General features: G+C 36.4%; 3 protein-coding genes across 8 annotated transcripts in view; 2 read left to right on the top strand and 1 right to left on the bottom strand.

The window, feature by feature from the left end:
- HCRTR2 (hypocretin receptor 2) overlaps positions 1-6,316 on the top strand; it is a gene marked incomplete at both ends in the record, with an annotated part of 132,668 nt that extends 126,352 nt beyond the window's left edge. The window contains 3 exons of the mRNA XM_081247033.1: positions 538-659; positions 3,740-3,965; positions 6,274-6,316. Coding sequence (XP_081103159.1) covers positions 538-659; positions 3,740-3,965; positions 6,274-6,316 — 391 coding nt within the window. The remainder of the gene's footprint in view (positions 1-537; positions 660-3,739; positions 3,966-6,273) is intronic.
- Positions 6,317-34,596: 28,280 nt separating this feature from the next.
- Positions 34,597-92,061, top strand: GFRAL (GDNF family receptor alpha like; the record flags this gene model as incomplete). The annotated part of the gene is given in 11 exon segments (XM_081247368.1): positions 34,597-34,618; positions 38,718-38,852; positions 40,981-41,133; positions 53,475-53,531; positions 54,435-54,765; positions 60,037-60,287; positions 89,328-89,425; position 89,427; positions 89,510-89,579; positions 91,988-92,006; positions 92,008-92,061. Coding segments are annotated over 11 exon segments (1,191 nt in total).
- An 18,589-nt stretch (positions 92,062-110,650) lies between these two features.
- Positions 110,651-246,117, bottom strand: HMGCLL1 (3-hydroxy-3-methylglutaryl-CoA lyase like 1; the record flags this gene model as incomplete). 6 transcript variants are annotated; one of them, XM_081246481.1, is made up of 9 exons in its annotated part: positions 110,651-110,752; positions 114,896-115,021; positions 167,135-167,323; positions 171,620-171,683; positions 182,324-182,472; positions 184,811-184,906; positions 204,195-204,302; positions 204,530-204,610; positions 246,010-246,117. In XM_081246481.1, the coding sequence occupies 9 exons, from the start codon at positions 246,115-246,117 to the stop codon at positions 110,651-110,653; spliced, it is 1,023 nt and encodes a 340-aa protein (XP_081102607.1). The 6 variants fall into 6 exon arrangements, with proteins under 6 accessions (XP_081102607.1, XP_081102609.1, XP_081102608.1 ...); XM_081246483.1 differs by lacking the exon at positions 114,896-115,021; XM_081246482.1 differs by lacking the exon at positions 184,811-184,906.
- Between the last annotated feature and the right edge of the window lie 31,809 nt (positions 246,118-277,926).

Raw genomic sequence — 277,926 nt, 5'->3', positions numbered from 1 at the left:
AGGACCTACTGTATAGCACAGGGAACATTGCTCAATATTCTGTAATAATCTAAATGGGGAAAAAACGTGAAAAAAAAACATAGTATTCAGTATATGTATAACTGAATTACTTTGTTGTACACCTGAAGCTAACACAATATTGTTAATCAACTATACTCCAGTGTTAAATAAATAAATAAAATGCACACAAAATGAAATAGTAACAAAAGCTGCTCCATTGTGTTTAGAAACAAAATAAAAAAAGGGAGATAGATATATATTCAACCTTTGTATTCTTATTGCTGTTGTTTACAGGAGAGACCTTCTCTGACCTGATTTGGCTTTTGATTTACTAATTGTGCCTTGGAGGTGTCCTTCAGGTACTGAAGTTATTCTAGCCCCACTGTGTGCCCTAAACCTACAAGTGGTCTGTCCTGCAGGGCAGCACTGGAGTCAGGGAACTGCCACCAAGGGTTGTGTTCACCCTTGAATTTAATTATTTAAAAGGTACTTTCCAGAATCACACTGCATTTCATGTTACTGTTTCTTTTCCTGCAGAGTATTTGGGATGTTTACCCACACAGAAGACAGAGAGACTGTATATGCCTGGTTTACCTTTTCACACTGGCTTGTATATGCCAATAGTGCTGCGAACCCAATTATTTATAATTTTCTCAGTGGTGAGTTTTCAACTGTTTCTTCTGTACAAACCACAGGATAGGGTGAGGGATTGATGACCAGAAGGTCTGAACACTTTTGAACGGTATGAAGATATTAGTTGCAATACAATGAGAATATTTTTCCCTTATCTGACTGGTCTTGAGTTTTTTCCCTTATGAGAGGGAACATGTGTTACCTAACGCATCAGAAAAAATTATCTAAGTAATTTTTTCCATAAAATTTAGAAGAAAATTTGAAATAGGAGGAAGGTGAGAACTGTGAGAACTGAATAAGAGAATCTTGCTTGTCATACATTAAACTTATGATTTATAAAGATGTAAAATCATTTTATTTGAAAATAAAACAGCCTTGCTGTTTCATTTCCTTTGCCAACATTTGTAGCCTAATTGAAATGGAATTGGAACCTTTCCATTTTTAGGTATTTCTATGTATTTACAATTCTCTTGTGGGTAACAGCTCTTGGGTTTATCTCAGGATTTCTCACTGACCATAAAAAAAATTATATTCCTCCTAAATAACACATAAGCTAAACGAACCACACATACACACCTCTGCAATTGATTTCACCCATCTGTTTATGGAATCAATATAATTATAAAAATCATTTAACTAAATATTTTTTTATCTACCAACATTTTGTCTAATTAAGTTTTAGAATTGTGTTTTAATTAGCTATATCTTTACATTTTCTTCTTTCCAACTGGTTAGCTATTTCTTTTATTTTTTTATTTATTTATTTTTTGCTGTGTTGGGGCTTCGTTGCTGCGTGCAGGCTTTCTTTTTAGTTGAGGCAAGTGGTGGCTACTCTTCGTTGCTGTACGCAGGCCTCTCATTAAGGTGACTTCTCTTGTTGCAGAGCACGGGCTCTAGGTGTGTGGGCTTCAGTAGTTGTGGCTTGTGGGCTGTAGAGCACAGGCTCAGTAGTTGTGGTGCACGGGCTTAGTTGCTTCGTGGCATGTGTGATCTTCCCAGACCAGGGCTCGAACACATGTCCCCGCCATTGGCAGGCGGATTCTTAACCACTATGCCACCAGGGAAGCCCGGCTATTTCTTTTTTATTTCCATCTCCAAATATATGATGATTTTATATGAAAGAATAAGCAATTCATTTTATTGCATGCTGAATAAAGTGTGTGCATTTTCTAACTTCATCTTTGGCCTTCCAGGTTATATAGGTTATTAAAAAAGACAATCAATTAGGCTTTTTGTTTTAAATAACTTTCTGTTTTTCAGTCATGGCATGTACCCTCTATATACCTGCTTTATTTCACCTTTTGGTGAATCAGGTGGTGTATATGTGAGGGGTGGTTTGTATTCAGTTGCCACTTTCCATGCCTTCCTCTGACACATTCAACCCCAGTCTCCAAAATAAAGACTACTTTCAGACTGGGATAAGCAGAGACCACCGCCCCAGTGTTATTTGAAGGGAGAAGTGCCTGAGGAGCTGTGGCTTAAAAAGCAGTGGGGTGGGGCTTCCCTGGTGATGCAGTGGTTGAGAGTCCACTTGCCGATGCAGGAGACACGGGTTCGTGGCCCGGTCTGGGAAGATCCCACATGCCACAGAGTGGCTGGGCCCGTGAGCCTTGGCCGCTGAGCCTGTGCGTCTGGAGCCTGTACTCCGCAACGGGAGAGGACACAGTAGTGAGAGGCCCACGTACTGCAAAAAAAAAAAAAAAAAAAGTGCAGTGGGGTAACACTTGCCTTGGGCTTAGAGATGATTAAGGCCCTGAGCTTGCACTAACCAGGGAAAATCTATTAGAGGGTTATAGGGAGAATTATATGAAGTAGAAGCCACAGAACCAAGTCAAAGTGCCATGATGGGGGTTAAGATGAGGCAAGAAGGCAACTGATAATCAGTGGGCACCAATTTTAATCACTCAACAACTCAGGTAGGTAATCAAAGCTTAGAGAAAAGAATTGGTGATTTCCAACACTGCCATTTACCCTTAGAGGCTTAAAAGGTCAGTGTCTCATCCTTATCCTTCTCCAATGTCACATCAATAATTTAAAGATAAAGAAAAAATTCTAAAGTTGTTTATTTTTCTTTCAGTTTGTTCTGCCTTATGCAGATTATGAAACATTAGAAAATTTCTAGATATTTTGTTGAACTGATTGTGTCAATAGAACAGTTTCTTCAGAGTACAATGCAGGAATAATTTCTGTGTACTTTTGGCCATGTATAACTTAGGTTTCATCATTTTTTAAATCGTTAAATATCTCTGAGTACCTTTCTGCTGATACTCAGCTTTACTATAGTTATCTAGTTAACAATAACCCACATTCACAAGTATAGGAGGTTTGCCTCTAAAGGCATGAAACAAAATCCAAACATTGGGCATGAAAAGCAGCCTCACTATTTTATGGAAATGTGTCAGTGTTTCAAGAGTGTACCAAGCATTATTTCATTCTTTTTTATGGCTGAGTAATATTCCATTGTATATATTTGCAGCAAGATGGATGGACCTAAAGATTATCATATTAAGTAAAGTGAGTCAGACAAAGAAAGACAAATATCATTTGATATCACTTATATGTGGAATCTAAAAAAAATGATACAAATGAGCCTATATACAAAACAGAAATAGACCCACAGACATACAAAAAAAAATTATGGTTACCAATGGGGAAAGGGGCGGAGGGAAGATAAATTAGGAGTTTGGGATTAATCTAAACACTACTGCTACTATATATAAGATAGGTAAAGAACAAAGTCCTACTGTATATCACAGGGAACTATACTCAGTATTTTGTAATAACCTATAAGGGAAAAGAATATAAAAAAGAATATACATATACATATGTATACATATATGTATATATATGTGTGTGTGAGTGTGTGTATATATATATATATATATATAGAGAGAGAGCATTCACTGTGCTGTACACCTGAAACTAACATGATACTGTAAATCAACTATACTTCAGTTAAATAATTAATTAACTATTAAAAAAGGGTGTACCAAGCTTCCAACAACTAATTTCTTTTTGTAAAATAGGAGCCACTCAGTTGTATTTTATTCATGATTGGTTAAAACATGTTGAATTATTTTTCCTTTCATTCTCCCTGGTTTGCCAGGAAAATTTCGAGAGGAATTTAAAGCTGCATTTTCTTGCTGTTGCCTTGGAGCTCATCACCGCCAGGAGGATCCGCTGGCCCGGGGACGGACGAGCACTGAGAGCCGAAAGTCCCTGACCACCCAGATCAGCAACATTGATAACATACCAAAACTGTCCGAGCAGGTCGTGCTCACGAGCATTAGCACACTCCCAGCGGCCAACGGTGCGGGGCCACTCCAAAACTGGTAGAAGATTGATGCCTAGGACAGGGATGCCTGAGTACCACTCTTCTTTTTTTAAATCTCTGTACACAGAAATTTATTACTTTGTGGACCCATTTTTTTTAAAAAAGAAAATGATCTCTTACTCTTTGGAAATAAAGTCAGTTTAAAATCATTTCTCAACTTTTGATTGAGATATGTTAGAAGTTGAAACTTCCACTGAACTTATTTTCCAGCTGTTTCACTTTTAGCTTCATGTATTAGAATTTGTGTCAATTAAATGTATGAGCATTTCCAATTCTAATTGTTATTTTAATCTTACCTTCAAATTGGTGGCTAAAAGTTACCCAAACTTATCCTTTGGTTTTCTTTTGGCTACTAAAAGAAGTAGCAATTACTAACTCTGGATTAACAAGAGATATGTTAGTTGACTTTATAGTTTTAAAAAAATCACTAAAGAGAGTCATTATGGTGTGACATTTGAGAGTATATTTATATACAAAATAACATTATATTAGATAACTCAAAAGCTATCTTTCAGAACTATATAAACATGTATACTATTCAACTTTATTTTCCATTAATTTTATAACTCATTTACACAGTTTTCCTGGGTTTGTAACCTTACCATTGCTAACATTTATCATTTCAACATATGGCCAATAAGACTGTGTATTCATGTAAAAACTGCGGAGTAACTATAAACACACAATTTCCATCTCTAAGGAAAGATTTCAACATTTAAGACTAAGATATCCCATTATTGTATTCTTCTAACCAATAAAAATGAGGTAACTGGCTTTGCTAGATGAAATTAAGAATTCAATTTACAAAGAAAAAGGGTAGTAGAATACCAAATCACCTCTGGGTCCCATATTGGACATGGTAATGTCATGGAGATTTGATGGTAAATATTTGCATTTATTTACATTTTGTAAACATTTATCAAACACCTCCCAGAAAGCACCCACTGTGCTAGGTGCTAGGCTGTGAATGTGCCTTCAAGAGAGCTCCAGTCCACGGAGGGGGACCTGTTGGTAGAGGCTGCAGAGCAGCAAGGCATTCTGGGAGATGTTTCAGACTCAGAGCAGGAAGCAACCAATGATGGTGGTCCTCACCATGACATGGACAGGGAGGTTGCACTTTTTTGTTTCTATTTAATTACAGTGACTCTATTGATGTTAGTGAATTCTACCTGGGCCTGTGGCTGAGAGCCAGGTGACTAGGAGAAGGGAGGGGTTTGCTCTTACTCACACACAAATGAACAGGAGTGCAGTACGTTCCATAAAAATGTAAGATCTGGGGTTCAAAGCACTGAATATTTTCAATTTGCTTCTCTGCAAAATTATTCTGATTCAAATAGTCACTTTAAAAGTAAAAGAGATGTTCATGGAAAGTTGCTCTTCTTCTTATAGTATAGTAGCAGGCATTCTTATTTTATTGAAACAAAAGGTATGGAGAATATTTAAGAATGATTTTCATAGAACATAAAAATTATCTTGCTCTTTTCTTACTTCTTTTTTTTCCAACTCATCACTTTCAGAAAGAATATAACCAAATTATCCACAAATGTTTTTTGTGCTTTAGAACTGGGGATTACCTTGTGCTTTTTACTACTCAAAGCAAAAACTACCCTCAAATATGAGGTTTATTGAAATTATATTGCTAATTATCAGAACAATATCAATGAAAGCAAAGTATTGTAACTCTCTGCTTTCTCACCTTTGTACATCTGAGAACTTTTTTTTTCTTATTTATGCTGCATGAAAGACGAGTTGTGATTTTCCATTGCTATGGATGTTAGCACTTTCGTTTGAGGATAATGTCAAATAATATTGATCATATGCCTTAATAGCTAAGTAGATTTGTCAAATCAGAAGTTCTGGGATCAGAATAAGAGCTAAATGTTTTAGATCCTAATATATCTAGTTATTTGTCATTTAAGAAGAGAGATTGAGGGAGAGAGAGAACAAGAAAGTGAGAGCCAGAGCTGGAGAAACAGAGAGAGAGGCTCAGAGAGGCAGTACTTGTGTGATTTTGTGAAGAACAGACTGAGAAGTCAGAATTCCTTTGCTCTAAATCAGTGATTTTCAAAGTGTGCTTCCTGAGCCATCAGATTCAGCATCACCTGAGAACTTATTAGACATGCAGATCTTCACCTTATCCCAGATTTACCAAATCAGAAACTTTGAGGGTGGTACCCAAAGTTTGTGTGTTCACAAGACCTACAGGTGATTCTGAAGGGCCTTAAAATTTTAGAACCACTGCTCCAGAGACTACCACCTGGCACTGATATACTAGCCCATGTGAAATAAAGTATTTTACTGCCCAGGTATCTACAACAGGGACCACCGACATCACTACTGTCAACCTGATTGGAGGTCAGAAAGAAGAGGCTGAGTACCAATGTTGAAAGTCACTCAGCATTATCTCACTCAAAGAGGTAATGCTTTATGAAATAGTGTCCCTGTGTTACAAGTGCAGTTTGGAAGAAGACAGGTTTTAAAGCCCTGGCGTGCTTTATGGCTACTTGGATGATTTGAGTTTCTTTCTTTTTTTTTATTTTTAAGATTTTTTTGATGTGGACCATTTTTTTAAAGCCTTTATTGAGTTTATTACAATATTGCTTCTGTTTTTTGGTTTTTTGACCCCAAGGCATGTGGGATCTTAGCTCCCCGACCCGGGGTCAAACCCACAGCCCCTGCATTGAAAGGCAAAGTCTTAACCATTGGACCACCAGGGAAGTCCTTGAGTTTCTAACTAAAACCTTCAAATCTCCAGTTTTATTCACCCTTACAAAAACCTAAGTTTGTAGAAGCAGACAGTTGCCAAGAATGAGCATTGCCCGGAAGGAGAAAGCAAACACACATCAGTCCTTACAAGAAACTGTGGGAATGAAATAGCAGCTCAGGCACACTGCTGTCAACTTGTTGATGCAGGAATCCTCCTAAGAGGTCTGGATTTAGTACTGACCATCATAGGGCAAATGGGAAAGAAACAGGTGTTCCCCAAACCTGCCAGTCTTATGGAACAAAAGGTCAACGACTTACCTCCTTACGTGCTAATAACACAAATTAGAAGACTTCTTCTGAAAGCAGTGTGTTGTGACTGTTTGATGCTACACATAGAATATATATCTCTCTTGTTTTGCTATATTTCACAGATTGAATGTAAAATGCCATTAATTTTACTGAAATTTTGTTATCAATAAGAATGTGATAATAATTTTACCTAATATAGAATCCATTTGAACTTCATTATTTCTGAATTTCTACAAACCTGTGATAATGTTGATATTTGAATTCATTCATTCTTGGCAAAAAGGTGATTCTCAGTTTCTGAGGAAAATGGCTTCTAAATTCTCCAAGGCTTGGAATATTTCTTAGGTATTAAATAACTGTTACAAATCACTGATAAGTTAATTGCAAAACTGTCGGGTACAATGATAATGAGCTTCACTCCCAGTGTACATTGTTTTAATGAAGATAAAGGAAAATATGCTTATAAAATGTAATCTGAATATACATAAACCTGAATGACAATATCAGAATGACAAAACTCATAGGTACTTTTGTACACAAATTGTGGAGAGGGCTATTACTATTTTAATGCTAGTGTAATAATAGATGTTTTACATTTGATATAAATAATAATAATCAAATGCATTTCAAAAACAATCTGGGCAGTCATTATAATTTAGAAAACTTTTCAATTCCAATTAATTTTACAACAGAAGATTTTTCTACTTCCTACAAGTTACAAGTGAAAAAAGAGTAAATTCTATTAGGTTGTGTGCAATTAGCTTTCAAATGGCATGAAGCAAAATTATAGACATTTTTTAGAGACAATATATATAAACAGAAAATATTGTTAATTTAAGTCTATTCTCTTATCTTATGCACATAGAAAGTGAAATGCAAAGGCACGAAAAACACTGTTATCTCCCCAAATTCAAAGGGGATTGTTTTCTAGAGAACTATTGCAATTAAAGAGGGAGAAAATTACTCCTGCCCTCTTGCCACGTATTTCTATGATCTCAAAATTTCTTTGTAAGTTTTCGAGTCAGAACGCCTTTTAAGTTTTTCATGAAATGTATTTCTATAATTGTTGTATGCCACATGTGTAACATCATGTCACTTGTTTAAGTTATTTTATACATTTAAAGTTCTTTATGCCTGATTTACTGTGTCTTCAAGATGAAATTTCTTATCCAATCCAACGCGATTGCACACCAACTACCCTGAAAGATGCTGCTTACATAGTTTTAAAGTAAAAACTATATCGAGAATTCTATAATCACATTCACACTGCCCTCTCTATTGTATGAAAAATCTTGCTGTTGTTCATTAGATAAGTTGGATATTCACTCATAACTAGTGTCAAATATTTGCAGTTAAGAATTGAATTAAGCCCTCTGGTGCAGTATTTAATGACCAAAATATTTTTCCCAATAAGTTTATATAACCAGGGAAAATCATGATATAAAAGGTTTTTAATGTTGTTTTTAAGAGCAGGTACTATAATAAAGATGGTTAGAATTAATAAATATTTCATAAAAATTATGTAAAACTGCCTACATAGAACTTTAAATTTAGGAGTTTTATCTGAGTTAAGAGATTTACTTAGTCTTGTTTTGACTTAGAGGAAATGATGACCTTGTGGTTTTCAATTTGTTATTAGAATAGTAAGTATGGCATTTACATAAATAAGCAATTTTTTTCTTGGTCATTTAATCTAAACTTTTAGGACTATTTTAAGTTCATTGATAAATTTTAAAATGTATATTTTCTGCTTTCCATTCACCTAAATGATTCTGATAAATTGTGAAATCAAGGACTAAGGATTTTAATTTAAAAATCCTTTTTTATTCAGCACTGTTGTTTCTAACTTTGATCAAAATGGAGCCATAGAAACTGGGGAAGGTCAATGCTTGGCTCCTTCCAGGAAAATAAGATTTGAATGTGGGGCGGTTTCAAAACATATAGTGAAACTTTCAGGGTGAAATCCCAGGAAAGACCAGCTGTTTTAGCAGTGAGGATTTTTGCTTTGAGTTATCCATTTCACAGACCAGGTGCTTAGCCAAACCTCCTCCCAGAGTCATGAAGAGAGGTCACTCAGCTTCACTTTCATCAGGGACAGTGGCCAGGAATGGGAAGGAAGTAACAGAGGAAAGTTCTCGAAGCGCCTCTTGGGCCTTGCCCTTCTGACGTTGCTGTCCCATTATCCAGCTGCTGTCCTTCCGCCAGGCCCACCCTAGACAAACAGGACCAACCTCCCCCCACCGCTTGCCAGCCCTACAGACCTCCCTGGCCTTCTCCAGCCCAGCCCTAGGCAACAGGTAAATAGGTTTGACTCTTGTCTTGGGTCATCTCCTGAAGTGAATCAGTGGCAAGTGATTCATTTGAGAACAAAGGAAGCAAAGCTCAAGAAAAAAGAAAAAAAAAAAAAAAACCTTTACATTTCTATATATACAAATCTTTACAATTTTACATCTCCCAAAACCCCATTTTTGGTCGCCAATATCTGTGTATCTGTGGTCTTCTGGATATGTGTTAGCTCCCTTTTCAAGCCCCAGCTAAGCTCGCTGCCTCAATTTAGAAAGGATCCCAACGTTGAGACTCTCAGGCCAAGGCCATAGCAGGTCACTAAGGATGTACACCTGAGCAGGGGCTGCTGCTGCTGCCACCTTTGGAAACAAAACATCTCTTCCATTACTTTTCCTTGGTTTGGCCCCTGTGCAATGGCAGAAACATAAAACTCAATTTAAAGCAAACAAAAAACATGGTTGTTTATTAAGTAATCAATTTCTAATTAATTTCCTAATGTTTGAGTTAATATGTTAACTCAAAGGGAGAATAGTACAAACAAAATATTTGTGAGATTGGGAAATCCTCAGCAGACCATGGCAACATGAAGATTAATTTATTGCAGATGTGATAACAAGAGCATCTCCAGAAAGAAGTGTTGTTCCCTTTCACATGGGCACAGATTTGGAAGCTCCCCTTATACAGTTCAAGTGGACAGAGTGGAACTTGTTTATAAAGCTGTGTCTAGATCATGTACAATATCCATTAAGGAATAAGAAAAATGGTCATTTTAGAGTATTATCAACACATATACATGCATATATGCATGTATATGTATAACTGAGTGATATATACAGTACATCTTGCTTTGACTTAGAGGAAATGATGACATTGTGATTTTTAATGTAGTATTAGACTAGTAAACATGGCATTTACATCATTAGGCAATGTTTTTCTTGGTCATTATATTTAAAATTTTTAGGACTATTTTAAGTTCAATAATAAATTTAAGAATGTATATTTTACATATATACATATAAGTATATATATGTGTGTGTGTGTGTATATATATATATATATATATATATATATATATATATATATATATATATATATATATATATATATATATATATATATATATAACTGACCTTGAAAGACACAGATTCAAGCTATACAGGTCCATTTATGCTAGGAGTTTTTAATAGTAAATTCTACAGTTTTAGATACAGAAGACCGACTATAAAGTTATATGCAGATTTCCTACTGAGAGAGGGTGGGCACCCCTAACCCCAGCATTGTTCAAGGGTCAACTGTATATATATAGATAGATAGATAGGCAGAGAGATAATCTCACTGAGTTATTTATTCTGAGAATATTTCACGAAGTATATTAGTTTCATATTCCAACCTTTTAAAGAGTTCCCTTCTTCATCTAGCTTACCCCTCTCTTAAATTATACCTTTTAGTTTGGTGGCTAATTTTCCTCACTCTTACAAATATACAGGTTTCATTTCCCTGCTATTCTAGGCAGCCTTTTACCTAAGATTATTATTTTTTCTTTGTTTCTTCCTTTGTAATTCCTTCCTTCCTTCCTTCGTTCCTTCCTTCCTTCCTTTCTTTCTTTCTTTCTTCTTTCTTTCATTCTTTCTTTCTTCCTTCGTTCCTTTGTTTGTTTGTTTCTTTCTTTCTTTCTTTTATTATTTGTTTGTTCATTGATTTATTTTACTAGCACTCATATAGTTATACCAGTTTGGGACAAGTGAAAAGAAGTCTGTAAACTATGTGTAAATTGCCTTTAAAATAATCAATAAGAATCTAAAGTCCTTGAAGCCACAGACCTTCTCTGTGTTTCTTACGGCTATATCACTTGTTCCTGGAACAGTGCCTGCCACAGAGAAGTCCCCTGATAAATAAATATCTCTTGAATCAATGAATTAATAATAATTGTGTGGAAAATCTTTCCTCAGCTCATTCTTGTATTCCATGTTGTCCCAGTTCTTTCCATAGAAACTCCCTTTCCACTGTGAATAATCAATGACCTATATTTTCAGTGTCTACACCATTCATGCCTTTTTTTTTTTACCAAAACTAAACCACATATTAAGGTTGACAGCATTGATTCCCATTCTCCTACCACCACTGAAGGGGGAGGTGACAACAGAACTGTCTTTTGTACCAATCCTAGGCCCATATGACTCCCCTTCCATCTGTAAGTGAAATCTAGCCCTTTGGAGAGCCTCATCCCTGTGGACCTCCCTCTGTTGCTGCCTTGTCCGCCTCTTGATCTCTCTTCCCTTCACTCATACACATTAACACTTGGATCTGTGTGGGTGATGCATCCAGGAATCCAGCTTCACATTTCCTGTTCTCGTTAATGTGAAAGGCTTGGTTTCCACACTTCTTCAAATCGCTCCCACAGTCCCGCATAGTGCAGATCACAGGCTCCACCTTGTAACTTACTGTCTCCTAAGACAATAGATCCTCTACTGAAATGCAAAACCCTCATCATATTCTGAGACCAAAATTGTTTATCCATCTTTCCATCTCACACGACAGTCTCCCTCCTCAACCTTAAAGGGATGACTGGACTCTTTACCCTTATATTTTATCCCAGTTCATCTGTCTCATCCTGGACTTACCGTCTTCCCCACCCAAAGAAAAATAAGACCACCAGGTGGTACTGCACTCATTAGGAGACTTTTTTTTTGGTAGTAAATCCAAATTATTATTTTTTTGAAGTATAGTTGACTTATAGTTGTGTTAATTTCTGCCATACAGCAAAGTGACTCACTTATACACATATATACATTCTTTTTCATTTTTTTTTCCATTATGGTTTATCCCAGGATATTGAATATAGTTCTCTGTGGTATACAGTAGGATCTTGTTGTTTATCCATTCTATATCTGTAGTTTGCATCTACTAACACAAAACTCCCAGTCCATCCCACCTTCCCTCCTTCCCCTTTACAACCGTGAGTCTGTTCTCTATGACTGTGAGTATGTTTCTGTTTCATAAGTAAATTCATTTGTGCCATATTTTAGATTACACATATAAGTGATATCTTATGGTCTTTGTCTTTCTCTTTCTGACCTTACTTCACTTAGTATGATAATCTCTAGGCCTATCCATGTTGTTGTAAATGGCATTATTTCATTATTTTTTTATGGCTAATATTCCATTATATAGATATAACACATCTTCTTTATCCATTCATCTGTTGATGGACATTTAAGTTGTTTCCATGTCTTGGCTATTGTAAACAGTGTTGCTATGAACATAGGGTGCATGTATCTTTTTGAATCATAGATTTGTCCGGATATATGTCCAGCAGAGGGATTGCTGGATTGTATGGCAACTCTATTTTTAGTTTTCGGAGGAACCTCCATACTGTTTTCCATAGTGACTGCACCAATTTACCCTCCCACCAACATTGTAGGAGTGTTCTCTTTAGGAGACATTATTTACTTAAAAAAAAATTCTTACTTTTTGCCCTGATGAAGATCATGACTGTTTTTATAAAAGAGAGTCTGTGGTCCTACAGCTTTGAGAATAAATGAGTTAAACAAGGCATAAAAGCCTATTGAGTTTGGTTGCTAGGCAGCCACTCCTCTCTCACTGGGGATTGCACTCCAAAGGTTTACATCTCCAGGTGTAAAGTGGGCCATGGCATTAATTACATCACCTTCTTTACCCTGTCTCTGCTATCATGAACCCTTACTGTTTTTCCTCCTGCGTCAGAAGCTGTTCTGAAAATAATTTCATTATTTAGAAATACCTATTAAGACTGTATAAATTTGCTTCATTTGATCTTGCAAATCATCTCCACTCTTCCTTCTCCTTGTCCAATCTTCCTTTATCACCATGTGTTTGGGTCATCGCATTTTCTCCTGAGCTAGCTATGAATAATTTCCTAATTTATTCATCTTTTAAAAATAGTAGATTATCCTTTTCAAATGCATCTGTGGCTGGGATGCTTTTACTTTCTAAAACCTGCCTTCGTTCTTCCCACTGAGCTGTTGTCATAGTGGAACTTACCTTACCATACTCTGTGTCATGACAAGGCAACAGTGTACCCTTCATCTGATTATAAAGCTAATCATGTTGCATTGTTTCCTACTCTAAGGGAAGTATTCTCCATGTGCTCTGTCCAATGTTTTGGCTTTTAAGAACTCAATTAATTAAAATGTTTTTATTCAAAAACTGTACTTTTTTCTTTACAAATTATACATCCTCCCTTGCATCTGCCAATTCTCAAATCTTACTTTCCTCATGTGAAAATATAGTCTAGGTCTTTAGCTTGTATTATTATAAGGAAGTATCTGTAAACCCTGATTCATTTTGTTTTGTTCTACTGATAGAATCTGATTATTTCATTGCAACTATTACTCCCTGGTTGTTATTCTCCTCTTTTTGAAAGGGGACATCTTTTCCTTACCTTCTTGACCCTAAATGGTGCTCTTATAATGACTTATTTCACACATTACTGGAATGGAGTGAGAAGGTGGAATTCAGAAGATTGAGAAAGACAAAATTGTTTACTCATTCTATTAGCAGAAATCTGTGGTTCAAAACTTAATAACATTCTAAACATATTAAAAGCAGCAAGGGAAAAACAACAAACAACACACAAGGTAATCCTCATAAGGTTAACAGCTGATCTTTCAGCAGAAACTCTGCAAGCCAGAAGGCAGTGGCAGGACATATTTAAAGTGACAAAGGAGAAAAAAACTACATCAAAGATTACTCTACCCAGCAAGGATCTCATTCAGATTTGCTGGAGAAATTAAAACCTTTACAGACAAGGAAAAGCTGAGATTTCAGCACCACAAAATCAGCTTTATAACAAATGCTAAAGGAACTTCTCTAGGTAAGAAACACAAGAGAAGGAAAAGACCTACAATAACAAACCCAAAACAATTAAGAAAATAGGAAGAAGAAAATACATATCGATAATTACCTTAAAAGTAAATGAATTAAATGCTCCCACCCAAAAACACAGACTGGCTGAATGGATACAAAAATAAGATCCAAATATATGCTGTCTACAAGAGACCCACTTCAGACCTAGGGACAAATACAGACTGAAAGTGAGGGGATGGAAAATGACATTCCATGCAAATGCAAACCAAAAGAAAGCTGGAGTAGCAATTCTCATATCAGAAAAAATAGACTTTAAAATAAAGACTATTAGATGAGACAAAGAAGGACACTACATAATGACCAAGGGATCAATCCTAGAAGAAGATATAACAATTGTAAATATTTATGCACCCAACATAGGAGCACCTCAATACATAAGGCAAATACCAAGAGCCATAAAAGGGGAAAGCGGCAGTAACACATTAAGAGTAGGGGACATAAACACACCACTTTCACCAATGGACAGATCATCCAAAATGAAAATAAATAAGGAAACACAAGCTTTAAATGATACTTTAAACAAGATGGACTTAATTGATATGTATAGGACATTCCATCCAAAAACAACAGAATACATATTATTCTCAAGTGCTCATGGAACATTCTCCAGGATAGGTCATATCTTGGGTCACAAATCAAGCCTTGGTAAATTTAAGAAAATTGAAATTGTATCAAGTATCTTTTCTGACCACAACTATGTGAGACTAGATATCAATTACAGGAAAAGATCTGTAAAAAATGCAAACACATGGAGGCTAAACAATACACTACTTAATAATGAAGTGATAACTGAAGAAATCAAAGAGGAAATAAAAAATCTAGAAACAAATGGCAATGGAGATGCAATGACACAAAACCAATGGGATGCAGCAAAAGCAGTTGTAAGAGGGAAGATTATAGCAATAAAATCATACCTTAAGAAACAGGAAACATCTCGAATAAACAACCTAACGTTACACCTAAAGCAATTAGAGAAAGAAGAACAAAAGAACCCCAAAGTTAGCAGAAGGAAAGAAATCATAAAGATCAGATCAGAAATAAATGAAAAAGAAATGATGGAAATAATAGCAAAGATCAATAAAAGTAAAAGCTGGTTCTTTGAGAAGATAAACAAAGATGATAAACCACTAGCCAGACTGACCAAGAAAAAAAGGGGGAGGACTCAAATCATTAGAATTAGAAATGAAAAAGGAGAAGTAACGACTGACACTGCAAAAATACAAAAGATCATGAGAGATTACTACGAGCAACTCTATACCAGTAAAATGGACAACCTGCAAGAAATGGACAAATTCTTAGAAATGCACAACCTGCCAAGACTGAATCAGGAAGAAATAGAAAACATGAACAGACCAATCACAAGCACTGAAATTGAAACTGTCATTAAAAATTTTCCAACAAATAAAAGCCCAGGACCAAATGGCTTCACAGGCGAGTTCTATCAAACACTTAGAGAAGAGCTAACACCTATCCTTCTCAAACTCTTCCAAAATATAGCAGAGGGAGGAACTCTCCCAAACTCATTTTGCGAAGCCACCATCACACTGATACCCAAACCAGAGAAAGATGTCACACAAAAAAAGAAAACTACAGGCCAATATCACTGATGAACATAGATGCAAAAATCCTCAACAAAATACTAGCAAACAGAATCCAACAACACATTAAAAGGATCATACACCATGATCAAGTGGGGTTTATTCCAGGAATGCAAGGATTCTTCAATATATGCAAATCAATCAATGTGATACACCATATTAACAAATTGAAGGAAAAAAAACATATGATCATCTCAATAGATGCAGAGAAAGCTCACGACAAAATTCAACACCCATTTATGATAAAAACCCTGCAGAAAGTAGGAATAGAGGGAACTTTCCTCAACATAATAAAGGCCATATATGACAAACCCACAGCCAGCATCATCCTCCATGGTGAAAAACTGAAACCATTCCCACTAAGATCAGGAACAAGACAAGGTTGCCCACTCTCACCACTCTTATTCAACATAGTTTTGGAAGTTTTAGCCACAGCAATCAGAGAAGAAAAGGAAATAAAAGGAATCCAAATTGGAAAAGAAGAAGTAAAGCTGTCACTGTTTGCAGATGACATGATACTATACATAGAGAATCCTAAAGATGCTACCAGAAAATTACTAGAGCTAATCAATGAATTTGGTAAATTAGCAGGACACAAAATTAATGCACAGACTTCTCTGTCATTCCTATACACTAATGATGAAAAACCTGAAAGTGAAATTAAGAAAACACTCCCATTTACCATTGCAACAAAAAGAATAAAATATCTAGGAATAAACCTACCTAAGGAGACAAAAGACCTGTATGCAGAAAATTATAAGACACTGATGAAAGAAATTAAAGATGATACAAAGAGATGGAGAGATATACCATGTTCTTTGATTGGAAGAATCAATATCGTGAAAAAGACTACTACCCAAAGCAATCTACAGATTCAATGCAATCCCTATCAAACTAAGACTGGCATTTTTCACAGAAGTACAACAAAAAATTTCACAATTTGTATGGAAACACAAAAGACCCCGAATAGCCAAAGCAATCTTGAGAATGAAACATGGAGCTGGAGGAATCACTCTCCCTGACTTCAGACTATACTACAAAGCTACAGTAATCAAGACAGTATTGTACTGGCACAAAAACAGAAATATAGATCTATGGAACAGGATAGAAAGCCCAGAGACAAACCCACACACACATGGTCACCTTACCTTTGATAAAGGAGGCAGGAATGTACAGTGGAGAAAGGACAGTCTCTTCAATAAGTGGTGCTGGGAAAACTGGACAGGTACATGTAAAAGTATGAAATTAGAACAGTTCCTAACACCATACACAAAAATAAGCTCAAAATGGATGAAAGACCTAAATATGAGGCCAGAAACTATCAAACTCTTAGAGGAAAACATAGGCAGAACAATCTATGACATAAATCACAGCAAGATCCCTTTTGACCCACCTCCTAGAGAAATGGAAATAAAAACAAAAATAAACAAATAGCACCTAATGAATCTTAAAAGCTTTTGCACAGCAAAGGAAACCATAAAGAAGGCCAAAAGACAACCCTCAGAATGGGAGAAAATATTTGCAAATGAAGCAACTGACAAAGGATTAATCTCCAAAATTTACAAGCAGCTCATGCAGCTCAATAAGAAAAAAATAAACAACCCAATCCAAAAATGGGCAGAAGACCTAAATAGACATTTCTCCAAAGAAGATGTACAGATTGCCAACAAACACATGAAAGAATGCTCAGTATCACTAATCATTTGAGAAATGCAAATCAAAACTACAATGAGATATCATCTCACACTAGTCCTAATGGCCATCATCAAAAAATCTAGAAACAATAAATGCTGGAGAGGGAGTGGAGAAAAGGGAACACTCTTGCACTGCTGGTGGGAATGTGAATTTGTACAGCCACTATGGAGAACAGAATGGAGGTTCCTTAAAAAACTACAAATAGAACTACCATATGATCCAGCAATCCCACTACTGGGCATATACCCTGAGAAAAATCATAATTCAAAGAGTCATGTACCAAAATGTTCATTGCAGCTCTATTTACAATAGCCAGTAGATGGAAGCAACTTAAGTGTCCATCATCAGATAAATGGATAAAGAATATGTGGCACATATATACAATGGAATATTACTCAGCCATAAAACAAAATGGAAATGGAGTTATTTGTAGTGAGGATGATGGACCTAGAGTTTGTCATACAGAGTGAAGTATGTCAGAAAGAGAAAGACAAATACCATATGCTAACACATATATATGGAATCTAAGAAAAAAAAAAAACATGTCATGAACAACCTAGGGGTAAGACGGGAATAAAGACACAGACCTACTAGAGAATGGACTTGAAGATATGGGGAGGAGGAAGGGTAAGCTGTGACAAAGTGAGAGAGTGGCATGGACATCTATACACTACCAAACATAAAATAGATAGCTAGTGGGAAGCAGCCGCATAGCACAGGGAGATCAACTTGGTGCTTTGTGACCACCTAGAGGGGTGGGATAGGGAGGGTGGAAGGGAGGAAGATGCAAGAGGGAAGAGATATGGGAACATATGGATATGTATAACTGATTCACTTTGTTATATAGCAGAAACTAACACACCATTGTAAAGAAATTATAGCCCAATAAAGATGTTAAAAAAAACAACAACTTAATAGCATTTTAGTATTCTTGTAGGAGATTTTCTCACACTTGTTACTCATCAGCAACTTACATGCATGTTAAATCAACCCTGAATGCAGTTTGTTCAAAAAACAAAACCATCTCCCTTTCTATCAAAACTACAGATAAGGCTGCTACTGATGCTTTACTGGCTCTGAAGATGAATATTTTCTTGAGTCAGGATATGGTAGATGGTCCCCTCACACGATTTTCCAATGCAATAGCATGTTAGTGAGTTCTTCCTCCTCCTTTAAGTATTTGAAAAATTTAGTTTAATACAACATTTACATCTAATAGAATATAGAATCCCTTTCCCTGTTACAGAGCACAGAGTAAAAGCCAATATTGTACATTCATGTGCCAAAATCATGTTTCCACTAGGAGTATCCAGAATAGATCACTGAATCCACTTTCAAACTACCATCTAAAGAGGCTTTAAATACAGAATTTTAAATAAATATCATTATTTTGTATAGCTATGCCCAAACAAGTCCACCAACCAATAGTTGCACAATTCAGTGCTCCTGCCCTAAGATTTTAGCTGGTGTGAAGCATGGTCATTCATACAGCAAGACACCTTATCCAATCATGTTGGTGTTTATTTTCCAACCAGGTGGTTTTGGAGCGTATATCAAGGTAGTGATGCTTAAAGAAGCTGGGCTTTCTGTGAATGATTTACTAGGGTGTTTTTAAATGGCTGCAACATTTGATTATCTTTTGTTACCAAGCTAAAATCATTGTGGCTAGGCTTTCTGCTTCAGAATCCCCTGAGATTCTTGTTAAAAATGCAGCTCCCTGACACCACCCTGATACACCATTTTAGTTGGGTGACACTCAGTTTTTCTGATTCAGCTGGGCTTGACTGGCATTTGACCACTGAAGTATTACCTGGGACCCTCAGGGGTCAACTGCTCATGTCTGTTTTAACATTGACTCCATTATGTCTTGAGATTATTTGTTATCTGTGAGCCTGTCGGCCTGGAATGGGCAGCATTCATTCAAACCATTGTCTTTTTTGGGCTTCTTATTTGCAGAAATGTCAACACAATCCCAGTTTCATGAGAGCTGAAGTATACGGCTCTGTTCTTTCCTGATTAACAAAGCTGCATTCCAGGTTCTTATCAAGATTTATGGGTACTTTCCTAGTTACAAATTTTCAGCTAGGGCCTCCCTGGTGGCGCAGTGGTTGAGAGTCCGCCTGCCGATGCAGGGGACACGGGTTCGTGCCCCGGTCTGGGAGGATCCCATATGCCGCGGAGCGGCTGGGCCCGTGAGCCATGGCCGCTGAGCCTGCGCATCCAGAGCCTGTGCTCTGCAACGGGAGAGGCCACAACAGTGAGAGGCCCGCGTACCGCAAAAAAAAAAAAAAAAAAAAAAAAAAAAAAAAAAATTTCAGCTAACAATATTTGATAATGAAAAAGTTATAAGCCAAAGCAAAACTTATTCTGCCACCACCAGATAGTGTTAATTTGGGCTTACCTATAAATATACTTCCGAATGGCCTTTTAGAAACTAACTGGAGATAAGTAGAAGATAATTAGAAGAACTTACAAAACTCACTACTGTCCTTTGCATATCAAATCCTATGACAGGAAGCAATACCTTTAGAGAGTTTTCTGTTGGATATGCAGTCTTTTTTTTTCTCCAGTTAAAATAAAATCTATCCTCATTTTATTCCCGGTGGAACTGTGTTCTCTTATTCCATTGTGTGTGTGTGTGTGTGTGTGTGTGTGTGTGTGTGATAGATAGATAGATAAAATAAATGGTAAGTTTGGGTCTTTGATTTAGGCATTTTCTTCCCTATTATCACATAAGATATCTGAAGGCAGGAACTGGGCAATATCGTAAGATTTGTGTGACAGCCCCTGGGCTGATCAGTCCCTCATAAGATGTAGGCACTCAATAAACCTTCATCGACTAAACCAGTAGATGAAGAACCCCTATTCAACATTGTACTTTATTTTGCTCAATTCTGAAAAGTGTTAGTAGCAATATAACATTTTGTTCAGGAAGGAAAAAAGATTCAGTTACTACTTACCTAAATACTGTTCTAAGAAGGGATATACAAATGAAAAGAATTCAACCCCTGCTCCCTGAAGTTAACCCTTCTGGGAGAAAGAATGTAAACAAAGTTTAAACATCACTTTTCAGGGAATTCTCTGGCGGTTCAATGGTTAGGACTCAGTACTTTCACTGCTGTGGTCCAGGTTCAATCCCTCATCCAGGAACTAAGATCACACAAGCCAGGAAGCATGGTCAAAAAAAAAAAATCACTTTTCAGCTTCTAGATATTGGGATGAAATATTGGCTCTCTCTAGAGAAAGGAGGCTTTGGAAGGAAAAGGCTTTGCTGGCATTTGAAGGCACAGCTGAGGAAGGTGTTCTGGGCAAAAGGGACAAATCCACAGTGAAGTAGATGTGGTTGAACAGCATGAAACCTTCAGGGAACTGCACATAATTTAAAAGGAAAGAGGAGCCCATGGCAGGAAATGGTGGTAAATATGTGAGAAGGGGTGGATAATAAAAGCTTTTTATAATATTCAAGGAAACTGGAAACTTGTGTTATGTAATGGAGAACAATTTAGGAATTCTAGCCCAAGGAGTGATATGATTAGATTTGGATTCTGAATAGTATAAGAATAGCCCTGTAGCTGAAGAATTTGAGAGCCAGACATTGTAAGTTTATTTCTCTGATAGGTTTTTATGGAACTACTCGTCTTGAAGAATAATGATTGGATCTAAACCAAGGCAGTAGCAATAGGGCTGGAAAATACACATTAGATTTAATATCTAGATGAAGATTTGGAGGGGAAAAAAGGTCACATTCATGTTTAATTCTATTTACAATGGATCTGAGCCACCATCAACTTTAACAGAAGTGGTGCTGTTCCAGTAACAGTGGCGCTTTAAATGCATTTGTGAAATTGTCCTCCCCTTCTTACCATGCTTCTTCTGACTGTGTTCATGCAGGAAGCAAACTTAGGTGGACTTTCACGCAGTGAGCTGTCCTCTTTTATCCTCAGTCAATGACCCCCACTCCCTCCTTCTGGCATATGTTGCCTTGTGCATCCCAACACTGTTGCCAATATGCTAGTCTGACAGTCACGACTCTGCCCCCACCTGGACCACCACAGCCTGCTCTGCCAGAGGCTCCCCTGCTTGTGGTGGCCTTACTCTACAAGCACGATTAATGAGGATTCTCTTCTCTCCCACTCAATTTTCCAGTGTGTGTTTGTGAAGGTGAGGCTGTGAGTGTGGTTGTGTTTACTGTAAATAGGAAAGAACAGGCCACATTTTCTTCTCTTATGATAGGATCATCCAGGGGTGTTTCACATCAAAACTTGCCCCAGGCCCAAGTCTTATAGGCTCTTTTGTGGTACAGCCTACATTTGGGCTGCTAATTATCAAGAGGCTACCCTGCTGTCAATTGAAATTCAACATCCGATTTCAGTGCTCCAAGCCTGTAGTCCCTCAGACCTTCTTGAATTTCCTGCCTAGGCAGGAGCAGAAGTCAGGAGTCTGTGGGTCCCAAATCCAGAATGGATCAAACCAAAGCAAATCATTATGGGACATTTTAAAGAGTCTAGGAGAATATTATTCAGGAAGATAATTTTTTTAAATTACTTAAAGTAAAATTACAATTAAACTAAGATCTGAAAACAGAGGAAAATAAAGATGAGAAGAAATGAGCTGAGCAATAAAATAGAAAAAGCATTTGTAAAATATTACATCATTTCATGATAAAAATCCTCAATGTAATAAGTGCCGTATATGAGAAACCCATAAGTGATAGTCAATGGTGAAAAGTTGAAACCATTTCCTCTAAGGTTAGGAGCAAGACAAGGATGCCCACTCTCACCATTCTTGTTCAACATAGTACTTGAAGTCCTAGCCAGAGCAATCAGTAAAAATAAAGAAATAAAAAGCATCCACAAATGAAGCAACAAGGGATTAATCTCCAAAATATACAAACAGCTCATGCAGCTCAATATCAAAAAAACAAACAACCCAATCAAAAAATAGGTGGAAAATCTAAATAGACATTTCTCTAAAGAAGACATAGAGGTGGCAAAAGAGCACATGAAAAGACGCTCAACATCACTAATTATTAGAGAAATGCAAATCAAAACTGCAATGAGGTATCACCTCACACTGGTCAAAATGGCCATCATCAAAAACTCTACAAACATTCTTTTATTTCTGACTTCACTTAGTATGATAATCTCTTAAATCAACTATGTTTCAATAAAAATAAAAATAAATCTACAAACAGTTAAGTGCTGGAGAGGGTGTGGAAAAAGGGAACCCTCCTACACTATTGGTGGGAATGTAAATTGGTACAGCCATTATGGAGAACATTATGGAGGTTCTTTAAAAAAACTAAAAATAGAGCTACCATATGATCATGCAATCCCACTCCTGGGCATATATCCAGACAGAGAAAACCATAATTTGAAATGATACATGCACCCTTATATTCATTGCAACACTATTTGCAATAGCTAGGACATATGGGAAAGCAACCTAAATGTCCATTGACAGAGGAATGGATAAAGAAGATGTGGTACATACTATACAATGGAATACTACTCAGCCATATAAAAGAGTGAAATGCCATTTGCAGCAATATGGATGGATTCAGAGAGCGTCATAGTGAGTAAAGTAAGTCAGACAGAGAAAGACAAATATCATATGATATCACTTGTATGTGGAATCTAAAATAATGGTACAAATGAACTTATTTACTAAACAGAAGTAGAATCACAGATGTAGAAAACAAACTTATGGTTACCAGGGGACAAAGCAAGCAGGGAGAGGGAGGGATAAATTGGGAAATTGGGGTTGACATATACACATTACTATATAGAAAATAGATAACTAATAAAGAACTACTGTATAGCACAGGGAACTCTTCTCAATACTCTGTAATGACCTATATGGGGAAAGAATCTAAAAAAGAGTGGATATATATATATATATATATATATATATATATATATATATATATATATAACTGATTCACTTTGCTGTACCGCAGAAACTAGCACAACATTGTAAATCAACTCCAATAAAATTTAAAAGAATGAAATAAAAGGCATCCAAATTGAAAAGGAAGACATCAAATTGTCATTATTTGAAGATGATAGGAGTTTAAAAAATCCTAAATATTCAAAGAAAAAGCTGTTGGAACCAATCAACAAATTCAGTAAAGTTGCAGGATACAAAATCAACATATAGAAATCAGTTGTGTTTCTATGCACTAACAGCAGAGCATCTGAAAAAGAAATAAAGAAAATTATCCCATTCACAACAGCATTGAAAACAATAAAATATTAGGACTAAACTTACCAAGAAGGTGAAAGATATGTACCATAAAATCTTCAAGACTTTGATAAAAGACATTGAAGGAAGCACAAACAAATGGAAAGATGTATGTGATCATGAATTAAGAATTAATATTGTTAAAATGTTCATACTACCCCCAAACCATCTATAGAGTCAATGCAATCCCTATCAAAGTTCCATTAATTTTTTCAGAGAAATAGAAAAAAAAATCTTAAAATTTGTATGGAAACACAAAAGACCCTGGATAGTGAAAGCAATTCTGAAGAGCAAAACTGTAGACATCACATTTCCTGATTTCAAACTATATTACAAAGCTGTAGTAATCAAAACAATACAGTACTGACATAATAACAGACACACAGATCATTGGAACAGAATAGAGAGTTCAGAAATAAACCCACACATGTACAGTCAACTGATTTTTTTTTTTTAGAATTTCAAAGTAATTTATTTTACAAAGGAGAATAGATATTAAGAGCCAAGAAAGGTTTGACAAGAGTAAAATCCTACTTTTAGTACTAGTGACTTTTTAAAGTGGGCAATGCTGATACATCTGCATGAGTGAATTTCAGTTATTACACAGTAAAGTAGTAAAAGATGTCTCAACTGATATTTTCCAAGAATACTCAATGGGGAAACGATAGTTTCTTCAACAAGTAGTGTTGAGAAACTGGATAACCACAGGCAGAAAAATGAAATTGAACTCCTATCTTACACCACTCACAAAGATTAACTCAAAATGAATTAAAGATGTAAATATAAGATATGAAACCATAAAAATCCCAGAAGAGAATTAGGAAGGAAGCTCCTTGACATTGGTCTTGGCAATAGTTTTTTTGATATGATCCCAAAAACACAAGCAACAAAAGCAAGAATCAACAAGTGGGGCTACATCAATCTAAATTTGTTTCATACATCTGAACATAGCAATATTCTTCCTTATGAAATAAACATTACTAGTGACTGGTACTACAAAGAGAATTCTTTGGCTTGCTTCTTCCACATAAACCTCTTCATGAAACCTCTATGGATGATGTGCTGGATGAAACACAAGCCATTTCTACTCTGGGCTTACCATATTTATTCAGAATGAATGGGGAATATTTTTAACTAGTTGACAAAGAGTACTGCTTGGCAGTGTCAAAAACTTTGGTTGAGAGTGAAAATTAATAATAATGATGATGATGATGCCAGAAAACACATTAATGTAGTTTTCTCCAGAAAGATTCAGTAGTGCAGAAGCAGAGATCATTTGATTTGGAGATTGACATGTTTAATGTGTTTTGGGATCACAAGTAGAAGGCATCTGAGGGTACTAAAAAGTGTGAAAAAAATTCCTTAGCATTAGCTTCGGGGTGGGAGGCATGGAAGTGAAGCCAGGCAAATAAAGAAAATAAGAAAATCATTCACGAATGGAGAGTATGTTGAAGCATAAGGCAATAATTAGAAGGAGGAACAAGATTTGAAAAGAAAGGAGATCGGCTTTCAGATAACATTTCAGAGATGGCTGCATCAATATATTTCCAAATCCACATGCTGTTTTTACACTGCTGTCTTGATATTCCTCCATCAGGAGGTGGGCGTCTGTGTTTTCTCCCCTGGAAACTAAGCAGAACTTTGTAACTTCCTGGACCAATAGGATGCAGGGGGAGTAAGGCTGCATGATTTCAGAGGCAGACTCATGAAAGGCCATCACGGCTTCCATCTGACTCTCTCAGGACACATGCAGCGGGAACCCGGAACTGGCATGTAAGAAGCCTGGCTATCCTGAAGTTACTCTTCTCAAGAGACCACGTGGAGAAACTACATAGGGACAAAATCTATGTTCAAGAAATCCCAGCTGTTCAAGTCTTCCCAATTCAGGCTCCAGACAAGTGACAAAGGCTTCGAGAGCATCCCTTTGAAATGATGGTCTGACTGCAACCTCAAAGGAGTCCTGAGCCAGAATCACCCAGCCAAGCTATTACCAACTCTTGAGCCACAGGAACAGTGAGAGACAGTACATAATTATTGCTGTTTTAAGACACTAAGTTTTGGAGTGGTTTTTACATACCAATAGAAGAAATAATGAATTGGAAACATGAAGAAAAATGCCAGGTTATGAGAAAATGGGGGGAAATAAAAGGTGAGGAAACTAATACTCTGCAGAAAAAGAAAGTGCAGTGGCCTCAAGAGGAAAGTTTGCTCTGAGCATCTCAATGAACAAAGGGCCACATGACATGGAAGCTTCGGGTTCAAATACCATTAATCCCAGGCTCTATTTGTAGTAATTCAACTATAGGGAAATATGAACTGGAAATGAACTTTATATCAATGGAGACGTTGTATTTATTTAGAAATCTATAATAGGAGGGGAGAAAAAGCTGTTGGAAAAGTTTTTTATGATGACTTCATTAATTAGACAAAGTCCTTTTCAGGAAGGAATTAAAGGAAAGTGAAGAGAAGATGATCTGGTTAAAATGATACTTTAACAGTTCCAGTAACAGCAACAGACAGATGTAGAATATGGTTGAGAAAGAAAAACTAGGAGTAACACCACAACATGGGAAGAGAAAGCTAGCTTCAGTGGGGTGCTTCTAATTTAGAGACAGTAGGGCTGTAAGAAACAGCCAGTTATATTATAGATGTGACCCAAAAAGTTATTTGATTTTTATTTGCAGTTAGGAAAAGTGCTTTAGGGTAGAACAAAGATAATCTAATATCTCCAATATCTCCCCTTTGAATTCACATTCTTCTCCAGATACTGTCCCAATTATCTGCTTCATTTTATAGTAAATTTCCTTGAAAGAGGAAATACCTATTACAAAAAATTATTCTGCTTTCATTTTACCATGAATCTATTCCATCTAGATTTTTGCCCCCAAAATACTCCTCTTATTATCATCACTTATGACCTTCACATTGCTAAATCAGTACCCTGTCTTCGTTTTACTTGAGCTATTGGTAGATGATTAAATACATATCTCAGAGGTACTCTAGACTAGTGGTACCCAACCTTTTAGGCACCAGGGACAAGTTTCATGGAAGACAACTTTTCCACGGACCAGGGTTGGGGGAGGGATGGTTCAGGCAGTAATGGGAGTGATGGGGAGCGGCAGATGAAGCGTCTCTTGCTCATCTGTCACTCACCTCCTGCTGTGCAGCCTGGTTCCTAATAGGCTGCGCACCGGTACCGCTCCACAGCCCAGGGGTTGGGGACCCCTGCCCTGGACCACAGCAACAAAGCAAATATCACAATAAAGCAAGTCACAAAATTTTTCTGGTTTTCCAGTGCATATAAAAGTTATGTTTGCACTATATTGTAGTCTATGTGTGCAATAGCATTATGTTTAAATTGTACTCCAATAAAGATGTTAAAAAAAAAAACCTAATGTGCATGCCTTAATTAAAAAAGTACTTTACTGCTCAGAAAAATGGTGTCCTAGGGAATAAGGAGATCCAGAGAGAGGCATGGTATATAAGGTATATAGGTATGTATGTAAAAAAACCTAAGAAATATAACCAAATATTTATGTGTTACCCATATGTAGTAGGATCATTGTGACTTTTTTTCTTGACATTTACAGTCAGAAAAAATGACAGATACTATTAACATTTAAATTACAAGAGTGTATACAAATATGATAGCAATGATGTTTTAAAGGTAGTAAATAAAGTAAAACATTTAAAGAAAATATACCAAGAGATAAAATAGTGGCTATCTCTGTGTGATTTAAATAAAGATATTTTTATTTGTTGTTTTCAAATGCTGTACATAAGTACCAAATCTTATAAAATGAAAAAAATTGTACCTTGCAAAGGAAAAGAAGGACATTTAAACAGTATAAACATGTCTCCACTGGCCTCAACAACATATTAAAAATAGTAGACCCTTGTATGTTATTGCCAGCCTTCTCTTTCATGGGGTGTCCAGAGCCTTTCTTCCATACTTCCCTGGGGGATTTGACCTTACAAAATCCTCCAGTCTAATTCAGCAGAAAACATCTTCTATTCTTAAGCATTCATCTCTGTAGAGGGCGATCTCTGCACAGCAGATGACCACATTTCAAAAACTACTAAGTCCTATCATAAAGGAAGAAAATATTAAATTTAAACATAAACGTATGTTGAAGTCATCTGATAACAAGTGGTCCCTTCTTCATTTAATAATAAATTTGCTGAACCAGCAGGCACGTGACCTTTTTCCCAGAATGATTAGAATGTGCAATAGGCTCTATTATTAATATGAAATGTGAAGCAGAGAGCAGATATGAAGTTAGGAAAAGGAAATTTGAAGGAATTAAGGATATTTGTCAACAGTTGGTGTTTATAGTCTTTAGAGGTGCCACAAATTCCTGAAAAATCAGACTCAACTAATAGAAGTTCCAGAACAGTTCAGAGTCGGATATAGAACTGCTGTCTTCAGATAGGAATATTAGCTGCTTTATAGATAAAACCTTGCATGGAATACATTTTTGTAGGAAAGGACATGATTTGACCCTTATATTAGCTCAATTCTAAAAGATGTTCTACTATAATAATGTATAAATTATCTGTGTCAAAGAAGAGGATATTATTAGAACATTATATAACTATAATGTTGTTTCCCAAGAGCTTGGAAGAAAGATTATTCTCCCAAAACTTAAAATAAAAGGTCAACAAGATACAATGCTGGAGAGATGTTTAGTTTTATTTTGAAGAGGTAACACTGTGAGCCAGCTAAGATGCTTATGACTGAGGAGATTAATTTACCCCAAAGTAGCAAGAATGTGACATACACCTCATTATCATTAACAGTGATACATGGGGGCTTTTCTAACCTGATGCCATTAAATATTAAGTCTATATAAGTTTAATTATAGATCTAATACTCTTTAATCAAAATCTCTTTTCATCTGTTGGCTTTCCCCTGTTGACATGCTACACAAAGAAAATAAAATGGCCAGCAGTTAGATTTCTTTTTATAAATAAAACAATTGGCAATATGATTAATATTTCCAATTCTCAGATCTTTTTTATTGTTAGTGAAGTCCTAAAGGATGGATCTAGTCTTGATCCCTTTAGACAAAGAGCCGGAACTTGTTCAACAATATCTCCCAAGGTGATGCTATCTGGTGGAGTTGTTTTGATCCTGTTGGGGACAGCCAGCCTGTCTTCCCTAATGACATGTGCACATAGCTCATAGGAGCTGTTGTTTCATTTTTTTAATTTAATTTTTATTTTATATTGTAGTATAATTGATTTACAATGTTGTGTTAGTTTCAGGTGTACAGCAAAGTGATTCAGTTATTCATATACATATATCAATTCTTTTTCAGATTCTTTTCCCGTATAGGTTATTACAGAACATTGAGTAGAGTTCCCTGTGCTATACAGTAGGTCCCTGTTGACTATCTATTTTATATATAGTACTGTTGTTTCATGCTAATGTTTCACCTCTTCAATGGACAAAATTCTACCAATGGACACAATTATATTGTATTTAGAGCATTGAATTGTGAGTCAAGTGCCTGGGTACATGTTGACAACCAACCAACACCAAGCCACACAAACCAGAAGCATGGACATCTCCTTGGTTCCTCCTTCCCATCCCTTCTGTATCTCAAATGGTCCCCACATCCTATAAGTTCCAAATCCTTAAATATTTTGAATCTACCGTATCCTCTCCATTGCCGTTACTTTTCAGTTCAGGCCTTACCCACATCTCTCCTAATCTATTGAAATAACCTCATAACTGGTAATTATCCTGTTTCCAAACCATCTTCCATAGTATTGCTGAGGCAATGTTTCAAAATACTAACCTGGTTGCTTCCTTTTTAAAACTCACCAGTGGCTTCCCTTTTCTCTGTGAATAAATTCTGGTTTCCTTGGCAAGGCATAAAGGCTGCCTATCATTTGCTCATTTGTCTATTTCCCCACCCACCATGAGTTTCAATGAAATTAGTTCACCTGAGTTCCCCCCGAGTATACCTCACAGTCCCATTTTTATGCTGTATCTCAGCTTCTCCCCATCCTGTCCCCCCACTCATGGCCACTTCCCACGAGTTTGTAAGTGAGGAGACCAGTCCACTGGGAGGAGATTAAGTACATCAGCAAGTTGACCTTTTTCTTTTTTTCTCCTGAGACCCTCCAGGAACAGGCTAAGAGACTCTCTGATTTTTTCCCCCCCAAATACTGGATAATGTCTTCCTTTATTACCAAATGTCTTAGAGCACTGTTTCCAGGCTTTATAGCTAAGTAACTCATCACTCTGTGTATGTGTATGTTATATTACATATATTATATATTCTATATTCTACATATAGCCTCTTTCTAGAGCTCTCAATTTCAGGTTGACTCTAAATCTGAGACTGTTCAGATTTTTTCTTTCCTCCAGATATAAGCACCTTACAAAATTTTAAGTAGACAAATTTAAATGCTAGGTTTTTTTTTTTTTCCAGGGCAAGGCAGGGGGAGTCAAATGTCATTAAACACAAAGTAGTTGTCTTATGCTCCAAAAAGAAATGTCTTCTAAAATATTGATTTTTCACTCATTTACTATGTTTTTATTTTGTTAACAAATTTTTCTTTCTTTCTTTTTATGTAGTTTCTTCTGCACCCTGGTTTATCTGATCCATGAAACTAGGGACCATGCCTCAGTTTTATTTTTTTCATAGAGCTCTATGTAGGCTTTTAGTAAGTGTTGGTTGGATAGAAATCATAGTGTTTTCTGCCCAGTGATGAGGCTCGAGGTCTAATGTATTTCATTTAACTGTTATGAGAATGGATTCTTTATGTGACAAAAAATTTGCAAACAGGTAAATGAGATAGGTAATTTTTGAACAGGCCTTCTGGAGTCTTTGGATGCCTCAATGGCAGCTGTGGATGGCGATGCAAAGCTCCCTGACCAGAGCTTGGGGCATGCCACCCAAATTTCAACCAGAGCAATTCTATTTTTTTTCTGATTCATTTATTTGAGAGCATTTTATTCAAAACAGAATACATGATAAAATCACACACCCATTATCACTGGAAACTACTGAAACCAATCTTTTTATCATTTTCTCTCACCTCTAAAATATTCTGATTCAATTGCCAGTTTCCACGTTAGTAAATAATTGAGTTGAAGGTACTGTTTATTAATCTAGTGTGTCTATACATTTGCTTGGGGCAAAATTGTATTCTATTTTTACTAAACTCTAATTTAAAATTCAGTACTTCTTGTGCTGTATTGTCACAAAGAGAAATTACAGATATTTTTACATAATAGTGCATTAATGGAAAATATCTCAAATTAGTATCTATGGTCATCACTACACTGACATTACAGTCTTATTAGACCTGACTGGATCTTGATATTTGCTCTCTTAATAAAGAAGCATATGTATCACTTTGTCCCAAATGTGTTTAAAAATATTTTGATGAATATATTTCATATGAGTAATTTTCTTTGTAATACATTTTTTTTTTACAATCTTCATGCTTTTTTAAATTGTTTTTATTTTATTTTATTTTATTTATTTATTTATTTATTTTTTGCGGTACGTGGGCCTCTCACTGTTGTGGCCTCTCCCATTGCGGCGCACAGGCTCCGGACGCGCAGGCTCAGCGGCCATGGCTCACGGGCCCAGCCGCTCCGCAGCATGTGGGATCTTCCCGGACGGGGCACGAACCCGTGTCCCCTGCATTGGCAGGCGGACTCTCAACCACTGCATCACCAGGGAAGCCCTGTTTTTATTTTATATTGGAGTATAGTTGATTTACAATGTTGTGTTAGTTTCAGGTGTACAGCAAAGTTATACATATACATATATCTATACTTTTTCAGATTATTTTCCCATATAGGTTATTACAGAGTATTGAGTAGAATTCCATGTGCTATACAGCAGGTCCTCTTTGAAGTAATACCTTTTTAAAAAAAAAAAAACTGCCTTTAAAAATATTCTAAGGAGGGGGCAGTCTATGGAGAAAGGAGATTGATGGCACAATAAAATGCTAAAAATCCCTGCTTTAGATGGTGACACAGCTGACAATTATTATTTTGAATTAAACAGGTATATGACCACAGATGCTTTCTATACCTGTAAGCAATAGACCTCAGCAGCTGTACCTGTTTGGAAAAGATTAGCGCCATTCACCCTATGCCCTGCATTCAGTTCTGCATAGCACCACTCTCCAGAAAGTTATAACTAACTTTCCTTGAACAGGAAATAGTATTTTGGTATTCTTTTCTTTTGTTTCATCAGTTTATTTTTCTTGTGGTAGCCCCACATAAATTCAACATTTATATGCTTTCCTGAGTATGTTTTTTTTTTTTTTTCCTACCCAGGATTCCTTCACATGTGGCTCCTAACACCACAATTTTCCTTGGTAATGCACCCCTCTCCAACCATCAGTTCTAGTGGGTTCAGTGGGGCTGCTTCCAACTGACTCTATGATGCTGGGCACCAAGTGGGACCAGTTCCGCTTGGCAAGATTGATCAGCATGGGGCCCATCTAGAACTGATGTGACTCAATTCTGGAATACTAATGGGAAGAGCCCCACTTCCCACTCTGGCTTCTAAGAGAGAAGGATGCAGGCTGAGAGCTTGACAGCATCTTCCATCAAGAGGAAAGAAGCTGCCTGTGAATAGAGCTGACAGAAGAAAGCAACTCAGAGGCAGGAGGGCAAGCCCTTCAGACCTTGAAGGTTTAAGACATGCAGGAAATCAGCTCTACCACAGGACTCTTCAACTAACAGAACCTCTTGGAGGAGGCCATCCAGAGGGTATTACTGCAGTTTGATCTATGAGCTGGACCCAGGCAACTGGAAGATCCTCCCTGCCTCCTCTGTCCTCCGAATGTACGTTCTGTCCACTGTTCCCACAGTGTGGCTGTTCTGAAGGACTCAGCCTTGAGAGCGCTCTGTGTGGTTGAGACCATCTGGATGGAGCACATGACTGAACCCAGTTAAGGACTTTCTATAAAATTTTAAGATTCTGGTGGGTGGGTGAGAATATCTAATTGTCTGTTGTTCACCCCAAACAAGTTCTTTGTATGTAAATTCCTTTGCTTATTAAATCTGATACCTACCTATCTGGAGCAATCTGCCCCTTTTTGCAGATTCTCCTTGCCCTTTGTGTAAGGGACCAGTTTGTAAGCCAACAGAGCCACCGAATCTTTCTTGAGCTTAAGCCATTTTTAGTCATCTTATATCAAAAAGAATAACTATCTCAACAAAATTTATAATGTAAGCTTAGTGACTCAGTGCCTTTTAAAAGGAAATAATTGATTAATGTTATGACATTATAATTATTGGTTAAATAATAACTAAGCCAGTGGGTGCAATATAACTGTCATTTGTTTATCTCTTGTAATATGAACCTCATATACATATTTAACATTTATAGCAACCGTGGATACAGTCAGCCCATTTTACAGAGTAAATATAAATAACTTCTGATGGAAAGTCATTTACATACACCTACAGAGAAAAATAGGGTTATAATTTCAGTTTTTTGGACTCCAGAATCTGTACTTTTCCATCATGCATTCTGAAAACAAAATACGCTATAACTTATTTTCTAGTGTAAATTAAATATGGACAAATGCAATCAACAACTCTCTCATTGTGTAACTTCGAACACACAAATGCTCCTCCCCCATCTCAAGATAGTTATCCATGCCTGTCTTTTCCTAATTTCCTGTTATGCAGCATTTTTTTTTTACTTCCCAAGCATTCATTACAAAAATGTCTCAGGCTATTTTAAAAGTCGAAGCCTCAGGCTGTCCCCAGGTAGATGATGTGCTCTAGATTCTGGTGAGGAAGAGCACAATCTAAGTAAGAGAAGATAAATACTGCCTGTCTAGTCCACTAAGGCTGTTATAACAATATACTGCAGACTGGGTAGCTTACAAATAACAGAAATTTATTTCTCACAGTTCCAGAGACTGGAAGTCCAAGATCAAGCTGCAAGCACAGTAACGGTCTCACGAGGACCCTCTTCCTAATTCATAGCTGACAACTTCTCACTGTGTTCTCACAAGGTGGAAGGAGCAAGGGACTTTCTGGAGTTTCTTTTATTAAAACATTAATCCCACTCATGAGGGTTGCACCTCATGATTTAAGTAACCCCCAAATGCTCTACCTAATACCATCTCCTCTGGGGTTTAGGATTTCAACATATGAATTTGAGGGGACACAGATCTTCAGATCATAGCAATGCCTCTCATTGAAGCTCAGAAAAATAGTGTCGAGTGGCAAATGTCGAGGAGTCATTTCGTACACATTGCCCCGTTTGAAGTGTCAGAGGAACTGTGGCTAGAGCAGCACAAGTTTTAGGCACACTGGGGTTTGGGGCACCTGTAAAGAACATTTCTTGTTTGGAAAGATGAAGTACACTGGTTTGATCCTAGTGGAACTTGAATTCCCCATACGTTTTCCTGGGCTTTGCTTATGCCTTTTCTCCTTTTTCCTATCCTCAAAGATATAAAATTGCCTAACTGATGCTAATTAATGAAGTAGAAACTGAGCATTCTCAAGTGTCTAGGAAAATTTTGAGTTATAGCTGGGAGGCTTGTACACAGTTTAGCATTCTAGTTGAATGGAAAAAAAACCCCACCTTTTTCCTGATTGCACAGAGTATGTATCATTTCTTAGTATCTGGCTCTTGGGCTTTCTTGGAAGCATAATATCTGAGATCAGTACACTCAGAAGACAGTAATTGAATTTGGACCTATTTAGGAAATTTCACAGCTCAGGAAAGATTGGTGAGGAAGTGGTGACAGGAAGCCGACTTGAATCAGTGATGTTTTTAGGAAGCAGGAGTAGAAGCTGAAACCTTGTTGTGGATAGTTACTGTTAAGAAGGTGGTTGGAAAAAGATATCTGCTTTTCTTCCAGGTGGACAGCCCCAAGCTGGCTACCATGATAGTTTTCATTTTCTTCGGTAAGTGAATTATGCTTCCGGTTTATCTGAATTCATAACACCAATTCTCAGTGAACCAAATGTTGTCTCCTGCCACTTAACTGTCAAACTAACAAATGTTTATAATATAAAGTATTAATTACAAATTTATACTTTAACATAGCTTCTTAATTTTGCAAAAATGTGCACCTACTTTTACTCATTTATAGATCTATAGAAAATGCACAATGTGAGAATTGCATTAACAGCTCAGGATGTTTCTTTTTTATATATAGAATAGTCCAATAACTTTAAGTAATTGATCAGGATTTATAGAATTGACATCTGTACTAGAGCCTTTTAGAAATGAGACCTTCCAGTACCTATTTACAAGTTAGAAGATGACAAATTTTGAATTATTATCTATTTTTCTTTGGTATTAAATTGAAATGAGATTAATTTAAACCATTAATTAAACCATTAATTTAAACCATTCAATTTCCCTGATTTTAGGTGTTAATATTTAATAAGAAGGAGGCAGTTAGTAGAGTAACACAACACGACATCAAATGCTTCTTCACATTTCAGTCAATTTTTGTAACCTAGAGATAAAGTGTGAACTTCTCTCTCTTGTCTTGGGTAGTGTGGATGCATTGTAAGATGTTAGTAAAAAATAATGTATACTTAAAAGTAGACTCTATGAATATCTACTTGCTATATGTGTTATCGGAGAAGCTATTTATATTTTCATCAGCACACAGTAGAATCTACAAATTGCATTCAGAAAAAGGGGTAGTTATAATTGTAGCTGAATATTAATAATTTACTCATTAAAACAAAGCCAGTGTATTTTCTGCTTACTCTCTGCTAATAGATATTGATGAATAAAGGCACACTTGTGGGCAAGAAAACAAAGAAATTTATTTCAAATTATGTTGGAAGTCAAAATAAATCCAATCAAAGAAAATAAAAGCAAGAAAGAAGAAATCACTTATATATTTTCAGGTTTGAGGGGGTTTAAGTAATCGTTATTCAAAATTTTGTTCCTTGCATTTATTGCTAATAATGTTTCCTTATTTCTATCACTTATATATAATAAGGAGAAATCTAGGAAACTTTAATTTTTGTAGATCAGGCAGCAATATAATGAAACACACAAAATAAATTATAACCTCATTATGTCCCCCATTGAAAAGGTAGTGATGGCCTCTTGTTTTCAACTTTCACTTCTAAATTAACCTAGACACTAGGTTGCATGAATAAGAGAAATCATACCTAACACTGTTAGGGTCAAAATTGTGCTATTTGATAAGTTTAATCAATATTTCCCATAGTGCGTACTTCAGAATATTTGTTCAACATCATTTAAATAGGCTTTGTGATGCGGGAAAGTTCTGCAGCCAAAGAAATGTGAGACATTTTTAAAACAAAGCATTTAATAGCCTAATGAGTGTTATGGATCTTTAAAGGGTGATAAAATGTGCAATATTCTCCATCTTATTTATTTTAAAATAGAACCTGTTTCTCACTTAGCATTTCAAGATGATCCTTGAATACTCCTGGCTTAAATACATGGCCAGAAATCATAGTCAGGAATGGATAAGATTCTGGAAAGCTGAAGTTATTTTGAATTTTCTGGGCCAAACCACTGAAGTGGTTTTCCTACTTGATTCAGTATTTCTTCTGAGTGGAAGGTGTGGGAAATCACGTAAAACAATCAAGATGATTATTCAACTTAAAATTTTAAATATGCAAGAAAATAAAACACAATTGGGAAAGATAATATGTAGAATTCATTCATGATCATTGCACTGAGGTACAAGTGAGGTTTGATGATATACCCAGGAGACCATCACCTATAAGCTTCCTGAGAGAAATATTCACAAGATAATAGTGATCAATGAAAAATGAAACTCTAGTTGCTTATAAATTTACTTTCTGACATGAAATCCCTACTTCAGGATCTTTGGCAAGCTGGATTGAAATAAGTAACCTTGGGCCAGAATGGAAGTGGCTCTTTCTCTTTCTCTAGGCTTGCTAACTTAGAACAGGAGCTTGGCTAGATGAGGTTATCCGTGAACACATGAAAACACAGAAAGCTGATATGTCAATTTCCACTTTAGCCCTCAACAAGAAAAATGTGACCAAGTCACATGCATGGGCTTAATCTCCAAATGCAGTGACTCAACCAGTAATACATATGATCCAATCAGTTTTCATGTATTCTCCTTAAGAGAAGAGGTTTGGAAAGAGGTAAGATTTAAAAAAAAAAAAAAAAAAAAAAAGATGTTGTGGCTTTACTTGAAGCCTATAACTCTACGTTGTGACAAGTCGTTCATAATAACATCATCTTTTTAAAAATTCTAATAATTTGGCTCTGATTAAGACATAGCTTGAGGTCTCTTGATTATAGTTAATATACTGTCTCTAGAACTCAATTGTAATTTCCATATTTTTCTATGGATTGATTAAGCAAGTGTCAGTTTGTATGCTTGCAGAATTAGTTTGAGTAATTGGTACAATATACTAAATTAACATTGCTACTTTCTTGATATTTTAAAAAACTTGCTGGAACCTTTTCTCTTTTATCCAAAATAACTTGTAAATATCTGGAAGGTGTTATATTTATTTAATATTAAGTGTTATTTATATATAACTCATCCATAAAGAACGATTCAAGTTGGTTAAGTCAACATGCATTAATTGAATATGTATGATCCATCACTGAGTTGTTGATAGGGATATGATCATGAATTAATGCCTGCTGAGTAAAACCCCAGAACCCAGTGGTAAAGACAAAAATATATATACACTTTCATTATGGAGCAATAAATGCTATAGTTGGGAAATTCCCAAGATTGTAGTGAAACAGATGAGGGGTGTTGAATTCAATTTGAATGTAGGAAAACAGGTATTGAATTCAGGGAATGTTTCCCTTAAAATAGGTTGTTATTGTGTCGAGTCTTAAGTGACAGAAAAAGGGTTATTCCAGAGTAAAAAGTAAAGGAGTGACATACAGTAAATGCTCAGAGGTACAAGGCAGCATGGAGCATCTGAGAAACTATAAATGCTCGAGGACCTCCAGATTGCACATGATGAAGAATAGGAGAGTCATGCTAAGAGGAACCATCCAAAGGATGAAGCAGAGAAACAGCAGGACTAGAATGGTACATGAGGCAGATTAGGGGGTGTAAAGAACCTACCTGAATAAGATAGAACTGGAGGCAGACTGACTAACTGGTGAGTTGGTCAAATATTCAAAATGGGAATCAATGAACTATACAAGAGTGGATATGGGAGAGTAAAGCTGAGGATAGAGAAGGAGCCTATCATGAACCCAAGGTTCCCAGTGTGGGTGCCATTGTGAATGATGAAACTGCTGATGAAGTAGGGTGGTCCAGCAGGGAGTGGTGATGAGCAGGACACTACTGATGATAATATTGTCTGGAAGTGTGTCTGGAACATTTAGGTGGAGATATCATCTGTAACTAGAATACTGGAAAATAACAGGATTGAATTAGATATTTGAGAATCATCAGTCTAGATATTTTAGATAAAACCATAAGTACTTGGAATTGTCCACAGAATGTGTGTAAAATGAGAATAAGAAAAGTCTAAGGACAGAACCTAAGCTTCAAATATACTTTAATAGAAAAGTAAGAGGATCCTGGGAAGAATTCTAACTGTGGTCAGAAAATATCAAACGAATAAGTATCAAGAGAATTAGAATAGAGGGTTGCCAAAAGAAAAGAGTTTCAAGAACAAAATGACAATGAAATGTCCACTGATAAAAATAAGCAAGATGAAGTCTTAAAACTATTAAATTTGATGCTATGGAGGTGATTAGATCATTTTTAAAAGTAGTTTCAACGGATCAATAGAAATAACAATAAATTATAAGTTGAGAAATGAATAGGCAGTAAGAAAGAAAGAGGGCAAATACAGACTTTTTATTTAAGAATCTTATATAAGAGAAACAGAGATCTGTAGCTAGAGGGGAGGTTAAGATCCATTCCAGATTTGTAATGATTTTATCACATTTCAGTTTTCATAATTCTGGTCTTGATCATTAATAACTTAGTTTTGAGGTAACTGCCATATTGCTGTTGTTTTTGTTGTTCTGTTATTGTTGTTATTCAAGCTGTGGGGCTATGCTTGGACAATGAGTCCACTTCCCAAACCATTGATTGCACATATTTAAGAGAACTCTGCCTAAGTGATGCAGATGGATGTAAACATGCCTGGAGAATAATGGAAGATGCCTGCAATGTGTCAGGTAAAACACGCTCTATACTAACATAAAAAGTTTAAAACACACTGAAATAATTTCTTTTTACAGAGATTAAAAATAGAATTTGTTCTTTTCTTTCACTATCCTAGGAACTAAGTTTTTTCTCTAAATACCTTACTTAAACTTGGTATTCAAGTGACTCACCTACAATTACTTATTAGTGAATTTAGATACAAAAGACTGTTCTTAAATTACTCAAGGGCCCTAATGCATTGACACTGCAGGCAACTTTATGCAGGATTTCAGATTATTCTTTTACTTATCTCACCAATGATACAATTATACACATGCCTCTCAGAAGCATGGCAACAATTTTTCAAATAAAATGTTCTTTTGCTTACATGTTAGTATGTCAGGATAACATAGGAAGATAACATTTGTCATAATCAAACATATTATTTATTTGCATGTACATAATATGAGTTTTATATTTTTGCAACCTATACACTATTTTCCATTCCAACTGTGTCAAGAACAAGTTAAAACATATTTTTTATTTTTAACTAGTCCTACATTCCAAACATTTGAGAGGAGGCCCAATGGGTAGAGAGTATGAAGATTGGAAAGTCACTGTCATTTGTTTAACAGAAAAAAAAAAAGTACTGAATATATCAAATAACTGAATATATATTGAATGAGAGCATTATAGTAAGACTCCATTCACTAAAAACAGATAAACTTATTATGTAAGGGGACATTGCCCTAATATTATTATGACATAACTTTTCATAAAATCTTATACTAACATAAAAAGTTTTATCAACTTGTATAATGAATATGATAAAACTGTAAAAACCCAATAAACTTTCTGGCATATTCAGTAAGAGAAATCCAAAGTGAAAAATAAAAGTATGTTCTTTCATGACTCACTTTGCTACTCCAACCATTTCATGAAGAATAAATTCTCTACTGCTCATGACCCTTTCCTATCTGCCTGTGCTTCCTCCACCTCCCAAAAATGTAAGGTGGAGTGTGTTGGGTTAAGAGGCAACCACCCATAGTTCTAACAATGTCAACATTCACAATCTCCAACATTAGAGCTCCTGTCCAGCCACAAGATTTCAAGGAATTACATAGGATATAGACAAGGAGCAAGATTTCCTTTTCTTCCCTGCCCTTGAAAGGAGTGCATGCAATGTGCATATGCCAAAGAAAGTTATAGGTCTCTAATCTAACATCCTCATTACAGTTCAGGAAAAGAATTTCAATTGCAGGTTTTCTCAAATAACATAATGATATTAAGATGAGAATAAAGGACAATGACAAAAAAAAGTCTGTTATTTGTTTTGATGATGAAGGTCCTTGATACATTTTATAAGGCAATTTAAAATATCACATTCAGCGTGTCATGAATTCTAACATATTTATTGATTTCAGTATGCAAATAGCAAGCCATTTGCAGTGAACGGTAAATTTGCATAATTATACCATGCATGAAGTTGAAATAGAAATATTTTCAAATACACAAATGAAATGTACTCAAGTAGTTTTATTCAGAAAATTGAATAAAAGAAAATTGTTGGGTAGATGAATATGGTCTTTTAAATTAAAGCAGAAAATGAAATATTGATAATTATGAAAGACGAACTATTCAATAATATTAAGTGCTTTCTAAGTGTCAGGACCACATTTTTTTCCATGACAAATTTAGAGCCACTTGCTTGTCTCTTATTACTATCTTAGAATGACATGTAAATAAAATAAGATTAAGACCAAACAGCTAATACAATTGCTAAACTGACAAAATAGCTAAGATTACAGAGCATTCTGGTCACCTCGTGTAAGGGCAGCCTAGATTATTATTAAAGAGAAAAAGTTGGCATTCTAAGTGGGGACAAATCTTCTTTAAAATACAGAAAGTTTTATTCTATTTTAGAAAGTAAATATTGGGGTAGAAAACAGTAGGAATAGTTTTTGCTTGAAGTCAATTATATGGACATGCTGTAGCAACCCCAGATAATTTCACTCTAATAATTAATTACTAAAATTAATACACTAAAAGCTTTGGGTAGGGGGAGGCTCCTTAAAGCTTTAATGTACCTTGGATAGGAGGCCTCAAAAGTTATATTCAGATTAATATCTAGAGTGTTATATGTTTGACTGTGAAATCCAGGCAACCCCTGCCAGATGAAGGATTCATCCATCTGTAATTTAAGTATTCGGTCTTTAGTAGAAAGCAATTTCCAATTTAAAAATTGTCTCTGCTCTGATGACCTCTACTGTACCGTTAAGAAATTGCTTGGAAAAAAATGCATCAACAAATCAGGTAATACATTGTTATATGAAACATTTACTGTCATTGAAAAGTACAATGTCAAAATGAACCACATCTATGTAATTTGATGAACTCTTGTTTTTTTCTGGTGACTTGATTAATTCTTCATGTAATTTAAGGTTCTGTGAGCTGTAGATCTCAGTAAGTGCATAACATATTTCTGTAATTGCTAACCACAATTTCAAGTTTCATTCTACTATAATTCATTAGTATTATAGATTCACTCGTTCAATACATATATTTGTGAGGCTCACTATGGCTTTGCACAAGACTTAAATGATAGAAGATAAATAAGGTACCAGTTCTGTTGGTAAAGAATACAGGGTCGGGCTTCCCTGGTGGCGCAGTGGTTGAGAGTCCGCCTGCTGATGCAGGAGACACGGGTTTGTGCCCCAGTCAGGAAGATCCCACATGCTGCGGAGCGGCTAGGCCCGTGAACCATGGCCGCTGAGCCTGCACGTCTGGAGCCTGTGCTCCGCAACAGGAGAGGCCACAACAGTGAGAGGCCCACGTACCACACACACAAAAAACAAAAACAAGAATACATGGTCTCCTGAGGGAGACCAAAGTATAACCACTTACCCAGAATTATGCTTGCCTTTGGATAGGAGAACTTGATTATTTAATATGCATTTATTTATTGTCTTCTCAAAGTGCCAGCCTGATGGTGAAATAGTGGTGATCAAGATTGTCGACATGTGTCCTGAGCTTACAGAAAGTTTTTCCAAAAGACACGTGGGATCCAATCATCCTAATGTAATCAATTTTCATATCCTCAGTGTCCCTATGTACATTCTCCGAAAAGTGGTCAGCTTGGGAATGCACCTGTTTTCACAGAGTTCTCACCTCTTCTTTCAGAATCCTCCTTCCCCCACTTTATAAGAGAAAGGTTTACCTCTATCTATTGTGGATGGTTTCATTGCCCAACCCCTCCAATCATTACTGGACAGTTTTCTGTTCCATAATTTTGCCTTTACCAGAATTTTATATAAGTGGAATTATATAACATGTAGCCTTTTGAGTCAGTGTTCTTTTATTTAAAATAATATATTTGCGATTCACCAAAAAATTGTTCTCCTTTTTGAAGAGTAGTATTCCATTGTATGGTTATTCCATAAATTGGTTATCCATTCACCACTGAAAGTCATTTGCATTGTTTCCAGATTTTTAGAGATTATAAAGCTGCTATAAATAGTTACATATAAGATTTGTATGAATATAAGTTATTTCTCTTTGGTAAAAAAGTATTGAGTCATATAGTAAAGTGTATGTTTAACTTTATAAGGAGCTTTAATACTGTATTTCAGATTTGAAGTCAACATAAATGTATGAAAGTTCCAGTTGCTCCACATTCTCAGAAGCACTCATTTTTTTTTGCCATTCCAAAACATATTTAATGGTATCACACTGTAGTTTTAATTTGCACTTAAATAATAATAATGTTGATCATATTTTCATGTGCTTATATAACACCTCTATATATTATTTGGTAAAGTCTCTCTCCAAAATTATGTAGTTTACATTCTATATTTAGGTCTATGATGCATTTTGAGTTAATTTTTTATATGGTGCAAGCTATGGGTCAGATATGTTCTTTTGCCATATGGATATCTAATTGTCCCACCACATTTGCTGAAGATATTTTCAATTTCACTTTTCTCAAAAGATCACTAGGCTGTATATTGTTGGCTTTACTTCCAGATTTTCTTTTCCATACCAATTACGTATATTTCTATACTTTTGCTAATATTCCACAGTCTTATTTATGGTAATTTCACGGGATATCTTGAAATAAAGTAGTGTAATTCCTTTAATTTTTTTCCTTTTAAATAATTGATTCAGCTAGGCTTCTTCTTTGCTATCCTATATAAATTTTACAATCAGCTTGTCAATGTCTACAGAAAAATCCTGCTGGCATTTTGATTTGGCTTACCTCAAAACTATAGATCAATTTGGGTAGCACTAACATATTTACTATGTGAGTTTTCAAATCCATGAACGTGGTATATCTCTCCATGTATTTAGGACTTCTTTGATTTATTTTATCAATATTTTGTACTTCTGAATATAACAGTTCTTACATTTTGTTAAGATTTACAGATATGCTTCACTTTTTTGATACTGTTGTAAAGGGCACTTTATTTTACATTTTAATTTTCAATTGATCATAGCTAGTATATAGAAATACAATTGATATTTTATATGGACATTTTATAGTTCTAGGGTTTTTGTTTGTTTTGTTTTTTGTACAATCTGTAGGATTTTCTACATAGATAGCCTTGTTATCTACAAATAGAGAATAAAGAAAGTTTTATTCTTTGTTTTCCAATCAGTAAGCCTTTATTTCTTATTCTTGCTCTATTGTTCTGAGTAGAACTTCCAGTATAATATTAAATAGGATTGTCTGGTGTGGCCATTTTTTGCCTTTTCCCCTATTTTAGGAGGGATGCGTTAGGCTTTGCACAATAAAGAATGGCTTTTGCAGTAGTTTCTTTGCAGGTTCCCTTTACCAGGCTGAGGACATTCCTTTCTATTTCTAGTTTGCTTAGAGAATTTTTATCATGAATGGATAAGTGGATGTTAAATTTTGCAAATGCTTTTTCTGCCTCTATTGAAATGATCATATGTTTACTTCTTTACTGGTATTTGGTAAATTTTATTATTGATTTTTGAATGTTGGATATAGCCCTTCATTCTGAGGCTGATACATCCTGCTCAGTCATGACGTATTATTGTATTATTCTTTTTATATATTGTTGGATTCAATTTGCTAATATTTTGTTGAGGGTCTTAAATCTATGTTCGTGATGCATATTGGCATGTTATTCTCTTTTCTTAGAAAGTATTTGTCTGATTTTTTTGTCTGGGTAATGCTGTCTTCAAAATGAGTTAGGAAGTATTTTCTTCTCTAAATTCTAGAATAATATACAAAGAATTGACATTATTTTTTCCTTAAGTGTTTAATTCAATTTACCAATGAAGATATCTGTGCTGTTCTTCACTGGAAGGTTTTTAAATGTTCAGTGTGTTTGTTTCAAGACTGTTCTATTTCTTCTTTTGTAGTTTGTCTTTCAATGAATTTGAAAGACATTTGTTGGATTTATGTTGAATTTTTACTTTTAGAGTTTCCATTTTACCCTTTCTTTTAGTTTCTATCACTCTGTTAAGTTGTTCCTAATATTCCCAAGTTGTCCTTTAAAAGTCTGAAGAAGTTCAGGTGATGTCCTCAGTTTTGTTCAAGTACTGAATATTTGTGCCTTTCTTTCTCTCTCTTTCTGTGTCTGTTTCTCTGTATTTATCTCTCTGTCTCTGTCTTTTTTCTCTCAGTCTTTCTCTCTCAATTTTGCTCGACATTATTTCTTTTGCATTTGATTTGACTTGAAATTGATCATCACTTTTTATGTTCTTAAGATGAAATCTTATCAACGATGTAAGCATCTCATTACATGAATTTCCTTCCAAGTGTTATTTTAGTCACATCTACTAATTTTAATATCTTGTGTTTTCATTTTTATTTATTTCAAAATATTTTCTTATTTCCCTTCTGACTTTGTGTGTGTGTGTGTGGTATGCGGGCCTCTCACTGTTGTGGCATCTCCCGTTGTGGAGCACAGGCTCTGGATGCACAGGCTCAGTGGCCATGGCTCACAGGCCTAGGCGCTCCACAGCATGTGGGATCTTCCCGGACAAACCCGTGTCCCCTGCATTGGCAGGTGGACTCTCAATGACAGCAGGGAAGCCCCTGACTTTCTTTTTGATTCAAGGTTTATTCATAATACTATTGTTTAACTTCCAAATATTTGAGGATTTCTTAGATATCTTTGTTAATCATCTAATTCCAATAGCATTAGAGAACATATTTTGTATGGTCTCAATTCTTAATGAAAATGATAACTGCTAAGTATCACCTATACAATGTGATACACGTGAGGTGATACACGTGAGATTATACACACACAATTACACACTTGAAGTTATACAAGAAGAAATAATGGAGACTTAGAAGCCTTCATAGAAGAAATAACAGACTTGGGCTTTTTAGGGTGAACTGGGCTCAATAGGGAGATGAAATAAAATGGATGTTCTAGACAGAGGAAGTAGAATGAAGCCGAAGATATTGGAGACCAACACGTTCTTGGTAAAGCTGGATTATAGAACACAGGAGTCTTAGGAGATACTGGAAAGAAACCAGATGTTAATAAGAAGGAAGAACTTATTAAACTTACATATCTTTCTAAGGAGATTAGACTTCAAACTGTTGTTTTGAGGAACTACTAATGCATTTTAGACAGAAGACTACAGAATCAGTATTTTGAAGGATATCGTTTGTTGGCAGTGGTGTAAAGGATGGAATGGAGGCAGGGAAGGATGCAGGCCAGGGATATTAGTTTAAAAGCTATCAAAAGAGTTTGGGAGAGAGGTGACTCATGCTTAAACTACCACACTGGTGCTGAGGACTGTAAGGATAAGAGATATTTAAGAAATATTTGTAAATTACAAGCAATAGTAATTGGTTTCCATTGGATATGAGGAGTATGGAATGTTGTTAAATGTGTGGTAGAAGCTGCTGGCTTGGGACAAGGGTATTGCTGTACATGGAGACAGGACTGGGGACAGAAGTGGTGAGTTATATTTGGAGAGTTTGCATTGAGAGGGCACACTATGGCACATTCATGTTAGAAATGTTAGTATTTTTTTTACATTTCACATGATGAATATATAGTTTAAAAAAAGCAGTGATGGAGTGGACCTCATCTGGCTGGCGTTTGGAAACATGGGTCTTGCACTTAGGAGAGTATCCTAAATGGACATATAGATTTGGGAGTCAATGATTTGTAAGAAACAGATACAAGCATGCAGGAGGATAAGATTGGCCAGGAAAACATATGACATTAGAATATAAGTATTTTGATAACAATATTTGCAATCTAGTTGATGAAACCAAAAGGAAGTTTTTAAAGACAGGAAAAACAAAAACTACACGAAGAATTTTGAAGCCAGTGAAAGAGAGAAAGACACAGAGGAAATAACTGACAATTATAAATGCAGAGAAGTCAAATAGGATAGAGACTAAAATGACATTAGTTAGCTAATGAGTAGGTCTTTACTAGTTTTAGGTTGAAGTAGGCTGAAACGAAAGTGTATAGAAATACTAAAAATATTTATTGACTTTTGTTTCAAGATAGTAGGGCTAGTTCACTTATATCTCCATTACCATTTCTATCAGACCAAGATGCTGGCAAAATGTAGTTACCAGCCACAGGTACATACAAATTTAGAGCAGTTAAACTGAAATCAGTTCACATTTAAACCATTTTTTTCCATAACAAATACTTGTTAAATGCTATTCTGTGGTAATGTTGATAAGCCAGGAATATAGAAACCCTGTACAGAGGACCTGAATGATCTCACAAATGCACTTCATGATGGACCTGGCCTGATCATGGTGTTTACCCAGAGCATCAGCTGCTTGCTTATAATTTAGCTCAGAGTGGAAAAGGAAATGATAATTGAAATCTTATTATTTCATCCTATTTCAACTGCAGCATCCTCCACCAGCTCTTTGGTCATCACTCCAACAAGATAAGATGTCTCTCTCTCTCTCTCTCTCTTTCTCTCTCTCTCTCCCCCTTGCATTTCCAAAACATTTCTCAACATATAACAGATGTGCACTTTTCTATTCTTTATTATAGATTGTAAACTTCTTGAGTAAATCAGCTTTGACAATTCTTCCTTTTTTTTTCTTAATATGATAAATTTTCAACATAGTGCCTGACACCTAGTAACTGATCAATAAATATATCATTTATTTTTAACTTTAAACACATTTTGAGCATCTAAATTATATATTCATTCATAAGATATTTATTATTCAGTTAATATGTGTAGATATCATATAAATTTTGGAGGATGGAAATAAAGATGGGCTAAGAGAGTCACTGTTCTTGGTTAGCTAAAAGCATAGCAGAGTAAAATTGGCATTTAGCCAGATTATTTCATTTAGCCTTGATTAGTAAATATAAATATATATATAAATACTCATACATATATATGTACTGTAAAAGAGATTGACATTTAAACAGATTTACAGATTATTTCAAAATATATAATTACCAATATAATAGAACTAATTATATATATATATATATATATATATATATATATATATATATATATAATTAATTATACTAATTAATTCACATACATCCCATACACACAAGCCTGCATATGCTGGCCAAAAGGGGTAGGAGAGATGTTCTCTGTTCCAGTAGAGAAGCCTGATTAACTAATTATAGCAATCCATGTGAGCTGTTGTTTGATAAATGTGCAAAAATTTATCACAGTGCGTGTCTCCAAACCCATGCAGTACAGAAGCTGTACCCTGAACAGTGCTTCTAAGAATGCCCTGGCAGTTTTTAAGTAAATATTTTCATATCATGAAATAGATTATATTATCTTTATGTTGCATGAGGCATTTGTAAAAACTAAGGTATAAGAAAGCTCATTTAACAAACAAAAGAGAACAACATTTTTTTTTTAAGAGAAGAATACCCCAGGGTAAAAAGTTACTTTGGGAAGAATGGTAGGGTCAAGGAAGTTTTCATTGTGGAGATCCACATGAAGGACCTCAGAGGAAGATGAGACATTTTAGAATTAGTTGGTATACTTCTGAAAGCTTAGGTTAAGCAAGTAAGGATTCTTATATTGAGGTTGTTTTCTTATCTTTTTTTATAAATTTTATATAATTATGTGCTTATTGGAACTCTCTAGTAGAACATGCATTCTCTATGAGGATATAACCCCCAAGGGGTGAAAATTGGTTCTTAGGGGTGAGCAGAAAACCTCTCACTTATATATAAAGCGTAGATATACATACAGTTCCTAAACAGATGCACGATATATCTGTGGAATTAAAATTTCACGATGGGGTAAGGGAATTAGGAAAAAAACTGTCTAAAAATGCTTCTTAAAAGGGAAATAATGAAAAACTGTGGAGAAACACTTTAGTATATGTACATATCTAGGATAAAATGGAAATTCACAAAAATTTATACAAGAGAAATAATGGATTATAAGTATTTTAAGTTACACATGATTTCTACCAATCATCATCAAAATGTAATGAAAAGACGAAATAAATGAGGATAAAATATTAAATGAAATTGAGCATTACCATTATGTTTAGTTACATAAACTATAAATAATCAATATTTTTATTTCAATTTTTTAAAAGAAATCCAGATCATTTGTAATAGCTCTCTTGCAATATTGTTTTCAATGGCTTTTGAAAGACAATAGATATTGGTATATTTATAAAAGATATGTCTATACACTTTTTAGAAAACATTAAGAGGTCATAATATTTAATTTTTAGTCATTTTTTATTTATAGAAGAATCAGCACTGTCCCCATATTTGGCTGCACATTCCAACATCACCCAATGGCTCCATCAGAAAGATACATCATTAACGATTGAAAAAAAGATCTACTGCGTCATTGCAGAACATATCTGCCAGGAATCTGAACATTGTGCTCTTTTGTATGAAAATTTTAAGAAAGCCTGTGGGAGGGAATCAGAGCAATGCAAAACCCTTGATGGAAGCTACCTGTGTGCAGCGTTAAGAGAAAGTCTGAAAGAAACAATCTTGTGGAATTGTCAATGCAATGACCCTTCAGAAGCAAAATGCATTGAAATTTGGAAAAGCTTGTTTGAGGACATTTGTATACAGGATGCTCAGATGAATCCAGTTCCAGCCTTCAGTGAAGACAATGAAGATGAATTCAACCTAGACATTGTTTCAGGTCAGTATTCAAGGGAGGAATTTGGGAACCTTAAGTATAATCACAAATATGAGTTGACTAAAGACTTTGCCATTTCTGCCTGTGTTTCTCTTAGACAATGAAAATAAAAAAATGTAATACTATGACTATGTCTAAAAGGGATTATGAAGAAAGACATAAATGCTAAAAGGTTTTAGAATAATGTGAATTTTATTCATTCATTGAACAAATACTTATGAAACATTGACAATGTCCTAAGTCTTAAGTCTGGTGCAGCAGGATCAAAACAACACAAAACTGTCCTTCATTTAAGAAGCTTCTTATTTTTTAGGGGATTTTAAAAAATTAAAGAAATAGATAATGTAGTAAGGGATGATGATTTATTTACTTAATAGATATTTCTTTGAGTGCCTACCATGTCCTAGGCCATGTTCTAAGACCTGGGGAAAAAGCAGTAAAAAAAGCAAACAAAAATCACAAAAACCATTGCTCTCTAGGGCTCTCAGCTGAGGAGTGTCTTGGTGAGTTTCCCTGGAAACAGACTCTGAGACAGAGGTTTGCATACAGAGTAGTACTGGGCTGAGGGCTCAGGAACAAAATCTAGAAGTGAGAAAAACAGGATTAGGTGGAGGGAGAAATTGAAAGGCAAGACAATGACCACAACAAACAGTTGATTCCACAAGACGTTTGGCTCTGTAATGACCTTTTAGAGATGTTGCCCATTGAGACACGGGAGCTGCTCCTTTGAGCCCCTCTCATGGACTAGCCCTTTGATAGGAGCTGTCCCCTAAAAAAGTCTGCCCCCTTGGATGTGGCAACTTCCTTTGGATGAGGCAATGCTGGAAAAGGACAAGCAGATAGGGAAATGAATACTGGGATCACCAAAAGGGGGGTCTTAGTAGTAGGCTGTAACATCCAGTAAGAGGGAATTAATAGGATAAAAATTTGAAGATGTATATCTTAAACAGTATGAGTGCTACCAAAGGGGAAACATGGGGGGTGGGGAGCAATAAATTAAGACCTTGGGATTAACATACACACAGTACTATATATAAAATAGATAACCAGCAAAGACCTATTGTATAGCACCTGGAATTCTACTCAATATTCTGTAATGGCCTATATGGGAAAAGAACCTGGAAAAGAATGAGTATATGTATATGCATAACTGAATCACTTTGCTGTATAGCAGAAACTAACACAACATTTTAAATCAACTATACTCCAATAAAATTAAAAAAAATAAAATTAAAAAAATAAACAGTATGAGTGCTAAGGAGAAAAATAATACAGGTGGGGAAAAAAGAAGTCTGAGTTGTTGGTTTGTAATTTTAATAGGATGGCCAGAAAGTTGATCTGAAGAAATTAATGTTTGAGTAAAGATGGAAAGAGGCAAGAGAATGAGTCATGTGGGTATTTAGGGAAAGAACACTTCAGGCAGCAGAAACACAAGCTCAAGGTGAGCTGGGGATAGTCTGGAAGGTTGAGGAGAGCAAAGAAGACACTAGAGGTAGAGTCGAGAGAGCAGGAGGAGAGATGCAGGAGATGAGGCCAGAAATAAAACAGGGGCAGGATCATGAATGGCTTTGTAGGTCATTTCAAAACTTTTGGCTCTTATTCTGAGTGTTACAGGAAACCACTGAAGGATTTGAGCCAAGGAAGTGTCATGGTCTGATCTACATCTTTAACAGGATAATTCTGTGTTTTGTGTTGACAACTGACTGAAGAGAAATAAGGCCCAAGTAGGAAGACCAGTTAGGAAGCTTTTGTAATGATGGGTGATGGACCAGTGTGGACAGCTGTCAGATTCTCGGTATGTTTTGATGTGAATGGATCATATGGGGTTGCAAGGGGAAAAAAGGAATCAACACTGACTCCAAGGTTTTTGTCCTGAGTAGTTATAAGGATGTGGTTGCCATTATTTTCATTGACTAACATGGGAACAACTACAGAAGAAGAGGCTTTGGTGTGGACAGAGGAGAGGTCAGGATTCAGTTTGGGACATGGCAAGTGATAAATGTTAGATATCCAAGTGAAGAGATCAAGTAGACAGTTCTAGGTATAGAATTGACATCTAAATTCATTGCATGACACATAGAAGTGAGATCTGTACTGTAGGTATAAACTGGGGGCCATTCACTGATGGATTGCAAATGAGACCATGTCACTAAATGAGGTCAACAGAGAAATGCATGGTGTCTTGGACGAGAGTGGTAGCAGGGTGAAAAGATATCAGAGTCTGCATATATTTTGATATTAATGGATCAAGAAGCAGGAACAGTGTGCATTTTTTAATGTGTATGATCTTACAATGCAGATGGAGGTCTGGTAGGTGCATGTTTTTCTGTGTTCCCATGACATACTGCCCTTTAGCTCCTTTTCAGCAATTAAGCTACTGTTTAAAATATTCTCCAGAAAATGTGTATATACCTATGTATGCACCATACATTAGGATTTAATGTGGATTAGGATTAAGATTTAATGTGAATTAGGATTTAATGTGCAGATAATTTATTATAATGCATTACTCATATTATATAAATAGCATGGGTCCATGATAGAATTTGTTTCCCCATGGTAAAAGAATTGTTTTGTTGTTTTTGTAATAATTACTCATATTGTGAGTGTATTAGTCTGCTTAGGCTGCCCTAGTTAAATACCAGATGTTGGGTGACTTCAACAACAAAAATTAATTTTCTCATCATTCTGGAGGCTGGAAGTTCCAGATCAAAGTCCAGCAGGGTGATTTTCTGGTGAGAGCTGTCTTCCTGGCTTGTAGATTTCCTGGCTCCTTGCCATGTACTCACAGGACATTTCCATGGGTGGGGGGTGGTGTGTGAAGAGGGAAGAGTGAGGAAACACACTAATGTCTCTTCTTACAATGACACAAATCATACCAGATCAGGATCCCACTCTTAGGACCTCATTTAATCTTAATTACTTCCCTAGAGACACCATCTCCCAGTACAGCCACACCAGGATTTAGGGCTTCAGCATATAAATTTTGGAAGGAGGCAAAATTTAGTTCATAACAATAAGTGAACTCAGTTTCTTGAATATGTTTTAGTCAGTGGCACAGCCATACCAAACAGTTCCAAAGCAGAGCTATTAACCTAACATAGAAGGTCTAGCCTAGACTTTTGTATGTTACAAAGGCTGTAGAACTCTCTGAAATTTGCTTATTGGGATTTCATTCAATATGGAATAGTAGCACAGAAGAAGGAACATCCCAGAAATACAGGAGAGTGTGTTCCAGAAGAGACAGTGATTCTTGAGCTGAGAATTAACCAGTAGAAAAATGAAAAAACATGTATAATGAGAACAGATGGAACAAGGAGTCCAGAAAGGCTGTGACACACCGGGAGGTAAAAAGAATTTTCCTATGATTGTACCATCATATATGTGCAGTAGATGGGCAGGCAGGGAGTTTGGACAGACAGCTCAAGTCAGGACAGATTGAAACATGAAGAGACACTTATGCCATAACAGAAATCAGTATCTTAATAGCCAATGGCAAAAATTGAATTTTTATTTTAAAATGAAAATCTGATAATTCTATTCTATCAATTTATGCATATGTCTATTAGTGCTCCATCTATTTTATTTTGATTTTGTTTGTGTGTCTCTATTTCCTAATAGGTTTGACAATAGGGACTGCCGATTTGTCTTCAATATGGCACCTGGTATATAGTAGGGACTCAACCAGTGCTTCTTTTCCTTTCTTTTTTTTTTTATAAAGTTGAACTTTGAAAGAAAGAACAATTAAATGAGATTTTTAAACGTCATTATTTTAATTGAAGTATAGTCAATCTCTGCTGTACAACAAAGTGATTCAGTTATACACATATATACATTCTTTTTAAAAAATATTCTTTCCCAATATGGTTTATCAGAGGATACTGAATATTGTTCCCTGTGCTATACAGTAGGACCTTGTTGCTTATCTATTCTAAATGTAACAGTTTACATCTACCAACCACAAACTCCCGCTCCATCCCTCTCCCTCCCCTTTGGTGATCTAGTGGTTAGGATTCAGCTCTCTCAACCAATGTTTCTGGAATGAAATGTTTTAGCAGAAGATGGTCACCAAGTTCACTTCCATCAATGAGAGTCTTCAATTCTGTACTTACAATTCCTAAAAACCCTGGGAGGCTAAGATAGAGGTGGAAATAGTCTTTAAATTGCTTTTCAATCTAATTAAGACCTTACTGGGAAGAGTTTTTTGGTTCAGACAATATTCCTTCTGTTCTTTCTCTCCAGACAGACTCTTTGTTTACTTCTGAGCACATGGCCTAGTCATTAACATTTGTTTAAATCTTCCAGTAACTGGATACTCAGAGCAGGGCTGTTTAACTGACTTGAATGATATTTCAGGGGTTTATTTTTCTTCATCTGTACCTCACTAATTTTGTGTATCAAGGGTTAAATAAGGGGTACATGAGCTTATATGTACTTTTGCTTGATTATTCACTCATAAAGGTAGTCCACATGCTCCTATTAAATTTAGAACATTGTTCACTAATAAAATAGTCTCTTTGTTTTCCTTCTAGATAACATGAAAGAGGATAATAAATTCAAGAGGAATCTAACTACTCTTTCTTATCATGGTAATGTTTATAAATTGTTATTTTGATCTGAATTGTAAATACTGGACAATATAATTTAAAATGTAGTTACTAGGCTTCTTAAAGATATGCCATTACAAAATAAATTGTGTGGATATTTTTATCATTCTAATACTACGAAATGCAACAAAATCAAATCAACTATACTCCAGTAAAATTTTAAATAAATAAATAAATATAATTTTTAAAAAACAAAAAAAAAGGCAACAAAATCATTGCATTTCTTCCACTCATGTGACAAGACATCTGTTTTGCCCATCCATCATTTATTCATAGTTATGCTGAAGAATATTTTACAATTAAGACCAAAGACTAGGTCTTCATTAAATGTCATAGATATTTTGATCACGTAAATTAAATTGAGGTCTTTTTGTGTATATGGATGTGTTGGGGGCGGGGCATTCACACATACCTGTGTTTTCCAGAATGTGAACATTTTTATATGTTGGAATAACTACAGCCTTTAGTCAAGATTTTCCCCCCCAAATAAAAAGTGCAACAGAACAAGAACATTTTGATTCGAGCCACTGAACGCACCATTAGCTATATAGCTGAAATGCAATTTCTGAAGATTTACTGTTTACATTTGAGAAACTTGGACTCAAGAATTTTTTTCTGCAGCTCAGTTTTGGCCCTACACACTTCCCATCACTTCTGGATCACAATACGTAGCCAGTGTAGATGAAAGATGATGCAAATAGTCCACTATTCAGGTCCCAGTAAGTTCATACTAACTCTAAGGGGAAAAAAAAGGAAAGTTTGCCAAAAATAACATATGGGTACATCATTGTATTTTGCTCATGGACTTCTCACAGTGTTTTGCAGATTCTGTATGTACAGCTTTTTGTTTACTTTTCCACGACCTGGGCATATCATTGCTTTTAGGAATCAGAGGGATCAGGTCCTGTTTGGAAGTGGTGGAGGAGTGTGTGGCGGATGTGCTCTGTAACACACAGTTGGCCCTTTACCTGAAAGCTTGCTCAGCAAATGGAAACTTGTGTGATGTGAATCACTGCCAAGCAGCCATCCAGTTATTCTATCAAAATATGCCTTTTAACACTGCCCAGATGTTGGCTTTTTGTGACTGTGCTCCTTCTGACGTACCTTGTCAGCAGTCCAGAGAAGCTCTTCACAGCAAGCCATGTGCAGTGAACAGAGTTCCAGCCCCAACTTGCCTTGATATAATTCACAGCTGCCAAAATGATGAATTATGCAGGTGAGTAAAAACATGCATACCTTACTTTCTGATTTTGGCACCTTATTTGTTACAGTCTATTCCCAACACTTGATCTCATTACATTAGCTAGAGTTCCCACCATCATCCAACATGATGTAAATAAAGCCAGACAATTCATAGTTTTGAATCCATGGTACATGTGTAGTATCCTTTTCAAAATTCAAATGCAGAATATGTTTTTGGAATAAAAGCAATTCAGTTTGTCAGGATTGGGTAGTCATGAAATAGCATTATTAAAATTTCATATTCAAGTGAGACTCATGAATTGCTTAACAGACCTGTCTTGTATGTCAGTTTTATTATTGTTTTTTGGGCGTGTGATTATATAAGGCTGTTAAATGTCATAGAAGTTTGACGAGGTGACTCTTTAAACTTCAAAATAAATATTTTGTGTCTTAGGCTGGAAATGAGGAAGGAGCTAGAGTTTGGGTTTCCCCAACACACGTGTGCCGTGGTGTCAGGAATGCACCCTTTTTCTCTTCCCAACCTCTCACCCTTAATTCTCGAGGCGATGATGTTAGTCATGTATATGTTCATTCAAAAAATAATTACCAGGGGCTTCCCTGGTGGTGCAGTGATTAAGAGTCTGCCTGCTGATGCAGGGGACACGGGTTCGTGCTCCAGTCCAGGAAGATCCCACATGCCCTGGAGCGGCTAGGCCCATGAGCCATGGCTGCTGGGTCTGCACGTCCAGAGCCTGTGCTCCGCAATGGGAAGGGTCACAACGGTGAGAGGCCCGTGTATCACAAAATAATAATAATAATAATAATAATAATAATAATAATAATAATAATAATAATAATAATAATAATTATCAGGCACTTACTATTATTTTAGGCATCAGGGTACAAGATACAAAAATGCCTGCCCTGTGGAGCACACACACACACACACACACACACACACACACACACAATAAGGGGAAATGTGAATGGGCAAAAAGAGTGAAAGAATTGCAATACAATGGGGTGGCCCCAGTAGAGACATTTTACCAGAGTCGAATACGTGAGAAAATGAGCTTGTCTCAGTAAATATTGGAAAGAAGAGATACCAAACAAAAGGACGAGCCAGGGCTGAGTAAGAAATGTGTGTGGCATGATCTCAGGCAAGGAGGGTAGAGTGCACAAGGGGAAGAGAAATAGGAGAATGGATTTACTCAGAGAAAGAAGAGTGGTACTGGGAGATTTTGAACAGAGGTGTAAATGATGTGCTCAATTATTAAAATTTCCACTCTGGCTGCTAGTTGAGACTAGACTTTACCTTTGCAGGTAACTCCTCTTGGAAACCATAAATTGAAACCAACAACTTCGCTTTCTCTTCTCCTCACTGTGGTCTTCGTTAACACATTTCCTTATATATTCAAGGTGAATTGATCTTTTGTGTGGTAAGAAAGCCACAGTTAAGTGAGCCTCTTTGGACATGAGTCAGAAGATGGAGGAAAGAAAGATACTGAGTAAACTTGATGAATCAAAACTACCTGTAACATTGATAATATCACATTAAAGGAGATTTATTTAACAACCAGCATTAATTGGGACGAAGCTTCTGCTTCTTCTTGGGATAATTATCCCAAGAAATTCATATTAATTTGTTTGCCCAGTACCTTCTATTAGGGACTATTTTATTTAATTGTATTTAAATGAATAAAACTCCATATATAGCAAATTTCTTTAAAGGTCAAAATAAACGTTTAGTGTGGAGAAGTGGCTAGGTGTGATAGCTCAGGGCAAGATTTGTCACATTTGTCACCTTGCTTGAACCACTGGCAAATGAGATTTAATGACATCACTTCCTGAATGGGCTGATTCTTGGTGAACTGTTTTCCTTCCTCCTTTTAACTATCCTCACACCTTTACTGTCAGTCATTCCAACTTGCAAAGTAGCTGCAGATCTTGTAAACATTTGTCAAAAAAAGAGAACTGCTTCCCTATAACACACATTCTGTAAGATAAAGGGTAAAGGTCTCAGCAGAATGCTAAAGCATTGACTTTTTTTTTTTTTTTGCTTCAACTTATATAGAATGTCAAAGTTCTTAAGAAAGTTTTATTTGCGGATCTTTTCCTGCAAATGTTTATCAGTTATTTTAAGTTTTACTAATTATTTCTCTTGAATGAATAATAAAATTAATAATAAAAATATTTTTACAATGAAATTAAAATTTTTCAAACTCATTTATATCTCAAAAATCCTTATTCAGTGTACTATTATATTTCATTGATTCAAAGATGCAAAATTTTTGTACATTTTAATATCCCTAACATGTTTGGAATGCATCTTAAGCTCAGTGACCAAAAAAAAAAAAAAAAAAAAGTATTAAATTAAAACAATAACAACTGCCAACAAGTGATTTTAGTGATTTTAGTTGTAATAAAATAATGGTATCTCCTATAATCAATTAAATGTGTTAAAAACATTTGATTGCACTATTTTTCTCATATCACAAATAAAATATTACTGTCTATCATCTATCTTCACTAACAGTGAAACCAAATAACATTTTACCCAGCCAGAGGACACTTTTTTTTTTAAAGTAATCCCTGTAAAAATGCCAGATGTCTCCATGGACGGTACCAAGCTTTACCTGATTCCAGTGCCAGAGCCCCGGATAGTCTACGTCATTATCTTTGAATTATTAGTACTCAATTTTCTCAGGATGATATATCTAAGTTTCCCTATCAAATACCATATTTTAATGTCAAGTGATGGGATCTGCTGCTACAATTCTTGAGAAGCCCTGTGATGGATTCTGAAACACACACTCTTGCAGGAACTTTATTTGGCATCAACACCTCCTCAGACTGACTGACACAGAGTTGGTGATTTTCCTCCACAAGAACTCCTGGGTTTCACAACCTCTCCAAAGTGCTTGGTCCAGGGTCTGGAACATGATATGCTCTCAAAAGACTTCATCTCATTTCCCTCCACTTTTGAATATCTGTACTTTCTTAATTTTTATAGTGTTTTAATATACAGATACATGTCTCTTCTTATGTAATTCCTGTTTTTTTAATATATTAATTCAGGGAGTAAGGATTGTGTTTCTTTTTCTTTTCACCATGTGCAAATAGTCTCTGAATGAACACTTTATAGAGGTGATGGAAATATTATACAATATTAGTTGTCAAGATGAAAAGACAAATTCTGTCATTTTCTCAAGCAGATTTTGCCTTAGGGAGATTTCCAGTATTTACATTAAATAATCCTTAATGTAATTCAGATAGAAAAAAAATCTCCAAATGAAAAACAACTTCTTCAGTGAGAATGTTAAGACTTTATCATGGATCTTTCCTGCAGAAGCACTTATACATGGGGCAAAGCAGAGCAATTGGATTTTAAAATACAACTTCTGTCCCTGTACCTGCTTACTCTTTTCATGATTGGTCTTGAAACTCCTCTGTTTATTTGAAAAGGCCAAAGAAAGTGATATAAAGAACTATTTTTTCAATTAATTTGCCCAATACAGATACACGCTGGGAGGTAAGATTATATTTTGCCAATTATAAATGTTTAGGAATTTACAGGAAATTACAATACACTGTTTTTCCATATGTATGAACTCCAGAAAGTACTGAAAAAAAGTAATTGCTTACAGGAAATTTTACCTATTTTTTAAAAGCAAAACTCCACAATAGACATATTTAAGTGCCAAGGAATATTCACAAAGTATGACTATATATTAGGTCACAGAGGCAAATGTAATACATTTTGTGTGTAGAAATTACACAGACCATATTCTCTTACATTTTACAATATAACCATAAACTTATAGCAAAACTAAAAACAAAATAATCAACTCTATTTAAAAAATTACTCTTTTAAATACTTAATGGTTCAAGTAATAAACCAGAAAAAGAAATTTCAGTATAGCGATAAAATAAGGATAATGAAACAGGTACACAGCAAAACATTTCAAACATAAAACAAAATTTCTATAATATAAAATATTTTGCCATATTTAATTTTTTCAAATAATTTAGATAGTAAGTATTCCAAAGTATTTTAATAATATTTTAATTTTTAATTAAATATCCTTCAGTTCATCATTTTTACAAAATTTCACAACTACTTTTTTGAATGAAATAACTTTTATGAGGAGATAAATCATGCAACTTAAACTTTGTAAAACATATATTTAAGAAAGACTAAATGGCACCTGTCAACCTCATAGATGACAACCAATACTGCCAATGCTTACATCTAGATGACATCTTATATATAAAACCCTTAATTGCATTAAAGGAACATATTTGTTCTTCTGGATTCAGAATTATATGCTCAAAAACTTTGTAGTATTTTATTAAATATAAATTTTAATATATTAATTAAATTTTACCACTATTTAAAAGCTGATTCCTTTAAGATGACTTAAAATACAAGATTATTGAAAATAATGTGATTTATGGATTTAAGCAGAGTAACATCATGAAAGCAAATAAGCGCAGGACAAATGACATGTACTCAGAGGGTTTTCATGCATGTTTGATGATGACATATTCAAGACAGGAAAAAAATAATTATACATAATAAATAGGAAGATTAATATTCTTGGTTCCACTAAGTAGATATTTTCTTACTGTGAAAGTTCCAAATATGAAATTATTGTACACTATCCAGATTTTATTCAAAGCTAATACAGCAAGAATGATATATGTAGTCAGAAAAGTTATGAATGGACATGGTTCTAATGTATTATCTCGACCATTAAATAAACTCATGTTTTGCTTTAAATTAGCTCATGCTGCCAGAGAACCTCAGAGCATTTTGTTTACTCTAACTAGTCTGCCTAGAAATATTGAGAAAGAATACAGTACCTCCCATCCTGTGGGAAAACTCTCTTGAAAAGTCAAGGGACTTTTCTGAAATCACTTGGTAGGAGTCAATGGCCAAATGCTAGTCTCAAAACCACATTCTGCTTCAGAAATTATTGCTAAAAAATCTCCCAAGGAGTTCTTACTGCAAATCATCTCCCAGTGAAATAAAATTATTAGTGAAGGAAGAGTCATCCAGGGAATCCTAAACTTAACCTCTGTCTTTCAACACAAAAGGAAAATAATTCACAAGTTTTCTCTATGTTTTCTTCCACACTCTCTGTTGGGATGTTTGAATGTACAAACTTAGTTTTCAACTATGTTTAGAAGCATCTAGAAGGCATTTTGCTTTATGTCAATCTTTTGTTAGGTGAGGCAACACTACATGTTAGTGTGAAATAATATTATTCAGAGACTAATTCCATCTCTTGACTCTTTCTAGGAGGCGCTATAGAACACTCCAGGCAAAGTGCTGGCAGCATGTAATAAGAAAGTGCCATGAGGATGAGACCTGTATCAGTACCTTAAGCAAGCAAGACCTCACTTGCTCCAGAAGTAATGACTGCAAAGCTGCTTACATTGGTACCCTTGGGACAGTCCTTCAAGTGCAGTGCACCTGTAAGACCACTACCCAAAGTGAAGAATCCTTGTGCAAGATTTTCCAGCATATGCTTCATAGAAAATCATGTTTCAGTAAGTTACCCAACTATATATATATACATATATATATATACATATATATATATACACACACACACATATAATATATTTCTTGTTTTTGCCTAAACAGCACAAAGTAGTAATCCAGCACAGAAAATTTGGTCACAAAGTCAACTCTATATTTTTAATCTTAAAATTTATTTTCTGATTATGCTTTGCATATTTGCTAATTTACTCTTTTATCTGCAAGTGATACATGTTGTTAATTTATGTGAATGATCACTCCTAGATGTCACATTGACTTCAATATCAACAGCATAAAAGGTTTATCATACCAGATAACTGAGTGTAACAGGTATCTATTGCAAGTAACAAACCAATCCAAATCTTGGTGGCTTGAAATAATTGTTTATTTATTCACGATTCTCACTGGGCTTGGCTCAGTTGGGTGGTTCTTCTGATGGTCTTGTTTGGGGTCTCTCATGAAGGTACAATCATCTGCTGGTGAGACTGAGGCCAGTCTGTTCAGGTGTTGTTTAGCAAGGACTGTTGGCTGGGATGGTGTGGTTCTCTTCCACATGACCTCTGCAGCAGTAGACCCTGGATCTTTCATGGTGATGGCAGCATCCCTAGCAGCTAATCCCCAGTGAACAAGTACTTTTCAAGCTTCTGCTATGTTTGCAAGTGTCCCACTGGACAAAACAAGTCACATGGCCAATCTCATAGTCACAGTGAGAAAGATGTGTATATCCAAAGCTGGATTCAACAGGGGGCAGTTAATAATCTACTATATGGCTGTCCCAACCTAAGTAAAATGTATTTACCCCTGGATTTAGTTATCTCCCCTTGGTCTTTAATATGTCTGCTGATCTACCGGTATGAGGGAATGGAAAACACATTTTCTAAAGTTATATGTACAGTATTTCAGGGATAAGAAAACAGATTTAGGAATTTAAATAATTTGTCTACAGTCTCAAAGGGAACAAATGGTTGAGAGGGATTTGGCTATAAGTCTTCTAGGAAAAAGCCTGACGATGTGATCACACACTAATTCAAGACCTCTCCATCATCTACCTTCAAGGTTAATCCATACAACTATGTGAGTCCAAAAACATCCCAGGCTCCTAAGCCCCTATGTGTAACCACCAAACCACAAGCACCATTTCCAGGAAGGAATAATAGACATTTACCATTTCACTGCAAAAAAATCTTTATATTTATATAAATTTTGACAGATATAGATCTGTATATATCTTATATATATCTATCTAACTATAAACAGATATGCACATTTTTTAAATTTTGTTCTATTTTTCTTTAAAGATACTAAAGCGATACACATTAGCCAATATGATCAAATTGTGATTTGTTATGTATTAGGTAATAAACATATGACTCAGACTGTATGGTTTGATTCCAACAGAGCTCTCTCTGGAATTTCTATAATTAGCACTACAGACATATTTCAATTGAAATCATGATAAAAAGAGGAAAATCGCATGATATATGTTGAGCCATATTTTCTAAATAATCTTCCTCTCTGATTAATACTTAGTGGCTAATTCTGTTGGAACTAAAGGTATTTATAATGAGTGGCTCATAATATTACAAAAGGAAATACCAAATAAAGTAACTTAAACCAACAACAATATATACAATTACACTATCATGATTATTTATAAGTGGTTTTTCCATATTAAATGGTGTCCGGAAAAAAAAAATGTAGTTTCTACAAGTTAGTGGTAACCAATTCCTTGAGCATAAATTCCCTAAGAAAGCCAGTGCGAGCAACCTAATTCTACTTCCAAACTGGGTTTTCTCCCATGTGTTTTTAATAATTCTTATGTTTTGCTTTCATTGTATTTGACTACCTGTATAGAGCAAAAATACATATATATATTCATGAAGAAACAGTAGAAATGGACACAAAAATCCATAAACATTGACATACTCTATAATGTTTTAGAAAAATAAAAATTCAAAATGATTTTACTTTTCTTCACTCACTTCGGAAGACTAAACATGATGAGGTTTTCTCCTCAAACATTACTTACTAAAAGTAGGAATTTTAAGTGATGCATTTATAGAATTAAAGGAACCTTAAAGGCCTTCTGTCAGGGTTCTGAGTACTTGAATTAATAGGAAAAGTTTCAGACAAAAACACAAATTAAATCCTTAGCCTCGTTAGTTCTAACAAACCCTCATCCCCTGCCCCATATACTTGGGAAGTAGTAGCACATGGAGAGTTTTGAATGAACTCTAACCACTGCCTCTGACTTTTCACATCAGCCCAGCATGCTCACAGTTTATCAAAATACACCTGTATCTAGCACATCATTGTTAATCAACTATACTCCAATATAAAATAAAAATTAAAAAAAATATTAGAACATTTTATCAACCTCTCAAAAAAAAAAATAGCTCTCATTACAGCTGGTTTCCAAAGCCCTTCACCTTCTGCTCATTTTACCTGAAAGGGGCAGAACTGAATAGAACAGAGAGGACAGTTGGAGAAAATTTTCCATTTGTCACTTTTGTCTGGCTTCAAGTCATTGTTTTTCAAACTCACTTGACCTCAGACCACAGTAAGCAATGCATTCGACATTAGATTTTTACGTGCTGTGTCTTCGGTTTTTTAAAAATTATTATTTGATTGCATTATATTTTTTCAATGCTGACTACCTACTAAATTGACTTCATGACTCAGTAATGTGCTGCTCTCGGAAGTTTGAAGAACACTTGCTTGAAACAAATCTGGAGGTCATCTACCTTGATGTATCCAAGTCAGAGTCTTATAATAATTATAAAAAATGAGAGAGTTGCTAGAATGAGTGCTTATCTGGGGTCACGTTCCTCATCTAACCTTAATCATTCCATGAGCTGGACAATACTATTTCTGCAGTTTCACACGGGAGATAAAGGCAGCTAAGAGGTGAGCTGGGTCACTTGGCTTCCATGTCCAGGATGCAGTGGATGCAGGATCCCAGCCCTGGCTGGTTGACTGCAGCCCACACTGTTCTCCTGCCTGTAACACCATGAGGACAACAAGCTCGTGTTGGTTCAGGATGCTCCACAGCCTTCTCAGGCAGAACCTCTTCATTCTTGTCTCAGATCTGAGCTTTGAAAACATGTTGAAGAGTGTGCCTTGGTTCCAGTCTGAAGGACCACATTTGGGCACTGAGCATCCTGAAGGCGCTGGGTATTTGGCCACCAACTTGCACTCACCTGTACACCTCTGCATCCACAGACTCACTTCTCTCTGGCATCCTGCAGCCCAGAGTAAATTGTTGACAGTTAGAGCCGAGAGAGGCATGAGAGAAACGGAAGAGAAAAAACTTGGTTAAGACAGAGAGGACCACAGAAATGGAAAGAATTAAGAGATTGCTGTTGCCTTTCCCTGCTACACTGAAAAATTCAATCTATAGATGTGTGTGTACCACATGCTGACAGGAATATTCTCTTTTCTTCTAGTGCAAAATTGTCTTTTTATGCCAACTGTAGACAAATCTCTTAAAGAGGTTTGGAAATAAACCCATTCTGCCCCTGAAGGCTCAGCTTCTTTTTGAAGAATTTTTTTTAAAAAAGAATAAATACATAAAAGGAGACTACCTATTTCAATTAAATCTTATAGGGAACAGAAAACATTATAATTGGGATACAAGCTTAAACAAAATTAAAAAAATATAGGAACAAAAATAAGTTAAATTCTTCCCCCAATCTCATTCTCTAGAGAGAGCCAACATTTACAAGATTGGTGTACATTCTTTCTAACACTTTTTTTTTTTTTTTTGGCTTGTAAGATATACGTACCTTATACATTTTGTACACACTCAAGCAGTGCCTCCCTCTCCCTTACACACACGCACAGATATTTTTTAATGGAATCAAACTATACATCCTGATCTACAGCTCCCTTTTTAATATAAAAATATATGATGGACCCATTTGCAAGTTTGTACACATATGATGGCTTTATTCTTTTTAAAGGCTGCATAGTAGCCTATATTTAGAGGACCAGCCTCTTCCCAATGTGTGTCTCTTTCTCATGACGGACTTCAAAGCCCTCTCCACTCAGCTGGAAAGAGGGTAAGACAGAATGCAGAAAGCAACATAGTCACAGAGGAGTATTTTATGGTTTGGTAGTGGAAGCCGTGCACATCACCTACACCCACGTCCTGCTGACCATGACTCAACCACATGGCCACAGCTGTCTGCAAGAAAGGTGGGAAACTGTAGTACAATTTTGAACCAGAAGAAAAGGCAACTGTGGTTATTAATTGACAAGTAAGGCTCTGCCACAATTCACCCAATGTCTACTTCACTCTTCTGTCTACAAAGAGAATGTACTTACCCTTTCTCCAAGGGAGATGACCCAGTGTTTCCCAAATGTTCATCCAGGGACAGTCACTAGCTCAAAGACCTGGATCTTGGGTGATGTGCAATCCAGATGATGTAGCACCATGGAGTGGACAGGCAGCCCATGAACTAGAAAGAGCAGTTATTCCCTACCATCCCTCCAACACAAATAACACACACACACACACACACACACACACGCATACACGCATGTTATAGGTGTATTAACAGGGACAGCATAACATCAATAAAGACGCCCATTCAAAATAAGGCAAAAAGGGAGAGTTATAGCACCCAGTAATGAAATCCTGCCTGGTAGTCATTTGAAGCCTCTCTGACAGATACCTGGGAAGAACAACCCTTAAGGCTCCCATCTTGCCCTCTGGAAGCTTTTTCCTTATCCACCATCCTCCACAGCTGTATCTGCAGTAGGCTGGAGGAGAGGATGCCCTCCTTCGGGAACAGGAGCTCTCTTAGGGTCCATATCCTGCTCACGAGGTTTGAGAGACCGTGAGTTGCTTTAACATTTAGCAGTCACAGACTCTTTGCAAGCCAACCGGTGGCTTCCTTGGCAACATAATCTCTTTAAAATGTGTTAGGTTTCTAATATATTTGCTTTCAGTCAGTTCCATGTGCCAGTATCCACAATAAAAAAAGTGTTTTCTTGACTAGTTCCAAAGTCTGCCTTGTTGCCTGGCTTCTTCACCCCCATTCCTCTCTCTGTTATGCAATGATTTAAGCTAATCTAAACAATGGACTTGAGTGAAAATGTATTCCCCTTAATCTGATTTTTGCTGCATAGCTGAGTCAATTTGTTTAACTCAGAAATACTGGGACTTTTATGACTGGACAATCTTGTTCAGTCGTATCTCTTACTATTTGGGACCTAAGACAGTCAGCTTTTATGTCACAGGGTCCTCATTTTAATCTCTCTGATCTCTGCTTGAAAACCAGCCAGTTTCTACGTGAGCTCATATCTTTATTGTAAAACTCCGTACAATGCAGTCAAGAGGAATCACCTCACACTATCACTCCAGCTCTTTCAAGTGTTCCTGTTCCTTTTGGGACCTTCCAAGGTGCTTTGAGATATGCATCTCAGAACTGTCTTCATGGCAGGACAGGAAAGACATCCTTTGGATTCTGTGTCCCATTTCTCAGGGGTGGCCCCATGAACCTTGATTCCCTGGAAATTGTGTATTGTACATACATAAATGCTGAGTGGAGCCTAATGTCCATCTCATGCTTCAGGGACAGAAAAGCACTGAGGAGGGAAGAAGGAGGTGTCCAGGGCCAGATCCAAGGGGAAGCACTGTCAGGTTGCATCTACACAAAGATGGACTAGGCATTGGAGGAAGTATTTGATGGTAAGGAGCAAAGGCAAATCCATACCCAGAATAGGTATAAATTCCAGCAGGAATGCATCGCTGCCTTCTTCAGGGTGGAAGGGTTATGGTATCATCAGGCTGCCACCCACCTGCCAAACTGTGGGCTCCATACAGGTCTCTGCTGTTGCTGGGCTGTTTGGCATTCAGCACTGGCAGAACTTTGATAGGCCAGCCTGAGGGAGAGGGAGTCCAGTCTGTGGGGCCATGCGTGACTGCCATCCTTGCCACCACATGCTCAGTGCACAGGCATTGCGTGGCTGAAGAGGGCGTGGTTGGCCTCCTCTGGGCAGGTCACCAGTTGACCTGGTTATTGAGGGCCTACTCCATGGTGCATACTATCTGATCTGCCCACTTTGTGCTACTACCACAGCACCTTCCATATGCCTCTTCCCCTCATTCCCTTGTCTACAGTCTTTCAAGGATACTCCTTCCATCTCTCTGATCAAGCAATCTACCACTGCCCACCAGTCTTAACTTCTATCCATGTCTGTCTCTGCAAAGTGGGCAATCAAGAGCACTGCTCATGCTCTCCCTTGGAGAGGACGTCCCCTCACCACTGGTCTCTCAGGCCACATCTAGGTGGGTCTGTGGTGTGACAGCTGTCCATTTAGTTAACAATGATATCCTGTACTCACCTTTCTGGGGACCAATGACTTAATGAATTTCTTAATACCCAGCAGCATGTTAGGAGCTATATTTTAAATGGCAAATGGGCTTCTCCTACAGAGGGTGGAGCTTTGCTCTAGAATTCAAGGGGTCTGTGCTGTACTTCTATTAGGGCTTGCCAGAGATGCCATATGCATCCAGACAGCTTGAATGAGATTAAGTGTATAAACTGACTGTTACATAGCAGATATTCTATACATTTTAATCACCCTGACTTTAGATACCATTGTTTTTTGGCCCTGGATTCAGGACTGGACTATTGGGTTTCTTTTTCTGATGTTTAACAAAGGCTATACCCATGTTTAGGAGTTTCTATATTAATGTTTCACTAAAGACAGCTGGTTCCCCAACTCTGTTAGGAACAATCTTTTCATTATTCATGAAGAGCCTGATGATCACAAAGACAACCACAAAGTACTGAGAAGATGGATATGGAATTCTTGTCCCTCAAACCTGTTCATCCTTCAGAAATATCTAAAGGTTTTGTTTAAAATATAGATATTTGATCCTACCCTCAATTATTCTAATTCAGTAGGCCTGAGGTAGATCTCAGAAATCTGTATTAAAAAAAAAAATCACCCAGGTGTTTCTGATTTTCAACCAAGTTTGGGAACAACTGCTCTACTCCACATGTGGGAAAAACCCAGGCACTGGCCAGAGAGCCCAGAACCTCTTTTAGCTCACACCTCTCATGGAATGAGAAACTCCTGTGCACAGAAAGGCAAAACTAATACCATACAGCTCTTAAGTTGCCCTGCTTCACCCCAGTGCCTAGAAACCCAGTTGGCACACATTAGTTACTCAGTAAACAGTGAGTGGATGGATGGATGGATGGATGGATGGATGGATGGATGGATGGATGAATGAATCAATGAATCAACTCTATCTCTATGGCAGCACTGCCTTCTGAATACCATTGTTCTTTCCCTCCTTATTAGACCTCTCTTCATAATATAGCTTTCCTATTAAGAGCCTCACTCATTTCTGTTTCCACTTAAGCTGGAATTTTCAATTCAAATATTTGAGCAAAAGAATCAGGAATTAATAAGACTGGGCTGCTACTGCCCACTTTAATAAAAACATTTCAGGCTCCTTGTATTTTCCAATACTTTTCCTCTTCACAGTTCTACTTTCAAAAAGTCTGAATAGTGGGAAACTCTTTTACAGTTGATTCTTGTGTGGTGTCAACACTGAAATAGGCAATTGGTTCTAACACATTTTTGCTCTTAAATGTGTGTTATCCCCTTAATGAACTCTAGGATACAGGTAGCCCTGTCCGTTAGCAACAAGGATGAGAAAAGACAGTCTCCAATAGATTTACAAAACTACCTGGCTTTTGTGAAATATTCATATAAAAACTCCTAAACATGGGTATAGCCTTTTGAGAAACTTGGAAAAAGAGCCCTCAGATTAGTAAGTATTTCTACAACTTTATTTCTTCCTGTAGCCACACTTCTCACCCATCTGTCTATTGAGGTTGTGTCTTAGATATCAACATTGCCAGTAAGACTGTCTTACATATTTGTCTCTGTTCAATGGATAGATTATTTATTTCACTGTTTTATCTTGCCTTACAATATTTCATCTGTCTATTTCCAGTGAAGGTCTTGATCTAAAAGTAACATTCCATTAATGAGCATTCTTATAGAAGGTCCTTTAAACACACCCACTTAGGTATAGAAGTGCTTAACACATAGTTTTGTATATTTTTCCTAAACTGCATAACATTTTACACTTATTTTCAGGAAAATAATTTAAAGACTGTGCAAAGTGGATTAATAGAGGCTCAAACTCACTTTTTTTCAATTCTTGTTTTAATTTTTATTATCATCTGGTCACTGGCTGTTTGAGAAAGTAAGGTTATAGACTATAAATAAAACAGTGAGGGAAGTGAAATGTGAAAGACATTTCCATTGCAAAAATCTCTCCCTCTCTCTCTCTCTCTCTCTCTTTCCCCCTCATATGCTCACACATATGCACACAGACACACAACACACACACACACACACACACACTCACACCACCTTCTCTTATAGCCAATTCGTATAGGTTGGTATTCCAGGAGCTTTATGTTAAGTTTTGGCTTTAAATAAATCACTTCATCTAGCCAAAACCACTGACTTTTTCTTGGTTCCTACACAAAACTCTAATTCAAGTCCAGTTTCCTTCAAATTCAGTCCAGGTGCTAAAATATCTCTTGGTTTTCCAAGGAACATTCAACATAATTTCTCTACTCTGTATTCATATTTATAACATAGCCTCTAAATTGTCCAGTATTTTGTATTTTCAGGATTAAAGTGGCTCCATGGTGAATTTGTAGTACATCCAATTCGTAGACACTCACTTATAAATGTATGTTTTTCCCCTTAAAAATTATTCCTTTAGGAACCTGTTTTTCATTATTTGCAAACTCTTTAGAACTCTTTAGAGAACAGCATGTGTGTTATAAGTTAGCAACATAAAGAATAATAAAAACAAATAAACCATTTCTTTAGAATGACTTAAGTTACCACCCAATGTAAAAAAATCAGACCCATGGTAAACTCTGTAACTCTAGGCTTTTATGCTACTTAGAATTCTGGATATTTCTTTGGCTCTGGGCCTCAGAGGTAAATCAGTGCATTAAACCTTTATTAACTTTCAAACCTAAAATACACACAGAGCTTTTTTCACCTCCCTTCTTCCTTGGCCCCAGCCTTGATTTTTTGGTTAAAAACCATGATCAACAACAATGCCTCTAATAGTCAGATGTCATGTTTGGAAGTGTTAATAGACCTTATTCTAGAGCCTAGTCTTAGAGAGGCAATATGGCACCAGCATGCTGGTTTGGATAATTTCTCCATCATTTACAGGATAAGTAACTGTGAACGAGTTACTCACTTTTGGCCTCAATTTCTTGTCTGTGAAATGGAAAATCAATACTAATCCAGAATGTTAGTGCAAAGATTATATCAGTTAATTCATGTAAAGAAATATCCGTAACAATAGTAAAATTCAGCAAATATAAACTCTTACTATAGACTTTGAGGGATTTGGAAAATCACACAAATCAATAATTTTTGCATAACCATTATGATGTCACACAGATGATGTGGGAAACAGACTAATTTCCAGAAGTTCTAAGGTGTCATATTTTCTCAGAATAAGTGACTTCTTAAATATATGTTTGAATGATTTTAGGTCAGATGATGAAATTGGACATTTGATCTTAAACTTTAATGTGTATAAGAATCACATAGTTTCTAGTTAAGATGCAGATTCTGATTCAGTTGTTCTGGGTGAAGGCCTGAGATTGGCATTTCTAACAAACTCCCAGGTGATGTTAATGCTGCTGGTCCAGGGGTCATACTCTGAGTAGCATGGACCTAGACAATCTCTCAAAGACCTTTAAGGAAAAAAAAAAAGTATAATTTAATAAATATCAAATAACTTACATATCTCGTAACCTGTCTGCTACTAAGAAACAGATCCACCTAATCAGCGTGGTATATTGTGTCAATCTAGTAATCAGTAGGCATCATAGTGTCATGAAAGATTCCAAGCAGATGTTCTTATCATTCCTAAAACTTTTATTGAGATAGTGGCTTAGAGAAGTGGTTCTCAAACTTTAACTGCAAGAGAATCACCTACAGTGCTTGTTAAACACATTGCTGGGTTCCAAACCCAGAGTTTCTGATTAAGTAGTTCTGAGATGAAATTAGGGCATCAGGTGTTGCAGATACAGCCTGTCCGGGTACCATGTGTCAAGAATGTCAACCAAGAAATGCTGAACACTGCAAGTAACAAAAATAGTTTGTTTGCGGTCTTAAGCATTGCAGTTTTGGAGGCACTGATTCGTGTAGCAACTCAAATGTGCTCTGAGGGAAATATAAAATGATCAGGTTCATAAAGGCAACAGACGAAGGTATCCCAGAGAAGTTACATAGGTTATTTTTACGGAACTACGGGTCGATGTCGGCAGGCATTCAGCCACTTGCTGGTAGTAGATTGGCTGCTAAACTGTTGTCTCTAGGGAGTAAAGAAGACAGGTTCCAAGTGGTCTTAGGATGCCTGGGTCAAAAGTATGTTGCGTTCAGGGCTGGATGTGTGTTTCACTTCCTTAATGGCCTTCCACCTCCACTTTAGGTTTCTTTGACATAAGTGACTACATTTTGCTCTTCATGGTCCACAAGAACACTGGCTTGGGGTACTTATTGCATTGATTCTTTTCTGAAGTCAGCCAAAGTCTACCAATGTTTTCTTACATGAGTCATCTATATAAGCATACACTATCTGCATTGGAGGAGCTTCAACATTGGTTGTTTTGAGATACTGTGACCTTGTGAATTAGAATAAACAATACATATAGCTGTCCTTCAGTATCTACAGGGGATTGGTTCCATCTAAAATCCATGGATGTTTGAGTCCCCTGCCTAAAATGGTGTATCAATAGTATTTGCATATAACCTACACACATCCTCCCATATACTTTAAATCAACTCTAGATTATACTGTTCTGAAACAAATAGACTCAGATATTTCTTCCACAAACATGGGCTTATTAGGGATCAGCAGAAAATTGAAATTTGGGGTCTACAATCACGGCAAGCCACATGCAAGTTCCCAAATGGCAAGGGAAGGAGAAGGCTTTTACAGAAGGGGAAAAGGAAGTCAGGAGGGCTGGAGTAAATAGATTCCATGGCTTTTCATTGGCTGAGTCCTTGCCAGGAAAGAAGGGGAGTCTTTCTTCTTCTTGTGGCCTCTGCTGTTGCAATAGCGTGTGAGAGCTCCCCATCCTACTCTCCCAACTCTATTTAATTGAGGTTTTTGGTTTTTATTTATTTTCTTTTTACAATTACTTATAATACCTAACAATGTAAATGCTTTGTAAGTAATTGTAAATACAATGGAAATGCTATGTAAAAAAATGGTACCAGCGTGCATCAAATTCAAGTTTTGTTTCTTGGAATTTTCTGTAATTTTTTTTCCAAATATTTTCAATCCTCAGATGTAAGACCCAAGATACAAGGGTTTGGTCTCTACTGTATTTGGTCTTCAACCTGGACTCTGCTCCTGGCACAGAGCTCCTAAAACCCTGTGATAAGAGCAATAAAGGTGTCCTTTGTTATGTTAATGAGAAGACTTTGGGAATGCCCTTAGGTAATCTGAATAAGGGGATGGTGGCCAGGGGAGCCAACCAAGGGATTAGAGGGTTGGAACTTCCAGCACCACCCCCACAATCTCCAGGGAGGGGAGAGGGACTGGAGGTTAAAATCACACCCATGGTCAATGATTTAATTTGGTCATGTTTATGTAATGAGGCCTCCATAAAAACCCAAAAGGACAGAGTTTCTATAGCTTCCAGGTTGGTGAGCACATGGAGGTGATGGAGAGTGATGCCTGGAGAGGGCATGGAAGCGCCGAGCCCTTTCCCTACACCTTCCCCTATGCATCTCTTCCATCTGGCTGTTCCTGAATTATATCATTTCATAATAACCCAGCAATCTAGTAACTAAAATGTGTCTCTGAGTTCTGTGAGGCACTCTTAGCAAATTAATTGAGCCTGAGGAAGAAGTCCTGGGAACCTCTCATTTATGGCTAGTGGGACAGAAGTACAAGTAACAATGTGGACATGTGTGGGGTGGAGTCTTGTAGGACTTTTGGAATCTGACGCCATCTCTGGGTAGATGGTATCCGAATTGAGTTGAATACTAAGACACCTCTCTGGTGACCCAAGAATTGCTTGTAGGTGTGCAGATCACCTGCCCATTGGAATTGGTTTCAGAACAAAAAAAGAAAAAAAAAAAGAAAAGGAAAAAAAATGCCATCCCTAGAATCATGATTCCTAAGTGTGTTTTAGTTTGCTTACCAAGCCAATGGAACAAAAGATCTCATCACCTCCCATTTATCCCCATGCGATAAGATATCCCAAGTCAACAGCAAGAGAGGTGCTGGTTTTGATTAAAGAATGGTGAGGTGATGCCTGTTTCTTATTGTGAATAGATTATTAATATACCCCAGATGTATTAGGACAAAGATTGTCATGTTATAAACATGAAAAAGCAAACATGGATCCCTGGAGGAAGTCTCATTGGTCCCACAATTTCACTGTCCACAGTGATAACCACTGATGTGAAGGATAAAAGTCACAAGTCAGAAAACCTCAGAACAGTGTCATCACTTGAGTTACTGCACACAACACCCAATATTCAGAAAATAGTGCAGAACTGAGTGAAATTGTGTTTGGAGGTGAAGAGTAACCACGGGGAAGGGGGCGGGGATCAGCTAGATAAGGTTACTTGTTTGAAACTCCAAAATGAAACCTGAATATATATGAATAAGTCATATTTCCCACACTAACCTCCACACAGAAACATCTCAGGTTCCCTAAGTTCATTATCGCAAATTAGTCCTTGCCCCCCGATGCCAAATGAGAGTAACAAGAACTAGGTTTTGAGGACAAAGGAAAGAGAAATTTATTGATTTGCCAGCAAATGAGGAGGGTAACAGACTAGTGTCTTGAAAACTACCTTCCTGCCTTCTGGGGAGAAAGCAGCAGTCTTAAAGGAAATTCTTGGGTTTCTATGGTTAAGATGAGAGAAACAAGCAAAACCAGCAAGAATGCCCACCCATGTTAATCAGTAACAAAGAATGTAAGTTTTTGTTCCCAGCAACGGAGGGAGGGATGGGCAAAACAGTTTCATATAAAAATCATCCATCAGTTTCATCCTTGTGACCTGTTACAAGTTCGCCCTAGATTTGCCCACCCTCCCAAGGAGAGTGGTGAGTAAGCAAGACTCAGTTTCCAGGTTTGACTACGTGGGATGCTCGAACCTCTCTGATGGTGTCCTTGGGGCTGCCCTGGAAGGCACCATCTTTAGAATAGGGATGTGGAGCCTATAGATGAGGTTTTCCTGTGCATTTGGCTCTATTGACATCACTTGTTACAGAAAGCAATGGCTATCAGGTGTTGGTGCTCTCCAAGCTCATTATCACATGCCTCAAAGAAACTGCAGAAAGAATGACTGATAGCCAGAAGCAGATTCCTACAACAGGGTGTTAAGATTGTCAGGATCTGGACCAATGCTTTAAAATAATCCTCCCATTTGACAAACTACAAAGAACATTTTAATGGATATGTTTGACAATTCACTTCAACAATGTGAAATAATAACATGGAGAAAACTGAAGTAATATAAGATACAATATCTTTAAGATGAAGGTTTAGGGAGAGGAATAGATTGAGAGTTTGGGATTGACATGTACTCACTGCTATATTTAAATAGATAACCAACAAGAACCTACTGTATAGCACAGGGAACTCTTTTCAAGATACTGTAATAACCTAAATGGGAAAAGAATTTGAAAAAGATTAGATACATGTATATGTATAACTGAATCACTTAGACTGTACATCTGAAACTAACAACATTATTAATCAACTATACTCCAATATAAAATAAAAATTTAAAAATAATTTAAAAGAACGATGAAGGTTTAATAAACATCTAAAAATACTGCTTGCCAGTTTAAACCTGTCCCCTGGCTATGGACACTAGCTTACTTATCTTTTATTTCCTTGGAGCCTTATGACCTAATTGAGGGCTTACTGTGTATTCAACACTAGTCTGGTCATTTGATGTCTTGTTTAATTAATTTGTATAAGCAACAGATGAAGGAGATGCTTGCTCTTTCACCAAAGAAAAAGTTGGGGCAGCCAGAAGTTAGTAACTTGCTCAAGGTTCCACAGAAGGCAACAGAGGCAGAATTTAAACAAGGCCTTTTGGGGCACCAGAAATTGTGATTTTTACACAACCATAATGTACTTCTCCCATGTAATGATGTGAAATTTATAATTGTCATTGATTATAAATGTTACATTTCCCAGGGAACATGTGTATAGAACAAAAGCATCCTTGAAAGTGTGTTTGATGGAAAGGGAGTATGTTGTAATGTAAAGAACAAGAGCTTAGGAAACAAGTTTGATCCCTAATACCCCAGGTGGTATGGAGGAAATCAGTTACACTCACCCTAGACCTCAGGTTTCTCACAAATTAAATTTTGGTAACAGTTTAACAGAAATAGATGATCTTTGATATTAGATGTGCCCTGATATTCTTGGATTAGGTGACATGATATTTGAGGCCAGTACCTTTTTGGCAAACCTCCCTGCTGCCTATGTATAGGACCAGCTCTGGAGAGATTTTTTTATTTTTAATATCAAAAAAACCAGTAGTCTGCCAAGAACTTTCCTTCCTATGATTATACTAAAATCTTATGAAAACATATATCCTTTCTTTCTTTGCCCTTGGAAAAAATGCTCATTCTTTCAGAGATCTAAGTTGAGATTTGGAGTAAAAGAGATTTCCTCTAGTGTTGAATTACCTTTTATTGCTTTGTTTTCCAAATTCTAAATAGCTTTATAAATAATGTATCCCAGACTTAGTAAAAAATCATCATCCTATGGGTTTCTTTGCTTCTATTCCTTATATGTTTAAATCTATAAAATTGCATGTTTTTAATGAGGAATACGGTAATTTTCACTTAAGACACAGTCAAAGTAGGATGTGAAACTTTTGCTATATACAAATCCAATAAGTTAGTCATTATTTGCCACTCTGACCAGGCACGTGTGTGTGTGTGAGTTTAAGTGAATGTGTGTGTGTTGGCTTTTGTGTTTGGAAGTACTTGTCTGGAGGGAATCATTAGCTGGTTTAATTGGAGTAATTTAAAATCAGGTTTCAGAGAGACACACAACTTCTCATCTCTGAAGATTTGGCTAAGAGAGACATCAGACCTGGTTGTACCTTCCATCTTCATTGGCTAAGGTTCCAATCAGATACTCTATGGAGTAACCAGGCAGATTTCTTTTAGGAACTTTCAAAATTCAAAACTCCCTTAAGGAAAGCGACATGGGGTAGGGGGGTTTTCCCTAAAGATGTAGCCCATTCCAGTGGAGACAAATGCTGGCTTGAGTTTCACCACTAGGTTTACTTGCATGCAAAAGTTCCCAATAAAATCCAGCTGGTTTAAATTTTGTCTGCAGACCTGAAAACTAGCAAATTTGGCTTGGCTTTTTATTTTGCAAAAAATGCTTCACATAGCTATAATCTGGAAATGCTGAAGTGTCCAAACCCTCCACAGAAACAACAGAACAGCTGTCCCCTACCTTCATTTTTTCCCAGCTCTATCCTTAAAGGCTTAGGTGTTAAGGGAGGGGAAAGACTGCCTCTGAGCATGATTCTATGAATCATCCATGACTACCTTTGTCATTTGTTCTAAACCAAAAAGGAAAGATTAAAGAGTTGCCATTGATGAGTGAGACAACTCACATTTTGGCATCACTAGAGAAGGAAGGAGCATTTTAGATCATGGAGGGAAATGAAACAACAAAACAATACTGTTACAATTTGAAAAATCACAGACTCCAGTATGTGAAAGCACAGTGTTATCTTTTCCATTTTCCACCCTTATGCTTTCATTGGCTTCATACAATCCCCTTGTTGCCCATAATTGGGGATGGAGTTAGTGCCAGAGCTACATAAAACAAGCAGTCTTTCCTTTATACTTTCTGTGTATCATGATTGTGTATGTGAAGTCATAAAAATCATTTATTATGAGCATGTGTATTCCTGGCTTAAAGAGCCAAGTATTCTTGTGACAACAATATAATAGCATCAAATGTATTCCCATAAAACACCACATGTGGACACTTAATAGTTATTGCCCTGGCACCTACATGCTGGGATATCATCTTAAAGGAGGACTTCTTCAAAAAACAAACGTTTGGTACTTACACAGATAAAATCACCTAAGTGAGACAGGTTAGTAAGGGGTAAAGATTTAAGAATCCATTGATAATGACAATCATTCATCTTCTGTTAGTATCAGATTGTCTCAAATCTTCTTCTTGAGTTCTTTTCATGGGTTCTAGAAGACCCTTTACAGCATTGCAAACATCAGTAAATATTCTTCCAATCTCAAAGTTGCAAGAATGCCCTAACACAACATTGGTATCTAGTAAACATAATTCTTATTCTTCTCAACCATTACTCTTTGGAAAGCATTTACTGGGGGCTTGTGGTACAAATCATAGTAAACAAATTGGTTTTCAAACTAGGTAAAAGAATGTGGAATGGATAAAAGCTGATTTGTTGGGCAGTGTGAGTGTTTGGTGATGTTTTTAAAGTGTGTGTCTGTGACAGAGATTATTTCCACTATCTCTTGCATTTCTGCTGGCTTCCAGCTTAGGGTGGAATGGCTTCCTTTGGTTTCCACTGACACTGAACACTGGGCTTTCCCAATTTGCAATACACTCAGAGTTTGCCAGAACTCTGGGACTGATGTTTTACTCTTGCATTAGTACCTGGGTCAGCTGGTCAGACACTGTAGGCATATGGTAGGGACTTTCAAAGCAACTCAACTTCAGAAAGAGGCCAGAGCCCACTAGTCCCTGATGGTACATCTACTTCAGGTGGGAATCAAGGCAATCTGAAAGGAGGGAAGCCATATAAATCAGACTGCAGAGCTTTTTTCAAAGGGCACCTTATCTTAGGGATACACTGCTGTGTGTCCCTGAGGTCTATGTAGGAAGATGCTGTGGGTGATGTTTTAAGTTTCCAGACCAGCCATCATTCCATACCTGCATCTCAAGTCTCTCACTCTTCCTAGTGTAGCAGACAGCCAGAAATGTACAATGGTATTTTGTTTGAAGTCCATATGGTAGTTATTATATTAAGAATGTACACTAAGCATATGTCTACAATCCTAATAGCTCCTTCCAACACTTCTACATGGCTGCATCAACCCAGTTAATTTTTCTCACTGTTCTTTGGCCCAAACTTCCATTCCAACACCCCTCCTCTACAATGAAAATATTGTTGGTTTTAATTGTTTTTGTTCTTTTAATGCTGCCAGGTAGCTGAAAGGGAACTTGTGAGGTGGTAAGGTCTCTTACTGATCCAAATATAGTTATTTTCCATTGGTAAAACTGGCTCGTCAGTGACTATCCCTATATCTGGTCATGCCCACCCATTCCTGATTGTTTTCAAAGCCGTGATCTATTAAAAAACATAATTCTCCAACTCTTCCTCTCTTCCTCTCTAACAACTTCTATTCCACTAGCTCACAATACTGTGATTTACAATATGATCTGTTTCTTTCACCTCCAAAACCATGTGTTTTCTACTCTCTACCAATGGTTCTCTATCCTGACCAAAACACTGAAAGCATCTAGAGAGATTTTGAAATTAAGAATGTCTAGTACTTTAATTCTCTCTTCTCTCTTGACCTATTAAATCAAAACCTATAGTGATAAGGACAAGGAATCTAATTTTAAATGATCCATAGATAATGCTTATATGCAACCACAATCAAAACATACTTTTCAAATTTAAAAAAAATTATAGGTTCTATGTGGACCTTCTGCAATATACTTTATATGTCTTGTCTCACTTAATCCTCACAACAAGTCAATAAATGTTATTATTCTCATTGAACAGAATAGGAAAGTGGGTACAGAAGAGTTTTTTTGTTTAAGTACCTCCAGTCACACATTTAGCAAATTTTAGAGCAAGGACTTGAGTCTGTGGCTTGAAGCCAAAGGCTGGCCTCTTTCCACAATGCCATACTGCTCCTCACTATATTGTCTGTATTTACTGGTAGCCTCTCTTTATTTTCAATTCTCATTATGTCTTTGTGGGATTATTTAATGTGAAGAAACAGCTGGAAAATCCATACTAACAAAGTCCTACTATCTTGTGTTGTAATGCAAGTCAAAGGAGTTTAGGAATAAAAATAATGGGGCCCTATTTGATTTGGGTATAATTTAACCCCAGTAGAGATAATGATATTGCATCTCACACTTACTTTTAAGAATATGGTGAATGTGACATTAGTATTGGTGCACGAAAGATAAGGAGAGACTGCATGACTATACATCCCATGGTCCCATATTTCCCCCAAAACAGAGAAAAGCATTCTCATCCCCAAAATGAAGACCATTCTTCAATGGTCTCACCACCTTTCTCCAAGTGCCCTCTCTTCCTTTCTCACATTTCTTTAACCTTTTTATCACTTTTTTTCTCCCTCTACCTACTATTCAATTGAGAGTTATAAGAGAGGAGAGAAGAAAAAGAGGTAATATTAATTAAGAAGCTACCATTTGTCAACAATTTTCATTTGTGGTACATTATTACTCCTGAATTAGTCAGCTTTTGCAGGGTTAGGCAGTTACATACAATCTCCAAGCTTCAGTGACTTACAAACCAAAAGACTGATTTCTAGGTTATGCCACAATTAGGCAGCTCTGGGTTGACAGCTGAGGCTCTGCTCCCCATTTCTAGACTTAGGTTAAAGGCATGGCCACTCTTTGGAACATGATATTTTTGTGGTAGAAACAAAAACTAAGTGACAGAATCACTCAGACTTCTGTTTGAACATAACATACATCATTGCTGCTCACATTTTTTTTATATAAATGTATTTATTTTTTATTTATTTATTTTTGGCTGCATTGGGTCTTTGTTGCTGTGCATGGGCTTTCTCTAGTTGCGGTGAGCGGGGGCTATTCTTCATTGCGGTGCATGGAATTCCCATTGTGGTGGCTTCTCAGGTTGCAGAGCACAGACTCTAGACACAAGGGCTTCAGTAGTTGTGGCATGCAGGCTCAGTAGTTGCGGCTCATGGGCTTTAGAGCACAAGCTCAGTAGTTGTGGCACACAGGCTTAGTTGCTCCACAGTATGTAGGATCTTCCCAGACCAGGAATCGAACCTGTGTCCCCTACATTGGCAGATGGATTCTCAAGCACTGTGCCACAAGGGAAGTCTCAACTGCTCACATTTTTGACTAACTCAAGTCAAGGTCAAGCCCAACGGCAGGGGGCAGTAAAACAGACTCTTCTCACAGAAGGTAGTTCTCTAAGCCACATGGCATTGGGTGGTAGGAGTTTAATTCATTACAAAGAAAGAGGAGTGAATCCTCCTACAAAATAATACAATCTGGGGGGAAGGGATAAATTAGGAGTTTGACATTAACAGATACACACTACTATATATAAAATGGAAAAACAACAAAGCCCTACTGTATAGCAAAGGGAACTATATTCAATATCTTGTAATAACCTATAATGGAAAAAAATCTGAAAAAGAATATATACATATATATATATATATATATATATATATATATATATATATATATATGACTGAATCACTTTGCTGTACACCTGAAACTAACACAACTTTGTAAATCAACTATACTTCAATCTTAAAAATAAATAAATAAATAATATGACCTATTTCAGCTCCCTTTCTACATGTGAACAGCATGAGGCTCAGATGTTAAACTAACTTGTCCAAGGCTACTGCAGCCAGTGGATGACTCAACTAAGATTGTGATGGAGTTCTGGTTCCAAAGCCAGGGTTCTTTGTTATGAGCAGTCAAGTTGAAAAGTAGAGAGGTAAACGTTGCAGTTCTCTCCTCTATGACTCTTTCATCTTTCACGTCAAATCTATTCCGATCATCGTGTTGTCTCAAGAATCTAAGGGTCATCTTTGATTTAACTTTGCATTTTTAATATCAAATAAAACTCTAAATTATATAATATTTAAAAATGATGTAATTTATTGAGCACTTATTTTGTGCCAAACACAGTTCCAAACTCTCTTTATATATTGTCACATTTAATTTTTAATTAAATTTTGTGGTTGGCATTATCCGACTTTAAAGCTAAGGGAATAGAGGACCAGTAAGTTGCCTAAAATGACAGCTCTGGGGGGAGACAGAATCCAGATCTGATTCTGATGCTTCTGCTACTCTGCTTTCTGATCATTCTGCTTTCCAACAGAAAGCTCTTTGTTTTAAATATGCCCTTACACTTCCTCTCTTCTCTACTCCAACTTCTCCCACCTATTTTTAGTTTTCATCTTCCCATGCCTAAACTGCTGCTGTAGCTTCCTTATTAAATCTCCCCATCATGGATAGACTAATTCTCAAACTTTAACTTGATCTTGTTATTTCTGTGTGCTCTCCACTGCCCCTGCTTTCAGCTTTCCCACATTTGAACGCCTTCATCCAATTTTCAAGGACACCCAAAATGTAAATCAGCCTTATTTCCCACCATTCATCAAATGCGTACCTTTCCCCTAGGTGTCCCTTATCAATTCCCACTGCGCTTGATTCACATTATTCACCTTACCCAAAATTCCATTGAGAACTTCATGAGAACAGGGTCACGTACCATCCCACGAATGTATCCCATGTTGATTGTCATGGCGCTAGCTTTGAAGTAGGAAATATTTACTCAACTGGAAAATCTTTACTTGGGTCCAAATATGCTGGTTTCTGTCCCATGGTCCTGTGGACATTTATAGGTGATTAGGTATAAATGATCCATGAACACTTAGCTCTGCTGGAATGGCTCTCCGAAGTAGAGGACAGACTCTCAATTCTCCATATCCCATGAGGACACATTGAGAAATTGAAGAATAGCAGATTAACTAGCAGCAAACCTGGAATTAATGTTGCATCACACCAACCACTCCAAGAGGCAATAAGAGTAGTGTTTGAGAGGCCAGACATCTCCCAAACCACAGGGTGAAAATTTTGCTTGACTCCCAGGAGTAGAGAACAGGAGAAATTATGGTGTCAGGTGCTTGTGAATATGTGTGCTTAATAGAGGGAAGGGTTATAAATTAGAGCCTACATTGATGGGCACAAAATATTATTCGTATGGTGTTCTCTGAGTTTCCATTGACTAAGTACAAATAAGAATCCTTAATAAATATTTGTGCCCACCCAAATACATAAATATTTGCCTCTAAGTCACATATGCCCCTGTTTTGCAAGATTTTTAAATGGATTCCCAGATATAACCCATGGAGAAAATAAATGTAGGTAAAGTGTGCCCCACTAGTATAGTATATACTTGCAGCAAACAAGCACATAGTTTATTTTGTCTTACCTAGAATTTTACAAAGTTTTCTACTTCTGGGCTCTTTGATTTTTCTAGCACATAAAAGTATTCTGCAGAACTAGTGTTTCATGGAACAGCTTAGAAAACTCTGCCTCTTCTAACAAACCTGGACCTTACTATGTCTACCTGGAATCAGGTTTCTGAAATAGAAAATGACAGAAAGTTTTACTTCAGTCAGTTGGCCTCGGGAGATCTTTCTAAGGAAAGGGGACAAGGGAGAAAGGAAGGAAGGGAAAAGAGAAGGAGACAAAGAACCATAAAAGGAACCCCTTCTCTTATCCCTGTTTCCCTTCTCTTCATCCCCGCCTGTGCATATTTCTTCTCATGGAAGTTCCCAAGAGCTCTGTTATTTTAATAGTATTTTTCACTCTCAAAAATCTTGCAAACATAGCTATTACTAGTCTCATTTTACAAATGAGAAAACTGAAACTCAGAGAAATTCTCAAAATTCTCCTCATCCGATGACCAAGATGCTTACTCTTCGCCCATCAATGAACAAACTTGACTGTTAGAATTAATCACCAGGTGAAATAGTTTCTTAAAAGAGTTTTTTTGATTGGGCAACAATATGCATGGCAGTTGGGACACTGAATTTACATTTTAAGAAGTGGTGATAATATGTGAAAAATATGTGATTAATGTGAAGACCCTTGGCTAATGTCAGTTAAAGATGAGAAAGAACTAAACATGATATAGCTATATATTTCAAAATGTATGTCACTGCACAAGGACAGATGTGTTATTTCAGACATGAAACTTGCTCATACACACTTTTCGGCCATCAGCTAATCACATGGGCAAGGCATTGTGTCATCCATGTTATACTGTGAATTAGATGGATATGATGTCTATTCTCAAGAAGGTTGCTGTCTAAGAAGAATTAACAGTATATCTCATACTTTGATATTCAACTTTTTGCTGAAGATTCGCAAATGTATGTGCATTGAAAAAATACTACAAGTGTATACTTTTTTTCTCATTTTAAAACTCGGTAACTTACAAACTTTTCTGAATCACCTCATCATTCCAAATGACTATGAAGTCTCTCCAAAAATGTATCTCTACCCTTTATTTTTTTCCCTAGCTCTCTTTTCCTTGGTGTTTTCCATCAGTGTATGAAAAAACTGTGTACACCTGCCAGGTAAAGTCTTGTACATTTCCAAAAGTGTGCACACTAGTGAATCATTCAGTTCCAAACAAAGACATCAGAAAGCTATCTGGACAATTAATGGTATTGTCACGTATACTTTTTCATTAAAAAAAATTCTGTACGTTAAAAACCTCCAAACATGAAAACATAAACTTTTAAAATTGATATAGTGTAGATTATTCCCATTCTTAGCTTACATTTGTCTTATTACAAAACTTCCTATATAATTCAAGGTAAAAATTCAAGATCTCCTAGAATGTAATTCACAGTAAAAATTACTGTTCAATTTTGGAAACATATTTTTGTCTATTGAACTCATTCCAGATATAGGCATATTTAAACTGTGGGATTACTTTATATTTTTCATCTGAGACTCAGATTGTATTGATGTAGACATACATTACAGCAACAACAAAAAATAGTTACACTGTTCTTTTGTGTATTATTCTTTGTATGCCTTTTGCCTGGTGAATACTGTGGAAAGCTTTACATATGGTCATAACTCTACATCTGTAAAAATGAAAAATACTCATATTGATATCATAGTCTAAGATATCACCTTGAAAATTGCAGTATTCATTTTTTAAAATATTTCTGTTAAATGTCAAAGTTAAGGTGGTTGATTTATTTGATTTGAAATTGAAAATGATGAACGTATTTCAGAGATGTGTGCAAGTTGAAAAATCCTACAGGTATATGTGAGGCATTTCAGATGCTTTAGTTTTTAGATTTTATGTGGTCTATTGTGATTTTCATCAACAGAAAATTATATATATGTATATTATATATATAATCATGGATATTTGTGATCAGATACTACTACTAAATGCTTCTTATTGTATAACACTATTAAATTCAACTGGTCCCTATTATTTTTCAAATCTATTTCTTAATCCATATGGCTGCCACATTAGAAAAAGCTGAAAATGTTTTACATGCTTTTGTGGTCTCCACGACATTTTTTAAAATATATATTTGGTAGAAAAGTTTGCTACAAATTACATCTTTACTATTTATCAACTCTGTGATCTTGGACAAGACAGCTATTCTGAGTCTGAGTTTCTTTAAGTTGAGCTAATAATTCCTATGTGGCTAGTTGTTATAAAATTTAAACAGTGTTTGTCAAAGTGCCTTATAAAGTATTAAGCACCATATACATGGAAGTAAGGCATTTTGTATGTTACATGAGTACGTACATGCATCTCTCTCTGCCATTCTGTATACAGATATATGAATATATATATTCTGCCAGCATCATCATCATCACCTAGGAAGCTTTAAGAGATTCAGAATCTTGGCATTATCCCAGACCTACTGAATCAAAATTGGCATTTTAAGATAAACAGAAGATTCATATTAATGTTTGGAAAGCATTGCTCTGTGTGGTCTAGTGACAGTGAGACCTCTATCTATCTATTTATCTATCTATCTCCCCACAAACACACATATACATGTAGCAGCCAGAGAGCTATGCAGTGATACCAACAAAGGAAAGTAGATTTATTATCTTGAGTTGATAAAAGAACAGCCTAGAACGCTACTTCTTATTTTAATTAGAACTGACCTTCAATAGTAATCGAAGGGTAAAAAGTATTAAACGGCTCATTCCTGGAATGGTGATGACAGTCCAGAATGAGGCAGAATAGATCACTGCACTGAATTTTTGACTAAAATAATCTAAGAAGTCCCATCCAATTTTGTAATTCTACCCTACATGCACACTTGCGTATTTACAGATATATACCGTAACCACAAATATTATATTCCTATTTTCGATCTATACCTTTAGATCTATTTTGTATGAGCCCAAAACTACAGATGACAGATTTTTTTTTCTTACTTTCAAGCTTTAAAACATGGGCTTCTAAAACAATAATACTATATTGATTAAATCTAGTGTTAGTTTTCAGAAAGAGTATAATTTGCATTCCAATTGCCATCTCAGTGACTATTTCATTATTTGCAGAGACTATTAAGAAAAACATAGAACATTTGAAATATTTTAGTAGTGCAATTGAAACTCACCATAATCACCAAGCAAATCCATTAGACATGTGAACACCGCTGTCATTCAACCACAGATAAAGGAGTGGTTACCAGGCTTGTCAATGCAGTCATTTACTAACACTGAGCTTTTGGCTCATGACAAAAGATCTAGGCAAATATTCTTGAAGGTATACTTATTCATTTATATGTTTTTGGTTTTGTTTTGGTTTTGTTTTTGATATACATAAAGCTGTACATATTTAATGCATACAGCTTGATGAGTTTGAAGATAAGTATACACCATGAAACCATCACCACAATCTATACCATAAGCATATCCATCACCTCCAAAGATTTCCTGCCATCCTCTATTATTATTTTGTGTGATAATGTAAATGATCAGGACCCTATGGGGCTCTCCTGGGACAGACCCCTCCCCTATACCCTCTGCTTTAGCTCCTAGCATCTGATGCATATTTCCTGAGTTTTTCAGATGTTTAAACCACCACCAAATGGAAGAAATTAACTACTTGATGATCATGAGCATGTAGTCTGAAACTTCTGATGCCTAAGGATTGATAATGTTAACTGCCCAGTTACCTCAATCTCAACCAATCAGAGAATTGTGCATGAGCTGATCACATACCCTGCAACCCCTCCCCTCACCTGGCCTTTAAAATGCTTTTCTGGAACCCTGCAGGGAGTTCAGGGTAATTTGAGTATGAGCCACCCGTTTTCCTTGCTGGTCCCTGCAATAAACCTTTCTCTGCTCCAAACTCCGATGTTTCAGTTTGTTTGGGCTCACTGTGTGTTGGGCACACGAACTTGCATTTGGTAATAATTTGAGCACTTAACCTAAGATCTACCTTCTCAGAAAAATTGTAAGCATACAATTCAGTATTGTTAATGATAGGCACTATGGTGTACAGCAGATTCCTAGACTCATTAATCTTGCATCACTGAAACTTTATACCCGTTGACTAATAACTCCTAAGTTTCTGCTTCCTCCCCGCCCCTGGCAACCACAGTGTGTTTAGCCACAGTGGAAGAAAATAAACCTAAGACATGCTTTTATCTTATTTGAAGTTTGTGAACTAAATAAAAGAATATGCCTCATTGATGCATGCTATGACTGTTTAGGGAAAGCATATTATTTAGTTCGTTTAGTTTTTACTGCATACATTTTAGTAAAAATGATGTTATATCCATGTTAGGTGTTTACACCTTGATTTATCGTATTACTAAAGTATTGGTTTTTCAAATTTGTAGATGCTGATATGTTTTCCCTTCTTCCCAGCAGCAATGCTCCTTAGATCCACTTCAGCAGGACGTTTTCATACACTGATGATCAAAAGAGTCCATGATACATGGAATCTCAATCCTGATCATTAGGTGAAACAATTCAAAACTCACTTCTAATTTACATACCTTCAGATGAGACAATATCGACAAAATTATAAATAAAACTGACCCTGGGATACCCAAGAAGATCATCCTTGAATTTTCATTCTCACTAAGATGTTGCCATGGTATTGGTGCTTTTATTTAAACTTAGAAAGAAGACAATAGAATTTTAACTATCCCATGAGATGCATTAATGAGGATAAATTAGGATTTTGGAATTAACATATACACACTACTATATATAAAATAGATAACCAACAAGGACCTACTGTATAGCACAGGGAACTATTTTTAATATCTTTTAATAACCTATAATGGAAAAGAATCTGAAAAAGAAAAAAAAAAATATATATATATATATATATATATAAAACTGAATCACTTTGCTGAAACTAACACAACATTGTAAATCAATTATACTTCCATTTAAAAAAATAGCTACAAGAATATATTTTAAAAACTGTTCTATGAAAATGTTCATTTTCATCAAATTTTTCCTCTAATGAGACTCTTCTAAATTATGATTTATTTAAATTTTAATTGAAGGTTTACAGATTTGCAGTTTGTGCTAAGTTTAATTTCTGTTTAAAGAATTCTGACACTTATTTTTAAATCATTACTTTGTGTCTGATTTACCACATTTTTTACAATGCATTTACCACTTCATATAAATTATACAAAGTAGAGGTTTGGTCTGCATCAGCTCTCAGCCACTGCTGTACAAGGCTTCTGGAAGAAAAAAGGAGAAATGATCCCATCTCTGAAGCTCATTTGGGGAGAATACTATATAAATTTGTTCTTACTGTAAGGTTGAAATTAATCTTGATTTCCTGTCAAATGTATAGGGATTTTACAATATAGTTCATAATAATGTTTAATTACTCTAGGGTAGGAGTTAAAATAAACAAGTCACGGACAGTGTTTATCTATAAATATAGCAGATGGTGTGGGACTGAGGTTGGTTATTAACTCTGCCGACTTTAATTTCATGGTTATAAAACACAGTAAATCTCACTGTTTATAAAAGTTGGGAAAGAATCTCCAATGGGCTTCAGTAGCCAAGAAACCTTCTGTAACATTAATCTCTCTAACTGATATTTGGTATCCTCCTAGGGTGCAATATTTAAGATTGTGGAGTGACTGCTAGTCACATTAAAATTTTCACTGGGATCATTAGCTCGCATTTCTGTCATTGATCTATTATAACTTTGTTAATGAGTTCCATGTGAGTGAAATTTAGTGAATGAGACAATTCTTTCTAAGCCTTGCTAGGTGAATGTTTAACAATTACTTTAGGCAGTTATATATCTAAAAGATAGCCTAATTAATCAAAATCATACCTTTTTTCTTATACAAAGATGAATTGTAATACCTAACTAGGCAAGATGTACTGAATAATCAGCCAGTGTACATTATATACATTTACATTTAGGTCATGAATCTGCCTAAAATATCACAAAATGCCATAAAATTTAAAAAGAAACAAAATAATTTATTCTTAATATTCCAACTTATTTAAATACAAGAGTTGATTATGATCACTTACTTCACTAAAAATCTGTATGCTTAATTTGATTGAAATTAATTCTTCCCCCCAAAAGGATCACTCATAAAAATGGTATTATTTGAAATAGCTCAGTTTTTCCATTCCGACTTTCTAGTGAATAACAGAATTATTTTATAACCACAAAAGTGAAAAAAAATCACAAGCTCTACCTCTATTGTTTTTACATTCAGAAGAAGTTGATTTTTCACTTCCCAAGAAGGTCAGACTTTTATAAATATAGGATAATCTGATATATGAGTTGGGGATTAAAACAATCTTGAACTAAAAATGTCTTAACTGTGTTGGAGGTCAGACACCTTGAGAATGAGTTTTCAATGACAAAATCCTCAGTTACTTTTCTAGCTCTTGTATTGGGCTGCTTCTCCTGGACCCACCCTGAGAGTTTTATAACTGATCTGAAACAGTCTGGCTCCTGTGCTTTCTACCAATTAGTCTCAGCACAGATCTCAAACCTTGGCTTCCAAGGAGCTGGCTTCTGAAAACATCAGCCCTGGGTGGAGAGAGGCTGAATGGAACTGTTGGTAATATACCTTCTCATCTCCTTTCCTGCTCAGAGCCTCTTGTCACTCTTGTCATTGGATGCAATACCTCGCTACTTGATACACTCACTTCCACAAAAAACTATCCACTCAGACTTAGACTTCCAGGTCTCAAAATGCATGAAACATCTATAAAAGACAGCAAAGGCTCTGTCAAGTGGAGGCTTTATCTGTTCTCCACCCCCTTTTTTTAAGCCTCAAAACCCACCTGAACAAATTATCATCAAATAAATTGGTTATTGTGTTATTGGTATGTTTGACAGTCATATATATGTGTTGACTTGAATCAAAACTAGGGATGATTTCACTTCAAAGTTATCAATAAAGTCACCTAAAATAGATCTATCAGTTAAGTCTACAGATTACATCTTCTTGTCTTATGAGTTGTGAAGTGAGGGTGGAAATGTGTTTAGGAAAACATGGTCGAGAAGACAAGGGCCACAGAATGGCCAAGAGGATCCCTTCGGTAAGGCAAAAATAGGTAAAAACAATAGAAAGTGAAGGGGCTAAAAAAGGGAGACAGAATAGTGGAAATAACAAAACCGGATATTGAAGTGTCTAGGTAGAGAGGCAAAGAGTGTGATTGGTTTAGGGAGTCTCCTTTATGTACTTTAAGAATTCATAAATACTGTGGGTCTTAGGGAAATGAGATATTAAAAGCACATTCATACAATCACTCTTGTAAAGAAGGACTCTTTTTTCTGTATCACAATGTGTAGCTTTAAATTACTGTGGTTTTTTTTTTTTTCCTAGTCTATGTATAAGGTACAATGAGCTGTCTTATAAAATGTAATCATTTTCCTAGTCATGGTTTGGGAAAAACAAACAAACAAACAAACAAGCACACAACTTCTATTATGAAATTATATGATTAAAGGGTGAAAAAAAGCTGTTAAAATTGAATAAAAGTACACCCCGTTTCACCCAAATCTATAATATTTTATTAAGATAATGTCATAGAAATAAAAATTGTTGCCTTATAATACAAAGCAAATTACAACCCACAGGATAAAGATAATGCATGACTTTTAAATACTTTCATCTCATTTTCATTATTTTCTTTCAGATTATGTGACACTGCATAATGTCAAAGGCATTGCACTGCATAAAGAAAAACATGCAAAGGACATAACTCTCAGCAGATTTCATTCCCCCTTCAATGGTCAGTGAAAAATCCATCCCCTAAAATATTTTTAGTATTTATTCTCTCTAAAAATCCAGTAATTAAAAAATATCTTTTGTTTCTAGAAGTCATCTATGCTGTCATGTGCATGACAGTCATCTGTGGAATTCTTCTCTTGGTGATGGTCAAACTGAGGTAACTGGATGCAATTCAGAAGGGAAGGACTAGAAAGGGACCAGCCCTGTGAAAGCACATTTCACAATGGCAGAGCTTACCAGGGCTGAGAAGGAAAGCTTCTCCATTAAGACTTAGGAAACCATTCTTAATGTGGGATGGGTACATGAAAATGTTACTCTGTCTTCATATGTAAGGTAAATGTGATCACAGGGATTCTTTCATGTTGCATTTTATAATCACATATGCATTGTTCTCCCAATAAAATGGCTCCCAATCATTTCCCTGGTTTTCCTACAAAACCCAGATTGAACTTTGCTGCATTCCTTAATCAGATCACTTGCAGGATTAATCAGCTCATATAATGGACCTGCTGTGTACTTCATACACTTTAAACTTAACTGAAAATTTACTCGTCACTCTAATTTCTTATATGCTAATGAGCTTTATTCATATTTTACCATGTAGTTATTAAATGAGACATGTAATGAGGCCTCACTGGGTATCCTTAGAAAGACGTATTACTATTGCCTGATGTTAATTCACTCTTCCCAAATCTTCTGTTTCCTTGGCTGCCTTCATTGTGAATGTGAGACCTCAGGTTAGAGACACATCAACTTCTAGATTTCTACATGTCTAGGGTTTAAAATATTTCTACTTATATAACACTTACAAATAGATATAAAGTGGTGTTCAGTTGCTTAGTTTTAATGTTAAAAAACCCTCATATTTAAATATCAATGCTGTTCATTTGCTTATTCATGATACAAATATATACATTTTTGTATACAAAATGGAATACAAATATTCCATCACAGAGGTATAATTTGAGTATCATAAATGTTAATGAAGAACTATATATATTAAGTGTGTATATACATATATATTATATACATACACATAAAATATACTTATCAGTAAGATTAGGCCTGAGGGCAGCAGAGGTGGTGGACATTTCTCTGATCTCATGATGCTCAGAGAAGAAGTCACTAAACTTGATGGTGCTTGTACACATATGGTTCCTCAGACTCCAAGGCTTTGACGACCAGACAGATCAAGTGCAAGATTTAGTGGGGAAGGTGTGTGGTGGTATCAAAGAGTTGGGCACGTGATGAGTGTGTGCTCTGTCTACAGACATTCAAACTTACTTATTTTTAAAAGTAATCCCAGCTAAACATATTCCCTTGTTGGATCCAGCTTCTCTAACTGTTTAATTTAATGCTGACCAATATCAATACCAAACACACTGCTTCTCTCCAAGGCCTTAAAAGTTGTATTTGTATGAAAAGATATTCTTTGAGTTCCAAGATATAGTTTAAAGGCCAACAAATAAGAGTCAGTTTCAAGGGGGAAAAATAGCATTTGGAATTTATTAAACTTTCTTTTATTTGGTTTAAAATATTTGCGAGCATGGTTCAGTTACTAGGCCTGCCTAGATATTCCATCACAGAGGTATTGTTTGAGAGAAGCACAAAAAACTTTCTAGCTTAGCAAAAATCTTCAAGGTTTTCAATCTTTATTTTTTAGTCACTCACTTAATGTATAAAGTTCACATCTGCCACCTTGGTTTTTTTACAGATTACTGTTGTGCCCCAGTTAGATGAGGCCTATATGGCTACTCAAAATTTCCTATATATCAGCTGTTATTTAACCTCCTTTCTTGCCTGTAAAGAAAGACACATTTCTTTACTGGATGACAATGGGAGTGTTATAGGCAAAAATCTTGAATTGACTCTAATATGTATTTAAAAGCAAATCATTCATATTATATATTATAATATTTTTATTAGTTATAATATCACATTGTAATATATTATAATTATATTATACCATTATTATTATATTACATTTAGTTATCAATTATTTTCCATGCAATTTAAATTTGATCCTTACATGTAATCTGAAAGATCCAGACCCAAGGTTAAGAAATGACAAAAGTAAAAGCCATCATGGAAAGAAGGAACAAAACAAAACAGAAGCATCAGTAACAACAAAACCTGTGTTACCTCACATTGGAGATCAATAATACCTTTTTCATAAAGCAGGCTGCTTGCCACTCACCTGGTGGGCAAGTCTAATCCATGTGAATACCTTCTGCAGTAAAGATGAAGGATTTTGCATTTGCTCCATTTTATGCTAAATTAAAACAGCCCTAAATCTTCAAAGAAATTTGCAGCAAAACCAATCATTAAAGTTTAAATATTTGAGAAAGAAGACTATTTTTCTTTTCAAAAATGGTTACTTGGAGATCATAGTTAAGTGCATGATACTTAGAAAGACCATAGAATATTCTACTTTTGAAACTTTATATTCAAAAACTTAATTATCTTCCCCTCCATGCATAGAATCCAACCAAAAAATAAGCACAGACGCATCTGTAAAATCCTTAAAATAGCTTATTGTTAACTTTTACTTTTACTTTGATACAGAACCTTCAGAATATCAAGTCAAAACAAGAGACCCTTCACCAATCCAAATACCTGGAGGACTCATGATTCATTGAGAGTCACGAATCATTAACAATCACTTTCCTTAAAGCAAGTCTTTGTAGCCAGTCAACAGAATATCCTATCCATTGTCAACAAAGAAAATGTTAGGATGGATTTAATGATACTGGATCTTTAAGTATGTTCATGTAAGGTATAATAATTGGAATGATGTTAGATTTGTTTTTTCTTAGGAAAAAATTCAAGTATAAATTTACAGTGGTATCTTTGGACACTAGTATAGAATTACAGAATTACCCTTGAAGGCAAAAAATAGTGTTATTCTAAGCTACACTCCATGTGATTTGTTTCATAGTAAATTTGAGTCCATATAAGAGTAATTGGTTGTATCATAATATAACATTTTATAGTTAGCAGAGTATTTTCTGATCAATTTTATAAATACCTATTAACTGGCCAAAAGGAAACTGCTAATAAAAACAACCAGTATATGTGTCATTTGTATATCCATTTCCGAATCATCAACTACATCATTAGCATTAACTTTAAGTTTCTAAATATATTTGATTAGATGATTAGTCTTAAAAATCGGAAGTGATATCTTTGGACTTTTGTAATTTGAATACTATTGAACTGTACTTTGTTAACTTGATGTTTTTATGTCATGTTCATAAAGATGTAAAGCAACTACACTGGCCAAAAAATCCATGTGCATTTCAATGATATATTTCATTTGTAAATTTATTTTTTATGCTAATTATGATGAATTTCTGCAATAATAACATAACATGATAATTGTGACTTTCTATATTGTTACTATAATGTTACTTTTGGCCTGATTTGACATCAGAATATAAGTATGAATAGAAAATTGTGGAAAAGATGTTTGTTAAGTTTTTGATACATATGTGTTTTTAACTCTCTGCAATCACATTATACCCATTTCTAAGAACACACATGAGTTAGTTTTATCTGTAGTGACACAGAGACTCAAATATTCAAGAACAGGAACATATATTTAGTGATATATTTACAATTAAATATATCACTATTTAAATAAAACATTTAAAATAAAACATTTTCTACCTGTTGGTATCAGATCTATTGCTCTTCACTATACTTCAGATCAAATTGTCTACATTAAATCAAATTTAAAGTTAACATTTGGCTATGTTTACTTGGAATAATGGAAAAGCCATCCTTTATCTTTCCAAACAGGGAAAAAAAATTTGGTGAGTCACAAAGCTCCCTCAAGGAGCTCTCCATATTCCAGTAGCTGCTAATTCTCTTAGTTATGTGAAGAGAATGTAGGTCTTTCCATCTCAAAGTCACTGCCATTTGTTGCAGGCTTGCTAATGCCTGGGAAAAGAACTGTGCCCTAGAAAACAGAGGAACAAAGTCAAGTTGCTTTTAGAAATATGTTTGTGTTGAGCAGAAAAGGGGGAGATGGAGTGTGAAGTAATAACTAATAAAGAGATTAAGCAATTTCTCAGTCTCACACTAGTCAATATAAAAATTAGTAATTGAACACAGGTATAGCAGATTTTAGAATCTTTTATCTTAATTCCTAAACTCTACTGCCAATCACTTATCCCAGCTGTAATTGTGTCATTTTTGTACATAAATAACCAGGAAATACCTGTTTTAAATATTCTTCTCTAAAGTACCATCTATATCAACCTAGATTACATGTCTAGTAATTAGATGCTTTTACCTGTAATAAAATGTCTTAAACGATAAGGAATACATAATATTTCCTATATCAAGAGGTCCAAAGCAGAACATCTCAAAGGTCGGTTGACTTAGCAGTTCAGTGATACCTTCCAGGACTCAAATTTCTCTTTTCCACCCTTTTCATAGTCAATGAATGACTGGCACAGGTCAGACTTTATAAGAAGATGTGGAAATATAGGAATTCAAATTGCCATAATTGATAGTCTAATCCCTGAATCACCTGAGGAAAGGGTGAATTTCCAAGTAAAATCAGAGTTCTACTTAGCAAGGATGAACAGGAGAGGGATCTTGGGTAGGTAGTCAACAGTTTCTGCTACAAAAGTCTAGACTATCTCCTTTGTAAATTAAATGATGCCTCTCATGACCTCAAACAAATAAACTGAACAGTTTGGGCTTAAGTTCTATTTTTCATTGGACTCTTTGCAACTAAAGAGCCCAAATCTAAAACAGTGTTTCTCAGGCTGTCAAGGAGCTCAAGTACTCCCAATTCAGGATTTTTTTTCTATTCATTAACGAACACAGTTCGTCTGGTAGAAAACAATATTGGTTGGTTTGTGTAGGCAAGAACATTTCATCTTCCAGTGAATCTTTTTCCAGAAACATGGAGATCATCCATTCGGTGGCAGGGGAAACACTTGAAGGCTGTACTACTGACCGTCAAGTTACAGGATCCGGTGAGTGATGACATAAACACTACTATCTGGGTTTTTTGTAGGAACTGACATCCAAGCAGAGGTGCACTTCAGAGGACTCATCTGTGTTGGGAACCTCTGACTCAGTAGCACTAGAAAGGTTAAATAAATGTTTCCCAGATTAGTATTAGTAGACAATGTATTAGTATACAATGTTTCCAGATATAATAAAATAAAACATCAGGGGTCCCTGATGCCAAATAAGTGTACCATCAGGACAGAAGGGTCATGCTTAGAAGGTAAAGGTGAGATACAAGCTATGAAGAAAAACATTGGGAAACAAAATTTCCACAAAGAGGAAATTCAGAAGTTATAGATGTTCTGCTAAGAGCAAGCTTCAGAGGCACCTATTCTTTTGGGATCATGCCATCAAAATTTTTCTCTGCAAACAATAAACAACTGGACTAAAACAGTAGAATTTAAAGGTATTTAATAGGAAACCAAAATTTGTTAACACCCCTGATACCTCAATAGTAGAGGTCTTCCGATGTTTGAAGATCAGTTTTGAGGTATTTGGAAGAGTGAAAATGTTGATGGGAACATGTTGTCTAGCATTTCATGTTTGTATTGAACCTTGTTAGAACTGGGGGCGTGCAGAAGGGGGTGTAGGAGTGAGGATCAGGAGTGAGCAGAAGGGGGAGTGCTCAGCATTGTTGGCGGAAGTATTGAAATTCACGAGGATTGTTCATTGTACAAATTATAAGGTGTATTCCACCCATGATGGTAGTTCTTATTTCAAGTGTACAGCTAGGTAATAAAGAAAACAAAACATCATTTTACACATTCATCTGGCTGTCTTACAAATACTGTAAATTTCTTTCATCACAGGTATTAATCATTTTCCATATTTTCTCCCTCCACTCCTGCCATCTTTCTTTCCTCTAATTTTTTTCAAGTTTCATAAAGGACGGGAGGGAAACAACTTCAGGAAAGGAGAAATCAGCAGCAGAATACTGTAAAATGGCTAACAAAGAGGCACCGCCCATAAGAACATTCAGATCCACGCTTTTAGTCATTTCACATCCCATTCTCTTTCACAAATACATTTCAAGTGAAATAACTTATAAAGTAACATAAGTACATTCCTTATCTCATAAACTATCAGCCTGAAGACAATTAGACATCGAAGGTGATACCACCTCACACTTCTGAGAATGGTCATCATCAAAAAGAAAAGAGGTGAATGTTGGTGAAGATGTGGAGAAAAGGGAACCCTCCTGCACTGTTGGTGGGAATGTAAATTGGTACAGCCACTATGGAGAACAGTATGGAGGTTCCTAAAAAATTAAAAATAGATCTCCCATATGATCCAGCAATCCCACTCCTGGGTATATACCCAAATGATATGAAACCAGAATCATGAAGGCATATCCACACTCCCATGTTCATTACAGCATTATTCACAGTAACCAAGATATGGAAACAGCCTAAGTGTCCATCTATAGATGAATGGATAAAGAAGATACACAGACACAGACACACACACACACACACACACACACACAGGAATATTATTAAGCCATAAGAAAAGGAGAATCCTGTCATTGGCAACAACACAGAGGGAACTTGAGGGCGTTATGCTAAGTGAAATAAGTCAGACAGAGAAAGACAAATTCCACATGATCTCACTGATATGGGGAATCTAAAAAAGCTGAACTCATAGAAACAGAGGGTAGAGTGGTGGTTCCCAGGGGCTGGAGTCTGGACAAAATGGAGGCATGGTGGGCAAAGGGTACAAACTTCCAGTTATAAGATGAATAAGTTCTAGGCATGTAATGTACAGCATGGTGACTGTAGTTAACTATTCTATATGTTATACTTGAAAGTTGTTAGGAGAGTAGATCAGAAGAAATGATAATTATGTGAGGTGATGAAGGTGTTAATTAACCCTAGTGTGGCAATCATTTCTCAATATATAATTGTGTCAAAACATCACATTGTACTTCTTAAATTTACCCAATGTTTCATGTCAATTATATCTCAATAAAGCTATGAAAAAAAAAGAATTAATCTTGATTTCCAATCATGTCTAAAAATACATGTTTGAGTCTTTGAATCATTCAGTAGAAAAAAAGAGAAAGTAGAGAGAACTATTAGCAAATAACTTATATTTTTATATAAATATTCAGAAAATTGGTAAGAATAGACAGATTTTGGTTATGGGACTACCAAACCTATGGACTAAGCATGAAGGGAACATTGTTAGTGTGGGTGTCTGACGTAATGCATGTAACCCATGTTTGGACAGGCAACACCTAGAGAAGTTGGCTTCTGCCAGTTGCATTTCAGCTTATTCATCTTCTTTGAGTGACTGGGAGGCATAAGTATACAAAATTATAATCTAAATATTTTAGGGGTTGAAGAAGACAAATAGTCCCTCTTATCTGTCAGGATACCATTTTATAAAGCCACATTCTCATCCTCTGCTGTTCAGAGTATGTCTCTTGGGGATATTCTTTGTTATTAAGACTAAATTTATGATAGTGGCAGCTCTAATATTTTAATTGGTAATTGGTCTCACATAGGAACATAGGAAACAGGTCTGAGTAACCAAAGCCACTTTAAAAACAGGAAAGGATCCAAACATTATACTATTGCCTTACAACATATTATAGCATGTATGTGATGGTAATGGATATTTACGTTTATTTATGCATGGTCTGGTCTCATTAAGCCCTAATGATGAGAAACATATCTTAAAGTTGCCAAGAAAGGTAACCAAAATGCTTATTCACCTGAACTCGGTCCTCTTGGAAAATGAATCAGCTACTTTAACTTTGAATTCCCAGTTCGAGGACATCTCACCTCTTTCTCTCCTCTCCCTCTCCAAGAGGGTATATTTATGAATGTAGAGTATGCTTTGGTATATGCGTGCTGCCTTCTGTATCTTTGCTAGTGTCTGCTGTGAGTGACCGTCCTGTCTGGTCTCTGGTCACACTGCAGCAGAGTCTGCTGAGGATGGCTGGTCCACCCTGCTACTTTGGGTACCGTGGTTCCTTTCCATGGCTTTCAGTTTTGAGGCTCCCATATATGGCAGCTTTCTTCCTCTTAGGTTGGGCCTCTTCTGGCTCCCTAGAGAGGGCCTCCGCATTCTTGCATTCCTCTGAGGAGCAAAAGGGCCATCTACTTTCTTTGCACATAGCTATATTATGCACTATGTTGTTGAAGCTAACTTCAAATCCTTCCTTCAGTCATGGCTCCTGTCCTGCTAGAGTTCCAGTGCAACTATATTTGGCAATATAATTAGTGTAGAACTTTGCTGAGATGAAAGAAGTAAGGCCTCTTATACTGGGATTTTCCCCAAACTTATATGGGTGTAAGCATTGTTCCTCATTTCCGCCCTGGTCCCTAACACCCAGTGAGATCTCTCATGGATGGGATGGGATCGTGACGGTGTAACGGGGGGAGTGGTGGTTAGGAAGGAGTTGGGGCAGGATGCCAAAGCTTAAACTCTCACCTATGCCTTTCTCTCTCCTCCATCTCTCCAAGGTCACCATCTAAAGTGGCCTTTTCTTGCCCTATGTCCTCCATATTTTTTATGCTATATCTTTTAGTGCAACTTTACGACTCAAGTTTGCCAGAGTTGGATCATGATATATACAAGGACGGTTTTATCAATAGAACTTAGAAAGCGTATTCTCTTCACAAAGCCTGGCTTTCAATGCCATTGTTCCTTTAAGTACTTGAAAAGGCTAGATTTTAAGCTCCAACTGAACAATGACTCCTTTGTTCTAAGACTGTACCCAGTCTTTTTCAGGAGTAATGGAGACTTGTTGCTTTACTGGTTTTGGAGCTGTAGAGAATCACGATTCAAGGAAAATGAAAAAAAAAAATGTGATGGCTTAAGATTTTCCATTATGTTTCTATCACAGACATACAATGTTTCAACTAAAAACTAAAGTTATAAGAGAGGAAATAAAGACAAGAGAAATGAGAGGAAAAGAAATGAGGTGATGAGAAGAAATGAGAAGAGAAAACAGAAAAAAAAGAGAACAAGGTGCCAGAGGATTTGACAAATTGGCCCTGTTTCCCTCTTTTTCCATTTTCTGAATTATCTCCACTCTGTTGCAGGCAGAAGACAAGAGGGTGCCTATTACAGGGGAGAACCCCAAATATAAAACCACCTATGAGACAATGCTTGCAGGTCTATTCAGATTAGGCCTTTGGAGGTTGTAGTTTTGTAGATCACTGGAATTATCATCACCACAGGTCAATCAGAGAAGCCCCCAAATCAAACAATTTCCCCACATTGGATTTAATTTGCTTCTCAAATGTAAAATTTTTTTGTTAAAGTCCACAGGGCATAGTTGAGATTTCTGAACTAGAAGTAGTTTGATTCCCCTTAGGAACTGATTTACATTTAAAGTACCTCTGGTTATACAGACTTTTATGATATTTTTATTTTCCAATATATATTTGAATTTGCCTTCATTATCTACCTTATTTATGATAATACTCCTAGTAATAAGTGTAGCAAAGAGGATAGGTTGGGTTATCCTACAGTAACAAGCAATCATGAAATGTCAGTGGATTACAATAACAAAGGTCATTACACGGAAGCTCTGATGCCATAATGGGGAGGTCCAGGCTGACAAAGCAGTTTTTCTCCAGACTATTACCAGAGGTAAATTAGAGATTGTAACAAAGTACATGTTGGGTCTTAAACGTTCCATCAAGGATAATACCTGTCATTTCCACTCACATTTCATTGGCCAAAACAAGTCATATAGCTGCCTGAATCAGTGAAGTATAATCTTCCTCCAGAGAGGCCCAGGGAATATTTGGGGGTAACAATACAGTCTATCAAAATAGCTAGCATTTATTTAAATAATTCTTCAGAACCTGACATTCTTCTAAAACAGGCATTCTTCTAACCCTAACCCTAACCCTAACTTTAGACACTATTTTATACCAGTTCTTGTGGTGGACCTGGACATGACAGCCAAGGGCTGAAAGTCAAGTAGGGGTGACTTAGACTAAATAATAATTAATATCAATTGAGGCAACATTAAAACATTTTGGCAACACATCCCTTTGCACTTTCATTACTTGGTATCCTGAATTTGACAGGAAAGCAACATGCAAATGTATTCATTTCAAGTTTACTATCAACAGAATGGTTGAATCTCAATGGAATGGTTGTATCTCCCCCAAACACATATACTGGAATACTAACCTCCAGTGTGATGGTATTTGGAGGTGGAGCCTTTGGGAGGTCATTTAAGTCATGAAGGTGGAGTCCTCATGAGTGGGGTTAGTGCCCTTATAAAACAGACCCTGAGAGATCCCTAGCATTCTTTCCCCCATGGGAAGACAAGGCAAGAAGCCAGCAGGTTGCAACCTGGAAGAGGGTTCTTACCATAATCCAAACATGCCAGCACTCACATTTCACAATCCCAACCTCCAGAGCTGTGAGAAATAAATTTTTATTCCTTATACATCACCCAGTCTATGGTACTTTGTTGCAACAGCCCAAACTGACTAAGACATATTATGATTAATTTATACTATATAATAGAAGGCAGGCATTTGGAGTCTTGTAGATAACTATTCATGCCCAGGCAGGGATATGGAAATATTTTTTATCAGAATTGAAAACTTACATCTTGAAGCTGACCATTTTTGAAGGCTTACAATTATTAAAAATTTCCTCATGAAATTAAAAAAAAATTCTTAGTACTTAATAGATTACACATCAACATTCAAAACTAATTTCATTTGTACTTATGAGTAAACATTAATGTAGAAAATATCTTTTGTTAAAATTTCTTCCATTTCTTCTTATGAGAACTGAAATTATGTTATAATAGACTTCTTTTAAAGTCTATGAAAATAAGAAGTACTATAAATTTAACTTTACTATAATAAAAAGCCTTACATTTTCTGGTTTCCAGAATATATAACCATACATTATGTTCATCCTTGAATATCTTGAAGCATACATACTAGGAAGTTTAGCATGAAAGAAACAGGCCCTCAAGCAGGTGGATAACATAATTTTCATTGTCCTAATGTATACCAGAGTCTAAATTGCATCTTGCCTTCATTTGAAACCCAACCATTCAGTTTATGGTAAACTGACTTGATGGGAAGTTTATCTTAAGACTTATGTAATCTTTGCCCCTTGTGTATTGTGATATTTGGGGGAATATATTTTCTGGGGATAACATATGGTGGAGCAATCTTTCAGGTTACCACTTGTGACCCAGAGTTTGCTTTATGGGGGAAAAATATGCTTCCAATTAAAATTGTCATATAGGGACACTATTCTTTATGAATTCAGAGTGAAGAATAGCTAAGGACTCTGGTCCGTGTTTGACAGCTGGTGCAAAGCACCTTGAATCAATAAAACTGTTATTAATTCCATCCTAAGTACTTGCTATTTGTTCACCTTGACATGATTCTACAAAGAACTGCAGATTTGAAAACCTCTAATACAGGTTATTGTCCAGAATAAGGCCAGTATTCCTGAAAAAGGCCAACATACAGACAAAAATATTATAACATCATATAAATAAAGAAATTCACAACAACAGTTTGTGGTCACTGTTTTAGGTACTTTGAGGGTCACAAAGAAATTTAAAGACATACTTTATTTCCCTAAATGATACTTCTAGAAAACAAGACATAAAACTTTAACTTAAAGCTATGCAGACCAGGGCTTATAGATGTTCTTATCAAATACATAAATTCACTTTGTGTCAAATGATTCAACCATTCTTTAAAGATCTCCTAGGTTGAACCCTGCATAATGCTAAGTCTACTAAACATTCTTCAGAGTCAAGTAAAATCTAATTATGGAATAATTTATCCTTTTTTTTTTCCTTACTGTTCCCAAAGCATAGTCTTTCAAGTTCTTCCATATTTAGTTTATCATCCAGTGCAAAGCAGGACAACACAAAGCCGTGTTAATTATTCATCATTTCACCTTCATGACACATCTCTAGTTTGTTATTATACCCTATTTGTTTTCTGAAACATATTTTACAATTTTACCCTCCGATTCATGACTGAGTATCCAGATCCAAAGAGAGCATAATTTTCTCTTGTGTTACTAGAGCATCTCCAGGAAAAAATCAACTTGACAGGCAATAATGGGGGAGGAGTTGACCATTCATTCCCTTCCTCCCATTACAGGAATATCAAGGTAACTTAAAAAAATTTAAAAGATATGGTTCTCACTCCAAATGCTCCTTAACAGACAGTCAATAGGAGGAAAGATACATCCGTCTCTTTTTTATATTTATTTAGACCTAAGGAACTGAGTGCGGTTTGAGAAACATTTACTGGAATAATGACATATCACATGGCAAAATTAATTCCTCTTAAGTAATTTAGCCCTTTTTAAATGTCTGCCTTATTTTACCAAACAAATACATAGATGCAAAGATTGATTGCTATGTCTTATTCATGAGCACCTGGGTGTGGAAGAAGTTTGAGCCTCTAAACATAACTCCCAAGTATCTGCCCATCTGAATTTCTGCATATTATAATTTCTGAGCTCTTTATCAACCAGCTGCGTCCACACACCCACATTCCCCCATTTTCCCCTGTGCTTCTGCCATATTATTTGAGTTTCCCAGATGCATCCTTCCTTCCAAAGGGTCTTTACACATAGTGTTCCCTTCAACATGAGATGGTCTTTTCCCCCCTCTTCTACTATTTAGCAACTTAATTCTTTTTTCAGGTCTCATCTCTTGAATCATGTCCTACAGATGGAAATATTTGACAAGGTCATACCTTCTACCATACACATTTAAAGATTAGTTTCTCCTTCATGGCACTTATTACACATGTAATTGACACTTGATGATACTTTCTATGATCCCTGCCATCAGACAGTTCCATAAGGGACCACTGGTCATTTTGCTCATTATTATATCCCAGGCTCCTCTTTGGCCTGGCTGATATAGACAGTTGCTTTCCTGGGATCCAGTCTCATGCATGTCCATACAGAGAATTATGATTTTGTTTGGGGTGGAAATATACTCAAGTAAAATGCTTGAATTCCCTGACTTTAGCAGCTAAGCACAGTGATGTGGCACAGTTCTGGCCAATGTCAATGAGTAAGTTACAATTTTACTGAGAAAAAGAGACAGATGCTCCAAGTCTTTTATTGTCTGTCCTTCTGGCCTTGAATATGAATATAAAGACTGGAGCTACAGAAGCCATATTGGGACCATGAGGAAACCAGCAAAAAAATGAAAAATAATCTGCTTTCACTGTGGTGAAGCAGGAAGATAGCATTACAGGGTGTAATGCTATCTACTCACATAGATGGGATGGGCCTCCACCAAAACGAGTTCAGATGTGGAGACTGATGATGCCAAACACACCAAGAGGGTATGAAGAGATGTATTTCTCACATAGGGATTCTTTCTGAGAAGATCATGGAAGATATTCAAGCAGGTCTGAAAATGGCTTCTGGAAGGAAGGGGTGAATGGCCCTGGGCTTTACTGTGCTGGGGAGTAGAGCCAAGGGGCGGGGTGGTTCCTGCACAGTTTGAAATTACCTGCTGGTGATGGCATGGTTTGAACTTCCCCTCCAGCACCAATGGACAGAGCACCAGGGCTTTCTTAAGAGCTTGACCAGATCCAGCACAGAAGGATAATAGGGTATGGGGGTACTTAAATGCTATCAGTGGTCATGTGTAAAAAATGGAGTCAGACATTTTATTATTTAAGGCATTAGAAAAATAACTGCAACCATGTACCTCTGTATTCTCATTAGTCACAGACATATACAATCCTAATTGTACAGTAGGTGCTCAATAAATACTTATTATTTTTTTATTGAGGTATAATTGACATTTTAGTTTCAGTTGTACAACACAATGATTTAATATTTGTGTATATTACAAAATAGTCATCACAATAAATCTAGCTAACATCCATCACTATACATAATTACATTTTTTTTCTTGTGATAAGGACTTTTAAGATCTACTCTCAACAATTTTCAAATATGCAATACAGTATTATTAACTACTGTCACCATTCTGTACATTACATCCCTATGACTTACTTATTTTATAACTGGAAGTTTGTGGCTTTTGACCCCCTTTTACCCATTCTGCCCACTCCCCATTCCCTGTCTCTGGCAACCATCAACCTGTTCTGTGTACTTATGAGCTTAATAATACTATATTATATACTTGAAAGTTGCTAAGAGAGTAGACTGTAAATGTTTTCATCACAAAATAGTAATGGTAGTTATGTGACATGGTGGAGGTATTAATTAACACCATGGTGGTGATCATTTTGTAATATATCAGTGCATCAGGTCACCTCATTGTACATCTTAAACTTACACAATGTTACATGTCAATTATATCTCAATAAAGTTGGGCAGAAAGAAAGCAAGCTACCAAAGATAGGTGACTACAAACAGAAATGCACCCAGGGCTAAACTTACAAAACCATGACTGAGGTTTTAAGTCCCATCCACCAATTTCATAGAAAAGGTTTTATTGAAATTCACTAGGTGGCTGCCATGTATATGTCAGTTATTCTTACAAAGTTACCAGAAGAAATTGGACTTTTATATTTTAAGCAAATGAATTTTACAAAGAAAACTACTGGGGTTCTTGTTGGAAGGTTTTTAGACAAAGTGAAGGAGTCATTTTCCAATGTTGTCTTATAGTGAGAAGATAGGAAGTTTTTATGGGGGAGGCATATATTGTTTTTAGCAAAAATAAATCTAAAAATGGAAACATTTCCAAATAAACTATTTTCAGAAGGAAAGAAGGAAGGAAGTAACAAAGAATAAAGAAGAGCCAGACACTGGTATTCCAATTTCATTGCTTCCCCTCTACTTTGGAACATACACACATTCAGAATATGAATTTTATCAGCTGACTCCCAGATGATCCAGTTACATCTAGATGAAGCTCTTGGGGGAAAAAAGAAAAGCAGGTGGTGCTTCTCAGAAAGCTTCCAGAATATCTGCCCAACAATCCAATATATTAGCATCCATGTACAGATAGAGAGGGGCCACCGTGAAACTATCTGATTGAGAGACAGCTCTTCAAGATTCAGACGACTCAGGATAATGGTGTGGTTAGCCGTGACATGTTGTTGGTCTACTTTACCAATGATCTTAAAGAACTAGCTGTAGAAAGGAAAGTTCAGATGAAACAGTTACCAGAAGTTGTGAGATATTACCATTTGATTCCTAGAAGGGTATAAGCCCTTCCCTAAGCCACATAAGCTTGGTACTATGGCTCAGGTCAGAGACTGGATGGCTCCCATGGAACCAAACAATAGTCTTTTTCAGCAAAGCTCACGACTTCATGATCAAAACATGTAGAATGATATTCTGTAGAATAAGGAGAAAAGAGAAGTCTGTCTAACCTGATAGCCCACCAAGGAAACACTGGCAGCTCCAAGGTGGCAATAGACACCAATCCAATCATGCAACCATCAAAAGAGTAGGAATAAATTCCTAATGTTTGTGAAATTTCTGTCTTTAGGTGATTCAGGATATGGAGACTAAGGCTGTTATGATGTTCTTTAGACAGAGTTACTCAGCAAAGGTCTCATAGTAGTTCCTACAGTAACTACAGTCCCATGAAATACAGAAAAGTCAGCTCAGAAGGCATAGTTCAATGATGCAGTGTAAGAAGTGAAGCATGGAAATTTGGTGCCAATTTAAGATTACATGGTTCTGGGGTTTAATGGTGAGCTGTCTCTTTTAGGATCGTGGCAGACCTTTTAAGACAATGCACCCTTTTCATGGAACAGAATACAGGATGATCTTTTATGAGAGCCTCCATGAGGGTTAAACCACTCATAAGGGAGGAGGAGTTCCATTCCAGGGCAGCACCCTAGAAAGGGGCAATAAAAATGATGATAGTTAACATTTATTGACCACTTATGGGCACTTTGCCAAACACTTGTAAGCATTATTTCATGAAATCTTTCCAACAGCTGTGTAAATAAGTGCCATTATTATCCAAGTTTTATATGTAAAGGAAGTGAAGTTTGAAGTGAGGTTTAAAGGGATTGGTAAATCGACTGAGGTTGCACAGCAGTTAAGTAATAGATCAGATGATGCCAAAGACAACTCAGGACAGATGGATGGGCAGTAAGTCCAGTACACATCCTCTCTTCTGGGGCTGAGCATTTGGGTCAGTGTCTCCTTCTCACAACTGATGTGTATATTTTTATTTGCTGTTATAATAAGCTTGAGGGACACCACGTATAGAAAATTGGTGAAATCTGTCTCCAATCCAAGCATCCTGGAGAAATCCTGATGATGAGCCTATTCAATTGGATCTTTCCAGGAAACAGAGTCAAGGGGAGGAAGGTGGCAGGGGATGTGACATCTGTGTCACATACTCCCCTTCTTCTCCTAACCACCATGTAATAGATAGCTATTACACCAGGCCCTAAGGAAGTAAGAATGTTAAACACAGCAAAGACCCTGCCCTCTTAGAGCATGTATTCTCTTGGGGAAAGAAAAAAAATAAACAACTAAATAAACAAGTAAAGAGTTAAATAAACAAGTAAAGAGTTAAATGAAACAAGTTGATGTGAGAGAAAGTAACTAAAGCCTTACTTTAGTTGGAGTTGTCTGGGAAGACTCACTAAGGAGGTGGTATTTATGCTGTCAGGACCTGAGTGACCAGAAATCACAGCCAGGGAAGGAGCATGACCCACGACTGGAAGAGAGAATAACCAGGTAAGGACCTGCAATGGGTCCCAGGCTGGCTTGTTCCAGGAGCAGAGAAAAGACAACAGGCTAGGACACAACACACAAGGGGAAGTGCCACAAGGTACTTGGAATACATGGAGCTTCCAATACCTGTTAAATACCGGAGAGGAGGTGTCAAACTGGCAAGTGCTTCTCAAACTTTAATAAACATGAGTCCTGCAAGGATCTTGTTAAAAATGCAGATGGTGATGCAGTCAGTCTGGAGTGGAGCCCCAGATTCTGCTTTTCCCAAAAGCTCCCAGGTGATGACAACCCTTCTGGTCACAGAATACATTTGGATGAGGGGGCAGGGTGTAGGCAATTTTGCATTTGTGAGTCTCTAGTTAAACACAATGGAGAGAGGAAGGAGACCAAACAATGAAAGAGGTGGTAGGACCTGGGACCAAGGATGTAGTATGGCCCAGGAGAGAGCAGGGTCACAGAAATCAAGAAGTGCTTCAAGTAGGGGGAAATGTGTGGAACACAGAGGTGTAAAGGTAGCATGAGGACCAGGAAGTGGACTTAGATTTAGCACATAACAGCCCCTGGAAAACTGTTATAGAGTAAGTTCACTTCCTTTTTTTTTTAAATTGAGGTATAGTTGATTTACAATATTGTTAGTTTCTGGCGTACAGCAAAGTGATTCAGTCATACATATATATGTATATATCCATATTCTTTTTGTTCTATTCTTTCCCATTATAGGTTATTGTAAGACATTGAATATAGTTCCCTGTGCTATACCATGGATCTTTGTTGCTTGTTTATTTTACATATGGTAGTGTACATCTGTTAATCCCAAATTCCTAATTTATCTCCCCTCCCCCCACCTTTCCCCTTTGGTAACCATAAGTTTGTTTTCTATGTTTGTGAGTCTGTTTCTATTTTTGTAAATAAGTTCATCTGTACTATTTTTTTAGAGTACATTAACCTCTAATACTGCTCTGGGTGGGTTTCACACGTTACCATTCTTCTCAAGCCCTCACTCCACCCCCAGTTGTAATGCTCGCAGATCTCACTTCCTACCTTCCTGAAAAATATAGAGACCAATTATCAAGATGGACTACTTTACCCTTGAAACCTACTCCTCTCACGTTTGAAACTTTTTTCTATTTCCATCCATTCCTCCAGTTTCAGAGAACTTGGATACAGCTCCTTCCTGAGAGGTGTGAGCTCTTCTGCCTTCAATTCTCCCACCCTGCCTCACCAGGAAATGTGCTCCTACAGGGTCCTCTTTCCCCACCACTGCACGGATCCACTCAAGGTCACCCATAACCTTGGCTTGTGTATCCTAATGGTCTATTCCGCACGTAAGTGGTTAAGGGAGGGGCACATGATGATGTTCTGCCCAGTGAAACAGGAGAGGAAGTTTGGGATGGGGTGGGGAAAATGCTCTTCATTGATTAAAAACAGGCATTCCAGAAGAAAAAGCCTTCAGCAGAGGCTGAGCCCTGTGGGAAGGGTGAAGCCCAGAAGTGCTACAACCATCTTGCAACTCCCAGGTGCAGGAGCCCAAAGGTGCCAACAGGGAAATGGGCAGAAACTCTTATCTTGTAACATAAATGAGTCACGAAGCTAAATGATGGTGGAAAAGCAATATTTCTGAGATATCTGAGAAAACTGTTGCTGCTTAAGCCCATGGAGTTGAGGTTTTCTATTGCCTGCAGTTTAAAGCAGCCTAACTGATGCTTCTACCAGAACAGGAGATGCCTTCAACTGGAGCTGCTCACAGGCAGGACATAAATACAGTTTCTCAGCCCTCTCTTTCTCTTCCTCCCTCTCTCCCCACCGTCTCCTCCTCCTTCCATCCTGCATCCCTCCTCCCTGCCTTCCTCCCTAGCCCACCCATTCCTCCCGAGCTCTATACCTCCAAAACTATTCTTTTTTAAGTTTTAGACCTGCCCCACATAAGCATAAAACTTCTATCTTCTCGTCCACAAAAGCACTTTGCAAATGATCATGGGTATTCACAGCAATTCTTCACGTGCCTATTTAATACAGATTTCTGGAGGGTTCCCAGGCCTTATTTTATCTCTCCTTTACTGCTATGATAGGGATATTGGTGGCTTACGTATTCAATGCTAAGTAACCTGTCACTTTCATGTCTGGAGTTCATGCACATAAATAGAAATGAATAGCCATATAAGTGTAGCTAAAAGTGTATTTATTAAATGTTATAGTGATCAGAATAGATAGCATAAAAGGGCATTCTGAATTTTCTCAGCAAGTCATAGGCAGTTTCCGTTTCTTTGCTTTATGAATTTCATGAATCCAGAATTTAGAAAATTTCTACGTTTTACAGTAGTCTTAAAGGGCAGATGCCATAAAAGTTTACTTCTATATGTATTTCATAATTTCTTTGCCATTCCTAAGCTTTCACCCAGGGCAAACCCTGGTGTGGGTTTATGTGTGGGTGGGTTGTTTGGGTAGGTCCTACAACAATTCCAAAGTTTCTGGTTAGTGGAAACATAGCTTTGAGGGGATTCTGCCTATGGACTTCAGGCAGATTTATTGATTATGTGATTTTTTCCCCCCAAACCAGAAAAGAAGCTCTCTTTAAGTTAGCAGAAGGGTTTAGATGGTTTGGGTGGAGAAAGGATAACAGATACTTAAAACACAAACGTTTCCTGTGGTGCATGTGATTAGGAATCTTCCAGGTGTTCTGGGATACGAACTGGTAGACTGATGTGTGTGCCATGTAAGTGTGTGCTAGGCTGCACCTGGGGTTCTCACAACTTGCTCTGCCTTTTGGAGAGTCCGTGGTTTTTATTTCTAAACAACAAAATTTGGTCCTTCACTGTTTCTATAAGCAGTTTGCATCAACTGATGCTTTGCCGAACATCTCAAAACTAAGAATTCCACAGTTGCATAAGAGAGAGGAAAAGTCAGTCTCCTCAGAAGATGGGTAGGTACCCTGCTGTGCACACTAGGGCACGTGTCCCACCCCTGCCCCCGGGTACAGTGTCATGTTCTTCCTGAAAAGAGATGATGTAACAGATCCACAAAGAGCTGCAATTTTGCTTGCTCTCTGCACTGACCCTGCCCCAGCACTAACCCAAATGCAAAGAGTCATTCAGTTCTGGTGACAAGCTCCTGCTCTGTCACCCGTCATGACCTGAGCATTAGCCTTCTCCATAGGAACTTAGTTTTGGTCAATTTCCAATACGCTTCGCTTGTGATCCTTTTCTTATGATTGTGTATCTTTAAAGTTAACGTAGTTATAATCAGTACTTCTCTTATTTTCTTGAATTTCTTTTCACTTCTGTGGTTTTGATGAATATTTAATAGAAAGCCCACAATGCTCACTTTCATATTTCAAATTCTATTCAAATTTATTCAAAGATAAGATCACCCACTATCGTTGGAGAAGTCTACATAAATAATAAAACTGACGATTCAGATCCACATGGAATAATACTGTCCCCATACGATCTGCATAGGTTACAGAAATGTTTCTTTCTTAACATAGCCGTCCTGTGCCTCTTCTCAACTTTGATATATTAATGTTTGCTATTTCTGGCAATGCTATTGCAAAAGATATAATTTCAGCCACTTCAACATTAAAAGTAACCATAAAAAGTCAACCCCAAACAGATGTGATTTAATCAAACTGAATCACTGGAAAAGTTGTTTTTTTTCATGAATTTTAATAACTGCCTTAATATTCTTAGGACCACAGTGACATTTCTTGGACAATTTGGGAGTGAGCTGAAAATGATAAAAGTACATGTATCACTCTATTCTCATCACTGCAACTTAGACATTGGGATGAAAGTTGTACCTCTTGTTTCTCAAAAGCCGAGTAACATGTTCCTGGTTTTCACTACAGCTCATGAGGGGGAAAGCAAGGTAAACTGGATGCATGTGACAAACACGGAAGGTAATATGTTTCCAGGGTGTGGCATCTTGTCACTGACCACAGCCTCTTGGAACAAGATAAAGCCACTGAAATAATTAACAGATGTTAGCATACTTGAAATATAAAAGTTCTATCGCTAAAAATTATGTAGGGTCAGATGGAGATTTGGCACTTTGTCCATAATTTAACTGACTTGGCAAATGGGACGTTGAGATCCAGAGGCACATAACGTATAATATGGAGGCCACACACTTTGCACACCATGCAGGAGCTCATAAACTACTGATGATATGTACGCTGTGCTAAGCCAGCTTGATTAAGTATTAACACAGTTTTTGATACTTAGGGAAATCTGAAGCCAATTTTCACGTCGACTAAATTAAAAAGTTATTTCTATAAGAGCAAAAGAGTAGACTTTTCTCCAAGTTCAAAGCATGTCCACAAATTTTATTATTTAGCTTCGGCTTGCAATTCAGCTGATGACTGGTGTATCTTCCCATCAATTTCATAATCTATCCAGCCTACTCTTTTTCAAAGTATCTCTTTTTTTCCCCCACTCTTGTCTATTATTTCACATTTCAGAACAAGTTGGCAGTAATGATTTTCAGATGAGTATCTGTAGCTGAAATGGAGCTTCTCAGCCTTAACTCACAAATACATTCAAGTCAAGCGTTGAATGAGGCTTGTGCTACTTTAGAGTTTGTAGTTTTATTCACAGCTTTGCAGATGAAGTCGCCAGCTTCCATCACTTTGTAAAGATTCACACCCTGGTGAGACAAAGATGACAGTGATACCAGGTGGGAAGGGAGGTTAAGGAGAAAGAAGACAATACGGATTCCTTTTAATTGTATTAGTAGTTACTTAACCATTTAAAATTACTAAACAAAATGCTGTTCATTATTGATGGGGGGTGGCCACATTTATCTCCGTGAATTATGTAGATTTAGATTTTTCTGCTTTATTAAAACGTATCTTGAATCTGACCCTATAAAACCATAGGCTAGTCACACCTGAATAACTCAGTGTAATTCATGCTGATACCTAAACTCTACAAAGGACAACAGTGGAACCAGAAAGATTCTACAAAATATCAGTGAAGGGCAATTAAAATGATAATCGTTTGGAGGAGTTCAAAGATAAGGACTTGGTTGGGGGGGACTCCTCTTAGTATATAAAGAAACAAACCTGATAAAGCTGTAAGAAATATGGGACAGATGAATGTATAATTTTTAATCATGTTTAGAAACACTCTTACTGGCATGAAATTGAAGGAGGTAGTCCAATAAAATGAAGTAGTATTTAGTACACATCTGGAACTTGTTTGCCTGAGAGCTTGTACTGTTTGAAAGCATAAGTAGGATCAACAAAGGCTTTGGTAAATCCATGGATGACAGATCGACAGTTGGGTATGAAGGCCAAGTTCAAGGCAGGCTCGTCATCTTGGGCTTGGTGGAGCCAAATATCACCATCGAGGTTTCCACCCTGCACCTGTGCTGTCACTGGGGGGGAGGAGGGTGGAACGGGGGCACAGTGTTAGGTGGATAAACCAGAGATTTGCCCATGTAGTATTTCATAAGCTCCTATGCCCACCGTCTACACAGACTAGAAACAACAGGGACTTAAAATCAAACAGACTCAGGCTCCCTTGCTATTAAGGAGTAGTTTTTAAAATTTATGTAAGTTTGTCGTTTTCTTAAAACAGACAAGTATAAATACTCATAGGGGCTTTTCATACAAGTGATCAAAAAGAGGTCATCATTTTAATATAGGTAGTCATTTCTCTCTAGAAACTTTTAGGGCACTGTTTTCTTTGTAGTTTACTTCTGTTTAAAAATCATCAAAAATATTTTGTAAAATGACAGGTAAGTAATTTTCACTGTTTCTTTTTATTATGAAGTTGTTTTTAGGATGTTAACATGTGCTTTGGTTTTGTCATGGTAATGGTTTTGGGTGGAGTATCTGTTAGGCAGATTTTGGTTTTACATCCGTAATCTAGTAATATGTAAATTTTGTAAATAATAAGCTACATGTGTGTCTTTCATTTCTGAATAACATCTAACAAAAGATAACAAGATTTTAGTCACCAGCATTCTTCTTTGCTTTCCAGTAATTCCATTTATAGTAATTATGCAGTGGGATTGGTTGGTATCATACTAAAGGATTCTGTTTTGGCCTTCCTCTACCGTTTTATTTAATGAACAGATACCTTTATGAAATAATGTTGCATTTATTCTTGAATCTTGTAGCACTTAAACCAGGTGCTTAAATATGTCTCATGTACTATGATCCATTTTGGGGTTTCAAGAACTTCTCACAGAATATGGTTTCTGTCTTGAGGGTACCTGTGGTCAAGCAGGCAATATGGAGCCCTAAACAGGAAATCCAGTATTTCCACTAAAGTCACTGAGAGAGAGAGATGCTCGGATGATTGTGAGGGCAGAGTTGCAGGGTAGTCAACCCACTGAGGAAAAGGGTATGGAAACAAGTGGAGAGGAGTGTGTCAGGGAAGGGTGCCAGGGAGGTAAATCCTGACCTGAGGCTTGTACGGACAGTATGAGTCCTTGAGAAGAAGTAAGAGGAATGAGGTACTGTCAGCAGAGAAGAGTACGAGACATCTGAAAAATACCATGGGATACATGGAAAGTAATGGGCAGAGGTGACTGGAAAAGTTATAAAAGGTGTAGAACACAGCCTTGCTTTTCAGAAAATGGGAATCCACTGATGAGTACCCAAGTAGGAGCAAGGCATATTCATATTTGTATTTTAGATAAAATCTTTTATGGTAGCATGGAGGATGAAGTTAAAGGCAGTCTGAAACCAGCAGACCAGTGTGGAGGATGAATATCCAGGAAAGAGATAAGAACTTGTGCTGATGTAGCTACAGCAAGGATAGTAAGGAAGGAACAAACAACCAGAATATTTTAGAAGTTGAAGCAGTAGCTCTTGGTAGTTGACTAGGAATGGGAGACATAGTGATACAGGTTGTACAGAGAATCTTGGCTTGTTGGCTGATATCCAGTGTAACAACTGTCCTTGAACTGTGAAATTCTTAGGAATGGAAACACGGCTTATTTGTGTTTGGACCCACATGGCCTGACACATATGAAGCACAGTTCATATGTTAACTCAGCTGAGTTCAACCAAGTCACTTAAATGTTCAAGAAAGGATTTCTATGAATTGGGAGTTTAGGATCAGCAGATGCAAACTATTATATAACGGACAGATAAAACAACAAGGCCCTACTGTATAGCATAGGGAAATGTATTCAATATCCTGTGATAAACCATAATGGAAAAGAATATTAAAAAGAATATATAGGGCTTCCCTGGTGGTGCAGTGGTTGAGAGAATGCCTACCAATGCAGGGGACACGGGTTTGTGCCCCGGTCCGGAAAGATCCCACATGCCTCGGAGCAGCTGGGCCTGTGAGCCATGGCCGCTGAGCCTGCACATCCGGAGCCTGTGCTCCACAACGGGAGAGGCCACAACAGTGAGAAGCCCATGTAACGCAAAAAGAAAAAATAAATAAAATAAAAAAATTTTTTTAAATAAAAAATAAAAAGAATATATATATATATAACTGAATCACTTTGCTTTACAGTAGAAATTAACACAACATTGCAGGTCAACTATATTTCAATAAAATAAATTTTAAGAAAAGAAAGGATTTCTACTTCTGTCACGGTCATACATTTCTAATGGAAATGACAAAAACAATCAGGCTACTTTGTAATAGCCATTTCTAACCAGAGAAGAGAGGCTTCTGGTGTTTAGTGCCAAGTGCTATCAGTCTTTCACTGAACATTATTGAGGGTCTCTAGGCAACAGGCACCTGTGAATCAGCTGTCATACTATATTTCTACCTGCAGGGGGACCTAGACACAGAAAGAAGATTGTTCTTCAACCTTGTGGTAGGTTCAGCGGAAGACACAGAGGTAGCCTGGAAACACGGAGGAGAGGAACCCAGCAGTGTGGGCCTGGGAAATCAGCAGGGAGATGCTAGAAGGTGCATTTTTGAGGATGGTGGTGCCTCGCTTTCCAGGTGAAATCGAGTATGGGCAGTAAGGCTATTCCAAGGGGTGGTGAAAGCAAGAGCAAGGGGCGGAGGTGAGAAACCGAATGCCACAGGGAAGGAGACTGCAGACAAGTTGGCTGCTGCAGGAGCATCGCTCAGTAGAATGAGGGAAGAGGAGAGAGAGGAGAGATGGAGAGGACAATTCCATTCTGTAATCCAGGTGATGCTTTACATCTCAGAAAACGTTTTGAACTTCTGATAATCTGTGAACAGTTTTTTGCCTTTTATATTTTATCCTTAAAAAAAAGAAAATCTGCCTTAGAGACTGGTAGGCCATTTTAACAACATGTGGCAAAACAAGGTACTAATTTTGGTGGGTTATTATAGAGCATGTGACTTTTTCAGGTAGCACTTGTAAAGAGAGTATTCTTGCTCACATGCTAAGTATTATTAAGCTCTGGTCCTCCACTGGCCATTTTAAAAATGCCCTGGGCTCTCTTCCAGAAGCCCTACTTGTCACCATGAGAAAATCAAGATCTTAGTTTTCCTCCAAGGAAAACAAAACAGCAAAAACAATAATCATAGTAGCAAAGACAGGCTCAAATTCACAAAGTGTGTGAAATCAAACTGGATACTAGATGAAAAAGGACTTTGGAGATCATGAAGCCCCATAAAAATGCAAAATGGTAGCATTATTGGTGATCTAACTGTAGCAATAAGTTACTTTATAAAACCCACCCCAAGAATTTTTTCTTGTATTTTCCCACTATGCATTTTAGCAAAGAGCAAAAGTGTAGTAAAACTTGACCTCAAAGTTGCTTCCCAAATCCAAGAAGCATTCCAATTTGAATCTGCAAGGAATGTATGAATATTAAAATATGCTAAGTTAACTTACTGTCTTGACCCCCAGGCCATTAAGCATGTAGATCAAATCCTCAGTGGCTACGTTCCCAGAAGCACCTTTTGCATAAGGGCAACCACCTAATCCGGATACTGCAGAATCCACCACATTAATCCCCATCTGGAAAACAAACCCAAACACCCAAGGTTTGTCTCTTTATGAAATGTAAGTTGTTGCATTTCTATTTAACCTGTTCCAAAGAGCAAATAGGGAAAATCTGAACCATGATTCCAATCTATTCACTTACCCACCTACTGCTAGAACAGTCCCCGAGGTGCTAATTTCTTTTCTGACTAATCTCATCTTTTAGGCTAACAGACACTCTGCTAAGGATCTCGGGAATGAGAATAATCTTAGATCAAAATTGAAATGGTGTTTTCATTGATAACAGAACAAATGTAGGGGATGAAGACTGAAGTAAGATAAATACACACATGGGGTGTATTTTCCAAGCTAATTTTGAGCTTTAGTCTAAAAACTTTATATAACCAACAGGAAAGATTTCCAACATCTTGACTGAAAATCAAGATGCCTTCGAAAACAGACGGGGGGTGGGGGTGGGGGGTGGAGAGCTGTCCTTATGTCTGAACTTGTATTTTGTGAGCTCAACGTATTCACTCAATTCACCCAATCTTTACTGAGACATTACTTTATTTTGTGCACAAAACCCTGCTGTTTTGGGAGAAGTGAAGGGACACTTACTGGGTCCTCACTAAGTGCTGGATATTATTATTAATACCTTATGATACTAACTCACAACTTCCACAAAAACCCAGGAGGTAGATACTCTTCCATCATCCCCAAATCACAGATGAAGAAACTCAAGTACAGAGGGATCACACATTTTGCCCAAGGTCACCCGTGTCTCCAGAGAATTCACATTCTGTTGTGATTTGTGGCCTCTGGAAACATGCAAGTTGGTTCATGTTATGAGTCTGGGGATATCCAAGGTGGAGATCTCTGTGGACTGGAAAAGTTGTGAAAGACATGAGCACAAAAGGGTCTGAAAGGGACCCTGGGGATCAGATTTGAATAGCATAAGAAGAGAGGCAAGCAGAGCAGCCCTCTGTGGAAAGGGACAATTGGGAAATCAGAAGCCACTAAGAGGCTAATCTGACTCTTAACTCCTGGACATTGAAGAAAAAGTAACATGACCTCATCTAAAATGAGAAGTGCTGGGAAACAGAGCCCTTGGCCAATCTGCTAGATCAGCAGTTCTCAGTCACAGAAGCAGAATCACAAATGGCTGCTACATCCCCAGAGTTTCTGATTCTGGAGGTCTGGGCTGGGCCCTGAGAATTTGAATTTTTAACAAGATCCCAGATGCTGTTCTCACTGCTGCTCTGGGGAATCACACTTTCTTTCTTTTTCCTTTACTTTTTTGATAAACTTTTTATTTTAGAATAGTTTTAAATTTTCAGAAAATTTGGGAAGAAAATACACAGCATTTCCATACATTACACACAATTTCCCCTACTGTTCACATCTTACATCATTATGATATATTTGTCACAACTAACAAACACATATAATATGTTTTTTTGTTTTTGTTTTTGTTTTTGTTTTTTGTGGTACGCGGGCCTCTCACTGCTGTGGCCTCTCCCGTTGCGGAGCACAGGTTCTAGACGTGCAGACTCAGCGGCCATGGCTCATAGGCCCAGCCACTCCATGGCATGTGGGATCTTCCCAGACCGGGGCATGAACCCGTGTCCCCTGCATCGACAGGCAGACTCTCAACCATTGTGCCACCAGGGAAGCCCTAATATGTTATTATTAACTAAAGTCCACACATGATTCAGATTTCCTTAGTTTAGAAGCTAATGTCCTTTTCCTTTCCAGGAACTCATCTGGGTACCACATTACATGTAGTTGTCTTATCTCCTGCTGTGGCTGGGACACCTTCTCCGACGTTCTTTGTCCTCATTGACCTTGACAATTTTGAATTGTTACTTGTCATGTGTTTTGCACAATGTCTTTCAATGTGGGTATGTCTGATGTTTTCTCATGGTTAGACTGGGGTCCTGAAGTTTTGTGAGGAGAACAACACAGGGGAAGTGCCAGTCTTAACACATCATATCAAGGGTGGTTACTATATGGTTTACAACTGATGATGTTCACCTTGACCCCACGCCCCCTTTTCCATATGGTACTTTTTGGAAAAAAGTCACTATGTGCAGCTCACACCTAAGGAGTGAAGAATACCTACCTAAATTATTTAGAAATTTCCCATATGAGAGATTTGTCACTTCTCCCATATTTATTTATTTCTTTAAACATTTGTTTATATCAGTAGAGACTCATGGGTATTTACTTAGTACTTTGGGTTGTAATCCAATGTTCCTTTATATGTCTTGTCACTCACGTTGTTTGAGATTTAGCTTTTGGGAGCTCTTCAGGTGGCTCCTATCTCCTTTGACATGCCAAGGGGGCTGCACATTTTTTTAATTGAAATATAGTTGAGTTACAATGTCGTGTTCATTTCTGCTGTACAGCAAAGTGACTCAGTTTCATATATATGTATATATATGTGTATATACATATATATACACACAAACATATATATATATACAGATATACATATATACATATATATATATATATATATATATATACACACACACACACACACACACACACACACACATTATTTTTTATGTTCTTTTCCATTATGGTTCAAGGGGCTGCACAATTTTACTGTTCTGAATTTTCTCTGGTGAGACCTAAAATGTTTACCAAGGCTCTCAAGGGCAGAACCATAGTCCAAAAGCCATAGATGCCTTTGGGACTAATGCAAAGTTTACAGATATAATTGGTTTGCTTCTGTACCTCCATTTCTCCTCATTATACTACTCAACATGGGAAGGTGGCAATGGCCCTTCTTCCTTTATCACGACCTCTCTCAAAGCTCAATCATATTTGGGTGTTAATAACGGACCAGCTAAACTACTGGTCCATTTAGGACAGTCTACATTTGCAGTGAATCAAAATAGTTAAGTTTAAAGAATTATGCTCTAGGAGTGAAATCTGTGGAATTGTCCGGTAGTTGGAAAAGACAAAGGTTCAGACACTGAGCTCATCTCTGGAAGTCTGCCAGAACATCAAATAGACAGAGGCATTTTTCACCTATAGGTTAATATTTATCTATTTAGTAGAATTGAATCTATCACTCCAGGAGAAAGAGGTTTCAGTAGTTCTCAATCCCTACCAATTTTAATCACCTGGGGACCTTTTAAAACTAACAGCCAAGTTTCTCCCCAGAATCTTTGTCTGGGAATGGGGTCAAGCATTGGTATTTCTTTAAAGCTCCCCCCTGGTGATTCTCTTGTGTAATTAAGTGTGAGAACCCCTGAGGTAAGGTTCTCATCCATCTCAGACTTTATCAACTGTGGGTTTGAGTGAGCTTTCATCTAGAGATGCTCTGTACCCTGGGGCAGCAAAGAGTTAATCAGGACAGATCAGCTTTTCAAGAAAACCTGTTTTTGAAAGAACATCCCAAAAAGTATGAGGTAGTGAATGTCAGCAGTACCAGCATGAGGTGAAAGATGGCTTTAGTCTACCATGAGGGCTTATGATTTGTGCAATTTTCTGTATGTGCATTAGACTTTGATTAACATCAATGACAAAAAGCAGGTGTTGTTGGAACTGAAGGTAAACAAGAAAACTTAAACTGGTAGGAAAATAACCTGGAACAATTTTTCTGTTGCGCAATTAACTAGTAATTGGTCTTAATTGTCAATATCCATTATCCTAGATATTCCTATCAAAAAGGTACTTCCTAGGAATACTTCACAAATTCTAAGTAAATAATTAGGTAAGAAATAAAAACAAATAGATATATATGGGTGAGTGTATGTGTGTCACACATGAAACACACCCCTTATATATAGATTTATTACAGTAGGTTTTATATGAATAAAAATTTGAAAACCATCCAAATGTCTGCAATAGGGACTAATTTAAATTAATTAAGGTGTAGCTGTAAAATGGAATCATAAATGCTATGTAAATGCATAGTTAAGGGAAAGAAACAGATTACAGGACATTAAAATGGTGTATGGAACCATAATCCCATTTTCTAAAAAAAAAAAGGTAGAATTTGGATGATATACCAAAATGCCAACAGCAGTGATCACTGGGTAGTGTGGCTATAGGTAATTTATTTTATTTTAATTCTGTTTGTCTTTGTTTTCTAATGGCCCCACAATGAATGTAATTACATATATAATTAGAAAAGGAAAAAGAAAGGTTTCTGCAAACTGTAGCCTGTCGTAGAATAACAGTAAATAAATGAAAATGAGAATAAATAAACCTATGACTGAGTTTATTGACCAACAATTTATTTTGAAACTAACTGATCTTTATAGGGTGTAAGTGTGCAGGGCTAATCTGTGTGCATAATTTCGTAAAGGCAGACATGATCTGGGTGAAAGCCTCCCTGGAAAATGGTCCTTCCCTCTTTTCTACCATCACATTCGCTCTGGAACAGATTATATTTCTGTGAGTGCTAGTCACAAATCAATTGAATCAATTCTAAGAGCAGTATGTGGATTTAAAATTTCAATAAGCAAATTTAAAGAGAGTTTATTAAAATATACCTTAGCTGTGAAGGAGAATATTAAGATATGTGTTCCTTTTAAAGTCTCTCTTCAAAAAATAAATCACAGTACTTTAAAAATAGAACTTTCTATGTAATATCATCTCAATTCTGTCCTCTATCAAATGTGCATTTCTGTTCCCCAGAAAAACATATCTTCTCAATGGATAGTGTTACCCATACACTAAGTTAGATGACTGTATTTTGGAACAAGATGCTTTCTAAATTGCTAGTCATAGTCATCTAAGAAAATTTGATTTCACTGTGTATGTTTTCTTTACCTCGACTTCCCTATTCCATTAGAAATGGTACATATTATGAAGTAAACAAGTTCTTAACAGAGCAGGAAGAAAAACATTATTTCTTCTCTGTTCTTTATGGTAAACAGAGAAAACATGTTTTTACTTTGCTACTGAAATCATAGTATTATAGAAAATGCATTGCTATAATATCCTCGTGTATTTGATAATAGTAGATGGGTTGCATAGCTGATTTTATCATACAAGAGACTGCATTAAAAGATTAATCTTAGATATTTCCTTACCGATGTCTCCAAATCTAAAACACTACTTTTCAGATGGTCAGATTCCTGGCGGGTGTGTGTGTGTGTGTGTGTGTGTGTGTGTGTGTGTGTAAGCACACAAGCACAAACGTTTTTCTGAACCATACAGTATGTTGCAAAACAAAGAATTTGGATTTTGTTTTGAAGGAAATATCTTCAGATCAATAACCACAAGATGGCGATGTAACACCAAAATCCATCAAGTTAAAGTCAAGCATTGAACTGCCACTGTGTTCCAACCCAGAAACAGCAAATACGTAAGTAAATAGCTTTATATTATGCAAATAAATATTTTGTTACCTTTAAAATAAGGAAACTTTTACTAATGGTGCGTAGCACATCATCTGCGGTTCAATGTAGTCAGTATATTTTTTTATTATTCTTCCTTTGACTTGAACATGTTTATTGAGCATGTTCTATGTGCCAGGGACTTAGAATACATACAAAGCTCTGTAGCTTATGGAGATTAGTTTTAGAAATTAACATTACTATACATTTTGTCTGTCACTGAGAAATAGTTCACTATTGCCAAATGAGAAACGATTCTCTCTAGAACTCAGGGAGCTAATTCTCCCTAAAATGAAACAAATACAGAACTCAAAGGGGAGGTGACTTTGGCTTCCACTTTCCTCAAAGCTCATGACCAAAGCCATTAACACAGTGACCCAGGTTATGAAAAGCCTGGTGAGTGCGGTTATGGGCTCCATCTGCTTGAGCTCCCAGATGTGTACTTGGACTTAAGGCTGAGGAAAATGGATAAAATATGAATGACCACTTCTCCTGGAAAATTGCAAATTAGCTGTAGATATAACACGAGCATTATCACTCTGTACTACAATCTCAGGTGAGCTATGAGGAGAGTTAACTTTGTTAATTTTGCATAGTGCTTAGATGCCCAGATCATGCTGATACAATAACTGAAAGTATCATCCCGACTTTTTCTCATGCTGTAAGAACTTATTCTCCAAACAAAACTGAGAAATATGATAAGAAGAGGAGTCAAAGAAATCATTTTCCAAAACGTATAATCTTCTATATATGTCTGATTTCAAAATATTTAATGAAATCTACAATTTTAGGTATTGAAGTTAGTAAAGTATTAAGGAATATACAGAAGAATTTTGGCAATGTTATTTTTTGAAGTGACGTCTATTTTTTTTGCCAAGACCAAATTTTTCTTTAGAAATCTGTAATAATGTTACATTTGAATTAAAATAACAAGTAAATCTCTGACAGGGAAATTACTCATTTTGGGATTTAAGTTACTCATGAGGAAAAAGACAAATATTCATGTAGGATAAAATATTACAAATATACTAATTTTTCTAATATTTTTCCCTTCAACTTGTTCCTCACAGCTAATATTCCCTCCAACAGAGGATTGTAATTATCCACATGTGATGCACTACTTCTCCCCCAGCAGCCAGACCAGTGTCACTAGTGAGTCACAGCACTCTTTCCAGGGAGCCCAGATCTTGCTCTGAGATGCTACTCACCCAGCACTCTAAAGAATTACCATATATTGAGTTTTGGTACCAACTACTTGCCATTCATGTGTACTGTGAACATACCATGCTTTGTAAACCACAGATAGTGAACTATTGGCATGCATGAATAAAGCCCAGTGTTTTCATACACTGAAGTTATACACCAAAATTGGTGCGTAAAGCATGATACCTTGCTGTTGGGGGTGAGTAAGCTAACGTGATGGATTACTAATGCTTTCATAGACCCTCTCTCGTCTTTGAAAAGGGTTTCCTGCACGTTTCACTCCTCCCTGCCTCACCACACATGATGAGATAGATTATATCCGTACTTTCATGTAGTCTATTTCAAACTGAGATAGAAATGGGAGTGTGTACATAGAAAGAAATAAGGAAATGGAAAATCATAAGGAAATTCCCAATTTCCGTAGACTGAGAAATAATAAATACTATTAGTGAACATTGACTGAAGGCTTATTATATCACAGATACTGTGCCACATACTTCACATATGAGAAAACTCCACAAAAGCATGGTAAGTGGGCAGTAATTCATGCTCATTTACTGATGAGGAAACTGAGGCTTAGAGAAGGGAAGTGACGGTCCGTGCTTCACACAGTTAGTATGAGACAGAGTTTAACAGGTATAACATTTGTGTGCTACTGTTCAGTATTAATAGTTAACTGACTATGTGCTAATTAAATGCCAGATGCATCACTAAACACTTTACACACTTGGTTGCATTTAATCCTTATAACAACTCCAGGGGTAAGGGTGTGAATTAGGAAGAGAGCCATTGACAAATCAAAAGACTTCATTTTTCTGAAGACGTGGTATATATATACAATGGAATACTACTCAGCCATAAAAATAATGAAATAATGCCATTTGAAGCAACATGCATGGTCCTACAGATTATCATACTAAGTGAAGTAAGTCAGAGAAAGGCAAATATCATATGATATTACTTACATGTGGAATCTAAAAAATGATACAAATGAACTTATTTACAAAACAGAAACGGGCTCACAGACTTCAATAGCAAACTTATGGTTACCAAAGAGGAAAAGTGGCAGGGGGGGATATATTAGGAGTTTGGGATTAACATTTACACACTACTATATATAAAATAGATAACCAAAAAGGACCTACTGTATAGCACAGGGAACTCTACTCAACATTCTGTAATAACGTACATGGGAAAAGAATCTCAAAAAGAATGGATATATGTATATGTATAACTGAATCACTTTGCTGTGTACCTGAAACTAACACAATATTGTAAATCAAGTATACTCTAATTTAAAATAAAAATTAAATTAAAATTTTAAAAGGAGACTGAAAACAACAACAAAAAAGCTCCATTTTTTCATCATACTTTTTCAACTCTCTGAAAAAGTTTCTACACGACTCAACATTATCAAGAAATTGAGAAAGTAAAGGATTGTTGTCCCAATGGTTGTATTTTTAGGAAGCCAGCCCAAGAAAATAGCCAGAAATGTTAATATAGACGTATGTTCAAGGATGACTATTCTTTGTATTATTATTTGTAACAGTGAGAAAAAAGCCCGTAAATGAAATGGACAAAAATAGGGAAATAATTAACAAGTTATGTAAGACAGTTATGAGACAATTAAATGGTTTTGAAGAATATATAATGGTATGGAAAAATGCTGATAAGAAAATGGAAGATAAAAGAGGAGAGTAACTATATTTGGTATAACTCATTTGTATTTCCAGATTGTTAACAATTATCTGTAATAAATATATACCACTTGTAATTAGTACAAATGAGCCATATTAATAAATGTGTACCCTTCTTTCTCAATCATTTCCTTCTTCTGCCAGGACAGCACCCCAAAGTACACTGGCCGACCTCAGTCTCTATTTTCTCATTCCCTGGGTCCAATCCAAACCCTACAGATTACTCCTCTCAGAATCATCTCCTCTTTTCTGTTTGTGAGTGGATATCACTGGCTCCCATGGGCACTCCTTCAGTTACCATCCATGCTTTCCAATCTACTGGCACAAAATAAAATACAGATTTCTGTGCCTTACCCCAAAATCTGATTTTTTTTTCTTGTAAAGCCCAAGTACATGCAATTGTTTCAAACGCCAAGGTGACTTTTATGGATAATAAAGTTTGAAGATCTGTAACCTTTCAGTTTAGCTGTTCATCTGTAGCAGACAGTACTGGCTTTTCACCCAAAAATCTGTCTCCTCTTCTTCCGGGACTCAGCTAGACAACATTACCTAACTGCCCTTCTGTGTAGGTGAGGCTGCATGACTGTGGGTTAGCCAATGGCATGAGAGCAAAGTGATGCAGGCCATTTGCAGAACAAGTCATTTCAGAAACTATGTGTCTTCTTCCTTTTTAATAGTCAAATGCCCATGACAGTGAGGCCTGAGGGAATGGTGTAGCCACAAAATGGAAAGAGCCAGGTTCCTGAGCAAACACCTGGAGGAAAGATGCCCGCTGCCAAGAACACGTGCAGTGGACCATCTAATGAGTGAGGAACAAACATCCCTGCGTTTAAGCCATTATTTATGTTGGGGGGTTCAGGGTCTGCTATATCAGCATAGCCAAGTAGAACTAATACACCAACTGATATGGTTGGATTAAAATCTGCTAGCTATTTTCTATATGCTCTATTTGTTCTATGTTTTGTTTTTCTTCTTTTTCTATCTTTTGTTAATTGAGTATTTTTTATGATCCTATTTTATCTCTTCCTTAATATTTTTACCTCTTCTTTAAGTTGTTGAGTGGTTACCCTACACTTTATAGTATAACTTAATACAATTAAATTAATATTATTTAATTAATAATAGCCTACCTTCAAATATCTATGCCACATGGAGGGAAGGATCTTACAGCATTGCATACAATATATTCTCAATTCCTTCCACCCATCCCTGGTGTTACTGTTTCCCTACCTTTTACTTTTACATGTGTAAACTCACAATACCTTGCTACTTTTTTTTCCTTTAGACAGTTGGTTATCTCTTAGAGCAATTAAAAATAAGAAAAAAGTAATTTCATCTTGATTTATTTCATTTCTGAGTTCTCTGAAGGAACTTGTCTAGAAAAGAAGAGCAGAAGTTCAAATCCTGGTATTTAGTGAATACTCACTTTTTGGAATTAGGAGAAGGGAGATGAATTAGTGCAGGGGGAAGTTCAGTGTCATAGGAAAGGGTAGAAATTTCCCTAAATATAGCACAGTGATGAATGCTGAAGGTAGTTAAAGAAAATGAGACCAGAGAAAATTTATTGGATTCATGCCATTGACAAAGTTTAAAATGGGTCGTTTCAGCAGAGATAGAACAGGGGTGAGGTGGCAATAGATTCAAAAACAGAGAACCTACAGCCTTGTGCTTTCAAGATCAGTTGCAGGAGACAGACTTCTGCTTGAACCTGCTCTGCCACCTCTTAGCTGTGTGATCTGGAGGATGCAACTTTACCTCTCTGTTCCCCCAGCTGTAAAATGAATGTAATAGTACTGATTCATAGCCTTGTTCAGGATACAATGTGATGTTCCACGGAAAGTGCATATCCCATAGCTTGGTACATAACATGTGAGAAGTCTTGGCTTTCACAAGTATACGACAAGGATATAGAGGCAGACGGAGGATGTGTGTGTGACAAATGAAGAAGAGAGTTGGGGCAGATTTCAGTGTGGAAGTATGCAAATGGAGAGACAGGTGAGTTGGCAGCCATGAAGGATGGGGTTCACTGAATGGGGGTAAAGAATGAGGCTGCACTAGAGGAGAAAATTAACCAAAAAAGCCTTAGGGAGGTGGGGATGAGTTTGAGGTTAGGGCAGAAACATAGAGCTGAGCCAGGAAATTAATAGATAAAACTGTGCCATGAGGTAGGGTAAAAGGAGAGGACAGACAGAGTGACAGAGACTCTTAAAGGAACAGTGACCCCAAAGCTTCCAATGAAAATCAACAATCAATCTTCTCAGAAACACAGTAACTGAGTTCATCGGCTGAGAGTCCTGGAAAGAGTTGACCATCTCATTCCAGCTCCTCTTAGACCCAGCCTTACCCTGCTCCCATGATGTTCTCAACGTGTGCAGAAAAAGTGATGAATGGAGACAATGGTAACAAAGTGAGGGGGAAGAAAAGGGCACACAGATGGATAACTAACACTGTGTAAACATTAAAGATTTTGCACCTATAAAGGTAGAAGTCACCATGTATTTTAGTCAAAATCCCTTATATGATTAATTGATTAGTGGATTGATTCTGGTTTAAAGGGAAGGAGCTAAGCCTCAGAGCTCTTAGGGGTTTCCCCAAAGTCGCAGCGGTCTTTGGCTGTAGAGATGGGTCTAGAATTCAGGACTTCATGATTCTGGAGTTGCACTGGTAGGAGATAAATAATTTCCAGTTCCAAAATAGATGTTATTGGGAGGCCTGCCTAATATTGTGAAAATACAACTAAATGTTCAGAAAAGAAAAAAGAGCGTTAAGAGAGAAAAAAAAAGAATTGAAAACACAGTGGTGCTGACAAAGAACTAACAGCATTATCAATACTCACAAACCAGGCAGGGCTTGTGATAATGGAAAGATTACAATTTTTTTTTCTTTTTTAAGTCAAAGCAGCAAGAATATACATTAGCATCATGAGGTCAAGAACTTCACGCTACCTCATTCCATGATACCCTCAGTATATGGCATAATACCTAGAACAGAACAAGTTACTATTCAAATGTTTTTGAAAGTGTAATTGAACAAATTCAAATATTTTGAAGAACAATTGCAGGATTAAGGCCTGAGGGCAAGTCTGACTATACATGGTGTGAACTGAACTTGATCCAATCCAACTGGAGACACAGAAGGATGCTCTGAGGATAGCAAAATCAGTGAGCCATGTCAGTGGATCACTACCTACTTTGCTCCCTAAACCTTCTTCTCTTGGAAATGCCATAAAGATAAGTTTATGGTTCCTGTTTATTTGTTTGCTCAGTGACTCTTTGTGAATCTTGGCGGCAGCTGTTGGAACCAAAATTGAGTCAATCACAGGCTCCTCCCCCAGAATGTGGCACAAAGACAAAGACAGACTCTATCTTTCTAAGAGGTGAGATGTACAGCACATGAGCTATGGACAAGAAATTTTTTCCATGGGTGACAAGCAGCAGGGTAATTTGGTCTGTAGGAGGGGGTGGAATAAGACATTTGAATTAGAGAAATGCCACCTGAATTCCAGGCAGCTTTTTGGTCCTTCCTGAGATCCAGCTTCATTTTCTCCCCACCTTTTTTTGTTTTTGTTTGTGTGTGTGTGTGTGTATATATATATATAGTCATCTTTATTAAAACATCTAGATTCTCATGGGCATCTGCTTTTCTCTCAGAAAATCCACGGTTTATTTGAGAATGGTAAAAAGGGACAATATCTTAATGTCATTATGACAAGTTTTCACCTCATAGGAAACCTGAAAGGGGCTCTGGGCCTCCCATGTCACCAGACTGCCTTAACAGACCTACCCACACTCAAGTATCTTCTGGAATTCCTTATAAATTTCAATGTGCACCCAGGCAACAGAACATTCTATTACTCTGCTGGTTTTTAAGGTGCAGGTCCAGGGTTAAATATTGTGTCCAAACTTAACATTTTAAAATTGTCCAGGTTTATTTTCCAAAAGTAGTGTATTACTCACTTTACCAAACTCCGTGCCAAATAAAGGACCCCAAAGCATTAAATGATAACCACAAAGAAGTTTGGTAAGCCTCCTCTTCTCTCCCCAAATCAAGTTATTTGGAATCCCAGCAAATGCTAGTACCACAAATGCAAGGCAGTAGTCTTTCCCAAAAAGCCCCACCTTTGTTTTTGAAATAACATTTAATGAGAGCTGTGCCAAGTAAACCTTGTAGTAATCTTAGGAAGTATATACTATTATTATCATCCTCATTTTATATGTGAGAAACTTGAGCCACAGAATGTTTACTATGACCACACATAGTGACACATATTGGCTAAGTGGTGAGAGCTGAGATTCAGAATCAAGTGGGAAGGCTTCCAAATCTCTGCTCTTTGCTTGTCTTGTTCCTTTAAGAGGTTTTTGTGACACACCCCTATATCCTCATAATACAGTCTCTTTTTTGCTTAAAGTAGCTTGAGTTGGTCACTGTTGCTTGGAAACAAAGAGTAGTAACTAACACATCATTAAGTTAATGACCCGGCAGACAAGATATTCATAAATACAAAGAACTACAATGCAAAGTAGAGTGTGGTAGCTATTAGGAAAATTATAAACGAAGCTGTCAGACACATCAGTGAGATGGTTTCTATATTTTATCATGAAGCAAGGATGGGTGGGGTACGGTGAAAAGTTTGATGACTAGTTTGGCTCTGAATTGGGGCTTGAAGGATGTTGACAAGCGGGGGATGGTGAGGGAAGGGATATTCTACGGGGAGGGAACAGCTTGAGAAAATACACAGATGATGAACAGGCCAAGGGTACACTGAGATTTTAATGAGACTTTTATTGTAGGGAGTGTTGGGGTGTGGATGGAGTACAGCTCCTAATCATGAGAGGCCTTGGATGCCTTTCTGTACGAGCTGAATTTTATTCTCTAGGAAATAAAGACCTACTTAAAGTTGATGAATAATCGTGCCATCATCAGCATTTTGTTTCAAGCAGATTTCGGTAGCAAGGGAGAAATAACTGAGAAGGATAAAAGGTTGAGAAATATCGAAGTAGAAATACTAGTCAGAAAATTAATGCAGTGCATCCAGTCAATGGTGGTGAGTATTTAAAGTGAAGCAAAAGTAAAAAAAAAAAAAAAAGGTTTTTTGTTAAAGAATAAATTTGAGATAAATTTATGAGAGAAAATGGTGTCTAAATAAATGAAGACTAATGGTAGATAACATAGTAAGTAAAGTAAGTCAGAGAAAGACAAAAATCATATGATATCACTTATATGTGGAATCTAAAAAGATGATACAAATAAACTTATTTACAAAACAGAAACAGACACACAGACATAGAAAACAAACTACAGTTACCAAAGGGGAAAGGGGGGGATAAATTAGGAGTTTGGGATTAGCAGATACACACGACTATATATAAAGTGAACAATAAGCACCTACTGTACAGCACAGGGAACTCTACTCAGTATCATGTAATACTCTATAAGGGAAAATAATCTGAAAAAATATATATATTCAGTTTTATATATATATACATATATATATATACATATATATATATATATATATACACACATATATATATATATACGTATATACATATATATGAGGTGTCATTAACAGAAGCCCTGTGATTTCTAGCTTAATAGCTAGGTGGAACGTGCTTCATGAATGGGAATCATCAACTCTAGTGGAAGGTAGAAGCTGCTTTCTTGAAAATCATCATAGATAGAGAAAACTGGATATTTAATACATAATGTTTCTTAAAGCCTTCGTGATTGTTCCAAACCAACTTTAATTCCTTTTTTAATCTTTCATTACATACCCATTTCCACTGCTTTGGGGATGATCTCATGGTTTGGTAATGCTCAAACTCATGATTCAATATTCTTATAACTCAAAGTATTGGTCTCCATGGGGCAGTAAAATAATTTTAAAAGATATAACCATGTGCTTCCCGGGACCCTGAGAAGAGTCCAAGGTTCCTCCTCTCTGCTGAGTACCAGGGATGTGGTTGTGGGTAATGTGTGACAGAAATCCCAGACACATCTAGAGGAGCCCCAGAACAGAAGGGACTGGTTCTGCTCCCAAAAGGGTGGGCTGGAGGGGGATTATAAGACTCAAGAATCTCCCATCCAGCTGTGGGATGCCACGGCAGCAGAGGCTAAGTGGGCTGCCTGGCAAGTAGGACTCAAGGCAGTTGAAAAGACAATAAGGCACTCACGCCTGGCATAGAAAGTATACAACAATTTCTCATTTTCTCCAGTGGGGCTGAGAGATCACTGGTGGGCAGGAAGGAACTAGGATCATGACCAGGAAGGTTCAGAGAATAGGCCAACATCCACAGACCATGGTCACAGTACCATCACAAGGACAAAGGATGAGCAGGCTAGAGAACTCCATCTCAGGGTAACAAGGGAGGACTAAGATGCCATCAGACCAGATGACCCTTGCCCCATGGCAGGATGATACTTCAGCTCCCATCAAACTTAGCTCTCCTGTAGGAACGAGAGGAAAAGGTGTGCAGGAGAAACTTGAGACACTATTTTAAATAAGAAATGACTGAGCTGATTAACAGTAAGCTGATGAATGTATTCAGCCATTTATTAGGAGATATTCATTTGGGTGCATTTAAATGGACAGATTCATTAAACTGGACATTGTCATATATTTACATGGATAATAGGGTTTAAAATATTTTATAATATTACATCACTGAGTATTACCACCCACCTCTTTATTGTTCATTTTCAATAGCTCAAGTTCAACTTGATTTCTAAATGAGTTACCAAGGATCTTGCTTACGGTAGAGCCACCATGATCAAAATATCTCACAACAGTTATGGTAACAATGGTATTAATTTTTCTAAGCAGTGAATACAACTTGAAAAAAGAGAAAAAGCTGAGTACACATGAAATCAAGAATGCATTTCTCCCCAGTTAAAGCCAGTTATTCAAAAAGTTGAGGAAACAAAAATAGGTATAATTACAGTTAAATATATAGGAGATGAAGAAGGTTTGGAGCCAACCAACATATCTGGAAAACATGATACAACCAGTGTTTGAGGCATTTGTGAGTATTTACCTTGGATAAAAATTCAGAGGTAGATGACGGTTATAGTTACATAGTTCAAGATCATTGCATGGGCAAAAAAAATAGACATATTCTGTATAATTCTAGAGGAAAATAGGCACAGAGGTAGATTTTGGTTGATATGAGAAATAACTCTCTAGCCTTTCAAAGCTCCCCAAACTTAAAGGAGCTCACTTTCAAAATAATTATCTCCCTGCCACTGAAGGTATTCAAAGACCATCTAAAGGTTGTAGAAGGAATCTCTTCTATGGTGACCGAAGCTTATTGACTTTGATTGTTCCTAGGGTTTTATCCAATCTTAAGGCTTTCTACAAATGCATGTTGAATGTAGCCTGTTCAATAACATCTAATTCTGTCATACAGCTATAAACATAGCCAAATAAAAATAAAATTAAGGGCTTCTGCTATTGTAGTTGAGACAACACATCACTGCTGTAGGTCCATCCCTTGGAACATATGACAGGAAAATTCTAAGCAAGACAGTGACTTCTTGGGAAGGCCGCATGCCATAAACCTCCAGATGGCATCCAACTGGGATGTCCAATGTTAATAGCCAAGAAAAAGTCATATAAAACACAGTTTTAAAAGAAAAACACTTGTTGAAGATTCTCCTTAAAGGTGCCAAACCCACACATACTTGGCATTTGTGGCCAGGCTGCCAAATACCATGGACATATAAAAGCTTCCACATGACCTGTAACATATTTTAGGATTTTTTTAACTTTAATACTTCTAAGCACCTAAAATTCAATGCCACCCTTCGTTAAGAATGAAAGTAGAAAAGCAGATGGAAATCTTGAGATCTGAGTCCAATTCAAAAACTATTTCCCTCACTGGCAAGATAACATTCAGAGAAAAAAAAATCCCTTATGAGATATGCAGGAAAATATACTAAATATAAATCATGAAAAAAAAAAAACAGATTGGCCAAATATCTTCTCTGGGCAAGAATACAAGTTAGGCTTCTCAGCTTTCCCAACAGAACAAGAAAGGTGCCATTTGCACCTCTGTTCTCCAAAGGACACAGCCTTGTGACCGTCAAGCTGTTTGTTCCCAGAGTTCTTGCTTTTCCATCCCTGTTGTGCATCTTCTCACAGGGGACTGATCCCTGCAGGTTGCATGCCCAGGCTCCCATGTCTGCTGGGCTCCTGCTGGATTCAAACAGAAGGCTCCATTGGATGGAGAAGAATAGCGCCCCCTCTCTGACTGCTTCAGGTGCTACCTCTGTGGCTCCAAAGGTCGCTGATGACCATGGTTCCAACTCCCTCCTGGTGACTCTGGATGAGGAGCTCCAGTAACACTGTCCTCTTCCTTTGTCCATCCAGCCTGGGGGCCTCAGTGCAGTGCCAGCCATTGTCCCCTTGCTGTTGCTAATCTCAGGAGCGCCTCCTTAGAAGTGAGGCACCCAGGGAGCAAGATTTTAGGAGACACTCTCAGGGCAGAACAAGGTCAGCACCTTAACATGAATGCCTCCTAAATTTGTATCCTAGGTGCCTGGCTTGCCCTGCCCTAATCCAGGCCCTGCTTACCTCTGGGGTACCTCACTGTCTGCTGTTCAATTGTAGCATTCTCTCTTTGCCCGTATAACCAATTCTCTATATTCCATTGCTTATATGTAGCCGGCTTTCTGGCTGGACCTTGACAAATTCTGGCATCCCTTTCATGGAGTTTAATCATGAATTTGCTTCTACCTAGCTTTTGTCAGAGGCATACTGAGAGAATATTAAGACACTTTAAGAAATATACGTCCATCCTTTTCTAAGTATTTCAGTTCTATCTTTATGTCAATCTAGTTCACCAGAAAGACAGATACCTGGATCTCATTAGCTCAGACTGCTGCAGAGATAGCTTCCCTGAATCCCATTTTAAGGTTATTCTCGTCTTTTATGGACAGTCAGTATTAAAAAAATAGATGTCTTTCCCCACATTTATTCTAAAAACACCAGCTGAAGATATTGTCCCCTAATTTTACTATATTGTGTCATGTATTAATCAGGGTGACTAGGTTGAAATATTTGAGGGAAAAAAAAGAGGGAACATTTTTGGGTTCATTTAAGTGGAAAGAGTTTGGTGGAGCTGATCTTGGGAAAAACTAGACCAAGGACTCCAACACTATTTAGAAGCAATTCAACATCTTCCATTTAAAGTTCAATACCATAAAACGTTTAATGAGTGTTAAGCTCTCATGCATCTCTTTTTGTCTTTGTTTTCAGGGGATTAAAAACATGATTTAATGCTTGGTAGTGACAACTGCTCACTCTATCACTGAACAGATATTTACTGAGTTCCTACATTTTTCTGGGTGCCGGGTATACAGTAATGGAAAATAACACCTACAAAATCTGGGCTCTCGTGGAGCCAGCTGTGTGATGGAGAAGGAAACTACCTGTGATGATCAAACAACAAGAAGAATGCAGGAAAGCAAGGGCAGAGATGCTTGTTTCCGTCATTCATTCCATGAACACTGTTCTGCTAAGAGGTATTTGAACTGAAACCTGCATGAAGCAGGAAAGTGAACTAAGAATTTATCAGAAATAATAGTGTTATAGTGTTTAATGAAAAATAAACAAGGTCAGAACAGATGTCTTGAACAGGGAGGTTGCTGGGTATGTTTAGAGAGTAGGAGGGGACCATTAGGACTGGAATAGAAGGACCCAGGGAGGCAACGTGAAAACATAACAGCAGACACATGGCAGGGCCAGATGTTGTGGACTGATCTTCCACAGTATAATCAGTGTGTCCGTTTGGAGCCCCATCAGCATTTTTTCAATGATAGGAATAGAATAGAAAATATCTCTGTGCATTGAACTTTCTTATCTCAAAACACTCTGCTGTTTGACAGGCCACAATGTGTTGAATTAGTAAACCACAACTGACAAGGGAGCATGTTCTGAGCCAAAGCTCATATGAAGTAATTGACAAATTCATTGGGGTCATTTTTTTTTTAAATTTAATTAATTTATTTATTTTTGGCTGTGTTGGGTCTTTGTTGCTGTGCACGGGCTTTCTGTAGTTGTGGCGAGCGGGGGCTACTCTTCCTTGTGGTGTGCGGGCTTCTCATTGCAGTGGCTTGTCTTGTTGTGGAGCACGGGCTCTAGGCACGCGGGGTTCAGTAGTTGTGGCTCCTGGGCTACAGAGAGCAGGCTCAGTAGTCGTGGCACTCAGGCTTAGCTGCTCCACGGCATGTGGGATCTTCCCGGACCAGGGATCGAACCCCTGTCACCTGCAGTGGCAGGTGGATTCTTAACCGCTGTGCCACAAGGCAAGCCCCATTGGGGTCATTTTAATGCTTTCTTGTCAAATAAAATATGTTTACTTGAACAAAAGTCTCCTGTATTGATTACAGGAGATTTGAGTTTCTCATTGGACTATATGAATTTCATAAATATCTACTAGTTGAACAAGTTCTAATTTTACAGGGAGACCTCCTCTGCTGTCAAAATTACTATGGAAGGATACAGCTCTTAGAAGCACATTCAGTTTTATGTAAGTCAAAGAATAAATCAGGCAATCAGCCACTATTGACTAATTATTTACTTTCAAAAGGCTTAGTGTGCCAATATATGTAAGATACAGTCTGACTGAAAACACTTATGATCTAGTAGAAAAGACATGATGTATAGGCGAATACTTAAAAGAAAAGGGAGACTGTGAGCAGTACTAATTTAGGTCAATTAGGAAAAAATTGTATAAGTTCAAGGAGGAAGGAAATTATCTCAGTTTGGGTTAATCAGAGCAGGTTTCATGGAGGAAATGACATCTGAACTTGGAGGAGTAGGATGATTCTACAGAGTATGGGGCTTGGGGAGCAGTCCTTAAAAAACAACTAAAAACAACACCAGTGACTAAACTCATTAATATCAGTCTCCTGTTTGCTGTTGTTTAACATTAGCCCTGACATAACGCTGGATCCCCCCTGTGTGTAGCACAGTCTGGGAGAAGTATCCCAAATCAGTCACTATTTATTAAAACATATTTATTAAGTGATTTCTATGGACAACTCATCATGGGGGACACAAATAAAAGTAAGATGTGGTATTATAAATAATTCTAGATGCTTGATAGAATGGATTTTTAAGATAGCATTATGATGTATGTATGTCTTCTCTATATAAGAATATATATATATCCATATATATTCTTTTAAAATTTCAGTCTGCTCCAGTATTGAATCGTTTAAGATAGCTATATATAAATATATGTAGAGATAGGCATATCTATATTAGCTATCTATGTGTGTGTGTGTTTCAGCTGCACCACACAACAACTGTTTAATTTAGAAATTTTCACTTTCATAATGGCTAGTGTCTACAGGACGTCTGTAAGTACTATTGCATTTCTTAATAGAAGTATGTCTGTTCTTGCTCAGTATTCCAGGCCAGTACCTAATCTTGTATCAATTACTCACATCATCTCACGTGTCTAGGAGGGATTTACATCAAAGTTTGTGAGCCATCTCACAGACACATGCGTGTTTCTCTGACACAGATGTATTAGAGGTTGTACAAGGAGGAACGCTTCCAAGCATCATATCTCACTAAGGATGAGAGAAATCCAAAACCTTACACAAAAAGAAGCACAGTACAATATAGTTATCTATGCAAAAAAGTGCTAGCTATTTACTTCAATATATATAAAAACCAAAATACTATTTTCAAGTTGGTATTTAGCTCTAAACTGAACCATGCACGTATACAAATAATTCATTTTCACTTTACCACAGACAAATGCTAGACAACTGAAATTCATAGAAAACACTTAAGTCTAATTTTATTCAAGTTTCTGTCCCTTTCACCAACCACATATTTATAAACATGATTCAAAACCAAACAAGGTTTGAGGGAACCCTATGAAATTGTAATAAGGGAACAACAAATCTGGCTCCATATTAGATCTGTTTCTTGTTCTTTAACCTTTGTGCTTTGTGGCCTGTGCTTAGTCATGCTGACTCTGCACCTTATGTAAAAGAATGTTGCCTATAGCCTGAAATATACAGGATAGCCTGTTCTCAGGGCTCTGACTTTTAAGAGTCCATTCATATAGAGATAAAAACTTGCAGAACAGAGAAAAACACTTGTCTTGGAGGTTTGCAGGAACATTGTGACCTGACCTATGTGGACAGCTGCAAGAACAAAGGATTCCGGCACCAAGAAGTTTGCAACAACCAACCACACTTCTCCCTCACCTGGCCTTTAAAAATGCTTTGCTGAAACCCTTTGAGGAGTTCTTTTGTTTTGTTTTGTTTGTTTTAGGCAAGAGCCACCCATCTCCTTGCATGGTCCTGCAATAAACCTTTCTCTGCTCCAAACTCTGACGTTTTGGTTTGTTTGGCCTCACTGTGAGTCAGGCATACAATAACTTTCTTTCGGTAACAAAGATGGCCTCTGATTTTGTTTTCAATTCTTCAGTAACTGGATATTTGACTTTAGAAAAGTCACTTTACTTCTTTAGACCTCACTTTCCGCATCTGCAAAGTGAGCTGCTGAAGGAATTCCCTTCGAAGCCTTACTTTTAGAGTCTATAAAATATTCTCAAAAAAAAAAAAATAGGATCTAGAACAGAGTTCAAGTTTACTCTCCTAATTACAAAGGAAATGAGAGATGCTTAAAAGCTCCCTATAAAGTTTTAACAAGATGGCACTCAAGGTGCTAATATTTACACTTGCCAAACATCACACATCTGCAGCACTGGTTTGCATATGGTAGGCAGGCAGTCTATAAATGTTGATTAAAGGAATATATTTTGTGCTTCTGATAGATTATTCTCTTGATAAAATATATGACAGTTAAAATGCATGTTTAACATAACAGCATGTTTATTGTGCTATAAATATTCATGCCTCTCAATAATACAAAGAAAAGCCCTTCTTCTTCTAAGTCACAATTCTAAATATTTCACAAGTCATGGATTCCTTTAGGAATCTGAAGAAAACATTGTATCCTTTTGCTAGAAAAAATTTCACAAAAAAGACACACTCGAAATTGTGTATATTGATCTGATCCAAGGGCAGAATGCTTTTCTTAAAGAAATATACTGAATTCATTATCACCCTTATTCAAAGGAGGAAAAACTTCCTGTTGTTACTTGTGAGCTCTGTAGCCCATGTATCTAAACATTTTTGTGTCAGTCTTTTTTAACTCAGCAATTTCTGAAATTTAATATGAAGATAAGTTTTAATGTTGATTCCTTATTTATTGTTACAACACGGCAACATTTAAAGATTTAGCTGACCAAGTAAAGTAGGAAATTTCTCAGACATGTAAAACATAAGATGTAATAGCTTCTCATGAGAAACAACTTAATGTGTTTTATTAAGACTTTTGTCTTTATCGTGCTGCTACAGGGTTTGGAACCAAAATCATTTAACTCCATGCCCTGAATATTAATATATATATATAGATATATAGATATATAGATATATATAACCTAATTTGTAGAATCTATTCTGTGGTGTTTTGTTGGCAAGCAGTGTAAACATCCTAAAGAATAATGACCCACTATATTTTTTACTCATCTAGACATTCTTTAAGGCAGTAAGGATTTGTTTTTTGAGAGGGTAAATTTTTTTGGAGAGTGAAAGAAGAAACATGTGGAAGGCATCCCTCTGCTTTCCAAAATCTCTAACTGTGAGTGACACATGCAATAGTATTTGAAAGTTTCAAAAATATGAAATAAGAAAGACAAATCATATTGTAAATTCTCCAGATAAACAATATTATGTCTACCAAAGACTACTGTTATCAAAAAGGTTTAGCTAGTGTTTTGATGCCTACTAATTAATCCTGGAGGGGTGCTCAAACTAACTATGAGAAGATTTGCAAATTTTGAAATACAGTGAGGGTTGGGTAGAATATTTGGAACATGAATAGAACTAATTTTTTATTTCATGTTACTTTGACTAGTAAATTCACTTACTGAAAACTGACTTGTTTGGTATTCTACAAAGTAATAGTTTATATTTTAAATATGGGTGCATTTGATTGGACTGTATGGCCTTAAATAAACTGAAGTACTCAAAATAGTTAATAAAAAGTTGGCCACTATGGTTCCTCCAAAATTCTTAGCTCTAAAACATATTAATAATTGAACGATAATATTTGTAACTTTAGATAGGGCAGTTAAATAGTGGAAAAATTAAATAAGAATATAATTTGTGGGAAGTTCAGGTCTTTTGAGCATGAGCCACCTGTTTTCCTTGCATTGCCCTCTAATAAACTCTCTGTTCCAAAATAAAATATATATATATATATATATATATATATATAAAATTTAATATATTATATATATATATATATATATATATATATATATATATATATATATATAAATTTGGGCTGGCCATTTACTAATAGAGTAGAAGTTTGGATGATTCATTGCAATCCATATGAATGACCAACCCAGCAAATCAAGACAATTTTTCGGTCCCATCAAATATGCCATACATACATGTGATTCTGGGTCCTTCGGCATATCCTCATGCAAACTTCTGTCAAAAGGAAGACTCTATGAAAATACCTTATAAATTTTTAAAAGGTTTGATAAAAAAGACCATTTTTTTCTATGTTTGCTTTTCTAAAATATAAATTACTTCCTGTCTCAAATGCTGAAATCTGTTGTCCTGGGACCTTGCCTTCCTGAAAACTCCCACATTTATTTGTTGCAACCATATACAAAATCATGGCCTTTCTTCCTGTCCTGACCACGTGTGCTCACCTCTTGAATCTGTGTGTTGCTCTCTTTTTCAATTATACCACATCATAGCTTCCTCCTTCCCACTCCTTGACCTCCAGAGCCCTCCTCTCTCTCACATATCTGCCTTCGACCCCTGTCTGAAGTAATAATTATCATTTTAATTTCATCTAGAGATTTAAGTTTCAAAATATAATCTATAATGTTGTGTCCATAGAATCTTATAAATTATTTAAATTGATGTAAACTCGAGCATGCAAATGATCAATGAAAATGCCGGCCATCTTTATCTGTGCTTGCATAAACTGCTATAAGATGGCCTCAGGATTATTTTGGTCTCCGGATTATTTTGAGATAGAGACAGAGCCTGAGATAGAGCTGACTGTGCATACTCTCCCCATAGTGGGCACACCTGGGATGTGTCCGTTTTCTACACCTCCTATTGCTGCTGTAGGTTTCAGCCCACAGGCTTCTCAGGAGGGGTAAAGTGCAGAAAGTGTAGACATAATGTTGACTCCATCACAGTTAAAAACAATGTTTATGAACAAAATTGTTCATGGAAAATACAAAGAATCTCTTCCCAACTGGAACAATACGTGTGGTCAAAATTCACCAATTATGCTAGGTTTGGGGTGTGGAGTCCATACGATCTTTGCCTGAGGAGAGAAAGGACATGTGGGAAAAGTCGTCCTTGTCATGTGAAAAATTGTGTAGCTATTTTAAAGCATATGAAAAGGGGATGCTATAAATCATAATTTAAGTTATTTACACATATGCCTTAGTTTCCTTACTTTAGAACTCTCTACTAAGGGGAAAATTCCAGAAACATGTTAGAATATACACATTTTCAAAGCACTCCTGTAAGACAATAAAATATATTCTGCTACAAGTATTTTAAAATATAACAACAGAAGCATACAAATTTCTGGACTGAAACATTTGTGCAACTGCAGACTTTCAGGTATCTCAAACAAAATATTTACTTTTTTCCCCCTAAATGCTCCTAGGCATCTCTCCAGATGGAATCATCACTGAAAGAAAGTAAGCTTTGTGTTTTGTCCTGTTTCTGATTCAGCTGTTCATTTTTCTACTCCATATACTCCTGCTTTCCTGGCAGAACATATGGGATATACTTTCAGGATAAAATATTTCCAAGCTCTTTGGAATGTTGTGAGTCTCACCTCCAGGGCGATACTCTGTATGTACAGGATCATTAAAAAAAAAAAAAAAAAAAGAGAGAGAGAGAGTTAGAGAATACAAAACAGGTGGAAATCAGGAACCCCACAAGGCTTTAGACTAAAATGTCTCATGTCATTTGATTTTAGCTTGTTTATTCCTCACTCTTTTATATACTTTAAAATTTAAATATGATATTGTAATGAGGCTCTTGTACAATTACCTAGAATTGAAATTTTTTTCAAGATACACATTTCTAGAGATGACTGAACAATATTAACATTAAATTTCAAGAGATATCAATTCTCTTAACTTGCTAATGTGTGGTATCAACTAAAATATAATTAATCTATGACATTACATTTTCATAAAGATTATTTACTGGTTATAAAAAACTCACAAGATTATTAGAGAAAAAAATTAGACTCCTAGTTGCAGGTAGAATTCAAATAAAAAAGGACAAAATGAAAGATGTAAAAGTCTTATTCTGTAGCCATAACACTGACTAATGTAACTTTTCATGACTTTTTGAGTTTTTAAGAAAACATTTCTACTGTCAGGCCTCAATGTACCCACATGGAAAACCACCTAAAGTATATTTTTAATAGATATTACCTAAAACAAAGTTCTCCAAACAGAAACAAATCATATGGCAATAGATGAGCCTGATGTTCAGTTCTGATTGTAATGAAAATGCATTCAGATTAAAAACCTGGTCGGGATTAACAATAAAGCTAAATTTCCCTTGTGTGGATCTCCATAGGTAAAACCAAATCCCTACCAGAGTGAGGGCTTTGGCACTGAGAGCCCAGGTCTTCCCCTGCCCTCTCCTACTTGCTAGCCTTCTAGAATAAAGTTACTTTAAAAAAAATTAAAGTATGGTTAATTCACAATGTTGTGTTAGTTTCAAGTGTACAGGGATGTGATTCAGTGATTCAGTTAAGTTCTTTCTCAGATTCCTTTCCATTATAAGTTATTACAAGATACTGAGTATAGTTTTCTGTGCTATACAGTAGGTCCTTGTTTATCTGTTTTACATATAGTAGTATGTATCTGTTAATCCCAGACTCCTAATTTATCCCTATACCCCTCCTGCTGTCCCCTTTGGTAACCATAAATTTGTTTTCTATGTCTATGAGTCTATTCATATTTTGTAAATAAGATCATTCATATCATTTTTTTTGGATTCCACATATAAGTGATATCATATGGTATTTGTCTTTCTCTGTCTGACTTACTTCACTTAGTATGATAATCTCTAGGTCCATCCATATTGCTGCAAAGGACATTATTTCATTTTTTTTTATGGCTGAGTAATTCCATTGTGTGTATGTGTATATATATATATATATATATATATGTGGTATATATATATACCACATCTTCTTAGAATAAAGTTTTGAACATAATTCCAGGCCTTGTGAACCTGCCTAGGACTCTGGCTAGAATCTGCTTTATCATAAAGAAGTCTTTCTGATAAAAACTTGATAAGGCAGCTTCTCCTATCTTGTTCTAAAATATTTCGTGTTTACTTTTTTGCTTTTTACTGTTCTGTTTTCTTTCTTTTTCTTTTCTAGATTTTTTGACATATAATTGACATGTAACACTGTGTATGTGTAAGGTGTACAATGTGTTGACTTGATACATTTATATATTACAAAATGAATACCACCACAGCAGTAGCTAATATCTCTATCCCATCATACAATTACCATTGTGTTGAGAACATTTAAGATCTACCCAATTAGCAACTTTCAAGTATATAATACAGTATTATTAACTATAATCACCATGCTGTGTAATGATTCCCAGAACTTGTTAATCTTGTAACTGGAAGTTTGTACCCTTTGACCAATACTCCCAATTTCCTCTACCTCCCAGCCCCTGGTAACCATCATTCTACTCTGTTTCTCAGAGTTTGTCTTTTCTAGATTCCACAGTTAAGTAACATCATACAATATTTATCTTTCTCTGACTTATCTCACTTAGCATAATGCTCTCAAGGTTCATCCAAGTTGTCACAAATGGCAGGATTTTCATCTTTCTCATGGCTAAACAGTATTCCATTTACACATACAAACACACATACACATGCATACTATCATCTGTTGATGGACACTTAGGTTGTTTCCATATCTTTTTTGTGGCCACATGCCCAGTTTGTGGGATCTTAGTTCTCTGACCAGGGATTGAATACGGGCTCCCTGCAGTGAAAGCACCAAGTCCTATCCATATCTTGACTATTGTGAATATTGCTACAATAAACATGCAATTGTAGGGGTGCAGGATTCTCTTTGAGACAGTGATTTCATTTCCCTCAAATGTACACCCAATCTTTTGTTAGATCATATAGTAGTTCCATTTTTAATTTTTTGAGAGTCTTCCATATTGTTTTCCTTATGGGCTGCACAAACTTACAGTCCCGCCAGTGGAGCACAAGGGTTCCCTTTTCTCTGCATCCTCTCCAGAGAGGATATTATATCTTGTCTTTTTGATGACAGTCATTCTAAAAAGTGTGAAGTTACCTTATTATAGTTTTAATTTGCATTTTCATGATGATTAGTGAGGTACAGCCCCTTCTTTGGAAAAAAAAATTCTATTTAGTTCCTATGCTCTTTTTTTAAATTGAGTTGCTTTGTTTTTTGCTATTGAGTTGTGTGACTTCTTTACATGTATTGGATATTAATCCCATATCAGCTAGATGATTTACAAATATTTTCTCCCATTCCATATTATCTTATCATTTTGTTATTTCTTTTGCTCTGCAGAGGATTTTTGGTTGATGTAGTCCCACTTATTTATTTTTGCTTTTGTAGCTTGTGCTTTTGGTGTCATACCCAGGAAATCACTTCCAAGACCAATGTGAAGGAGCATTTTCCCTATGTTTTCTTCTAGCAGTTTTATGGTTTCAGGTACTATGTTTAAGAGTTTAATCCATTTCAAGTTACCTTTTGTGAGTGGTATAAATAGGGGTCCAATTTCGTTCTTCTGCATGTGGTTATCCTGTTTTCCCAACATGATTTATTTAAGAAACTATCTTTTCTCCATTGAGTATTCTTGGCTCTCGTATCAAATGTTTGTTGACAGTATACGTGACAGTATACTTCTGGACTCTCAGTTCTGTTCCATTGGTCTATGTGTCTATTTTTATGCCAGTATCATGCTATTTTGATTACTATAGCTTCATAGTATATTTTGAAATCAGGAAGCATGAAGCCTCCAGCTTTGTTCTTTCTAAGGATTGTTTTGGCCATTGGGGTCTTTGGTGCCTCTATAGAAATTTTAGATTATTTTTTTCCTATTGCTGTGAAAAATGTCACTGAAATCTTGATAGAGATTGCATTGAATATACATTCTCCAGATTAGGATCTTGGGAATGAAGAGGAGCAGGACTAGAGATGAGGCTGGGGTGGCAGGCTGAGGGCAGCCTGCCAGGGGTTTGTATCTACTTTGATGATTAAGGGTACCATGGAGTCACAGAAGACTAAGCAGAATACGAGTTCTTATGTCTAACAATGTACTTCATAAAGTAACAATGGATTCCAGCTTCATGACTTGGGGATTATTTGAAAATGAATGACCCAAACTCATCTCACAGACACACACACACACACACACATACATACACCCACAACAAAGTAACAAAACAACCAGTCAAGTCTAGCCCCTAGCAAAGAACAGTATCCTATAGAAGGTACTCAATAAATGTTGGATGGATTCCTTCAAGGAATACTGAAAAGTTCTTTCATAATGAAATATTGCCACACTCACTTAAATACCCATCTAAATTTTAAACTCAGGGTTGAGAGAAGAGAAGAAGCCAAGTTTCCAGTGGAAAGGTGGAATTCTTGAGTGATGTTCCCGATTCTGGTATGAAGGCAAAGCTGACTGTTAGCTGAGGAATGGAGCCAATAGGAAAGTTGAGAAAAGCTAACACTTCCAGTGCCTACTGGGGACCTACATCCATTTAATCCTCACCATCACTCACAAGTAAATACTATGAATACCCCAAATTTACAGATGAGAAATCATGGGGCATAGGAAAATAAAGTAATTTGCTCAAGTCAACATTGGAACCTAGAACTTAGACTCCAGAGGCCCTGCTTGAAACCTGTATGCTCCTCTGTCCCATTCAGGGGCAAAGATACTATACCATACCAACCACAAAAAATACTATGTGTTGGCTTAGAAGCAATAGCTGTGCTTTATTACTTTAAATTAATTAATGAATTCATTTATGTATTTGCACATTTATTTTAATGAGAGACCACACCAGATGTTTGAAAACAGGGAGAGCAAACATCTTGAACAGCATGGATTTAGTGGGGAATTCTGTAGACCTATATGTAGTTGTCTGTATTTCCTTTATTCACTAATTCATTTTATGAGTTTCGATCTAGGATTTTAGGATAATTTTTGTCCCTGGAAAAAATATATTAATGCTGAAAAGAGGGATTTAATGATAGTAAAAAAAACTGGAAAAAAAAAGACAAAAGACAGGTAAAAAAACAAATAAAAGACCTTCAAATAGCAGTTCAAAGTAAGGAAATGTGCTAGGTGAAGTGGGGAGTGGTAGGCAGCCCAAACCATCATGGAAGCTAAAGGGAGAAAAATCCAGTCCAAATCGTGGCTACAGTGTACTGCTGTTCTTTATGGCTCATGCACACAACAAGATTGAGGCAGCTTCTACCCTCCACTGACCTTGAAGCCAGACATTTATACAGTGACCCTAAAAGTCATTTATTGATAACACGCAAATATATATGTGAAAATAGTTCTTTTGTTTTATTTCCTTGATTATTTGAAATATTTAATGCAATGGGAGGGAGGGAAGAAAAGAGGGAGTTCTTGATCAGGAGGGAGAGTGAGTGAGCAGAGACAAAAGGGAGAGAGAGAGGAGAGGGGAGGGAGAGGACTAGAAGAAGAATGACTTGCTACTGTTCACTAATTTTCACCAGCCAAATGGAACACATGTAGAAGGGGACAAATTACAAAACCCAAGTGTAAACACAGAATCCAGGAGGCTTCTTAAGCCATGGGCTTGATGCAGGTGGATATCCATCTTTTGGCTCATGTGGGAAATGAAAATTCTATTCTTTATTCTAATGCCATTAAGTTATTTACAACTTGATCTGAAGGTTTCATATTTATCATCGTGAAGTATCAAGCCAAATGTCCCTTTTTCAGGAGCACCAAAGATTAACAGATTAGAATGTTTTCCACATGTCCATTTTTACTGTCAAGAGAGTTTTAAAGAAGTTTTCCAGCTTCCGCAACTAAGCCAGATGTCAGTGGGTCCCACGGTGAAACAAAGTTGGCAGAGCAGCCTTCTCATGACCCCAGGGTTGTTTTATCAGGGATCAGTTTAACATCTAAGAGCCATTCTTTGCTGAAGACTGTAAAGTTTCTGGGGTCCAATCTGCCACAATTACAGAAATCTGCTGACTTGGTTGAACCTCTGAAACCCAGCATTTTTTTGTTACAACCTTTCTCACACAGAGCTGTAATTATTGTTTGTGTTGGCTCAAGAAAAGTAAAGGGTCTCATTTCCACTGTATGTTTCCGGTCTCTGGTTTCAGAAACATCCGTAGAGAATATTTTACCAGCCACATTTTTTGTTGTGTAAACAAGCCCTGGTGATTTACACTATTGGTCGCTCCACTGTGTTGACCATAGGCTGAAAGATATCAGATGAACACTTTCTAAAGTAACTGTAAAATAATATATTTTATTTTAATTGATAGCTTTGGTTCAGAAAATCATGGCCAAAAATCCAAATGTGGTTATACTGACATATCTTTTTCTTTCACTTCTCATTTCTGTTATTGTTGTGTGTGTGTGGGGGGGGGCATTTTATTTTATTTATTTGTTTAACATCTTTATTGTAGTATAATTTCTTTACAGTGTTGTGTTAGTTTCTGCTGTATAGCAAAGTGAATCAGCTATACATATACATATATCCCCATATCTCCTCCCTCTCACCCTCCCTATCCCACCCCTCTAGATGGTCAGAAAGCACTGAGCTGATCTCCTTGTGCTATGCAGCTGCTTTCCCACTAGCTATCTATTTTACATTTGGTAGTGTATATATGTCAATGCAACTCTCTCACTTTGCCACATATAGACAATGGAATATTACTCAGCCATAAAAAGAAACTAAATTGAGTTATTTGTAGTGAGGTGGATGGACCTAGAGTCTGTCATACAGAGCGAAGTAACTCATAAGGAGAAAAACAAATACTATACACTAACACATATATATGGAATCTAAAAAAAAAAAAAAAGGGTTCTGAAGAACCTAGGGGCCAGAGAGGAATAAAGATACAGATGTAGAGAATGGACTTGAGGACATGGGGAGGGGGAAGGGTAAGCATTTCTGTTATTGTTGATGTAAAATGTGAATTTAAAATAGACAGTTTAAAACATAATAAAATAAAACATACTTCTACTTATCACACAGTTTAAGAAATAGAGCATCACCAATAATTGTGAATCCCTGTTAGCTCTCCTTGTTAGCATGTCTCACGCCACCCACTCCCTCACAGAAAATTCTGCAAATCATTATTTTGTTTTTCTTTATAGTGTAACACTGTAATATGATTGCTAATTTTGTCTGTTTTAAAACTTTACATATCTGGAATATTACTTTATATATTCTTCAATAATTTGCTTTTGTTCATGTGTTATTAAGATTTGGAGATCAATTACATGATCACACAGAGCTCTAGATATTACTTATCAGAGAATACTTCCAAGTATTTTGAGGTGGAAATTAGAACTGATTCAGTTTTTACAATTATGAACAATTTTGCTACAAACTGTCTTGTCATGTCTCCTGCTGTACATCTACAAGAGATTTTCTAAGTATATGCCAAGGAATGAGCTACTGGATCACAGTATGCACATACTCAAAATTACTATAAAGAGCCAAACTTGTCCAAAAGTGGTTGTATAACGACATATTCTTACCAGCAGTATGTGAGATTTTCTGTAAATCCACATCATTTCCAACACTCGATATTGCCTGACTTTTAAATTGTTGCTGATATACCAGCATAAAATGGAATCATGTATTTTAATTTGCATTTTTTCTGATTAATAACAAGGTTAAATATATTTTATGGTTACGTGGCATTTGTGTTCCCTTTTATGTATAACGGTCCTTTGACCGTTTTCCTGTTACTTTCTTTCTCTTTCTTTCTTTCTTTCTTCCTTTCTCTTTATTTCTTAAGGAAACTCTTTAAGTATAACATGCATATAGAGAAGAGCACAAATTATAAGTATACAAAACAATGAATGACTTCACAAAGTGAAAACACCACCCGCATCAAAAAAGAGAATATGACCAACACAGGACGCCCCTCTCATGTCCCTACCACATTATCTCATTCCCATCCTAACATCTATCACTATGGATTGGTTTTGCATGTTTTTGAGTGTTATATAAATGTAATAGTTTAATAAAGACTTTATCACATCTGGCTTCTCTTGTTCAACATTTTTTTTTAAATTTAACAATGTTGCATTGTTAAATGCAGTGTTTTGTTGGTTCTCATAAATGATAAATATAGATACCACAACCTCTACGTAAATTCTCTTACTGATGTACATTTGAGTTGTTTCCAATTTGGGGCTATTACAAATAGTGGTAGTGTAAACATTCTTGAACATATCTTTCAGTGAATATGTGTACACATTTGTGTTGGTATATATTTACAAATAGAATTGCTGGGTTCTAAAATATGCATATGTTACAAAGTGGTGTACCAATTTAAACTCTCAAAGCGTCACGTGAAAATACCATCTGTTTCACATTCTTGCCAATACTTGGCAGCCTTGATAATTTTAGCAGTTCTTGTGGTTGTGTAGTGGTATCTTATTGTGGCTTTAACTGACATTTCTCTGATGAAGTTGAGTACCTTTTCATGGCTTAATGGACATTAGCATACCTTCTTTTGTGAAATGTCTCTTCAAGTCTTTTGTTCATTATTCTTTATTTTTTCATAGATTAGTAGGATTTCTGTATATGTTCAGTATACTACTGCTTTGTTAGATACATGAACGTCCAATATCTTTCCCCACATTGTAGCTTCTCTTTCCACTCTCATAATGGATCTCCTTGCTTTTTGTTTGTTTGTTTTTTGGCAAGGGGGTTTTCTTTATTTAAGGAGGTACTGTTAGTTTTTGAGGCAAAGGACCCCAATGTACAACAGTACATGAATGTCGCAGCAGCCGTTCAGAATGCAATCCAGTGCTACTCGTGTCACCTATGAGAAAAAAAGAGCTACTACCCAGACATCACTGGATTGGTTTCTCAGGAGGGTAGATAGAATTGAATCCAGCAAGGAGCCAGAACCTCTGTCATCAACGTCAGGCATGAGTAAAATTTCAGCTTGCCCATGGATCTCCTTGTTTTAATAAACTTTTTATTTTAGGGCAGTTTTAGATTTGCTGAAAAAAAATGTAAAGATAGTACAGGGAGTTTTCATATTAACCACACCCAATTACCATATATAATTCCTCCTATTATCAACATCTTTCACTAGCATGTATTCTGCTGTCATTGGTATTCTACAAATATGAATTAGAACAAACTGATTGATAGCGCTGTTCATATCAACTACTGTATCCTTACTGATTTTCTGCCGGCTTGAGCTGTGAATTACTGCAAAAGGCATGTCTAAGTCTCCAACCATAATAATGAATTTATTCTTTGTTTTAGTTCTAACGGTTTTACCTCATAAATTTTGATGCTGTGCTGTTAAATGCATACACATTTACAGTTGTTATTTTTCCTGGATAATTATCTTTTCATCATTATGTAATGTACTTATTTATCCCTGATAATTTTTCTAGTTATAAAGTCTGCTTCATCTGAAATGAATATTGCTACCCCAGCTTTCCTTTGATTGATGTTAGCATAGTATGTATATATTTCTCTATCCCTTTACTTTTAACACTTCTGAGTTTTCATGTTTAAGATGGATTTCTTGTAGACAACAAATAGTTGGGTCTTTTATTCACTATGACAATCTTTGTGTTCAAATTAGTATATTTATACTATCACATAATATGACACTAAGCATATAAATGATTACAGTTGGATCACAGGTGGATTAATATTTTCTTTGTAAATAAAAATGTTTTGTAAATGTTTGTAAATGTATTCTATTAATTGCATTTTTTTTTCTATTTTTCTCCCTCTTTTTCATCATTCTCTGGTTTTAACTGAGCATTTTAAAAGATTTTTATAGTTCTTTTTAAAACACTGAGTGATTTTCCTAGAGTTTCCCATACACATTTCTAACTAGTCTAATTTCACCCTCAGATAATACTACACCATTTCATGCACAGTGCTGATACCTTAGAGTATTCCCACTTCCTCCTTCCCATCCTTTATAACATTGTTATTCATTTCACTTATCCATATGCTAAAATTGACCTATATTTGGTAACTATTATTACTTTAAACAAAAAGTTTCCTATTAAATGAATTAAGAATAACTAAAACAAGAGACTCTATTCTATCTTCATTTATTACATCTCTGATGTTCTTTCTTTCTTATGTAGATCTGATTTTCTAACATATAATTTTCCTTTTCTATGATGAATGTCTTCAACATTTCTAGCAGGGCAAATCTGATGATGAAAGCCTTAGGTTTTTCTTTGAGAAAAACATTTGTTTCTTTAGCACTTTTGGTGGGGTTTTCTTTAAACACTTTAAATATTTCACTCCAATCTCCTGTTTTCTGATGAGAAATCCAACCTAATCCTTAGCTATGTTTCATTATATGCAAGATGTTTATTTTCTTCTCACTTCTTTCAAGATGTTCTCTTTGTCTTTGGTTTTTTTCAGTTTGAATATGATATGCATAGGTGTTGATATTTTTATATTTATCCTGTTTGGTGTCGTCTGAGCTTCCTGGATCCATGGCGTCAGTCATTAACTTTGGAATATCCTCAGCTATTATTGTTTCAAATGTTTCTTCTACTTTGTTCTCTTTTTCTCCTCCTGCTGGTATTCCAATGACACATTTGTTATACATTTTAAAATCGTCCCACAGTTCTTGTATAGTCCGTTTTTATTTTTCACTGTTTTTTTTTTCTCTTTGCATTTTCCTTAGATCAAGTTTCTATTGACTTATCTTTAAGCTCCCTGACCTCTCCTTGGTCATGTGTAGCCTACTGCTGAGTTTATTAAAGGCATTCTTCGTTTCTGTTACAGTTACACTTTTTTTTTTAATTTCTAACGTTTCCTTTCAATTCTCTCTTAGAGGTTCCATCTCTCTGCTTCTATTTCCACCTCTTCTTTGTATGCTTCTACTTTTGCCATTAAAGACATTCATATACTCACAGTTAGTTTAAATTCCTTGTTGGAACATTCTAACAATCTCTGTTGGACCTGAATCTGGTCCGGATGCTTGCTTTTTCTCTCCAGGCTGTATTTTCTTCTTGGCCTGGGACCTGCCTTGTGCTTTTTGTTGTTGTTGTTGTTGTTGAAAACCAGATATATTGTATCTGATGATAGGACCTCAGGTAAATAGGCTGTGTAAGTGTGAGAGTTTGTCATTCTAGCTAGGAGTTTGGCTGTGTTTAATGTTTGTTGTAGCTGTAACAGCCAGAGGGTTCCAATTTCTCTAGTGTCTTTGATTTTTGCCTTCCCTCTTCACTGTGGGTTTCCCTAAGTGTATCTCCTCAAGGAGAGTCTGCATCTGCAGCTCTTTTATCTGTAAATAACTATATTGGGGACGTGTTGGCATGATGATAAGACGTAGGGGAAGGGAACCATTCTATAATCTTATGAGTAAATCTCAGATGTTTAGTTGGCCTGTGTCTCAGGAGGCGACTTTCACATGTGGAGTTGATACCAAAATTTAATAATATATCTTATTATGGACAGAAAATTCTAATTTTAATGTACCCTGTTTATCAATATTTTCTATCATTAGCCCCTTATTATGTAACACGTAATAAATCTCTGCCTATACAACATATTATCTCTCATGCTATTTTTTTCCTGACTTTGATTTACAATCCACCAGGACTTGATTTTTTTGTACAATGTGGGGTAAGTGTTGACTGGATGAGCTGGATGTCCCCCTGGGCTCTTTTCCCACTGGAGGTACCACAGGCTCAGGGAAGACCTCACAGCATGGTACTGCATGGATCTGGAGAGGACAATGCAACTGGCATGTATTTGTTCCTCATACCCTTCTAATGTAATCTGTCTTGGTCTCCGTGGTACACTGTGGGGTGGGATGGTGGTGTGTGGTGCTTTAGCCTTACCCCTATGATCTAGGATTCTCTCAGCACTGTCTTGTACATGAAGTTGTTGACTGCCCTTCTTGTGAGGGGGAGCAAAGTCAAGAATGACCTACCTGGCCATCTTGATGATGTCACTTCCCTAAACTAATTCTGATTTAGGCTATTCTCTCATGGGACTGTACTAATTGAAATATTTCATCCCACTTAGTTTCTTTTAATGAAAAAAATATAAATTCAATATGTCGAGGGAGAAAAATTCCTCTAGAAATTTATTCTTCACTAGTATTTCTACCTAAATTTAAAACTTTGGAAGACCATGGATTTGAAATGCCCTCATGTCTCTCAATTTGTCTCTTTTTGTTTCCCTGATCTTCTAACAGTGAATAGAACTCTGCATAACTTTAAGTGGCTTTGACATTCAATCAAGGAATCTTAGAGATCACTGAGTCAATTCTCCCATCTTCAGCTGAAGAAAACCAAAGTTATGGATGTAGGAGCCATCTTCACCCAGCTTGGACTTTGTATATGGATCACTTCCTGTGCAACAGGAAAGCTCTTTACCAACCTGTCCACATTCTCTATGGGGGGTTTACTGTCAGTCAGCCTAGTATCTGCTGAAAAAATTTTGCCAATCCTGTTGTCCTTAATCACATGTATGAAACACATAGAAATGGCACAATTTTCCTTACATTATATTTGTATTTTAGTGCTGCATATATGTTTACATTCTAACATATGTCTGAAAGTATGGGGTGTAGGTTATTTGAAATATGGGGTCCTAATAAAATCTAAGCAGGCTGAATAAATTTCCTGAACCATTTTCATGGAATATGAAATTACAAGTCCCCTGCCACTCTCATCCTACCCTTTCCATTTCTATAACTGCAAGTGATCCTCAGGCAATATTATCCTTTCTCTCCATCTTTGATATAAATGTTCTTTTTTTTTTCACTTTTGTTTTTGCAGAGCAGGTCAGTACAATGCAGAAACTCACTTGTAGAAATTTAATGATTTTCTTTCTGAACTAAAGAAAAAAAAAACACTACTTCAGTGTATGGAAGCCTGAACATTAAAAGGATATACAGAAAGATAATTACAAGTGTACTTTGTAGATACATTCTACTCCTTGTAGAACATATCTACTTTGTAGATAGATCTATTCTACAGCTTTTCTTTTTTAACATCTTTATTGGAGTATAATTGCTTTACAATGGTGTGTTAGTTTCTGCTTTATAACAAAGTGAATCAGTTATACATATACATATGTTCCCATATCTCTTCCCTCTTGCATCACCCTCCCTCCCACCCTCACTATCCCACCCCTCGGTGGTCACAAAGCACTGAGCTGATCTCCCTGTGCTATGTGGCTGCTTCCCACTAGCTATCTATTTTACGTTTGGTAGTGTATATATGTCCATGTCACTCTCTCACTTTGTCACAGCTTACCCTTCCCCCTCCCCATATCCTCAAGTCCATTCTCTAGTAGGTCTGTGTCTTTATTCCCGTCTTGTCCCTAGGTTCTTCATGACTCTTTTTTTTTCTTAGATTCCATATATATATGTTAGCATACGGCATTTGTTTTTCTCTTTCTGACTTACTTCACTCTGTATGACAGACTCTAGGTTCATCCACCTCACTACAAATATCTCAATTTCGTTTCTTTTTATGGATGAGTAATATTCCATTGAATATATGTGCCACGTCTTCTTTATCCATTCATCTGTTGATGGACAGCTTTTATTCACTTTAACTCAACAGAGTTCAACAAAATTCATTTTAACCTCCATCACCTACTCATTTAATCCAGAATTCCTCTACTTACTAAAGACCACCATCTCTATTTGTGTCCCGAATTAGTAAGATGCCCCAAGTTCTGTTTACCAATTTACCATGACCTAATCCACCACCACTATCTCCTCCTTCAATACTTAGACCATGTTTCTAAAACTCAAATGCTTGCAGGAGTAAGCAAATAAGTGGGACACATGATGAAAACGAGATCTAAGAACTTAGAGCACACCCAGTCAGTCAGTGTGAGCTGGAAAGGCTGGCCCTATTTCAGGGGCTACTTGTACCTTAGTTCCAGCCTAGTTTTGTCAAGCCAGAATATGAACACACTTTGATAACCAAGTTAGCACTTCATGAAAAGCCACAGCAAAGCAGGATTTTCGTTGAGTATTCTTACCATTTAAGAAGGTAAACAGTCAATGGCTTTATACCTATTATCTGTTTGTTTAACTTTGTGCATCAAGATTGAAGGAAAAGGACTTCCCTGGTGGCGCAGTGGTTGAGAGTCCGCCTGCCGATGCAGGGGACGGGGGTTCGTGCCCCGGTCTGGGAGGATCCCACGTGCCACGGAGTGGCTGGGCCCGTGAGCCATGGCCACTGCGCCTGCACGTCCGGAGCCTGTGCTCCACAATGGGAGAGGCCACGACAGTGAGATGCCCGCGTACCAAAAAAAAAAAAAGATTGAAGGAAAAAACAATACACATATTTGCCATATTTCCTTACTAACACTCTCTTTCCAATTGTACTTTTCAAGTCAGATGGCCAAGAGGGTCTCCTCTTCTGCTTCCTCCTTACTGTTTCTCCCCCTTTTTGCTCAATGCACATATAAAATTTCCTTAAGGAAACAGCAGTTTCATTTTCACTTCTTCATGATTTAGAGATATCTTCCCACCTAGACCACACATGAACTCACTTACCTGGAATTTCAGACAAGAGCACTTTCCTGGTTTCCTGCTATTGTGGTTTTAAATAAACACCATAACCACATTGGCAAACCTAGTAATATTTTAAAATCATAATTAACTTTAAATTAACATGGTTTCAGACACTGGGAACTCTTAATCCTTGGGGAATTCTGTGTCTTTATTTTTAAGCAAACAAGGCAACAATAAAGTATGATGAACTTCAGAAAGTTGCCTTTATCTCTTTAATGAAGTTGTCTCAGCAATCAAAAAGAATCTTCTTTCTTTTTAACAATTTTTTAGTAGATTTGCTATGGATAACACTGTTGGCCTTCTTACAGCTGATGTGGGTCTTAATTCTTTTCACTCTAAGGTCTGTTATCTATAAAGCCTTGTGTATTTTCAAGGGGAAATGTCCCAAAATGTCAATGTAGAAAAATAAATAAGATTTTTCTTTCCTTACAGAGTAGAAACAGTATTCTTTTAATTTGGACCTTCAATGAAAACAGTGGGTTTCGGTTACTGCAGCGAATGTTTCCTTTAAGAATGTTTACTGAACTGCAAACATTTTACTAAGAAATGTGAGCTTTATTTAGTTATCTGTTGTTATTATGAGATCAAAGTAAAAGAATCTAATCCTCAAAGCATACTCTTCAAACCTCAACTTTTTTACCTCAGGAAATTGATGACATAAACATATTTTCCATATCCTGCAAGGAAAGTTTTTCCCCCAAAAATTGCTCAAGGTATTCAAACATTTACTATAAATAGATTTAAATATTTTAAACACAACTAAATACAAGAATGCTCTGAGAAATTTGAAGAAGTACTATTGATTAATGAAGAAATGAGTCTTGGTGAGACATAATTTCTGGAAGGCAGTTACGTTCACCACTATACCACTAATGTGAGACTTATAATTTCTGAATCATGGGAGGAAGAAAGATTGATAGAACACAGGAAGAAGAATTTCAAAATCAGGAAGAAAAACAGTAGCACATGTTACAATGATTCTCAACCAGGGAAGAAACCTAAATCCGTAGGCCTTCCACATAAAGAAAATCACCAAATTTCATTTTTATACAAATGAAAACCTGAATAAAAGGAAAAACCTGTCAATTTCTTGGATGGGGAGATGATATTCTTAAGTCAATCTCTCTAAATTAGTCTAGCTATTTAATAAAATGGATATTTGGGGGATGGAGTTTGGGACAAATTCAGTTTAAAATTCAATTAGATAAAGTATATAAAAATAATTTAAGCAGGTTTGATAAAAAAGAATAATAAAAGGGTCATGTGATACTAGATTTGAAATCTAACATAAAGCCATGTTAATTAAAAGTATGGTACTTACATGAATAAATGACCAAAGGGACAGGAAGAGGTAAGATAAACTGGGTTGTCATCCTTGTTCTACTACCTTTCAGATAAAGGGCTTTGGGCAACTGACCTAACCTTGGAAAGCCACAGTTACCTCATGTAAAAAGTTATAGTTATAAAAAAATTACTTCATAGGATTGTTACAGGGACAAAATAAAATAATGCATGTAAAACATAGTTTAAAAATTCAATAAATATCAGCCAATGTTATCACAGAATAGAAACTCTAGAGATCAACTCAAGAATATAACAACATAGTATGTGTCATAACTGAATATTTTGTATCTCTGAGGAAAAAATAGGTTATGTAATGAAGTGATAACTATGTGTTTATATAAAATACAGATTCTCATCTTGTATCACGAATAAAAATGCAGTACAGTTGGATGAAAGATTTGATTATAAGAAATAAAATCAAAGAAAAGATAGGTAATCAGTTTATATAAGTACTAAAGTTTTGAAGAACTCAAGGTCCTGCTCAGCAAAATTCCAAAGGCAGAAGCCATAAAGTGAAGACAGTATTATCAGTGTTGGTCCCCATCTTCCTTTACCCAGCATTTCACACCGAGGATCACCTCCTCCTCTTTGATAGACTTCTTCCTTTAGAGTCTTGCACTCAAGACTGTCTTGGTTTTCTCCTACCTCATGAGTCACTATTTCTGTCTCCACAATATCCTGTTTTCTCTGATCTCTTAATGATCAATATTTGGTGCTCTATCCTTTGTCCTCTTTCTTCTCTATCATGTCATGCATTCCTTGGAATTAAATACTATATATACTCTGTTACTTCTAAATTCATATCTTTAGCAAAGACTTCTCACCCCAAATCAATTCTTATATAACCAACTGCCTACATTTAAGGGTAAGGGGAGGGAAGGGAGTTATAGGAATCATGAAGTGCAGTTTATGTAGCTCAATATGCTATCAAATATTCCTTCATTTTATGTATATACATACACACACACACATAACAAAGAGACAGACCTCAGAGATATTACAAATTTGGTTTCAGACAACCACAATAAAGAGAATATCATTATAACACAAGTCACATGAATTTTTTGGTTTCCCAGTATATATAAAAATGATGTTTACATTATACTGTAGCTGTTAAGTATGCAATAGCACTATGTCTAAAAAAAATGTATGTACCTTAATTTAAAATTAATGCTGTTGCAAAAATGGCACCAATAGACTTGCTCAACACAGGATTGCCACAACCCTTCAATTTGTTTAAAAAAATCAAATAAATAAATAAATAATAAAGCAAACACTAATAAATCGTAGTATGCCTATATACATACATTATATATATATATATATATATATATATATATATATATATATATATATATATATATATATATATATATATATATATATATTCACATATATATGAATAAGAATGACCTATTTTGGTAGCTAATACTAATCTTCCTTCTGAGGTAGGATTATAAGTAATTAATTTTTCTTTATACTAGTTTATATTTTCCAAATATTTGAACATCAACATTATTTTTTAGCCATTGAAAACCAACCAGTAGGAGGAGTGATGTCACCATGATGACAACATAGGTCATTCCTGCCTTTGCTCACCCTCCCAAGAATAACAACTAACAACTATTCATAGTCAAGACACCACTGTGAGAATCCTAGAACACAGGGATGAGGCTGAGTACCCCTGAACCACAGACACCAAGAGAGACCTCATTAGAAGGTAAGAGAAGTAGCTACACACTGATCATCTTGCCTATCCCCCAGGCTGGAGCAGCATTATGTCAAGAGGTCCCTCCTGAGCCTATGACATCTCCAGTGGGAAAGAGAGCCCAGGGAGACATCCAGCCTCCACCCAGTGTTGTGGGTCACTTTCTGGGAACCCCTAATTTGACTTCGCCCCACAGGGATTTCAGAAGAATCTTCAGGGATCAACCACTGGGAATCTGACCATGACAGAGAAATTGGGTGGGGTGGGGGGTTTGCAACAAGAGAAACTGGATCTTGACAGCTTGAGTTCCTACCTGCAGAACCTAAGCAGTAGTGCCAGCCAGCAGTTTTGCTCAACTGCAGAACCAAGTTCCTGTTGCAGTCTGACCAGGGAAATGGATGGGTGCAGGTCTTCCTAATTCAGGTCTTCAAACAAGGACCTGAGTTTTGGTGGCTCTAAGAGCGTGATTTGCCCATTGCCAGGCAAGGTAGCTGAGTCACAGCCCAACAAGCTTCAGAATGTGACTGAAGGACCTGACCAGAAGGGCTGGTGAGAACACTTGGAAGCTTCATAGACTGGCAACACTGGAGCCAAGAGGCAGGAAGGCAGTGCTGATCATCCACAGAGAAGAGCTATTACTGGACAGGGAGCTTTCCTCTGCTACACCCAGGCAGGGGAATTAATCCATAGCCTTGCCCTTGCCATTTCTATTCAACATAGTGCTGGAAGTCCTTGCCAAAGTAATCAGGCAAGAAAAAGAAATAAGAGACATCAGAATTGGAAAGAAAGAAGATAAACCATCTCTATTTGCAAATAATATGATTTTATATATTGAAAAGACTACACCAAAAAACTGTTACATGTAATTAACAAATTCAGTAAAGTAACAAATTCAGTAAAATTAATGTGCAAAAAATCAGTAGCATTTCTGTACACTAACAACAAATTATCTGAAAAAGAAATAAAGAGAATCATCCATTTAAAATAGTACCCAAAAAATACTTAGGAATAAACTTAACAAGGAAGTGAAATATCTTTACTCTGAAAACTACAAGACACTGATGAAAGAAATCTAAGGAGACACACATAAGTGGAAAGGTTTCTCATGTTCACAGATTGGAAGAATTAATACTGTTAAAATACCAATACTACCAAAAGCCATCTATAGATTCAATCCAATCCCTACCAAGATTCCAATGACATTTTTTATAGAAGTAGAAAAAACAATCTTAAAATTTATATGGAAACAAAAAAGGAAAAGCAATTCTTTGAAAGAAGAACAAAGCAGGGGATATCACAATTTCCTGATTTGAAGCTATACAATAAACTTATAGTATGGTACTGGCACAGAAACAGTATGCCAGTATGGTACTGGCACAGAAACAAACAAATAGATCAATGGAACAGAATCAAGAGTCCCAAAATAAACAAAGTATATAAGTTCAACCAATATTTAACAAAGAACCCAAGAATACTCAATGGAGAAAAGAGAGTCTTTTTAATAAATGGCACAGGAATAACAGATATTCACAAGTAATAGAATTAAACAAGACCCCTGTCTTAAATCATTCACAAAAGCTAACGCCAAATGAATTAAAGACTTAAATGTAAGATCTGAAAATGTGAAATTTCTAGAAGAAAAAATAGAAAAAAATGCTTCTTGACAAGGGTCTTGACATTGATATTTTTGGATATGACACATAAATATAAGCAACAAAATTAAATATGCACCCCAATGTTCATAGCAGCACTATTTACAACAGCCAAGACATGGAAGCACCTAAATGTCCATCAACAGATCAATGGATAAAGAAGATGTGGGGTATATATACAATGAAACATTACTCAGCCATAAAAAAGAATGCAATTTGCAGCAACATGGATGGACCAAGAGATTATCATACTAAGTGAAGTAAGTCAGACAAAGACAAATATCATATGATAACAGAATCTAAAAAAATGATATAAAAGAACTTATTTACAAAATGAAAACAGACTCACAGACGTAGAAAACAAACTTATGGTTACCAAAAGGGAAAGGGCAGGGGAGGGATAAACTAGGAGTTTGGGATTAGCAGATAAACACCTCTGTACATAAAATAGATAAACAACAAGCACTTACTGTATAGCACAGGGAACTACATTCAATATCTTGTAATAATCTAAAAAAAGAATCTGAAAAATAATATATATACATATATAGGTATAACTGAATCATGTTGCTGTACACAATATTGTAAATCAACTATACTTCAATAAAAAATAAAATAAACAAGTGGGACTACATCAAACTAAAAAGCTTCTTCACAGCAAAAATAAAAAACAATCAACAAAGTGAAAAACAACCCACCCACATGGAAAAAGGATGTGCAAAACATGCATCTCATAAGGAGTTAATATCCAAAATAAATTAAAGAGCTCATAGAACTCAATATCAAAAAAAACACAAAACACTCTCATTTAAAAAATGGGCAAAAGACCTGAATGGACATTTTTCCAAGAATGATACAACAATGGTCAACAGGTCAATGAAAAGAGGCTCAATATCACTGGTCTTTAGGGAAATTCAAATAAAAATCACTATGAGATATCACTTCATGCATTTTAGAGTGGTTATCACCAAAAAGAAGGGATAACAAATATTGGTGAGGATATGGAGAAAAGGGAAAATTTGTGCACTGTTGATGGGCTTGTAAACGGGAACAGAACCTAGACAAAACAGTAGGTAGACTCCTCAAAAAATTAAAAATAGAGTTACCATATGATCAAGGGATTCTAATTCTGAAAATATATCCAAAGGAAATGAAAAACTATCTTGAAAAGATATTTGTACCTCCATGTTCACTGCAGTATTATTTACAATAGTCAAGACATGGAAACAATCTGAGTGTCCACTGATGGATGAATGGATAAAAAAGATTATATATATATATATATATAATGGAATATATATATATAATATTGTATTATATATTGTATAATGGAATAGTACATATAATATATAATATCATATATAATATTATATAATGGAATATTATATATAATATTAAATACTATATATAGCATACATATAATATATATTAATATATAATATATTAACATATATTTATATAAAACATATATAAATATAATGTAATATACAAATATATATTCCCTATTATATAATATATTAATATATAATCAATATATTATACATTATAAATTACAATTAACATATTATATAATATTTAATATATAATATGACTATATACCACAGCAGTGGTAACTATAGTCATCATGTTGTACACTACATCCCTAGTACTTTATTTACCTTACTACTGGAAGTTGGTACCTTTTGACCACCTTTCTGCAATTATACATTATACATGTAATATATATAATATATAACATTAATATATCATTAATATATTAATATAATTAAACCTTAATATATTACATTATATCATAATATAATATTATTAATATAATATTAATAAAATATATATTTATACTATATAATATATGTTAATGAAATATATATTATATAGTATATTTCATTTATACACTGTATATTATATATTATGTATTATATATTATATTTATTCAAATATTATAATATATTAAACATTACATATATTACTTATATTTCATCATATACAAAATATTGATTGTATTTAAACAAAATATCAAATATTATGTGTAATATACAATATTATAAAATATAATTAATATATGATTATTGTATATTAATATAATTATACAATGTATTATTTATATAATAATATATTTATGTATTGCATTATATTGTATATAATATATACTGTATATAAAATACATTTATATTATATAATATATTAATATATTATACATTATATAATATATTAATATTTCTAACATATATAGGTATATTATAGGTATATTAATATATATTATTTTATATTATTATAATTAATAATATAATAATATATGATATGTAATATATTTTATATAGTATTATATAATATATATTACATATATTATATATTATTCATAATTATATATAATTTGTATGTAATATATATAATATAATATATTATATTAACATACCTACATTATATATATCTATATATACACATATATATATACCTATCACACAGAAGGCAGCTAATTAATATTTTTTGGTTAAATAAACATTTTTAAATAATACATAAAATAATTATAAATGATCACTGTTGATAGATATAATTTCCATTTTATATTCTGCTCTATATTGAAGGGATTTATCAATATATGGGAAAAAATAACCACGAAACTTTGTAGCTTCCAGACTGGGATTCCACATGTTCGACTTGCACTTAGTAAGCTCCTTATCCTCAGTCATCTTTCAGTCTTGAATCTAACTTTTATTAATACTATTAAGTTCAGTATTCTAAAGTGACAATTTATAAAAGTGAACCAGTGTGAGCTAATAGCGTAGATCACTCCCACTTAATTCAGGCTCAGAACTAGAATATGTGGCAACATATGAGAAAGTTGTTCAAACATTAAAGCTAAAGCATTCTTGAATTTTGGTTATGATGTTTATTAGCAGTTCTAATTGTGTGTGTGTGTGTGTGTGCACGTGCACATACACACACTTGTTTTTGTTATTAGTGGTGAGCCTACAACCATGAATTGTTTGTATTACAGTAGGCCAAAAAATAGTTATGAGAATAGTACTTTATGTTCAATACCAAACTACCAATTTCAAGCCAATATTCTTAAGGAAAAAATCTGGGTCATGTTACATTAATGGACAAGAGTATAAATATTCATAAAGTTTCCTTGTAAATAGATATTTTTGTGAGAGAAAAAAATAAGAACAAAAAACGTGAAACAATATTCAAAAAACAAAAAGCTTAATGTGTTTCTATACAAACAACAGAGCAAAACAGCAAGATTTCCAAATTAAAGGCGCATGTGCTAAGAAAGATGTGACAAGTACTTGATTGAAAATAAGATATTGAAAACGAGATTAAAACAATCGGATGAGATATTTACAGAATGAATTAGAGAGGTGTTCGAAATGTAGTGAGTTCTGAAATTTCCACCTCTTACGTCAAAGGAAAAATCATATCATATCCTGGCCCTAATCCCCATTAACAATAATCAATTTTTGTAACATTTGCCTAACTGATCAGCATGGATTAATTACCATGGGAGAGGCAAAGCCGTTTGGGGCATCTTCTTTCTTGGTGAGTTTCAGGCTTACGATCTAAGTGTAACCCACTACATAGAGATTAAATACTTATGCTAAATATTTAGCATATTAGAATCAAATTCACGTGTATTATTTTTAAACACTTATTACTTGAATTCCTGTTTAAAATGCCATCTAGCTCAGAAGGAGGTTTTTTCTAACTGCCCCTTCAATATCTGCGTATATAGAAATAGATAAAAGTTATATTATCTCTGGAATAAAACCTGACTGATTACCTATAGTCAAAATCAGAGAGAAGTTTATATTAATAAAAAGATGTTGGAGATAAACAAAACAAAATTATTCACGTTTTCTCATTTTTATCACTGATATAAGTAATCCAGCCACTTGCAAAAAAAAAAAAAATAGAAAGGAACTTTGTTCACCTTTTCTTACTGACATTTATGGCTCAAAGCCCTGTTTTTAAGCACTCAAAAATTGGACGGTATTAACTTCTGCTGGACTCCCTGTTCTCTTTTATTTACTTATTTTTGTCTTAAAAGTAGTTTTAAAATACTTGATAGTATAGTTGATTTACAATATTGTGTTAGTTTTATTTTATTATTGTGTTAGTTAGTTAATTTATTTTTCGATGATAACTTACACCTCATCCCACCTGAGAATATTTTCAACATAATACTGTACTGGAGAAAGTTAATTGTGTAGCAAAAAGCAAACAATCAGGAAAACAAACAAAAACAGAAATACTATTTCATACTCAAAAAGCTTCTGGAGGTACTGAGTTAAACTAAAACAGTTTTCTCCACAGCAGGACTGCTCAGAGATTTTACATCTGAATCTAACATCTAAAACAGTGTCTGATAAAATGAATATTTGTTGAATAAATTAGTGATGCATTTTGTAAAACCTATGTAGGAGCATCCAGTTTTCAACTTTTTGTTTTCTTTCTTGCTCGCTGATTTCTATTTAGCTCTTTAATAGATGTTGAATAAATGAATAATATCTAATGCATGTATTTACAAATTTACACATTTGCAAAACAATGCTTTATGCTTCTGGTTCCTTGAGTAATAAAGGTTATAATATTATTGCTATTAGTATATCAGCAGTAGTAATAGTTTTAACTGTAATGATGGTAATAGTATGAAGTATCAACCAAATGCAGTCACCAAGACAAATGTTCTAGAAACTCTGCACCTCATCTCAGTTTTGTAAAATATGAGGACGTAGACATCATTGTACACATTCTATAGGTATAGAATTGAGAAGAGAATCTGGAATTCTAAAAATTTTCTTTGAGAACCTCAAAAACAAATGACATGAGGAAATTGTTTGGTAGCATTTAAACATGGTTTAGCAAGAGTCAATATAAAGAAATGAATGCTTTGTTGTAAAAATTAGGTAAATGATTTGGTTTTTCTAAAAGAGAATACTAAACATATGGAAAACATCATGAGGAAAGACACATTAGCTAAATGTCTATTAAGTTTAAGAGAAGAAAAACGCACATGGTATTTCTTTAGGGGAAAGCTAAATATTGCCATTCTACTCTCTTTGCTACCAGTTAATGTGGTACTGTTACTGGTGATATTGGAACTCATTTGTTTACTCTGTTTTTACCCAGTTATGAAGACTCAGATCATTTGAGTGAAGAAAAACAGAGACTGTGCAATTGTTTAGGGTTAAGTAGATTAAGTAATTTGTTCACTGGTGTTTTACTTAGGTACTTGGGAATATGCAACAGGGTGAGACTCAATTTTTACATAAAAAATTAAGACAAGTATATTGGGCCATGTACATTTCTTCCATTACTGAAATACTGTACACTTTGTCACCTCATTTTCTTGCTCTTTTGGGTTTGGGTGGTTATAAATATCCCCCACTCAAATCTATAGTGTCAATTATTTCTCTATATTAAAGAATATCTGATAATTATGAATTCTTGACTCCCATACTACCATGTACAGCCCTATAAGTCATATGTTTAAGTAATAAAAAAATACAATAAACCTGGGAACCCAAGAATGATCCCTCTATTACATTATTAGCATGTGCTTTCCAGACTGAGGGGGATGTTCCATTTATAACTCTCATTTGTTTCCTACCATCATGGCCAAGTTTCCACCTACTACATGTCTCCTTGCCATCATTTTAACTTCCAGTTTGGAGCACTGTAAACTGTCTCCTAACCCCTAAATTAAAACAAATGATATCCACTCCACATGCACCAGCAATCTGACTAGAAGCCACTTCAAAGATTCCATTTTAAGGAATGAAGTATGGCCACTGCTTCCTGAAGCCAGAGTTAGCCTAGTTCATAACCAAGTGGGACTTTCTCTGATTTCCCTTCTACTTAAACACTGGCAGGTTTGGTTGTTTTTTGTTTTTTTTTTTTCCTAAGACAATTTTTCTCCTCCACTCAAGGTAATCCTGGTTATTTTGTTGTTGCTGCTGCTTTTATTGGGAAGGGGTCCTGGAGGACTCTGCCTCACTCAGCGTTGCCAGGGACCAACCAGTACACATATGTCTGCAAAGACATTCCAAGACAATGCTCCGCTGTCTGTGTGAGCATACACCTTCCCAAACATTTACAGACTGTCTCAGCTACACACAGTTTCAAAGAGAGCAGAAGTGTATATTTTTTCTTACACTGGCACTGGCTTATCAAACTGGATGAAAGTGGATGAAACTGTTTGAAAGTGGATGGCAGCAAACACAAACTCTACAACTTCAACGTTAAATTGTTCATTTAAACTGGCCACTCGGGCTGCATATTGCTTCTTACACAAGCTGCTCTTACCCTCTCCTCCACCCACTTACACTGTGACTACAAGTCAAGGTCTGGGCAATGCAACACCGCCATGCTCCAAGTGCCCTTTCCCAGGCCCCTCGCCTCCCTTCTTCCCTCCCGCCTCACGTACATGCTTAGAGCTTATGCACATAGTAAAAGAACAGAAAACACAATGACAGATACTTGTGGACACGTTTCCTGCTAACTTGTACAGGAGCTGCCAAAGAGCAAAATATCCACCCTTCCCCGACAGACATACACATACACACCTAGACATACAGATACACATAGACACATACATACAAATACACATATATGTGTACACACACATGCATACGCACATTTGCATATACACATACACACATGCACACACAGAGACACACACAGGCATACACACACAGAGAGACATAAACACACACACACATACACACATAGACGCATACACACACACAAATAATTCAGCTTAAATTGAAGATACGTTCCTTCTGGAAAGATTTATATTCTTCCTGACACCTGTAGGTGCTACTAATTCACACCCATTTGAAAATAATTTGCCTGCTTGTGTCTTTCACATTCTGCAAGCAATGTGAATTTCAACCCTAAACTCACAACAGGGTCAACAAAAAGTTATGACATATAAAGGGGGCTTGTGTATTTCTCCTTCACCCATAGCCAAGGCCATTAGAATAAATATCTTTGCCGCCTTCTCCCATTGTTAGGTGGTTTTTGCTGGTTCACCCTTTTTGACTGAAGGTGTGGTGTTTTCTTTTGCGGGGTGAGGGGTCTCAGCCTCATACAGGTTCTGGCCTGTGCTCCCCATCTTGCTTGGGCCCAGGGTTCTTTCCTGTCCCCACCCCGTACTGCTGTTACAGTATGGATGGGCAAATGCACCAGAATTGCTGTTCTCATCTCTTTGTAAATGGAGAGTCTGCAGTTCATCTAATTCAGCGAATGTTATAAAGCTCAGGTTCCCCTCTGAATACAATAGTCGTCTTTCAGCTCCTAGGACATGGTCCTCCCTCTCCAAGGCCTTTTGCCCGAGTCGTGTTTCATGTGCTTGAAAATTCTTTTCACACATTGATGCCCATACACACACACAAATGCACGCACACACACACACCTCTTATTGAGGTTCCTTTCTTCTCATTCTTTATATCTGATTTTAAATCTTACTTCCTCAGACAGCCTTAACTGTCACAATCACAATGGGGTAACAGCAATATTTTGCAGTGGGGCATTTTCAACAGGCAGAAAGTTTCCAGAATCAGATCTTTGGGTTCCCAGAATGTGCACTATAGCCCTCGATCCCAAACCCTAAACTATCACTCATTATATAATAAATATGCTACATGAATAAAACATGACTCAAGTGTTACCGTCTACAGGATATATCCATATGAGAAATGAGAGAGACACACAGACACACACACACACTGACACACACACAGACCTCTCCAGGAACTTGCTAGTGAGGAACACTTAATAAGTTACAGTTGCAGCTGAACACAGAATCCTGAAGTGATGCCTAGTTCTCTATTGTTTTAGAAACTAGAATAGAGAAGGAAAATTGTCAAAATGCCCCAAAGTCCATGGGATATCATTTTTTTCTTCTAATTCAATACAATGTTCCTTGCCTGCTTCCAGAGGACAAATAAGGATTTGTGCACATATATTACAAAGTCCAAATAAGCCCTTGTGGGGCTTGATATTCACAGGTTTTTTTAACTTCTGCCAAAAAACTGTGCACTGCAGGATGATGACATTAAGCTTTATGTATTGATTTTCAGCCTCACCAAAAAGCTTTCAGACACTCTTATCTTTAGTTGTCAAAATCTTGGGCTCGAAGAACATCCAGTGAATCTATTTTTAGCCGAGTTTAAGAAATAACATCAATTTAAAAATAAATACCTTAAAATGCAATTTATATCTATTCCTTTCAATAAATATATTAAAAAGAACTGAGGTGTCATTAGAATGTAATAAGCAATTCTTAATTCTCCAACTTTCTAGCTGTCTTGTGTTTGATCAGAATATACTTGACAAAAACCAGGGGTTCTTTCAAAAGGATGCTTGCCAACATTAGGAAGACATCTTAAACAAAATAGTCTATATTTCAGCATATCTCCTCATCACAGAGCACCAAATTATCCAAAAGAGCATAAGTTACATGATTACAACAGTACACGCTACTATCTCCATGCTTTGCGCTCCTCAAAAATGCCATCATTTTTCAATCTATCAACTTTTCAGTCTGAGAGCAAGTGGGAGTTGAAAAAAGCAGACATAGCTCTGAGAAGATTAATACTTTTAAAAAGAACAAATTCAGGGATTTTATCAAATCAAATGAACAGTAATAAGAGACATAATTGCCCTGAAAAGCATGGGCAATTTACAAATATTTCCTGAGTGCACGTCATGTGTAAGGTACTGTTTAAATGTCTCTTGATTTTTAATCTAGTTTTTCTTCTGTCATATCACACTGCCTCCCTTCTAGTTTTCTACCAACCAAGTTATAGCTATTCAATGTTCTCCCTTGATTGTAAACCTAACCACAGCGTTCAAACAATGGTTCAATTACTGTATATTTCTACAATAACAATTTCTTACTGGGTCAGCATGTTAGGAAACTAGGAGAGAAGGCTTGGCATGGAGTCGGGAGCCTCAGTCTCTGGTCTCAACTCCAGCACTTTGTAGCTGTGTGATCTTGGGCAGGTCACATAACCTCCAAATCCTGTTTCTTGATCTGTAACAGGTTAATGCTATGTATACTGCAAAGGTTGCTGTGAGGGTTAAATGAAATAATGTACATGGAAGAGGTGAACAAAGGGCTTGGAACACTGTGGATGCCCAATAAGTATCAACTCTTGAATCTCAAAAAAAAATGTTATATTCACAGCAATTTATAAATATTGTCTCACTAAAGCTCTTAATATGTTTATATGGCAAATAAGTATACACACCTTTACACATACACACAAATAATACAAAATACCTGAAGGGCCGTAAGGATATTTGCTAAGGCTTGTCCGTATGTGTCATGACAGTGAACAGCAAGAGCCCTGGGTGGGATTTCTTTCATGACACTTTCCAACATCCTCTTCATGCTTCCTGGAGTTCCCACTCCAATTGTGTCTCCCAGGGAAATCTCGTAACAGCCCATGCCATACAATCTCTTAGACACCTATCAAGAAAAGTGACAGCTAGTAAAACAATGGAAATGAACACACTCAAACCCTGTTGTTCCTTAGCAAACATCATCTAGAAGTAAACATCACAACTAAGATAACTTGCATATCCATGGAAAATGTATATTTTAGTTTTCTAGTCCTTTTGTTTGCTCATTAAATCCCAAGCATTCTATAAAACTTTGAATGACATTCCTGTAATTATCTTTCTCTAATATTCAAGTTTGCCTCAGAATCGTATCTATCTAAGTAGCTACATGTTCATTTATGAAATTATAAACTACAATTTCATTTATGGGAGGCTTATTTTCTCAGCCCTTTAATCAAACAGAAGCATCACAAATTTACTTTCGAACTAGTATCTCTCAAGGTGGTCAAGAGATGTCAATGAAGTAGCTTTGTAATTGGTACAGACACTTGATATTTTTGGCTTAAATTTTCTAGCTCATAAATAGATGCTCTTGAGTCCGGTAAATTTTGTGCTCCCTTCAAGCCAAATAACTGATGTTACTTTCAAAGAGCAATATGAATTTTCATGAAGGCAGCATGGTATGTTGACAAAGACATGGCTTCTGGAATCAGACAGGCCTGGATTGAAATCTCAGCTGCCACAAATGCTAGTCATGCAGAAGATGAACTTTTTGAAACCTCAGTCCCTATTCTGTAAAATACAAACAATAAAACACCATTATTTAGCATGTTTTCTAAGCCTTACTACTTAATTTTTCAAAATTACAATAATAATGATGAAGTGAGTGCTGACATGTTTGGTTGTGAAAATGAGAATATATAAAAATCACTTTGTGCAAAATCAGACACATGGTCACCCCTTAACTCACGCCTTATGTGTGTCTTTGGTGCTTATTTTACATCAGGTGCTGCCCTAGATGCTGGGATATGATGGCGATGCAGATGTTAAGGGTCCGGGCTCAAGGTATTATGGAATCTGGAGTCAAGTGAGGACAGACGCTAATCAATTCCACTCAGGAATGTGTAAACACAGCTAACATAATAATTTTGGAACAAAGAAACAGGATTCTAAGAGCATGTAGCAAAGGAAATTGACCTAGATCTGTCAAGCAGGAAGGGCCTCAATGACAGCCTGAGATCAAGTCAGCATCAACTTGTCAAAGAGGTTGCAGAGGAAGGGTGTGAGAAGAACATTCAGGTGGAATTTCAGGCAGCTGAAATATCAAATACTAAGGGGATTCCAAGTAGGAAGGAAGGTCATGGGAATTCCCTGGTGGTCCAGTGGTTGAGGTTCTGCACTTCCACTGCAGGGGGTTGTGGGTTAAATCCCTGGTTGGGGAACTAGAATCCCACATGCCACAGGGTGTGGCCAAAGGAAAAAAAAAAAAAAGGAAGGAAGGTCAGATGCCAAAGACAGATGTGACAAGAAAGCAAAAACTAAGGGGGGATGGGGCTCCATAAACCTGGGGAGGAAGGCCCGCGGCAGAGCATACAAAGAGTACACACAGCCTTGCAAACTGACCGGGTTTAGGATTTTGGTTGAGGAGTCTATCATAAGAGCAGTAGAAAGCCTTGACCGAATGTGGAGTAGTGGTGACATAATGGAATTTATGTTTCAGAAAGGCAGTATCAATACAATATCAAAAATAGTTTGAAGGGAACTCAGAAGAGCTACCTAGTCCAGGTAGGAGACAATTATTGGATGGAAACTTGGATTAAAAAAGCATAATGCTGATTCTTCTCTTTCTTCTCCTTTATGTAAAAAGGTACATACATTCAACTGTTAAATATACAGGTCTTTGGAATCATATAGAAAGCATGTAGATGACTAACTGAATTTCTCTCTTCATTTCCATCTGTATGTTTTTGGCCTCACATTGATAGAGCGATTAATCACCTCAAAACTCCCTATTAAATGTTGGAATTTCTTAATGGCCACATAGAGAAGAATGAGGCTTCCATCCAAGTGGCTGGAGGAAAATCCTAAGTGTGGGGTCAAGGCAATCCAAGGGCTACAAGAGTGGCCAGAAGGAGGGGATGGTCACTAGCTCCCAATTCTGCTGAGAAGTCAAGACAAGGACTGAATAGGATCTCACACTTCTTGACCCAGGTGCTCAGTAGTGATCTTAACAAAGAGGGATTTCAGTGGAGTGAACGGTCTAGATGTCATTTTGGAGGCTGATGGAGAGTTGGTGGCACAAGGGTAGATGGGCACCACTGCTGCAGGCAGCCCTTTGAAGAAGTGTAGATGTGGAAGGATGGAGATAGATCATCGACAACTAGCCAGGGATGCTGACTTAAGGAAGTTTTCACATGGAAGAGGCTTGAACATGTTCGAGTATCAGTGGGAAGGGCTCTGCAGTTGCATGTACAGGGGAGTAAGCGACAGGAAGGACTAGAGGCTTCAACAGAGGGAACACAGTCTGCAAGAGTCATTTTGGAAAGGAGACAGGGAGTTGTTCCACACAGGGTAGTGTGGAACAGAAGACCAGGTAAGGTCGCTGGTCATGAATTCCTAACGCTTCCAATCTGCCTGTTCCAGGATTCTCTTCAGCAACACCCTGGATATTATGGAGCAGGAATGCAGAGCCTGAGACAGTGTGTGGTCTGTCCAGAGGTGGCACAAGCCAGAAGGAAGAAAAGCAAGGGGTGGGTGTACAGGCAGAGTTGGATTCAGGTTTTGTAGAGTCTGAAGTTATACTATTTTGGAAATGTTCTTTAAGAAAAGAATATATAGGGACTTCCCTGGGGGCACAGTGGTTAAGAATCCGCCTGCCAATTCAGGGGATGCGAGTTTGAGCCCTGGTCCGGGAAGATCCCACATGTCGTGGAGCAGCTAAGCCCGTGCACCACAACAACTGAGCCTGCGCTCTAGAGCCCGTGAGCCACAACTACTGAGGCTGCGTGCTGCAGCTACTGAAGCCCACGCGCCTAGAGCCCATGCTCTACAACAAGAGAAGCCACTGCAATCAGAAGCCCATGCACCACAACGAAAAATAGCCCCCGCTCGCTGCAACTACAGAAAGCCCGTGTGAAGGAACAAAGACCCAACACAGCAATAAATAAATAAATAAATAAATAAATAAATAAATAAATAAAATTAAAAAAAAATAAAAACAGTAAACTGATTTTTTAAAAAAGGATATATAGTTGTGAATACAAATTAATAACAGAGACTTAGAAGGGCCCCGTGCCAGCGAAGGACTGCAAAATTTCAGCTTCATAAAGATGCAAACTATTATACATAGGATGGATAAACAACAAGGTCCTACTGTATAGCACAGGGAACTATATTCAATATCCTGTGATAAACCATAATGGAAAAGAACATGAAAAAGAATACATATGTATAACTGAGTAACTTTGCTATATAACAGAAATTAAATGCAACATTGTAAATCAACTACACTTCAATAATTTTTTTAAATATTTAAGTTAATTATTTTATAGTATTGATATATCTGCCTCTGTGGGCAATTGTCTTGCTTAATTAATAGATGATGGTATATCTCTCACTGGAAACATCTGCAGTTCAAATGAATACACAAAAGAGGAATGGCTTTAACCAAACTGAAAGTTTATCCTGTCTAAAGTTCTATATTCTAACAATCCCATCTTCACTGCTTCAGCACCACATTCCTAAACTTATAAAAATTAACCTTAACAGAAGTGCACAAGAATATGCTATTTCATATACAAATGAGTTTCTGAGTCTAATATAATTTCAAAGACAAGCATTTTGTATTCATTGGTATCAATTAAGAAAAAGGAACAGGAAGTAGAAAATGAACTTCAATAAGTAGGTCCTTAATGACTATAATCAACTGCTGTAAAATTGCTCTGGAATAATAGCAACTTGAATCTCAGCAGAAAGAGCTATAGAATCTCAAAGGAACAAAAACACGGAAGCAGTATGTACTCTGATACAAATGTCAAAATACGCAGGAGACAACAAAGGGACATTACTTGAGCAACCAAGGCAGTTTGAGTGTATGTGCAAAAACTGCCCCAGAATTCAGATAAAAAGTAGAAAGGTTGCTCAATATGTTCTATTCACATAAAAACAAATCAGGTGTTTTTATTCCCGCAAACTTTGGACACCCATATGATAAGAATCAAATGTTAACTCTGGACAATGATAGGCACTAAGTCTTTAGCGTTAAAATAAAACTATTAGCTAAGTGATCAAATAAATGCCTCCCAGTCCATGGCTCTCCTTGGTCTAGTTGTGCAAATGCAATAAACATTAGGAAAAAGAGCCCACTTTTAAAAATAATACACATAATTTTACCATGAACCAGAAAACCAGGTGTATATCTTACTTCTGTTACTTTCTGCGGTGTGATGTTTCCTTCATATGGACAGCCCAGGGCACAGGATACATACCTAAATTTAAAATACAGAACCATATAAATATGCATCTGGTGAATAAGCCATTTCCTAATTTCCATTTTATAAAAATGAAGAAATAGCCAAAGAGTCATCAAGAAAATTTATTTGACTCTATTCCTTCATTATTATTCTCAGACCAAACAAAAACAATTGGGAACACTTTCAATTTAACTCACATTTTAATTTTTCTAATAATTACAATTTGATATATGTTATTGATGGCAGATGGGAATAAGACAAGTGTTTATCTCGTGAGGTTGCTTAAACTATAGCAATACATGAACATTCAAAGCAGAAAATACCAGTGAAATATATTGTTTTATTTCAATAAGTATATACATTCAACTGTTAAATATCCAGGTCTCTGGAATCATATAGAAAGCATGTAGATGACAAACTGAATTTCTCTCTTCATTTCCATCTGGATGTTTTGGCCTCATGTAGATACAGTCATTAATCACCCCCAAACTCCCAGAACTGAACACAACCTCAAAGTTCACCTTGTTTATCTCTCATGGGTGTACCTAAAAATCATCCCCAACAGAAGTGTCTAGTCTATGTTTAAAAGGCTCCAAATAAAGATATTCCATAAACTTCTTCAACAATTTAATATAAAAAGTCAAGCTTTTCTTGCAAGGATGATGATACATTTCCATCTTAAAGTATGAAACTTTAGAAAAAGCCTCTTTTAGCTATTTTCAGCTCAACACCAATCCTATTTTATTAAACTTTTCTCAGAGATTTTACAACACTTGTATTAAAATAATGCACCATGTGTCTGATCATCAGGAATGAAGCAATTCACATGAGAGAGAGAGGGGTTGTGGGGAAGAAGGCTGGAAACCCAGTTCTTTGGGCCAGAATATGAAAGGCTTTAGATAGCAAGCCCTTGAATACTGTGCCATGGAGCTGAAACTTTGAGATCCCTGAAAATTATTTTGAGACATTTGTATGACAAGATCAGGTTTGTTTTCCAGAAATGCAACTCTTCATAAATTCTGGAAGTGGGTGCCAAAGGAAAGATGGAGGCAAAAACATGAGCAAAGATGATCCCATGTTTCCTTGATTGAATGTATATATATGTGTAACTGAATCACTTGGCTGTACAGCAGAAATTAACACAACATTATAAATCAACTATACCTCAATTTAAAAAAATGCGGTCAATTGGAAGCCACACTAATTTCACAACAGGTTTTGGGGTAAAAACATGAAATATAGATTCACTAATTCAATACATATTCATTGATCCTAAAGATATAACCAAATTTTGAAAGTATTAAAATGTGAATAAAAATTGGGTTTTGGAATTAAAATAACTAAGCAGTTTCATAAGCCAGGCAAGCAGTTATGAGGACAAAGAAGGAGAAAAAGAAGATGAAGTCAAGTAAAATTTGAAAGCCTATGCTGGACAGGAAACTCATCTCTCTGCTCTTTCAATCACTATAATTTAAGCTTAATATTCAAATAATTTGTATAAATTTACTTAAGATATGCAGAAAAGAAACTGTTCTTATGTGAACATAGTACTGGAGAAGGTGGCAAGGGATGAAAAACTATTTTCTTTTTTAACATCTTTATTGGAGTATAATTGCTTTATAATGGTATGTTAGTTTCTGCTTTATAACAAAGTAAATCAGTTATACATATACATATGTTTCCATATCTCTTCCCTTTTGCATCTCCCTCCCTCCCACCCTCCCTATCCCACCCCTCTAATTGGTCACAAAGCACCGAGCTGATCTCCCTGTGCTATGCGGCTGCTTCCCACTAGCTATTTATCAATTCATGTACAATGATGATAATGTGTTGAAAAGAGAAGTACATTTATTCTGGACCCCAATTATCTAGATGTGATTAAAAAGAAAGTCCAAGCTATTCATTTACATGCAATCCCTCTAAATGCAAAAAAAAAAAAAAAAAAAAAAAAAACAAGCAAAAATCCCCAACAAATATAAGACAATAAAAAACAAACAAACCTCTCTAGCATTCTCTTAACTGAAAAGTAACAACCTGGCTATAGCTACCCCTTTATGCCATGACCCTAACTCTCTCCATTTGCATTTTAATTCACTAGAGTTTTCCCTCTGAGTCCTTCCCTGTTCTATGGTTGGCATGGTCTTCATTCTCCATTGCATGTTATCTTCATATGTTCTTCTCCACCCTTCTTTAACCTATTCACATGTGTGGCTACTTTCTGCAAAGTGAATGCAATGGTTCTTAACTGTGTTCATTAACTGTACTTTAACACTCGAAAGCAGAGGTTGGCAAGCTAAGTCCCAGAGACCAAATCCTGCTCATGGCTCTTTTGCAAATAAAAATTTTATTGGAACAAAGCCATGCCCATCTGTTTACATATATTCCATGGATATTTTGCATTATAGCAGCAGAATAGTAGTTGCTCAAAGACCATCTGACTCACAAAACCTAAAATATTACTATCTGGCTCTTAACACAAAAAGCTTGCCAACCACTTGTAAAAAGTGAGGAATTTTTGTGAGTGTGAAATGGCTTCCCTCATGATGAAAATAAGCTACCACGTCTGCTTTGACTGGTGGCAGAAGTCAGTTTCTAGACCTCTGATCTTCTCTGAGAATCTATTACAATGCTTCTCAATCTTGGGTGTACAGAATCACCTAGGGAGCTTAAAAAACAAAACAGACACTGGTGGGTAGGACACACTCCAAATCAATTAAATCAGAAACTCAGGGAATAGAATCTAACCATTAATTATTTTAAAATAATTTTCAAAGTTCCATTAAGCTGCCAAAATTGAAAACCACTCAACTATTAGCAATACTTCCTCACCTGGATTGTTGGATTGACACCCTTATGTAAAAGTGATGTTACACAGCAGTGAGAGTATCTAATCTCAGGGATTTCCTCACTGCTACCCCACAGCATCTATCTTTGATTGGACCCACAGTATTCACTACATTTATCCATCTTTAATTGGCTGGTGGTTGATTTCTTATAGACCTATTCCAAATAGTTTCTACTCGGCTGAAGCCCTGACCTGCAACCTCTCCATTTCTTTTTTCTTTTCATTCCTTCCTTCTTGTTCAATGTCCATTTTATTGGACTACAGCCTTTAGTATTTTTTTTCAGCAAGGGTAGACTTTTGCAGACTACTTTGTCAACAAATAGCTTTATTTCACTTGTATCAATGTATAATAGTTTGGTTAGGTATGGAACTCTAGGTTGACAAGGTGTGTTTTTTTTTGCCATTTTGAACATATTATTTCACTATTTCTTATCTCAATTTTTGCTGATGAGAATTTTTCTGTCTAATGATAATTCCTTTATTTTTATAGTAATTTTTTCTCTACTGTTTTAGGATTATCTGTTTATACCTAATACTCTACATTTTATAATGAGTATGTCAGGACTTGTTATACTTCTTCAATATTAACATTAATGCTTTTGTTCTATTCTAGAAAATCATCAAAGTACTAGTTCATCAAAATATCTATTTTCCCTGTTTTCTCCTTCTGGGAATTCTATTAGGCATTCTCTCTTAATTTCACTTTCAAAATTTCTATTATCTTTCTGTGTTTCATGACTGCAGTTTCCTCAAATTCTACTTCCAGACCATTAATCCTCTCTTCAACTGTAATCTGCTGTTCAGTGCAATTATTGTTTTTATTTAGCACATGTATTTTTCATTTCCATTTCTTTTCCTTAAATCTTCATTCTTTTTTCCATAAAGACCTGTTCTTTTATTATGTTCTTCCTTTGCCTTTATAAATAGGTCAAGCATTAATTTACAATATCCTTTTCAAATTATTCTATGTCTTTCTTTTCAGTGAAAATTCTCCTGCTTTTTCTTTTTCTTCTGCTTATTTTTCTTAGGATATTTTGTTTCCTTATGTGGCCTGTAATTTTTACCATTAGTGCCTTTTCATGGTGATTTCAGTTTCTGTAGAAGTTCCTGAAGTGACAGTCCTGAGTTATTTTAATGTTCCTATAAAGGATATCTAATTTCCTTTTTCTCTTGCTTTGCAGACTCTACCAGTTCCCAGGCAAATGCCTACCTTCACTTCTCAGTTTGGGTTTCCACAATACTCATATGTCATAAATCCACAACCCATAACACTGGCACATATTTTAGTGACTTTGCACTGGCAAGGAAGTGCTTCCAGGCTCCAAGAACACTCAGTTCCAAATCCAGTCTTAGCAGAACATCTATCTTTTCCCATATAGATTTTAAAATCTCATTTCCAAGCCACCAGGGATTATATCTGGAATAGATAACCCCATGTGTTAGTGGCATCAGCCTGCATCCTTACCACACTTTCTTTGATGAAATCTGAGGACTTTCTTTTCTTTTCTGAGCTTGGCTATATGTTTTACAAGTTGTTATATTTATGTGTCTGTAATGGGAACAGAAAAGGGAGTCTCTGTATCAGCTCAGTCCCCTATAGTCTCTCTCTCTCTCACTATTACACAGATAATTCCAGGAACAAATTCCCAATATTCTTATGAACATTACAAATTGATTGCTTGACACATTCACATGACATATGAAGCTCAATATATCCAAAATGATGCTCATTCCTGTTTACCCCACATTTGCCATTAAAAAAAAAAGATACAGTCATTTTCAGCCACTAAATCACTTGAAAGTCAGCTTTGAGAACACGTTCATTAACCAGCATTGGCCGGTTCTTCCCTCCAGGCTCTAGAGCATATGAGCTCTGCCAGCGTCAGCCCACATGGACAGAACAGTACCCAAGCCCCTCCCCAGGATGGTCACAGATGTCACCTAAGTGCCCTCCTTGCCTCTAGTCTTACACCACTCCCTCATTTGCACTCCAATATCTGTTGCCAAAATAATATTCCTAGAGCATATTTTTACACTCTGAAAATCCTTAATGGCTTGCCATTGTCTACTGAATAAACTTGATATTCAAATTCAGCAATTTGTGAGGCCTCATCTTTCTACCTCTTTTGCATTTCACGGCCTCAAAAGCTCTTATACAGTAAATATAAACTTCTTCTTCTTATCCAAACATTTCTGGAGATTTCTCTTCACTATGCCTTTGCTCTTTGTAGATTTTCTACCCTGCCTGAGGAGGCCATCATTTCTGATTATGTTTCCATATTTTTACCCATTTTTAATGATTTCACATTATTGACACCTCCATGAAGGCTTCTACAAATAACTCCAGAGAAATTTAATGCAGTCTTAATTTGAACTTTCATAGGATTTATCTGCATGTCTCTTAAAGTACTTGGCTTTTTTGACCATATAATAATTATCTCTATACATATTACATCCCCAGTCTGCTGGGAACTCTTCGAAGTTAGGCTTCTTTTTTATTTTCATTATTACACATAGCATCACAAGAGAGCACACTATATAAAACAATATTTCTTGAATGATTTAATGCAAAAATATGTTAGTAAAGATGTCAGTTTAACCTTCTGAATAATTTCCTATGAAATTCCTAATCTTTACAATCAAGGTATAGCCAGATTCAGGTTCTTAACATTCTAAATTCTGTAGTCAGAGATGACAGCACATATTTGGGAGTTCAGACTTGGAACCATGTTTTCAACATTACATAGGATGACAGGGTAATACAGGAATCACCAACTATATTAAAGCCAATTGTACTAAAATTACAATAAACTCTGGATAGAAATGTGAGTTGTTTTATTTTTATTTGTGCTTGCTGAGGCCATTTATCAATATTCTGCAAAATCATGATAAAAGATAAAACAGAAGCATTCAAGTTTTTAACAACTTTACCTAGCAGAACTGAATCATGAAAAATAACCTACAGTTAGGCCTTACACAGGTCTACCTTCCCACAATTAGCCCATGTTCCTCAAATCATCCTGGCATAAAGGAACAAAAAGACTGAGTAAAAGTCTTGAATAAATATCACAAACACTTGGAGTGTAAAGAGTCAACCACTCCTATCCTCAGAAGAGAAAAACAATGCCAAGAGTGATGAGATGAGATGACATGTAATGTCAATTAAAGGTAATTAAGACATTTAAATATAGAAGCAAGTTTGATGTACCCGTGAAGAATATATCAACCTATAAACAATATAAAATGGTACTCCATTATTAACAAGCCACTTATAAATAAAGTTGAGAGCCTATCATGCACTTATCTCTGTGGATGATATAAGAAATAATGACCTTCCCTTGGTCTCAAAAAGCAATTCTGCTAAAATTCTCCTTTTGCTCTAAAATGCAAATTTCACAAGAAATAACAAAACACATTCTTGCTCAAAAGCTGTACATGAAGGCTATTTAGATGTAACTTCACAAACACAACTTACACATATTAACTGTAGCTGGGTATGTGTTATCTGGCAGACAGCCGTGACAGAATAATATGTTAGGCTAAACTAAGTAGAACTCAAACAAAACATATGTACAAAAGAAAATAGCTTTAACAGATGTCTCACTGTTAGAGTTTCATGTGCCATATTTTGGTAGATGATGATTTGAATTGCTCTTCCACGCCAATGCAAAGGTCTCAGTTTAACAGTAGAAATTGGAAAGAAACTTTGACCAATAAGCTGTCCACTTATAGGAAGATGGTGCCATATATGCAAGTGAATTCCACTGGGATAGATTACCTGATGGAACACATTTGCTTCATCAATGAGAAACACTGCCTGCCAGTCACTGTGTATATAAAACACTAAGCCCTAAACAAGGAGGCTCATTATCTTACTCAATAAGGATGCTATTTCAGGATCAGGATCCATAATGACATTTTGCATGAGGCTGGGGAAGGATAGAAAATACATGTTCACATGACCTAGATGGTTTGGCTAACAAACAAGTAGGCTGCAAATTCTTGAAGAAACGTGTTGAGTTACAAATTCTCTCTCCAAGGGAAATCCAGTGAAAGCTGACCATTTTGAGAAAGAACACTGAGCCCTGACTTCACAGCTGTTAGAAATGGTTGCCATTTTAAAGGCTAGAAATTATATAGAGTTAGGCAACCAGTCAAAAATAACTAAGCACAGGAAGAATTTCCTAACATTGAGGGTCTTTCCTCGAAGAAATTGGTCACTGATATAAATGATAAAATTTTATTCAGAAGCATTTAAAAGCTGATTGGGTTTTCATTGGTTTTGTATAAGAAGAAAGTAGGTGATGAAGGTGACAGTAGGTGAAGAGCTATATAAAATATGCACCTTAGACTCATTATGGTTCTATGAAAACCTGATTCCTTGTCTCCTCCAAAATACCTATCAATATTAATCACATTGCAATATTAATCATATTGCAAAACATTATCGCATCTTAAAACTGTCTTTGTTTTTCCATACCTAAAAGTTTTCTATGGCTATCTATATTAGTTTAATCAGTAATTTGCTTTTTATTATTCCTTCTCATTATTTTGTATGTCTACTTTTTCTGGGAATTTGAGAATAAATTCAGCATTGACAGTTCACAGTGAAATATTTTTGCAATTTGTATTTTTTTTAACAGTGGGTGAATAATTTTGTTTGGCTCCTAAAAATGTTATCAGTTGACTTCCTTCAACTTTCAGTAGGCTCAGACTTTCAGGAAGTTAATCATGGATCAGATCATTCTAGGCCACTTTATAGAAGAGGCCTAAGATGTAATCATGTAAAAGCACATTGCTTTTATATGCACACCTGCTGACTTTGTGAATTTATAACATGTTTATAAGCATCTAATAATGAAATGAATAAGGCACCTTAGAGATAGTTTCCTTTCTAAATTAATATTTTCACAAGAAGAGTGAGCATGTGATTCTTGTGACGTCATTAAAGAGAAGCTGATACTCACTTCAAACAAAAAGGAATAAAACCTGAATGCCTGAATTGGGGAATTGAGATTGACATGTATACACTGATGTGTATAAAATTGATGACTAATAAGGACTTGCTGTATAAAAAAATAAATAAAATAAAATTTAAAAAAAAACCTGAATGCCTTATATGATAGATGAGAACACTACTTCATATCAGAGGGATTTCAATTTTAAACAGATTTTGACAAACCAAGAGATAGTTCTTTCAATAAATGCCATTGATAAAAAGAAAGAAAGTGATTAAATTTATAACAGGCTTCTATTTTTCTCTGTCTTTTTAATGCTTTAAAAATTAAACAGATAAGAGAAAAATAACCTATATTTTTTAAACATATGTGAAATACACGTTAAAGAATGAAGTCCAAAATGTAGACATTTCATTGCTCACTAACATACAATGTATGTGCAGCAGTAGTTAGCTGACTCTGCATTTTATGTCAACGATCTGGCACCATGTCTTTCCCCAATGCGTCCCATATGTTACATAAAGTTCAGAGCATGTATAAAAACGTGTACATAGGCATATGTATGTGTGTGTTTCCGGGAGGGGAGGAAACAAACAATAGCCTTCATAATTTTAATAAAAGCTGCTATTTAGAACATATGAAACTTTACTGTTTTTATAGAAGCTTAAATGGCTTTAGTGAGCCTTTATAAAATGTGTCCTGCCTCATGGCCTTTAAATCTGACAGCAGCTGGCGATATACATTTTCTGGGTGATGATCCATGTTGATGCAGCTGTTGCCATAGTAACACTGGCTGGAGCATCTACTTCAGGTTCAACTAGTTGAGCATGGCTCTTTCCCTTAAATGAGTACCAATGGCCTATGACTTTTAATGATGAGTACCTACCATCTAGATTGCCAGTGAAAATAAAATCTAATTTAAACTCTGTAAAAGTTTGGGAGAGAAGATAATTTTCAACTGCACAAATAGTGAACTCATATCCATCCATCTGAAGGCATAGTTCTAAAAATGACTAGTGTTTCAGAAAATTGAGGGCTTGTGCTCCAAAGGAAGGAAGTCTGTGCTGGAAAACATACATCTGTCTATAGTATAACTACAATAAGTGTCTGATGTACTTTCACTGATTTCATTTGGCTGTGGGTGAGCTCTCATCCATCTGCACTTCTGTACTCTTCTTATCAAAGCCTGAAAAACTTCTTAGTTGTAGCATGGTTAGAAGTTTCTTTATTGATACGACAATATTAAATGTTCAGCAATCAGTATTAAAGGGGAGTTAGGGTTTCTATTAGCCTTATTAAGTTACCTATTCTATTTTATAAAAACTAAAATGATAAAATTTGTTATTATATAATTTTTTCACATCCATCTTTCAACATTTAAAAAAAACACTTTCCATTTGAAGCATAAACTTACATGTACCTGACTTCTTAGAGTTTTGTGTTTTTTTCAACTTTCCAATGTGAATTACTTTACTCCACATTTAAACATAAATTGAAATAGAAGAACAGCTTCTTCATTTTTCCCTTTCTTTTAAAGGGAAGAGAGACAAATCAACTTATGTATGTTTGAATTTAGAAACTTAAAGGACATCTCTCCTTTTTGATGGTGGTTATGTAACTTTTGCCTTAAGAAGAGACATCCTTTATTTTCTGTCTATGGAAATACATTATCTTGGCTTTTAAACTTTCTTGCACGCCCTCTGCATGTTATGTATGCATGTCAGTTACAAAAATATCTTTATATATTTAAAAAGTCATGTTGGAAATTTACTAAGGAGAAAGGAAAAAGAAGTTAAAAAAAAAGGAAGCAAACCAACAAGATAGCTAACTATGGTGTAATCTGATTCTACTTGCTCTCCAAATGACCTTGGTTGAATTCCAATCCTTTTCTAATCCAGTCACTCCAAATTGGATCCACTTGTCTTTCTCATTAATGACTGAATCTTTCTTGCCACTATGAACTTTGCTTACTTCAACCATAGGAAATACAACAGGCATCTAAGCCCAGTGACAGCACTCAGCCTTCTGTTACAAACACTATGCATTTTAATTTATGAAGATGATATGGCATGTTTATCATATCTCCATAATTATAAAAATAGAAAATTAGCTAATGTCTGAGAAACAACTTCTTTCTTAAGTAACAGAGAATTTATTATACATTTCACAGATATGGCCCTGAGTATAGAGCCTGTTTGCACTAGATGCTCCCTTGCTGGCCTGGAAGCAGGCAAGAACTAAACCAGTTTCCTCTCTCTTCTCCTTCCCCAAATAATTTTGCTTTGGGGGTCACACAGAGAAAACCTGGAAGTCAGCTGTTAAGGGGAGGCTGAATGGGTAGAATTATGGGCCCAGCGCCCCAGTGCAGTTCTCAATTTTACGTTTTACATAATCTATTGAATTTCTGTACACTATATTCTTTGAAGAAAAAGCATGGTTCTTAAAAACATTAAAAAATTTGGAAACCACACTAGATGATTCTTTTCCAAATGCTACTATGAGTTCATAACAATCTATCCATTTACACTAGGCTGAGATCCAAAAATGACTGTATTTGGATAATTTGGAATTAATAAAATGAGTAACAATGTCAGTTGCAATCTTGGTCCCTCTGACCTCAAATGCATGACAACATAAGGGCTAGATATGCCCTCATAATTATCAGCTGATATTAATGAGGTAGTTATAGTAATAAGTATATAATCATGGCCCTGATCACATAAGATCAGGGTATAAATAATATACCCTATGTATATTATTATATGTCATAAAACAATGTCTAGATAGTTCATAAAGAGTTTTAACAGTTGATGTTAATGAACTAAATAGAATTTGTGGGATTTCATACGTACCCTCGTGTTGGAATATTCATGTGTCTTGCAGACTTAACGACCTCCTCAAACTTCTCCATACTTTCTTCAATAGCACAGTTAATATTCTTCTTACTAAAGGGTTCAGAGGCAGCACCAAAAACGGAGATCTCAGTGGCTCCTGCAGCAACCTGAAAAATACAAATCAAAGGCCAAAGCTAGTAATTCCAAAAACATAAACAAGAGCAGCTGAAGCAATGTTAACTATTCTATAAAGGAATACTTAAATTCTTTAACATTCTCCTTAAAATTTAAAATTAGATTTTTCTCAACTTGCTGCATACACCCTTCTGAAATGTAAAATTATTTTATGATAGCACAATAATTCCACAAACTACAACACTCATAAATCACAGAATATACAATGATGACGTTCCAATTTAATTTTGCCTTTCCTAAAATTTATCCTCAGCAATATTTTAACCGTAATTATGGAAAATACTAGCACCCTAATGAAACCACTTGATATCTATGGAAAACTTTATTTTTACCTAATTATTAAAAGTGAGGCTAGTAAATGCTTTATGTTTTTCTTCTCTTCTTACCACCCAACAGAAAAATATTTTTTCCAAGTCATCATTTAGATTTTGCTCCAAATTTTCTCCCTACCCTTAACCTCACTTCCACTGTTTCATACCTTGACTGTGACAACCAAACTCTTGTGTGTCTTTTTTTTTTACAATTTTATTGGAGTATAATTGCTTCACAATGGTGTGTTAGTTTCTGCTTTATAACAAAGTGAATCAGTTATACATCTGTTCCCATATCCCTTCCCTCTTGTGTCTTGTGTGTCTTAAGACCTTAATCCTCTTGCCAGTCTTCAAATCCAAAATGTCGACCTAATCAATTCTCCCTTTTTCCCCTTTGGCCATCTTCTCTCCTCCCTCCAGGCTTCCCAGTGCTTGTTTTCAATGTCAAGCCTCCTAGTTTTCCAGCAGGATTTTTAAGACTTTCTATTAATATATCTCTAGCACTGTGCCTAGATTCCCCTTTCTCTCTGATACCCTATTAATACATTAAGAAAAAAAAATCCTGTCATCTCTCCTCCTTTTAAAAAAGTACTGGTTTCCACTCTTCCATCCAAAATAAATTTTTAACGTTTAAAATTAAAATTCTGTGGATAAACAAGTTCCTACTGTATAGCACAGGGAGCTATATTCAGTATCTTATGATAAACCATAATGGAAAAGGATATTAAAAAAGAACGTATAGATAGATAGATAGATAGATAGATAGATAGATAGATAGATAGATATAGATATATATAAAACTGAATCACTTGGCTGTACAGCAGAAATTAACACAACATTGTAAATCAACTATACTTCACTTTTAAATTTTTTTTTAATTTAACTAAATTAAAGTACTATTTATTGAACACCTACTATGTGCTGGTGTTGTATTTTGCATGCCCTATTTCTAATCCACCAACAATTTTGTAAATGAAGTATTATTATGACGATTTTACAGATGAGAAAACTGCGGCTCAAAGAGGCTAAAACACTAATAGGAGGTCCCAAGGCTAATAAAAGTTCTGGGGCCATGTTTCAAACACAGACTTGCCTGACTCCCAAGCCAAGGTTTCTCCTATTACTTTCTAAGCTACCCTGAGGGTGTACTCTCATATCTTTCTCAAGGTGGTTACATTCCCTACTTCTTTAGGACCGGATGACAGCAATATTTATAATTTCTTAAAATGTCTCTTTCTTTACAATGTGATAAAATTTGTATTAATTCAAATAAAAGTGGTTTCACAAGATACACTAACAGGTGATACACCAACTAGCACCCACAATTTCAACTTCATGCAACCTAGTCACAAATACAAAAATGAAAAATATCCATTAACACCAAAAATAGCTGCTGCTCAACTTTTACAATAAAGCCATGTAAACATAACACCTCAAGCCTTTACTTAAAACTACACTGATTCTTCTAGTATGTGTAATTATGAAAGCTTCTTGGCATATAAATTCCCAAGGCACATAGGATTGGAAGAAACAAACCGGAAGACAAATAAGGAAAGTTGGTAGAGGCAATTCCAAAGACAGTGATTAGCTCCATGTAGAGGGCGGGAACAACAGCAACCTCAGAAAAAGTGACAAAAATAATTCCCCACTACAATAATATTAATAATTATAATATTGTATTGGGAAATCTTTGTTATATTTTGTATTCCTTGTTTAAGTGGGGAGCACAAAATATACTTTCAAAAGAATTTCATCAAAATGGGTAATTGTATTTCTGTATTTTAATTCTTGAATGGTTAGACTGGAAGAGCCATTATGTGGAGCATTTTAGTCCCAACAATGTCACAAGTTCACTGATCTCCATGTACCTACATTACGGGTATTAGTGATAGTATTTATGCAGGATAACAAGGGAGTCACATATCACACCAATTTAACTTTGAAAAGATCTTTACAACAAGAAGCATATCAGTTTTAGAAAAATTAGTAGCACACTTACAGCACGGTGGAAACCCTGAAGATTAGGAGTAAGGACAGGATATCGAATTCCTGGATATTGACGAATGCCCTTCATCACTTCAGTGTGATCTGCCATCTTAAATACATAATAATTATATAGAGATACGGGACTTGGAATATTCTATCAAGCATGCTTTTAGTTTTTCAGGAGGTTATAATAATACAGGCAATTATATTCTATCAATTCATGTTTGAAATAGCAAAACCATGCCAGATAAGTAGTTCTCAATGTCATAAATACATAATAATGAGATCTGGGTGTAACATCCTCACATAATAGGATCTGGTTAAGTGACTGATTACAGACAGTCAGGAATTCTGAACTCTGGTGTTTTCACTTGACTGGTCTTTATTCTCTTCCGTTCATTTTATGGTCAAGACTCCAATACCCCTGATAGTGGGAAGAGTTTGAAAGGCCATAGGCTGTGCATTTACCTTCCACATGAAAGTTGTACATCCAAATAATTTTTAACATATGAAATTTTACAATATTTAGTAAAGTGTAAATTACACATGTCCATTAGAAGAATTTAACAAGGTTGAGACCTTAGTATATTATTGGTTTTAGTTAGTAATAGTCATAATGCTTTATGTAGTTCTATCCTTGAATTACTATTTGTTCTTATAACGTGAACAAATAAATACAATGGAGCACACAGCAGGAAACTTATCCTACAAAGACTTTATTTTGTATATTTTCTATGAATCTATTAAAAAAAAGCCAACTTTGAATTAAACTATCAAATTTACCAGTTTGCTACAAAGTCTATAATTTAGCCTCCTAGAGCAGTAACTGATGATCAAATCCCATAATCATCACCTAGAGAAATTACCATTGACATAACCATGAGCTTTGCATATTGAAGAATAATAAATTATGGCATGAACAATAAATATAAGGAATAATATATAAACAATGAAAAGTATACAAAATGAACATGGAGAAAGCTGTAAAAACATGCACCAAACCAAACTTTGTATCTTCAGTATGGGAACGGCTGAGGGAAGACTTGTTTTTTCTCTATATACCTTGACTTGTTAAAATAAGCATGTATTGTTTTTAATTTAAAAGGAAATAAAAGTAAATTAGAGTATAAATGCTTTTATTAGCATAGCTACACATTTTTTTTAATGTGAAATGTTACAATATTTACCCTTACTGGTCCATTAGTCTTATTGACTCTGAGTTAAATGCCAGTAGAATTCAATTTAATACTTTCAATGATTATTATTTGGAATAATTAAATGAATTTTTAAATACATTTTAAATTTAAAATTAAATACTTAAGATGCAAAAAAGCACTTTCCACTGACTTCCATCATGCCTTGTTGACATTTAAGCTTTCATGTTTCATTCAATCCAAACACATTTAATTCTGTCTAAAATGTGATTCTTGCTCACTTATTTCTTAGGATCACAGCCACCATTGCCCACCCCATAGCTGCATCCTTCACAAAAATCATCCACCACAGACATCTACGATGCATAAAAGCCAAAGCTTGTTTTATTCAAAGCCTATTTCACTTTACCCTAGAGGTTTATTGAACATCAACTGTGTCCAAAGCCCTATGCTAGGCCCTGTGGGAAATATAAACACTGGAAAGTAACATCCTTGCACTGAGCAATTTGCAATATATTTGGGGAGATCAAAGAGATGCACTAGGAAAGTTAACAATTCAGAAAAATATACTGGTTGTGAACAAGAGCACAGTTTATAAGAGTTCAGAATGTGGAAAGGTTGGCAGGGCCTATGCTAATCTAGGAAAGTTTAAAAGAGTATATGGGATAAGAACTACAGTCCCTAATATAACATAATGACAATTTTTTAAAATGGCCACAGCAGTATTTCCAATCCCACATGTTCTTCCAAAACCTCACCGATCTCCATCAAGAAGTGGATGCTATTTATCCTCCACTTGAACCTAGGCAGGCTTGTGATTGCTCCATCAAATAGAGCACAGCAAAAATAGTGCCACGTGAATTATGAGGCTAGCTTATGAAAAAGGATAGAGCTTCTATATGGCTTTCTCCTTGGGGGGAGCCACCATGGGAAAGTCAGCTGATGTGCTCTGAGAAAAACTAGCTCCTGCAGAGCAGCCACAGGAAGAGGGCCACATGAAGAGTCCCATGTGAAGAGGAGGTGAGCCCCCGGCCAACAGTCAACACTAATCTTAATCCTAACCTTAACCCTAACCATCACCCTAACCCTAACCCTTAAACTTGTGATTGAAGGAGCTCCAGATGATTCAGCCTGAGGCCCCAGACTTTGTGTACCAGAGAAAACTTTGCTCCTGTACCCTGTTCAAATTCTGACTCTAAGATTTGATGAGCATGGCAAATGTTTATTGACACCACTAAATTCTCAGATAATTCATTACAAAGCCATAAAGGCTGAAACACTGAAAAATCAATAGGGTTGGAAAAGAGGAAGAGGTGGGTGTAGCAGTAAGAATACACTATCCAGCTAGAAAAGATTATTGGTAAACAGTCAAGAAATAGATTATAAATTAAGACAGGGGGCCACACACTTTGATGTGTCTTGAGTTAGGTTCACATTACTCTAAAAATTCAGGATTTATTGTGAAGACAATAGAAAGCCATGAAAAGTGGGTGTTGAATTAGCAAGGGAAGACTGGGGTAGATGCAGTATTTTAGAAAGATTAACTTGGGAGTGGTGCAGAGGGCAGTCAAGAGAAAAGAGAGGCAATTCTCAGGTAATGGTGAGGATGCAGCTTGTGACAAGTTCCACTGCACTGAAATGGCACTGGGAATGGAAGTACTGGAGAAAAATTAATAGGACACTGTGGCTGGTAGTATAAGGAAAGTGACTTTACTCAAAAATGTAATCCTCACTCTTTTATAACTTCTTTTTAAAATAGTTAACATTTGTGCAGATTTCAACACAGTTCTTGATTATATATCCACAAATTTAGCCTTTGTGTCTGAGGCTAGAGTGTGAGCTCTGTCTCTCTGTCTCTGTCTCTCTCTGTCTCTCTCTCACACACATGTATATGCAAACAAGCACTCACAAATTATCATAAAAATTTAGAACACTTATTCCTAATTTCAATCAGAAAGGTAAGTAAAGTTGTTGCTAGTTTTAGTACATTGTAATGAAATCTAAAACACTCTTACTAGAGAATAATGTTCATCGATATTACTAATACTTATGTCTAACTAAACACAGTATGTTTATTTATGAGACACATTTACATTAACATGATAACAGAAATCAATAAAGAGTGCTTCTCAAACCAATATGCGGTTAGAGAATAAGGTATGGCAGTGCATCACAGCATGAAGGAGACAAGACAAATTTTAATCTTCAAGAAATATAGGTCATATTAACCTGTAAGTGATTATTTCACTCTATATGTGGTTTAACAAAAATCTTGAATCATTATGTAGAAATTTATGTAATTAAACTGTGACTTAATAGATATTTCATTCAGCAGAAATAGAAAATAAGCAGAGATGACAGTAACCAAATTCCCAGGTCATGAAAGCTAAACTTTGATAATCATTGAAATTAATGAAATTAATGAAATTATGATAAATACTTTAATTAGAATCCAAAAAATCAGAATATTTTCCTTTTTAAAAACAGCCACACTATAAGGAGGTCATTTAAGACATAATAGTATTCTGTCTAAATTTGGTCAATAAAGACAATTATGTAAAGAGCTTTAGGAAATCATGATAGGATATAATTTTATTACAGTGAATAAAATAGAGCAGGTTTCAATTAAAGGTATAAAATCCTTGCTTTACTTTATTTTTTTACTCAGTGAGTTTATATTATACTTCAATCTTGATGTTATTTTAATGTCTGAAGTCTAACTATTAGTCAAACAATAATAGAATTATTCCTTTACAGTACTATTTTGACATCTTAACAAAATCTTTCTACATCTGGTTTGATTTAACATATTTTTAAGATTTTGCTGTAACTTTTCATTTAAGATCATAAAAATTCCCATTATTTAGTTAGTAACAGGATTTACCTTCATCTGGCCATGGTGTGGGAATGGCCATACCTACCTAGCCAATCAAACAGGCTATAGCATGGTGAATCAATTGTTCTAGATATCCAAATTTTGATATGGATTCAAATAGTCACAATAATTGTGCAACAATTTGCAAGCATCTTAAAGATATGCAAAGCATCACAAAAATTAGAATGTAATTTTTAGAGCTTTTATTTTACTTGCTACTAACTCGATCATGCGGTGATTATATTTGGACACTCCACATTACACATAGTTAGACATTTTACTAATACTTTGTCATTATCTGAATACAATAATCTCTCCTAAATATTTATGCTTTCAATGCATTCTCCAGACAACAGCAATGGCTAAAATATAGTTTAAGCATTGTTAAGTGCTCATCCGAATTCCCTGAGATTATTGGAATTTCAAAATAATGCATATGAGTATATATTTTACAAATAGACTATAAAATTTGTCATTGGTGGATACAAAAGCTAATTTTAAAATATCGTGAGACCTTAAAAATGGACTTTTTAAATGCCCTTCAATGTTTGAATATTGACTCATTTCAACATTTTATACACTTACAATATATCTAACATTATGGCATTAAAAAATGAAGCAGAGGCAGTCCATATACATATAACACACAGGCTAGTGGTGAGAAATGTGTGTGTATGTGTGTGTGTGTGTACATACCAAAAATACAAAATAATACAAATGCCATGTGATCTGAAGTTCTATGAAGCAGGTAAGGAAGTACTTTTCTTTGCAACCTAAAGTAGGATAATGACAAATATTTAAGCTAACCCTTATCTAGGCCAAATGTAAATAACTCAGGAGACTGTTTTTTTTTTTTTTTTTTTTTTTTTTTTTGCGGTATGCGGGCCTCTCACTGTTGTGGCCTCTCCCGTTGTGGAGCATAGGCTCCGGACGTGCAGGCTCAGCGGCCGTGGCTCACGGGCCCAGCCGCTCCGCAGCATGTGGGATCTTCCTGGACCGGGGCACGAACCCGTGTCCCCTGCATCGGCAGGCGGACTCTCAACCACTGCGCCACCAGGGAAGCCCAGGAGACTGTTTTTTAAAGGAGCAAAATATTCATAGAGTTTAATGGAGCAAGACTATGCATAAAGTATGAAATTATTAAAAAATAGTCATAAAGCACAACTATTCATATATTATATATGCAAATATAATTTCTATGATAAATTATACTCTAGTATACTATAAAAGGAAAGGGCTTAATAAGCCCAAACTTAAAACATAGTTGTTTATTAAAATTCTTCTGATAATTATGGAGTGAGATATTCTATAGAAATTAATTTTTAAATTCATACCCTTCTTTCATTTTCAAGTCCAATGAAATGAAAAGTAAAAGTATCTATATGCTTTACCTCTCTTCTGAATAACAGTTGATAGATAAAACAGAATATTCATTGACTAAATTTTGTTCAGTTCCAACTGAATATATGTTGTGTGAGACGTTCATTTAGAATCTAATCACTGATGAACATTCTTTTTTCCTTTTTCCAGAACAAATATAATTACAGATATCACATTGTACAGGTCACAAAGTTCCAGAGGTGCATTTATAAATTTTTTATGTGAAAGTCTCACACACTTGTATGACACATAAAACTTTTTCCTTTATTATTTTAACTCAGTGAGTCAATAAGGAGAATGCAAGCTTCCTGAGAGGAGTTGAGTTGTTTTGCATCACCACAGAAATTATTCAATACATCATGGTGGCTCTGGTGAGGCAACTGTATTGTGTGTTGAAGTAGAATTACTCAGAGTTGAAGTTAGCACTGTTTTTAAATGGCAAATGTGTTTAGAGTAGAATCTAAAATCCATGTAAGTAGAATCTAAAATCCATGTAATCTAAAATCCAGGTAAGATACTCCATCTTTACAGCAATATCGGTAAAGTTATATAACTTGACCACTTCTTTTACCACTGGATTTTGCAACCTAAATATAAAACTCTACTTTGTCTCTTCTCTCTGCCCTGGTCCAGTCAATATGACCAAGTCAAGCACCATCAATGGGTGAGCTTTACCCACTTTTCCTTCCTTCTCTCCACTCACGTGCTAAAGGACTCAAATTATTTCCCTCCCCTGCCATCTAACAAGAGTCCTTCTCCTGATTCTTTGTCATGATGTATGAAGGAGAAGGAGGAAGGTGAGAAGTGGTAGGAAAAAGAGAACAAGATAGCCATAAAAATTTAAGTAATCTATAGAGCCATGATGTTGGAGAGGGACAGGATGGGTTTGGGAGCTTTGTTTTGGTGGCAAGATTATTTTACTGCTCTGGAGCAGTGAAGAAGTGTGAGAAGAGAAGACAAAAGGACAATTACACACAGTTTTGCTCTAATCTATAGAGTGAGTCTCCTGTAATTGTCTTCAAGTAATGCACATAAAGATGGGAAGACCATTTAATTCATTTAGGTTGCTATACTATATTTCTTTTTTAAAAAATATTCTATTTTATACTGAGTATAATTGATTTACAATGTTGTGTTAGTTTCAGGTGTAGAGCAAAGTGATTCAGTTATACATATACATATATCTATTCTTTTTCAAATCCTTTTCCCATTTAGGTTATTACAGAATACTGAGTATAGTTCCCTGTGCTATACAGTAGATCCTTGTTGATTATCTATTTTATATATAGTAGTGTGTATATGTTAATCCCAAACTCCTAATTTTCCTTATGTGTAAATCCAGGCACAGACTTTGCTACTTGGGAGAATTCACAATGCTGTGCTCTCCAAGAATATTGGTGTAAATATTCTCATATATTTAATATCTATAAAATATATTGTATAACATAAAATAGAGTATTCAACTGTACCTTCTATTAAAAGTGTCACTCTAGAGTTAAGCCAAGAGTCCTATGATATCTGGCACCAGAGGTATGTAAATATTTGAGGAAAAACAAGTTTCAAAATATACAGAGCCAGAAGTTAGTCTACAGAAAATTGTTCCAAACATCACATCTGTAAAATTGTAAGTGAATGAATCAGTTGGCATCATTGTCAAATTAAATGGAAGTCCTTTCTTATCAGAAATATATTCAATATATAGTATATACAATTATAAATAAAGTGTTCATATTTTTGTTTTTATTTTTTATGAAAATCACATAGAACAGAATATATATATATCAAAATTCTTCACTGGGAAGGACAAAAACTACAGTAATTCTTCTAAAACAATATATCTGTGTATAAGGTTACATATCACAAAGTATTAGATTGTATCTTAGCATGATATTACAAATAATGAATTATTAAACTGAAATACACCCTCCTAACCTCTCAATAATAATAATAAAAAATCTTGATAAATGGTGCAAGAGAAAAGACAGTCTTTCTTAATAAGATACCATTCCTTTTTTCAGCTAGTCAATTTATTTCATCCTCCAATATTCACAATATTCAACTTAAAAACTCCTCTTATAAGACATTCTCAACAACAAGCTTGATTTCCACATCTGTTTACTGCCATAGTTCTCTCTGTGTGTATATCTATCCATCTATCCATCTATCTATCTATCTATCATCTATCTATCTATCTATAGTTACTCTTATCTAATTTTGTATAATTTATACTGATTTATGTATCTTTCTCCCTAACTAAATTATTAGCTCCCTGAACACTTCACTCAAATGGGACATTTAATAAAGCCTGTCGAATTGAACTGAAATCTCTCCTCCTTGCCCTTTATTCTAGTTTGCATTCAATTTGAGTTCAATCCACTTTGAATCATGATTCTTTTTCTCCACTAATTCTAAGATTTTATTATTAGTAATGATGGTTATAATGATAAAAGCAAACATTTACTTTATGCTGGTCTACATGGAAGGTCTCTATGTGTTGAGTCCTTTAAGTGTATTACCTCTTCAAAAATTTTTAACCACCCAATGAGAGGGACAGTTTCTGTAGAAGAAGTAGACAGAGATGGAAAGGATGAGACAAATCACCCAGTGAGTGGGGGAGAAGGGATGGGACCCTATCTGACTGTAAAGCACACTCTCTAATTCCTCTTTGTTAAGCACATCCTCCATATTGTCTAAATATCTTCTCTCTCTTCATCTTAGTCATTGCTCAAGATTTTTCACACGACAATATCAAGGGAAGAATTTCTAGAAAGATCCCACCCTCAGGCTGAACAGTTTTGAGAATATGTGTTTTCATCAAACCCCGTGTCTCCCAAACTGGATTGATCATCAAAACTATTTGAGGTTCCTCTTAAAAAAAAAAAAAAACAGATTCCTTGGGCTCATTAGTACAGATTCTGATTCTGTTCAGCCAAAGGACCCAGGAATCTGTTGTTCCTAAAACTTCTCAGGAGATGTCAGACATCAACAAATCTGGGAATCATGGTTTCAGTCACAAAGGCCACCAGTTAGGCTGAAGGGAGGTCAAATCAATGCATCCAAGCCCACCCACACCTGCTTCAAGATGGGACACCTCATTTTATTTTTATTCAGAGATGAATCCAGATTTTGTGGATCTGAAATTATTGCTATTTGGAATGGAGCCTTTAAAAAAAAACTCAAAAATCTCTAACTTTTGTAAATTTTACTGAAACACATGACCAGGTGAGCACATTGCTAGGGCCCCATCCAGGTTCTTGGGAGGAAACTATACAAATATTTTGTGGTAATTTTTCTGTCTGTATCGCATATTGAGGTTCTAAATAAAGTTTCATCCAGGGTGAAAAAAGTTCCATTGATTAAAGAAAACTAATAACATTTTGGAGACTCCAAGTCTGGTTGAAATTTCCTACCTCGCTCTTAGTCATATCATCAAGATAGTTAAGAATTTATCTGAAATAAAGATCCATGGTGTCTACAGTATTTCTTTTCCTTACCATTTGAGTTCAGTTTGGCATGTCTTATTCTTGGTATATCCATAATATTTTTGGATATATTTATTTTTATAAAGTCTCTGCTAAATAAACCATCTTAAATTTTGCAAGGAAATAGATTTATCCTCATGGACCTATAACCCTCACTGATACACTGTGCTGAATAATTTTTTTAAAATATATTTGAAGGATTTTTTTTACCCCACCATCACCCAGGACAGCATTCAGATCTCTTCAAGATGAGCAGACAATATCAGAAGGTGTTTGCATACTATCTCCACTGGCTAGATGATATCTCACTTATGGTAATACTTGTCCTTATGCAGCAGGAAGGATGGTTACAGGATGTGCCATTTCTTCAACACATACCACAGATTACTATACAAATGTAAATAATGTGGTTTCAGAACCTATAACTCAAAACTCAATTTGAGCAGTAACTCCTCTTAAATGTAACACATTCGTAAATTCAGCCATGAGAAAAAAAAATGGGACTAAGCACCCTTCCTGACAGCCATAAGTGAAAATGCTCTACCCAGCCATGAATAGCTTATAGCCTGGGTACTCTAACCCTGTCTCATTCACAGACTCTTTCCACAAACCCCATATATCTTAGCCTCAGTAGCACAGAGGAAATCTTGGTCTGCTTGAAGAAGTAAGACAGTTTTAATAAATCACAGTCTTACAATAATAAACACAGGAAATCTCTGGAAAATTGAACATCTAGTTTTTTTTGTTTTTTTTTTTCCTACCCAGTACCCTGTCTTGGCTGCCACTGCTAAAATGGTCTGACACCGTACTCACAAAACTTCTTAAGTCCAGAAGCCTAAAACTAATTTGGGCTGGTGTATAATTTCCTGTGCTTCCTTATTTAACGTCACCTTTGTGTTCTAAGGGCCTCTGTACCGCCCTCTATGGGAAGGAATGCGCAGGCTTCTCAGGAGTGACCCAAGCAAGTAGCATACATGACCCACACTCTTTTACTGTGAAACCTGCAAGCCATTTTCATCATAATCTATTAATGTCTACAAATATTCATTTCTAAATTATAAAATAAACCCAATCTACCCAATGGATTTGTGGGTTATACACTGGGAGACCAATGTTCCAGACAGAGAAACCAGAGTCATCTTATTCAATAACATTTCCCATTTCCTAAGGCAAACATAACAAATATGCATTAGTGATTCTTTGTTCAGGTCAATGCCTTTGGTGACCACCCTCCTGGTCGTCCCATGTCAAAACAATCATGTTCCCAACATGACTCTGAAGTAGGGGCAAGAAGTCTCAAAGCTCCCAGTATAATTTTCTTTCCATTCAACTGTGTTGCCTCTCATATATCATGCCTTTGTGTTTGTTAATAACACTGTCAACAGTGTTATTTCTCATGCATGGGAGCAGAAGTGACTTTTAAAATACTGTGTCTAATTGTATTCATTCTCAATGACTGTAAATGGACTTTCCCCTCTATACTTACATTTCCTTCTGGAAGCCCCCCTGCCCACAGTGGAGAGCTGTGCTGGTGAGCAGAGGGGAAGCTTGGGAGGTTTGAGGCAGACCATCTCACTGGCAATAAGAGAGCACTGTAGCAAAAAAGTTCTTGTTATGCTGGCAAGCAATGCAGTCACAATAGCCTGTAAGATCTAACTGCAATGATTTGACATCGTATGGCTCTGAAGAGCTCTGTCTGGCTAAGCACTACAGAAGACAAAACTTAAAAAGCCTGGGCAGACAACCTTTTAAAGATAAACTGTTTAACATATTTGGATTCCTAGGTTCTATTTTATGACAACTCATTTACAGATATTCACTTGATTTTATAACCCCATTATATGAGTCAATTTTTTTTTAGTGATTTCATTCCCATTACCCATTTTAACTTTACAATTGGATCATTATACAGATATTGCTATCAACCACACATTATTCAATTTTTGATTACAAAAAAAGAATTCAATGCAGTGTTTAACAGAGACACAATAAAAGCAGTGAATGGGTGAATAAATGAATGGAAAGAATCCAAGGCATAAAGGGTGAAAATACTTTGCCAAATCCTATCAGAAATAAGTAAGAGTCAAGTCTCAGATTTTCTGTCAGAAAATGTGTATGTTGTTATTTCTAACCAGACATAATGATGTCACTGAAAGCTCAGGAAACCTACAACCTGGAGGACTTGTGAAGAAATAACTATTTTGGGATTACTAAGAAATATGTTTCTTACCATATACTATAAGTTGAATTCAATACAGGATGCATCAGTCTTGACTAAGAACAGTGTACAAATTTCTTGATAGTCCCACAGCACAGCAGTACAAGGTCTGGAGTAAGTAGTATTAACGCTCTCAAGTTGTTAGCGTGAATTTGCTTCAATATGTTGATATTTCAAAGAGTATTTAATTTAGTTTATAAAGCAAACAGGAATGTGAGTGCCTAGAACAATTAAAGCAGCTCAGTTATAACCTCTGAACTTTTGCCTTTGCAAATTTGAAGTTATCCAAGATATTTATAAAATGAACAGCATTCTTCAAAAGAATGTCCTATACATTGACAATGAACAAATAGCTAAAATTCATAGATGTTACAAAATATTCTATTATTCTAAAAATATAATTCCAATCAGCCTTTAATTTGATAAATTGGATATTCAGGATAAATGAATTTGGATAAAAATTTTTAAGTATAAGAATGCAAATGTTTTATACTTACTCTAAGTGAAAAAAATCTACATTTGTTTTCCTTTTATTTTATCAAATATGGAAGAAGTGTAATGTTAGCATATATATGTCTCATTAATGTGTCAGTTTTAAATATAAAACTAACTTATTGCTTAATATTATTTTTGGAATGTAATGTTACTTCTAGCATTCAGATTTATCTAATTTCCTATGTTTACTATTCCATATGACTCCTAGAGAACTTTCCAGCACCTTAACCAGGCAATATTAGATCAGTGTGCGTGTAGAGTGTGTGTGTCTGTCTGTCTGTCTGTGTGTATATCTAAAAATTAGGAAAAAATACATTATTTTTATTTTAAAAAATTAACTGGAATAATAAATCTTTATAAATATATGAACAAAACATGTCTTTTAAAACCATAATCAATTTTAAAATAATTAGTATATGTTTCATTTTCAGTGTTCAACGTACAAGGATCGTGAATTGTTAAAAACAAGTGATGCTTGGCATACTTAAAACTTATGATCAAAACAGTCCACATTTAATCTTAACACTTTAAAGTTTAAACCTGGTTTTCAATAATGGCTGTGATTCTTCCCGTGAGAGTCATAACCGTGGAACCCAGGAAATACTTTAGTTCCTTGGAGTCTGGTCCACAGGACAAACTCTGCTTCTCTTAAAGTGGATTGCGGGCTTCCCTGGTGGCACAGTGGTTGAGGGCCCGCCTGCCGATGCAGGGGTCACGGGTTCGTGCCCCGGTCCGGGAGGATCCCACATGCCGCGGAGCGGCTGGGCCCGTGAGCCACGGCCGCTGAGCCTGCGCGTACGGAGCCTGTGCTCCGCAATGGGAGAGGCCACAGCAGTGAGAGGCCCGTGTACCGCAAAAAAAAAAAAAAAAAAAAAAAAAAAATTGGATTGAGATTGACAAACTAATCAGCATAATGGCCATTAAAAAGTTAGAATCAAGTTTTTCTGTGCCAAACTGTACTCTATTCAGCTTGTATGCACTTGTATTATATGCAAGACCTTTCAAACTGTCACTGCATACTGATAATTCATGGTCCAATTTTAATATAATTTTAATCAGATACAAAAATGGAATTTTCATGTGATCAAAATGCCTTTGAAAGTTTGTTTCTTTCATGGGTAAACTTAGAAAATTTGATAAACACAATATAATTGAATAAAAAGTGAGATAAAGTATTTTATTTGAACATTTTTGGTACATTTCATAAATCTAAGGACCAAAAAAAACAAATTTTTAGTCAAAATGTAATTGATCAGATTAAGCAATTAGAAAAGCAGTGCATAGTAAATCTTTGAGCATAATAAATCTTTGAGTAGAATCATAGTTTTTGGCCTCATGTGGAAAAAAGTCTAAAAAAATATTGAATTATACCCTACGATGTGAAAAAAATAATAAAATCTAACCAGTAAAATTGTGACATTATTGCTTTTCGTTATAAGCTTTGCTTTTTGCTTTGCACACAGAAGTGAAATTACATCTTAGGTGGAGAATGAGTTACTGTTGAATGCCAAGTAATATGTACAGTGCTACTCAACTCATTTGTTTTTCCAATTTTGTTCCAAAGTATAACCTTAAACAAGTTCAAAAAGAAAAAAAACATGTAGTGCTCACCATCCTAATAAAAAGAAGAAAACATTTTCATATTTCCATGCTCCTTTCTGAGAGAGACAAAGGTGTTTTAAAAATCTGTGACTATGCTTTAGGCAATTTGCATGCCCTCTGTGATAACAGTAGCAATGACATAATTGAAGGACGGAACCACTTTAAAATATTGTATTTCAGGTTAATCACTCAAATACCAACCTGACTCCCATGTGAGGCAACACAATTGTATATAGGGAGTGGATAGGGGTCAGGTAAACATTAGCAGCCTTCAGAGTACTAAAATATCTATTTTTTTGTGGGGGGGTGGAATTTGGGGGTTTCACAATACAGAACACGCTTTTCTATCAGCTGTATTTATTCTTTAATTATCAGTAAGAAAAAACACATGCCGAACTAGATTAACTACTAGATCATTTTAAAAGACATAAGTGTCACAGATTAGAAAAATGGCTCCAGTGATATCTCCCCGCCCATGTGCTCCTCTACAACGCCCCTCCCCAGTCAAGAGGTGGCATGGATCCCCCCCCTTTGAAACTGGGTGGCTTTGTAACTACATCAACTAATATGGTATGGAAAAGTGATGCTAGAAAATTTATAAGGCTTGGCTATAAAAGGCATACCATATTTGCTTGTCTCTTGGAACACTCTTCTTTGCAATTCTAAATCACCATGTGATATCCAAACTAGCCTATCTGGGTGAAAGGACTCCTGTAACCCCACGAAATGGGAACTGTGGTCTTGTAAATTTCACCAGTCTCCTCTCTGGCCGATGGCAGAGGACAACTCCTCTGGGATATAGGGGATGAGACTCGCAGAAGATGAAATTACCCTGCCAAGGACACTGTGCCTTATAAGCAAAAGAATTCCGGGGCTCTCCCCAAAAGTTCTCCACACCAGTTCTTCCACTTTCTCTCTCCTTCAGTCACGCCCTCACACACACAGACACACACACACACTCAACATCTCTGCCAAATTACCCCGTTCCTTACCTCTTCACACACCCATCCCCCTCAAAAAGAGCAGAACAAGAAAAAGAAGCCAGAGGGCGCTCAGGAGCAGAAGCGACTGCCTCCTGCACCTCATCCATGTAAATCTAAATCTTAAACTTCAATCCAGTAAATGTGTTTTCATTACCGATAAAGCATTAATTGCATCACCACTAAAAGGAGGGCAAGGAAAAGTTTACACATTCCTTCCTGCTTACACTGTGCTTGGGCCATATTTTTAAGTGTTAGACTGATTGGTAAATAATTTTTACAACCTTTTATGCATATTTCTTTCTACTTTACAGAGAAAATCTATTTCTGCCCCTTGCTGATGTGGCCAGACTTAGGACCCACCCATTCCAACAGTTAAAAGTTAATGAGATGGAGAGCAAATATTTATAACTGAGACTTTGTATACGACAGACATAAACATACAGTGTCTTGTACTTTTCATGTGTTCTTATTTTTAAATAAATGGTATTCACTTTAATCACTCATGTGAATGAGCGTGTTTAAAACAAAATGGCTACATTAAAGATAATGGAAAACTCTAGTTCACCTTCAAAAATTATTGTATTTATAATGATTTAAAAGGCTCATTACTGAGAGCCACATTCCAAAGTTGCAGTAAACCCATCGAGTTTTTATAAACACATTTTCTTTCTACTCTTACTGCTGTTAGCTCCACTGAAGTGAGGGGCTATGTGGACTCATTTCAAATGTCCTTAGATTATACGTCACTCTAAGGAAACCCTTTTCCCAGATAAGTTGTAAAGAACATGTATTTTTTAATGGCAAGTATTTTATCATCTCTGGTCATTTAGATTATAGGTGTGGGATCCTGTTTTATATGGCACCCTGCTACTGTGGAACTTTTCTTTCAGCTGCTTTAGTTAGAAAAGCTGTTGCCAAACAAAACAGTAGGAGGGAAGCTGTAAAAACGTTTGGAAATGCTAAAAAAAGAAATAAGTGAGCAAGCAGCAATCTAAACATAAACCGGAGGACTCTTCCCATGACCCACGTTTAAGGGAAAGAAACAGAAAATGCAGAGAATTAACAGAATACCAATTTTGAGTCATATTCAGGATCTTTAGAAGGATTAGAAATTATTCAGAAAATTACATGTAAGCTGGTGCACTAAAATCGTTCTGTCACAAATCTCAGACGTTATTCTGAGCTAGACAAGCCTGGTGTCATGACATTTTCTCAAAAAATGAGAGGTCATAGAACCTGGAAAAGAATACATATATGTATAACTGAATCACTTTGCTGTCCACCTGAAAACAATACAACATTTTAAATCAGCAATACTTCAATAAAAAATAAATTTTTTAAAAAAAATAAGAGGTTATAATATAAAAGTTCAAATTACCATTATGAGTTAGTTCTGTTGATTTAAGGCCTTTTTCTTTAGCATCAGAACAACGAAATCAGCAGTTACATCATGAGATAACCTCCAACCACAACAATAGAAAAGGCTCACTCAGGCAAGCTCAGTGAAATCTAGAATCCAAACACCACCATAGAAAAACAAATTGTAAAACATGGGATGCTCTCAAGACTGCTCTTTGAAAAACCCTTGATATGCTATGTAATATGTGACCACTATAACTTTGGAAGTTCAATCTGATATTATCTTTGATCCAGGCACACTGCTCTTTTACAAATAGGTGATTTATTTAAAACACTCCTTTTTCTTTTTTCTTTTTCTTTTTTTTTTTTGACTTGGAATGCATGTAACCAGATGAGTATTAAAAGTGAAATATATAACATATTCCTTAGTATTTGAAGGATGAGTACCTTTATTTTTTTTTCCAAGCCAATATTTAAACTAAACACATACTTCAATCTTTAAGAAAAAGGCTGTTTATCCCAGAGAAGGTAACTGACTTGCATGGAACCCGGAATAATTCAGTCAGTTGTCTGTCGGTCAGGCATACGCTCAGATAACACTGATGAGCCTGATTGGAGCCAGATGCCCTGGACTCTGGGCATCCACAGACAGGGACCCATTCATGAGCTTTATTGCCCTAAACCCTCCCAGGCTGCAGGCTTCATTGCTGGGATACCCAAGGTTCAAGAAGTTTAAGTCACTTACTCCAACTCCAGACAGAGTGTAGACAGAACACAGAACAGAGGTACCTCTGCCCTGCCACAGCTGTCCTCATGAGCTTGTGGGGAACTCCATCAGTTATTCCATAATACTTTGAGCCTAAGCCGAGTTCATTACATCTCAATAGGTTAAGCCAATGAATCATGTTATTTTATAGCCCCATCATATGTATCTACTTCCTGTGAGGTCAGAAAGCATTTTCCTTTTACTGCTCACAGAGGGACGGCCTTCCCTTTGTTTTGTCCCTTTTTCTTTTAAGTAGCTGTTCAAGGAGAAGAGTGGCTCTCTGCAAGGGGCTCTAGTCTCGTCCTTTGAAATGTCCCGGGGTGTGTCCTAGATCAGACTGAAGAATAATCCATCAAACAATTCCAGTATTGTGGAATAAGAGAATTTCCTGAGCATTACTGTTGTCAAGAGGCGTATTTTGTAGGCAGCTTCACAAAACCATTGGGAAATAAAAGTATCTTGAAAAGGACTAAGAAAATATAAAATCTGAAATATAACTTTGGTTGGTCATCATTAATGTTACCTGCCCTTCCTCAACTTTACTCTGAAATTACACCAGTGTATCCAGTTTCTCTCCAACAATAATCAAATACGTGAAAAGAGCATTAACTAAATCAAATAAAGAGGCAATGTCATGAAGACTTAAAGATGATAAAGGGTCTCACATGACAGCTAGTAAAATAATAATAGCTCACATTTTACAAAATGACAAGTCAAGGAAATAAGTCTAGTCTCATCAAACTGTGTCTTCCTAAGGAAAATATTTGTGGCCTTCGTAACACAAGACTAAATACATGATCAAAAAGTAAGAGTCACTTGTCCATGCCAGAGAATTCAGCCATGTTATTATGGTTTCAGGCTGATGGATTCATTATTCATTTCACAATATTTATTGAGCACCTACTTACTGCACCAAGCTCTGGGGATACAAGTGATGAACAGGAGAGACACGGTCACTACCTCCATAACTCTCAGAGTCTGGGAAGCAGATCATCAGACAACATTTACAAAAAATATATAGGATTATATACAGTGGCAACTGGGATGAAGAAAAATGACAGTTTGGGCTTCCCTGGTGGCGCAGTGGTTGAGAGTCCGCCTGCCGATGCAGGGGACACGGGTTCATGCCCCGGTCCGGGAAGATTCCACATGCCGCCGAGCGGCTGGGCCCGTGAGCCATGGCTGCTGAGCCTGCGCGTCCAGAGCCTGTGCTCCGCAATGGGAGAGGCCACAGCGGTGAGAGGCCCGCGTACCGCAAAGAAAAAAAAAAAGAAAAGAAAAGTGACAGTTTGTTTTGAGGAGAAAGCAAACTAACCCTGATATTTGAATACTGACTCTGTGAAAAGTGATGTATTACTAATACTATTAATCCTTTTGTGGTTTCTGTTGTTTCCAACACCTTGTAATTAAAAGGGCTTTAATGTTTTAAGCCTTCTTACACCATCTTGCTATAACTGCAGGGCAGTGTAGAAACTGAGATGTACATAAATGAATATAGATAAAGTGCTGTATAGCTACAGAGGCAGGATGTAAGTAGGACCAAGAGACAGTTTGGCTTGCCAGGAGCTTCTGCAAAAGGAAGTAGGGCCAGGTAAATTGACCTTGAACCCCAAGCCAGGTTTCCAGACTTTTTCAACAGGGAGAAGGAAGGTTCAAAAGAACTGAGGTTGTGAGTTTGGGGAGGCTAGTATTTCTGGGAGATTATCTTAGAAGCAATAGGCAAAATACATAAGGAAGGGAGAAACAGTGCTTAGGAATATCATTGAAGGGACTATCTCAATAATTAGTCCATAAGGGTATGGATTACTAATACATCCATGGGATTGAAAAGAAGAGACTCAGATATAGGCTCTCCTGAGGAGGAAGGATTTTTTGTAACTGACCAGTAACTGGTCAGTAACTGACCAGATATAAAAGACTTTTGAGAATTCAAATTCAAGATTCCCTAAGGAACAGTTAGGCTATGAGCATAAAGTAGGATCAACAATGATGAGTCTGACTTTGAACCTGCTGAGTTTCAGGTGCTAATGGCACGTCCAGCTGAAACTTATCAGAGAGGGCAGGACTGGAAATATAGAATTGTCATCCGCTCAGAAGCAACTTTTGATTTTGGAAGGATTGGCAAAGAGGAAAGCACAGGCAGAGAAAATTACTAAAGAATCTCAAGGGAAACTTAAACTTGGTGGTGGGGGAAATGATGTCAGGGGTGACAGAAAGAGCAATGGAGAGGGATAAGTGAAGAAGGATTATAGAGGAAACCAAGGGAATCACATGAAGAAATAATCAGTGAAGTTAAGTGCTGGGCAGAGACTGAAAGATCCAAGGAATGAGAACAGGGTCCAAGGAATCCAGGGATCCAGGGAATGAGAATTGGATTGGGAAGGGAGTGGTGGTGGGGGTCACTGTTTGCTAATTATTAATCACGTTTCAAAGATCAGGGCCAAGTCTCAGAAGTAATGATTGCTGCCATATGCCAGACAACTCTGGATAAGGCTCTATCCTCTTCAAGAGAAGATTCTGGATGACTACCTTTGCCTTGTCTTTGATGAATGCGTATACTTTCATCAATATATATGAATATATATAACCCTCTAGCAAATATAAGCATTAAAAAAAAGAGAGCATATCTACATTTCTCACGTCTTAAAATAGGATTATAATGGGGAAGGTATCAGGCAACACTCAGCATTACTTCCTTCTAACAGACAAAAAGGATAAATCACCTGGATATACTCAGATCACTCAAAGTCAGTAAAATGGTAAATGGAGGACAGGACCCTAAACTGCTATTAAGAGTCTTAGCCTCTACTCACTATATCAGATCATACACTCCTGCAGGTTTAGGATGGAGTTCCAAATAACTTTTTAACAACTAAGTCCAAATAACTTTTTAGGACTTAATTTATATATTTCATAAAAGAGGTTTTCCTTTAATCGTATCTTAATGCATGGGCTAATAATTACTAATTTGCTATGCTCTTACAAAATATATCAAGTTAATATCACAACGTATATCACACTGTTCACTAAATCTTGTCAATGTTGAATTAAGAATCTAGTTAAGGAATTATGGATTTTCATACCTGTGGTATCCATCGGGAAGACACAAAGCTTGTCACTTCTATTACAGGCAAGCCAGTTTGGGAAAGTTGATTGATAAATTCAATTTTTGTATCCGTAGGAACTATAATCTAAGAAAACATTAAGAATTATAAGCAATTTGCATAAATTATTTATTGAAGCATAAATAGAAAATTAATTCCTAACTGAGAGCAAATACTATTTAAGATTTATAAATTCAAGTACCAACTAATAACAAATGTAATCATCTAATATATGAAATCCATATGTCTTTAGACTCAATAAATATTTAGATTTAGCATTTTTAAATAAATGTGTAAAATTAATATCAAGTTACCTTTTCATTCTGCAATCCATCTCTAGGTCCAACTTCTACTATTTTAACATATTCAGGGAGTCCAGATGGCTGGGATGATTCCTAAAATGAAAAATACAAGGCAAGAAAAAGAGATAACAGATCATCAAACTTGTTTATTTGAAAAGTCAAACAATTTCACTTTGTTGGATTATGTTCTCACCCTGGAAAGTTAAGAAAGGTAAGAAATTAATATAATGATATAATCCAAATACCAAGTTTATGTTATTAACAACATGAGGTCATTTTTTTTTTTACAAGCCAGTGATATTCAGTCTAATTATGATTAAAATCTAAAAGATGAATTTCAAAGGTAAAACTGTGGAGAAGGTGACTTACTCAGGATCTAAAGAGACAATCTGCTGAGTAATTCTATGCGTGATGATAAATGTACCATTGTTAGAGTTCATTAAAAAATTAGATCTTTGTATTAACAGACTTCTACCAGGCACAGTCATCCAGATGCCATACCCTGAACTTGCCAAGTGTGAATTCAGTTTTCTTGCCTGTGTCAGAGAATCAGATGTGTTGTTTATTTCTTGTCTGTGTCACACAGCACAACCAGCACCTAAACACAGCTTCCTAAAGGACAAACTCCCCCCAGGAGGACCTAATCCTTGATATTCCCCTCTGTTCCTAAACTAAGTATTATGGTCACATCATGTTTAGAAGGACACTAGTTTGAAACAGGAAAAATTGAAACTGACTTTCTCAACTTCATATTGCAGTTAAAATCGGCAGTAGGCTACATCTTTCCAGACTGGACAAACATAACCTCCTGGTATCTCTGAGCCCAGTTAAGTGTGGGTAATCAATCATCAAGGTCTTCTAATGGATAGCTGATGGAACTGACCCAGATCAGCATGACCTGTACTTCAAAGTTATTTTTTTGTCTTGCCTTTCATAAAAGATGATGACTCTGGGCTGACCAATTTACATTGTCTCACCCTGTCCTTGTAACAATCACAGGCACACACCGATAAGGTGGCTATTTTGGATGCACGACCCAGTTTGTTTCTATCACACAGCACAATGCTCCCTGTCCATTCTTGGGTCCATAGCTGTTACCTGGTTTTATTAGCATTCTGTGCTGACTCAGCAAAGGAACCCAGATGGTCCCTGTTACAATGTTTACATACCACCCTCCACAATTTCCATGAAACCAGGCAATTCAATAAGCAAAAATTAACTGAGAAGGAAAAGAATTCTCATCTCTGCATATCCTGAGCAGGCTGTGATGCATGCAGTTGGGAAGGTGGAGGTTTGAGTGAGGACACATGGAGTTCCTCAGCTTTAGGCTCAGTTTTGGATGACAATCATGAAATCATGCCTTATTTACAGGGTGGCCATCATTTCAACCAGGCAATAAAGTAGAGGGATAGCATGGGAAGGCAGAGTAAAAAAGAGAAGCTCACTCCTCTTTCTTATTACCTCCAGTCCTAAAACTTCAGGGATGAAAAAACAAAAACAAAACTAGGCAATCTTAAGCCATGTGGTCCCATTATCACTGCTTGTTTTCTGAAACTTATTTTCAACAGCAATTAGCTTGGAGTATACATAGATGAAGAATACTACTTTATTAAACAGCAGTGATTAACCCCAAAAAAGGAACGTAGTGTTTTTTAAGGTAATAACAGTATGCTGAGTACAATTAAAGAGCTTGGGCCCTTCCTCTGCATCACTGGTATAGCTGGCAGAAGTAACAATCTGAAGAAATTAAAGTGTAATCTCCCACTAATTATAGTCATTTAAGTCAAAGCAGAATATGTGCTTACTTGATATTATTTTACATTTCTTCTTGAACCTAACACTCCCATTTTGTCTTCTAGTCATGGGTCTGTATTCCCTCTATCTGAATACCCAAGAAATCAGAAGAAAGTTATAATGTGTTCAGTAAGTTCAAAGAGTAACAAGTTTCCCTTTAAACAGCATATAAAAATATATATAAATAAAGTCAATACATACTTGTTGAGTATGTGTGATGTGAGAGCCCTATCTTGGTATTTTCAGTGTCATTCTGGGCATTACTATCTCTGTATTGACGTTTCTAAGCAACTTCAGCTTTACATAAATAATGCAATGCCTACTGAGCAAATCCACTTAAATGTTGTAAAAGCACATAGAATTCAGTGATGCAAAACTGATCTCATGATTTCCTTGCCTCATTCCTCTCCTCAGATATTCTCCCACCACCTAATATCCGATTCCATCTCTCTTACCACTTATATCTAATAGGTACCTAATTGGTATCTTTATTACTGGTTCTATTTTGGCATATACCCAACACCCAACACTTAGCTTGCACTTAATAATTGTTTGTTGATTGTATTAGTGAATCTCTTTTGTCACTAGCTTTATTTAAATTGTCATCCTTTTCTACTTAGTCTATTGCTGTAGCTTCCTATGTATTCTCCTTAATTTTGTTTTTCCATGATTAAAATGCTTCAGAATCTACCAGTCACCTTTGGAGAGATCTATCAACCTAAGGTAAAAGATGATTCATGACTAGCCTCTCACCTTCTACCACACTCTACTTCATGCATCCTGTGATTTTAGTCATGCTAAAGTCATGTCCTGTCCACTTTCACGACTGTAGACATGAAGTTACTATTGGTTGGAAATAGCTTCTATCTGTGGGGAAAACTTTCCACCAAAACCTTTTCTCTTCTTCGCAGACACAGGACCTGACCTCATTTCTCCCCTAAGAGTTACGTTTGAGCAAGTTCCAGTTGATGGAACATGAACGTGAATACTATGTACTGCTTTTAGTCTTGGCCCATGAAAATATCCCATGCACATGCTTCCATGCTCTTTCCCATCTAGCCAGCTTGATGCAGATGAGTATGGCAGACTTGGAAGGTGATAAAGACAAAAAAAAAAAAATTGAAGGAACCTACACCAGAATCACTGCTTTAATAAGAATTTCATGCCTATAAGAAACAATTATTTTGTCCCTCATAGAGATGAAAATAAATGTCAACTCTTTTACACCATTGAAGGTATAGGTATATCTTTTATAGCTCCTAATTGTGAAAAATGATGAAGGGTCTGAAGTTTTACCCTACTTTCAAGCTAACAAGTGAGCCTGCCATGGATGCTGGTGGAAGACACAGACTCATTGGTCAGAGAAGGGAAAAAAGGCTTATCACTCACAGCAACAGCAGTAGCTAGAAAATCAGGATTTGTGCTGGTTCCCCAAGCCCCAACTCCCAGGAAAAAAAGAGGACCATACAATGCTTGCCCAGACAATGGGTTGCATTATAGGAAAGGAACCCCAAGCACAGGGACCTTGAACATTTGCTAATGGGCAGTACGTATATCGTTCCTTGGTGACAGAGGTAGACACTGTGTTTATCATGCTTGACCATGAGTATGCCTGCCTTTGATCTGAGAGAAAGACAGTTCCCCTTGGCTCCAGAAAGAGACACTAGTTCTATCATTCAAAACTATTTTGCATTAAAAAAATCCTTGAAAAAATTGTCTGGAACAAAGGTAATTATGCCTCTGCTTGCAAGAAATACAGAAATTCAATAAACTCATGGAGAATTATTTCCCAATAATATCCACTGTTCATTTTTACACCATCCTGGGTTGTGGCAAATTTTCCTACCAGTAAACCACTTTGTTGGCCCCTCTGATTAACGAACAGAGGCTGGAACCAAATCCGCTCATTTTTATCTCAGAAAACATTTAATTAAGGCTACTCTCAACAGATCTTCAAGGAGCAGGAGAAGGCCAACCTGCAATATTGACTTCTGCCATGCCACTCCTCCCCAGGGTCCTGGATCCAACCAGCAGAACGAATCCTATACTGTAGTTGCCTCTGTATCAGAAGCTCAGCATTGTTTACTTTGTGCCTATTTTATGATGGTGGATGTGTTACCATGTTCAATGTTATGATTTATCCAGGCAGCAACAGTGACAATATAGGTGATGGAGGCTTGATCCACAGCGTGATTCCAGTGTGCCTCATCAGAGTATGGGCTTCAGATGATCCACCAGCAGCCATAATTTATTGCCATAATTCATAGCCTCCCCCAAAAGGTGTCTTTAATATCTTAGTCTACTGTTTCCCAAATGGCAGACAAATAAGCTAGGCCAATGACCCCGACCCAAGAGTCAATAAAAACATGGCAATGGCCTCAAATTCTGTTGGACAAGTAGAGCAATCACATCCCCTTTCAGTTCTGCATGGCAGCTGGAGAGGTTTTACAACTGCAGGAGCCCAGTGGTCATCATCAGATTTCAGTTCGGCCAAAACATCATCCAACCAGGCTAAGAAAAGCACCGTGAAGAGAAGGGCCCCCACTGAGCTGGTAGCTTTGTTCCAGGCAGTGGAACAGGCAACAGAGGGCAAGGGTTACTTTTTGTGGGTAAAGCTGAGATTGCACTGGGGACAGGCCAACCACTTTCTCGAATATACAATTTCCATTTGATTAGTGTGACCTGTTGAAAATGTCCAACCTCGTTAGTCACTGACTCCAAGTTGAACCCACAAAATGGAAATAGGGGCCAGAGAGTCACAACAGCCTCCCTAACTCAGGTGTCCAGTTTCAAAAAGAGCTCCAAGGCAAGCCAACAGCTGATTTTTAAAAGAGACTTGGATGGCTGTGTCATGGCAGTAAGGGATCCACAACCCCCCCAAAGTGCCACCAGGTAGAGGCTGCCTGACTTTGACAGAAGCTCAAATTTGCAAAATCACCAGTCACAGAGACTTAGAGATCAAAGAGGTCAGGAGGATTTGGAGACCCCCAGAGTTATGTTCACTTCACTACATGCAGCTATTCCCATTGAGATGATACCCTCTGGCACTTATGGGACAGAGAATTACAATCACAGCACACATCAGTTTTTACTATACATTCAGACATGCAAGCAACAACAGGAGAGTGTATTTGTCATGAAGGCCCCACCCACAAGGCTACATCAGGTCCCCTTTCCCACTGAGAACACTGTCCAACCCCATCAATTGAATCAGGACTCCCACCCCCATGGGACTGATAGGATGGTGACTTGGATGCCTTTATCAGACAGAACCAGGAAGGTTAGAGTCCTTGCTCTCCCCACCACTCCCCGGCACACTCGGATGGATGATCTCCATGCACGAGTAATCATTTTTTTCCTTAAACAGCTGAAGGAGGAAGGTTGGGAAAGATGAGGGGATGCAGAAGATAGCAATCAGCACAACAGCTGCCCACTGGCTCAATCCAATTAACTTGTAATGTCTTTGGTCCACACAAAGCCCTGTATCAGGCAGCAAAAATCATCATTCCTGACGCCATCTATTTTAACCTTGGGAACCCCTGGCCTTAGCGTCCATAGCTGTGTTGGTTTCCAGCAGGATCACTGTTTTTTATTTTCCCCCTCTGGCTGTCAAGTGCTAAACTTGCACATGCTCCATTGTCAAGATACCATCTCTTAAGTCTTCATCCAGTTACAATACAAGGACTAAGGGAGTCTTGCAAGGTAGCAAGGTTGACTCTGAAATTCATCTACAATTCTTTGGGTCCTTTCTCATTCTCTAGTGGGTTGCTTTTCAGCACCTTATACATAACCTGGGGCAGGAGTACCCCACATACTAGTCAATGACTCACCTATGGTTCCTCACATAGGAGTTTGTCCATCCCAGTGAAATCTCCCCAAAGTTTCTGTATAGTAGCCAAGACTCACGGCAGACCTTTTGCTGCCATCTCTAGTTGTATTAAGTTACGGAGGACAAACTGCTGGATGGGCTAAGAAGGTCCAGCTACTGTTATTCCTTATTAGCAAGCATTAATTATCCCATCCCATCACCTCCCAACTCAACCAATCAAAGCTCTTATGATTCACCTAGCTTCTTCCAATAATGCTGGCCAAATTTCTTCCTTCTACACTCCCAGTAATTTTTTTTTTCCAGTACACAGGCCTCTCACTGTTGTGGTCTCTCCCGTTGCGGAGCACAGGCTCCAGACACGCAGGCTCAGCGGCCATGGCTCACGGGCATAGCCGCTCCGTGGCATGTGGGATCTTCCCGGACCGGGGCACAAACCTGTTTCCCCTGCATCGGCAGGCGGACTCTCAACCACTGCGCCACCAGGGAAGCCCAACTCCCAGTAATTATTGATGGACAGAGAGAAAAGAACCTTCAGCCCACCCAGGACTCATCTTAGTGCTACTTTTCACAATGGATGGACCTGAGGCTGACCAGCAGATCTCCAAGGAAGTTCCCCATCTCTGAGAAGAGTTAGCACAACAAGGGCACCACTCAGTCTTTGAACCTACTTCCCTGAAATCAGGGAACCATCTTTCCCAATTCCTCATCTTTAATAGACAATAAAGTAGAGGACCATTTGTTGCTCAGTTGACTAAAATCTGTGCAGCATGTTTGTTACCAATACCCATGGACTTCCCTCAAATCCCTTTAACCACCTGAAAAGTCCTCATTCTTCCTTTTCCAGGAAGTGTCTCTCTCAACATTCCATCTTCATCAACAAAACTGTCAAACCTGTGAAGGGCTGAGATTTTACCCTACATACTAAGTAATAAGTAACCCTGCCACAGTGTTCTGGATGCTGGCAGAAGATATGCAACTCTTGAATCAGAGACAAGAGGCTTTACAACTCGCCTTAATAGCAGTAGCCAGAGCACCAACAGTTCTTGTACCAGTTCCCTGAGCATTGCAGGGATGGTGTTTGGGGAACCTGAACATTTCATAAGGGGTAACAAGCACATCTGCCCTTTGCTTCAAAAGGACACACTACTATCACCCAAGGCCATCTGCTACACAAACACCTTGGAAAGATATTTCCAAAGGAACTAGTAGAATATGCAAAAATGTGAGACACCCTTGAAGAATCATTTCTCAACACTATGATTACATTAATTACCGTCCTCAATAAAAATGCTTACTCATTAACCAAGATTCAATCTGTCATCTACTCAAGACTTTTCTGACCTCCCCATATAGAATTAAGTACAGTTGACCCTTGAACAACACAGGGGTTAAGGGTGCCAGCCCTCTGTGCAGTCGAAAATCTGTGTGTAACTTACAATCAGCCTTCCATGTATACCCAACTCCTTCCCTTCCACAGTTCCTCCCTACAAGTGGTTCCACACCTGCAGATTCAACCAACCGCACGTCCCATCAGGTAGCACTGCAGAATTTACTATTGAAAAAAGCCCACATATAAGTAGAACCCCACAGTTCAGACCCTGTTGTTCAAGAGTCAACCATAGTTTCATTTCTATGACCCAATAACACTTTGTAGAGACTTATGTTAAAATAGATCTGTAATTACTTCTTTGCCTGCCTGTTTGCCATTTTTCATTTTAAACTTTCAGGATGGACATATACTAAGTGCTTAATTAACACTGTTTGTTGAATGAATGAATGAATGAACAAATTCACATCTAAAATTTAGAAAAGCAAGGTTAACCTTTCATTTATATTGAATACTACACTTATTAGCCACCACTATTATAGTTATTGGATATATGGAAATGATCCAACCACACAAAAAATCTCTGCCCATAACAAGATTACATTTTAGTGGCACAGTGATCTGTGTGTTACCTTCTGGGACGGGAGTCATTGGGGATGTGGCACTGTTCTTATACATTGCATATATAAGAGTTGATGAATGACTTATAAGTTCCAAGGAATTGCATTCTAGTTTGAAGAAGTAAGCACCATCATCCTTAAACAGGTTTTTGGTCTAAATTTATTTTTATGGCAATAAAAGCCCTGTTACTGAGTTCACTGTATCCTGTTTAATGTGGAGTAGTGTATGATACTAGTGAACAACAAAAGATGTATTATCCAGAATGAGGGTTTCAAAAAGCCAAGTTACATGGCTGAATGTATGCCCACATCTGGCATCAGATTTCTAATGGTTCACTTTCACAGGGCAACAACCAAAGCAATACTATCTTGCATTTATATGTTGCTTTATTATTCCAAAGCACTTTTCTATCTACATTTCATCTGTGGAGCTACTCTGTGGGGTAGGCAGACTGAAAGAGAGATTAAATGACTTTCTAAGGTTACCTAACTATGGTCCCTGGCTCCTTTTCTAGTTTTCTTTAGGATGAGGTTAAATACATCACCAACTATTGAAAAAGCTTTGGTTGAAAAAGTAATAATGAACCATTCTTTCATGCAGAACATAAATGGGCTGCTTTAACTCACATTTTTCAATCTTACATAAAATTAAATGGAAGGCATATTTTGATGGGAATTTCTCTGAAATCTTTAGTGTGTGTGTGTGTGTGTGTGTGTGTGTGTTATTATATTATATATGTTTTATATGTATTATATAATACATATACACATATATATGTGTGTATATGCATAGTTTCCCATAATGGGTGGTTTCTATATATACAATCAACCCTCCAGGTGGTGACAGATATGATTCCTCATTATTCACTCTACAAGCATGATTTCTTTTTCCCTAGGAAAATGATAACATCCACAGTAGAAATTTCTAAACAGAATTTTATATGTTCTACTCACTTCATTTCTTGAGGAGTAATTCTATGTGTAAAAAAAGTCTTTATGGATATTGAAATACCCTGTTTCATAGCCAGTATTCACCTGGAGAACTGCTACAGTGACCAAATCAAATGCTCCCACTACACAGATGAAATGTCTGAATCAGAAAACCGCATGCTTTTCTTTTGAAATTAAATTTGACTTTTTAGGGGGCATTAGATTTCCACTTTTCCAAAAGAATCTCATTTTGCCATCTCATCTGACATATGCACATAGTGTATCTTGCAGTAATGGTAAACCATCCACATTGTGCTATTTGTTATTTCTTAGATATTAATTTATCTTTTAATGAAACATAGTCAGAAACACATAAAGCATTATCATAGGAACCTTGGTTCTCTGGAGCAGTCTAAAGATGGTTCTCTCTCTGGGTGTTTTTCTGGGATGAAGGGCTGAATCAACAAAGCTGATATCTGAAACCTTTCTTTCAGAATAGCTGTGCCCCAAGGTCAATTCAAAGGCGATCTCTGACAGTTTAAGAAGAATTTATTTGTAGCCAAGTGAAAATTAATTTATAATAGACGACTAAGTCAAACTTCATGAACAACACACCTTATTTTCCTGAATCAAAAGGTAAAGGAAGGTATCCACTTACCTTTTAGCAATTATTGGACAGCCAGAAAGAAAATGTGCACTACTTCATTCCCAAATGCATTTGGTCAATGTTTTAACAGAGATTAAAAGCAAGTTCTAAAATGTGAACAATCCTCTGTATGTATGTGTACTAATATTTGTTCTTGGCACCAGATGGAAAATTAGTACTGAGTGTTAGTGTAGACATATAACATGATTAAATATGAATTCCCTCTGGAAATATATAAATTTTTATGAACACTTAAATAAATCAAGAGGAGCCACAATAAAGCATAAAAATATTATATAAGGGGCTTCTGTCATATATGGCAGATTGAAATGTAGTAGAATGATGACAATATAAAATCATCCAAAATTATTTATTAAAATAAAAAATAAGGCTGTTAACATCTGTGCCACATAATTCACTTCCTAATTAAATAAATTCCATTTTTAAATGTGTCTTGAGAAATAAATGTATACATATGTATTTAATAATCATCCATTAATTATTGTTTTAATACAAAAAAACCTGAATTTTAAATAAGATAGTGTATGAGAGCAGAAAATAGAGAATATTAAAATAGATTTTGTAAACAGTTTACGAAATGTAGATAGTAATAGAATAAGAGAAACAAAAGTAAGATGAAACACATGTAAGAAGAAACAAATTGAAGAAATCAAGAATAGCAATTTTTAATGAGAGAATTCAATAAACCATCCTATAGAAGCATTAACATAAACTTGAAAGTTCAAAAGAGAATAACTTCCATGTATTGATAGAGCACAAGACCCCTGCATACCTAGTTATATTTCTTTAAATGGTGACTTTTAATGACATTATTTACTTTCAAGAAATGCCATTATTTATTCCTGCATTGAAGGCAACTTAAGAATAGAAAAAAATAAACTATGGAAAAAAAATAGATTTTTCATGATTATTATCAGTATTACTTAATTGAAGTTTAGGATAGTAATAAAAGTGTTAATTAGAAAATCAGAAGAAAATGTTTGACTTGAAATACTTTAAGTATGAAAAGTTTCCTTTTCCTCAAGGTCTTCACTAATAAAATTTTTATGAAACCACTAAGATTGCTTTGCTTTTTGCAAACACAGAAGCAGTAAAATTGATTGAAAATATATGGATATTTTTGGAAAGGCTGAATATCCGAGGATAAAATGCAGTATGTCATATAAGATACCAAGTTTCATCACGGAAATATTTTTAGAATAAATTTCTGAAAAGAGTGGTTTAAAATAAAAATGCTACTAACTATATTAAGCTAGTTATACAAGCAGCATGACCTTATAATCACAAAGTTAAAAAAAAAAAAAACTACTGGGATATATAATTTTTTCAGAGTTTTAGAGTTTATACTCCCAAGTGGTACAGCAATGCTTCTGCTGGGGAAGCTTGGCTTATTATTTGGTTAGGAAGACACAACTCATTGTCCTAAATAGTTATTTAAATTTGGGTTGTTATTATTAACAACAAGCCATTATATTGCTTTACATGACTTTTTTTATTATGCCATGTTTGTTGTATAACAATAACAAAATGGGCAATCATATCATAGATATACCATGAGTTTTCAGCTTTATAATGCTTTGCATTAATTTCAATAACCCTATTCAGCCAACCACAGAATCCACTCAGACTCTGAATAAATTTTTTCAGATCTTAATGAAGCCCCTCCATCAAAACACTCCTTTATGTAATATGTATTTTCTGATTGGTAAAAATCAATTGGAATGCATGAGTACTTGCATGGTTATATACACTAGCACCAAAGCAGATGATCTAAATAATAAAGTGTGGTGTCTTACACCTCATGATGTGTAAACAGTTTTTGATATTTGATGAACTGTTGTGTGTTAAAGGTGGCAGAATAAGAGGTGGATGAGATACTACCATATGCTAGTGAAGTTAGGTAAAGTCTGTATCTTTGGAAATTTTTATTTCTATTATTAATGGATGTTCTGCTCAGATACCCCTTTCAGGACTGAGACATTCCCAGAAGCTAGAGGTTTGGCAGCCGATGCCATTTCACTGAGCCCTGTGTCAGGAATTGCCCTCAACTAAAGAAATCCACCTTACCCCAAGTCATGTCCCCTCCCCATGATCATCCACTGAGTGGTTGATGCAGGGTCATAATAGCCCAGCTCCTTTGCCTGAGGGAGTACAACTCACCTTAGGAGAGGCCTGCGGGATGGACTCAGGCCTCCCTCTGCTGGTCCTACTGCTCTTACTTCTCCACAGGTACCGAATCAAGGGCAACAACTTCCTGAACTCAAATCTTTATCTGAGACTGTATTCTGGGAACTAGACCTAAGGAAATTGGTGCCAGAAGTGAACTGAGGAAGCAGTCTCTAAAATGGGATTTGGGAGCTACCTTGCTGGTTATTTTCAGTTGCTTCTCATCCATGAAGTAGTTTTGACATGAACATTCCCCGGAAACCTACAGCAAAGTTTAAAGATTATTAGAAGACACACTACTGGGGGTACTTTTGCCTCACAGGGGAAATATGGCAACATCTGGAGACAGGTTTGATTGTCACAATCACTGGGCACTGCTGTCAACTAGCTGGTAGTGATCAGGGAATATTGCTAGAACCGTTACAGTGCACAAGACTGGCCTCCGGAACGGAAGTATCCTGCCTGAAATGTCTTCAGATCCAGGCACGCTGATCTATACAAGTGAAATAAACCAGGATGTAGTTGAGCAGTTAGCTGAGGTTAGCTGCCTCCATAAAAATTCCCTTGCCTGGTTTCCGTATCTGAGTCAATTTTCAGACCAAAACCCAACTGCCTGAAGAAAAAACGAGATTCCCAGATCCTGTACTGCTACAGCAACTATTTACAGTAATCCATCTAATGCTTCCCAAAGGTACCTACAGCCACTTACTTGAGTAAATGCACACTATGCAAAGGGGATACCAAACATTACAGTCTCCTGGACACAGGGCCCAAGTTAACATTGATAATCGGGACCCAAAGTGTCATTATGCTCTCTTGTTAGAATGGTGAGTAGAGGGATCACATCATATATGGAGTCCTGGACCCTTATGTCCCCATGGTCATTTCCAGTCCCTGAACGTATAGTTAGAATAGACGTATTTGATAGTTGGAACATCCTGAACCATACATTCATTCCTTGACCTTATAAGACCTATCACGGGAGTTGTCTTTGTCATTATCATAAGGGCAAGTGGAAGCCTCTGAAAATGTTCATTCCACCAATTCAGCCAAGACAGGATGGAAAGGAGGGAGGAAGGGAGGAAGGAAAAGGGGATGGGGGGAAGGGGAGAAAAGAGAAGAAAAGAAAAAGAAAAAAGGAAAGGAAAGAAAAGAAAAGAAAAAAGAAAAATAAAGGAAAAAAAAGAAAACAAAAAGCATTTTTGGAGATCTTGGAGAAATGGCAGAGATTATTGCCATCCTCAAGTATCTAAAGAAAAGGATGCAGAAGTAATGACCCCATCATAAATCCATTTATTTTTCCAGCTTTTTTGAGGTTTAATTGCCAAAATTTTAAGACACTTAAAGTACATATTGTGATGATTTGCTATACTTATACGTTGTGAAAGGATTTCCTCCATAAAGTTAACATCCATCACCTCACATATTTACTCACTTTTTTTGGTAAGAATATTTAAGTTCTACCCTCTTAGCAAATTTCCATTACATAACACAGTGTTACCAACTACAGTCACCATGTTATACATTACACATTAGATTTTCAGATAGTATTCATCTTATAACTGAAAGTTTCTATGCTTTACCAACCTCTCCTTATTTCCCCCACCCTCTAGCCCCTAACAACCACTTTCCTGCTCTCTGATAAACCCCCTTTAATCACCAGTACAGTGGACTACCAAACTCAACCCCAATTGTAGCTTCGGTGCCAGTAGTGGTATCTTTGCAAAAACAAATTAACACTGCCTCAGGTACATGTATGTAGCCACTGTTCGGGATAGCACATTGTTTTCTATAACTGATGGAAAGGAGACCATAAATAATTCCCATTTGTTTGGGACAAACCACATTAGACGTTTATAGAATTTTCCCAGGGCTATAATAACTCTCCTACCATGTGGCATATTTCAAGGGGTCTAAACTATCTGGACATTTTGAAGTACATAACAACGTTCCACTACATCAATGAAGAGTTCATCAAAATTCTAACAGTATGAAAGGCTACTCAGTGTGCATTAAGAAATTGTAAAAGTGGGCTTCCCTGGTGGTGCAGTGGTTGAGGGTCCGCCTGCCGATGCAGGGGACGCGGGTTTGTGCCCCGGTCCGGGAGGATACCACATGCTGCAGAGTGGCTGGGCCCGTGAGCCATGGCTGCTGAGCCTGCGCGTCCGGATCCTGTGCTCTGCAACGGGAGAGGCCGCAACAGTGAGAGGCCCACGTACCGCAAAGAAAAAAAAAAAATTGTAAAAGTAATTCAGGGGTCTTTGGCGTTGTTTTTTAATCCAGGCATCCAAAAACAAACAAAACAAAATAAAAATGACTGCAGTACTCAATACAGAACTCAAAGCATCAAACAGCCTGATGAATACCATAGAAAAGCCACCTCCAAAGGACATTGTATTAGCCAAAAATGTCAGGCGTGAATATGACCACTCCTCCATTTCAGACTCAGAGTGGAAAAGAGTAAATCAAACATGTCAGTTTCTCACAATGGGTCCTGGTATGGGCTCCTGGCTTCGCAGTAGAGCCCTCTCCTGCAGTATCTCCGATCCAGGTACATACCATCAGTTAGATACTACTGTCCAGGTAGGGACCACTATCTAGCTCCAGACATCCAGTATTATCAATGATTGAACCCAGCACCCAAGACAAAAATCTATTTGCCATCCCTGGTGTGATGGAAATGTTCTTCTCACCACTATGTACTTCCTTCACTCCTCTATGAAATGGAGATCATAATAGCTATAAAGAGTTGTGGCAAAGCCAAGCTTAGTGCTGTACCTATAATAGCCATTAGACTCATCAGAGATACAAGCAATCAATTTTTGTTCATTGATTCACTCACTTAATTTTGATTGGACACTTAACATATGCAAGACCCTATGCTAGAACTTGGTCAAAGAAAAGAAAGCCCATTTTGGGATGGAGATCAAATTTAAAAAGTGTTATTCTAGTGAAGACATTCCTAAAATAAAGCCTTAGTTACTCTAGTAGCTTTGTTTCTAACACCACTACTGAAGCAAATCTCAGAAGTCCCTTAAAAATGAAGGTGTAGTAAGCCAGCCGGAGTAGTGGCAAAAAAATCCTGGAGAAAAATCACCTGGCTCCACATTGTCCCGGTGCTCAGACCTAAGAAAATCACTGAATTACTTGTCCTCATTCTCCTCTGTTTAAAGTGGGAAGTTGACTCTTCTCTGAGCCAAATGGCACTTGGCCCTTTGTTCTGTGAAAATTAAATGAGGGTATGAATATAAAGCATTTCCCACCGTGCTTGGTGAGGGGTTAACACCTGATCCATGTTTATCTTTTGCCTTTCTTAAGGCTAATTTGAAGACACAGAAAGTATTTCTAATATTTTGAAAGGTAGGATAGCTTAAAATTATTCCATTTATCATTTTAAAATGGACCTACTTTGCTTAAAATGTGCAATTAAAAGATTCATGGTTGATAGCAGAGCAGATTACCTTATACAACCCGTAAAATACATGGAAATTACTCAAGGTCTTTTCAGCAAGGAGCTCCAAACACTTTGGAGACATCATCCCATTCTGGAGCCCGCCAACAATTTTCTCCACCTCCAGTGCTGACACCACCAGCTCCACCCATCCTGTTCCACTTGGCAATGTCAACCTCAGTTTGAACCTTTAAGAGGCAACAGAGGGGCACTCACTTTATCATGAGGGTAAATAAGTGTTCATATTCAAAACCTGGCAGCATGATGCCATAAACGAGCATGGCGGTCACAGCTATTTACTTGTTGGAAATGTTTTTACAGAAAAAATACGAATTTAAAAGGCAAATTAAATGCATGAATAATTCTGATTGGCATCATATGCTCAGAGGCAAGAGTACCCCAAAAGCCCTCTATCCTCTTCACAAGCTAGATTTTAACTTTTTCTTTCACCCCAGGGAGCTTCATTTCAATTTCAAAGAGTAGTTTGGGGGTATAGGAGATCTACAATTTTTTTTAATGTAGATCTTTTTGTGCAATCAGAGCTGGCAGATGGATGGTTAGACATTCATACCACAGCCCACGGTTTAAGTGGACCCGCACCCTTGTGCAAAAGAGACTTCACAATGCCTTAAAGTAACTCAATTACTCATTTTGTCATTATTCTTGGAGGACACTGATTACTCTAAATGTCACTAAAGCTAATGGAATGGAAAAGATTCTTGACCTCAAAATCTGTCAGAATTTTCAGAAACCATATTATTCGGGACATTCAAAATATGAAATAAACTGTGAAAAACTAAAGCAGTGGAGTGGGACTTCAGACAGTTTTGTAAAAGTTATGCTAATGGAGGCATGGAGCCCAGGCAGGGGCTCTACTTTTTCAAGTCCAAGAATACTTATGTCGAAACCTAAAACTTAGTTAATTCTCCTGAAGCCTGTCCCCCTGAAGGCTTCCCCATCTCAGTAGATGGCCTATCTTTTCTTTTAAACTGCTGCTATAGCCTGGATGTTTTTGTTTCCCCCACCCACCCCCACAAATTCATATGTTGAAACCGAATCACCAATGAGATAGCAGGTGGAGGCAGAGCCTTGGGGAGGTGATTGGGTCATGAGAGTTGGAATCTCCATGACTGGGATTAGCACTCTTATAGAAGAGACCCTGGAGAGCTCCCAATCTACTTCTACCATGTGAGGACTCAGTGCAAAGACAACTGTCTACCAACTAGAAATCAGGACTTCACCAGACACCAAATCTGCCAACACCTTGATCTTGGACTTCCAGACTCTAGAACTAGAAGAGAAAAATTCCTGTGGTTTACAAGCTGCCCAGTCTATGGTGTTCTATGATAGTTGCCCCAACAGACTAAGATAATCCCTAATGCCAGCCTACACATGGACTCATCCTGGACGCCCCTCTTCTTCTTATACCCTTTATCAGATCAACAAGCAAGCCATGTTCTATCTTCAAAATAATCACTTCTCCCCTGAATGACTGGGAGAGCTTTATAAGTGGTCAGTCTGCTCCTCCCACTTTTTTGGTAGCAGATGGACCTGTAGAGATTTAATCGATGTAGAAAACACAGGATTGTCACCAGAGTGGGTGGTAACACATGAGCTATCCCCAAAGCACACAGATCGATCCAAATAACAAAATGGACATTCTTCTATGTTGTAGACTGATGCCTAAAAAGTATCTGACGGGGTAACAAGCAAATTGGATCTTAGTTTCTTATTCCAGGACAAAAAAAGGAGGGGTGGGATGGTGGAGAGTTGGTTCTATGTCTGTCTGTATTCTTGACACCCACTCTCCAAGGCTTATTCTTTTAAAACAGAAATCCAATCACATCACTCCTCTGGTTCAGTACCCTCCATGACTTCCCATTTCCATTAAAGAAAAATCCCATCCTTACCTCCATGACATTGCATAGAACCCCTTTCCTAAGCCCCTTGCCCAGCCCTCCTGCACCCCAGTTCTGGCCACACTGAATTCCTTGCTGCCCCTTGAACCCCTCGGCTGTTACACCACCCTCACTGGACTGTTCTTCCCCTGTACATCTCTGTGGCTCATTTCCTTCAGGCATCTGCTCTCTGAAAAGTCTACATAATATAATATGAAAAAAAATTCACAAGAACAACACTTCTCTCCACTTTCTCACCCTTAATCTTTATAATGATTCTAGCATTCATCACCACCTAGGATGTTGTACATGTATCTGTTCATTTTTCTACTGTCTACCGTCTATCTCTTCCTATTAGACAAGCAGCTCCTTGAGGGTTCACTGCTGTATCCCAGTCATTAGAACACCTGGCATACACACCATGTCCAGTGAACACTTGTGGAATAAATAAACAGGTATGATTTATCCAACCAGAGTTCACAGAAGTTATATTATAGCTTTGGAAGCTAACAAAAATCCACTATCCATAGTGCTCCCGGAAACTCCGAGGAAGACAATTAGAATCACTATTTGCACTCAAACTGTGCAAAGGAAGCCTTCAAAAACACTTGGAAAGGGAGCTGAATGGGGTGAGGAAGCTTTGACCAAAGAACAGTGGGCCAAACACCTGGACCACTGCTTTTCTAAAGTACACAATATCCTGTGATTTAAAGGAATATTCATGTTTCTGCTGAACAGACTCCCTAGGGCAGGGTGGGGTAGAGTAGAAAGTCTCCATTGACATTACTGGCTCTGATATATTAAGATAATTCATCAAGAGTCTTGACCCCTGGGCTTCCCTGGTGGCACAGTGGTTGAGAGTCCGCCTGCCGATGCAGGGCACACGGGTTCCTGTCCTGGTCCGGGAAGACCCCACATGCCGCGGAGCGGCTGGGCCCGTGAGGCATGGCTGCTGAGCCTGTGCGTCTGGAGCCTGTGCTCCGCAACGGGAAAGGCCACAACAGTGAGAGGCCCGCGTACCGCAAAAAAAAAAAAAAAGTTTGACCCCGAGGGTCCAAATACCTACGAGTGTGACAAATCTCTGGGAGGTTCTCTAAATTGGAAGGGGAAGAACTGTGATCACAGTTATCAGTATCCATTTACTAAGGGCCACATGGAATTCTGGGAGTAATGATGAGCTGAGCTTTCTTTTGCCCATTCATTTGATGAGCTCTATAATATAGCAGTGAACAGAACAGAAAAAACACCCTTCATGAAGCCTAGAGATTGCGGCCAAAAAAAAAAAAAAAGAAGAAGGAATAAAAGTCTGGGGAGGGATTAAATTAGGAGTTTGGAATTAACATATACACACTACTATATATAAAATAGATAACCAACAAGGACCTAGACTATAGCACAGGGAAATCTACTTGATATTCTTTAATAACCAACATGGGAAAAGAATCTGAAAAAGAATGCATATATGTATATGTATAACTGAACCATTTTGCTGTACACCTGAAACTAACACAACATTGTAAATCAACCATACTCCAATATAAAATAAAAATTAAATTAAAAATTTTTAATTAAAATTAAATAAAGTAAAAAGTAAAATATGTAATGATAAGTATTATAAAGAAACCAAGGCAAAAGGGGAAGAGGAATTTGGGGGACAGAAGCCATGCTGCAATTTTCTATAAATAGGTGTGTTTTGAGAAAAAAACTGAAGGAGGTGGGTGATGGGGTTAAGTGCATAGCTCTACAGACATCCTGGGAAAGAGCCTTCTAACAGCCAGTGCAATGTTCACTGAACTGACATGGGAAATGTATCTCATGTATTAGCTGTTCTTGCAAGGCCTGGAAGAAGAGTAAGCAAGGAGTAAAATAAAAAGATAAAGGGACCAGAAGTACAGAGAAGACCCAGATAAAGACTCAGTCACAGGCTGATGGAAAAGGACTGGAGGACTTTGGAGGAGAGGAATGATCTAAGGGACATTGTACTGGGCTTCTTCTGGCTGCCTGAGAATAGGCTAAAGGAGGCCAGAGTGGAAACAAGGAGAGCAAAAATTAGGTTACAGCAATAATCCAGGTGAGAGATGATGGCAGCGTGGATTAGGATGGTTTGGGTAGAGATGGAAGAGGAGACCTTGAGGGTTCAAGAACACTTCACCCTGACAAAGTCAGTCTTACTGGGCTGGGCAGGACAGGTAAGAACCTTATACCTGATTCTCTCTGGACGTTTGACAATGTAAAATTCAGATAAAGTCAGAATACTTAAAAGACGAAAATCCAGAGTCCCAAATATAAGAAAAAGAAATTGTTAAATATATTTAAAAATCTGCTTCTCCATGAAACTCCATTCTAACTTCTCCCAGAATACTACTAAATATTTTCCCACAAGAAACTTTCTCACATTTTACATAGTTAAATTCAACCATCCTAACAACACCAATATTTTGCTCTGTTTTACTCCCTAGCATCCAAAATTGAGAGTTCACCTGCATCTACTAATTGATACCAAATAGTCTTATAAAAAGATGCATTTTTTTTCCATTTACTAAGCTTGAAAGTACGATATGGCTGTGTTGAATCTGTTTCCCACTTTAGGGGATGCCCTCCAGAACCAGGGCACACACGCACTTGGGTCACACTTCCTATGACAGCTAATTCCAGGCCAGCCCCCAGCAACAAAGCCACATGCCAGGTTGCCTGGGGCATCTCCATCCTCCAGGACAGTATTTGTCATCAGCATCCCCAGCTCTGCATTTGGGGATTTCTAGATGGCTTCTCTCCCACTGCGGGCAGCACTTGCTAACACACTGACCCCTCCCGGCCCCAACGCCGATTAAAACGTTATATTGTGCTTCCCGAGAGGGCTCTGAGCCCAGCTGATGGGTTCGCTAATGGCTTTATTATACATGCCTTCCTTTCCAGGTGGTCAATTTCATCTAGAGATGCTTTATCTTGAACCCCAGAAGTGGCTCTCATGTTGAGGCTGTGAGCAGGCTGGTGAAGAGTGGTTTGAATTTCTGATCCTTCCTAAATCACATCGTGTGTGTGTGTGTGTGTTCATTCCCTGTAAGCCAAAATCTTGCCCTGCTTAAATGTTCTCTGTATACTGGGGGTGTAGGGTGTTACTCAATAAATTATGTTGCCTGAATACAGTACAGCTGGTATCCATACTGTACTTAACAGTGCTTCATAACCTTGAAGACTGTGCCTAATTCATTCCACAATCCTCTATTCTCAAGCTGAACAAGTGAACAACAGGACACTTAGACAAAAGTGTAACCTATTGGAGTCAGTCTAAAATACCCCTGTCTCACCCAGGATTTGGTTGATCCTCATTTAAAGAGACAGAGAACTAAGAAAAGGTCTACAAAGCAATTAAAATAGCAGCTTACAGAAAGGGTGAGAGAGGATAAAAAGCACTGGGAATATTTAACCTTGAGTATAAAAACTAACAGGCAGTTTTCTAACTTACTATGTAAAGTGTTACTCTACAAAGACTAGTGTTTCTGTTGCTTTTCATTTAGCACAGGAATTAATTGAAACAGTAGGTTGGGAATGAAGATGAAATTTTCTTAAAGTGAGGGCTGTTAAATACTCAAAAGGGTGACTGTTAGATAAATGCATTATTACTGTCTTAAAAGTAAGGTGGCCTCGGGACTTCCCTGGTGGTGTAGTGGTTAAGAATCCGCCTGCCAATGCAGGGGAAACGGGTTCGATCCCTGTTCTGGGAAGATTCCACATGCCACGGAGCAACTAAGCCCATGCACCACAACTACTGAGCCTGTGCTCTAAAACCTGCAAGCCATAACTACTGAACCCTTGCACCACAACTACTGAAGCCCATGCACTTAGAGCCCATGCTCTGCAACAAGAGAATCCACTCCAGTGAGAAGCACCTGCACCACAACCAGGAGTAGCTCCCGCTCGCGGCAACTAGAGAAAGTCTGCGTGCAGCAACGAAGACCCAACACAGCCAAAAATTAAATTAAATTAAATTAAATTAAAGTAATAAATAAAATTAAGGTGGCCATACATCCCTTTTAGTTTGAGGTGGTCTTGATTTACACCTGATGTCCGAGGGTAATTAATACTATTCCCTTTTAGTTTAATGTGCCTGTGTTTGAACCATATTATGTGATCATCTCACTTAAATTACCCCTGTAAGTTTACTTGGAAGAAATACAGACTTAATTATATTCCACATCCCTCCTCAACACACCAGAATGCACAGCTTTCATAGTAAAAATCAAGCTTCCTGTCCCCCATGGCATATAATTCTCATGTGACTACATGTGACTACAATGACAAAGAACAACCACAAATAAACAAAGCCACCCCTCCCAGAATCCCTATATCTCAATATATGGACACCCCCCAGAAACTAAGCCTTTCCCAGTCTCTGCTTCTATAGAGCATTTCTCTGGAAATGAGGGTAAGCTCCAGGCAATGTGAAAAAGGAGCCCTATTCTCTACATTTCTTTCTACAGAGCTGCTTCTTGACTCTTTTCAAAAATGTTCTTTCTATCCCTCAATAAATCCACCATCCTCAGAATTATCCAAACTGCTGCTCCTTGCCAAATCTCATCAGAATTTGCCTGACCTGGTACTTAATCTGGCAGGACTATGATCCCGGTTATCTATCAGGGTTACAGGTGGAGGTAGCCCTGAACAAATGTTGGGCAGGTTGGCATTCCCATCTCTTTCACCTACCAGTGGAACCAACCCTAAGACACACTTTAGCAATCTGAGCTGCCTTAGGTTTTGACTTGTCAGGGCCACCTGATGAAATGACTGTCCTCAGGGAATGCCAGTCTAAAGAGCCTGATGTTCACTGGGACTGGACAGGAGGAGAAGCCAGAGAAGTATTTAAGTGGAATTCAATGAGACTTTTTGTTCCAAAGTTTTATTGAGAAGCAAATACTACATATTCAGCCCTCCCTTTAATCTGCCTAGTTAGTTTGTCCTTTAAAGTGCCCAATTAGATTTACACTTTACTATCATCCAGAAAAAGAGCCTGCCTAGAGCTGTGACAGGAAGGTTAAGTCTCTCTGGTAGAGGCTACCATGCACACACTCACATCCGGTGGAACCATTCGAGTGAGTTCTGGACAATGGGGCAAAGCAAAATGTGTCACTTCACTCCGGAAGTGGTAAGAAGTAGATATGTCTTTCCCCTAGTCTCTATCTCCCTCCTCTAAATAGCAAGGACCTAGAGCAGGGCAGTGCCATAAGAAGAAAGACTTTGGCTCACTGATGGCCAAATCACCCAACCTGGACTTGAGCAAGAAATCACCTGTGATGATTTTGAGGCACAGAAAATGTGGAGTTCTGTGTTGCAGTGTTTACACATCCTGGGTAATGAAACCCAACTCTTAGATTTTGAGCCTTGAGTAGAGATGGAGTCTTGTGTCTGCTGAGTCTCCATACATTGAGATTAAAGGATTTTTAAGTGATTTCCAGAAGGGATGACTGTGGGTAGAGCCAGGCACTCACTTCCATAACATTGCCTTATCTTTCTCTCTAATATCTAACTCTTCCAGATGCTCAAGTATCTGGCATCAAGAAGAAGAACTTGTATTCAGTGGAAACTTGATTTTGTTTTTAAGGATAAACATGAGCCTTTGGGGGATAAATAAACTGTCTTTCATCCCGTATCATCTAAACTGAAAAAAGAATTTTATTCATTCATTCATTTATTCCTTTATTCACTCATTCATGCATCCCTTTATGCATTAATTCATTCATCCCTTTATTCACTAATTCATTCATCCCTTTATTCACTCATTCATTCCTCCCTTTATTCACTCATTCATGCATCCCTTTATTCACTCATTCATTCCTCCCTTTATTCACTCATTCATGCATCCCTTTATTCATTAATTCATTCATTCCTTTATTCACAAATTCATTCATCCCTTTATTCACTTATTCATTCCTCCCTTTATTCACTCATTCATTCATTTGCAGTTGGGAGTGGGGAACTGTGAGTAGGCAAGAGGGAAGGGCAGGAAGAAGAGATTGTGTAAAACAGTTTAAAGCAACTGCTGTATTTACACATTATGAATGAGTTAGCACCAAACTGCTAAAGTAAAACCCCTCGCTTGATTAAAGCCTTGATTTCCATTTCCAAAACCCAAAACCCAAAATCTTAGGATTTTAAAGTAGGGCCAATATAATCAGAGTAAGACTGCAAAGGTGTAATAGCAGGATGTCTTTCCAATTCTAAGACGTGATTTCCAGCGGCTCGGAATAACGAGACATCACCGCTGTCCTTTACTCTTCCAAAAAAACACGTCCCAGTATGTTCTGTATTATGTGAATCTCGTGTTCTATTTCACGTGATACCTCTAAGCCGGTCTGTCCAAATTCCAATTCCAGCTTTTTCTAAGTTCTGCTGTGATCTACAGTTCATTCTGTTAAGTCTTTTCCATAATCCCTCCACTCCATATTATATATATACCTTCAGTGTTCCTTCCCTCTCTCCCATCCTAACACCTTCCCTTAATCGCCTCTTAATCATTTGCCTGAAAAGTAAAACCGTCCAGCCACTTATTGTTTCCTTCCAGATGCTGCCGTGAAATGACTCCCCATGGGCTTCCTGAATATTCCATCATGGTCAGTTGGCCGGGCAGACTGTGAGTGCAGCACTCCAAAGTTTTTAAGCTCTTTCTTTCCAAGAAAACTCAGAGCTAACACCATTGTTTCCTCACAAAAACAGCTAACATCTGCAGACTGGAACATCAAAACAAAAAAAAAATGTGCATGGTTCTGCTAAAGTTGGATGCAAACTTTCTCGGCCACTTTAGGCAATAAATCAATGTTCTTCTTTTCAATTTCTATTGAAAAATAAACTGTAGTGGCAGATTTTCAATTTCTCCTCAGAGGAATACTTAACAAACAGGTTACATGAAATGACTAATTAGTCTTTCTGCCTTCCATTTAAGCAAAGTCAGCTTCTATTTGGAAATCCTCTACTCTATCTTAAGCCAACTTTAAAAAAAACTATATGAATTATCTAAGAAACAGACACAGACTCACAGATACAGAGAACAGACTTGTGGTTGCCAAGGGTGGGGGAGGGATGGATTAGGAGTTTGGGGTTAGCAGATGCAAACTATTATATATAGAATGGATGGACAGCAAGGTCCTACTGTATAGCACAGGGAATTATATTCAATATCCTGTGATAAAACATAATGGAAAAGAATATGAAAAGAATGTATATATGTGTATAACTGAGTCACTTTGCTGTATAGCAGAAATTAACGCATTTTTAAATCAACTCTACTTCAATAAATTTTGTTTAAAAATCTATATGATTAAGCTTAGGTAACAGCCCATCATCATCAACTATAAAATCAATAAAATCCCTCTATCAATATAATGTTAAACTGATAAAATTAAAATTCCAACTGTTATATTAATACCCATTCTAATTTTGTACCTTGAATAGCACTTTCTAACTTCTTCCTTTTAAATGCCACTGTTTTATTCCTAAGTAGAAATGATTTCTCTTTCCTCACTTGGACCATTCCAAGCTGGTCTTCTCAGTATACACTAGAGTCAAAAACGAATGAGATTTTAAACCATAATACCAGATTCTCAAACAATTCTATAATATCTCTTTACAAAGTTCACAAATCATTTAAACATTTTTTTATCCCTCTTTAAATGTCCAGTGGTATTTTATAAATACCAATAACAGGAACATCTACGTATATTAGAGATCACTAAAAGAAACATACACACACAGAAACTATTTTAATGCTGGGTAGTTTGAGAGAATGAAAGATGGTTGTTCAGAAAAGGCCTCAGGATCTGCTGCCCCTACCACCAGGCCACCTGCCCTCAAGGGGTCTCCTTTTAGTCCTTGTGGAGGGAAGGGGCTGGGACCTCAAACCTTAGGTGGGTTCAGTTAGCAGTCATAAGTGTCCAAAGTCACATACTACAAATCTAATAACTTAAAATGGTCATTTGAAAACTTATTTGAGATAATATATTGAAGTCTCAAGGACCCTCAAAAATGAGAGCAGAACAGGCTAAGCAGTCAACTACAAGGCAGGCAGGACAAACAGAGCTGCATTGTGGAAGATTCTATCCTAATGAACACCTTGTCCTACACGCCCACTTTTCAGGGGTTCCTCTCAGCTCTTATCATATCAATCTCATATACAATGTCCTCAACTACCCCAGGTCAGAATTTCCCCAAGTGCTCTAACTCCAAAATTTATGCTTTGATATATTCCCATTCACCCAACAGTAATAAATATATACTCATTTATATTCATAGACATAAACCTACATACTTGAAGACCTACATCCATGCACTTGCAGACATATTTGGATACGGATGGTGTCTCTTTCATGCACAAGTTGAGATATATATATATATATATATAGATAGATAGATAGATAGATATAGATATAGATAGATAGATAGATATAGATATAGATATAGATAGATATAGATATATTTATATATATACATATATATATTTTTTTTTTTACAAGAACTAGTTCATGAGCCATAAATTTTTGCCTTCATGAAAATTAGAGCAACTAAAATTTATCAACACTTGAAAAGTATTCAAATTTTTAGCTAATAATAACTAGTAAATTATAAACTCATGTTCTAGGAAAATATTGATATATGCTGGCAGGGATGTTAAAGCCAAAATGGAAAAAATAAAACACACAGCCTCTAAACTGAATATGATTACACTCTGCCTCGACAGTAATACAAACAGCAAAACTGTAAAGAATCTGTTCAGTTTTTCTGACTTTCAATTCCTGTGATTTCTATGGTATATGACATTTATATATTTTACTAATGATTAGGCACATATTCAATTTTTTCACACTTTTCCTTCCTGGAAATTAATAAGATATCATTATGTTATAGCATGTCTCAGTTCAGTTTAATTATTTTAAACTCTCTAAAAGAGCTCTCAGAACAGACTTGTGGCTGCCAAGGGGGAGGGGGTTGGGGAAGGGATGGAGTGAGAGGTTGGGGTTAGCAGATGTAAGCTTTTATATATAAAATGGATAAACATGGATAAACAAAGTCCTACTGTATAACACGGGGAACTGTATTCAATATCCTGTGATAAACCATAATGAAAAGAATATTTAAAAAGAATGTATATATATGTATAACTGAATCACTTTGCTGCACAGCAGAAATTAACACAACATTGTAAATCAACTATATTTCAATAAAAAAATAAGAGTTCTCAGCATTCACTTTTTACTGTCCCTACTGTTCAACAGAAAATACCTCCAACAATACTATGAATCTGAAAACAGAAGATGGTTATTACATGTAGCTTGACTAGTTAAATCATTTGATACCAAGTTTTACATGTGGCTTCATTAAAACTATTGATAGCTAAATAGGAGTTCACACAAAATGAATGACAAGGATCGTCTTTGTCTTCTCCTTCCCAAGTTTGAGAAGGAGTTGCTTGTCTTTCACACTTGCTTTTAGGAAAAAGAAAAGTGGCATCAACTATCCAGGGACTTGCAGCTTCCCCAGAGGTGGATGGTGCAGCCTCCAAGCCTGAGCACCCCTGGAACCGAGGCAGCCCCACGTAGAGGGGAAGGGGCCATGGGAGCTCCTAACCCCTCACCAACCTGCACTCCCAGCCCAGGTTTGAGAAACGTTGAGCAGTAATGCAAGGATAGCAAAATTGCAGGAAAGCGCAGTGTGAGAGTGTTCAGTCCTAACTCGTGTTCAGTCCTAACGTGCCTGGGTCTGGTTCCTGAGTTACTCAGGCTGAGTTTCTCAAATGGAAGATACTGAAGTCCTTCTCCTGAGGGCACATTCTTGGCATTAGAACAACTGCTTTGACAAATGACAGAAAATTATCATATTCTATGCTTCAAGCAACCCATGTCTTATTAATAAAAAATATTATTAACCTGACAAGAGTACTTCAGAATATGTTAGGTCACTGAGTTGTTTTTTGCTTTTTTGTTTTGTTGCATTGTAGTATGCCTTTTCTCTACACACTATGGTCTTGGATGGCCACTGGGGAAAAAAAAGAATAAAGATTCAACAGTTAAAGTAAATAGATTTTTCTGACAGAAGTTATCCAAGAACTTTCAATATGTATATGAAGTCTGCATACACAATATTTGGTATATAGGCAACAATACATTTTAAATAAATCTGACCTTTTTGATATGATGGTACTTGCTCATTTGACCTACTTACTAAAAAACTAAGGAAGGATGCATGTCTCAGAAATATCCTGTAAAACTATTAACCTGAGCTCAGGAGAAAGAGAAGGCTGCTGGTAGATCAGAGTGAAAGGAGGAGATCATGAAAAGTCACAAAAGTCTTTGGAATCCTCATAAAAAATCTGAATAACTTGTCTTTGAAGAAGAGTGATTTATTCAGGTCCATCCACCTCAGGCTTTAAATGCTGGATCTCAAAATAAACTACAGTTCAAAGCTAAGCTATATCATCCTAAGCCATTTGTAACCAACTGAGGTGATAGATTAAGCTAGAACTTTATTAATATGTTGAAAAGAAAACACATTAAACAAATGAGTACAAAATAATTTTCCTGTAACTGAAGTTCCTACTGTTCAATTGACTGATGTGATGTTGTGAAGAAATACAGGCTTTGGAACATTACACAGATTCAAATCCAGTGCCGCTACCAGGTACTTGGCCTGGAGAAAGTAAATATTATTCATTCCTTTTCCTCATATTAAAAATGGAAATCACTGGACCTTCTTTGCAGGACTATAAGAGTTCAGAAAGTATGTAAATTCCTTAGCAAACTTTGCTGATAAAGAGTGTTTGGTGCCCAAATGTCCACTGAAAAATGAATGGATAAAGAAGATGTGGCACATATATACAATGGAATATTACTTGGCCATAAAAAGGATGAAATAATGCCATTCGCAGCAACATGGATGGACCTAGAGATTATCATATGAAGTGAAGTAAGTCCGATGGAGAAAGACAAATATATGATATCACTTACATGTGGAATCTAAAATATGACATGAATGAATCTACCTATGAAACAGAAACAGACTCACAGGCATAGAGAACAGACTTGTGGTTGACAAGGGGGAAGGGGGGTGGGGGAGGGATGGAGTGGGAGGTTTGGATTAGCAGATGCAAGCTTTTACATATAGAATGGATAAACAACAAGGTTCTACTATATAGCACAGGGAACTATATTCAATATCCCGTGGTAAACCATTATGGAAAAGAATATGAAAAAAATATATATGTATAACTGAATCACTTTGCTGTACAGCAGAAATTAACATAACATTGTAAATCAAGAATAGTTCAATACCTATGTTTTCCTCTAAGAGTTTTATAGTGTCTGGCCTTACATTTAGGTCTTTAATCCATTTTGAGTTTATTTTTGAGTATGGTGTTAGGGAGTGTTCTAATTTCATACTTTTACATGTACCTGTCCAATTTTCCCAGCACTGCGTATTGAAGAGGCTATCTTCTCCACTGTATATATTCTTGCCTCCTTTATCAAAGATAAGGTGACCATATGTGAGTGGGTTTATCTCAGGGCTTTCTATCCTGTTCCATTGATCCATATTTCTTATTTTGTGCCAGTACAATACAGTCTTGATTACTGTAGCTTTGTAGTATAGTCTGAAGTCAGGGAGCCTGATTCCTCCAGCTCCATTTTTCATTCTCAAGATTGCTTTGGCTATTTGGGGTCTTTTGTGTTTCCATACAAATACCAAAAGTAGGGTGGATACCTAGTGGGAAGCAGCCACATGGCACAGGGAGATCAGCTAGGTGGTTTGTGACCACCTAGAGGGGTGGGATAGGGAGGGTGAGAGGGAGGGAGATGCAAGAGCGAAGAGATATGGGAACATATGTATATGTATAACTGATTCACTTTGTTGTAAAGCAGAAAGTAACACACCATTGTAAAGCAATTATACTCCAATAAAGATGTTAAAAAATAAATAAATAAATACATTTATTAAAAAATAAAAAAAAGAATAGTTCAATAAAATAAATTTTTAAAAAAAGAGTGGTTGGTGGTATCATCATCTTCTTCATATAATTTCCTAAACTCATTAATAATATTCTATTAACAATTAGCATAATATTATGTCTCTCATATATTCTTAAATTTGTCCCATGCAATAAGCCAGTTACAAATCTATTGCAAGTATGCTAAAATAATACTCCTGCCCCTAAATAATAACCAGTTATCACTATGGCATTCCCATGAAAAGGTCAGCATCTATACAATGCTTCGGAGAGCAAATAGATTTAAGAGATCGAGCTCTCTAGAGGTGAGTGTTTATGCAAGCTTCTGTTCCATCTCCTTTAGCTCAAGTTTTCCCTTCAACATTTCCTAGAGCATACACTCAGCAGAATTACAGTGAATTAAATATTAAAATCTTGTCATACGGGAATGGGAACTAAGTGACAGCAGACATTCACGACTGAACCTCTGAATCACTCCATCTGGTTCTCCACAGGTCCTGCAAATGTTTTCTAGACGCACCCCTAAAATCTAGGCAAAGAGAATTCCAAATTGCCCTCAGCTTTTATGTGTGATCAGGTCCACAGCTTTCTGCAAAACGCAAGTTTTGAACGGTGACATAGCATTTTAAAAATCAGAGAATCCTTGATCCCTCTGTAAAAATTCTCAGAAAGTAGAAATTGTGTCTAACTAAAATAAGATTCCTATTTTGACTTCAACATTCAGCTATGATCGGCTTCTATTTCACAGTGAAATAAATATAGATTGAGGAAAGAATTTAAAAAGTGGATGCCAAACTCTGCACATCCAGTGGGTTACAGACATGCAAAAGTAGTGGCAGAGAGCCCCTTCACTTCCTTCAAGATCCATCTGGAAGGAAACCCCAGAAGGAAAGACGTCTGACAGACATGTCCTCTTTGGAGTTTCCTGCCTTCTTGTCTTCCAAGCTTCCTAGACCCCATCAGTTGTTAATAAAGTTCACCAAAAAGACTTTCTGAAAGGTTGATTTCACAGTGTGGAACTTATATTAAAGACATTTTTCTCTAGTTGAAGTTTCCTTCCATCCGCATTTCCCTACTTCACAAATGCAAGAAAGCATGACTTGGAAAGTTGCAAGCGTAGGGTGACATTTGATGTGCTATCAGTGGGATACTCAGACCAAATGCTGAATCCAACACCGGAGACCATAGCTTACACACTGCAACAGAGAAGCTGCATCACCCTGAGGGTATCATTATACCCCACGACGTCTCTACTCCTTCTCCCGTAAAATGGAGTTACGAGAATATGCATATCATATGCTGTGTGGATTAACCTAAAAAAATGGAAAGTGCACGAAAAGCTAGATTCTACTTTTTTTTTGTGACCTTTACAATGATAGCTGATAGCCATGAAAGAAAAAAATTGACTTTCAAACTTCCAAAATGAACACATGAATTTAAAAAACAGACATTCTATTCCAATACAAAAATAATAAATAAGAGTGAAAGCTACTAATTCTTGTTTACAAAAATAATAACTTTGATATAATTAAACACATATTTTTGCCAATTAGAAAGTCAATGAATGTGGCTTAAATCAGCTGAAGTTTACTCTATGAATGAATTCTTATCGTATCCAAACTAATTTATTCTGCAAACATTTACCAGGATCTAAGTACTTAAGACTTCTGGATAACAGAAAAGGTAAATAAAACATAGTTTCACTCCTTGAGAAGACCTCAGTCTAGCACTGCAAATATTACATATTTACTAAAGAGATGTTTCTACCTACTCAACCATCTTTGGGAAGGAACTGGGCTTCAATGCAGAAAACAAACATGGGTCCACCGAGCAGTATTCAAGAACTGGGGTTGGCAGGGGCAGCAGTGAAGAACACAGAGAAATACTTATAAAGAAAAGTTTCACCACAAGTAAAAGGCGAGTATCCATCTTCAAATCAAGTATGAAAGTAATAATAAGGCACTTTTTAAAATTAGGGATCTTTAAATTATTACTTTTGTAAAAGATTAGATATATGAAAAATAGATACATACATAGATAGATACATTGATTGATCGATTGCTTGATGGATGACAGATAGATGTTAGATGGATGATAGGTAGATTGATTTATTGATGGATGGATGGATGAAAGATGATAGATAAATAGGTAAATGACAGATGGGTGAAAGAAAGAAAGAAAGAAAGAAAAAGAAAGAAAGAAAGAAAGAAAGAAAAATAGATAGATGACAGGTGATAGATATAGTTAAGACAATATTTATCATTAGGGACCTTTAAATTATTTTTTTCTTGTAAGAGAGTAGCTTAGGTATATGATAGATAGATAGATGATAGATAATAGATTGATGATAGATATATAGATTGATTGATAGATGGATGGATGATAGAGAGAGAGGGAGAGAGAGATGATATATGAATGACAGATAGATAGGTAGTTGATGCAGCTACAGATTGATAAACACAGATACAGATACAGATTGATATTTTTTTTTTTTTTTTTTTTTTTTTTTTTTTTTTTCTGTACGCGGGCCTCTCACTGCTGTGGCCTCTCCCGTTGCGGAGCACAGGCTCTGGACACACAGGCTCCGCGGCCATGGCTCGCGGGCCCAGCCGCTGCGCGGCATGTGGGATCTTCCGGGATAGGGGCACGAACCCGTGTCCCCTGCATCGGCAGGCGGACTCTCAACCACTGCGCCACCAGGGAAGCCCTGGATTGATATTTTATATTCATACACATATATATTTACCACATAGACTAAAATCATCATCATTAACTCCCCCGGCCCTGAATTAGAATAAATGTACAAGCTTGTGTTTAACTGAACTGCAAGAAAGGATTGTGGGGGGTAGGGAGTGAGGGGAAGTGATCCAAATAAAAAGCAAAGCCAAGAAATGAGCTTTCAGAGGAGCACAGCAATGAAGAATGAAAATGTGGCCTGGGCTGCACCCCTGGGACAGAATCTCCAGTGGTTCTACCTCCCATGTGACATTTGGCCCTCCTGCCCCACAGCATCCTCACCACCCAGCAAGAGTCAGGGCCAGGGTACAGCTCTTCCCCTCCCTGGAGCAGGCGGAGAAGTGTCAGCTCCTCCTTTCTAGAGCATGATTGCAACTCACAGCTCCAGCCCCTTCATCACTACCTAGAAACAACAGCTTTCACATAAGTTTTATATTTTTCAGAGAGCTTTTCCATTCTTGCTAATCTTGGCTTTTACATAAATTACATGAAAAAAAAAGTCCAAAATATACCTCTAGGAACGTGAATAACTTTTAAAATTATCCTCCAGTAAAATTCAAGTAAAAATCAGCCTAATTTCAGAATGAATGTGTTTAGGAATAATATCTGGTGATCAATATTTATTTTCTATGAGAAAAGAACATAAACATTGGCTCCTGGTTCGATCCAGGGGAAGAAATCCCCAAACACCTGAGCCTTCATTTAGGAATGAATTCTGATCACTATGAAAAGGAAGATGGTCCCAAAGGGAAAAATGGCAAACTCCTGTAATTTAAAGACAACTTGCTTCCTGCTGAATGATTACGATTACACTCTACCCTGTTGGAAAATATGCCAATGTTTAGAAATGTCCTGGATGGTCTCATTAAAGCATCCCCATGTAATTGTCCAGTAAGGACCACAGAATCAAATATCCACATGCACAGGAAGATAACCTGGGTGCCCAAGGTAGCTAGTATATGAGTAAAGAGTACAAATCCTGTTTAAGGCATTCATATGTACTTATCTTTTTAGTGTAGTCTTGACCAAACAAAACATTTCCAGAGGTTAAATATGGCTCACCTGTGTAGCAGCAAATTTGCATCTCCTACTTAAACTAACAATCACGAGACCAGGAAAATTTTTTTCTTGTGTTGCTTTTACTGTGAGATCTTCAAGCAGGCTGGACAACACTTTCGAATCAGAATTTCTGCTAAAATGATATTCCCCACATATATGAGTTTGTACGATCTCTTTTAAATACCATCTGCTCCATAAAAGTGACCCATCAAGTTATGGGTCTGCACAGTCTAGCCCCTTGGTTGATGAGGGAAAATGAAAAGAAACAAAAATAAAAGCTAAACTTGGAAGAGGAAAATGAGGAAAGAAGAAAGGGTCAGGGAAAGTTACAGCCCAGGGTGAATAAGCAGAAAGGAAGCCAGAAGACTTGGAGGAGTTTAGAGCTAATGAAAAAAACAAGCACACAGGGCAAGGGGAGGAAAGGATGTGAAAGCCAGCTGGAAGGAGAGAAAGCAAGGAAGAGAGGAGCTAACAGAAATCCAAGGACAGAAAGTATTGGAGATGGGAGGGAACAGGAAATTTATTGGAAACCAAGTTGTTTTTCCTTATGCATCCAATGCAATTCTATTCCAGGAAGAACTCTAGTCTCACCTTCAAAGAGGAGAGAAGGGAAGTCAAAACTCATAGGAGCCTTTCATGGGCTGGAGCCAGGAGCTCTCAGAAGACAGATTAGAGGAAACATGAGCCTACAGCTCACCCTTTGACAGAAGATACAGGGATGAAGGGGCAGCAGCATCACTCAGTCCAGCATTTCCCAAAAGGTAGGTGAAGCAAAAACAGTGAGAGCTGGGCTCCAACACAGAGCTACTGAATCTGAATTTCTAGCACATTTAATAAACACCTCCATTGACTCCTATCACCAGAAAGGTCAGGAAGCACTGGTATAGTGGTGAAAACTGGGAGCTCTGGAACCTCAGCTGACTGAATTCAATTCCTAGATCATCAACTACTGACCATGAACAAATTATTTAATGTTTCTATATCCCAGTTACTAAACCTATAAAATGGATTGTTATGGGGATTGAGTTATGGCATGTAAAGCAGTTAGGAAGTGCCCAATGCATATTGAATATGAACCAGAAACGAATCAAGACAAAGCGAAAGACAGCATTGTAAAGAAAAGGTTAATAATAAGAAGAAAATGTTTTTACCCACTTCAGGGTCATTAAATAGAAAGATCCAAAATAATCTCATATCAATAGAGATAAAATACTGTAAATTTAATCACTCATTGATTCATTCATTCATTTAACAAATTTTATTGAATTTTGTCACACATAAGGAGGGAGTAAATAGCATACTGTTTCCCCAAAACAAGATACTTAATTTAGGCAGCATATTAATTTTTATCTTTAAAAAATATCTGTCACAATTTTTACTTATAGTGAAAATCATTATGTCAGTTTTTCTGTAAAATATTATTTTTCATGAAGCAGCCAATCTTTTAATTCAATTTTTCGACTTTAAATTGTTACTCTATACAAAGTTCAAGCTATAAGATGAATAAGTTCTAGGAATCTAAGGCACAGCATAGTGATTAACACCACAGCTAATAATATATTATATCCTTGAAAGCTGCTAAGAGAGTAAATCTTAAATGGTCTCAGCACAAAAAAGAAATGGTAATTATGTGATGAGATGCAGATGTTAGCCAATGCTATGGTGACAATCATTTTGCAATATATGAATGTATCAAATGTGTATACCTTAAACTTACACAATGTTATATGTCAATTATATTTCAATAAAGCTTGAAAAATAAATACACAAATTGTTACTCTCAACAGTTTGCATATTACCTGGAATGTAACCACTTCAAAAGTTTTGTAATATGGTAAATGAATATATTTTTTCAACTCCAATTATATTACAAAATAGTTTTTTTTAATATTTCCCCTGTTATATTAGTAATTTTTTAACTAACTTGTTCAGAACAAACTTCTCACAGAGAACCAGAAAATCTGGTGAAAATATTAGTGAAAAACACTTGTTTGATAGTCTTAGGAGTCTCCAAGGGAGGGTGTACTTCAGTGGCCAAGATACTCGCAGAAGAAAAACACAGAGGGTTGATACCAAAATTCAGCATGAACTTTCCTCTTGAGGCATTCGCTAATTCTATGCAATCAGATGAGAAGCTGAGAAGAGCATCAGAGCTTCCAGGAGTCTTAGAAGTTGGGGAGGAAATATTTTTGAGTTCAGGTTCAACAAGGAGAATACATTCTGGTAAACACTCTAGGCTTTTAGTTAGAACCCCTGGAGAGCAACAAAATAAAAGTAAGCGTGAAGAGAAAAGACAAGCCCTCACAAATGAAGTAGGTCCAGCCTTGAATCAGCTAAACATCTGATTGGCTTAAGGTAAGATACCCTTGCACTTATTGCCTGTTAGAAGCAAAAGATAATCAACCCTTCCTGCACCTCACACCCATCAGAATGGCTATTACCAAAATGACAAGAAATAAGTGTTGGTGAGGATGTGGAGAAAAGGGAACCCTTGTGCAATGGGAATGTAAATTGGTGCAGCCACTATGGAAAACAGCATGAAGGTTTCTAAAAAAATTAAAAATAAAACTATCATATGATTCAGCAATTCTGCTTCTAGCTATTTAACCCAAGGGAAGGAAATCATTGTCTTGAACAGATATCTGCACCCCCATGTTCATTGCAGCACTCTGCAACAGCCAAGACATGAAAACAACCCAAGTACCCATTGACAGATGAATGGATAAAGAAAATATGGTGTATATATCTACACAAAGACATATTATTCAGTCATAAAAAGAAGGAAATCATGCCATTTGTTACCTGATGGACCCTGAGGGTATTATGCTAAGCAAAATAAGTCACACAGAAAGAGACAAGTACTTATATGTGAAATCTTAAAAAAAAAATTAAATACAGAAAACAGACTGGTGGTTGCCAGAGGCAGGGTGTAGAGGGTGGGCAAAAGGAAGTGGGGGAAGGTAATCATCTCTGGAGGACAGTATGACTCAGAGCCTCAAATTATGTCGATAACATTTTCATAACAGGTGTCTAAACTAAACTGAAAAATTAGTAGGCATTGCAAGAGGAAAGATACATGAAAGAGACCCACTGGAGATCTGAATATTGGAGTTACCAGACATGGAACTTAAAATAACTGATAAGTATTCAAGAATTCTTGATAAGATGGAGAATTGTGGCAGAGAGTTAAAAATTGGTTTTAAAAACCATATAGAAGTCCATTAATTCAAAAATATAACTAAAATTAAGAACTAGCATTAAATCAGCAGCAAATTAAACAAAGCTAAAGAGGGTATTACTGAAATGGCATAGGTGAGAAAAAAATATTCAGACTGAACATGGTGAGAAAAAAAGATTAAAAAATACAAAAAATGGGTATAAGAAATAAATGGGTCACAAGGAACAGTCTAAGATTCTTCAAGCTATAGGTCCAAGTTGGAAGGTGGTTAAAAAAGAAACAGAAGCAATAGTTGAAGAGAATTGATTGAAAGATTTCCAAAACATATGGAAGCCAACAAGCATCAAGATTCAAGAAGTGCTATGAACCATTATCAGATATAAAGAAACTACCTGTAGACTCATCATAGTCATACTGTTGGAAACCAAAGATAACAAGAAGAGAATGGAAGATATATTATCATCAAAGAACTAAAAGTAAAACTAACAGCTGATTTCCCTCTGGTTTGTCTCTGGTTTCCATTTTACCTGTTGAGAAATCTGCATTTCATACTGCTGTCATGTCATGTATTCTAATTATTTACATGGAACATATATTTATACTCAATATTCATTACATTTATGCACATTGAACATGTATATACATAAATGTAATTCAGCAAAGAAAAACTGAAAGAAATTATCACCACCAGATTTTTACTAAAGAAAATATTAAAGCAAATATTTCTAGTTGAAGGGAAATAATTTCAGATGAAAGAATGGAGATGAAGAAAGCAAAAAGAGCAAAGAAAAGTGGAAATATGTGCATAGATATAAATGTATATTGACTATAAATACATATTACAAATATACCTTATAGAAAATTAATATATACAACAACAATATAGAAAGTGAAGGCAGTAAAGGGAGTTAAATTATCATATTTTTAATAAGTTGCAATAGAACTAATTTATATAATATTTTAATAAGTCAAGGTTGTACGTTGACCTCTTATAGGTAGCAACTACCAGTACCATAAAAAACAGTACATAACTAACAAGCCAACCCAAGGGAAAAATGAGTTTTAAAATTTACATAATTTCAAAAGAAGTCATAAAAAAGAGAAACAGGGCAATAAAGGACAAAAGAACACCTGAGACAAACAGAAAACAAACAGTGGAAATGGTAGTTTGGTTCCTTTCTGAAAATTCCTCCCCACTCACTCTAGGGTATTTTGTAAACGTACTAACAGCTTCAGAGTTGTAAACTGAAAAGCATATAGGTACTTTAATCTTTTAATTAAATTTAAGCAAAAATATTATACATTCCAATTAAATTCAAGAGATAGTTTAACACTAAATACTTGGAATCATAATATTTGCTGACAGCAAATGTAACTTAAAGGATCAGGATATAATGTAAAATAACTATAAATTTAATCTCACAAAATCTACAATTTTGTCTTTAAAAAACTAATATATTTTAAGTGTTGTTTATGATAGAATTTAGGTCCTTAGGAATTTTATTGCTGTAATGGGGTATTAATACATGAAGATATTTAGCTACTCCTTAAGCAGCACTTGGAAATCAAAGAAGGACTACTTTACAGGGAACCTAAATTTTAATCCAAACTTTAAACCACCAGTTAAGCCAGATTCATCATATCCATTTTAACCGAGACAAATATAGAAAATAAAACAGGCCCTAAGAGATAGCTTGAACCATAGAAGGATCAATTTTAACCTCCTGGTCTATTAAGGAAATCTGAAAACCCAATGCCATTAGATAAAAAAAAAAAGAGAGAGAGAGGAAGAGAACTAAAGAATTTAATTAGTGGAGCTGTGGTAGTGCAAGCCTTTAATTCACATTGACCCATTTTATATTTGGTAATAAATTGCTAAACTTCAAATGTGTATATTTGTACTTACACACACATACACAATATTTAATTTTATCTTAATAATATATTGGTAGCAGAAAAAGGGCAAGGTTTTGAATCTTTCTATTGATGAGCACAGTATTCTTTCAAAATAGAGCACTCTGTCTGTCCCAACTGCAGCCAAATTATTTCAAAACTTAGGGGTCCTGCCCATGATTCCCTCTGCCAGATTTAACAGTGGAGAAACAGTTAAGCTCTGTGCATCTTTTAACAGCTTCCAGAATCCATTTTCAACTCTTTCTCCAACAAAGCATGACTAGATTCTATAAGATAAAAAGATAACACACAACCCAAACGTCCATCGACAGATGAATGGATAAAGAAGATGTGGTACATATATACAACGGAATATTACTCCACCATTAAAAAGAATGAAATAATGCTATTTGCAGCAACATGCATGGAGCTGGAGATTATCATACTAAGTGAAGTAAGTCAGAAAAAGACAAATATCACATGCTATCACTTATATGTGGAATCTAAAAAAAAAGAGATACAAATGAACTTATTTACAAAACAGAAATAGACTCATAGGCATAGAAAATAATCTTACAGTTACCAAAGGGGAAAGCAAGGTGAGGGATAAATTAGGATCTTGGGATTAGCAAATACAATCCACTATATATAAAATAGATAAACAACAAGGTCTTACTGTATAGCACAGGAAACTATATTCAATATCTTTTAATAACCTAAATTGGAAAATAATCTGAAAAAGAATAGATACATATACATATGTGTATGTGTAACTGAATCACTTTGCTGTACACCGGAAACTAACACAACATTATAAATCAACTATAGTTCAATAAAAAAAGGTTAAACACAAACAGTAATAATACCCATCTAACAGCACTAAGACCAAACTTTATTGACACCTGTCTTAATTCTCATCACTTTGGCATTCACATAACAAATAGTTAGCATTTTACTACAATGTGCCAATCATTGTTTTGGACCCTGAAAAGTGCTATGAAGGATTTCACGTTCCCCATAAATCTGAGATGCTTATGACCTAGAAAGAAAAACATCCATTCATTTGTTCATTCAACAAGTATTCATTGGCCATTAAAAACTAATCAGACATTTTGTTCATTGCTGAGGATTTTGTGGTGGAATTTTCCTTACTTTTATGACACTTAGGGTCCAGTAGGGAATTAAACATAAAATGATCACAATAATAAATGTAAAATTCATATTATTTGTAATGAACAGTGCAAACAGTAAGATAACAAGAAATGCTTGCCTTGAGAGTCTGGGAAAGATTTCATGAGGAAGCAATATTTGAGTTAAGATCTCAAGGTTAGTTATTTGAAAAGAGTTCCTATCAGAGAAGAAAACAGGTAAAGATCATGTTTCCAGAGGAAAGATGATTGGAAAACTCAAAGAAAAGGACACAGTGGCAAGGATAAGGGAACATAGCTTAAGAGGATGCTGCAGAGAGATGCAATGAAGAGATCACCTGAGGCTTCCAAGAACACATTAAAGATTTTGCTTGCTACTCATTCCTAAAGCAATGAGAATTCACAGAAGGTTGTGAAACGGGAGAATAGCATGATTCTGTGCGAAACAGAGAACTTCTCCCAGATAGCTGTAGAAACAATGGGTTGAAGGATCGCAAGAGTCTAGTAGCTCATTGGAGAGAGAATGCCACTTTAAAATTGATAGCAGCAGCAGAGTTGGAAAAACAGATGGATCTGTGAGAAATTCGAGGTAAAAGTGCAGGACTTAGTGATACTTTGGATATGGGGGAAAGAAGGAAAGGAGCCCTTGGTTTGTGCTTCCAGGGCTGAATGAATTGCAATGGCATACCCTGTGATAGGAAATTCTAGAGAATGTCTGGGGTTGGAAGGGGAGGAAGAATGTGAATCCGATTTTGCAAATGTTGGGTTTGAATTACTTTTGAGATACCCAAGTGATGATGTCAGGTGAGCAGGTGAACAATCAGGACTGGAGCTTAAGAGAGAGATGGTAATATGAATCTGGAAGACATGGGTATACTAATAGTAACAGGAACTGTGAGTGTGGATAAAAAGTCATGAGGAATCTGAAGATTTACCCCTGAGCCAGTCTGGTTCTAGCCTGAGGAACCAGAGAGGTAGGGCTTAAAGCAGCAACAATGTTGTTAAACACAAGCCAAAGTAGAAGGTAAATTTCAGAGTGCAGTTTCACTGCTGCTGTGAATTCAATAGGACATGACCTAAAACATTACCATTTCACAACACTGGAACTAAAACAAAACTATACATAAAATGCCATGAGAGCACAGAAAAAGGCTAGCAACTCTGGAAAGAGAAAATGGTTGGTCAAAAGAAGTGATATTTAAGCTGTGTCTGAGGAATAAATAGGAGTTTCTCACTAAAGCAGTCCAGGGTTAAAATGACAATATTTGGAGAATGTATTGCTATTTCTCCAAAAAGGAACAAAAAGTCTTTATTAGGCTGATGAAATGTCCAAAAACCCTATTCCCCGCATTCCTAGATCAGTCATCCTAGTCATTTTCTTTCTTTTTTTATCCTAGTCATTTTCAATTACCCTGTTTCTACATCCCTACAAGGCAAAGTAGACATCCTCACCTAGCAGTCTAGCCTTTGTCATGTTCCCCAAAGCCCGCAAAATCAGAATATGGGGGTCGCGGGAGAGAAAAATAATATTAACCCAGCAACAAAAGTCATATAAAGTCTCAGGCTTCGGGACTGGAAGGTAAGGATTCCTGATTCTGTAACAGAGTGAATATGAAGGTTATATTATCTTTATAATACAAAGATCAAATGAGAAGGCAGGAAAATTAAATAGAAGACAAGAGAACATACAGGAAGATAAAGAATTATTTTCCCTTTCTGGATTGTCAGCAACAGTCTGAGTCAGAGGACCAGGGCCATCTTTTAAGTAATGAGGAGCAAAGTATCCTTTAGAGAATCCACAAACGCTGAACTCCAATCTGTAGAACTAAAATTACAATGCCACATATTGACACATTGAACTGAAAATACACTAAGTATAAAACTATAGAAAAATGGATGCCTAATATTAGAATAGTTGATTTAAAAACACAAACTTAAATTATGCTTACCCACTAAAATATTATACTTAATACAAGTTATTATTTTGTACATAGATGAATCAGGAATAAACATTTTTGTATCCACCAAAATGCGAAAAAATAATAGCTAAACCCTGAGTCTCCCTCCCTTTTCCCACGTTTTCACATTCACTTAACAATTATCACTGTTATTCCTTTGTGAAACTTTAAATTTTAAGCTCTTTTAAGGGAAAAGTCAATTTCTTTATATAGATTTTCTTCATTTACTTGCCCTTTCAGGTTGAGAGTGCATTAAATCACAAGTATGTGGATACTACTCACTTGCCTAATAATTGTCTTAAAATGGGCTTTCAGGAATCACATGGGAATACATTTTGGACTGAAATCGCTGTTATTTACCATTTTCCCCCAGCTTGTTCAAGTGTGTTGAAGCATAAATACATTAGAGATAATTAATGATATGACGGATGATTTCATCCCACCGTGTTTTCCCAACCTTCTGTGTTGGCTTTGTTCCTTTTTCCGCCTCATATTCTGACGAATTCGTCGTCTTTGTCACACAATAATCAGGAGAGAACTGAAAAGAAGGGCGCTATCCTTGGAGGAGTGCTGTATATTATGACTCATCCCTTCCAAGGGAAACACAGAGAAGGAACAGTTTCCTTTAGGCGACCTGCACGTGGCCAAGATAGGGATTTTAGTGGGTCCGAACTGCAGGGGCTGGTCTGCAATTCACCCCAGAGAGATGATGGGAAACCTTTTAAGGGGTGAGGTTTGATATTACAGAACTGTCGCAGGAAGGGCCCGGGGTGAGAGGCTACACAAGAAGGGGAGAGGAGGCCTGCGGGATGACGGGAGAGGGTGGGGACCCCCTGGGCCGCGAGGTGGTACCTGCGCGGGCTCGAACGCCCCTGCCACTGAATCCCCGATCCAGAGATGCTCCCGGAGAAGTTGTTGGTAGCTGAGGCAGTGCTTCACCGCGGATGGCATGTTCCCCATGGCCAGGTCCGGGGCGGCTGTAGGCGATGGGAGAGAGCGGGGAAGAGAGGGATGCGGGCCGGGCGCGCGCTGCGGTCCCGCGCCGGCCCCCGAGCGCGCCTTCCGCCTCCCGCGCGCGCTGAGCCCGGCCCCGCTCTGTGTACTGCGGCGGCGCCAAGCCGAGAGCGCACAGAGCAGGGCGCCCGGGAGACACCTGCGCGCACGCGGGCCACCCGGAGCCGAAGCGCGGAGGAGATATTCCCAGCATGGCGCGCCTGCCGCACTGCACCCAGCACGTAGAGCTGATCGCATCTGTACACGCCCAACTCACCGGCTTCTCACCTGGTTCAGAATCCACAGGGAAGAAAGGGTTAGGTCTCCATCAAAGGAAGAGGGTCTGCGTTTTCTTGTCTGGCAGTTTGCTAATTCCCAGCCTTTGGCGTCCACTGTAGATGCGTCCGGACTTGAACTCACCTGAGTTTCTCTTCATGACAATAAACTTGACATATACACACAGATTTAAAAGGTAACAAAAAAGGACCTACTGTATAGCGCAGGGAACTCTGCTCAATATTCTGTAATAACCTAAATGGGAAAAGAACTTGAAAAAGCATAGATGCATGTATTCGTACAACTGAATCACTTTTCTATACACCTGAAACTAACACAACATTGCTAATAAACCATACTCCAATATAAAATAAAAATTTAAAAATAAAGACATCAGTCATATTGGCTTAAGGCCCACCCAAACAACCCTTCAAATCAGAAAATCAACCTTCACACAGCACTACCATCCAATCTACATACCCCATACAAATTTCACCAACTGTCTCAGCAGTGTCCCATTTGCTGAAAAAATAGCTCTATTTTTTAAAAGCTCGATTTTTAAATATTATGAGACAGGAAATATGTTCAATATTTTGTAATAACCTGTAAGGGAATATATATATATATATATTTTATAAGAATTAAATATATATATATATACATAGAACACATATATGTTATAACTTAGCCCATACATTTATACTACATATGCCAAGCTTCTGTTTTTTTGTTTTCTTTGCTGTTTTTCTCTTTGCTTCTAATATTAAGGTTTTATATTTTGAAAAAATGACGCAGGTCCAAAGTCTTCATATGGAAGAATTTCTTTATGACCTTTCCTTTATTTCCTTGTTAGGGCCCCACCTTAGTTATTTCTGCAATGATTTCTCTTTATATGAAATTATTATATCAATTATATCAATCTATGGAATATGCTAAAATAAATTTCTTGGAGAGTTAAAAAAATCTGAATCATTTTGCTGTACACCTGAAACTAACACAACATTGTAAATCAGCTACACTTCAATTTTTTTTTACAATATATGAACAAAAACTAAATAAATATTCTGAGGCAGTTTGCAAGGTTAGAACACTTATATACAACATTCTAATAAAGAAGAAAATATAGAAGGTGGTAAATTAGGGGAGATGTCACAGATAACTCGGTAAGTCAGTCAGTTGTCAGTAAATGGGTAGTATAGGTTAAGCACTGAAATGGAGTTCTGTTGTTTAAAGACACACAGGGCACAAAATTATTGAAGTAGCTAAAGTCATTCAAACTGAAAAGTGTAAACATATCCTTACATCATTAGAAGAGCACTAGTCTTGAGTGGGGAGGTGTTGGGATGATGGTCCTGGAACAGACCACCTCCCTGAATCCCCCTCTTTCATAAGCACGCCTACATCTACCCACTCTAAAATTCTTCAGCTGAGTTCAGCACCTGCAATTGAACGGATATCAAGAGCAGCCTTGTGCTGCCAAGTGGCATGGCCAGGGGTACCAGTCAGCCTCACTGGTTGCTGCGGCAAATATAAATTAGGAGCTGGCTGATACCTAGTCAGCCAGCTCCTAATAACACATAAAAGGATTCACAGATTACTTTGTACATCATAGTATAAACACACAAGGAAATTAACACCCAGAATAAGCAAACCTTCATTCATACTTGTGAGGGTGGTGAAACTCCCACTGGTAATAGAAGTAAAGCAGTTAAGGACAGAAAAGGCAAACAATGGGAGAGGGATCTTTTGGATCCTTAGTGAAACAGGACTGGAAAGGCAAAGAGGATGAAGTGATCTTATAGCTCTCATCGCTTTGATCAAGGAGAGTTAACTTGGAGAACACGATCTGAGCTGCCAAAGTGAGGTCATGCAACTCTTGGAAGCCTTTAAAACTCTCTAATGCACCAAAAATTCCAATTATTATTTATCTGAACATGACTATTTTAGAGGTATATATTCATAGGCCTAAATCTCTATGATAAGTTGTTTTTGGTAGAGCTCAACTGTTATTCTTCCAACACAGTTGAAATGAAGCTTAGAGGTTGCATCAATGCCTATTACCACTCTTCTCTCCTTTTTGTAATTCTATAACAGGGAACATGATATTTGAAAGAATTTGAAAGGCCCCAATTTGAACAACAGTAATTTAGCAAGGTAATTTTATCATGGAGTCAGCTGTTTAATTATTTGTCATCAGTCAGACAATTAATATTGAAATCTAAACTTTTGGAGAATATAACTTCTAAAATAAGCCAGATATTGTATGATTCTCTGCTGCTAAGAAAAAGAACACGCAGATATAAACTTTACTGCTTAATAGTTTTCTAAATGGGGAAATTTAGAAAATTTCTTATCTCAGTTAGGGACATCCCTGGTGGTCCAGTGATAAAGAATCCACCTTCCAATGCAGGGGACAAGGGTTTGATCCCTGGTCAGGGAACTAAGATTCCCACATGCCTTAGGGCAACTAAGCCCACGCACCACAACTACTGAGACTGCACACCTCAACTAGAGAGCCCACGTGCTGCAAACTACAGAGCCCACGCACTTTGGAACTCGCAAGCCACAACTAGAGAGAAGTCCAAGGGCTGCAAGTAGAGAGGAGCCCGTGTGACGCAATGAAGAACCCGTGCACTGCAACGAAAGATCCCGCATGCCACAACTAAGACCTGACACAGCCAAAAATATAATATAATATAAAATAAATAAAAAATGAAAATTTCATATCTCAATTAGCTCACCATAGTAATACAGGTTTGTTGTTTTTTACAGAGAAACTTTATAAACATAAAAATATTGAATACAGTTTTATTTTCATGCATTTCATGTGGAAAATCTATAATATCAAAAATTGAAATTATGATTCCCATAAATACCAAAACCGTTAGCAATAATAAGGACCAAATAAAGACTATGTTAAGAATGTTTAATCTCATATAAAAGGGAGTGAAAGTAGATGAACTTTTGCTGGCCTGTACTTTGATGTTAAATCTAATCATAAATGCTTAAAATTTATAAATCCAAAAAGCTTCAACTTATAAATTTGAATAATATTATGGTACATATTTTCTGTTTTTATGATTAAAATGAAAACTCTCAATAGGTACCCCTGTTAGTGCAAATCTAAGAAGCTCTGAGGAAAATAAGAATATATATATACATTCATATTATTTTCCATTATGGTTTATCACAAGATATTGCATATAGTTCCCTGTGTTCTACAGTAGAACCTTGTTGTTTATCTATTTTATATATAATAGTTTGAATCTACTAATTCCAAACTCCTAATTTATCCCCTCCTCCTTTCCCCTTTGTAACCATAAATTTGTTTTCTATGTCTGTGAGTCTGTTTCTATTTTGTAAATAAGTTCATTTGTGTCATATTTTTTGAGATTCCTCATGTAAGTGATATCATATGGTGTGTGTCTTTCTCTGTCTGCTTACTTCACTTAGTATGGTCATCTCTAGGTCCATCCATCTTGCTGCAAATTGCATGATACATGCAAAATCATTCAAGTTTACCTGCCTTTCCTGAATTACTTGACTCCCTTCGCTCTTTAACCTCCTATCCCAAATCTCATCTGTCAACCAGGGAAGTTAGTTAACATCTTGGACCCACCCATCCACTGTCTCTTTCTGTTCTCCTATTGGCTTGTCTCTGTGCCCCTTCTCTTGGAAGGCATCACCTTAGCGCAGTGGTGGAGCTTAAGTGCTGGTTTTAGATTCTCCGTGATGGGAGTCTGGCTCCACCCGTTGGCAAATGAGTGACCTTCGCAAGTTCTTTATTTGTTTCTTATCTGTAAGAGGGCAATGATAAAAGTTCCTACCTGTCAGAGCTGTTACAAAGATGAAACGGCTAGAATATGTAAAGTACTCAATAGAGTCTCTGGCACATAATAGACACCCAATGAACGTTAACTATTATTACTACTGTAGCCTGGTTTTCTGCTTTATTTTGCATTCACAAATCTAACCTATATAGCTTGAGAAATTTTTGAAAATACATATCTGGTCAATACTTCTAAGGTTAAAATCCTTAGAGATTTTGCAGAGAAATTGTTTCTTAAAATAATACACTTTTTCTTGATGAAACTCTTAGTTATCTTTCCAGTCTTAACTCCTGCCCATTTTCTAAACTCATCCTTCACTCCAGAAATATCAAATAATGTTTAATTTCCCAAGTTTTAGCCTCTTCCATGCTTTCAAATCATTCTAATCTTGTTCTTTATTATAGACACTTTGGGAAATACAGACGATGTGTAAAGATAAATCACCCATCATTCTAATGCTAGAAATACTTTAATATATTTTCTTTTGAGAAAAAAATAAATTAATATTTCCTATCTTTGTTTTTTATTCTGCCCTTTTCATTTAACATTGATTTAAATACTTTAAAACATTAAGATGCTAATGGCTATGCAATATTCATATATATACATATATAATATTTTCAATAATCTTTTAAAGTATAGCCTTTTACTTACTTTTGAAAAGGAAGATTGGTGGCTAGACTGTGATCTTGTGAATATTTGTATAAATAATTATCTAATTAATGTTCCAAAAATAGCATGACTATGGAAATCTTCCACTACAGTTGTATTTCTGTCAATTTCTATTTCTATTTTTCACAAAGTTTTGCTTTAAGTATACAGTATTTCCTTGGTTGGAGATTTGCTTGTGTAAGTTTATCTTTGGTGATGTTTTCTTGTTGTTTTGTCTTTTCTTATGTGGGAGGAGTTCTATGGGAATCTCATTTGGATTATTGCAATATCCCTAAAGAATGGTTTCATGTTTGCTTGGCCAGAATTTCTAATGAGTTTGGTTTGACAGTTCTAGGATTTATTTTTTGCTAATATCTTAGCTTGGGGTACCATAGAATATTATGAATCTAAAACTTAAAACCGGTAAACTCCCTGGTGGTCCAGTGGTTAGGACTCCACACTTTCACTGCCAAGGGCCTAGCTTCCATCACTGGTCTGTGAAGTAAGATCCTGCAAGCTGCTCGGCATGGCCAAAAAATAAATAAATAATCTTAAAACCATACACAGTGTGACTTGGCTTCAGTTTTCTTGCAGGGATTTAATTTCTCACTCACAGACTTAGGTGAACTTTTTCCATCTCTCATACATGGAACCACCTTGGGAGACCCAGTGCTTCATGATCTTGGCTCCCTACCCTCAGATGACAATTGGTTTAGGAGGACCTTCCCATGTGATTAAAGCTCCAGCCTCTGGCTAACAGAACCTGTGTCCTCTTGTGAGCTTCTTGGAAGTATGAAGCCCCTGAGTATAACCTTGATATCAGTTTCTGAGGGGAGGGAGAGGTATATCTCACATCAGCTTAGTTCTCCATATTTATCAGAATTGTAACTTGAACATTTTTCTGTGATTAGTGTTTGTGCATACTTTTGAATACATTCTGGAATTCCTGTACCCTTTAGGAAAGTAAGGGTAGGAACCAAGGGATGTTGAACAGAAGTGAGAACATTAAATTTATCTCAGAGGGCCTGAGGATCTTACAATATAGTTCTGACATCTTGACTAACTCACAAGAGAGAAAACTATACAAAAACCACATTCTCCCATCCTTCTCCTTATCTCTTTTCCATTTAAAATGACAGTAATAAATTATAGAGTGGTGCATTGCTTATATCCTAAGCAAAGTTTCTCAAAAATGGTGGAAAGTCCTTGGGAAAGAAGGGTCCACTTAGAATAGGTTATCATGTGAGTCCCTTTGGTCTCAAAGATGGGTATTTAAGGTTCTCTAAGAGAACAGGATGGATAGAATCAGAAGCAAGTGAAAAAAATCAAAATTGTAATAGCAATAAATGCAAACCGGCATGTAGCCAAGGTACCTACCAGGCAGGAATCAAAGACACATATGGTAAGTCTCAAACAATGAAGCCATAGAACTTTGGCAAGAATCATGAGAGTAATGTGCTCCAGCCTTAAACAATAAAAAGGAAAGAATGAAAACAACTTGGTTACCGATACTGGATGATACCTAAGGGGAAGCAAAGCTTTCATAATCTCAGTTTTATTGCTGAAAAATTTAGATAACTTCTCACAAGTGTTATGTCTGGCTGATCTAAATTGATGGAAGGATAACAGAGTGTTTAAAAACATTCTTGGCATTTGGTCACTAAAATCAAAGTCCCATTAACAATAGCATCATTCTGAAATAACACATTCTTTCGAGAATAAGTAATGAAATCTATTTTACGAAAATAGCACTCCACCCCAGGTGATGGATACCTGGCATTGGATACAGAAATCAGAACAAAGCTGCAAACCACATTTCTCCAGATGTAGGAGTCTATTTATTCTTTCACTGATTCAAAAGGATCCAAAAGCACTAGCTTTGCCAAATATATTGTAAAATAAAAGATACAGACGTTGACAACTCATTAACTATTATTAGTTCATTAGATGGCTGCATTGCACCTAATTTTTGTCAATAGATGCAAGAGCATCTTTTTATTACACTACCTACAAATTCAGACCCTATTTGAAAAATTGTTTTATTAACCAGTTGTATATTCTGATGAGCTAGAGTAAATGTGACCTTAACAGGTAATTTATATTAATTCTTACCCATGGACAGTATCATCCTCTGAATCTATATCAATTACTATTGAATGAAAAACAAGTCATTATGAGTACAAAACAATTGATTACAAGTACAAAGCACTTGGTATTTTGCTTTGCACATAGTACGTGCTCAATAAATCTTAGCTTTCTATCTTTTTCCTCTTTACAAATCAAATCAATCAGTCCACTGTTAAGAAGGGATATATGATGTTGCCGCAATTAGAGGGAATCTGTTAAACCCAAATTTAATGATTTCTATAGAACATTAGTTTAATTCACTGAAGAAATTTTGTGTTTTTTTTGTTTGATACTCAGTAGCTAATGGGAAAATAAATATGAACAGATATATAAGATATGCCTTCTTGACCTTAAAGACCTCACATTCTAGTGGCAACATCTGATAAAACTAATTATAAATATTAGATGTAGCAGATATGTCTTCATCAGAGAAACGTAAGAAATTAAATTCTACAGTTGTAAAATCTAGATAAGAAAACATTTACAGCAGAATTTGCATGTTCATCAAATGTTTATTGAATAATTAATTGCATAATAAATATAAGGCATTATAATACTGTGTGGAAGGTAATGATGAAGAAGGCAGTCTTTAACACATAAAGTCTTCTAATTTAATAGTGAAATATGATGTCACTCAAATATCTACAACAGAGCATCATGTTGATAATTGCCAAGTGATAATATAAGTTGAGAACCATGGAAGCAAAGAGAGTAGACTCCAAGTTCAGTTAGGAAAATAAGAGAAGACATCAGGAAGGGGCACATGTGAGGGGGTTGGGCAGACAGAGCCCATCATGGAGGAGGGAAGGGGAGGAGGGGAGAGATACATTAATATCAGTTGAAAAGAGGCTGCATTACCACCAAAAACTATCAAGATGTGTAAATAACTTTCAAATAAAAATCTTCATAAAATTACCAGATTTAATTTTTGTCCTTGATTATTCCACTATGTATATTGTAAGTAAAACGATCATTTCCTATTTTGCCACAGATTAATATAAACACATAAATCCACCAGAAGTGCTAGAGAGCTAACTTTAAAGTATTTATCTTGCAAGTCAGACTTTAATATACAGCTGTAGATTTTTAAAAATCATCCCTGTTTGTGTCTTGTTCTCCATGGGCAGGAGCGGAAAGATCATAATTATTAAGTGAACAGACCTTTGAAGCATTTTGCTGGGTATTTTAACTCAGTGCATGAATTATCATCCCCATTTAACAGGTGAAGAAACCGAGGCTCAGAGACCTTGAACAACTACACTAAAGTATAAGAAGAAGTATAAGAAATGGACTCAAATTTGTGCCTCTCAAAGCCTTTGCTCTTTCTCTTTCATCTCATGTTTTTCAAGAATAAAGACATTTAAAAGACATTGTTTAAAAAGACATTGTTCACACACAATCGTGCTCCTCAGAACGTCTTTCAGACATGAAAACCCTTGCTCTCGGAAGAGGTTAAAATATTTCTAAGGGAGGTTCTTTAGAGCTAGAACTTGAACTCAGTCTTCTGACTCTGCATTCCAGATTTCTACCGTATAGGGAAGAACCAATCTCTTCCTTGAAACCCAGGGACCTTTTCAGGTTTTACAACATTAAAAGTACTGTCCATGGGAACGATATAAGGTTAAAGAATTATCTTAACAACTTCAGCAGCCATGCCTTCTCTGTCTTATTAGAGGGTTTAAGCCTCAGCCAGAGGTCTTTTAAGAAAATTTGCAGAGGGCTACTTCATCTTGCTAACCATGGGTGGTGGTGAGATTTCACTTTTTATGAGCCATTCAAGCCATGGACTTATTGTGGCTATAAGTTTATCAAAACATACATGTATCTGGTGGGGATTATGATTTTCGAGTTCCTGCTCACTTTTTTTTTTCTTTCCATTATTTTCCCTCTGTGACCTGGCCCACTTATTAGTTTATTTCCTCACATATCATATGTTTGTTTGTTTGCTTGCTTTCCCTGAAATAATTAAGTTTTACTCTACCTCTTAAGAAAATTTTTCCATCATGGAAAAAGTAGTAGACTTGCCAACAGTTTCCAGAGTTCTCTTGAGAGTCCAAATCTCTGTAGAATTCACAATTGATTGGATAATGGAGACCCTTTCTTACTAAAATGACATCATTCCAACTACATTTTCATTAAAAAATTATAAGGGCAGAAAGTCACAAGTGTTTTAATAACTGGCATTATCCAATGCCTTGCATTTTTCTAGCCTCAAATCTCCACTAAATTCACAAATGCGAATGCATCAATATGAATCATATGAGCTTTCAAGGCAATAATCTACAGTTATTGTGTAATGAAATATTAATTTAGCAACTTTCAAAAACTCATATGTGATATTTGGATAACTTTTCACTCATTCATTTAAAGTTCAAAATTAACTAAAATGTTATAAACCCACACCAGAAACCTGGGGGTGGGGGGTGACTGAACAGGAGCCCTCCGAGATTTTCCTCTTCTCAAAATGTTTTCCTCCAATGTTGTCTCTTTCACCTTCTTAATCTGTGTTGTAGGAACTCATTTGCTACCTTATTTACTTTATTATTTCCTCAGAAAATTTTTCTTACCCCATGATTATATAATCATGGAGATTTCTGATGCTTGGTAATTCATAGTTTGCTTAACAGAAGCTTAGAAGACAGAGAGTTAATGTTATGATTAATCAACATTATTTGCAACATTTTGAAAAGGTTCATTGGCCTTTAAACTTCACCTTCAACAACAGAATAACTTAAATTGATGTTTCTCAACCTCAGCCTTATCGATAATTGGGGCCTGATGAGTCTTGGTTGTGGAATCTGTCCCGTGTCTTGTAGGAATTTTAGCAGAATCCCTGACCTCTACACACTAGATGCCAGTGGTCTCCACCAAGTTGTGAAAATGAAAATTGCCTCCAGATTCTGCCAAATGTCCACCGGGAAGTAAAAGTCACCACTGGTTGAGAACCACGGGTTGAAATGATGAGGATGATGATAACAAAACCTTATCATGTGCTAGTAAATATTTTAAGTCTTTAACTGCACATTATCTAATTCACAGGAAAGGTTCTGTGATTTCCATGTTACAGATGAGATGTCTTGAGCCCAGAGAAGTTACTAAGCCACTTAGCATCATGTGGCTAGTGAGTAAGCCAGCTGGGATTCAAATTCAAGCAGTGTGACTTCGGAGCCTGTATTTTTAATTGTCAGGCTACAGCTGCTTTTTGAAATCACACAAGCAAGAATGAAATCCATCAAAAACATGGATCATTTGGGGTTTAAATTCTTTTCCATGGTGTCCAACATTTAAACGTTGGAAAATAGACTTCTTGCAAATTCAAAATCTCTCCAGATAAATAGGTTCCCTTATTCGCCTAGTCATGTTCACTGAGCTTGTGAAATTCTATCAAACATGAGATTTCCCAGACAGAGAGTTAAAGCTCAGGTCAAGGAGTTAGAGTCCTTGGATGAGATCCCGGCAAAACCATGGTCATGTGTATGAGACCCATGAATATCATAGAAATGCTTATATGTTTTATTACTTTATAACATCATTCAAATAGTGAGGGTCTGTTTATGTTTATTATAATTAGTTTAGAAGAAAATAATTAAAATTACTTCATAACATTTATCCTATGTCCCTTAGCATTCAAATATCATTTTATCTTATTTATTTATAGTATTTGTACTATGAATAATAGCCAGCAAAAATTAAATTTCTTTTTCCACTTCTCTATATTAACTGTGTGTGGCAGAGGTGCTATTTTCACACAAAAGAAAAACTATCATACAGCATAATTTATAAACATTTAGCCTTTGAAGGTGTTTTCATAAAATGTGATTTCTCTCTTGCTCTAAATTTAATTTGTTTCAGGCTGACTATAATTTGTTAAGAGGAATATAGTGTAATAAGCAAAGTTTTACATTTAATCAAGCACAATTAATTTATATAATGTTAAATAAATGGTATATATTATCTCCTTTCAAGCTTCTAGGAAAGTTGGTTGAAATAAAAATAATGACCGATACTTACATTTATTGATTGATTTCTCTGTGCCGTGTACTATCTTAACAGTTCTTCATGGGCTAACATTTAATCTTCATAACAAGCCCTTTTAGGTAGGTACATTTAATAGCCCTATTTTGGAATGAAAGAATTGGACCCACAGAGAGATTAAAGAGTTTGATCAAAATCAAATAACTTGCGCTTCCCTGGTGGCGCAGTGGTTGAGAGTCCGCCTGCCGATGCAGGGGACACGGGTTCGTGCCCCTATCCCGGAAGATCCCACATGCCGCGGAGCGGCTGGGCCCGCGAGCCATGGCCGCGGAGCCTGTGTGTCCGGAGCCTGTGCTCCGCAACGGGAGAGGCCACAGCAGTGAGAGGCCCGCGTACAGCAAAAAAAAAAAAAAAAAAAAAATCAAATAACTAGGAAACGTTTAGCTGGTTTATCAACCGAAGTAGTTTGGCACCAAAATTTTGCTGGTATCACTTATGTATACCTACCTTCTAAAGTGGGGGAATTATCACCACATATAATATTATTCATCATTGTAGTAAGTAAATGAATTAAACTAGAAAATCTATCTTATACTGACACAGTAGGAAATACGTACTTGGTCTCTCAATCTGTGAAATACTTGGCAGTGGAGGGTTAGAACACCATTTTATGAAGAAATGAATGAATAACTGCAAAAATGGTTTTGAATCCAATGATTCTAAATTATTCCTTAGACATTTCACTTAATTTCCTTCTTCCCCTCTCATTAGCTCAAATATCTGGATGCTCCATGTCCTTCACACAATCTATGTCAGTGAGACCAAGTTTCTCAGTTTGCTTGGCTCAGTCCTGGGTTATCCTTGTCCTGGTGTCCTTTACTATTTAGAATTTCCTGAATTTCTCATGTTTAACAAAAACTTTCATTTACCAATAGTATTAAAATAAGCCAGAATGAGTTAAGTCAACCGCTTCTGTGTCCTTCCAGCGCCTGCCATAATCTCGTCTTGCAGTGCCTGAGACATTTGTTCCAAGAATGGAGCTCTCACTTTAACAGGTGGTTAAATCTGTAAGATGACCGGCCGCAAACCTCTTTCTTTATTTGATCTTTTCCAGTTGCAACAGACAACTACTATCTCTCTTCCAAGGACAGAATGTGGCGTGCCAGCTGATAAAATAAAACGTGCTTTGTGAGAAGCAGCTATGGACAGCTGATGCCCTCTGCTCTCGGATGATGATGGTGAGAGAAGAAATCTGTCCATCTGTCTCTATTGGTCCCTTGACCTTGGCAGTTAGTTAGTTGCCCCATAACCCCTTCTTTGTCTTGTGAGATGCCTGAAGCTGTCAGGATACTAATCATCTTGGTCAACGGGAAACAATGAAAATTATAGGCTAAGCACACAGGAATTGCGTAAGGGAATGGAGGCTGGGCAGCTCTGCTACGGGGTATAATGAGTAGCGAACACTCTATATATTGTGGGACTTTTAAAAAATGCATTGCACAATGCAAATCTATAGTTGTTTACATTTATAGTTGTTATATTTATACTAATACTTTTTATTTTGAAACATAGTTTTTAGATAGCAATTGCATGAGAAAATAGAAATGTGCATTTAAAATAGTAAGTGCTGAATTTCCATTTCTCAAGCAAGTTGACAATGCACTTGTAATTTGAACAAAATGTGTTTCACTATTTACCATCTTACCATGAGAATTGTACTGACCACATGAAAATCAGAAGACATAAATTGACAATACAAGCATCAGCATTTTAAGAAGACAGTGCCCAAAGACAACATCTAAACACATGCAAGTGTAGAAGTGGAATATATATCAATCTATAAAGCATACTTTTTCATTTAGATAAATTACTATTCAAAATTAGTCCTGCCTATTTACATTCTTAGACTTTTTGGTATGTGTGTGTGTGTGTTTGTGTGTGTGTGTGTGTGTTTGTTCATGTGGATGGTAAAGAGAGGACTGTTAATATGTTCACTCCATGAGGAAGAGAGCTTGTAAAAGATGCCTTACATTATTACTTTGTCTTCAGAGATCTCAAATAGAAAATCAGCTCAACTAATTACAACCTAAGTTTGATTTTTTTTTCCATCTGACACATGGAATCAAAGCTGTCGAAATTTATTCTACCAAGGTAAAATATCTGACTTTACTGTGAATGCTATTGTACGTTCAGTTAAAAGTTTAATGCTGGAGATACATTTTTTTCTTGATGTGATAATAAAAATAAAAATTTTGGAGCACAACAGTATAGTAAAAGCAATGTTCTTTCTAAAGAACCTATGGAGAAAAAATGTACTTGGAATTGGCTGAGAAGCACAAATAATTCATGAACGTGGTCAAACTGGGGAAATATTCTACTAATCACAATTGAAGATATAGATGTCAAAATTTACACATATTAGGAAATATATAATTGGACCACAATTTTTTGCAATGAAGTGATGTTAAAAACAAAACAAAACACTGCAGCTTAATGATGTAACATTTCTTCTTCACTGATAATCTTTGATCTGATTTTTTTAAATTAGAGCCTTTGTGTACAACTCTGTAAACCAGACTCCATCTCTAATATGTATAGAATATTTTTGTAAAAGATTCCTCTAAGTTGTGTTAGTATTTTGTTCAAAAACAGTTGGAACTCTTTAATACATATGTTCAATTAATGGAGTGGCCACCACTTCAACTTTTGAAAATTTTAGTAAACTGCAAGTATAGAAAATAAATCTCACAAAGAGAATTCTTTAATATTTATCTTTACTACTTTAAGCTAAATGGTGAACTTTAAATGCTGTATAAAATTTAAATCCAAAATTGAATAATGGAGTTTTGTGATATCTTGAATTTGGGGAAGAATCTTCTGATAAAATTCTTATGTTTTCTTGCATAAATTTATACTCTGTGTGCAAATTAAATTAAATGAGAAGGTTTATACTTTCCCAACATGTAATTTGGAAAACATTCAACTAAATAGATATTGAATAGGATATTGATATTCATTTTGAAAGATATTGAATTTGCATAAAATAACAAGCATTCATAGAGACAACTTGCTTGATGAGTTTTATCTTGCAAAATTTTTTGTCAGAACAAAAGTATTCTAAATGCAATTAAAAAGACATTACTTTAAAATTAGTTGGGTTAAAATGATTTAAAATTTGAATAAAACATACAAATTAGGAATACCTTCTATTTGGAAGATCTTATTCTGTGCTTGCCAGGCAGCAGCTATAAAAATATTTTCTCTATTAAAAAAATATTAAGACCCATTGAGAAGAGTCCACTAAAGTGATAAAATTTCTATTTTATTAAACAAAATATATAACTTTGGAAAAGAATATAGAAATGTCACGGAAAATTTTGATGTTAAGTCTGTATTGAAAAAGCATACACATACACACATTTTGGAAAAAATCAGTGATATGCTATTAGAGGAAGATGTGATTAACAACTGGATTAAGTTCATGAATAAATGTAGTGCTTAGATTTTTTAAAATGGTCAGGAAATTACTACAATGAAATCTGTTTAAAATATATGGGACTTTATTTTTATTTTTTTAAGAAAATTGAAAAGAATTTTTTGAAAAGCTATTTTATTGGTGACCAATATATTGGTCAATAAACAAATATAATTTTATTTACTTTTGTGCACTTTTCAAATTCAAAAGGATCTCAATATGGACAATAAAATCATATGGGCTTTCTATATGATTAAAACCTCAGCACAGGTGGGAACTTGCAGTACGATTGTATGAGTTTTCTCTCACTGTAACAAATTACCAGAAACTAAGCAGCTTAAAGCAACACACGTTTATCACCTCACAGCTTGGTATGTCAGGAGTCTGGGCACAGCTTGACTGGGTCTTCTCCTCAGGGTCTCACAAGGCTGTAATCACAGTAAGTGGGCTGAATTCTAAACTGGGGCTTGTTAGAGAAGAATCGACTTCCAAGTTTATTTGGGTTGTTGGTAGAACCCATTTCTCTGTGGCCATGTGATTACAAGTCCTGACATTTGCTGGCTGGAGGTTGGGGGCTGCCCTCAGGTACAGGAGACCACCCATAGTTCCTCACCCAGTGGGCTTCTCCAACAGGGCTGAGGGCTTCATTGAACCCACAGGGGCATCTGCTCCAGTCTGCCAAGACAGCCCCTCAGATGGTATAATACAACCGCAGCAATGATGTTCCATCACCTCGCTCTGTCAGTTAGAAGCCAGCCTCAGATTCTGCCCACACTCGCAGAGAGGGGATTACACAAAGGTATGATCCCAGGAAATGGCATAATTGGGTGTCATCTTAGGGTTTGTTCATAACAAAGACGCTATTAGATATTTCAAAATTTAAAAATGAATGTTCTGGTGTATGATTGCATATTAGTTATAACATTGTGATGGTTTTAAAATATGTCCACAAGTTCTTTGACACCCCAACCCTGAGAGGTGGTGTCTACACCCCACTTCTGGACTCAGGACCAACCTGCGTTGACTCTTTTCTAACCCATAGAACCCTGAGGAAATGATGTGTTGTCACTTCTTAGTCTAGGTCAGAAAAGGTTACACAGTTTTCGCCTGATTCTCTTCAATCACGTGCTCTTTGAAGGACACACCCATTCAGAACCCAGCCCTCATGCTCTAAGGACTCCCTATCATGTGGAGAGGCCATGGGTAGGTGCTCCAGTCAACAGATCCAGCCCAGATGCCAGAATGTGAGGGAAGAGATCATTTGGAAGTAAATCTCCAGGCCACAGCTGTTCAAGGCCATAGCCATCCCTAAGTGTTCCCAGCTGAGGTTCCCAACATTGTGGAACAAAGAATATTTGTCCTCTCTGTGCCCTTTCCTAATTCCTGATTCACAGAATCCATAAACACAATAAAGTGGCTGTTGCTTATAGTTCTGGGTTTGAGGTGGTTTGTTGTACAGCAATAGTAACTGTAATAGAATATATATTGAGGACTGATTTACAATTTTTGTTTAAACCATGAGGTCAGGAAATTCTGATATAACTCAAAATGTCTGGCAAAACTATTAATAAAAAAATAGTGAAAGTTTGGGAACCCCATAGATTTGCATTTTAAAATCCTTCCAAGTACATTTTCCCATATAAATTTAAATTACATACTTACATTTTATTTGATTTTACTTGATTTTCATTGTTAATGACATTTATTGTTTTCTTTCTAATTTTACCATAATACATGTTCATTGCATGCAATTAGAAATACATAAAAGCATAAAGTAAAAAGTCACAATCACCCGTAATTCCCAACCCCTAGAGATAACCATGGTTAGCATTTTGATGCATTTCCTCCCAGTGTCTACATAATTCTTTTTTAAATCGAGGTAAAACTGACCTACATCACTGTTAGTTCAAGGTTACAACATAGTGATTCAATACCTCTACATATTACAAAATGATCACCATGATATGTCTATTACCATCTGTCACCATACAGAGATATTACAATATAATTGACTATATTCCCCATGCTGTGCATTTCATCCCTGTGATTCATTTTTTTGTTTTGTAGCTGGAAGTTTGTACATCCTAATCTCCCTCACATGTTTCACTTATCCCCAAACTCACCTTCTGTTAACCACCTATTTGTTCTCTGTATCTACATACATACATACTTAATACATTACATACACACTTAAAATTTTTTTCTTTCAAATCTGTTATCAACAATTAGTTAATGAAGCTTACAGCACTAGAAGCTCGATTTTGCTTTAAACTGTTGTCTGCCAAGTTAAGCATTTTACATTTAAAACAGCTGTGACAACTATATTTAGAAAGTAGATATTGAAAATCAATGACAAATACTAAAATCCACATAGCCCATAATGAAAGCCAGTTGTTAACTTATCAACATGGAAAAATATTTAAATACTACCAACGAAATGAAAAATATATTAAAATAACATGTGATGTATAAAAAGTACAATGTTATGTGCGAAACGCAATGATTCTTGATCAGCGACACGATGTGGGTATCATTTGCTTTTCCACCTTTCACTTGGGTTTTATTTCAAGGTCAAGTTGCAACATTTTGATGTTATGAATAATGCAAGATATTCATTGGAACCTAACATAAGGAAGTAAAAATATTGTGATTTTTGGCTTTCATTACAAACCCCATGTCAACAAACTTAATAATAATTTAATAAAGAAATTCTGAAAAAAATCTTGGAATCATATGTACTTTTATTTTATAAAGCCCAAAATATGATGCCTCTATGAGACTTCCCCTTTCATCACAAGAGTACTAAAAGCATATTAAAATAAAAGGTTAAATATGATTTACAGCAGCTTTCTATCTGTAAAGACATAGCTTCTTCCATAACAAAACAGTTCTTATGTAAGAATTAATCCCAGATTTTCAAAGCTGTGTTTGAAAAGAATACAGAAGTTGTTAAGAGGGAATTGAAATACAAGATATATTAAAAACTCATAAAAGGAAGAGTTTGTAAGAACTCAGGGCTCATAGCCCAGAAAATTACATGTCTGGATTCTGTGGAAATCCAAAAAAACAAATCCCTCCATTTATTCCATTATCTTTGAGGAATGGTGGAATGGAACACCAACAACAATGGCAAAATTAAGCAATTATGTTCAAAACCAAGAGCTTAAAATATTAATTCCAGGTAAGATACTAACTGAAATTATAAATGGGACAATTTGTAAGTACAGAAAATGGAAATGGAAATCATGCCAGCACACTTTCACAAAAATAAGGCATTTTAAACTAAACACATTTTCTCTTTTTTTTTTTTTTGCAGATTTACTAGCCCAGTAAGACAAGGAAATGGATGTGAATATCTGAATATTTCACCTTAATAAGACAAAGCACACAAAGGAACATGATAACTAAAAGCATATATTTGGGAAAATCTGTCATAAAAGGATGAGATGGGTTGTGTGTGACTTCAAAGATTAGAATCTGGATCAGTGGGTGAAAATCAAGGTTCAATGTAATGAAGAGTAGGTTTCCCACAATAAGAGGATGGTCAGCTAACCTGCAGGTATCCAGGGCATATAAGGCATATAAGGCCTTCTCACTAGATGTGTTCAAATAAAGATGAAAAACAACCCCAAAACTAAAACAAAACAAAGTAAAAAAACAAAAGTAACACAAAAACAAAACAAAAACAAAACAAAGTAAAACAAAAAAAACCCAACTTTGCTGTAGAAGGACCTATCTGTTATCCATGTCATTAGGGTTGCTTTGTGTCCTGTATGTACAGAACATGTCCTGTATTTAATTATTTTGTTCTGTGTCCTGTACTAAATTTGGTTGGATACCTTAAATGCCCTTTATTCAGATTTTGTCCAAAAATTACAAAACTATGACAGACCTATTTTTCTGCCACACTATTGGTGCTTAAATCACTTAAATTGAGAACATTAGCTGAAAGCCATACCTCACAAATAAAGTTCTGTACAATCGCTTATAGTTTTTCCTGCAGTTTTAGCTGAGGGGACTCAGAATTAATTAACTGTACTTACTTATTTTTCATGTTCAAAGAAGGGGAAAAGAAGAACTTTGCTATGGGCAGAGTTCTAAGTCAAGTCAAGTAACCACCACTAAAGAGAGAGAACTTGGAATCTGTACACAATCTCTGATATCTTCCAGTCAACAACAGCCACACTTCTGAAAGGTAGCAAATGAATGAGAAATATGTACTACTACCAGAAATATGTTCTTATTCCCAAATTGCAAGCAAATTTTCAAGGGCCTAGACAAAATCTGCAATAATTAAAAAAAAAGTACTGATTCCATTTACTATTACAGGGATTATCAAAGATATAAATGTCTCACTTTATTCCTGCATAAACCAAGGCTGCAAGTAATCACAATGCAAAAAATTCTCCCTTTGCCCATGAAATATTTATCTTGTGAAAAATCTTACTTATAAGACTTGAGAAGCAGTAGAAAAATTTCCAGAGAATCTGTTATTAAGTTAGCAGTTAATAAGAAAAAAAAATGTACTGTTTTTGGGGGAGGTGATACAAATATAAATTTGCGAATGTTAGCTTGATGATATAGAAAGTGTTTATTTGAAGTTGAAGCAAAGCATGAAAGGAAGGTGTTGGCTGTCTTGCCCCTTTTCTAGTAATGTATCCCAAGCATCATTGGATGTCCTTTCTACTGACATTGAAGTAATTGTTATAAAATTATTGTCTTACTTCTGTATTTGTCCTGTTCAATATACTGGATAAAAGAATTTTTGTGATTATGCTAGCATTCAGCATTCTTTAATTTTCTTATAATCAAAACCCTAGGGGTCTCTTTATCACATGCAGTTGAGAGAATCCTCAACTTACAAGAAACTCTGAAATGTGTTTTAATTCTGAAGAAAAGGCCCCCAAAATTCTTACTGACATTTTTAATAATCCATTAAGTGAAACCTAGAATATCTCTTTAATGATAGGATTTTGCAAATTGAAAGAAGAGCAAACCGTGTTATTGAAGTACCCCTTTGTTTATAGGAATGTGTTGACTGTGTTAAAGAAAGAATTAATGAAAAATGTATCCTAAGTGTCAAGGCTGTTCTCCAAAAAAAAAAAAAAATCATTATCACTTAACAGGAAAATATTTCCCCCCAAAAATTAGTAACACTTAACAGAAAAATAAATTCTGAGTTGAAGGATATAATTGTTAAGGTAGTTGTCATGGCTATTTTCTGAAATGGATTTCATCCCTTAAAGAATTCAATTCTTGTACAAGGATGTTAGTAAATACTCTTCCAACATGAGAACATGAAATCATCATGTGTAGCATTGAAGAAGAAGGGAATAAAAATTGATAACAATGTCCTCTATTGTTAATGGACAACATTTTAAAAAGTTGTTGATCAAAATATTCAGTGTCATCCTGAAGAATGGTAAAGCAAATTATGTCATTAAAAATAGTATTCTGTGCTTCAAGGAATCACATTTGAAAATCAATTATCGGAATTGTTAACTTTACACAGTAAGTACTCAGTATCGCAACTCATTATGCTAATGTTGACTGTGTTTTCTCAATGGACCAAAGAATAAACGTTGGGTATGATGATTATAGAAGCTATGTTACAATGGAATAAAACATAGACTGCAACTGCAAGGTATTTGGTAGGCCAATTATGCAAAACAAGGAACTGTTCCATAGAGCCAAACCATCAGGGAAATATAGTTAAAGAAAGAAGTATATAATTTAGATACTTTATAATTTATTAAAGATAATTTATTGAAGATAAATAATTTATAATTATAATTAAAGATAAATAATTTTGGTATAGACATGCCCACACAAATTTTGTTTTATCTCAATGAAATATACATAGCTAAGTAGAAATAATTCAATTTTTTTTTTTTTTTTTTTTTTTTCTGTACGTGGGCCTCTCACAATTGTGGCCTCTCCCAGTCCGGAGCTCCGGACGTGCAGGCTCAGCGGCCATGGCTCACGGGTCCAGCCGCTCCGTGGCATGTGGGATCTTCCTGGACCAGGGCACGAACCCGCGTCCCCTGCATCGGCAGGCAGACTCTCAACCACTGTGCCACCAGGGAAGCCCAGAAATAATTCGAATTTAACTGGGCCTCTATTATAGTATCTTTATTAGCTAAATCTGGCAACCAAATGACCACAGATAACAAAATATCAGTACCATACATTTGTGAATGTGAATTGTGCTGTGAATTGTGAGTCTGCAGGTCAGTTGGAGGGCTCTGCTGATCTGGACAAGGCTTGGTTAATTTTAGGTGGGCTTTCTCCAGCATCTGTATTCACTTGATGGGAAAGTTAAGGGCTGGCTGTTGGAGGATGGCCTCACTCATTTGTCTGGGTGTTTTCTAACTGTTGACTGGGGCTATTGGGGTGGCTGGGACACAAGACTTTTGTCATTCTGTAGGATAGCCCTGCCTTGTTCTCACAGCAGTTGGAAAAGTTTCCAAGAGAAACAATGGATGCATACAAGGCCTCTTAACTGACACACTATCAATTCCGCTGCATTCTATTGGCCAAACCAGTCCCAAATTTAATCCAAATTCAGAGGGCAAGGATATAGATTTTACTCCTTGAAGCTACTGGTTCACCCTGCAAAAGGCTTGACTATAGGAATGAATGGAGAATTGTGGCCATTATTACAATATTTACCACTCAGGGATTCAAGTAGTTTGGCTCTAAAAACTATTTTTTCTCTTGGTAGGTGAGCACACTTTCTAATTATAAAATGTTCTTGATTAAAAGATGAATTGGATGTAAATTAATGCTTACGAAGACTGACTTGGCTATTAATTAGTGACTTTGACCAAATTTCATAATTAGTATGTTTCATAATGTTAATTTCTCAAATTAAAGGCTATGCAATATAAATATTTAAATCATAAGTAATATGATTTAAGCTTTATAATATAAATATATAAACCATAAGTAATATGATTTAAACTTAATATGTTTTCCTACTTTTTGGCAATTAGTTTCTTCTTTTAAATTTTTTAATTTAATTTAATTTATTTTTTTATACAGCAGGTTCTTAGTAGTCATCAAGTTTATACACATCAGTGTATACATGTCAATCCCAATCGCCCAACTCATCACACCACCACCACCAACCCACCTCCGCTTTACCCCCTTGGTGTCCATACGTTTGTTCTCTACATCTATGTCTCAATTTCTGCCCTGTAACCTGGTTCATTTGTACCATTTTTGTAGGTTCCACATATATACATTAATATACCATACTTGTTTTTCTCTTTCTGACTTACTTAACTCTGTATGATAGTCTCTAGATCCATCCACGTCTCAACAAAAGACACAATTTCATTCCTTTTTATGGCTGAGTAATATTCTATTGTATATATGTACCACATCTTCTTTATCCGTTCATCTGTCAATGGGCATTTAGGTTGCTTCCATGACCTGGCTATTGTAAATAGTGCTGCAATGAACACTGGGGTGCATGTGTCCTTTTGAACTATGGTTTACTCTAGGTATATGCCCAGTAGTGGGATTGCTGGATCATATGATAATTCTATTTTTATTTTTTTAAAGAACCTCCATACTGTGCTCCATAGTGGCTGTATCAATTTACATTCCCACCAAAAGTGCAAGAGGGTTTGCTTTTCTCCACGCCCTCTCCAGCATTTGTTGTTTGTAGATCTTCTGATGATGCCCATTCTAACAGGTGTGAGGTGATACCTCATTGGAGTTTTGATTTGCATTTCTCTAATAATTAGTGATGTTGAGCAGCATTTCATGGGCTTCTTGGCCATCTGTATGTCATCTTTGGAGAAATGTCTATTTAGGTCTTCTGCCCATTTTTGGATTGGGTTATTTGTTTTTTTAATATTGAGCTGCATGTTCTGTTTATATATTTTGGAGATTAATCCTTTGTCCATTGATTCGTTGGCAAATATTTTCTCCCATTCTGAGGGTTGTCTTTTTGTCTTGTTTATGGTTTCCTTTGTTGTGCAAATGCTTTGAAGTTTCATTAGGTCCTATTTGTTTATTTTTGATTTTATTTCCATTACTCTAGGAGGTGGATCAAAAAAGATCTTGCTGTGATTTATGTCAAAGAGTGTTCTTCCTATGTTCTCCTCTAAGAGTTTTATAGTGTCCGGTCTTACATTTAGGTCTCAAATCCATTTTGAGTTTATTTTTGTGTATGGTGTTACGGAGTGTTCTAATTTCATTCTTTTATGTGTAGCTGTCCAGTTTTCCCAGCACCACTTATTGAAGAGACTGTCTTTTCTCAATTGTATATCCTTACCCTCTTTGTCATAGATTAGTTGACCATAGGTACCTGAGTTTACCTCTGTAATTTCTATCTTGTTCCATGTATCTATGATTCTGTTTTTGTGCCAGTACCATATTGTCTTCATTACTATAGCTTTGTAGTATAGTCTGAAATCAGGGAGTCTGATTCCTCCAGCTCCATATTTTTCCCTCAAGACTGCTTTTGCTATTCAGGGTCTTTTGTGTCTCCATACAGATTTTAAGATTTTTGTTCTAGTTCCATAAAAAATGCCATTGGTAATTTCATAGGGATTGCATTGAAACCATAGATTGCTTTGGGTAGTATAGTCATTTTTCACAATATCAATTCTTCCAATCCAAGAACATGGTGTATCTCTCCATCTGTTGGTGTCATCTTTAATTTCTTTCATCAGTGTCTTATAGTTCTCTGCATACAGGTCTTTCGTCTCCCTAGGTAGATTTATTCCTAGGTATTTTATTCTTTATGTTGCAGTGGCAAATGGGAGTGTTTCCTTAATTTATCTTTCAGATTTTTCATCATTAGTGTACAGGAATGCAAGAGATTTCTGTGCATAAATTTTGAATCCTGCAACTTTACCAAATTCATTGATTAGCTCCAGTAGTTTTCTGGTGGCATTTTTATGGTTCTCTATGTATAGTCTCACGTCATCTGAAAACAATGAGAGCTTTACTTCTTCTTTTCCAACTTGTATTCTTTTTATTTCTTTTTCTTCTCTGATTGCGTGGCTAGGACTTCCAAAACTATGCTGAATAATAGTGGTGAGTGTGGACATCCTTGTCCTGTTCCTGATCTTAGAGGAAATGCTTTCAGCTTTTCACCATTGAGAATGATGTTTGCTGTGGGTTTGTCTTATACGGCCTTTATTATGTTGAGTTAGGTTCCCTCTATGACCACTTTCTAGAGAGTTTCTATCATAAATGGTTTTGAATTTTCTCAAAAGCTTTTTCTTCATCTATTGAGATGATCATATGGTTTTTATTCTTCAATTTGTTAATATGGCGTATCACATTGATTGATTTGCATATATTGAAGAATCCTTGCATCCCTGGAATAAATCCCACTTGATCATGATGTATGATCCTTTTAATGTGTTGTTGGATTCTGTTTGCTAGTATTCGTTGAGGATTTTTGCATCTATATTCATCAGTTATATTGGTCTGTAATTTTCGTCTTTTGTAGTATCTTTGTCTGGTTTTGGTATCAGGGTGATAGTGCCCTCATAGAATGAGTTTGGAAGTGTTCCTTTCTCTACAAGTTTTTGGAAGAGTTTGAGAAGGATGGGCGTTAGCTCTTCTCTAAATGTTTGATAGAATTCTACTGTGAAGCCATCCGGTCCTGGACTTTTGTTTGTTGGAAGATTTTTAATCACAGTTTCAATTTCATTACTTGTGATTGGTCTGTTCATATTGTCTATTTCCTCCTGGTTCAGTCTTGGAAGGTTATACCTTTCTAAGAATTTGTCCATTTCTTCCAGGTTGTCCATTTTATTGGCATAGAGTTCCTTGTAGTAGTCTCTTAGGATGCTTTGTATTTCTGCTGTGTCTGTTGCAACTTCTCCTTTTTCATTTCTAATATTATTGATTTGAGTCCTCTCCTTCTTTTTCTTGATGAGTCTGGCTAATGGTTTAGCAATTTTGTTTATCTTCTCAAGGAACCAGCTTTTAGTTTTATTTATCTTTGTTATTGTTTTTTTGTTTCTATTTCATTTATTTCTGCTCCAACATTTATGATGTCTTTCTTTCTGCTAACTTTGGGTTTTGTTTGTTGTTCTTTCTCTAGTTCCTTTAGCTGTAAGGTTAGATTGCTTATTTGAGGTTTTTCTTGTTTCTTGAGGTAGGCTTGTATAGCTATAACCTTCCCTCTTAGAACTGCTTTTGCTGCATCCCATAGGTTTTGGGTTGTCATGTTCTCATTGTCATTTGTCTCTAGGTATTTTTTGATTTCCTCTTTGATTTCTTCAGTGATCTCTTGGTTATTTAGTAACGTATTGCTTAGCCTCCATGTGTTTGTGTTTTTTACATTTTTTCCCCTGGAATTCATTTCTAATTTCATAATGTTGTGGTCAGAAAAGATGCTTGATATGATTTCAATTTTCTTAAATTTACTGAGGCTTGATTTGTGACTCAAGATGTGATCTATCCTGGAGAATGTTCTGTGCACACTTGAGAAGGAAGTGTAATCTGCTGTTTTTGGATGGAATGTCCTATAAATATCAACTAAATCTATCTGGTCTATTGTGTCATTTAAAGCTTGTGCTTCCTTATTTATTTTCATTTTGGATGATCTGTCCATTGGCGTAAGTGAGGTGCTAAAGTCCCCCACTATTTTTGTACTACTGTCTATTTCCTATTTTATAGCTGTTAGCAGTTGTCTTATGTATTGTTGTGTTCCTATGTTGGGTGCATATATATTTATAATTGTTATCTCGTTTTCTTGGATTGATCCCTTGATCATTATGTAGTATCCTTCTCTGTCTCTTGTAACATTCTTTATTTTAAAGTCTATTTTATCTGATATGGGTATTGCTAGTCTAGCTTTCTTTTGATTTCCTTTTGCATGGAATATCTTTTTCCATCCCCTCACTTTCAGTCTGTATGTGTCCCTAGGTCTGAAGTGGGTCTCTTGTAGACAGCATATATATGGGTCTTCTTTTTGTATCCAGTCAGCAAGTCTGTGTCTTTTGGTTGGACCATTTAATCCATTCACGTTTAAGGTAATTATCAATATGTATGTTCCTATGACCATTTTCTTAATTGTTTGGGGTTTGTTTTTGTAGGTCCTTTTGTTCTCTTGTGTTTCCCACTTAGAGAAGTTCCTTTAGCATTTGCTGTAGAGCTGGTTTGGTGGTGCTGAATTCTCTTAGCTTTTGCTTGTCTGTAAAGCTTTTGATTTCTCCATCGAATCTGAATGAGATCCTTGCTGGGTAGAGTAATCTTGGTTGTAGGTTCTCCCCTTTCATCACTTTAAGTATATCATGCCACTCCCTTCTGGCCTCTAGAGTTTCTGCTGAGAAATCAGCTGTTAACCTTATGGGAGGTCCCTTGTATGTTATTTGTCATTTTTCCCTTGCTGCTTTCAATAATTTTTCTTTGTCTTTAATTTTTGCCAATTTGATTACTATGTGTGTCAGTGTGTTTCTCCTTGGGTTTATCCTGTATGGGACTCTCTGTGCTTCCTGGACTTGGGTGGCTATTTCCTTTCCCATGTTAGGGAAGTTTTCGACTATAATCTCTTCAAATATTTTCTCGGATCCTTTCTCTCTTCTCCTTCTGGGACCCCTTTAATGTGAATGTTGTTGCATTTTATGTTGTCTCAGATTTCTCTTAGTCTGTCTTCATTTCTTTTCATTCGTTTTTCTTTATTCTGTTCCACAGCAGTTAATTCCACCATTCTGTCTTCCAGGTCACTTATCTGTCCTTCTCACTCAGTTATTCTGCTGTTGAGTCCTCCTAGTGTAATTTTCATCTCAGTTATTGCATTGCTCATCTCTCTTTGTTTGTTATTTAATTCTTATAGGTCTTTGTTAAACATTTCTTGCATCTTCTCAATCTTTGCCTCCATTCTTTTTCCAAGGTCCTGGATTATCTTCACTATCATTTTTCTGAATTCTTTTTCTGGAAGGTTGCCTATCTCCACTTCATTTAGTTGTTTTTCTGGGGTTTAATCTTGTTCCTTCATCTGGTACATAGCTTGCTCCTTTTTATCTTGTCTATCTTTCTGTGAATGTGGTTTTTGTTCCACAGGCTGCAGGATTGTAGTTCTTCGTGTTTCTGCTGTCTGCCCTCTGGTGGATCAAGCTGTCTATGAGGCTTATGCAAGTTTCCTGATGGGAGGGACTGGTGGTGGGTAGAGCTGACTCTTTCTCTGGTGAGCAGAGCTCAGTAAAACTTTAATCAGCTTGACTGCTGATGCGTGGGGCTGGGTTCCCTCCCTGTTGGTTGTTTGGCTTGAGGCAATCCAACACTGGAGACTACCTGAGCTCTTTGGTGGGACTAATAGCGGACTCTGGGAGGGCTCACACTAAGGAGTACTTCCCAGAACTTCTGCTGCCTTTGTCCTTGTCCCTACAGTGAGCCACAACCACCCCCTGCCTCTGCAGGAGACCCTCCAACTCTAGCAGGTAGGTCTGGTTCAGTCTCCCCTGGGGTCACTGCTGCTTCCCCTAGGTCCTGATGTGCACACTCCTTTGTGTGTGCCCTCCAAGAGTGGAGTCTCTATTTCTCCCAGTCCTGTTGAGGCCTTGCAATCAATTCACACTAGACTTCAAACTCTGATTCTCTAGGAATTCCTCCCCCTGGTGCTGGACCCCCAGGTTGGGAAACCTGACATAGGGCTCAGAACCTTCACTCCAGTGTGTGGACTTCTGTGGTATAAGTGGTCTCCAGTCTGTGAGTCACCCACCCAGCAGTTATGGGATTTGATTTTACTGTGATTGCACCCCTCCTACCATCTCATTATGGCTTCTCCTTTGTCTTTGGATGTGGGATATCTTTTTGGTGAGTTCCAGTGTCTTCCTATCGATGATTGTCCAGCAGCTAGTTGTGATTCTGTTGTTCTCACAAGAGGGAGTGAGAGCACGTCCTTCTACTCCACCATCTTGGTTCAGCACCACTAGAAATTATTTTCTTATACTTTTTTCCAATATAGACAAATGAAATCTATTCAATCCTACAGCTTTTCCCCTTATACTCATTTTCTTATAACCTCTGTGAAAGCTTCTCAACTTTAAAATGGGATTAATATGAGTAATAATATCTTATTAATAAAATAGCTATGTTATCTCTTTAATTTTTTTAACATTTGGTTCTAGGTCTCTTAGCTTGCTAAATAAAATATATGAAGATTACAATTTAAATAATTCCTCGCCTAATAATGAAATCAGCAAAAAGTAAGTGTGTAGAGCTTAGAGTAGTATAGAACTGGCATTTTATATTTGACTCTTTGGTACCAAAAGAAATTTCATAGATATTTTAGTTTGAGAACAATTGATTGAATGTTGTTTACATGCACACACAAAATTCGATAAGTAAAACTATAAGAGAGAATAGGGTTTTTCTACATTTGTTTTAAGGGTATTTCCATTCCCAGAGAGCCAAAAAATATTTTACAACCTGTAATTATATTTCCTTTTAAATCACAATCTTTGATGATACATTTCCAAAATTCATACATTCTCTTGACTCATTTGTATTTTCTTCCACAATTAAACACAGAATCAGTAAGATTAAGTCCATAATCATCCAAGTGGAACTAAAAGTTTGTAACTTCTTATGCATCTAATAATTTCGGGTATTGTTTCACTCATAAAAGTTATGAGAATTCTGTTTCAATAAGTAATATCAGTCCTTTGGTATTTTTCATTCTTTCTACAAAAAAAGGTAATAAAAATAATCATATTCAACAATCAAACAAGCAAATACTTACATACTGTTTAAGAAATGACCCCAAGGAAGACAAACTATTGGCATCACCGTATGATGAAACCAATTGGTAATGAGTCAGCTAATGTCTAAAGTACATTTTATCTGAAATTCAAACATATGAAAATTTAGCTATGTATATAATTTAGCTATGTATATAATTTAGCTATGTATATAATTTATTTTTTAAATGATTTTTTTTTCTAAAACAATGGTTTTCGATCTTTAGCTTGCATCAGAATCCCCTGGAGGGCCTGTTAAGACAAAGAGTCACCCCAGTGTCTTTGGTTTAGTAGGTCTGGGGCGGTGCTTGAGAATTTGCCTTTTTTAACATGTTCCCATATAATGACGATCCTGCAGTTTCAGGGACCAAAGTTTGAGAATTACTGATTTCAGAGGGACTTGATGAAACAGGATAAAAATTATATAACTCATTATCCTTGAGTCTCTAGTTTACCGCTTCTTTGGATCAATTAATCTATTTTCTAGGTACCTTAATCTAACTGGTTATCTCTCTGTGCTAACCTGAAAGCAGATGCTTTCAGATTAATCCTTCAGATTAAGGATGATATGACCAAGAAAAGTTTGAAATTTTTGTCATCTAGAACATTGATATCACGTCCTTAACTTATTCTTAGTTGATAATTTCATACACTTGGTAATGACTTTGAACTGCTTTATTTCAAGTTTATTTAGGTTGTAATTTATTTTAGGTTTTATCTCTAGTTAAACTACATTTTGAAATATAAGATAGGGAGAAATTCGTGAATGAGCTCCCTTGCTACCTGTTTTTATCTACTCATATCTGGGTTTCTCATTGCTCAACTTGGGAGAAGTTATAGTTTGCCATTTTAGCTGATAAAACCTCTTGTGTTCATTCAACACAAGAATGTACAGATTTTGAACGCTAAACTCTTCTCAGTGGTCTCAGTATTTGTTTCATTCACTTCATGATCTGGGGGATAGAAATGTCCATGCCACCAGCTTACTCAATTTTGTGTCTTCTTTCAGAAAAATTGGTGATTTCCTTCCTATGGCTCGTTAGCTTTAGAGTTTTATTACATCTCATCAGTCTGAAAGTTATTAGGTTACCTGCTTAAGCTGAAAAACCCAAAGTTATATAGCATATTTATGTTTCCCTAAATTTTATTTTTTTAAATCAGTAATTTCTCTTGTATTTTATGATTTCTTCAACAAGAATGTTCTACTTTTTCTTAGTAGGGGCAAACAAAAGAGCAGAAGCATAAGAAGCATTCAACTAAAAAAATTGATTTTATTCCATAAGTACATACAAAAGTTATATTTATTCAATATCTATTTCCATAGAAAAGTTGTTTGTTTGGTGGAGAGAAAGGTCATTCATAAAATTGTCTCCTCCAAAATTTTCTGCCCCTTTTTCCTTTTAAAGTAGAAGAAAAGTCAAGTGCAGCAGAGAACTGGCCCTTTAGTGGACGGCTCCACCACCAGTGAATGTTTTATCTGCAGAGGTCTTTGCCAAGTTTCCTACTGACAAAGAAGCCCTGAAATATGAACCTTTAAGTCAATTCCTCAGAAAACAAATATTACATATAAATTAGTTTGAGGAAAAGAAAATCACACACATTCTTTAACTTCCATAGTTATTTTGAAACAAAACAAACCCCTTCTACCTCTGCCAAAGTATGTGACAAACACATAACCAGATACATTTTAAGCCTTAAGACTGAATTTGTATTTCTAGATTAGTTTCAATTAACTTTTGTATTGTTCAAGTTATCTAAGTGTGTATGTCATAATTTTTAAATTACATTCTCAAAGATTATACATTTAGCTTCCTAAAACTTTCAAAGACAAAAGAAATTTTAAAATATTAGTGTAGAAACACTGATACTTATACTAGGGAAACATATTATAAACATAATGGAAAGTCAACGGAATTTTCGAGGGCTACTGGGATATAAAGCTTGCAATTTTAAGGCTTTTTTCTGGTTTTTAAATTAATGATAAATGAAATGGTTTCCTTGAAAACATTCCAGTTGGCAGAAAACCTAAATATACAGAACAATTATTAGGAAGATAAAAGCTATGAAGACTTCACTCTCTCTGAATGCAGGGACTTATAGTACTATTTTAAAATCACTCTTGGATGGAGTGGAAAGTTGAGATTAGCAGATGTAAGCTTTTATATACAGTATGGATAAATACCCAGGTCCTACTGTATAGCACAGAGAACTAGATTCAATATCTTATGATAAACCATAATGGGAAAGAATATTAAAAAAATAATGTGTATATATATATATATATATATATATATATAACTGAATCACTTTCTTATATAGTAGTAATTAACACAACCTTGCAAATCAACTATACTTCAATAAAAAATAAATAAAAATAAAATCACTATTTTCATACAGTGGGCATTATATTACAGGTGCATTCTAAGCATATTGACATGTATTAATTTTCAACAATCCTGGGTAAAAGTGACCATTAAAAAATGAGGAGAGTAAAGTCCATGGTCAGTTAGTCATAGATCATGTACTGTTGGTCATAGTATTTAATTTGTTGATATTTTAACCCATCATGTGCTGTGTATGTGATGGACAAGGAGATCTGCCATCCAGATTCTCCCAAAGAAGAATTTGTAGCCCCAGCTACTAGAAATGCTGTTGGCGTAAAGTCTTCAGCTGGCAGCACTTGCAAAGATTATCTCAGCTGCAGGGATCTGCACCCTCGCCAGGGCGGCCTCTGTCCAGTGATTGATGGAGCATGGGTAAAAGACTTGGCCATTCTCTCCAAGATGGGCCAACTCTGACTAGTTCTGTTAGCTCCAGAGGCTAGAGTCAGGCATACATTTCGGCTTGACTATTCACTCAGTCCTTCCCCTCTCCCCTCCCTTCCCCAGATATTGATTCCAAGAACACTTCCTAATAAATACCTTATGTGCTAAACTCCATCTCCATCTACTTCTCAGAGAACCTAACCTGGAACATTGTGTCTGCCTAATAATGAAACATACTTGTCTACAATACACATTTCCAATTACTGTTTGTAGTGTTTCAGTAAACATCCTTGTACATATATGTATAGGTATTGGTGAAACTTCATACTCAAATGGATATGATTTTTTTAATTTGATGGCTAATTTTGCTTCAGGTTAGTATTCCATAGCCTATCCTAAGGATTTATCATATTTTGATTTGCAAAAGTCACATTTTTTTTTGAATTTTAGAAATTGAAGTATAGTTGACTTACAATATCATGTTAGTTTCAGCTGTACAGCACAGTGATTCAGATATATATATATGTATGTATATATGTGTATATATATATATATGTATGTGTATACATATGTGTATATGTATATATATATGTATGCATATTCTTTTTCAGATTCTCTTTCCTTACTGGTTATTACAAAATTTGAGTATATTTTGCTGTGCTATACAGTAGGTCCTTGTTGGTTATCTATTTTATATATAGTAGTGTGTATCTGTTAATCCCAACCTCCTAACGCAATAGCTCTCTAATTGTAAATCTCCCAACCAACTCCAACAGTAAATCTTTTAAGACTAATGATCTCCTTATCTATTCTCTTTGTCATTTTCTGCAGTAATGATTGAGCCACATCACCACTGCAGCAATTCGCAGAATCACCTCCCCAAGTCCCTGACTTAGAAATCCCTCCCAAATGTTGTACTATTATTTTTTTCATAAATCATTCCTAACTGTTATATAAAT

This window comes from Mesoplodon bidens, assembly GCF_964165515.1.
Source record: "Mesoplodon bidens genome assembly, chromosome: 10".
Classification (NCBI taxonomy): domain Eukaryota; kingdom Metazoa; phylum Chordata; class Mammalia; order Artiodactyla; family Ziphiidae; genus Mesoplodon; species Mesoplodon bidens.
The sequence above is the reverse complement of the archived record's forward strand: the minus strand, read 5'-3'. Positions and strand labels throughout refer to the sequence as shown.